Below are 243,793 nucleotides of genomic sequence, written 5' to 3' on the forward strand. Positions count from 1 at the left end.
TGCTTATGTCTGGATGAGATGCCCTTGGGTGTTGAGGTGTGTGCAGGCTGGTCTGTAGGTGTGGCTGGGATAGGCAGAGGAACAGGGGAGTGGGACTGGGATGAGGAAGTTGGAGGGGGGAGGCTAGACACAGGGACAATTGCTGCCGTCAGTGCTGAGGCCAGAGCGTTGAACGATCGCTGATGGCAGCCTGACCCGAATGAATACCCTCCAGGTATGCATTGCTCCGATGCACCTCCCTTTCTACCCCCTGGATGGCATTCAAAAGGGTAGACTGCCCAACAATGAGGGGCGAACGCTGAGGGGCTGCTGGGAGGGCGGGGCTGGTGCGCTGGGTGGCGGCTGTACCATTTGTTGCGGTGGGCACGGTTGGTGCCACCACCACAAGGGAGCTCCCTTCCATGGACGTGTCGGTGTCGCTGACGTCTCCACGGGTCCCCGTTGTGGAGCCCCACTCGCCCTCCGTCTCACTGGTGTACTCTGAGTCGGTTGCATGGCCCTCCGGGGCAATGTGAGATGCAGCTCCCTCGTGCGCCGATGCCACTTCTCCTCCGCCTGATGAAGCTAATGCACACATGAGCAGAAAAACCAAAAAAAGGGGGGGGAGAAGAAAGAAAGACATGTTGAGTGCATGCATTGGCGGCACCGTTGGCGGAGAGGACAGACACAGAAGCCCCCTGCACTACGCCGCGCACTCGGGGTACACTACTCAATTATTGTGACTTGGCCTACAAGTCAATGGACGACAAATGCACACATAGGTGAGCCCGGGCCATGGATATCTGTACTTAGCACCTTACAGAGGTGGGGGGCGGGGGCACAGGGCCATGCCTAACGGAGGGGCCTAGCCTACAGAAAGCGCCCTGGCCTAGAGATAGCCACAGCCCTCCTCCCCCACCCAGACACCTCCACTGTGCGCTAATATAGCAGAATGTGCTGATACTCACCCCCTTGTGTCTGCTGTGATGTCCTCACGCGCCCATCCAAATCTGGGTAGGCCACCGCCAGGATCCGGGACATCAGGGGGGTCAATTGCCATGTGGCACCCCTCCTAGGTTGGGAGGCCATCCCCAGCAGAGCCTCGGCGGTCTTTCTGCTCCCGCGGCGGATGTCCTCCCACCTCTTGCGGCAGTGGGTGCCCCGTCTGTTGTGGACCCCCAGGGCCCGGACGTCCTTGGCGATGGCACGCCAAATGTCGATCTTCTGATGGGCGCTGACCTATGTGACATGGACAGGATGGAACAAGAAATATCATCACTTTCCTGCATGGTCGATGTGAGTGGCCCCCCTCCCCAACCTTGCCATGTGGCACATGCTCTCATCTATCGTGCGTTGCACTCCCCATTCGCACCCCTCCCCACCATCTTACACCCACCCCACTCAACACAGGCATAGCCCATACTACGTGCTCCCTGTGTACTTACCTGTTGGTCTGGAGGACCGTAGAGTAGCGCATACTGGGGGAGGACCCCATCCACAAGTTTCTCCAATTCCTCAGATGTGAAGGCAGGGGCCCTTTCCCCAGTCGCAGCAGCCATTGTATCTCCCAGACCGAGGTCACAGCAGCACTTGCAGTATAGGTCCTCTCCTGTGGATGATCAGGTCTCGAGTGATTAAGCAGTTAGAAAATGGCGGTCACGCCCGCGGCGGAGCGTACCGCGGCGGTGCGTACCGCGACCGCCGGCGTACATCGTCATTGGCTCCTGAGACCCATAGGGTTCAATGTTAACCAATGCTGCTTTGCGCCGCGGTCTTCGACCGCCTACCGCCACGGTGTGCCACGCCAGCACATTGACCTCACATCCCATTGTCACACTTCACAGGTCAGGCAGCCGCCATTTCAAGGGCCCACATGGCTTAATTTCTACTGCGTCACACAGGCCTAGGCCTTGCATTGCCACTCATACAAGCCATTCAATGCATAGCGAATCGTGTTTTGTGCAAGCTTTGGTTACGTACCTGTGGGTTGCTTGACTCTGTGCTCCATGTTGTCCTTCCTAGGCACCGTCCGCTGGGACTTGCGAGGAGATGGAGGAATCCTCCCTTGTACAGACCGCTGGTGGACCTGTCGACAATGGAAGAACGACATGTCATACTGACATACAGACTTGACCGAGCCACTATACAGGAACTGTGTGCCCAGCTGGAGCCAGACCTGATGTCCCCCATTCGCCAACCCACAGGGATTCCCCCTCTGGTGCAGGTTCTGTCAGTACTCCATTTTTTGGCAAGTGGATCATTCCAAACAACAGTGGCCATATCATCAGGGATGTTTTCTAAGGTTTTGTCTAGAGTGTTGTCTGCCCTGATGAAATACATGCGGAGCTACATTGTTTTCCCTGAGGTGGGCGATTTGGCTACAGTGAAGGGTGATTTCTATGCCCTTGGACATATCCCCAACATCATTGGTGCCATTGATGGGACCCATGTGGCCTTGGTTCCCCCCAGTGGAAGTGAGCAGGTGTACAGGAACAGAAAAAGTTATCATTCGATGAATGTCCAGGTGGTCTGTTTGGCTGACCAGTACATCTCCCATGTAAATGCCAAGTTCCCTGGGTCTGTGCATGACGCGTACTTTATGCGAAATAGCAGCATCCCTTATGTGATGGAACAGCTACAGAGACACTGTGTGTGGCTAATAGGTGACTCTGGTTACCCCAACCTCTCGTGGCTACTTACCCCAGTGAGGAATCCCAGGACAAGGGCAGAGGAACGGTACAATGAGGCCCATGGGCGAACTAGGAGGATTATAGAAAGAAGCTTCGGCCTCCTGAAGGCCAGGTTTAGGTGTCTGCATATGACAGGTGGATCCCTAATGTACTCACCAAAGAAGGTGTGCCATATCATCGTGGCCTGCTGTATGCTTCACAACCTGGCTTTGCGACGCCAGGTGCCTTTCCTGCAGGAGGATGGCCCAGATGGTGGTGTTGTATTAGCTGTGGAGCCTGTGGAGAGTGAAGAGGAGGAAGAGGACGGGGACGACACAGACAACAGGGACACAGTGATACAACAGTATTTTCAGTAGCACACAGGTACGAATCAACCACGCCATTTTACATTTACTTAAAGTCTCCTGCCTCTCTACTGTCTGAGTTCCCCCCCAGTTCCTGTTAACTGAGTTGTGACTTTCCCTTCCGTTTTCAGAGCTGTGGGCCCCACTGCGTGACCTCTGCTTTGTTTGCCCATGTACTACAGCTGTGTGACAGTGGTATGTTGTCATCACAATGTAACTGAACATTTTGGCACCGTTATGTCTAATACATTTGTTCAAAATACAAGCAGACTCCAGATTTTTTTAGTGCAAGAAGTGATTTAATTAAAGTGCTAAATTTAAGGAACATGATTGTAAAATGGGGATGGGTGATGGTGGAGTAATGTCCATGGCAGAGTCCAGTTCTCAGTCGCACAGGTGCATTGTCCATATGCCTGTGAAAGGATGGAGCAGGGGCAGTTCAAGGTTGGACAGGGTGACAATGTGGGACAGTGGGATGACATCAGGGGGTATCATCTGCTGGCGGGGGTCTTGCAATCCTACTCTGTCTTCTTGTGAGATCTCAGGTTCCGCTTGCGGGGTGGTTCTTCTTCTGCAGGAGGTGGGGTTCTGGTGGCCCGTCGTTGTGTGGGGGCCTCCTGTCCACTAGCGCCGGCGGAGGTGGTAGGCTGTTCCTGGTCCAGGCTAGTGACAGGGGCCCTTTGTGGTGCCACATGGTCCCGCAATGTGGTGACTATCTGGGTTAGGGCCAGGACGATGGTCCCCATTGCGGAACTAATGTTCCTCAGTTCCTCTCTGAACCCCATGTACTGTTGCTCCTGCATGACCTGGATCTCCTGGAACCTGGCCAGTACCGTAGCCATCGTCTCCTGGGAGTGGTCCCATGATGGAGGAGAGGGCCTCTTGGAGAGTCGGTTCCCTGGGCCTTTCCCCCCCCTGTCGCACAGCAGCCCTCCCAGTTGCCCTGTTTCCCTGGGCCTCTGTCCCCTGGATGGTGTGCCCACTACCACTGCCCCCAGGTCCCTGTTGTTGTTGGGGTGGTGGGTCAACCTGGGTGCCCTGTAGTGGTGGACACACCACTGATTGACGTGTCCTGGAGACAGAGGCATGGGCCCGCTGGGTGGGAGCTGTGCTGGTGTTCCCAGAGGGGGTTAGGTCTGGTGTAGCCTGTGGCTGTCTGTGGGGAACCGACTGTCCCAAGGTCCCCGATGGGCCGGGCTGGTCATCAGGGTCCAGGGAGACAGAGCTGCTGTCATCACTGGGGGCCTCTTCTGGGGGTGGGATGGACATCTCTGGACCCTCCGTGGCGGTGTGGTGGCGTTCGGGTCCTGCAGGGGTATAAGAGTTTGGTTATTGCTTCTGTGTGTGGCATTTCGTGTAATGGGTGGGTGGCCGTGTCCCCCAGTGCTGGCATTCCCTTGTGGGGGCTTTTGTGACGGTGGCTTGTGGGGGTGATGAGTGTGTGCAGTGGGCATGCTTTGGGGATGGGTGTCCATGCTTTGGGGACGCACGCAGGGCTAGGTTTTGGGATGGGTGGAATGTGATGGTGAGCCATTTGCAAGGAGTTGGTGTGATGGGGGTGGGGGTGAGGGTGGGGGTATGATTTGGCATGCAGGTGGGGTGGGGTGGGGGGAATGAAGTAGTGAAGATTTGACTTACCAGAGTCCATTCCTCCGCCTACTCCTGCGGGGCCCTCAGAATGCAGGATGTGCAAGACTTCCTCCTCCCATGCTGTGAATTCTGGGCGAGCAGGTGGGGGTCCGCCGCCAGTCTTCTGCACCGCAATGTTGTGCCTTGATACCATGGAACGCACCTTCCCCCGTAGGTCGTTCCACCGCTTCCTGATGTCCTCCCGATTGCGTGGATGCTGTCCCACAGCGTTGACCCTGTCCACTATTCTTTGCCATAGCTCCATCTTCCTGGCAATGGTGGTGTGCTGCACCTGTGCCACGAAGAGCTGGGGCTCTACACAAACTATTTCCTCCACCATGACCCTGAGTTCTGCGTCAGAGAACCTGGGGTGTCTTTGGGGTGCCATGGGGTGGTGTGGTTGAGGTGAGGGGTGGTGTATGTGTTGTAGAGTGTGGTGGTTGTGGTGGTGTATAGTGTTTTGTGCGTGGAAATTGTGTGGGTGATGTTGTGATTTGCCTCTGTGTGATGGTGTACTCTATGCTGCGCTCTCTCTCTCTGTCCTTCACTCGCAATTGTGGTCGTAGGGGTTTGTGGGTGATGTGGGTGTGTGTTTTATATTTAATTGGGTGTGTGGCAGTGGTGTGTGTATGTGTCTCAGGTGTGTGTATTTTGAAATATCCAATGTGGTAGTGTTTTGTAAAGGTGTGTGTATTTTGAGCGCGGCGGTGTGTACCGCCAATGGAATACCGCGGTTGAAAGACCGCTGCAGGGATTTGTGGGTCGGAATGGTATGGGCGTATTTCTGTTGGCGTGACGGTGGAGGTTTGGTCATCGCCAGTTTCCCGCTGACCTTTGGTGTGGCGGACTTTTGTTGATGTCGGGTTTTTGGCGGTTTGCCAGTTGCGGGTCAGAATGACCGTGGCGGTTTACCGCGGCCGCGGCGGTGTTATGGCGGTCTTCTGGCCGGCAGTATGTGACTTTTACAGCCGAGGTCAGAATGACCCCCATAATAAACTACCATGAGCTATCCCAAGTGTCTGTTACCGGGAAATGCCTTCACTATGTGAACAAAATGCAGGCGCTGGACTGGAGTTCACACTATGACCCCAGGCACCAGAGGTAAAAGAGGGATTTCTCTGGGCAACTGGGTCCAGCAAAGCCCAGCGCCGGACTTAAACCAGACAGTGCAGTTATGCTGAATCACATTGAGGTAAAGTCTGTGTTTATCATTTGTTGCTTGCCTTGCTTTGTATGTCTTACTATCTGTGATGTGGTGAAGTGAACTGAAGGTGTTGTCTGGGTAGGAAACAACAGGAAAATAAACTGGTTGAGTAGGCAGGAACGGGAAGAGTCGTATACCAAGAACAGTGTGAATGCAAACCATGACTTAGAGCGAGCAGGCTCTAGAAATCATGCAGCAACAGGGAAGATAGGCCGAAGTGCCAGGACCTGAAGCACAGCCCCTGGAGGGTGAATGTGTGTGAGAAAGAGGTCCTCTGACCTGGCCAACCCGGCTCCATCCCTACCCTGCGAGCGTACAGTCAAACATCAGCCAAATGCAAGACATCTTGGTGCGTGAATATGCATTATCTTTCTTTCCTTCCGCCACAAGATCAGTTAGAAAAATAACTGAGGGAACCCCTTAGCCTACTTTCTGTTTCCATACCGGCTCCCACCACTCTACGGGTGAGACTCACAGACCCTTTCTTGTTTTCTGTGTATGAATGAAGGGACACTGATGGGGGCAGATACATTTAAACACAGCAACCCCCTACCTAAAAGGTTTTGGTCCATGCTATGAACACAAGTACAGTAAAGTTATGTGCAAATTTCAGAAACAGTGGGGTGACCGCCGGGGCCAGGGTCGGCGGGAGCACCGCCAACAGGCTGGCGGTGCCCCGCAGGGCATTCTGACCGCGGCGGTTTGGCCGCGGTCAGAACGGGAAAACCGGCGGTCTCCCGCCGGTTTTCCGCAGCCCTATTGAATCCTCCCCCATGGGGATTCTGACACCCCATACCGCCATCCTGTTCCTGGCGGTTCTCCCGCCAGGAACAGGATGGCAGTATGGGGTGTCGCGGGGCCCCTGGGGGCCCCTGCAGTGCCCATGCCAATGGCATGGGCACTGCAGGGGCACCCGTAAGAGGGCCCCAAAAAGAATTTCAGTGTCTGCTTTGCAGACACTGAAATTCGCGACGGGTGCAACTGCACCCGTCGCACCTTCCCACTCCGCCGGCTCAATTCTGAGCCGGCGTCCTCGTGGGAAGGGTTTTTGCACTTGGCTGGCGGAGCGGTATTTTGGAGGGGGGAAGTCTGGCGGGCGGCCTCCGCCGCCCGCCAGACTCAGAATGACCCCCAGTGTTTGGTATACTAACAAGTATGGGAAGAAATCTTTTCTAAAACTTAGGACTTGCGATCCAGATTGGTTAGCGAGTGTACAAAAGAAGATGAATAATCTGAAAAATAAGACAGAGACTGAACAATAGCCAACATTTTTCAATTGGCATGAGAAAGCCAATGACCATAAACTTGAATCCCAAGTTTGTTGTATGAAACAGATCCAGGAAAAATCGATAAACCAAATAAGCTACATTAAGGATAGAATTAGGGCTTGTGCTCCTACTGCTCCGCCTCCTCTCTATTTCCCAACATCACTAAATCACAAGCTAAAGAGAAGGAGAGTGAGGGCACCAGGGAGAAGAAGTGATGGATATTTTCCATACACAGGCTGACGTAGGTGCACCTGCAGATGCACCTGGAAACAGAGCAGTGCCAGTGTGACCAGCAGCAGATGGAGCATCCATAGGTAACGCAAAAGCGAGCACTGCAACGCAAGCAACTGACAGCAGAGAACCAGATAGAAACATGTGAATAACCAGGCAAGATGCAGACTCCACCTTTGTGGAATGAGCTAAACAAAGAGTGTGTTCAGCCCCAGATGGGTGAAGAGTTTACACACAACTACCTGAGAGAGTTTAAGAAGGATCGCAGGCTGAGGGCCTAGAAACAGGACTCACTGGGGAGAGAGTAGGGTCTTCCCCTCACTTTAGTGATGCGGATTACATGGGCCCACCCAGCCTATTCCTGATGCCCTCCTTCCACTATGTATTTCCCCACCTTTCAGGGGTAGGGTCATGATTCACATCCAGAGGCCCCTTCAGAGTTAATGAGCAATATATAGCAGTTCATCAACATTAAAGAATATCCTATCCAGTTCGATGAACAATTGCAAAGCGTGCTTGAAATGTACAGGCCAAGGTTGATTGGTTGGAAAGTCGGGGATGTCGGGATGGCTGTGAATGGACTCAAAGAATGATGGACATTGAGTATAGAAAATGATGGGGGTCATTCCAACCCTGGCGGTTGGTGTTAAAGCGGCGGCCAACCCGCCAACAGGCAGGCGGTCAAAAAAATGGAATTCTGACCCTGGCGGAAACCGCCAACACAGACCGCCACTTTAACACTCCGACTGCCACGGTGGGACAAACAAACCGCGCGGCGGTGACCGCCAACAGACATGCGGGAGACAATGTACCGCCCACCCTATCACAACTCACCAATCCGCCACCTTTTCCGGGGCGGGAGCCCCGCCGATAAAAACATGGCGGAAACAGACTACGAACGGGAAAACGCTCACCTCTACACACTCCACGAGGAATCTGGACAGCATGGAACCAGAACTACACATCCTACCAGCTATTGTCTACCTGCTCCTCTACCAGGAGCACGAACGCTGGCGCAGAAGACAACGGTGAGTACTGCACATACGACACAGGGGAGGGGGGAGGAGAAAAGATTACGGTCACACACATACGCGACACACCCACCCTCACCCACAACTACCTACACATCAATGCAGAGCAACAACTCAGAGTAACACCCCGCAAACCCCCCGGAAGAATGCCAAGACAAAATAAAATGATCATGAAATTCAAATATATTGTAAGGCTAAGTAAAAAATAATTTCCAACATCTATAACTATATACACATATGTAAATTGTCCTGTCCAAATTGGGTTTCAGTCATTGTATGTGGGCCAATGGGCCTCAACACATGGGCAAAGCCCACACAGGAGACCCGAATCCATTGGAGAGAACACTGCAGGGGCATCAGATAGAAAAACTACAGGCACCTCAGGGGGAAGGGAAGGGGAGGCACCTCAGCCACATGAGTCCACGACGCCAGATCCACGAGGGGCCTCCATGGCCACTGTCCCATCCTGGGGAGTGCAAAGCCACAGTCTCTCAAGTCTCTACAGTGGGTGGCTTGCCCACTGTGCCATCCTGGGGAGTGCAAAGCCACAGTCTCACAAGTCTCTACAGTGGGTGGCTTGCCCACTGTTACATCCTGGGGAGTGCAAAGCCACAGTCTCACAAGTCTCTACAGTGGGTGGCCTGCCCACTGTTACATCCTGGGGAGTGCAAAGCCACAGTCTCACAAGTCTCTACAGTGGGTGGCCTGCCCACTGTTACATCCTGGGGAGTGCAAAGCCACAGTCTCTCAAGTGGATTACAGACTCCACTGGTACTGGAGGAGGCATGGTGCCCAGAGTGCATCGTGCAGCCCTGCCCGACACAGATCCGGGCCTGCCCCTTCTGCCAATGGGCCAGCGGTGCTTGACTTGAAGGGCCCAGCGGAGCAGTGCTTGAGATGAAGGGCCCAGCGGAGCGGTGCTTGAGATGAAGGGCCCAGCGGAGCGGTGCTTGAGACGGTGGTGCTCAGCGGAGCGGTGCAGAGATGAAGGGCCCAGCGGAGCGGTGCTTGAGACGGCGGTGCCCAGCGGAGCGGTGCTTGAGATGAAGGGCCCAGCGGAGCGGTGCTTGAGACGGCGGTGCCCAGCGGAGCGGTGCTTGAGATGAAGGGCCCAGCGGAGCGGTGCTTGAGACGGCGGTGCCCAGCGGAGCGGTGTTTGAGGTGAAGGGCCCAGCGGAGCGGTGCAGAGATGAAGGGCCCAGCGGAGCGGTGCTTGAGACGGCGGTGCCCAGCGGAGCGGTGATTGAGATGAAGCGCCCAGCGGAGCAGTGCTTGAGACGGCGGAGCCCAGCGAAGCGGTGCTTCAGATGAAGGGCCCAGCGGAGCGGTGCTTGAGATGAAAGGCCCAGCGGAGCGGTGCTTGAGATGAAGGGCCCAGCGGAGCGGTGCTTGAGATGAAGGGCGCAGCGGAGCGGTGCTTGTCTTGAAGGGCCCTGTTCAGCGGTTCTTGAGACGGCGGTGCCCTGTTCAGCGGTGCTTGTCTTGAAGGGCCCTGTTCAGCGGTGCTTGTCTTGAAGGGCCCAGCGGAGCAGTGCTTGTCTTGAAGGGCCCTGTTCAGCGGTTCTTGAGACGGCGGTGCCCTGTTCAGCGGTGCTTGTCTTGAAGGGCCCTGTTCAGCGGTGCTTGTCTTGAAGGGCCCTGTTCAGCGGTGCTTGTCTTGAAGGGCCCTGTTCAGCGGTTCTTGACATGTGTCTCCAGGGCACCATATCCGGCCAATATATGGAGTTCACTCGCCATCCGACTTCTCGCTTGAGGGGCCCTCCTGTGCTGGAGTCCCGGGCCCGTGGGTGTCCTCCTTCACACCCGGAATGGGGCTGGTGGGGCCCTCCTGGGCAGCTCGCCTGCTGCCGGACTTGTCGGCCGTGCTGCCCTTGCCATCCTTCCGTGATTCTCTGTGGCCCTTGCCTCTCTTTGTAGATGTGCCAGGTGGCACCCCACTTCCTGACGGTGCCAGGGTAGTGCCTTTGGAGGCTGCCGTCTCTGGCCTCTCGCGCCGGTCCTTGCCTTTCTTGGATTTTTTCCGAGGGGGTGGGCTGGCTGTCCCTTTACTGCTGGCCGATGTAGCTGCCCTTGAAGGTGGTGGACTCCAATATCCTTGTACTATGGTCCTTGTAGGTCCAGGAGTTGTGGTGGCTGAGGTGCTGATTGGACTCTTACGAGATGGAGGGGGTGGGTCAGGTGATGGAAAGAGGTTAATTTTGGACAGAAAAAACTTTTTAGGAGCAGTGGGAAGGGTAGGTGCAGTGGGTATTGGAGTGGAGGAAGAGGATGTGGTTGTAGGAGAGTCAAGTGTGGTGTCTTTGGGTGCAGGTGCTTGTGACGGAGGCTGTCGTGAGGTGGATGGCTGTTGGGTGGGTGGCTGCCTGTGTTTGTGTGGTTTGGAAGAGGGGGTGACAGACACACTGGGAGAGGACACAGGGGACGTGTAAATGGCAGTGGGGGTGGTGACTGCACGTGTGCGGAGTGTTCTGGTGGGTGTGCTGGTGATGGACGTAGTGGCTGATGATGTTGTGCATGCAAGTGTGAGTGGAGACGTCACAGGGAGGGAGGAGGGAGACGAGGAGGAGGGGGACACAGAGGAGGCAGTGGCTGTTGGTATGTCTGCATGTGGCTGTTGCTTGTGTGAATGCTTGTGTGATGTGTGGTGCTTATGTCTGGGTGAGCTGCCCTTGGGTGTTGAGGTGTGTGCAGGCTGGTCTGTAGGTGTGTCTGGGATAGGCAGAGGAACAGGGGAGTGGGACTGGGTGGAGGAAGTTTGAGGAGGGAGGCAGGAGACAGGGACAATGGCTGCCGTCAGTGCTGAGGCCAGAGCGTTGAACGATCGCTGATGGGCAGCCTGACCCGAATGAATGCCCTCCAGGTATGCATTGCTCCGGTGCACCTCCCTTTCTACCCCCTGGATGGCATTCAAAAGGGGAGACTGCCCAACAATGAGCGTCCTGAGGAGGTCAATGACCTCCTCACTGAGGGCAGCAGGGGTAACTGGGGCAGGGCCTGAGGTGCCTGGGGCGAAGGAGATGCCCGCCTTCGTGTGCGAGCGGGCACGGGGCGAACGCTGAGGGGCTGCTTGGAGGGCGGAGCTGGTGCGCTGGGTGGCGGCTGTACCTGTTGTTGCGGTGGGCACGGATGTTGCCGCCACCACAAGGGAGCTCCCTTCTGAGGATGTGTCTGTGTCGCTGATGTCTCCACGTGTCCCCGTTGTGGAGCTCCCCTCGCCCTCCGTCTCACTGGTGAACTCCGAGTCGGTTGCATGGCCCTCCAGGGCCATGTGAGATGCAGCTCCCTCGTGCTCCGATGCCACTTCTCCTCCGCCTGATGATGCTAATGCACACATGAACAGGAAGAGCAGCAAAAAAGGGGGGGGGGGAAATAAAGACATGTTGAGTGAATGCATTGGCAACACAGTTGGCGGAGAGGACAGACACAGAAGCCCCCTGCACTACGCCGCGCACTTGGGGTACACTACTCAATCATTGGGACTTGGACTACAAGCCTATGGACGACAACTGCACACATAGGTGACACAGGGCCATGGATAGCTGTACTTGGCACCCTACAGAGGTGGGGGGCGGGGGCACAGGGCCATGCCTTACGGAGGGGCCTAGCCTACAGAAATCGCCCTGGCCTAGGGATACCCACAGCCCTCCTCCCCCACCCAGACACCTCCACTGCGCGCAAAGATAGCAGAATGTGCTGGTACTCACCCCCTTGTGTCTGCTGTGATGTCCTCACTCGCCCATCCAAATCTGGGTAGGCCACCGCCAGGATCCGAGACATCAGGGGGGTCAATTGACGAGTGGCACCCCTCCTACGTTGGGAGGCCATCCCCAGCAGAGCCTCCGCGGTCTTCCTGCTCCCGCGGCGGATGTCCTCCCACCTCTTGCGGCAGTGTGTTCCCCGTCTGTTGTGGACCCCCAGGGTCCGGACGTCCTTGGCAATGGCACGCCAAATGACGATTTTCTGATGGGCGCTGACCTATGTCACATGTACAGGGGGAGAAATAACATTGTCATAATTTTCTGCATGCTCGATGTGAGTGGCCCCCAATCCCCTCCCTTGCCATGTGGCACATGCTCTCATCCGTCGTTTGATGCATGCCTCAATCGCTCCCCTCCCCACCATCTTTCATCCACCCGACTCAACACAGGCATTGCCCCCAAAGCATGCTCCCAGTGTACTTACCTGTTGGTCTGGAGGACCGTAGAGTAGCGCATACTGGGGGAGGACCCCATCCACGAGTTTCTCCAATTCTTCAGAAGTGAAGGCAGGGGCCCTTTCCCCAGTCGCAGCAGCCATTGTATCTTCCAGACCGAGGTCACAGCAGCACTTGCAGTATAGGTCCTCTCCTGTGGATGATCAGGTCTCGAGTGATTAAGCAGATAGAAAATGGCGGTCACGTCCGCGGCGGTGCGTACCGCGACCGCCGGCGCACTTCGTCATTGGCTCCTGAAACCCATAGAGTTCAATGTTAACCAATGCGGCTTTGCGCCTCGGTCTTCGACCGCCTACCGCCACGGTGTGCCACGCCAGCGTATTGACCTCACATCCCATTGTCGCACTTCACAGGTCAGGCAGCCGCCATTTCAAGGGCCCACATGGCTTAATTTCTACTGCGTCACACATGCCTAGGCCTTGCATCGACACTCATACAAGCCATTCAATGCATAGAGAATCGTGTACTGTGCAAGCTGTGGGAACGTACCTGTGGGTTGATTGACTCTGTGCTCGCTGTTGTCCTTCCTAGGCACCGTCCACTGAGACTTGCGAGGAGATGGAGGAATGTTCCCGTGTACAGACCGCTGGTGGACCTGTCGACAATGGAGGAACGACATGTCATTCTGACATACAGGCTTGACTGAGCCACTATACCTGAACTGTGTGCCCAGCTGGAGCCAGACCTGATGTCACCCATCCGCCAACCCACAGGGATCCCCCCTCTAGTGCAGGTGCTGTCAGTACTCCATTTTTTGGCAAGTGGGTCATTTCAAACAACAGTGGCCATTTCATCAGGGATGTCTCAGCCTATGTTTTCAAAGGTGTTGTCCAGAGTGTTGTCTGCCCTGCTCAAACACATGCGGAGATACATCGTTTTCCCTGAGGTGGGGGATTTGCCTACAGTGAAGGGTGATTTCTATGCCCTTGGACATATTCCCAACATCATTGGTGCCATTGATGGGACACATGTGGCTTTGGTACCCCCCAGAGAAAGTGAACAGGTGTACAGGAACAGAAAAAGTTATCATTCCATGAATGTCCAGGTGGTCTGTTTGGCTGACCAGTACATCTCCCATGTAAATGCCAAGTTCCCTGGGTCAGTGCATGACGCGTACATCATGCGAAATAGCAACAGAGACACCGTGTGTGGCTAATTGGTGACTCAGGTTACCCCAACCTGTTGTGGTTACTGACCCCAGTGAGGAATCCCAGGACAAGGGCAGAGAAACGGTACAATGAGGCACATGGGCGTACTAGGAGGGTGATTGAGCGGACCTTCGGCCTCCTGAAGGCCAGGTTTAGGTGCCTGCATATGACAGGTGGATCCCTAATGTACTCACCAAAGAAGGTGTGCCAGATCATCGTGGCCTGCTGTATGCTTCACAACCTGGGTTTGCGACGCCAGGTGCCTTTTCTGCAGGAGGATGGTCCAGATGGTGGTGTTGTAGCAGCTGTGGAGCCTGCAGAGAGTGAAGAGGAGGAAGACGAAGAGGACGACACAGACAACAGGGACACAGTGATACAGCAGTATTTTCAATAACACACAGGTAAGAATCAACACCGGCATTTTACATTTACTTACAGTCTCCTGCCTCTCTACTGTCTCTCCTTTTCACCCAGTGTATGCTAACAGAGTTGTGACTTTCCCTTCCAATTTCAGAGATGTGGGCCCCACTGCGTGACCTCTGCTTTGTTTGCCCATGGACTACAGCTGTGTGACAGTGGTATGTTGTCATCACAATGTAACTGGTCATTTTGGCACGTTTATGTCTAATACATATTTTCAAAAATACAGGCAGAGTCCAGATTATTTGTGTGCAATAAGTGTGTTTATTAAAGTGCTCAATTTTGGGACATGGTTGAAAATCGGTGATGGGTGATGGTGGAGGAATGTCCATGGCAGAGTCCAGATTCTCAGTCTCACAGGTGCATTGTCCATATGCCTGTGGAAGGTGGAGCAGGGGCAGTTTAAGGTTGGACAGGGTGACAATGTGGGACACTGGGATGACATCAGGGGGTATCCTTTCCTGGCGGGGGTCTTGGCATCCTACTCTGTCTTCTTCCTAGATCTCAGGCCCCGCTTGCGGGGTGGTTCTTCTTCTGCAGGAGGTGGGGTTCTGGTGGCCGGTTGTTCTTGTGTTGGGGCCTCCTGTCCACTAGCGCCGGCGGAGGTGGTAGCCTGTTCCTGGTCCATGCTAGTGACAGGGGCCCTTTGTGGTGCCACATGGTCCCGCAATGTGGTGACAATCTGGTTGAGAGCCACAACGATGGTGCCCATTGCGGAACTAATGTTTCTCAGTTCTTGCCTGAACCCCATAAACTGTTCCTCCTGCAGTACCTGGATCTCCTGAAACCTGGCCAGGACCGTCGCCATCGTCTCCTGGGAGTGGTGGTATGCTCCCATGATGGAGGTGAGGGCCTCGTGGAGAGTGGGTTCCCTGGGCCTATCCCCCCCCTGTCGCACAGCAGCCCTCCCAGTTCCCCTGTTTCCCTGGGCCTCTGTCCCCTGGACCGTGTGCCCACTACCACTGCCCCCAGGTCCCTGTTGTTGTTGGGGTGGTGGGTTAACCTGGGTGCCCTGTAGTGGTGGACACTCCGCTGATTGACGTGTCCTGGAGACAGAGGCATGGGCCCGCTGGGTGGGTGCTGTGCTGGTGTTCCCAGAGGGGGGTAGGTCTGCTGTGGCCTGTGGCTGTCTGAGGGGAACCGACTGTCCCGAGGTCCCCGATGGGCCGGGCTGGTCATCTGGGTCCAGGGAGACAGAGCTGCTGTCATCACTGGGGGCCTCTTCTGGGGGTGGGATGGACATTTCTGGCCCTCCTGGGCGGTGTGGTGGCGTTCGGGTCCTGCAGGGGTATAAGAGTATGGTTATTGCTTCTGTGTGTGCCATAGCGTGCAATGGGTGGGTGCCCGTGTACCCCAGTGCTGGCATTCCTTTGTGGGGGCTGTTGTGACGGCGGTTTGTGGGGGAGATGGGTATGTGCAGTGGGCATGCTTAGGTGATGGGTGTCGATGGTTTGTGGTGGCATGCAGGGTTTGGTGTTGGGATGGGTGGGTTGTGATGGTGAGACATTAGCAGGGAGGATGTGTGATGGGGGTGGGGCGGAGGGTGGGGGTATGAGTTGGCATGCTGGTGGGTGGGGGGATGAAGTAGTTGAGATTAGACTTACCAGAGTCCATTCCTCCAGATACTCCTGCGAGGCCCTCAGGATGCAGGATGTTCAAGACCTGTTCCTCCCATGTTGTAAATTCTGGGGGTTGAGGTGGGGGTCTGCCGCCAGTCTTCTGCACCGCGATGTTGTGCCTGGATACCATGGAACGCACCTTCCCCCGTAGGTCGTTCCACCGCTTCCTGATGTCGTCCCGATTTCGTGGAAGCTGTCCCACAGCGTTGACCCTGTCCACTATTCTTTGCCATAGCTCCATCTTCCTGGCAATGGTGGTGTGCTGCACCTGTGTCCCGAAGAGCTGGGGCTCTACCCAAACTATTTCCTCCACCATGACCCTGAGTTCTGCGTCTGAGAACCTGGGGTGTCTTGGGGGTGCCATGGGGTGGTGTGGATGAGGTGTGGGGTGGTGTTTGCGGTGATGAGTGTGGTGAGTGTAGTGGTGTGTGGTGTTTTGTGCGTGGTTGTTGTGTGGGTGATGGTGTAGTGTGCCTCTGTGTGATGGTGTTCTCTATTCTGTGCTGTCTCTCTCTGGGCTTCGTCTCTGATTTGTGGTCGTAGGGGTTTGTGGGTGATGTGGGTGTGTGTTTTATAGTTAATTGGGTGTGTGGGAGTGTTGTGTGTATGTGTCTCAGGTGTGTGTATGCTCCAAACACAGCGCAGCGGTGTGTACCGCCAATGGAATACCGCGGTTGAAAGACCGCCGCGTGGGTTCGTGGGTCGTAATGGCATGGGCGTATTTCTGTTGGCGTGACGGTGGAGGTTTGGTCTTTGCCAGTTTAACGCTGGCCGTTGGTGTGGCGGACTTTTGTGGATGTCGGGTTTTTGGCGGTTTGCCTCTTGAGGGTCAGAATGACCGTGGCGGTTTACCGCGACCGCGGCAGTGTTGTGGCGGCCTTCTGACCGGCGGTAAGCGCCTTTTACCGCCGAGGTCAGAATGACCCCCTATGTCAGAGGTCTTCAAACTTTTTGATGCCGGGACCCCCTCTCAAATAAATTTTAGGCGTAAGGACCCCCTCCTGACAAACAATTCTAGAACCTGGTAATCCTAATCGTTGACAATCATGAGCATCCCCAATTCCCACTGCAAATCATTTTTACGATGAGGAAATAATATGAAACAGTGTTTAGCAAACCAAAGATCAGTGAGTGTGGGGGTGTGGTCAAGGGTCTGGGTAAAAACAAAGGTCCTCATTTATGAGGAATTGGCGTGGGGCAGCACCGCAAGTCTTCTTGCTACACTGCCCTACCTCAATATAAAAGGGCAGGAATGCACCATATTTATGAAATACAGTGCATTCCTGTCCTTTTCCCCTGCGCTGGCACACAAATTTCTGCCTAGCGCCAACATAGGCAGGATTGCTTTTGTGCAGGAAGGAGCACCTTCCAGAACAAATACAATCCTGAGAGGTATTTTCCTCTTTCCATGTGTGCAGCAGAATGCAACACACATGGAAAGAGGAAAAAATGAGGAGAAATGAAAATATTTCTCCTCATTATGCCTGCGTAAGGTTTTGGCACTGCTCCAGTTTACGTGATTTTGTAAATCTGGGGCAGCGTCAAAATACAAGGGTGTTGTGTGGGAACACCCACCACAACGCCCATGGAACGCCTCCTTGACGCAAAGTAAGGCAACACAGCGGCTTGCGCTGCTTTGCCTTACTCCATATCTATGAGGCCATGCAAAGCCGCGTAGGGTGGCTGTGCGTCGCCTCAAAGGTATGACTGAGAGGCTTGTGCGGCCGAGCGTCAATAAAAGTGATGCTCTGGTGTCGCAAGCCTCTCATAAATATGCCCCAAAATAGTCTGTACGTTTTTTATTTTAGGTCTTTCTTCGTCAGGCAGCTACATATAAAATAATAGGCAGCTTAAAAGAAAAATAAATTTAAAAAGTGGTTACTCATTGGGAAATGCACTGTAGTGCATTATGAAACCTCTATTAGTTAATGCACTGCAGAGGTCTGTGTGTATCCAGACAGCCACAGAATTAAATCTTGGTTGATACAGTGGAGAAAAGTGACTTGTGTATTTTTTGTGCCACAGGGTAACAGCCTGTGACAGAGAGCACTGTGAAAATGTAAGTCATTATTTTATATTTGAATTACACACAGTATAAGATAGGCCACTGCAAAATGCAGAGAAATGTTTAAGATAAAATGGTGATTCCAAAATGTAGATTTAAGTAATACCACACAATATATAATACATTTTTTAATAGCTGTCCCTTCAACACCTCCACAGGGGTAGTAAGCACTATGTAAATACAATTGCAATTAAAAGCACACACTTCACAGCCCAGTTGTTAACTCTTTGCACTGCCACTCAAAAATATATGTATGTATATTTTACCATTTGCATTTGCAGATCAACTGGTAGCTCACATTTTCATTTCATTCAGGAAGCAGGCCCCTGGCACGATGGCTTCTTTAACTGTATATGCAGCTGCCTTTCACAGCACAATTAAAGTTCAACTGAAGCATTTTAATGATCAGCTTGGGAAATGCGCGACCCCCTTTCTAGGACTCCACGGCCCCCCTGGGGGTCGCGACCCACAGATTGAAGACCTCTGCCCTATGTGTTGTTGAATGAAGTTGCGGATGTGTGTCCAGTGTAAGCAGACTAGACTAAAATTTCAAATTGAAAAAACACAATAAAGGTGACTTCCAAATGATTACACAGGAGAACAACTGGGGGATGGAGAGAGGGAGAGTTGGGAGGAGAAAAAGGAGAGGCAGAGGAGCAGCCCCAGGTGTATTGAGGGTCTTGTTTTGCCTGCGGACATTTGAGGCATTGGAAAAGGATCGTCCTGCTAATCTTTCAAAATGTGCCCAGCCGCAATGACCCTACCAAATTTAACCAGTTTTCGCGGAACCATTACACTGAATACTAGGACAGCAGGAGAGGTGCAGACTGTGCTCTTCGTAAATTGTTTCATAAAGAACATAAAGGTCCCTCTGTAGATTGTATGATAAAAGAAGTCCAATGTGTTCCTCATTAAAACTGATGCAAGTCACTCTGTCTTGACAATTTCCAAATTACTTCAACACCTCTCTCAGGCTTGTCCATAGATGCAGTCAGTATTTCAAACCAGTGTGTTCCACATCACATTTATGACTATTGTCTCCATCACCTTTGGTCACATCACAAGTACGTTATTCGATCCTATGACATCCTATTTTACCAGGTAATCTATTGGGGTCAGGACATTCTTTGCAAGCTCAATTGCATTGTATTCTGTATACCCAATGCGTTCTACCTCAGTATACCTCAAAATAGGGAAAATGAAGTCCTTGCTTAGCTATGTAAAAAAAATTGTCAACTTGTTACAGGTAGCACTGAAAAATCCAAAGACCTTTGGAATTTTAATGCAGCGTATGAGCCTTTGCATCGCTAGGGCACTCTTACGGAGCAGGAGGATGAGGTGTGGGGTATCCCTAAACAGAAGGCACAAACCATCAAACTACGGTCTGCTGTAGAAATGCACTTATTGATCTTGACATAGGAATATGGTACGGGAGCTTGCAATGGTGGTAGCCACTCCCACAGCAAGGGGGTGTACACGTTAGGAGGGATCAAGTAAGAGCAAAATTGATGATGTTAGATTAGACTTGCATTTTGTTCTCCACATTCTAGGACATGAGGGTCACAGAACAGTGGGATAGTGACCATCATGTGCTCTCTTTATCAATGCAAGGGGACCTCTTCAGCACCATAGACTCTGACACAGAAGAAGCTCCCATGCCTTCAGCTTTAAATAATCACAGATGGGTCAAGTGGCCTATCATCACAGATGACTCTATGACTTTAGAAAAAACAATAAAGTGATGGATGGGATGCTTGAATTAATCTTAGCCACTGGCGATCGCTTGAGGCCGCATCCCAATCCATCATTTTATGCCCACCATGCCACCTCAGGTTTGACCCAGCCATATGCAAATCAGTCTTGACCCTGCTCCTCATAGAAACAGCCCAGCCCAAACTGCCAGGTCAGGTCCTCCTTGAACCAGAACACAAGCAACCTAGGACCGTTTTCGCCCTATTTAGGTTTCTTCAGCAAGGTATAGCTTTGTTCTAGTGGCACAGTGAGCCCAGGACCCATGTCTGAGCACACCTGGTGCACCTAGGGCGACAAATGTAAAAACGACAAGATGACAAATGGAATGCTTGAGTCTATCACAGCCACTGGCAATTGCTTGGGACTGCATCCCAATCCATTGTTTTTATGACGTTAGCAAACCTTTACACAACTGTGCTACCAGCCCTTGAGCTTTTCGATAATACCCCAGAAAATGAGAAACCAAAAGTTGCTATTAATTTTTCAATGTGAGAACAATTTTCAAAGTCTCTACTCTGAGCCCAACTGCACCATTTGTCTAGAGCAGGTGTCTCCAATCACTCGATCACAAGCTACCAGTAGCCCCCAGACATCTTCAGACTCACAGTACTGACTTTATCTTTATCTAAACACATGGCCATGTTTTCCTTTTAAAGTTAAGGGGAGACTGTGCTTATTTTAGATTATCATCATCAGGCTGCAGAGAGCAGGGCCTGATAATGAGCAGTGCTCAGTCATATGTATGTCCCAGTGTTAGGCTGAAGCACAGAGGTGAAGACCTGAAGCTTTGAGGTATTTAACTCTTAAATAGAATTCCTTGTATACTCTATATTGGAGGGTGAGAGAAAACTATTAAATTAAAGAAAATTCCAATTAAAATTTACCTTAATGATTAAGTTAACTCTTCATTTTAATTTTCTCTCATTCAAAGTGTCACATTTACAAACAGCAGGCCTCCTGCTCGCCGTGGCCAGTAGACACTGTGCCATATGTATAACTGAAAATTGCAGTAATTTTTTTTAAGTGGGAGAAATTTAAAGTGCAGAAAAATGTTCCATATTTTTATGCACTTTAAATTTCTCCCACTTAAAAAAATGGTTGATTGTTTGTGTCAGACATGTAACAGTGCCATGTATGGTGAAAGCTATGTCCAGTGCCACAAGTACATACAAAACTGGCTCTCAGTCACCCATACACATACATCCCATTCATATGCACACATGTTCATAACCCCCAAATACCAAGCTCTCACTGACACACATGGCAGCCCTGTCACAGTATGTTCAAACCATAGTAACTGGCTCTATCGACATTAGGCTTAAAGTCAATGAAGCTAGGCGTAGGAAAATCTGGTAACTATGTGTGAGTTGTTTAGCTGTCAGTAGCTCATAACGATTTTCACTGATCAGAAGTAGCTCTCACTAGAGAAAAGATTGGAGACCCCTGGTCTAGAGGGTCGATGCATGGACACATCCCCGATAGATATAATGCATTCTAACCTTACTGATGCCTTAGAGATTCTATGGGCCTCATTACAAGTTCAGGTACTATTTATTGAACATGATAAATAATGATACCACGGGGGATATTATTTATCACATGCAATAAATAACAGCTAATATGAGTTTGTGGGAAATAAAATCCAGATTTTGGTGTTCAATTCACTAAAATCTGCATTACAGGGTAAATACCATACAATTTCCCCTATTAAATTTCTGCATGTTTGACCTGCTGAAATTTAATGAAGGTTGAGATATTTAACGCATTGGATAATTATTGGATTATTGTAGGAGGCTGGCCTGGTTTGTAGTGGGTACCAAAGGTACTTACACCTTATACCAGGTTCAGTTATCCCTTATTAGTGAAATGCAATCAGTGTCTAGAAGCCAGGCTGTCTAGGAGTAGCTGTAGCTGAGCAGCCAAGGCTGAACTAGGAGACATGAAAAGCTCTTGCAATACCACTGTAATCACACAGTACTCACACACATGAAAGAAAATACTCAGGCGGTCATTCTGACCGCGGCGGGCGGCGGTCGCCGCCCGCAATGCGGTTACCGCCGAATGACCGCACCGCGGTCAAAAGACCACGGCGGTCATTCCAACTTTTCAGCTGGGCCGGCAGGTGACCGCCAAAAGGCCATCCGCCGGCCCAGCGGGAAAGCCCCTGCAACGAGGAAGCCGGCTCCGAATGCAGTGTGAAAATCTTTGTGGGGCCCTGTTAGGGGGCCCCTGCACTGCCCATGCCAGTGGCAGGGCAGGGCCAGGGGCCCCACGGCACCCGTTCCCGCCATCCTGGTTCTGGCGGTGGACACCGCCAGAAACAGGGTGGCGGGAAGGGGGTCGGAATCCCCATGGCGGTGCTGCAAGCAGCGCCGCCATGGCGGATTCCCTGGGCCAGGGGAAAACCGGCGGGAAACCGCTGGTTCCCCTTTTCTGACCGCGGCTTTACTGCCGCAGTCAGAATAGCCCAGGAAGCACCGCCAGCCTGTTGGCGGTGCTTCCGCCGCCCTCCGCCATGGCGGTCATGGACCGCCAGAGTCGGAATGACCCCCTCAGTGTTACAAAAATAAAGGTACTTTATTTTGGTGACACAAATGCCAAAAATACCTTAGAGACTATACTCCCTTAGGAGGTAAGTAATATACAAAGTATATACACTAGAATGCAGAAATAACTGTAAAAACTGTCAGAAAACAGTGCAAATAGTGGAAATCAGAATAGGTTGCAATGGGCCTAGTGGGAACACAAACCATATTCTAAAACAGTGGAATATGAAAGTCGGTTTCCCACCTAGGCAAGTGTAGTGTGTAGAGGGGCACTGGGAGTGTAAGAAAACACCAAAGGTAAGTAACAAAACCCACCCAGAGCCCAGGAAAACAGAGTAAATCACAGTAAGTTTCCTGAAACACACAAGATGTCATGATAGAAGATTATGCAAGAACTAGAAGAGACTGCAAGACACCAACGATGGATTCCTAGACCTGAAGACCTGTGGAAGAACGGGACCAAGTCCATGGAGTTCAGGGAGAACAGGAGCCCCTGCTAACCCAGGTAAAGGTGCAATAGAAGAACCACCGGTGAGAAGACAAAGTCAGTTATGCACCCAAGAAGGCAGATGCGGGTTCTTGGTTGGTGCAGAAGATGTCCCACGCCGGATGGATGATTGCAGTCTGGTTTGCGTCACTGGATTCTGCCAACAAGCCTTGGCACACGCAAAACTCGCAGGTGGCGGAAGAAGGCGCTGCCTGGGACCAGGAGGGACCTGGTGGCCTCTACCTAGGAAGGGGACACAGAGGGGGCTCTCAGCAACCCAGAGAGCCCTCAGAAGACCAGGCTGCACGCACAGCTGTCTCACAGCACAGGGACAAAGAAGGTGCAAATGGAGGCCCATGCAGCACGACACAAAAGGATCCCACGCCACTGGAGAACCACTCAGGAAGCTGTGCATCGCAGGATGGAGTGCTGGGGGCCTAAGCTGTGCACGAAGAACTTCTTGGAAGTTCACACACAAGCCTTGGCAACTATGAGTCACGCGATGCACAGCGGTGCGCGTGGGGAGGCAAGCTCTTACCTCCACCAAAGTTGGACAGCTGAAATTTGGGACTGTCGGGATCACTTTATAAACCACCTGTGTTGCTGGATCCACGCTCCTCGTCTGGAGAGCAGCCAAGGCCATGCCACTGGTTGTCGCTGCAGAGAGGTGCTTGCTAAAGCAGGGAAGTGACTCCATCACTCCACAGGAGATTCCTATGGTTCTTCTGGTGCAGGCTGAAGACAGGCAGTCCTCGAAGGATGCACAACCTATAAACTGTTGCAGTTGCTGACAGGAGCAGAAGATACAATGTTGCCGAAGTCGTCTTGGCTTCTTTGTTGCAGTTTGTAGAGTTCCTGGAGGGTTCAGCGGCTGTTCCGTTGATAGAAAATGAAGTAAAGGATGCAGAAGAGTCCTGCTGAAGTATTGCAATCTGAGTCTGCGGAAACACCCAGAGGGGAGACCCTAAATAGTCCTGAAAGGGGGATTGGTCACCTAACCAGGTAAGCACCTATCGGATGAGGGCTCTGACGTCACCTGCTGGCACTGGCCACTCAGATGCTCCCAGAGTGCCCCACAACCTTGAAATCCAAGATGGGAAAACCCAGGGACTCTCTGGAGGAGCTCTGGCCAGCACCTCTGGGGTGGTGATAGACAGCAGAGTAGTCACTCCCCTTTCCTTTGTCCAGTTTCGCACCAGAGCAGGGACTGGGAGTCCCTGAACCAGTGTAGGCTGGATTATGCAAGGAGGGCACCATCTGTGCCCTTCAAAGCATTTCCAGAGGCTCTGGGATGCTACCCTTCTCATGCCTGTAACACCTGTTTCCAAAGGGAGAGGGTGTAACACCCCTCTCCCAAAGGAAATGCTTTGTTCTGCCTTCCTGGGCTTGAGCTGCTCAGGCAACAGGAGGGCAGAAACCTGTCTGTGAGGTGGCAGCAGCAGGGGCTGCCTGGAAAACCTCAGAAGGCTGGTATGGCAGTACTGGGAGTCCAATGTGGAGCCCCCAGAGTGCATGGGATTGTGCAACTAATACTAGAATCAGTATTGGGGTACAATTCCCAGTTGTTAGACACCTTACATGGCCCCATTCTGGGTTACCATTGTGAATCTGGACATTATAAATGATCCTGGACAACGTGGGGGCACCTCAGCTAGTGCAGGGGTGCCCTCACACTCAGATACTTTGCACCCAGCCTTCAGGGTTGGAAGGCCTAACATATAGGTGACTTATGAGTGACATGGTGCAGTGAAAATGGCTGTGAAAGGGTGCATGGACCATTTCACACAGGCTGCAATGGCAGTCCTGCAGAAGCCTTTGCATGGGCTCCCTATGGGTGGCAAAAGTAATGCTGCAGCCCATAGGGATCCCCTGGAACCCCAATGCCCTGGGTACCTAGGTACCATATACTAGGAACTTATAAGGGGTGACCAGTATGCCAATGTGATATAAAATAATGGGTTACCAGTATGTAGTGACAAATGTGGGAACAGAGAGGGCATAAGCACTGGGGTCCTAGTTAATAGGATCCCAGTGACACAGTCAACCATACTGACAAAAACAGTGAGACATAATGACAAGTAGGCCACAAACCATAAGCACTGGGGTCCTGGCTAGCAGGATCCCAGTGACCCAGTCAAACACACTAACAAACTGGCCCAAAAAATGGGGATAACTATGCTAGAAAGAGGCTACTTTCTCACACAACCACCCCACCCCCCCCCCAAAACGTAGGACAATAAGGCTAACCTTGGCCAGTTGAGACTTTATTGTCTAAGTGGTGATAAGTGGAGAGTAGATCTGCACTAGAGTGGTTAATCACTTTATCATCCACTGTATGGTCCCTTCCCTGTGGGAAAATGAATCGCCCTGTTTGGAGATCTTTAACAGTGCAAATGCATACTCTGAGATTCCCTATTTGTAAGGTTAAAAAGTTTTAAAGTGGGGCAGTGTGACTGTCCATGGGATCTTATGTCAATACAGGGCTGCTGTCCTAAGGACTGCAATGTTAGACAAGGATGCTGCCTCAGCAAGGCCAGAGAAGGGAAAAAGGTTTGTCCCTATGGCTCTAAGGGAGGACAGGGTTGTTGTCCCTCTTGGGTTGGAGCAGGACAGCGCTGCTGTCCTAAAGGCTCACATAATGACAGTGCTGCTGTCCTATATCTTTAGAGGTAGTACAGGGATGCTGTACTTAAGGTTCTCTGGGAGGGCTGGAGGGTTGCTCCAAATTTACTAAAACAATGCAGGTATGATTTTCTGTTTTCACAGAGAGGGACGTTTACCTCTGGGAGTTTACCTGGACTCCCTTGGTACAGGTTCCACCTTAGGAGAGGTATCTCCCGCCACAGGAATGGTATCCATAGTGGTAGGGTGAGGGTATGTGTGGGGCGAGGAGGATCCTGAGGCTTCAGGGCTCCTTCCCTTCTTTGCTTTTTCATTAAAACGAGAAAGGAGAGGAAGCATTTCCTCAAGGATACCCAGCATGGATGCATGGGTCCTAAACTCTACCTCAGCCCAAACTGAGGCCTCTAGGTCATTACCAAAGAGACATTCTACAGGCAAGCTAGGTGACACCACAACCTGCTTTGGGCCAGTAACTCCACCCCAACTAAGTTGCACTACAGCTAAGGGGAAGACTGAGTGGAGTTGTTGACATCAGTAACATGGAGGTGTTGTGCAGGTGACACCAGGTTTTCAGTCACCAAAGTAATGTTGGCACCTGTGTTCCTGTAGGCCTGGGCCTCAACATCCATTTACTTCAATTGACTGCTTGTACTTATCCATGTTAAGGGGAAAAGCAGCCAAGTTGGCAAGGCTAATGCCACCAGATGAGACAGAAACTGTCTTGGGGGTTTCTACACCTACCCCAGTTTCTATGATGGACCCAAAAGTGAACCCAACCACACATTTAGTTTGACTATTGCCAGTAGTCCCACCACTATTACTAATACTACTGGGGGCACTAGAAGTTGAAGTGGATGTAGTAGTGGTGGTAGGCTCAGGGGCTTTACCTGGACAGGACTTATCCTCTGGCCTATGGCCTTTACTTCTGCACACATAGCACCAAGGCATTTTATTGTGTGTAGAAGAGGAAGAAGAAATGTTATTCTCACCCCAGGGGAGTGTTGTGGACCTGAAGAGGAGTCTTCATGTTTATGTTTGTCCCCATGCTTGTCCTGAGATTTTTCACCATCTTTCCTCTTTTCTTTGTCACCCCCTGTATGAGCTTTTCTGCTCACACTTGTTCTGACCCATTTGTCTACCTTCCTTCCCAATCATTGGGGAGAGGGCAGATCTGAGTCTACCAAATATTGGTGTAACAAATCAGACACACAACTATTCAAAATATCCTCTCTCAAAATCAGATTATATAGACCCTCATAGTCAGACACTTTGCTGCCATGTAACCAACCTTCTAAAGCCTTGACAGAACAGTCCACAAATTCAGCCCAATCCTGTGAGGATTCTTTCTTGGTTTCCCTGAACTTGATTCTGTATTGCTCTGTGTTTAGCCCTGAACCCTCTATGAGTGCATGTTTAAGAATGTCATAATTGTCAGAATCCTACTCCCTAACACTGAGGAGTTTGTCCCTCCCTTTATCAGAGAAGGACAACCAAAGAATAGCAGCCCACTGCCTATGAGGGACCCTCTGAACTTTACAGGCCCTCTCAAGTGCAGCAACCCACTTTTGGATATCAACCCCCACCTAACTCTTAGTCTTTTTAGAAAGAAATTGAAAAGACTAGGGGGGTCATTCTGACCTCGGCGGTAAATGGCGCTTACCGCCGGCCAGAAGACCGCCATAACACCGCCGCGGCCGTGGGAAACCGCCACGGTCATTCTGACCCGCAACTGCCAAACTGCCGAAAACCCGACATCCTCAATAATCCGCCACACCAAAGGTCAGCGAAAAAATGGCGCTGACCAAACCTCCACCATCACGCCAACAGAAATACGCCCATACCATTCCGACCCACAAATCCACGCGGCGGTCTTTCAAACGCAGTATTCCATTGGCGGTACACACCGCCGCGGTCAAAATACACACACCCATAGAAAACTCAGCCACATTGGTCACTTCGAAATACACATACCTGATACACATACTAACACCACTCCCACACATCCAATACAATATAAAACACACATCCACATCACCCACAAGCCCCTACCACCCGAAATCATTGACGAAGGCTAGAGACAGAGCACAGAATAGAGAATCCCACAACACAGAGGCACACAACACCATCACCCACACAGAATCCACGCACCAAACACCACACACCACCACACGCACCACACTCATCACCACAAACGCCACCCCACACCTCAACCACACCACTCCATGGCACCCCAAAGACACCCCAGGTTCAGTGACGCCGAACTCAGGGTCATGGTGGAGGAAATAGTCCGTGTAGAGCCCCAGCTCTTCGGGGCACAGGTGCAGCACACCACAATTGCCAGGAAGATGGAGCTATTGCAAAGGATAGTTGACAGGGTCAACGCGGTGGGACAGCATCCACGCAATCGGGAGGACATCAGGAAGAGATGGAACGACCTACGGGGGAAGGTGCGTTCCATGGTATCAAGGCACAACATACCGGTGCAGAAGACTGGCGGCGGACCCCCACCTACTCCCCCAGAATTTACCGTGTGGGAGGAGGAAGTCTTGCACATCCTGCATCCTGAGGGCCTCGCTGGAGTAGGCAGAGGAATGGACTCTGGTAAGGCAAATCTTCACTACTGCTTCCCACCCCCACCCCACCTGAATGCCAAATCATACCCCCACCCTCACCCCCTCCCCCATCACACCAACCCCTAGCAAAAGCCTCACCATCACAACCCACCCATCCCAACACCAAGCCCTGCATGCAACCCCAAAGCATGGACACCCATCACCAAAGCATGCCCACTGCACACACACATCACCCCCACAAGCCACCCTCACAAAAGCCCCCACAAGGAAATGCCTTCACATGGGTACACGGACACCCACCCATCACACATAATCCCACACACAGAAGCAATAACCATACCTTTATACCCCTGCAGGACCCGAACGCCACCACACCGCCACAGAGGGTCCAGAGATGTCCATCCCACCCCCAGTAGAGGCCCCCAGCGATGACAGCAGCTCTGTCTCCCTGGAGCCAGACGACCAGCCCGGCCCATCGGGGACCTCTGGACAGTCGGTTCCCCACAGACAGCCACAGGCTACACCAGACCCAACCCCCTCTGGGAACACCAGCACAGCTCCCACCCAGCGGGCCCATGCCTCTGTCTCCAGGGCACGTCAATCAGCGGTGTGTCCACCACTACAGGGCACCCAGGTTGACCCACCACCCCAACAACAACAGGGACCTGGGGGCAGTGGTAGTGGGCACACCGGCCAGGGGACAGAGGCCCAGGGACACAGGGGAACTGGGAGGGCTGCTGTGCGACAGGGGGGGGACAGGCCCGGGGAACCGACTCTCCAAGAGGCCCTCTCCACCATCATGGGAGCATACCACCACTCCCAGGAGACGATGGCGACGGTACTGGCCCGGTTCGAGGAGATCCAGGAACTGCAGGAGGAACGGTACATGGGGTTCAGGGAGGAACTGAGGAACATCGATTCCGCAATGGGGACCATCGTCCTGGCCCTTACCCAGATAGTCACCACATTGCGGGACCATGTGGCACCCCAAAGGGCCCCTGTCACTAGCCCAGGCCAGGAACAGCCTACCACCTCCGCCGGCGCCAGTGGACAGGAGGCCCCCACACAACGACAGGCCACCAGAACCCCACCTCCTGCAGAAGAAGAACCACCCCGCAAGCAGAACCTGAGATCTCACAAGAAGACAGAGTAGGATTGCAAGACCCCCGCCAGCCTAAGATAACCCCTGATGTCATCCCACTGTCCCACATTGTCACCCTGTCCAACCTTGAACTGCCCCTGCTCCATCCTTCCACAGGCGTATGGACAATGCACCTGTGCGACTGAGAACTGGACTCTGCCATGGACATTACTCCACCCCCACCCATCCCCGCTTCCCAAACATTTACCTATATTTAGCACTTTAAATAAATCACTTATTCCACTTAAATAAACAGGAGTCTGCTTGTATTCTTAACAAATGTATTACACATAACGGTTCAATAATGTCCAGTTACTTTGTGATGACAACATACCAATTTCAATAAGCTTTAGTCCATGGGCAAACAAAGCTGAAGTCAGGCAGTGGGTCATACAGCTCTGAAAAGGGAAGGGAAAGTCACAAATCAGTTAACTGGAACTGGGGGGAAACACAGACAGTGGAGACGCATGAGGCCTCAAGTAAATGTAAATTGGGGTGGCTGTTTCTTACCTGTGTGCTACTGAAAGTATTGTTGTATGACTGTATCCCTGCTGTCCGTGTCGTCCCCGTCGTCTTCCTCTTCTTCACTCTCCACAGGCTCCACAGCTGCAACAACACCACCATCTGGACCATCCTCCTGCAGAAAAGGCACCTGGCGTCGCAATGCAAGATTGTGAAGCATACAGCAGGCCACGATGATCTGGCACACCTTCTTTGGTGAGTACATGAGGGATCCCCCTGTCATATGCAGGCACCTAAACCTGGCCTTCAGGACCCCGAAGGTCCTTTCTATGATCCTCCTAGTTCGCCCATGGGCCTCATTGTAGCGTTCCTCTGCCCTTGTCCTGGGATTCCTCACTGGGGTCAGTAGCCACGACAGGTTGGGGTAACCAGAGTCACCAATTAGCCACACACAGTGTCTCTGTAGCTGTTCCATCACATAAGGGATGCTGCTATTTCGCATGACATACGCGTCATGCACTGACCCAGGGAACTTGGCATTTACATGGGAGATGTACTGGTCAGCCAAACAGACCACCTGGACATTCATCGAATGATAACTTTTTCTGTTTCGGTACACCTGCTCACTGTCTTTGGGGGGAACCAAAGCCACATGGGTCCCATCAATGGCCCCAATGATGTTGGGGATATGTCCAAGGGCATAGAAATCACCCTTCACTGTAGCCAATTCGCCCACCTCAGGGAAAATAATGTATCTCCGCATGTATTTCATCAGGGCAGACAACACTCTGGACAAAACCTTTGAAAACATAGGCTGAGACATCCCAGATGATATGGCCACTGTTGTCTGAAACGACCCACTTGCCAAAAAATGGAGTACTGACAGAACCTGCACCAGAGGGGGAATCCCTGTGGGTTGGCGGATGGGGGACATCAGGTCTGGCTCCAGCTGGGCACATAGTTCATGTATAGTTGCTCTGTCAAGCCGGTATGTAAGTATGATATGTCGTTCTTCCATTGTCGACAGGTCCACCAGCGGTCGGTACACAGGAGGATTCATCCTTCTCCTCGCAAGTCCCAGCGGACGGTGCCTAGGAAGAACAACATGGAGCACAGAGTCAAGCAACCCACAGGTTCGTTCACACAGCTTGCACAGTACACGAATCGCTATGCATGGAACGGCTTGTATGAGTGGCAATGCAAGGCCTAGGCCTGTGTGACGCAGTAGAAATCATGCCATGTGGGCCCTTGAAATGGCGGCTGCCTGACCTGTGAAGTGTGACAGTGGGATGTGAGGTCACTGCGCTGGCGTGGCACACCGTGGCGGTAGGCGGTCGAAGACCACGGCGCAAAGCAGCATTGGTTAACATTGAACCCTATGGGTCTCAGGAGCCAATGACGATGTGCGCCGGCGGTCGCGGTACGCACCGCCGCGGTACGCACCGCCGCGGGAGTGACCGCCATTTTCTATCTGATTAATCACTCGAGACCTGATCATCCACAGGAGAGAACCTATACTGCAAGTGCTGCTGTGACCTCGGTCTGGGAGATACAATGGCTGCTGCGACTGGGGAAAGGGCCCCTGCCTTCACTTCCGAAGAATTGGAGAAACTTGTTGATGGGGTCCTCCCCCAGTATGCGCTACTCTACGGTCCTCCAGACCAACAGGTTAGTACACAGGGTGCACGCTGAATGGGCTATGCCTGTGTTGAGTGGGGTGTATGTAAGATGGTGGGGAGGGGAGCGAATGAGGAGTGCAACGCACGACAGATGGGAACATGTGCCACATGGCAAGGTTGGGGAGGGGGGGCCACTCACATCTACCATGCTGAAAAGTGATGATATTTCCTTTCCCACCCTGTACATGTCAAATAGGTCAGCGCACATCAGAATGTCGACATTTGGCGTGCCATCGCCAAGGACGTCCGGGCCCTGGGGGTCCACAACAGACGGGGCACCCACTGCCGAAAGAGGTGGGAGGACATCCGCCGCGGGACCAGAAAGACCGCTGAGTCTCTGCTGGGGATGGCCTCCCAACGTAGGAGGGGTGCCAGCTGCCAATTGACCCCCCTGATGTCCCGGATCCTGGCGGTGGCCTACCCCGATTTGGATGGGCGCGTGAGGACATCACAGCAGACACAAGGGGGTGAGTATCAGCACATTCTGCTATCTTTGCGCGCAGTGGAGGTGTCTGGGTGGGGGAGGAGGGCTGTGGGTAACTCAAGGCCAGGGCGCTTTCTGTAGGCTAGTCCCCTCCGTTAGCCATGGCCCTGTGCCTCCGCCCCTCACCTCTGTAGGGTGCCAAGTACAGCTATCCATGGTCCTGCATCACCCATGTGTGCATTTGTCGTCCATAGACCTGTAGGCCTAGTCACAAGAACTGAGTAGTGTACCCCGATTGCGCAGCGTAGTTCAGGGGGCTTCTGTGTCTGTCCTCTCCGCCAACGGTGTTGCCAATGCATGCACTCAACCTGTCTTCATTTTTCCCCCCCACCCATTTTCTTTTTCTTCCTGTGCATGTGTGCGCATTAGCATCATCAGGCGGAGGAGAAGTGGCATCGGCGCACGAGGGAGCTGCATCTCACATGGCCCCGGAGGGCCATGCAACGGACTCCGAGTTCAGCAGTGAGACGGAGGGCGAGGGGAGCTCCACAACAGGGACCCGTGGAGACGTCAGCGACACCGACACGTCCTCGGAAGGGAGCTCCCTTGCGGTGGCGGCAACATCCGTGCCCACCGCAAGTACAGGTACAGCCGCCACCCAGCGCACCAGCTCCGCCCTCCAAGCAGCCCCTCAGCGTTCGCCCCGTGCCCGCTCACACACCAAGGCGGGCATCTCCTTCGCCCCAGGCACCTCAGGCCCTGCCCCAGTTACCCCTGCTGCCCTCAGTGAGGAGGTCATTGACCTCCTCCGGACGCTCATTGTTGGGCAGTCTACCCTTTTGAATGCCATCCAGGGGGTGGAAAGGGAGGTGCATCTGAGCAATGCATACCTGGAGGGCATTCATTCGGGTCAGGCTGCCCATCAGCGATCGTTCAACGCTCTGGCCTCAGCACTGACGGCAGCCATTGTCCCTGTCTCCAGCCTCCCTCTTCTAACTCCCTCCACCCAGTCCCAGTCTCCTGTTCCTCAGCCTATCCCATCCACACCATCAGACCAGCCTGCACACACCTCAACACCCAAGGGCAGCTCATCCAGACATAAGCACCACAGATCCCACAAGCATTCACACAAACAACATCCAGATGCAGACATGCCAACAGTCACTGTGTCCCCCTCCTCCTCGTCTCCCTCCTCCCTCCCTGTGACGTCTCCACTCACACCTGCATGCACACCACCATCAGCCAGTACTTCCATCACCAGCACACCCTCCATTACAGTCAGCACACGTGCAGTCACCACCCCCACTGCCATTTACACGTCCCCTGTGTCCTCTCCCACTGTGTCTGTCACCCCCTCTTCCAAACCACACAAACGCAGGCAGCCACCCACCCAACAGCCATCCACCTCCAGCCCAAGCACCTGCACCCAAAGACAGCACACTTGACTCTCCTACAACCACATCCTCTTCCTCCACTCCCATACCCACTGCACCTACCGTTCCCATTGCTCCTAAAAAACTTTTCCTCTCCAAAATTAACCTCTTTGCATCACCTGACCCACCCCCTCCATCTGGTAAGAGTCCAAAGAGCACCTCAGCCACCACCAGCCCTGCATCTAGTATCACCATAGTGCAGGGCTATTGGAGTCCACCAGCTCCTAGGGAAGGAACATCGGCCAGCAGCAAGGGGACAGCCAGCCCACCCCCTGGGAAGAGGACAAGAAAACTTATGGGCCGGCGCGAAAAGCCTGAGACGGCTGCCACCACGAAGAGTGGCCTTGCCACATCACCTGCCACATCATCTAAGGGAGGCAAGGGCCCGAGAGCTGCAGCGAAGGAGGGCAAGGGCAGCAGGGCGGAGAAGACATGCAGCAGCCGAGCGCACCAGGAGGGCCCCACCAGCCCCATACCTGGTGTGACGGACGACACCCACGGGCACAAGACTCCATCACAGGAGGGCCCCGCTACCGCAAGGTCGGAGGGCGACTAAGCAGGGAGTCTTGGCCAGGTCTGGCTCCCTTGAAAGACAGGACAAGCACCGCTGAAGAGGGCCCCGCCAAGACAGGCACCGCTGAACAGGGCCCCGCCATGAAGAGCACCGCTGAACAGGGCCCCGCCGTGAGGAGCACCGCTGAAGAGGGCCCCGCCAAGACAGGCACCGCTGAACAGGGCCCCGCCGTGAAGAGCACCGCTGAAGAGGGCCCCGCCAAGACAGGCACCGCTGAACAGGGCCCCGCCGTGAAGAGCACCGCTGAACAGGGCCCCGCCGTGAGGAGCACCGCTGAAGAGGGCCCCGCCAAGACAGGCACCGCTGAACAGGGCCCCGCCGTGAAGAGCACCGCTGAACAGGGCCCCGCCGTGAGGAGCACCGCGGAAGAGGGCCCCGCCAAGACAGGCACCGCTGAACAGGGCCCCGCCATGAAGAGCACCTCTGAAGAGGGCCCCGCCAAGACAGGCACCGCTGAACAGGGCCCCGCCGTGAAGAGCACCGCTGAAGAGAGCCCCGCCAAGACAGGCACCGCTGAACAGGGCCCCGCCGTCTCACGCCCCGCTCCGCTGGGCCCTTCCTGTCTAGCACCGCTCCGCTGGGCCCTTCATCTCAAGCACCGCTCCGCTGGGCACCGCCGTCTCAAGCACCGCTCCGCTGGGCCCTTCCTGTCAAGCACCGCTCCGCTGGGCCCTTCCTGTCAAGCACCGCTCCGCTGGGCCCTTCATCTCAAGCACCGCTCCGCTGGGCCCTTCCTGTCAAGCACCTCTCCGCTGGGCCCTTCCTGTCAAGCACCGCTCCGCTGGGCCCTTCCTGTCAAGCACCGCTCCGCTGGGCCCTTCCTGTCAAGCACCGCTCCGCTGGGCCCTTCATCTCAAGCACCGCTCCGCTGGGCCCTTCATCTCAAGCACCGCTCCGCTGGGCCCTTCCTGTCAAGCACCGCTCCGCTGGGCCCTTCCTGTCAAGCACCGCTCCGCTGGGCCCTTCATCTCAAGCACCGCTCCGCTGGGCCCTTCATCTCAAGCACCGCTCCGCTGGGCACCGCCGTCTCAAGCACCGCTCCGCTGGGCACCGCCGTCTCAAGCACCGCTCCGCTGGGCCCTTCCTGTCAAGCACCGCTCCGCTGGGCCCTTCCTGTCAAGCACCGCTCTGCTGGGCCCTTCATCTCAAGCACCGCTCCGCTAGGCCCTTCATCTCAAGCACCGCTCCGCTCGGCACCGCCGTCTCAAGCACCGCTCTGCTGGGCGCTTCCTGTCAAGCACCGCTCCGCTGGGCCCTTCCTGTCAAGCACCGCTCCGCTGGGCCCTTCATCTCAAGCACCGCTCCGCTGGGCCCTTCATCTCAAGCACCGCTCCGCTGGGCACCGCCGTCTCAAGCACCGCTCCGCTGGGCACCGCCGTCTCAAGCACCGCTCCGCTGGGCCCTTCATCTCAAGCACCGCTCCGCTGGGCACCGCCGTCTCAAGCACCGCTGGTCCATTGACAGTGCTGGTTCTGTGTCGAGCAGGTGTTCACGATGCACTCTGGGCACCATGCCTCCTCCAATACCAGTGGAGTCGGTTATCCATCTGATGGACTGTGGCTTTGCACTCCCCAGGATGGATCAGTGGGCAACCCTCCCACTGTAGAGACTTGTGAGACTGTGGCTTTGCACTCCCCAGGATGGATCAGTGGGCAACCCTCCCACTGTAGAGACTTGTGAGACTGTGGCTTTGCACTCCCCAGGATGGTACAGTGGGCATGGAGGCCCCTCGTGGATCTGGCGTCGTGGACTCATGTGGCTGAGGCGCCCCCCTTTCCCTTCCCCCTGAGGTACCTGTTGTTTTATCATCTGATGCCCCTGCAGTGTTCTCTCCAATGGTATCCGGTCTCCTGTGTGGGCTTTGCCCATGTGTTTGTACACATTGGCCCACAGACTCTGGATATTGAACGGACTGTGCAGAACTTATTGACTATGTTTATACTTTGCACTATGTTCATTATTTCTTTTGTATATTTCTTATGGCATATTTACCATGACTTCAATGAACCTATTTTATACATAAATGTTTAACTTCATTTGAATTATGTCTTTGCATTCTTCCGGGGGGTTTGGGGGGTGTCACTCTGACTTGTTGCTCTGCATTGGTGTGTAGGTATTGGGGGGGTGGGATGGGGGGGTGGGTGTATCGCGTATGTGTGTGCACGTAACCTTTCCTCCTCCCCCCTCCCCTGTGTCGTAGGTGCAGTACTCACCGTTGTCGTCTGCGCCGGCGTTCGTACTCCTGGTAGATGAGCAGGTAGACAATAGCCGGTAGGATGTGTAATTCGGGCTCCATGCTGTCCTCCTTCCTCGTGGAGTGTGTATAGGTGAGCGTTTTCCCGTTCGTAGTCTGTTTCCGCCGTGTTTTTATCGGCGGGGCTCCCGCCCCGGAAAAGGTGGCGGATTGGTGAGTTGTGATAGGGTGGGCGGTACATTGTCTGCCGCCTGCCTGTTGGCGGTGACCGCCGCGTTGTTTGTCTGTCCCGCCGTGGCGGTCGGAGTGTTAATGTGGCGGGCTGTGTTGGCGGTTCCCGCCAGGGTCAGAATTCCATTTTTTGGACCGCCTGCCTGTTGGCGGGTTGGCCGCCGCTTTATCACCGACCGCCAGGGTTAGAATGACCCCCTAGATCCTGTACTAGGTATATTTTAGTATAGCTCTAGATATAGAGTACACTTTCCTGTGGAAAGCACCGGTGACAGAGTGATAAGGCAATTGCAAGTACTTACCCCACCGCTGCACCGCCAATGTAGGAGGCTGGTCAGGTTTGTAGTGGGTACCAAAGGTACTTACACCTTATACCAGGTCCAGTTATCCCTGAGTGAAATGAAGTGAGTGTCTAGAAGCCAGGCTGTCTAGGGGTAGCTGTAGCTGAGCAGCCAAGGCTGAACTAGGAGACATGCAAAGCTCTTGCAATACCACTGTAGCCACACAGTACTCACACACATGAAAGAAAATACTCAGTGCTACAAAAATAAAGGTACTTTATTTTGGTGACACAAATGCCAAAAATACCTTAGAGACTATACTCCCTTAGGAGGTAAGTAATATACACAGTATATACACTAGAATGCAGAAATAGATGTAAAAACAGTCAGAAAACAGTGCAAATAGTGGAAATCACAATAGGTTGTAATGGACATAGGGGGAACACAAACCATATACTAAAATAGTGGAATATGAAAGTCGGATTCCCACCTTGGCAAGTGTAGTGTGTAGAGGGGTGCTGGGAGTGTAAGAAAACACCAAAGGTAAGTAATAGAACCCACCCCACACCCCAGGAAAACAGGAGTAAATCACAGTAAGTTTCCTGAAACACACAAGAAGTTGTGATAGAAGATTATGCAAGAACTAGAAGAGACTGCAAGACACCAATGATGGATTCCTGGACCTGAAGGCCTGTGGAAGAAGGAGACCAAGTCCAAGAAGCACTGAAGAATCCTGGGAGCCCCTGCTAACCGGGATGAAGGAGCAAAAGAAGAACCACCTGTGATAAGACAAAGTCAGTTATGCACCCAAGAAGGCAGATGCGGGTTCCTGGTTGGTGCAGAATATGTCCCAAGCCGGATGGATGATTGCAGTAAGAATTGCAACACTGGATTCCGCCAACAATCCTTGGCACACACGAAACTCGCGGTTGACAGAAGATGGCGCTGCCCGGGACCAGGAGGGAACCAGGGGCCCCTACCCAGGAAAGGGAGACAGAGTGGGCTCTCAGCAACTCAGAGAGCCCTCAGAAGGCCAGGCAGCACGCACAGGAGTCCCACAGCACGGGGACAAAGAAAGTGCAAATGGAGGCCCATACAGCACGACCCAAAAGGATCCCACGCCGCTGGAGAACCACTCAGGAAGCTGTGCGTCGCAGGATGGAGTGCTGGGGGCCTAAGCTGTGCTGTGCATGAAGAACTTCTTGGAAAGTCGCACACAAGCCTTGGCAACTGCAAGTCACACGGTGCACGGGGGTACTGTCTTGCATGGGGAGACAAGCTCTTACCTCCACCAAAGTTGGACAGCTGGACCTTGGGACTGTAGGGGTCACTTTAGTCCACCACTCGTGCTGCTGGATCCACACTCGTCGTCTGGAGAGGGAGGCCACGCCACCAGTCGTTGCTGCAGAGAGGTGCCTACTGAAGTAGGGAAGTGACTCCGTCACTCCATGGGAGATTCCTTCGGTTCTTCTGGTGCGGGCTGAAGACAGGCAGTCCTTGGAGGATGCACGACCTGGAAACTGTTGCAGTTGCTGGCAGGAGCTGAAGATACAAGGTTGCATAAGTCATCTTGGCTTCTTTGTTTCAGTTTGTAGAGTTCCTGGAGGGATCAGCGCGTTATTCCGTCGATGGAAGATGAAGTAAAGGATGCAGAGGAGTCCTGCTGGAGTCTTGCAATCTGAATCTCAAGAAACACCCAGAGGGGAGATCCTAAATTGTCCTGAAAGGTCCTAACCGGGTAAGTACCTATCAGGCCAGGGCTCTGATGTCACCTGCTGGCACTGGCCACTCAGATGCTCCCAGAGTACCCCAGAACCTTGGAATCCAAGATGGCAAAACCCGGGGACACTCTGGAGGAGCTCTGGGTACCACCCTGGGGTGGTGATGGACAGGGGTGTGGTCACTCCCCTTTCCTTTGTCCAGTTTCACGCCAAAGCAAGGACTGAGGAGGGAACCATCTGTGCCCTTCAAAGCATTTCAAGAGGCTCTTGGAGGATACCCCTCCCATGCCTGCAACACCTATTTTCAAAGGGAGAGGGTGTAACACCCCTCTCCCAGAGGAAATGCTTTGTTCTGCCTTTCTGGGCTTGAGCTGCTCAAGCAACAGGAGGGCAGAAACCTGTCTGTGAGATGGCAGCAGCTGGGACAGCCTGGAAAACCTCAGAAGGCTGGTATGGCAGCACTGTGGAGCCCCCAGAGTGCATGGGATTGTGCAACCAATACCAGAATCAGTATTGGGGTACAATTCCCAGTTGTTAGATACCTCACATGGCCATATATGGGGTTACCATTGTGAAAATGGACATAGGTATTAACCTATGTCCAGTGCACGCGTAAAATGGTGTCCCCGCACTCACTAAGTCTGGGAAAATGGTCCTGGACGATGTGGGGGCACCTCTGCTAGTGCTTTGCACCCAGACTTCAGGGTTGGAAGGCCTGACTTATAGGCGACTTATAAGTGACTTGGTGCAGTGAAAATGGCTGTAAAAGGGTGCATGCACCATTTCACGCAGGCTGCAATGGCAGTCCTACAGAAGCCTTTGCATGGGCTCCCATTGGGTGGCAAAAGTAATGCTGCAGCCCATAGGGATCCCCTGGAACCCCAATGCCCTGGGTACCTAGGTACCATATACTAGGAACTTATAAGGGGTGACCAGTATGCCAATTTGGGATAAAATACTGGGTTACCAGTATGTAGTGACACATTTGGGAACAGAGAGAGCATAAGCACTGGGGTCCTGGTTAGCAGCATCCCAGTGACACAGGCAAGCATACTGACAAAAACAGTGAAACATACTGACAAGTAGGCCACAAACCATAAGCACTGGGGATCTGGCTAGCAGGATCCCAGTGACACAGTCAAACACACTGACAAACAGGCCAGAAATGGGGGTAACCATGCTAGAAAAGGCTACTTTCTCACGATTATAATTATTATTATAATTATCACGTGTTAAATAACACAACTCGTAATTCCAAGCCCTGCGCAAATGGGGGTTACGCAGGGGTCTGACGTTAACGGCCCTCACAGGAAACATGTAACACCATTCTGAGTTTAAAAGTGGGACAGATCCAGGGTGGGATACAATTCTGGACAATCTATGTAGATCAGAACCACAGATTTGGGTACTTTATATTACTATCGTACCCAACACCATTCTAGCAGGTGTCTACCTGAGACATAGAAGGGAGCTGAAATCATGCCCATATACAAAAAGAGGTGCAAAGGCAATCTGCCTAATTACAGGCCTATTAGTCTACTAGATAGTCTCAAGAAGATTTTTGCAAACAGATGTTAAATAGGCAACATGATTGGATGTCAGAACATTGCATCCTATCAGAATTTAAAGCTGGGCTCAGAGCTGGAGTAGGCACCACTGAAATTAGTTGTCAATTTTTATAGCAGAATTGTGTTCTTAAACTATGATCATTGACATGTGGCTTTAGTTGAACTAAGGGTGTCTTTCTATCTGGGTCCTAGGACTACCTTTTGGAAATTATGAAATCATATGGTGTACCACAGAGACTGATGCATGTACTGTTCAGACTAATTATACTTATGCCAAAGTCAGACGGGGAACATCTGGCGAATGAACGTACTACAGGGTTGTGGACTTGCTCCAACCCTTTTCACTCTATATATAAATCAGGTTGTGGATTTCTTAGTTGGCTGGATATATAACTTCCTCAAACTGGTGATTGCTGATCACAACCTATTGACAACAATGGGACTACAAAACCTTCTGAATTAGATCTCAACATTTTGCTCCGAGCGCAACCTTGAAATTAACAAACTACATGATCGTCAACACCCATCGAACCATTAGGGGTTGCTTGATAGGAGGGGATACTGTTGTAGAAAAGGTGAGCAATTTTTACTTCCTAGAGCTGAAGCTTCCCAACTCATTATCTTGGACAAGTCAGATCATGAAAAGGCAAATGATTTTATGTGTTGAGCAGCTACAGCACTTAGAATGTTCACATCCACTCTATCAATGTCTGTGTCCCCTCTGTTGGAAATCTATTGTGCAAAGCCCTTGGTGCAGCGGCCTATGGCACTGAAATATGCTGGTATGGCAGTGTCACATCCTTAACAAAGTCAGAGAATTGCTTTTTAAGGTCACTTTTCAATTTCCCCCACCCCGAGTGATCCCTTGCTGCCTTTGCACCTAGATATTGGCCTCGAAAAAGTGGTCCACATGGCCAACTTGAAACCACTGTTGTATTTGCTGCTTATTTGGTCTGTGGGCTAACTAGAGCCTTACCAAAATTCAGTAACAGAGCTGAAAGATTTAGATTAAACCTGTGTTACACCTTTCCTTTTAAATGTTAAAACTTAGCTCAATTCCCTGAACCTTAAAGAATTGTGGGGTGACCCTGGCTACATCAGCCGAAGTGCTAACAGTATACTGCAACAGAGATACAGGCTATTTGTAATCAATGAGTAGAAAGTAGAAATTAGAAGCCAGGAGTGAAAGGGGTCATTGAATACTTCTCGAATGTCATATCTATTTTAAAATTTGAGATTCACATGGAAAACAGCATGCCCTCCGGAGCAAAGAACACATACACTCTATTTAGGGTGGGAATGCTACAGTTACAAATGTTTACTTTCAAATGGCCCTCAGGTAAGGAAAGCAGTGTTATTTGCCATGTAGTGAATCAAGTTTAGCTTTTATTGGGACTCAGGAGGTTAGCTTAGCCTTTTGGCTTGCATGGTTAGCTTATGGTTAGCTTAGCCTTTTGGCTTGCAGGGCTGTGCCCCCGTCACCTAGTGACTTTCAACCTACTTAGCTTGCTCTTAGCCCATTTATTTTATTATTTATTTTAAGATGGCTGCTATTGTTTATCATTAGTGAAATGTTTTGATTTGCGCTATCAGTGCCACTCTGTGAAGGCATCACTATCAGTGTCATAATCAAGTGATGTATGTAGGTATTTGTTAGAGGGAAATCTGTTAATAAAATAAGAGAGATCAATTTGACACAATAATATAGGTTTCATCGATTTTCAGCTGGGAACAACAGGCAGTCTCAACATAGAGGCCATGACTGAAGTTCAAAGTTCTGGTTCAAACACCAGTAGCATTTATACTGTAAAAACCACAAAAAACTGTGGTGAAGAGTTCACCATTGACGTAAGCAACTACAAGCAGTACAGATAAGATAACGAGGTGCCTCTGGAAAGAAGCACATGCACTTGTTGGCCTCATGGGTGGGTAAGTTACACTGACGTCATTCACCATATCTATCTTTCTGCACAACAAGAGATTATATGTTGCGTGCTGCTCATGGTAGCCCTGCCTTGCAAATACTTATCTGATCCTTACACAGTTCCCCTTAACACAATATGAATGACTTGTGGTTTTTAGGACCCCTGTGCTAAGGAAGGATACACCCTTCTGTTCCACCCTGTCCATGCTAAGTGAATAGTTTGAAAGCAACAGTTGGTGCAGCTTTAAAGAAAAACTCTCATTCTAATGTAGCTTGGGCCTCTTGTGTGTTTCAGCACAGATAACTTAACAATGCAGCATGTGTATAAGTTTCCTAAGTAATAAGTGTTTGTTTGTCCTAAATATGACCTGCCTTTTCTATTGAACCCACAGTCTGTCTTTTTTTAACACGTCATGTATTAAGCCTTTCACTACTTACATTGGTTTACAACTATCTAGTATAATATTTTTGTATTGGGATTTGGGAACTTATGTTTGTTTGTATGTGATGCATTCCTATTCTTCCTACATCATTCCCCCCTCTAGTTGATTATTCAACTACTTTTCCTACCTTCCCATCTACTAATGAAATTAGGGGAATCATCACATACCCACTACTCTGTCCCTCCCAATTTAGCTGTTATCCTTTTGCAACATGCTATTATTACCTGAAAAATAAGACACATCAAAAGCAACAACACAATCAAAGGCAACAAGGCCTTGAACAAACCCCGACATCCAGGACGGCACCCATTCGAACCAGCCCTCGAACCACCCGTCAGCGGCAACCCCCTCATCGATCATTTTCTTTTGTAGATCATGCAATGTCTGAATGGCCTGAGTTAATGTCCCATTGTCTGCATCATTAGCCGGCACATAAGTACAACAGGTCGATCCAATCTTCTTACACACCCCTCCTTCCATGGCCGTCATTAAATCAAGTACATATCTGTGTTGCATTACCATCAGCCTAAGGGCTCGAAGTTCTTCCTTGATAGCATTGAACCCATCTTCAGTTGCATTTATGGTCTTCATCAATTCAAAGCGCATGATCTGCAGCCAGCGTGCACTTGCCTTCGCCTGAATGAATGGTAGGATGCTACCAAAAAATATTTGGGCATCATTAAATAGTCTATGTACCTGTGGAACGTCTTTCCACACTTCAGTACCAAGAAACTCAGCAGCTCGTTTTGTCCGGTAATGGTGAAGCAAGGTTGTTGGACGGCTCATGGGATGGTCATGTAACTGAGAGATGTCCACACCTGGTATTACCAGGGAGGGGGTGTGCAAAGTCACTAGGGAGCAGAGGCCATTCCAGTTTGGGGGTAGTTGCATGTGGAGTCGGGCCCCAAACATCCAGTAGTGATCCATCAGGCTGGAGGTGCCGCCCTGCATATCAGCGTTGTAGGTGGTGATGTTGCAGTTGAGGTTACTCCCCACCTTCACTGTCCCTTTCCCTCTGAAACAAAGAGAAAACTGTGTTAATTTCATTGCTATTATAGGGTGTATGGTAGTCCCTGTCCATGTATATCTCTGTATTTTCGCATCCCATATTTCCTGACATTGACCTATTATCTTATTAAAGCTTAGTGGACCTTGTGTCTTGGTACCATTCCATAATGATATTGCTCTACATGAGAACGTGGCCTCGGTATGCCATTTATCATGGGCAAATACTGATCCTGTGATACTAAGAACTGGCGTGCCTGTGCAATCAGGGGGCAGGGGTTTAGCTAAATAGTTACTACATTCAGATGATGGGTAAAGACCTTCCAAAAATACCTCAACATAATACCCATTTTTCCCAATCTGGATGAAACATTGTTTGCCCTGCTTCCTTCATTCTTGATATCTCTTCCATTATCTCTTGTTTTTCTGTCAGGATTTGTAGGACTTCTGGGGTGGTGTCAAATCTAGTTGTGTTAACTCGTGCAGTAGCAGGACTAACGTGAGTTGCCTGTAGCTGTGCTCTCATTCTGCATAAAAATAGGTGCAGGAGACAATGTGTAATGTTTGGGGATACTTCTTTAGGTAGATGCAATTTATCTACTCCAGCAGCATGGGGGATGAGAGAGCATACATAACAACTGGTGTTGGATGTGGATGTGCCTATACTGGGCATGTGCTGATACCACACATTGTCAAACAAAGCAATATGGAGAGGGTGATGGTCAGTATCATTATCAACAGTTCTACGCATGCGTGTAATAATTGATATAGGATCAAAAAAAAAAAAATATCCAAGGGCTAAAAGTAGCAATATCAGTGCAACGAGGAGGAAAAACAAACATAAAATACATAACTTAAAAGTAGAATTGTCTAAGATTGAAGCTTTAGAGGGAGGCTTTACTCCGGTTGCTTCTCCTGTTCTCCCCCCTCTTTTTCCTGCTCAGTGTCCAAAGGGATGGATGGCATGGTTGTAGCCAGGCGGATATCCTGGAGGTGGTACCATGGTTTGTGGCCTTGGACTTTCACTGCTGTAGTTGTGCTGTCTGTCACTGGGAAGGGTCCATTGAATTTGCAGTCCTTCCACTTTCTGACAAAATTACGAATATATACTAAAGTTCCCAAAGGTAATGGTGTTTTTGATCCTTTCAGGAGATGCGTTGGCGCGCTTCTTGGCTGCACGTGTAACCTGTTTAGAGAAGAACTTTGCAACTTTGGTTAGCTCAGACATGTATTCATTCAATTCAGTTTGTACAACTTCAGGTGCACTCTCAGTCTCCAATTTATGTCTAGTTGATAGCACAAATGTGCTCATTGTTTTACCTGTCACTATTTGATGGGGAGTTAAAGGATGATCTGATCCTGGTGTATTTCTCAAAGCAAAGAGTGCCACAGGGAGGCAGTACAACCATTTCTTCTTCAATGTCACACATAGTTTACTTATTTTGTTCTTGAGGAGGCCATTAAGGCGCTCCACAATTCCACTGCTTTGCGGATGATAAGCTGAGGACAATTTATGTGCTATTCCTAACAAGGTGGTGAGGTGAGAAAATATATTATTGACAAAATGGGTGCCAGTGGCGGATCTGATCCCCTCAGGGACACCCCATCGCGGTATTACCTCACGGATCAAAAGATTTGCAGCAGATTTGGCATCACAGTGAACACTGCTTCAATCCACCTTGAGAATGGGCAGACTACAACTATAAGATAGCAATAATGATTGCATATGTCAATCATATCAATGTAGTCAATGTGCAGTTCCGTAAAGGGACCTTGTGGGCGAGGTATTGTGGAAGCTATTACCTTAGAGGTGGGATTTGGTGAATACTGCTGGCACACTGTGCAGGTGTGTATGTACATTGTAATCATCTCATGTAAGTTAGGGACAAACCAATCCTGACGTATTTTGAGGGACATATTGTCTCTAGCAGTATGTAAAGGAAGATATAGCTGGTTTAGAGCTATCAGTAGCAATGCTTGGGGCATGATAGGCTTCCCTGTTGATATTTGTCTGTATATTAAATCTGTTCCTGTCTGTGTGCATCCTCTGGCTTCCCACAACTGTTTCTCATGCTCTGGTGCATTTTTTTGTATCTCTCTTATATGCAGGTGAGCTGTCTCTGTGTAATATCTGGATGCATTCAAAGGGTCTGAAGATGTCAATGTTTCACTAGCTAACAAAACTGTGGTATGTGTATCACTAAGAGGGCGTGTTGCTGCATCTTAGGCTGCCTAAACAGCCAGGGCATTTCCACTGGAAACAAAATACTGAGCATTAGTGTGGGCTGTGCATTTCACTACTGCAACTGCATGTGGCAGTGTTAAAGCTTGTATCAAGTCCTCTAAAAGGGGGCGGTGCATGACAGGGCTTCCATCAGACTTGAGAAATCCCAGTCTATTCCACCGCATAATGCTGGAATGCACTGTTGTAGTAACATAGGCTGAATCAGAGTACTGTTATTGTTTCTCCTTCCCCCTGTTTGAGGGCTGCCACTAAAGGTACTAATTCAGCAGCCTGAGCTGAATATTGAGATGGCAACATTATCTGTTCAGTTATCTGCAGTGTGTCTGAAGAGTTGTGCTGCATCGCTCTGACCACTGCAGCACCTGTATGTCTTACCCCTGTGTCCTGATCTATTGTGGAAGATCCATCCACAAAATATACAACACTACCTGGAATGGGGTCTTCTGTTGCTGGGCTACACTCATCTGGAGTATATGTGGCACAGTCATGGGCATCATCGTCAGTGTCTGAAATGGGGTGTGCAAAGAAGGTAGCAGAATTGACTGTGTGGCATTTAACCACCTTTAAGGATGGTAATGATAATATTATCTCGTAGCCTGAAACTCTCTGTGTTGTTAGTGTTGTTTTAGCTTTCTGAATTATTGCAAACACAGAATGTTCAGCATACAGTGTCAAGGGTGCATCCATGACAATGGGAGCACTTTTCTCTACTGCAAGGGCTGCTGTGGCTAGTGCTTGTTCACAAGGGTAATGACTTTTCATGACAGAATCAATTAGGCCACTAAAATATGCAATTGGTTTGTGGCCTAAAGGATACTTTTGGGTGAGGACAGCCGTCATCACCTGGCCATTACAGTGGCAAAAAAGAAAAAACTCTTTGTTATAGTCTAGTGTTCCTAACACTAGTGCATTTGTTATCTCTGTTTTTATCTTACTGAAGGTTTGTTTCATCTCCGTAGTCCATGTTATCCTGTCTTTCTGTGTTTTTGCCTGTTTGATAGATGCAAGCAGTGGGGATATTAAAGTACTGTAGTCAAAAACCCATTGTCTGACGTAATTACATAAGCCTAGGAACTTCTGCATTCCTTTCACAGTCTCAGGTTCTGTCATCTGCTGAATGGATTCTGCTCTCCCAGGCATAACTCTGCGGCCTGATGCTGACAGTAGTTGCCCCAAGTATTGAACTTCTTCCTGACAGTACTGTAATTTGTCCCTGTCTACCTTGTAACCTCTTTGAGCAAGGGAACAGGGACACAGTGTCCTTTCTACACTGCTCTTCTGCTGGACTACAGATCAGTAGGTCATCAACATACTTCACAGGGACACAGTGTCCTTTCTACACTGCTCTTCTGCTGGACTACAGATCAGTAGGTCATCAACATACTGCAACACTGTGCTGTCACATTGAAAATTGGTGAGGTCATTCTTGACCGTCCTGTTAAAGACACTAGGGGACTCACAGTACCCTTGAGGTAATCTGGAATACAGGTACTGTGAACCACGATAGGAAAATGCAGTCAAATAATGACTGTCTTGGTGCAGGGGAATGCTGAAAAATGCATTCTTCAAGTCTATGACTGTAAAGTATCTAGCATCTTGGGGTATGTTGGTTAGGATGATGGAAGGATCAGGTACTACAGGGAATTCTGGTATCACTATGTCATTAAGGGGGCGCAGGTCTTGAATCATGCGCCACAAATTTCCCTTGGCCTTCTTTATAGGGTAAATTGGGGTGTTGCAGGGGGATACACCTGGGTATATGACTCCCTGCTCCACCAATGCCTGTATAATATGTGCAATGCCCTCCTCTGCTTCTTTGGATAGAGGATATTGTCTCACTCTTGGCAGTATTGCTCCTTCCTTCAAAGTTATTCTGAATGGTACTGCTGTGCGGACGAGGCCTACATCATAAGGGCCTTTTGTCCATAAGTTAGAGGGTACCTGCGCAAGGTCATTATCTTTGATAGGACTGGAGACATGTATTGGTATCACAGGCCTTGTCTCCAGTGTGGTGCGTAAAGGTACACTGTTTTGAAAAACAATCTCTGTCCTTCTAAAGTCATCAGCAAACAACTGGTCATCTGATATGTCGCCCACCTGCATGTTGGGATCATAAAAGATGACACATGCCCACATCGCACCAGTGTGGTCTCTTGCCCTCAGTGTCCTATAGGTGGGGGACACTTTTAGAGCTTCTATTTCCAGAATGAGGTTTTTGTCTAATGTTTCAAAATAGGGGCCCTTTCGTCTAAAGAGAACGTTTTTGGGTAATTCAACTAGTGTCCCTGTCAGTTCTGGTGTTTCTGCTATGATGGTGTACACTGCTCTAGTAAAAGCTCAAATGTCTACAGGTCAGGCTCTAACTTGGTTACCATCTGGGGGGTGTGTAAGCATTGTCATGATGCGTGTACTAGATACTCCAGGTGTTGAACATATCATAGTCCCATCCTCTTCAAAGTGAATAGTCATATTTAATGTTGCCATGACATCACGTCCTAGCCGATTAGCTGGTGCATTTGGGGAGAATAAGAAACATCCATCAACATACCTCCCCCCTATTTCCATCTCCACAGGTTTAGTGAATGGAACCCTCATTACAGCCCCGGAGAACCCCTGTGTGTCCATTGATAAATTTGACAATGGCAGTCCCCTCTCACAGATACAGGACCTAGTGGCCCCAGTGTCGATGAGAAAGGTGTACTCCTTGTCATTTATGGCTACCATCACAGTGGGTTCCTCATCTGGCCTGTGGATTACCGATAAGACTGGACACATGAGACTTCTCCTTGGGCACCTTCATTGGGCATATCCTCCCATGTAGTTTTGCTGGAATGGGTTCCCTCCCCTGGCAGTTACCCCTCCTTGTAAGTTCTGGTGCTGCAAGGTGGGCTGTACTGTCTGCTGTGGCCCATTCTGTATTTGGGGCACTGATTGCTGTAACTGTTGAGGCTGTATCTGTGGTTGAGGCTGCAGTTGTATTTGGGGCTGTGGGAGATATATCACTTGGGGACTCGTGGCAGGATGTACTACAATGCCACCAGGCGGTACCATTTGTTGGCCATAATTTGCCCTTGTCTGGTTGCTAAGTTCATCTTCCTTTTTAAACCTACAGTCTCTATTGAAATGTCCTGTCATTTTGCAATAGTGGCATGTCTCTCCACTCTGGAATGTGTTTACTCTATTTCCACCAAACCTTCCTCGCCCTCATCTTCCATTATTCCTGTTATTGCTTCTCTGGGCATACTGGTAGGGTTGCATTGGGGTGCCTGAAGGAGGCATTCCCAGGGACACTGCAGCAAACTGGGTGGTGGCAGTGGCAATTCCTTCTTCTGTTTTCTTGGCTAATTTCTGCTGGACCAATTTAGTTGCTACTTTCTCTATTTTATCTTTCTCGCTCTTTTCCTTTTCTTGTCTCTTCTTACAAAAATGTATTATGTGTGCTTGTATCTCTGTCCGTGGTTTGGCCTCCAAGGCCACTATATTATCTAATTTATCCTGCACTTCAACTGGCAGACCCTTTTTCACTATATTGAAAAATAGTATTGCATTCTGGCCAGTGACATCCCAACTCTCCCCCACTTCCTGTGTCCATTTTTCCTTCATTCTGCTAAGGAATTGGGCTGGGTACTCATTTGGCTGCATTGTTTGTGCCATAAGGGACCCAATGTCTGGGCTGTCTGGATACATTTTCCTCAGTTGTTTCCAAGCGATTCCCCTTACTCTATTAAAGGGTGCCCCATCACATTTTGGGTTAGTCAATGTCACATCTTTTACTCCTGCCTTTGTGAACAGTGTGTCTGTCTCATCTCCTATAAGGGAATTTAGTAAACTTTTAATGTCCCCTACTGCAAGAGTAATCCCTGCAGTATATTTTTCCAGAGCTGCTATCTATTTCCCAGAACCCTCAGCAAGTTGTGGCAACTGTTTTTAAAGATTTTCTTTGTCCATCTGGGGCCATGGTATATATTGAGGCGCCCCTGGGCCCTTGAATATCAAGGGCAGTTGTGACAGGATTGTAGTCCTATTGCCAGTAGGGTGAGGAGAGTCATACTTACAAGCATATCTCTGCCATACCCTTAAACTTTTCTGCATATAGGGATAATCCCAGTAAGGATCCCCTGTACCCTGAAAAATGCATATTTCTGCATCAGCCATGTCTCGGGGTTCAAAGGAACCCTCTCGCGGCCATGGTGTCATCTGTGATGCCAATCCTTCTGTCCAACCTGCTAGGTTGTCAGTAAAAGGGACAACATTATACCAACTATTTTCATACTGAGCTACTATTTCATTGGGTGTCAAATTATTGCCAGGACATACAGGGAATGCACGTGCCATGTCTTTCCTCAGTGTCATTTTTCCTGCCATATCAAATGTTCCCTTTCTCTCATATGGGCGTTCATGCGCCCCATCAAATACTAATCTCTGTAATTCTCTTGGCTTCTTTTGTAAAGTCTGTCCCGTCTTACTGTTTCCTTCTCCCTCACAGGCATATTGTGACTGTTCCTTGTTATGATCCTCAAGAAGGGACATTCTTTTAACATGTTCAGTGATGTCATTAAATGCCCCCTCTGATCCTTTGTAGGGTTTTTCTAAACCCATATCTTCTTCACCTAAGCTGCTATGTGTGGAGACTGTATCATCTAGTCCTTCTTGTTCAATTATTTGTGGCCTAGTGAGGGCCCTTGACTGCCCTTCCTCCTTTTCCCAAGTCGCTCTTTTGTCTACCCGTCCATCTTCCTGCTCTGTGACCCACTTGCCTACATTATTCTCTTCTGCACCTGAGTGCATCAACCTCCAGCACTCTGTGGGAGGACTTTCTGGTGTGAAAGCTAACCTTCTTGTCTCATTTTTAATATTGGTACTCGTTTTTTTCAAAACACCTTCCTTTTTTCTAGCCCCCTCCATTCTCTGTACCCCTCTTGATCCCTCATTAGGTATACCTTCATTCATCCTAGTGAGGGACATCTCGTCCTCTAAATGAAGTGTAAATGTGGCATTTACTGTCCCTATGTATTTAGTACTGTCCCCACCTGACATTTCCCGTGGTGTACTGGCCATTTGAGGACATGGAGATGGGTGAACATATTCTCTATGTTTAGAAAAAGATTCTAATGGTGGGCTATACTCTGGGTCTGTATATCCCACAGCAGGGGGATGTGAAGAGGTGGGTAATGAGTGTGGGGCACCAGGTTGCAATGTATACATGCCCTATACCTTTACACTGCCTAACCTTAATTGCACATCTTGATAGGGGGGGGTGGAGGAGCCGAAGGGAGGGTTTGAGGCTTTGTATTTGACTCACTCATATTTGTTTCACAAAAGACCCTCCATTGGTCTAGTGTGATCTTCCTTTTTTCTAGTTTATTTCCCTTGTATTTACTCTGTAGGAAGATACCCATGTGTTCTATTATTGTATTATCAAGTGTGCCCTCTTTGGGCCATGCATGTGCAAGTTTTAATGTTGCTTTGTGCCATTCCTTACAGTATTTTCCTATCCTGTCCCTGTCTCCTGAGAACACTTTAACTATGTGTTGTTCTAAAGGAGACCCCATGTCTGTTTAGTGAACTTAATCTTTTGTACTATATGTTTTACACTCTAAATGGACTTCTATTTACTTCCTAGGGTATTTCCAGACTTCACATAAACTATTATGAGGCTGTAAAGGTGAACATCATACATATATATATATGTATATACATATATATATATATATATATATATATATATATATATATAAATATATATATATATATATATATATATATATATATATATATATATATATATCCCGAATCTCTGAAAGACTTTGTTCATTTACATATATATTGGGTAGGTGCATTTATGTGTGGCCTAAGTAGTTTGTTTGCCTGACACAACAAACAATAATGGTATTGTGATATATATATACATGTTTATAAATTACTCATATCCTAAATTCCATACTGGGAGGTCCCTAATAAATGCATACAGTAGGAGGTCTAATACTAAATATGAGTCTGTTATTATTGCAGGGAATTCATGTGACTGTTGCCCATGGTTCCACTGAAAAATTGCAGTAACTTCAATATATTCACTTTCCTGCCACAAGGTGGCACCAGTGTCACACATGTAAACAAATTTAAAACTTTACTCTTGGAAAGACAACTGCAACAGGTTTTGTAGATTTCAAAATAAATTATTTTATTCTAATTATGCGAAGATCCTGTTCACATCTATCTGAAAGCTAGTTAAATATATTTGTATGTATAGTAGCTGATAATTCTCCTTCTATTTGTATACCTTCAATATATGTGTGTATGTCCCAGTCTATACTATTTGATATTTCATCTAGCCTCCAATCTTGAGGCTCTATAGTTTCATAATGGGATTAATAGTTAGTAGTTTCAATATTTGTTATGGGGTTCATGAGGCTACTACACTACTTTTAACTTGGAGGATAATGTCCTTGTATTAGTTCTTTGAATAATTTTTTATAATTGTCTAACAGGCATTTCTCTCATGTCAATGTAGGTTGTTTTTTAGGCCTAGGGGTGATATACTATAAATACCTAGGCATTCCTAAAATTCTGACTTAAAAAATGATTCTATGGTATTGATATTGCTGATCTACTAAGGTCAGTTCTGTTGCAGAGGGCGACAGCCTGACCGTTATAAAAATGAATAATTAATTCAGGGATGTGGAATTAATTAGTTGACTTTTTTGGGGGGGGGACATTACTTCACTTTTGAGTATACTGTTATAACTTAACATTCAGAAGAATAGGAGGTCTGATACTTATTCCTAAATTATACACTAAATAACATAAACTTATATATTGACATTATTATGTGGCCACATTTCTATCTATACATCAGGGGTGTGGAATTTATTAAAATATCTACTTGTCCACGGGACAGGTTGCTTCTCAAATCTACTTGTCCTGTAAAAAGATCTACTTGTCCCTTTGGTGGCATGTAGTGTGGCGCCAAATTATGGCAGCAATCTCATTATGTAAGAGCTCTTATAATAGCCTCTCTGATTATGCCAGGGCTACTACCATAGTAGGGCTTGAATACTTGCAGTTTCAATCCCTACTGTAGCAATTTCCTTATTTTTCCACGTTTCTGCAGATCTGCATACTGGGGCTGGAGGAAGCAGTAAGCAATAGTTCCAGGGCTGGAATGCCTTTGAGTCTGCAAACCTACTAACCTGCATGTTTTAAAGATTTTCACCAGCTTCTCTCTAATATTTTCCCATAATAAGAAAGGTTGGACATTTACTCCTGACAATGGCAGAATTAGAACTTCTTCCAGGGTTGGGAAGAAAGTGGCTGGAGGGAAAATGAATTTGCAAATGCTCAATAGATTTTCACATGAGCAAATCTACACATGCGTATTAACCCATGCTAAAATACAGTTCACAAATATTTTATAGGGGTACGACATATACCATGGGTGCACTTCTGTGACTTTAAGAATTTGGGGCCACATGTAGGTAGGTTCAGATTTGCGACCCGCAAATTGCAAGTCGCAAATCCGAATGTAGGATGGTGTCCCTGACACCATCTGTGATTCGCAAGGGCTTCGCAAATGCACACCTCATGAATAATCATGAGGTGGGTCGCAATTTGCGACCCCCTTGCAAATGGCGGCCTCACAGGGATGGTGGCCTGCTGGAGACAGCAGACCAACATGTCTGTGACTGCTTTTCAATAAAGCAGTTTTTTTGTTTTTGTAATGCAGCCCATTTTCCTTAAAGGAAAACAAGATGCATTACAAAAACGAAAAATGAAACGTTTTCGTTTCATTTTTTCAGAGCAGGCAGTGGTCCTGTGGACCACTGCCTGCTCTGAAAAAATGTTTACAGTGACATTCACAATGGGGAAGGGGTCCCAGGGGGACCCCTTCCCTTTTGTGAAAGTGTTAGCACCCATTTGAAATGGGTGCAAACTGCGATTGGTTTGCGCCCGCAAAACAATCCTACATTGCACTGCGAGTCGCAATTAGGAAGGGGACACCCCTTCCTAATTGCGAGTCGCAAACCCGTTTTGCGATTCGGTAACCAGGTTACCGAATCGCAAAACTGGGTTTGTGCATCGCAATGTGCTTTTTGCACGTCGCAAACAGCGAAAGTCACTGTTTGCGACATGCAAAAAGCTACCTACATGTGGGTCTTGGTCCCTAATTAGGTCTGGTGTTAAAGACATTTTGTTTTTATTAAACTTCTATTTCTCTCTCTTTCGGCTGGCTTTACTGTGAGTGATCGCATTCTTCTCTTCCACAAGGAGCATATTGGCACACAAAGTAGTTTTGTTCAGTGTCAGGAACTGCAGTGGCAATCAGTGACGTAACGAAACTGGAGGGTGCCCCTTTACAAAGAACATGGAGGAGCCCCCTCTCCAGACTCACTCAGGGCAGGTGCTGTGCTGAAGGGGCCCCCTGCAGGGCGGCTGCGGGGCCTTCGTTATGCCACTGGTGGCAACGTGTGCTTTTAGAGTTCAAAAACGTTTTGGGGGGGTTTTGCCAGTGTTTGTTACAATGCTGAGGGCCTGGTAGCTCCCACAACAATAAAGTGTTACAAAAGCCATGTCAAAACAAGACACGCATTGATGAAACTAAAAGACTTATAAAAATATGTCAGATCAGTTGGCTTTGTCAGTGTTTGTTTATTTTCATGCTTCCCATAATCGTGTTGAAAATGGTTACACTGATTTTCCATTAGAAATATTTTTGGGAAATACTAGCATGCATCAAAACATTTTACTAAATGACACTTCATTTGCATCTAATCAGAGAGCATTCTGGGAGCATTATACTTAGCCTCATAGCCTAAACTTTTCAAACATGTGTATACACGTTTTTTTTTTTTGTACTGGAACCATTGTCAGTAGTGAAGTGTGACCTTAAAACATTTATTTACAGCACTCACCCTAATAATGAAAGTTTTCAAATAATGAACCATAAATACAAGTTCGAACAGCATTATCTTTTGGAAACACATTACCTCAACTGTAGAGAGTTCCACTCTCTGTAAACAGGCAGCCAAAGGGTTTGTGCTGCAGAGGGTTGGGCCTACTTGTCCCAAGGACAAAGTAAACATAAAAACTTGTTGCCCTTGACCTCAAACAAGATGTCCGGGCGTCGGGCGATAGGAATTCCACATCCCTGATATATACATACACAGTAATTCTCAATTTCATACTAGGGCAAACAAAATACTACTGGTCACTTCCCCCTGGATTCATAGAGGGGACAACTTTTCACTATTTGCAACTGACTTCCAGACATAGGGGGTCATTTTGACCCTGGCGGTACGAGACCACCGGGGCTAAAATGACAGAAGCACCGCCAACAGGCTGGCGGTGCTTCCTGGGGGATTACGACTGCGGCCGTCCGGCGGTTACAACTTGCCGCTCGCCAAAGTTGTAATGACCCCCTTAATGTCTGGGTTAGGTTGACATGAGTGTTCTTTAGAACATACACTGATTGCTCAGCCCCAAGCCCACCACTACTCCTGACCACTTTTGACTTACTTAGTCAAGCTCCCTGTATCTTCCAGACTTACCACCTGGATCCCTTAATATTATCTCAATTCATACACAATCTTGCATGCAAACACAAAAATTACATACATTACAGTGTCAAAATTGTAACTGTCTTTATAAAATAAAAGGAACAGACCTCGTACTTTGTCCACTTCACTACCTTCCACTGAGACCCATTCGTCCCCACAAAATCATAGATTTTTTACATAAATGTTGTCATCTCCCTTACCTCTTTAAAAAGTGCGCAAATCACCTTGTGGAGAAAGGCAGGGCCCCCAGTCCAGCAGTTGGTGAGATCAAGGCAGAGCTCCTGGCTTAGCTGGCCAATATGTTAGAGGGAAATCTGTTAATAAAATAAGACAGATCAATTTGACACAATAATATAGGTTTAATCGATTTTCAGCTGGGAACAACAGGCAGTCTCAACATAGAGGCCATGACACAAGTTCAAAGTTCTGGTTCAAACACCAGTAGCATTTATACTGTAAAAACCACAAAAAATTGTGGTGAAGAGTTCACCATTGACGTAAGCAACTACAAGCAGTACAGATAAGATAATGAGGTGCCTCTGGAAAGAAGCACATGCACTTGTTGGCCTCATGGGTGGGTAAGTTACACTGACGTCATTCACCATATCTATCTTTCTGCACAACAAGAGATTATGGGGGTGATTCTAACTTTGGCGGGCGGCGGAGGCCGCCCGCCAAAGTTCCCCCAACAGAATACCGCTACGCGGTCAGAAGACCGACGCGGTTATTCTGTGTTTCCCACTGGGCTGGCGGGCGACCGCCAGAAGGCCGCCCGCCAGCCCAGCGGGAAACCCCTTCCCACGAGGAAGCCGGCTCCGAATGGAGCCGGCGGAGTGGGAAGGGTGCGACGGGTGCAGTAGCACCCGTCGCGATTTTCAGTGTCTGCAATGCAGACACTGAAAATCTTTTAGGGGCCCCCAGGGGCCCCAGGACACCCCTCACCGCCATCCTGTTACTGGCGGTCACGACCGCCAGGAACAGGATGGCGGTGAGGGGGTCGGAATCCCATGGAGGATTCCTCAGGGCAGCGGAAAACCGGCGGGAGACCGCTGGTTTTCCGTTTCTGACCGCAGCTGTACCGCTGCGGTCAGAATGCCCTTGGGAGCACCGCCAGCCTGTTGGCGGTGCTCCCGCGGTCCCCGGCCCTGGCGGTCAATGACCGCCAGGGTCGGAATGACCGCCTATATGTTGCGTGCTGCTCATGGTAGCCCTGCCTTGCAAATACTTATCTGACCCTTACACAGTTCCCCTTAACACAATATGAACATAACACGGGAAACCTCACCCGGCCCGGACACGGAAAGGATTGACAGATTGATAGCTCTTTCTTGATTCTGTGGGTGGTGGTGCATGGCCGTTCTTAGTTGGTGGAGCGATTTGTCTGGTTAATTCCGATAACAAACGAGACTCCTCCATGCTAACTAGTTACGCGACCCCCAGCGACAACGGGACGATGGGATGACAACGGGACGATGGGATGGACATTCATTTAATGGATAATCTTTGGAAGGATTGCATTAATTTCGGATACCTATGAACATTTGGGATTCAAATGTGCAACTGTGAAGCAACGAACATTTCAGTGTGGGAATTTGGACAATTGGATAAATAATCCTTATGAACTCTACATTTATAATATTAGTTTGATTTAACTTTTCTTTGACTGTGCTGAATTTCGATGTATTATATTTGGGATCTAATACTAATTTTCTTTGAGTGTGCGAAATTTCATGTAATTAATATTTGCAATTATTTACTGACTTGGTGTGTAATTTCTGATCTAATACTAATTCTCTTTGAGTGTGCGAAATTTCATGTAATTAAGAATTGCAAGTATTTACTGATTTGGTGTATAATTTCTTAAAATTAGTACATGTGTGCGAATACTTTCTGTTAGGTTATAGGTAACGCTGGGTTACTTTATTGGGGAGATTGGAGGGTGCAACCCCAGTATTTGGCACCGTGCACTGTAATACGATATGTAGCTTTATCTATGGGGGCAGGAGCGCCTCATCACTCGTAATTCACCCCCACATCTAGATTACAATATGAATGACTTGTGGTTTTTAGGACCCCTGTGCTAAGGAAAGATACACCCTTCTGTTCCACCCTGTTCATGCTAAGTGAACATTTTGAAAGCAACAGTTGGTGCAGCTTTAAAGAAAAACTCTCATTCTAATGTGGCGTGGGCCTCTTGTGTGTTTCAGCACAGCTAACTTAACAATGCAGCATGTGTATAAGTTTCCTAAGTAATAAGTATTTCTCCTAAATATGACCTGCCTTTTCTATTGAACCCACAGTCTGTCTTTTTTTTAACATGTCATGTATTAAGCCTTTCACTACTTACATTGGTTTACAACTATCTAGTCTAAAATGTTTGTATTGGCATTTGGGAACTTATGTTTGTTTGTATGTGATGTATTCCTATTCTTCCTACATCATATTCACATCATTTCCCTTTCTCACTTACATGTGACAGGAACATAACGTGCACTTTTTGGGGATTGTTTACATAATTACCGCCACAAACCTGTCTCCTTATCAATTGTTTGGGAACATACCTGCATCAGGGGTCCTACAAGATATGTATAAATACATCTCACACAGACAAGATTATCAGAGGGATTCCTTCCAGATGCCATCTACGCTATCTACACCATGTCACCTTGCTGCAGAAATCAGCCTTCATTTCGTATCCCCACAGAGTCTGACCTAGAGACCTCATTCCAAGGTAACAAAGGCTGGGGCGCGCTTCTCATGGACATGGTACTGGCAGATTAGGTACATCATACAGAGCTCCCCTTAGGTTAGAGATTAGGTTCTCCATGTTAGGTATTTTACATTTCATGTTTGTTGCCAGATGGTGGGGGTCTTTGTATTCACAAATCTCATCTTCACAATTATGCTAAGTTTATTATTCATTATCCTAATCATTGCAGCTCAGGCACTTTACTGTACATTTCAGTCTTTTTAATAAACATATTAAAAACTTTCCTGGATCTCCTTCATTGCCTGTGTGTGACTGAGACTTATTGCTAACGTGAGAAAAGGGTAACTTCCATTCCACCATGACTCCCATGAGATGTTGCAATCTATAGTTCATGCTTAAGGCTGACAGAAATCACTTTTTACTGTTTGTGTTTTTGGTGAGGTACTGCTTCTGAGCCGGGAGGGTTGGGCCAACAGTTACGACTTCTTGTAAGAGTGACTCAGTCACCTACAAACAAAAGTGCTGTCATCCCTAAACCAGCAGTCTTGCTTAGGAGCAAGAGTCCAACTACGACAGCCCTGTATGTAAAATCCTCCCAGAGTTGGAAAACCATTTGTTTTTTTATTATATGACATACCACAATCTGAGGAAGAAATGGATTTTACCTATGTGTCAATCTGGGAATCAAACACCAGACATTGTTGTGAAGCATTTAGGATACTGAAAGCAGATGCAGACAATTCTACTGTTTTTTTTTCACTCTCTTGATTTTACATCTGGTATGGTTTGCGAGAAAGTATTTTATTTCTTCAAATGTGAGAGAGATGGGATCATGATTGGGTATACTTATTACTTGTATAAACTTCTTGAATAATTTGAATCTCTTTCAAATTCAATGTTTAGTTAAACTAATGAACTGTTTTATGTTGATGTACCGGTATGTTTGATGGGGTTATAACTGAAATAAGTATGATTTCATGATTGTAAGGGAATGCCTCTTTTTGTATGTTCACTCCGACATTTTTGGACTGATGCTGCTGGTGTTTCGACTCTGGGAGTGCACTGAGGCCCGCTAACCAGACTCAGTGCCAGTGTTTTACCCCCTACAAGTTACATGTTAAATTGATACACCCAATTGACAAGACCTGTCTTACTTATAAGCCCCTAGTATATGGCACCCAGGGCATGTCAAACAGAGGGCCTCATTTAGATTTCGGCAAACAGGTTACTCCATCACAACGGTGATGGATAGCCCATCCGCGGGAATCTAAATCTCATTGTATCCTAGGGGACTTAGATTTCAGCAGACGGGCTATCCGTCACTGTGTTGACAAAGTAATCCATCCGCCAACATATAAATCAGGCCCTTAGTATCCACCCAGGGCTGCAGCACTGTTTGTGTCACCCTTTGTGTGACAAGGTACAAAATGGCTCCCAGCCTGCCACTGCAGACTGGAAGGACAGTGTTTTCACTGCCAGTTCGACAGAAACTTTGTCACTAGGCACTAGGGGACACAGTAGCCCATTAGCTAGTGACCGCATGGTCCCCTCTGGGCACTTAATGGCAATAAATACATCACCCCTGGCACCCTGACCTTCAGATTACACTGAAAACAGAAAGAGGATCGAAGAAGGAATGCCCAGCTGCCCTTGGAACCGCACATAGAGACTGCACACTCTGAAGGACAGCACCTGCTGCATTTTGGCCTAGCAAAGATTGGACTGTGCCTACGGCTCCTGACTGAAGGAAAAGTTGATTCCCGACATCCAACAACAGCAGTGACTCCAAAAATCAGTCGGCCGATCTCCTGGTACCAGATCACAAGAGCTGAAGTTGCCCAAGTCGCAAAATTGGTAGCCACCGCAGACGTTTTGCCGCCACCATTCGCCGGGACCCTGGGAGTGCTATCCAGGACCAGATTAGTTGTATCGTACCCAAGATACACTAGACCCCTGTAAAGAAATGGCTCCCTGTTGCAGTTACCCCCCACTTTTTGCCTGATACTGATGCTGACTTGACTGAGAAGAGTGCTGGGACCCTGCTAACCAGGCCCCAGCACCAGTGTTCCTTCACCTAAAATGTACCATTGTATCCACAATTGGCACACCCTGGCATTCAGATAAGTCCCTTGTAACTGGTACTTCTAGTACCAAGGGCCCTGATGCCAAGGAAGGTCTCTAAGGGCTGCAGCATGTCTTATGCCACCCTAGAGACCCCTCACTCAGCACAGACACACTGCTTACAAGCCTGTGTGTGCTAGTGAGAACAAAATGAGTAAGTCGACATGGCACTCCCCTCAGGGTGCCATGCCAGCCTCTCACTGCCTATGCAGTATAGGTAAGACACCCCTCTAGCAGGCCTTACAGCCCTAAGGCAGGGTGCACTATACCATAGGTGAGGGTACCAGTGCATGAGCATGGTACCCCTACAGTGTCTAAACAAAACCTTAGACATTGTAAGTGCAGGGTAGCCATAAGAGTATATGGTCTGGGAGTCTGTCAAACACGAACTCCACAGCACCATAATGGCTACACTGAAAACTGGGAAGTTTGGTATCAAACTTCTCAGCACAATAAATGCACACTGATGCCAGTGTACATTTTATTGCAAAATACACCCCAGAGGGCACCTTAGAGGTGCCCCCTGAAACTTAACCGACTGTCTGTGTAGGCTGACTGGTTCCAGCAGCCTGCCACACTAGAGACATGTTGCTGGCCCCATGGGGAGAGTGCCTTTGTCACCCTGAGGCCAGTAACAAAGCCTGCACTGGGTGGAGATGCTAACACCTCCCCCAGGCAGGAACTGTGACACCTGGCGGTGAGCCTCAAAGGCTCCCCCCTTTGTCACAGCCCAGCAGGGCACTCCAGCTTAGTGGAGTTGCCCGCCCCCTCCGGCCACGGCCCCCACTTTTGGCGGCAAGGCTGGAGGGAACAAAGAAAGCAACAAGGAGGAGTCACTGGCCAGTCAGGACAGCCCCTAAGGTGTCCTGAGCTGAGGTGACTCTAACTTTTAGAAATCCTCCATCTTGCAGATGGAGGATTCCCCCAATAGGGTTAGGATTGTGACCCCCTCCCCTTGGGAGGAGGCACAAAGAGGGTGTACCCACCCTCAGGGCTAGTAGCCATTGGCTACTAACCCCCCAGACCTAAACACGCCCTTAAATTTAGTATTTAAGGGCTACCCTGAACCCTAGAAAATTAGATTCCTGCAACTACAAGAAGAAGGACTGCCTAGCTGAAAACCCCTGCAGAGGAAGACCAGAAGACGACAACTGCCTTGGCTCCAGAAACTCACCGGCCTGTCTCCTGCCTTCCAAAGATCCTGCTCCAGCGACGCCTTCCAAAGGGACCAGCGACCTCGACATCCTCTGAGGACTGCCCCTGCTTCGAAAAGACAAGAAACTCCTGAGGACAGCGGACCTGCTCCAAGAAAGGCTGCAACTTTGTTTCCAGCAGCCTTGAAAGAACCCTGCAAGCTCCCCGCAAGAAGCGTGAGACTTGCAACACTGCACCCGGCGACCCCGACTCGGCTGGTGGAGATCCAACACCTCAGGAGGGACCCCAGGACTACTCTGATACTGTGAGTACAAAAACCTGTCCCCCCTGAGCACCCACAGCGCCGCCTGCAGAGGGAATCCCGAGGCTTCCCCTGACCGCGACTCCTTGAATCCAAAACCCGACGCCTGGGAGAGACCCTGCACCCGCAGCCCCCAGGACCTGAAGGACCGGACTTTCACTGGAGAAGTGACCCCCAGGAGTCCCTCTCCCTTGCCCAAGTGGAGGTTTCCCCGAGGAATCCCCCCCTTGCCTGCCTGCAGCGCTGAAGAGATCCCGAGATCTCTCATAGACTAACATTGCGAACCCGACGCCTGTTTCTACACTGCACCCGGCCGCCCCCGCGCTGCTGAGGGTGAAATTTCTGTGTGGGCTTGCGTCCCCCCCGGTGCCCTACAAAACCCCCCTGGTCTGCCCTCCGAAGACGCGGGTACTTACCTGCAAGCAGACCGGAACCGGGGCACCCCCTTCTCTCCATTCTAGCCTATGTGTTTTGGGCACCACTTTGAACTCTGCACCTGACCGGCCCTGAGCTGCTGGTGTGGTGACTTTGGGGTTGCCCTGAACCCCCAACGGTGGGCTACCTTGGACCAAGAACTGTACCCTGTAAGTGTCTTACTTACCTGGTAAAACTAACAAAAACTTACCTCCCCTAGGAACTGTGAAAATTGCACTGTGTCCACTTTTAAAACAGCTATTTGTCAATAACTTGAAAAGTATACATGCAATTTTTATGATTTAAAGTTCCTAAAGTACTTACCTGCAATACCTTTCGAATGAGATATTACATGTAGAATTTGAACCTGTGGTTCTTAAAATAAACTAAGAAAATATATTTTTCTATACAAAAACCTATTGGCTGGATTTGTCTCTGAGTGTGTGTACCTCATTTATTGTCTATGTGTAGGTACAACAAATGCTTAACACTACTCCTTGGATAAGCCTACTGCTCGACCACACTACCACAAAATAGAGCATTAGTATTATCTATTTTTACCACTATTTTACCTATAAGGGGAACCCTTGGACTCTGTGCATGCTATTCCTTACTTTGAAATAGCACATACAGAGCCAACTTCCTACATTGGTGGATCAGCGGTGGGGTACAAGACTTTGCATTTGCTGGACTACTCAGCCAATACCTGATCACACGACAAATTCCAAAATTGTCATTAGAAATTGATTTTTGCAATTTGAAAAGTTTTCTAAATTCTTAAAAGACCTGCTAGGGCCTTGTGTTAGATCCTGTTTAGCATTTCTTTTAGAGTTTAAAAGTTTGTAAAAGTTTGAATTAGATTCTAGAACCAGTTGTAGATTCTTAAAAAGTATTCCAACTTTTAGAAGCAAAATGTCTAGCACAGATGTGACTGTGGTGGAACTCGACACCACACCTTACCTCCATCTTAAGATGAGGGAGCTAAGGTCACTCTGTAAAATAAAGAAAATAACAATGGGCCCCAAACCTACCAAAATACAGCTCCAGGAGCTTTTGGCAGAGTTTGAAAAGGCCAACCCCTCTGAGGGTGGCAACTCAGAGGAAGAGGATAGTGACTTGGAGGAAAATTCCCCCCTACCAGTCCTATCTAGGGAGAACAGGGTCCCTCAAACCCTGACTCCAAAAATAATAGTCAGAGATGCTGGTTCCCTCACAGGAGAGACCAACACCTCTGAAATCACTGAGGATAACTCCAGTGAAGATGACCCCCTGTTAGCCAGGATGGTCAAAAGATTGGCTTTGGAAAAGCAGCTCCTAGCCATAGAAAGGGAAAGAAAAGAGATGGGCCTAGGTCCCATCGATGGTGGCAGCAACTTAAATAGGGTCAGAGATTCTCCTGACATCCTAAAAATCCCCAAAGGGATTGTAACAAAATATGAAGATGGTGATGACATCACCAAATGGTTCACAGCTTTTGAGAGGGCTTGTGTAACCAGAAAAGTAAACAGATCTCACTGGGGTGCTCTCCTTTGGGAAATGTTCACTGGAAAGTGTAGGGATAGACTCCTCACACTCTCTGGAAAAGATGCAGAATCTTATGACCTCATGAAGGGTAACCTGATTGAGGGCTTTGGATTCTCCACTGAGGAGTATAGAATTAGATTCAGGGGGGCTCAAAAATCCTCGAGCCAGACCTGGGTTGATTTTGTAGACTACTCAGTAAAAACACTAGATGGTTGGTTAACTGGAAATGAAGTGTGTGACTATGTTGGGCTTTATAATTTGTTTATGAAAGAACACATTTTAAGTAACTGCTTCAATGAAAAGTTGCATCAGTATCTGGTAGACCTAGGTCCAATTTCTCCCCAAGAATTGGGAAAGAAGGCAGACCACTGGGTCAAGACTAGGGTAACCAAAACTTCCACTGGGGGTGACCAAAAGAAAGGGGTTACAAAAACTCCCCAGGAGAAAGTGGGTGACACTAGAAACAAAGAAAAAGAGTCCTCTGTAGGCCCCCAAAAACCAGAACAGGTGGGTGGGCCCCAAGACACAACCCAAAACAAAGGTGGGTACGAGGGTAAGAACTGGGATGCCACTAAGGCATGGTGCCACAACTGTAAACAGTCTGGGCACCACACCAAGGACACTTCTTGTCCCAAAAACAAACCCCAGAACAAAATTCCAGGGGTAACCAGTGTAGCCATGGGAGATGACTCCTCAGATGAGGAGGTCTTCATAGCCTTCAACTGGAAACAGGGCCCAACAGGTGAGTTGGAGATTCCAGAGGGAAGTAGACACTTCCACCACCTACTGGTGAATGGAATCCCAACCACTGCCCTGAGAGACACTTGTGCCAGTCACACTATTGTGCATGACAGGCTGGTGCTCTCAAACCAGTACATCCCAGGTGAGACTGCCAGGGTAAGAGTTAGCCTAGACAGGGTCACTAAGAGGCCTGTGGCTTTAGTACCCATAGAAGTGGGTGGCACTCTTAGCTGGAGAAGGGTAGTAGTCAGTACAGACCTCCCCCTTGATTGTCTCCTTGGAAATGACTACCCAGAGGTTAGTCAGAGCCCAAGAGAGGAACTGGTCCAGTGCCAGTCCTCTCCCAAGGATTCTGGAAGTCCTGCCTCTGCAGTAAATGCAAGCAGGCCCCAGAAGAAGAAGAAAAGAAAACAGAGTAGGAAGGGTGGACAACCTTTAGCCAAGGTTACAGCAAGCCAAGGAGATTCTGCTCCAGTAGGGGAGAACTCCAAAAATGGCCCTGATAAAGTCCAACCTGACCCACAAGAAGTCCTGGCTAGTCAGGCAACTGTTAAACCTGAGTGGGTGGCTCCTCAGCTAACAGAAGAAAGAGTGGAAGAAGGGTGTTTACTACAAGATGTGGTAACCCCCCACTCTAATACAGCAGACAGGCAACCTGAACCCAAAGAGGCCTGTAACTTAGCCCCTTCCCTTTTAGGTGAAGAGCTAAAGGTGTGGTTCTGGGCACTGACAGCTGTCAGTGGCCTCTGCTGGGTGTTAGCCTTTATGGCTGCACTATCCTTAGCATGGTGGTCTGACCCCATGCCAAATAGCAAGTTAGGCCCCCTGACCCTATTGGTCATGGTGGGGTTACTCCAGCTCTGGGTAACCTCTCTGGGTAAGCTAGGGGTAACCCTGGCCAAGATAAGGTTAGCAGAGGTGGATACCTCTAAGACCAAAATAGAAAGAATGGGTGGAGACATTGAAGAGGCAGACAAGAGGCAATTCAGACTAGGTCCTATCACTGTGGAAGTAGGTCAGTTCCCCAAAGGGAATGACCTGAACAGAAGGATGTAAGGCAGAGTAGGCCCTGCAACTAACCAGCCTATTTCTCCTACTCTTCCTCGCCTGACAGACTAGGAAGACTCTCCCAGCTTGGGCTGAGTCTCCTGGCCTGTGGGCTGGGGGGGGCTTGTGTAAAGAAATGGCTCCCTGTTGCAGTTACCCCCCACTTTTTGCCTGATACTGATGCTGACTTGACTGAGAAGAGTGCTGGGACCCTGCTAACCAGGCCCCAGCACCAGTGTTCCTTCACCTAAAATGTACCATTGTATCCACAATTGGCACACCCTGGCATTCAGATAAGTCCCTTGTAACTGGTACTTCTAGTACCAAGGGCCCTGATGCCAAGGAAGGTCTCTAAGGGCTGCAGCATGTCTTATGCCACCCTAGAGACCCCTCACTCAGCACAGACACACTGCTTACAAGCCTGTGTGTGCTAGTGAGAACAAAATGAGTAAGTCGACATGGCACTCCCCTCAGGGTGCCATGCCAGCCTCTCACTGCCTATGCAGTATAGGTAAGACACCCCTCTAGCAGGCCTTACAGCCCTAAGGCAGGGTGCACTATACCATAGGTGAGGGTACCAGTGCATGAGCATGGTACCCCTACAGTGTCTAAACAAAACCTTAGACATTGTAAGTGCAGGGTAGACATAAGAGTATATGGTCTGGGAGTCTGTCAAACACGAACTCCACAGCACCATAATGGCTACACTGAAAACTGGGAAGTTTGGTATCAAACTTCTCAGCACAATAAATGCACACTGATGCCAGTGTACATTGTATTGCAAAATACACCCCAGAGGGCACCTTAGAGGTGCCCCCTGAAACTTAACCGACTGTCTGTGTAGGCTGACTGGTTCCAGCAGCCTGCCACACTAGAGACATGTTGCTGGCCCCATGGGGAGAGTGCCTTTGTCACCCTGAGGCCAGTAACAAAGCCTGCACTGGGTGGAGATGCTAACACCTCCCCCAGGCAGGAACTGTGACACCTGGCGGTGAGCCTCAAAGGCTCCCCCCTTTGTCACAGCCCAGCAGGGCACTCCAGCTTAGTGGAGTTGCCCGCCCCCTCCGGCCACGGCCCCCACTTTTGGCGGCAAGGCTGGAGGGAACAAAGAAAGCAACAAGGAGGAGTCACTGGCCAGTCAGGACAGCCCCTAAGGTGTCCTGAGCTGAGGTGACTCTAACTTTTAGAAATCCTCCATCTTGCAGATGGAGGATTCCCCCAATAGGGTTAGGATTGTGACCCCCTCCCCTTGGGAGGAGGCACAAAGAGGGTGTACCCACCCTCAGGGCTAGTAGCCATTGGCTACTAACCCCCCAGACCTAAACACGCCCTTAAATTTAGTATTTAAGGGCTACCCTGAACCCTAGAAAATTAGATTCCTGCAACTACAAGAAGAAGGACTGCCTAGCTGAAAACCCCTGCAGAGGAAGACCAGAAGACGACAACTGCCTTGGCTCCAGAAACTCACCGGCCTGTCTCCTGCCTTCCAAAGATCCTGCTCCAGCGACGCCTTCCAAAGGGACCAGCGACCTCGACATCCTCTGAGGACTGCCCCTGCTTCGAAAAGACAAGAAACTCCCGAGGACAGCGGACCTGCTCCAAGAAAGGCTGCAACTTTGTTTCCAGCAGCCTTGAAAGAACCCTGCAAGCTCCCCGCAAGAAGCGTGAGACTTGCAACACTGCACCCGGCGACCCCGACTCGGCTGGTGGAGATCCAACACCTCAGGAGGGACCCCAGGACTACTCTGATACTGTGAGTACAAAAACCTGTCCCCCCTGAGCACCCACAGCGCCGCCTGCAGAGGGAATCCCGAGGCTTCCCCTGACCGCGACTCCTTGAATCCAAAACCCGACGCCTGGGAGAGACCCTGCACCCGCAGCCCCCAGGACCTGAAGGACCGGACTTTCACTGGAGAAGTGACCCCCAGGAGTCCCTCTCCCTTGCCCAAGTGGAGGTTTCCCCGAGGAATCCCCCCCTTGCCTGCCTGCAGCGCTGAAGAGATCTCTCATAGACTAACATTGCGAACCCGACGCCTGTTTCTACACTGCATCCGGCCGCCCCCGCGCTGCTGAGGGTGAAATTTCTGTGTGGGCTTGCGTCCCCCCCGGTGCCCTACAAAACCCCCCTGGTCTGCCCTCCGAAGACGCGGGTACTTACCTGCAAGCAGACCGGAACCGGGGCACCCCCTTCTCTCCATTCTAGCCTATGTGTTTTGGGCACCACTTTGAACTCTGCACCTGACCGGCCCTGAGCTGCTGGTGTGGTGACTTTGGGGTTGCCCTGAACCCCCAACGGTGGGCTACCTTGGACCAAGAACTGTACCCTGTAAGTGTCTTACTTACCTGGTAAAACTAACAAAAACTTACCTCCCCTAGGAACTGTGAAAATTGCACTGTGTCCACTTTTAAAACAGCTATTTGTCAATAACTTGAAAAGTATACATGCAATTTTTATGATTTAAAGTTCCTAAAGTACTTACCTGCAATACCTTTCGAATGAGATATTACATGTAGAATTTGAACCTGTGGTTCTTAAAATAAACTAAGAAAAGATATTTTTCTATACAAAAACCTATTGGCTGGATTTGTCTCTGAGTGTGTGTACCTCATTTATTGTCTATGTGTAGGTACAACAAATGCTTAACACTACTCCTTGGATAAGCCTACTGCTCGACCACACTACCACAAAATAGAGCATTAGTATTATCTATTTTTACCACTATTTTACCTCTAAGGGGAACCCTTGGACTCTGTGCATGCTATTCCTTACTTTGAAATAGCACATACAGAGCCAACTTCCTACAACCCCACCAACCAATTTTGCCTCAACCACAGTAGATACTGATGAGTAGCCCAGCATCAGCTGACTGGCTACTGCAATCGAGGGACCAAAACGTCTGTGGCTAAGTTCTCCCCACTTCACCTGTGAACCGAGGAATCACCACAAAGGCACCCTGTAGACTGCACCAAAAACCAGAGCATCCTTTGAGCATATTTTTGCCTGCATCCCTCAGCATCACGAGCACTCCTATGGTGGTCATCCTGTAAAGTTTGGATCTTGCCTTACAAAATGCTCTGGTAGCCTGGTAACTGTCCAAAGTATGCTTTTATGGCCCCCTAAACCTCTGTCCTGACGGACTTAGTTGCCCAACTCGGGCAGAGTTGTAGAGCTAACTTTTACAAAGCTTTCAAAAGTTTCCAAACTTTTTGTTGGCCAGTGCTTGTTCGCCATTGATATAAAAGTTATTTATTGCTTCTGGATTTTGATGCTTAAGGTCTCTAAAAATTCATTAAAATATTGTCTATTTCTAATAAATTGGTGTCTTGTTTCTTTCATGCTGTGTGACTTTCTTATTCTGTTGTTTGGTCCTGGTAAATGCTTTACACATTGTTCTTTTGCTAAGCCTTACTGCTTGCAGCCACGGCAACCCACGTTTGAACTTAAGGTTAATTAAATGTTAAATGCTCCTGACTGGACCCAAGATGGTATCGGAGAGTGTAGTGCATAAGGCCGTACTAGAAGAGCATAAAATCCTGACCAGTCTCAATCAGGCATTAGAGAGCTACATAGTACTGAGACTGCATTATTAGCAGTCACCGACAACACCTGGCTCTCTTTAGATGCAAGAACACTGGTCTTGTTAGTGTTATTAGAGCGTTCTGCAGCCGTTGACACAGTGTCCCATTCCAATCTAATCTGCAGATTATATGAGGCAGGTCTCCACGACAGAGTGCTTCAAGGGGCTTGGGGACTTCTTGAACTATTGTATATAAAAAGTTTGTCTTAGGCCTTTTAAGTCAAGAACAATACATAATAACCAGGGGTCCCTCAAAGACCATTTTTGAGCCCTACTTTGTTCAATATCTATGCAGCGCTGTTGGTTCAGATTGGGAGATTGTGTGTGTGCAGATCATATGTAGATGACACTCACTTCCTCATCCAATTTGGCCCTGATCCCGACAAAGTGAAGGACAGTTTTGCGGGTTGCATGAGAGAAGTTGCTGTCTGGATGAATAAGAACTATCTCCAACTGAACAGCGAGAGGACAGAGATCATGCTATTTGGCCTCCAGAACTAGCCTCATATAGGAAGTTGGCTCTGTATGCACTATTTCAAAGTAAGGAATAGTATGCACAGAGTCCAAGGGTTCCCCTTAGAGGTAAGATAGTGGCAAAAAGAGATAATACTAATGCTCTATTTTGTGGTAGTGTGGTCGAGCAGTAGGCTTATCAAAGGAGTAGTGTTAAGCATTTGTTGTACATACCCCAGCAATAAATGAGGAACACACACTCAGAGACAATTCCAGGCCAATAGGTTTTTGTATAGAAAAATATATTTTCTTAGTTTATTTTAAGAACCACAGATTCAAATTTTACATATATTACTTCAAATGAAAGGTATTGCAGGTAGGTACTTTAGGAACTTTAAATAATCAAAATAGCATACACAGTTTTCAAGTAATTCACATATAGCTATTTTAAAACTAGACACAGTGCAATTTTCAACAGTTCCTGGGGGGAATAAGAGTTAGTTGGTTTTGCAGGTAAGTAAACCACCTACGGGGTTCAGGGTTGGGTCCAAGGTAGCCCACCGTTGGGGGTTCATAGCAACCCCAAAGTTACCACACCAGCAGCTCAGGGCTGGTCAGGTACAGAGGTCAAAGTGGTGCCCAAAACGCATAGGCTTCAATGGAGAAGGGGGTGCCCTGGTTCCAGTCTGCCAGCAGGTAAGTACCCGCGTCTTCGGAGGGCAGACCAGGGGGGTTTCGTAGGGTACCGGGGGGGACACAAGTTAGCACAGAAAGTACACCCTCAGCAGCACGGGGGCGGCCGGGTGCAGTGTGCAAACAAGCGTCGGGTTTGTAATAGGAATCAATGGGAGACCAAGGGGTCTCTTCAGCGATGCAGGCAGGCAAGGGTGGGCTCCTCGGGGTAGCCACCACCTGGGCAAGGGAGAGGGCCTCCTGGGGGTCACTCCTGCACTGGAGTTCCGATCCTTCAGGTCCTGGGGGCTGCGGGTGCAGAGTCTTTACCAGGCGTCGGGATCTGGGAGACAGGCAGTCGTGGTCAGGGGGAGCCTCGGGATTCCCTCTGCAGGCGTCGCTGTGGGGACTCAGGGGGGACAACTCTGGCTACTCACGGTCTCGCAGTCACCGGAGAGTCCTCCCTGAAGCATTGTTTCTCCACAAGTCGAGCCGGGGGCGTCGGGTGCAGAGTAGCAAGTCTCACGCTTCCGGCGGGAAACGCAGTTGTTTTAAAGTTGCTCCTTTTGAAACAAAGTTGCAGTCTTGGGTGAACAGAGCCGCTGTCCTCTGGAGTTTCTTGGTCCTTCTAGAGCAGGGCAGTCCTCTGAGGATTCAGAGGTCGCTGGTCCCTGGGGAAAGCGTCGCTGGAGCAGTGTCTTTAGAAGGGGGGAGACAGGCCGGTAGAGCTGGGGCCAAAGCAGTTGGTGTCTCCGTCTTCTCTGCAGGGTTTTTCAGCTTAGCAGTCCTCTTCTTCCTAGGTTGCAGGAATCTGAGTTCCTAGGTTCTGGGGAGCCCTTAAATACTAAATTTAAGGGCGTGTTTAGGTCTGGGGGGTTAGTAGCCAATGGCTACTAGCCCTGAGGGTGGGTACACCCTCTTTGTGCCTCCTCCCAAGGGGAGGGGGTCACATTCCTATCCCTATTGGGGGAATCCTCCATCTGCAAGATGGAGGATTTCTAAAAGTGAGAGTCACCTCAGCTCAGGACACCTTAGGGGCTGTCCTGACTGGCCAGTGACTCCTCCCTGTTTTTCTCATTATCTCCTCTGGCCTTGCTGCCAAAAGTGGGGCCGTGGCCGGAGGGGGTGGGCAGCTCCACTAGCTGGAGTGCCCTGTGGTGCTGTAACAAAGGGGGTGAGCCTTTGAGGCTCACCGCCAGGTGTTACAGTTCCTGCAGGGGGAGGTGTGAAGCACCTCCACCCAGTACAGGCTTTGTTACTAGCCACAGAGTGACAAAGGCACTCTCCCCATGTGGCCAGCAACATGTCTCGAGTGTGGCAGGCTGCTAAAACCAGTCAGCCTACACGGGTAGTTGGTTAAGGTTTCAGGGGGCACCTCTAAGGTGCCCTCTGGGGTATATGTTACAATAAAATGTACAGTGGTATCAGTGTGCATTTATTGTGCTGAGAAGTTTGATACCAAACTTCACAGTTTTCAGTGTAGCCATTATGGTGCTGTGGAGTTCGTGCATGACAGACTCCCAGACCATATACTCTTATGGCTACCCTGCACTTACAATGTCTAAGGTTTTGCTCAGACACTGTAGGGGCACAGTGCTCATGCACTTGTGCCCTCACCTATGGTATAGTGCACCCTGCCTTAGGGCTGGAAGGCCTGCTAGAGGGGTGACTTATCTATACTGCATAGGCATTGTGAGGTTGGCATGGCACCCTGAGGGGAGTGCCATGTCGACTTACTCGTTTTGTCCTCACCAGCAAACACAAGCTGGCAAGCAGTGTGTCTGTGCTGAGTGATGGGTCCACAGGGTGGCATAAGACATGCTGCATCCCTTAGAGAACTTCCCTGGCATCAGGGCCCTTGGTACCAGGGGTACCAGTTACAAGGGACTTACCTGGATGCCAGGGTGTGCCAATTGTGAAAACAAAAGTACAGGTTAGAGAAAGAACACTGGTGCTGGGGCCTGGTTAGCAGGCCTCAGCACACTTTCAAATCAAAACTTAGCATCAGCAAAGGCAAAAAGTCAGGGGGTAACCATGCCAAGGAGGCATTTCCTTACACCCCATCCCCTGTAACGAAGCTGGTGGTGAAAAATCTTGGAGGAAAAATGAACCAATCCTTGTCTATGAAAGATCAAGTGAATGCCTTATGCAGTTCATGTTTCTCTACATTGAGACTTATGAAAAATGTCTTCCGTTGGCTCCCGTTTACCTCCAGAAAAAGTCTTGTCCAGGGTCCCATAGTCAGTAATTTAGACTATGGGATAGCCTTGATGGTAGCAGCAAATGATGCCTTGCTATCCAAGTTGCAGGTGCTGCTGAATATAGTGGCTTGGCTGATCTGCAATCTACCGGCTCGGTCATCTTCCACCCCCATTTTAAGTCAAATACACTGGCTACCCGTTAGAAAGCAAGCTGTCTCTAAACTTTGCTGCCTGACACATGAGGCACTTCTTAAGACCCGTCCTGTCTACATTCACGCTTAAGTCACTATCAGAAGATATTAGATAGATAGATAGATAGATAGATAGATAGATAGATAGATAGATAGATAGATAGATAGATAGATAGATAGATAGCCTCCCAGCCATATCATATAGTGGACTCAAATCCTCAGGATGATGCCTTGTGTAATTAAGATCCTTTCAAGTTTGGGCATCACTACTTTTAAGGAGACAGTAGCTAACAGTTCCACTTCATTCTATCAAATGCATTCATACATAACAATCCGCATTTGGCACCCGTCAAGTGTACTGTAGAGATCAAGATTCAGGACCAGATTTGAATGTTTCATACATATCAACAGACCCGATTGAGGCGGGAGATTTTTTGTGCCTAAAATGGATTTATTTCAGCAGTCTCCTGCCTAAAAATTGTGTGTGCTTCAACAAAAGTCAACGGGGAAAATACTGTCTGACATTTTTTTTTTCAAAATCTCCCCTCTAACGCTATCAAAATGTTGCCATGTATGTGGATGGAATACAGTCTTTTCAGATGGCGGATGACATTAGGTCCTTATTTTTTCAGTCTGATGTGTTTCTCAAATGCAGTTACCGACACCTGAATTCTATGTCAGGACCGGAGGCTCAGATTATGCTTCTCTTTCCATGCTTTATTTTTAACAGCAGCCAATGAAAACATGGAAAAACAAAAACTACATATCCCAACACTCGCAATATCACGTGATGATCATAGAGGAGGAAGCCTATAAAGTGTTGAACCACACCCAGCCACTTCTCTTTCTTTGCTGCTTCGCAGCCAGTTAAGTGGGTTTTCCCTTTTTCCTATTTTACGTATATATAATTGTTATTGTATATGGGAGTGGTTTTTCCCTCCTTATAAAGCGTCCGTTTGGATCGCTTTTTATTTCTGTGGAGTGGGAGCAGGGGGGCGAGGACTTGCGCGTTCCTGCGCAGTCCTCTCTTTATAACCGGTGTTGGTGCCTTTTTATTAATTATATTATTTTATGGCATGCGCTGTACGTGAGTGCGTTATCCGGAGCTGTGCAGCTTATGTGCACGCTTCTCTCCGGAGTTTCATTCTGCCTCGGAGGTTTCAGCGCTAAGCCGCGTTTGTTTTCTCTGCCCCGGGGGGCATGGAATTCACTCGAGTCCCGAGCGCTTAGCAGCCGGGCCGAGTATCTTTGTTTGCTTTGCCCCAGGGGGTCCCCTGCTTTTAGCGCTCATGCCGGAGTGCGTGGATTTCCATATTTAAGCCTTTTCAAGGCGATTTCATGCTCGTTTGAGCATTTTTTCTACAGAGGTTCTGCATTTTTTCCTGTTTAAGCGCGGGAGTGCTGTTAATTAATTTATTATTTTTTCTTTCACCGGCTCAGCTCCCCACCTACACCCCAGTGCCTGTACACTGTGGTTGAAATAAATTATTATTCAGGCTGGGCCTGCTTACAAGAATATAATTAACTCTTCACAGGGCAGCTCCCTCCACATCCTAATTGTTTTGTTTTTCTGCCCTGCTTCTTTCATCTGTTTATACTGCTCCTTTGGAGCCCTTTCTGCTGTTCAACAGTATGGCTGGCTACGATGACTAAGCCGAGGAATTGTATTATCTGGATGATACAACTGGTTCTTTTGACCAAGATTTAGTATATGCTCTTGACGCAGGAGTGCGTCACTCGGTCAATCAGGCTTTAGCTCAATCCATTCAACCCATCAAACACCATCTCTTGGGTTTGGTGGAACAACAGGGCTGGGTAGCCCCTCTGGGCCCCCAACCCATTGGGGAATCTTCCCTTTCAACGAGCACCCAGGCTTCTAAGCAGGTTACTAACCCGCATGCTGCGGACTTTGAATCCCTTCTAAGAAATATGGCAAGGGAGCATGACTATAATGCGGGATCGCAAAAGAAAGCTGTTAGTGACCCAGCTTCCTCTTCTTCTGAGCACTCCTCCGAGCAGGGAGATGATCCCCCTCGTAAGCGCAAGAAGAAAGTTCATCACCAGGAGGCACCTACCCCTAAGGTTCTGACAATCGAACCAGAGGACATCGTCCACCCCAGATCTTCACTTTGGTTACCACCCCCTGAGGTGGCGGATTATGTGGAAGCCCACATTAGACACAGCTTCGATAAGGATATTCGCTCTAGGCTGAGGTCTGAGTGCCCCAGACCAGATTTTCCCTCCAAAGTTACCGAGACCCCTGAATTAGATCCTACTCTGGTCACTTTCCTCAAGAAATCCGCAAAGGACCCAAAGAAGGGTATAGGTCGTGCCTGGCGCGGATGCCAGGATAAGCTGTTGGACATTTCCGGTCCCTTAACTAAAATCTTAGAGTTGGCCTTTCAGGCCAAGGAGTCGGGTGAACCGATCAACCCGGACATTTTAGTAGGTTGGGCTCAGAGAGCTCTTTGCTTCTTGGGCAATGTCAATTGCGCCATATCTTCTGAACGTCGCAGATCTGTGCTGATGAAGCTAGACCCCAAGTTGGCAGACCTCGCTGCATCTGAATATGGCCCTGTGGCCCAGGGTTTACTGTTTGGGTCCCCCTTTATGAAAGAACTTTCCAAGTTTGTGTCCACTTACGCCAGTTTGGACAAGGCACAAGGATCCATCAGGAGAGTGCTGCGTCCACTTTTTGGAGGGGCCGGATGCTACAGAGGACGTGCCTTCGGCCGCTTCAACCAACAAGGCCCTCAATGTGGCTTCTACCAGCAAGGAAGAGGAGGTTTTCAGGAGTACGACTCCTCCTCTTCTACCTTCTACCCGTCGAGACCAAGATCTGGTCGAGGCAGATTCCGCAGGGGGAAATCCAAAGGCCATCAGTCTTTCTCCCAGGAGTCGGGAGGCACAGGTGAGCTTGATTGTAAGTTCAGAGGTAATGTTGGGGGGCAGAATTCAGTGTTTTTTGGAGGCTTGGCGTCTGATTTCTTCAGATTTTTGGGTCTTAGAGACCGTGCAGGGGCTCAATCTAGAATTTTACAAGTTCCCGTATCAACAATGCCTTCCCAGGCAAGTATATTTTTCCCTTCACGAACACAGTCTCATTTCCGCAGAAATTTCAGCTCTAGTAAAGAAGGGCGCCGTTGTCAGGGTTCCTCGTCACCCTTCAGGGTTTGTCAGCCCAGTGTTTCTAGTGGATAAGAAAGGTGGCGGTTCTCGCCTGGTTCTAAACTTAAAAGACTTCAACGTTTTTTTACTATATCGTCATTTCAAGATGGAGGGTATCCATTTTTCTGAGAGACGTTCTCCAAGAGGGAGACTGGCTGGTCCGCTTAGATCTAAAGGACGGTTTCCTGACCATTCCTATTTTTCCTCCGCATCAGAGATTTCTCCAGTTCTGTTGGGAGACTTAGGCCCTCATTCGGACCTTCCCCGCCAAAGTCCCGCCGTCAAAATACCGTACCGCGGTCGCAAGACCGCGGCGGGTATTTTGACTTTTCCCCTGGGCTGACGGGCGGCCGCCGAAAGGCCGCCCGCCAGCCCAGGGGAAAACGACCTTCCCACCATGAAGCCGGCTCGTAATCGAGCTGGCGGAGTGGGAAGGTGCGACGGGTGCTACTGCACCCGTCGCTTATTTCACTGTCTGCTATGCAGACAGTGAAATACTAGCGGGCCCTCTTACGGGGGCCCCTGCAGTGCCCATGCCATTGGCATGGGCACTGCAGGGGCCCCCAGGGGCCCCGCGACACCCCCTACCGCCATCCTGTTCCTGGCGGGCGAACCGCCAGGAAAAGGATGGCGGTAGGGGGTGTCAGAATCCCCCATGGCGGCGCAGCAAGCTGCGCCGCCATGGGGGATTCAAATGGGCAACGGAAAACCGGCGGGAGACCGCCGGTTTTCCATTTCTGACCGCGGCCAAAGCGCCGCGGTCAGAATGCCCAAGGGAGCACCGCCGGCCTGTCGGCGGTGCTCCCGCCCCCGTTGGCCCTGGCGGTGCAACACCGCCAGGGTCATAATGAGGGCCTTAGTATTACGAGTACAAAGTTCTCCCCTTTGGTCTGTCTTTTGCCCCTTGGTGTTTCACAAAGGTAATGCGTCCAGTCGTGGAATTCCTTCGCTCCCAAGGGGTCCGGTTAATAATTTATCTAGACGACATTCTGATCATGGCCCAGGATCAAGACCTTCTGTTGTCTCATCTGGAATGTTCAGTGTCTCTACTTCAGAGTCTGGGTTTTATAATCAATGCCCAGAAATCCATTCTGGTTCCCTCTCAACGGATAGACTTTCTGGGTTTCCAGATAGACTCAATACAGTCTCTAATGATTCTTCCTCCCGGGAAGATTCATTCAATCAAGAGAGAGTTGAGGTCTCTATTATCCAAACAGACTGTATCATTGAGGGCGATTGCCCGCATGGTAGGCCTGCTTTCTTCTTCGATTCAGGCGATTTTTCCAGGTCCCTTGCATTACCGAGCCCTTCAACGTTTGAAGATATCTCATCTTCAGAAAGGTCTCAGTTATGCAGATCAGGTTACCCTATCAGAGGAGTCTTGTGCAGAGATTAATTGGTGGTTGGATCATATGGAAGCCTGGAATGGCAGATCCATCTTCGGCTCTTACCCAGACGTAGTGATAGAGTCCGACGCCAGTCGTTGGGGCTGGGGAGCCCAGTGCGGATCAGTGTCCACGGGAGGCAGATGGTCCAGCACGGAGTTAAATCTCCACATCAATTGTTTGGAACTCCTAGCCGGCTCATTTGCAATCAAGAGTCTCTCTCCCATCAGGGCGAACTGTTGTATTCTCCTTCACATGGACAATATCTCGGCAGTGAGATATGTCAACAAGTTGGGGGGACCTCGTTTCCGCATTTTAGCGGAGATAGCCAAGGAGTTTTGGCACTTTTGCCTTCAACACAGGATTTCAGTTGTGGCGGAATACCTTCCTGGGGCCAACAACTTGGTGACGGACTGGAACTCTCGTCACCTGAGAGACTTCAACGATTGGAGGTTACATCCCAGAGTTTTCAGAACTCTTTCTGCACGGTGGGATCCTTTTTCAATAGACCTGTTTGCGTCTCACCTCAACTGCCAGATAAAACGTTTTTTCAGTTGGAGACCAGATCCAGAAGCATCGAAGACGGATGCCTTTCTTCAGGACTGGTCTCAAGAACAGAGTTACGCTTTTCCTCCCTTCTTAATGATACCCAGGGTCTTGGCTCAGATCAGACGTCAGCAAGCGGAGTTGGTCCTGGTGACTCCTCTTTGGAGATCCCAGGCATGGTTTCCGTTGGCAATGGAGTTGAGTTGCGATCATCCGATCCTTCTTCCCTTCCGGGAGAATCTTCTCCAGGACCCTCTGGGTCTGTTGCATCCATTAATCCTGTCGGGTCAGCTATCCCTGGTGGCTTGACGTCTTTCAGGGAAAGATGGAGCATCCCAGGGCTTTCGCAAGAGTCTTCCGAGTTTATTGCAGGTTCCTGGTCCTCCAGTACTCACAAGAGATACGCTTCGGCTTGGAAGCGATGGAGTTCTTGGTGTAGTTCTCGGAGTGCGGATCCTTCTTCAGCAGGTTGCTGTCTGGTCCTAAATTTCCTATCTTCTCTAGCGGCGTCAGGTCTAGCTTACCGCTCCATCAATAATTATCGGTCTGCTATTTCGGCAGGCCATTCACATGTGGAGGGTAAACCCATCGGGGAGTCTCCAATTGTGTGTAAATTAATGAGGGGTATCAGATTGCCTAACCCCCCTCGTCCTCGTTATTCTTCCCTTTGGGATGTTAATATTGTCCTTCGTCTTTTAGAATCTTGGCTGTCTAATAGATTTTTGTCTAGGAAACAGCTGTCTGCTAAACTCACTATGTTGTTATGTTTAATTTCTTGCAAGAAAGTCTCAGATGTCAGGGCTCTGGATTTAGCTGGGAGAGTTTTTTCCCCAGAAGGGGTTTCCTTTTCTATTTCACGTAGAACTAAATGCAATCTGAAGACCGTTTCTTATCCCTGTTTTGTGGACAACCCCAAACTTTGTGTGGTGCAGTGCCTTAGAGCTTTCGAGGTGAGTACAGAAGAGTTTCGTTCTGATATGGGAGGACAATTGCTCATTTCATTAGTTAAGCCTTATCATCCTGTTTCGTCAGCCACCCTTGCTAGATGGATGCGTTGGTTACTGAATGAAGCAGGCATTGATATTTCTAGATTTGGTGCTCATTCTGCCAGAGGCGCTATGGCTTCTAAGTCTTTAGCTTTGGGTTCTCGTTTAGAGGACATTTTAAGGGCAGCAGACTGGTCTTCTCCTTCGACTTTTAAAACTTTCTACTGTAAACCTATTGTGGATATTGCATCAGTGGTTGTCAATCAGCTTTGAACAAGCATAATCTGAGCCTCCGGTCCTGACATAGAATTAAAAAAATTCTAGCATTCGCGTTTAGAATTTTTCAATTCTATTAAGGACACGGAGGCGAGAATTATCCCGCTGCACTGTTGTATATGTTTTATGGTGGTACATTTTATTGTTGAAGTTCATGTACAAGTTACTGTATTTCAGTGCTAACCCACCCTGTTTAGTAGTAGATATAAGTATCTCCTTATGGTATTCAGTTTTTATGGCCTGAATTTTTCCTTTTTTCCTAGGAAATGACGAGAAGTAATTTCGACCCATTCTGGTATCGTTCTAATTCCAGTCAAGGTGGATTCCAGTTCTTCTGTTTTTTCAGGATTTCGTTTTCAAGTTTCATGTTAAGACTTTGACTTATCTGTTGCGAGTTTTTGGACAAAGAAAGAGGAGTGGCTGGGTGTGGTTCAACACTTTATAGGCTTCCTCCTCTATGATCATCATGGATTTTACGAGTGTTGGGATATGTAGTTTTTGTTTTTCCATGTTTTCATTGGCTGCTGTTAAAAATAAAGCATGGAAAGAGAAGCATAATCCTCGACTCCCTGTCCTTAATAGAATTGAAAAATTCTTAACGCGAATGCTAGAACATTTTTTATTAGTTATCCATTCACTGGCCACTTGCAATCCTTAATTAAGTAGCTTTTCACTGACCACTTGCAGTCCTTTCTAGATTCTGCCTCGAAAGCATATGGGGTAGCATTAACCATTTCTTATTTTTCACAAAGTGTAAATGATAACGCGTCCTTCTATGTTAATTTATACATTTTAGGACTCGTTTTAGGCTGATGAATCTTTGGACCCAGTGGTGAGACACCGTAAAACGAGGTAACTGATCAATATATCAAGCAATATATCAATAATATTGTCAACATATATCACCACAATATATCTCACTTTAGACATTAGTTAAGATCGTTAACGCAACCATGACCTTTCAGTCATGAATAACCACACCTTATTAAGTTTTGTGAATTTTATTCCCTATTGATTACAATCTAATAGCAGATGTATTAATCTCAAAACCAAGAAGCAAAAGGTTTCAACAATGCAAAGATCACAAACATAAGATAGTAATATGAAGGTAAACAAATCAAAATGCATAGAACCTCATATATGTCTTAGTTCAGCATAGCACCACGTCAGTCACGTCAGTTACGTCAGTCAAGGTAAATGCCTCATCTAGCCACTAATTAGCATCAGCATGTTGGGCTTCATGCAAAACAATTTAGAACATCAATTTGGAAAACATCTAACTAAGGTCTCTAATCAAAAATACAGCAGTTGGTACCTAGAAAGGAAAAGCGAATAGACAAATTACAAGAGCAACTGTCATAATGACCCTCCTCGGAATGAGTCAGCATACAGGATCAGTCTTCGTCTTTAGGACATCAGTTGAATCGCCATCAGTCTATCTAGTCTAAGGGCAGGGGACACTTCCCTCATAATGAAGAAAGTGTAATGGGGCGACTAAGGGTGAGGATGGTTTTATTACGTCTCAAGTCACCAAACAAAGTGACAGAGTCTCTGGATGCAATCAATATCATTCCCTACCTAGTTCTCTCGAGTCTCCTGTGTCATGGGTTTTTATCCCTTTTTCATAATACATTCCCCCAAAATTCTATTGGATAGTCACTACACCCCACTATCTGTAACCTATCAAATTATACATTAAGTAATGCACTTGTCATTTCACAATAGTTTATAACATTTTGATTGGTCTTCATAATTGATGTTTTTCGTAGGTGGCACATCCGGGGTTACTTCATTCTCTGGCACGTTCTTCGGATCAAAAGTTCTCTTTTCCGTGGTTGAATATCCTTGAAAGTTTCCATATTTTGTTGCAAAGCGTATAAATTTTATACTAAAGCAGCTAGCATGCGGATGAGAAAAACTAGCAATGTTACATAAAACGGAGAAAAGAACAATTGCTGGGTCATGGCCTTTTGCGAGTCAGCACACTGAAGAAACAGAAAAATATGCTTTAATATGAGAGTTACACAGCTAGTTTTCGACGCACGCTAACTTAAGACTTATGGATGCTAATAAATACAATCTTCGTAGATGTTAACGTATTCAATTAATCATAGTACAAGCAATTATTTCTTACAGTCGACATTAGTTTATGCATACAATAATTCTTCACGTTTATAGGTATGTTAGAATACATTTCAAATGAATAATATTTTATAACTATTAATGCAGCTTTGTTAATTGTAAGCATTTCACATCTAGATATATAAAATTTAAACTACGCTCTCTCAGTCCCTCCTCTGATGACGCTCGTCATCACACAATATTCTTTTTGATCTTAATTTTTCACCTTGCACATAATAAGCATTTCAACATCTTGCCCTTTATGTGAGCTTTCCCATATTTCATTGAACATTTTCTCTTTTTCACTTTCTTCATTTCGTCGGGCTCTTTTAGTCCAATTTCTTTTTACTTTGTCATTGATTTTACATGCCCCCCATAATCCTAATAGACAAACCAAAACAATTAATAGACCCATCATAATTTTTGCAAGTAGCCCATTCCAAATGTTGGTAAACCAGCTTCCCACTCGGGCAATTCCTTTCCCAAATTTCTCCCAAACACCAGGTTCTTTCAGATCCTTCAAGTCTGTACTATCTCTAGTAAGGTTAGTAAGCATGCTTCTAATTTTCTTACTGTTATCTGGTATGAATGAGCAACAATGACGCTCATTAAGCATTTTGCAGACACCTCCACTCTTTGCTAAAAGAATGTCTAAAGCAAGCCGATTTTGAAAAATCATAGCTCTTTCTGCAGCAAGTTCAGTATCCATCAGGAGTATGGCTCCTGTAAAATTTGTCAACATGTTATCCACTATAGTAGACAACTTTTGAATTTTCATAGAATTCAAGATAACCCCTACTGATGGTATTATAGCTCCAAATATATCACCAAAGACAGCCGCCACTGATTCTCGTTTTTGTCTAGAATGTTGCAATTCGGACATTTTAGGTATTTGTTTTAAGTCATCAATCTGGTATATCTTTGGGAATACTATTCCCAAATAACATGTCCCATACCATCCCTTAGGGAGACGGTAATATGCATTTAGTCCACAGATATAGATTCCAGGGATCCCTGGATCTTGTCCATTTAACATAAAGGTCCATTTACTCTGAAACAAAAACACATGTCTGCATTCACTCGTACCCACAAATATATTATCTTGATCAGATTTTGGCCTGTATATACAGAGCCTTCCTACGTGTAATGCGTCTATAGCTAATTTGCCTTGCGTTTTGATTGCAGTGTAAGCATAATCATTTGCATAAGTACGTTTTTCTAGTCCTTTTCTAACCTTTCTTTTAACGCCTTGCGTCTATCATCTGTGTGATCTAAAAAGCTCTTTTCTACCGACGACAGCAAGCAAGTCAAATTGTTGCGATGTGCATAAGCAGTTCCAAATGTAAGTGTTGGCTCAAAGAATCCTCTAACTATTTTTATATCATGTTCTTTTGCTAATCTATTTAGGAATTCAATCACAGGCACAAAAGAAAACAAAACATCCAAGTTTGAATAAAAGTATTGCACATGCTCTTGATTATAGAATCTTGTTAATAGCAGGCTGCAACTAATTCCCTAAGTAAGAGGGAGGCTATGATAAGTAACTCCCTCCTGCACAGATGAAGGAATTTTAGTACATACATAACAATTTTTCGCATCCATGGTTTCCACATACTCATTTAATAAGTGATAGAAGACATTAGTAGATAGTTCTCCTTTTGCATTAGTCCCTTCATGCATATGTCTTGCATCTTGCTCAAATCTCTCCCACGGTGTTAGTTTAGTAGTGGTAGTTTCAGGTTTCGAAGTTGCATTAATAGTTTCTTTCTCTCTCCATGGCATTCCCACAATCACTCCCACAATTATTACTGCACATTCAACACCTATTATAAGACCTAACCAACCACACACCCTACTCCCTTTGCTACTATTCCTATTGTAAGCCATGTTTGTATAGAATCAGTATAGCAGATCAACAATCAACTTGATGATAAACTCTTTGCGTATATTACAGCGTCTTCACTCACTCCAGGACCCCTTTTTGTCGATTCCGGTTAGCAGCTTGTCGTAATCAGGCTTCTTTAAAAGTCAAGTTCGGTTTTAGTGTCACTTCCAGTAGTTTCTAAAGTCTCTTTCTCTTTTTTTTTTTTTTTTTTTAGCTTTCACGAATTCAATTTTAGCCGAGTTTCCCTTTAAATATCTTCAGGTACCGTAGTATTGGTCTGGTACTTCTCGATCAAAACAAAATGCTAAGAATTCTTGTTGCCATTCAGAGGTTGTAGCATATGCCCATTCAGGACCTGTATATCTTCTGTTCGCTATTCTTTTTCTTTTTAACCTTCGTTCACCTTGTTGTTCTCCTTCACTCAGATCATCTGCTTGTGAAGTATCACTTTCTTCTATTATTGTGTCATTCGATACCTCTCTTAGTTTGGATGTGACTTGTCTGGCCAATTATCGCCTCTATGTGTCTTGGTTCGATGTTTTCCTTCAGGGCGTTGGACAGCACCCTCCTCTTGTGATATGGTGTTTCCTCTTGACGGACCTGCAACTGGTTCGGGAGACTCTGACACGTTTTGATTTGTATCTACAGTTTCTCCTTCTCTTTCGTCTTCTGGTTCTATGTTGGGTTCGGACTCTAACCCGTACTCGTCTACTTCTGGGAGAACTTCTCCTTGGCTTAGTTCTCCTGCTGCCTCGACTGAGATAGGCACTCTTTCACCTCTCTCGAACTTATTGACAGTTTGAGGGACGAGGCTGTTCTCAGTGGGCTCTCCGATAGTCTCAGTTACTTCTTGACTGTTTTCTGACCCTGAGACCTCTCTTCCTGAAGTCGCCGTGCCAGAAATTTCAAGTTCTTCTTCAACCAGACACGTTACCTTTTTCGTATGACTGGCATGTATCCAATTGGGAACTCCGGCACATTTCACAGCAGTGGTAGTCGTCAATATTACTTGATAGGGCCCCTTCCAACACGGCTCAAGACACGATTTTCTCACGTGTTTCTTGACAACCACACAATCTCCAGCTTGCAGAGAGTGACCTGGATCGCCAATCGGTGGCAACGTGTTAGCTTCCACTTGGTGAGAAAAAGAGCGAATTACGTCAGCCAAACCTTTGCAGTAATCCAACACCATATCATCTGTAATATTCACTAGTGCATTTGTAGGTACTGCTGATAATCTCATAGCTCTGCCCATGAGAATTTCGTGGGGAGATAATCCCGTCTTCTTGTCTGGGGTATTTCTCATAGTCATCTGCACTAGAGGTAAGGCGTCTGGCCACTTCATGTTTGTAGCTGCACACATTTTTGCCATTCTTGATTTTAAAGTACCATTCATCTGTTCAACTAGTCCTGATGCTTCAGGGCGATAGCTACAATGCAGCTTTTGTTCAATGTTGAGTGCGGCACACAGAAGTTTAATCACCTCATTGTCAAAGTGTCTCCCCCTATCTGATTCTATAGAAACCGGAAACCCGAATCTTGGTATCAGCTCCCTGAGTAGTAGTTTTGCAACTGTAAGACTGTCATTCCTACGTGTGGGATATGCCTCAATCCAATGACTGAAAACACACACAATCACCAACACGTACTTCAATCCTCCACAAACAGGCATTTTGATAAAATCCATTTGCATTTTGTTGAATGGACCTCCAGCTCTCCCAATGTGGCTCAAAGTTACCACAGTTCCTTTTCCAGCATTCATCTGTTGACAGATGACGCACCTGTGGCAAGTGATTTCTGCGGCATGTCTGAATTTTGGATTGAACCAATCAATCTTAAAGGACCTGATCATGGCATCTCTTCCCAGATGTGCCTGGCCATGATAGAGCCGGGCAAACTGTGATAAAAGACTATTTGGCAGAACCAATTTTCCCTCTTCTGAAACCCATAGATCATCTACTCTTTGTACACATTGCATTCTCTGCCAGGAACGTTTTTCTTCTTTGCTAGCACGACTTTGTAATGTTTTCAGTTCATCTAAGGTATCAACCACTCGTAATGCTAGACTTAAACTTGTGTCGTTTTCAGTTTGTGGTAACAATTCCCACTGCTCTTTAAACGATATACAGTTCAATGCACAAAATCTTGCGACTTGATCTGCATAGCTGTTTCCCATAGACACAAAATTTTGTGATCTGATGTGAGCACTGCACTTCACCACGGCAACTTCGAGAGGTAACTGAATCGCATGTAACAAATCTCTTATTTGTTCACCGTTTTTCACAGGAGAACCAGAGGAGGTCATGAAACCCCTCTGTGACCAGAGTTGGCCAAAATCATGCACAATTCCAAATCCATATCTGCTGTCAGTATAGATAGTGACTTTCAAATTTACAGCTGCGTGGCATGCCTTAGTAAGAGCTATTAATTCTGCCACTTGTGCAGAAAACACTTTCTCGAGCCAGGAGGCTTCGACAATGCCAGTTATGGTACATACTGCGTAACCGGCTCTCAATGTTCCTGCTGAATCTCTTAGACAGGACCCATCAACAAACATAATGCAATTGTTTTCTTTTAACTGGGTATCCTGTATGTCTGGGCGAGGTTTGGTACAGAGTTCAGTCACCTCAAGACAATCATGTTCAAATTCTTCCCCATCTTTGATTTCAGTATTTTCATTGGGAAGTAAGGTTGCCGGGTTCAGCACAGTGCATCTCTTTAGTGTGACATTTGGTGACCCCAGTATAATCGTCTCATATCTAGTGAGACGTGCATTTGTCATGTGTTGTGTCTTAGTTCGTGTCAACAGAATTTCAACTGAATGTGGAACCATTACTGTCAGAGGGTATCCCATGACTATGCCTTCACATTGTGAAAGGCTTTGACCAACTGCTGCAACTGCCCGCAAACAACCCGGTAAGGCTGCTGCGACAGGGTCCAAGGTAGCTCAAAAATATGCTACAGGGCGATTTGCATCTCCGTGGACCTGTGTTAAAACAGACAAAGAACAAGCAACAGAAAAGGTTTCTCATAGTCAGGCATTCCCAATGCTGGTGCCCTGCACATGCATTCTTTTAATTCTACAAATGATTCAAGATCCTCTTTTGTCAAAGTTATTGTGTATGGCTCATCCTTGACTTCTTTTCCTGTCAATTTTATTAAAGGCTTTGAGATGATTGAGAAGTTGGGTATCCACTGACGACAGTAGCCCACCATTCCCAAAAACATCCTGACATCTCTTTTTGTTGTTGGGGGATTCATCTGCAAAACAGCTGTTATTCTTTCCTTTGATATTCTTCGAGACCCTTTCTCAATCAAATGTCCCAAGTATTTCACTTCTTTTTGACAGTATTGTAACTTTCTGGGTGACACCTTGTGTCCATTCTTTCCCAGATGATTCAATAATGCAATGGTATCATATTTACAACTGTCTCTGGTTTTGGATGCAATTAGCAAATCATCAATGTACTGCACAAGAGTGGATTTAAAAGGCAGCACAAGAGGTTCCAAGTCCTTCTTCAATATTTGATTGAAGATGGATGGTGACTCTGAGAACCCTTGAGGAATTCTGCACCAACTATACACCTTGTCCAAAAATTTGAAACTGAACAAAAATTGGCTGTCCTCATGAAGAGGTATCGAAAAGAATGCTTGTGATAGGTCTACCACAGTAAACCATTCAGCATCACAAAGAACCTGGAACATTATTACCGCTGGATACACAATCCAAAAAGGGAGCACCCTGTCTTACATTTCAGCTCGAATAGCCCCAAAGCATCATGATAAATGCAGTCATTAGAATGAATTCAAATAATATTTCAAAAAGTCTTTCACCATAAATGGGTGCAGCAAGTGCTGTAATGTTGTAGAAAGTTTTTCACCATAAGTTGGTGCGACGAATGCTGTATCTCCGGACACGTGTTTCTGGCTTTCGGCCGTCATCAGCGGAGAGCAAAGTGTGGCAGACGGGGTTGCTTGAAATGCCGCCTAAACGTATTCTCAGGTTTTTGTACCACTCAGTAGGCGCACAGGTGCTTCACCAGAGCTCGTCAGCTCAAAGGCTCACGGGAGCCGTTAAATACACAATCCAAAAAGGGAGCACCCTGTCTTACATTTCAGCTCGAATAGCCCCAAAGCATCATGATAAATGCAGTCATTAGAATGAATTCAAATAATATTTCAAAAAGTCTTTCACCATAAATGGGTGCAGCAAGTGCTGTAATGTTGTAGAAAGTTTTTCACCATAAGTTGGTGCGACGAATGCTGTATCTCCGGACACGTGTTTCTGGCTTTCGGCCGTCATCAGCGGAGAGCAAAGTGTGGCAGACGGGGTTGCTTGAAATGCCGCCTAAACGTATTCTCAGGTTTTTGTACCACTCAGTAGGCGCACAGGTGCTTCACCAGAGCTCGTCAGCTCAAAGGCTCACGGGAGCCGTTAAATACACAATCCAAAAAGGGAGCACCCTGTCTTACATTTCAGCTCGAATAGCCCCAAAGCATCATGATAAATGCAGTCATTAGAATGAATTCAAATAATATTTCAAAAAGTCTTTCACCATAAATGGGTGCAGCAAGTGCTGTAATGTTGTAGAAAGTTTTTCACCATAAGTTGGTGCGACGAATGCTGTATCTCCGGACACGTGTTTCTGGCTTTCGGCCGTCATCAGCGGAGAGCAAAGTGTGGCAGACGGGGTTGCTTGAAATGCCGCCTAAACGTATTCTCAGGTTTTTGTACCACTCAGTAGGCGCACAGGTGCTTCACCAGAGCTCGTCAGCTCAAAGGCTCACGGGAGCCGTTAAATACACAATCCAAAAAGGGAGCACCCTGTCTTACATTTCAGCTCGAATAGCCCCAAAGCATCATGATAAATGCAGTCATTAGAATGAATTCAAATAATATTTCAAAAAGTCTTTCACCATAAATGGGTGCAGCAAGTGCTGTAATGTTGTAGAAAGTTTTTCACCATAAGTTGGTGCGACGAATGCTGTATCTCCGGACACGTGTTTCTGGCTTTCGGCCGTCATCAGCGGAGAGCAAAGTGTGGCAGACGGGGTTGCTTGAAATGCCGCCTAAACGTATTCTCAGGTTTTTGTACCACTCAGTAGGCGCACAGGTGCTTCACCAGAGCTCGTCAGCTCAAAGGCTCACGGGAGCCGTTAAATACACAATCCAAAAAGGGAGCACCCTGTCTTACATTTCAGCTCGAATAGCCCCAAAGCATCATGATAAATGCAGTCATTAGAATGAATTCAAATAATATTTCAAAAAGTCTTTCACCATAAATGGGTGCAGCAAGTGCTGTAATGTTGTAGAAAGTTTTTCACCATAAGTTGGTGCGACGAATGCTGTATCTCCGGACACGTGTTTCTGGCTTTCGGCCGTCATCAGCGGAGAGCAAAGTGTGGCAGACGGGGTTGCTTGAAATGCCGCCTAAACGTATTCTCAGGTTTTTGTACCACTCAGTAGGCGCACAGGTGCTTCACCAGAGCTCGTCAGCTCAAAGGCTCACGGGAGCCGTTAAATACACAATCCAAAAAGGGAGCACCCTGTCTTACATTTCAGCTCGAATAGCCCCAAAGCATCATGATAAATGCAGTCATTAGAATGAATTCAAATAATATTTCAAAAAGTCTTTCACCATAAATGGGTGCAGCAAGTGCTGTAATGTTGTAGAAAGTTTTTCACCATAAGTTGGTGCGACGAATGCTGTATCTCCGGACACGTGTTTCTGGCTTTCGGCCGTCATCAGCGGAGAGCAAAGTGTGGCAGACGGGGTTGCTTGAAATGCCGCCTAAACGTATTCTCAGGTTTTTGTACCACTCAGTAGGCGCACAGGTGCTTCACCAGAGCTCGTCAGCTCAAAGGCTCACGGGAGCCGTTAAATACACAATCCAAAAAGGGAGCACCCTGTCTTACATTTCAGCTCGAATAGCCCCAAAGCATCATGATAAATGCAGTCATTAGAATGAATTCAAATAATATTTCAAAAAGTCTTTCACCATAAATGGGTGCAGCAAGTGCTGTAATGTTGTAGAAAGTTTTTCACCATAAGTTGGTGCGACGAATGCTGTATCTCCGGACACGTGTTTCTGGCTTTCGACCGTCATCAGCGGAGAGCAAAGTGTGGCAGACGGGGTTGCTTGAAATGCCGCCTAAACGTATTCTCAGGTTTTTGTACCACTCAGTAGCCGCACAGGTGCTTCACCAGAGCTCGTCAGCTCAAAGGCTCACGGGAGCCGTTAAATACACAATCCAAAAAGGGAGCACCCTGTCTTACATTTCAGCTCGAATAGCCCCAAAGCATCATGATAAATGCAGTCATTAGAATGAATTCAAATAATATTTCAAAAAGTCTTTCACCATAAATGGGTGCAGCAAGTGCTGTAATGTTGTAGAAAGTTTTTCACCACAAGACTTTTGGCGGCATTTCAAGCATCCCCACAGACTTTGGCTGCTCTCTGCTGATGACGGGCTAAACCTAGAAACACGTGTCCAGAGATACACAGCACTTGCTGCACCTACTTAGGTGAAAGACTTTTGATTACTTTTTCAATACAAAACAAAGTGACTGCATTTACCATGATGCATTGGGGCTAACTTTTTGCTGGAGTGTGAGGCAGTGTGCTCCCTTTTTTCTTTTTGTCCAATTATTACCGCTGGGTTAGGTACCACAGGGCAGCATTTTATCACAATTTCATTTATTTTCCTCAAATCCTGCTGCACAATTCGACCTTTTCCACAGGGCTTCTGTAAACCCATTATGGGAGAGTTACACGGACTGCTCAAGTCTTCTTTCAGGACTCCCTGTCTGAGAAAATCTGCAATTATTTGTGACACCTCAATGAGGACGTCTTGGGTCATGTGGTATTGTGACACTTGTGGGAACACTGCATTCGGCTTTATCTGAACCTTGACTGGTTCTACTCCTTTTATCAATCCTACTTCTTTCCCAGTCAAATCCCACACTTTCTCTGTCATGGTCCATTGTAGTTCAACAGGTAGGTCGATCAAAGTATGCATTGGGAATAAAGTAATCAAAGGGTAGTCTTCATTTGTCTCTCCTCCTTCCTCTATGAATTGACTCTCATCTCCCTCATCGTCACTATTTGTCTGTACTTCTATTCCATGATTGGAACAGGTAATTGAACATTTTGTCTTACACTGTAAGTCCCTTCCTGGTAAGGATACTGGACTTGAATCGCATACAACAAATCTATGCAGCCCTTGAAAGTTGCCAATTTCAACCTCCACCGGATCAGTAATCGGATTAGTCAGGTACTGATTTGCCACACCAACCACTCGTATAGTACGCCCTGAGAGAGGTAATCTCGGGACTTCTGCACTTCGAACTGTAGAGCGTGTAGCTCATGTGTCGACCAAAAATGGAACCTTATAGCCCATTACTTTTCCCTCTACGTATGGGCCTCTCTGATCCACCTCTAGAGATGCTACAAGCCTGCACTCTTCACTGTCTGAGCTGTCATCTGACCAATCCTCATTCATGCCATTTTCACCCTGTAATGGGAATTGTTGCACAGTATTATTTTGATTGGTTACCTGGCCTGTGACCTGCTGAGGAAGCATCACCTGTTGCTGTCCCATCGGAGCCATTGGTAATTGCATTTGCTGTCTAGGCACCATAGGAATCTGCTGCTGTACTGGTTGCATTTGTACTGACTGAAAACGGCATTTGCATCTGCTGCATGGGCTGTACCCCTTGCATTTGTACCAAATTATTCTGAAAATTCGGGTTTTGATGTCTCACTTTTGGACCTCGTGAATTTTGTAATGTACCAACATTAATGCTCTGCTGAACTGCACCATCCTGCACCATATTCGGGCACTCCCGTTTCCAGTGCCCCACGCCCCCGCACGCGTGACATGGTGACATCCTTTTTACTCCTTGAACATCATTTTGAACAACAACATTATTCATGTCCAAACCACGGTTCACAAACCCTCGACCTCGGCCTCTTGGTTGAGCCTGAAACACACCATTCATTTGCGGTTGTTGCTGTATCATTTGCTGAACTCCATTTCCCTGTATTCCAGCTTGGGCAGCCCTTATCTGCATCACCATCACCTTTTCCTTAAACTTTTTCTGCTTCAACTCAATCTCATCACTACAGTATTTTGCATACTGCAACACCTCATCAATCGGTTTAGATTGCCAACAAATCAAATGATTCTTAATCATTTGGCTAACCTCTGGTCTCAACCCTTCAACGAATCTAAATACAAGGTGATTCATGTCCTTCGGTTCAATAGTCTCAGTACCACTGTAATGTTTGAACGCTTTCAATAATCTCTCGTAATAAGCATGTATTGACTCCTTAACCTCCTGAGAGATCCGGTCGATTTTCTGCCAATCGGTCACCTTCGGCGACACCTTTTGTTTCAAGAACTCAATTACTTTATGATAATATTTCATCACCTCTTCTGAAGGTGCTCCAGTCACCTTATCTCTTGCCGGCTCCTTCGTTGGCCAATCTACCCCTCTCTTGCACTCGAGCCACAAATCAGGCGGAACAATGATCTCAAATAAAGTATTCAAGTCTTCCCAGAGACACTTTGCAAGTTTCACGAACCTGTCCATTTGTTGATACCACTCAATCGGCTTCTCTCTTAATCTAGGATAATCGTTCGTAAAAGATAAAATATCTCCTCTAGACCACGGCACATGTACTAAAACACCACCAGCTGTCTCTCTCATAGGTAAGATTTTTACCGATCCCAGGTCAGGTGACGTCCTAACTTCATTGGACCCTGGACTGTCTCCCTTTCCCTTATCTCTTTTCTTTGCCCATCGGCCTTCCCATTTCTCCAATGCACCCCAAATTTGTGCACTTTGCAACAGTTCTCTCAGATGTGCCTTCATGCCTGCAGATCTCATGTGTTCAAAATCTTTGGAGTCAAAATCTAATCTGTAACTTCTTTTCAAATGCTTAGTGTTTCCGATATCAATATTATATTTATCTGCCAAATTAGCTAATCTCTGATGTACTTTGCCTACCTCTTTGGTAATCTTGGGGCATAAGTACCTCAATTCTGCCTCAGTGTATGATTCCAACATATTTACTCCCATTGTTCCTTCCACTAATTGGCAGCTTCTGCCCCTAGTCGTACAAAATTCAAGTATTCATCTTGTTTTTCTTTCTCAGGTTCAATTGTAGTCATTGCAGTCTTTTGTGAGGTAAGTTTTCTCTAACCACTCATTTAACTGCTGTACTGTAAAACCCTGCAGTGAAATATTCCCTGCATGTATCATTGGGGTGTGTGAGGTATTTGTACTCATGGTTTGGGGAGTTAAAACTCCCAACCCTGCTTGACGCATCGCTTCGAGAGGTGCCCCTACTGGACTAAGGTCCAATAAGGGTCTCTGTGGCTCATTTACTTGTTCTCCAGGGGCCATTATCTGGGGTGTTCTCATAGGCCCTCCTCTTATCGCTTCCTGAGTCATCACTCCCTGATCACACATCCCTGATTTACCTTGTGCATACAATGGTACGGGGGGACCAACAGTAATGGGTAACGATATAGCGGCAGGTGCCTGACCTGGACCCAGACTTCTTGGGGCCTCAACACCATAGGTCTGCTCCAGTGTACCCGGTACGGGTACTAACGGTGGTCCCGCTACAGGGTTATACCCTGGTATCAACTGTGGTTGTTGAGACATTAGCTTCGGAGTTGATTCAATCTGTATTAACTTTGGCTTTGTGTATATCGGGTCTGGCGGCACTATCAAGTTTGTAGTAGTCTCAAGCACTGGAACATCTGGGTAGATTCTCTTTATCTGCGGTGGAGGCTGCAACTGAATCGGAAAGTCTGGTGCAGTGGGTACACTGACACCATTCTGTATCAAAGCTGTATCGCTAGTCTGTACTGTATCAGTAACTCCCTTTTCCTGCGTCTGGTTCCCAGGATCCAAGCTAGTACTTGGAGTATTGTCACTCACCGCATATGGTGGCGGACGATCATGTAACAATCTATCTATAAATTCCTCATCATCTGAATCATCTTCCTCTTCCCAGGACCTTTTATTTTCTTTAGTTTTGCCTGAATCTTTGTTGGTTTTACAGGAGGCTTTCTTTCCCTGTGTCTCTTCTCCCTGGGATATTGCTGGGAATAACTTCAACCCATCTACGATTCCCCTCCTCCATATTTTGCTCTTGTCGTCCCACCTAGCCTCTGCATAGGATTTTTCTGCCCTTCTCAGCCTTCTCTGAAACCTTTCTTGTCTATGTTTAAGGGCCATCAAGTCCCAAATCGCCAAAGCCTCGTATTGTGCCGGTCTCGGAGGTGGCTTCTGTGTACTTAACATCCACCTCAGATTTTCTAGTACCTTTGGATTAAACGTCCCATGCTCTGGAAACGCTAAACACCCTTCTTTTTCTGTTAATTTGCGCCACTGTTTCATCCATAAACAAGGTGCAACACCTTTCTCTTCCATAACCGTGTAAGCCGGAGTACCCTCAGGTGGTGTGGGTTCTCCATCGGTTGCAACAATATACACATCTCCCTGTAGAGCGCTCTTGAATGCTTTGACAAAATTCATTTTTTTTTTTTTTTTTTTTTTTTCGTATTTTGTATTTAATCAGAAATGGCTTAGTTCCCAGGACACTCTTTACCCACCCTTTCTCAACCTATTGTCTCTCACGGACGGCAGCCAATCCGTGCGCGACCCTTCTCGACATCTGACCTATCTCAGCGCGGCACCACTGACGTCACACTCACACACACAGCAGCTGACAAAGTCTTGCGGCTTGTCCGCTCTTCACTGACCCCTACAACTCACACAAACTAATGCAAATTATTGCGAGCACCTTAAAATGATAACACAAATCTGTCGGTTTACTACAGGAAGGGTAACACATTCGCTTCAGAACTTTACAGAGATTTCACTTGAAGCCTCAGCCGCAACTCTCTCCTTATCAGTTCCCTCATATGCAAGCAGAATTCGACCCGCAAATTCTACTCTCGACTTGTCAATGACTCCTTCTAGTGCACTTTAGAATTTGTCAAATCTCCATCTAAGGTTTCATTCACACGTTACAACTCAAACTCGACTTGTTAACCATGCCCGATTGACCTATTAAACCGTACAGATTACAACTTAAACCACATTTGTCTTCAATACTCCGGAGTCTTAGACCTCGACAGGTCCGTACACAACAACCAACCACGTGGATAATTTTGAGCAACAAGCGCTACATTCACATGAAGTACGCCAACTTCCCTACTCTCATACTGTGGAGTACGCCCACTCCTGCTAAACAACACTTAATTTGGCCTAAATACACACAATTTTTTTCACAACCACCAGCAAGATGCATAAGCTTAGGCAAGCGCAAAGACCCTAACCACGCACACTATGGCGCCGAGAACATTCCCAACTCATTTAGGCAGGCTCCGAGATCCCGGGAAAGCCATGGCGAACTTAGAAACCCATCATATCTCCAAATTGCATTATCACAGAAAAACAAATTAAACAATGAAACTCCGTCCTAGGGCCCCCAAGGGCCAAACCGTTGCTCTGCTACCAGAACTGCTAACGCGTCCTTCTATGTTAATTTATACATTTTAGGACTCGTTTTAGGCCAATGAATCTTTGGACCCAGAGGTGAGACACCGTAAGACGAGGTAACTGATCAATATATCAAGCAATATATCAATAATATTGTCAACATATATCACCACAATATATCTCACTTTAGACATTAGTTAAGATCGTTAACGCAACCATGACCTTTCAGTCATGAATAACCACACCTTATTAAGTTTTGTGAATTTGATTCCCTATTGTTTACAATCTAATAGCAGATGTATTAATCTCAAAACCAAGAAGCAAAAGAGCATAGTCACAATGCGGCAACTATGATAAGGTTTCAACAATGCAAAGATCACAAACATAAGATAGTAATATGAAGGTAAACAAATCAAAATGCATAGAACCTCATATATGTCTTAGTTCAGCATAGCACCACGTCAGTCACGTCAGTTACGTCAGTCAAGGTGAATGCCTCATCTAGCCACTAATTAGCATCAGCATGTTGGGCTTCATGCAAAACAATTTAGAACATCAATTTGGAAAACATCTAGCTAAGGTCTCTAATCAAAAATACAGCAGTTGGTACCTAGAAAGGAAAAGCGAATAGTCAAATTACAAGAACAACTGTCATAATTACCCTCCTCGGAATGAGTCAGCATACAGGATCAGTCTTCGTCTTCAGGACATCAGTTGAATCGCCGTCAGTCTATCTAGTCTAAGGGCAGGGGACACTTCCCTCATAAGGAAGAAAGTGTAATGGGGCGACTAGAGGTGAGGATGGTTTTATTAAGTCTCAAGTCACCAAACAAAGTGACAGAGTTTCTGGATGCAATCAATATCATTCCCTACCTAGTTCTCTCGAGTCTCCTGTGTCATGGGTTTTTATCCCTTTTTCATAATACATTCCCCCAAAATTCTATTGGATAGTCACTACACCCCACTATCTGTAACCTATCAAATTATACATTAAGTAATGCACTTGTCATTTCACGATAGTTTATAACATTTTGATTGGTCTTCATAATTGACGTTTTTCGTAGGTGGCACATCCAGGGTTACTTCATTCTCTGGCACGTTCTTCGGGTCAAAAGTTCTCTTTTCCATGGTTGAATATCCTTGAAAGTTTCCATATTTTGTTGCAAAGCGTATAAATTTTATACTAAAGCAGCTAGCATGCGGATGAGAAAAACTAGCAATGTTACATAAAACGGAGAAAAGAACAATTGCTGGGTCATGGCCTTTTGCGAGTCAGCACACTGAAGAAACAGAAAAATATGCTTTAATATGAGAGTTACACAGCTAGTTTTCGACTCACGCTAACTTAAGACTTATGGTTGCTAATAAATACAATCTTTGTAGATGTTAACGTATTCAATTAATCATAGTACAAGCAATTATTTCTTACAGTCGACATTAGTTTATGCATACAATAATTCTTCACGTTTATAGGTATGTTAGAATACATTTTAAATGAATAATATTTTATAACTATTAATGCAGCTTTGTTAATTGTAAGCATTTCACATCTAGATATATAATATTTAAACTACGCTCTCTCATAAATATATTTAGTTTTCTCCTGCATTTTTTAGAGCGCGAACTCGACCCAAAGGCATTGGAAAACTTTGCATCAGCATCCGTTACATTACACAGCACAAGGTACAGTTTTTTTTAAGCACGGGGGAGATTCAGATTTGCCCAGAATCACAGGGTGTTGTTGAACCGGCGCAAACATTGGAACTTGATTCTCCGGATTCAAAGTCGGCATCTCTAAAGGAAACGAAAAACATACATGGCTGAATGTGCCATTCAAGTATTAGATGGGATCGCTTAAGCGCTCTTATCTCGAAGTTATTTCCTTGTTCAATACATGTTCTTGTTCGCCCTCCGACATTTGCCCATTTTCCTTTGCCGTACCTACAACCTGTTTGTTTTTTATTTGCCTGACCTTAACATGCCCGCATATGCAGGACGTAACTCCTACCACAAGTCGCATTGACAAGTGCGCATGTACGCGGGGTCAGAGGTTACAATCGTGTCTTTTTGCATGCAGCATGGCGTCCTCCATGGATCCTGAGAGTGAGAATGGCGAAGGCAAGAGGAGGCGAAAGCAAGGAAAGAAGGAGAGTGCACCAGGTACCGACATAATACTGCAAGGGCCACCGCCCAGGCAGACTGCCTCGAGGCATTGTGCATGTCTTTATGCCTTATTATGTGCCGTGCGTAAAAAGTTGCTAAATTGTCATCGCAGTAGCCAGTGCTTTATTATTTTTATGAAATCTGGGTATACAGATGCGTCTTCGCGAAATGACATGCCGTAATGTGTTGTGAACCACAGTGTAGTTATGATTAAAAAAAAAGAGTGCCTCATCTCGTAGTGTTGTCCCGCTGCCGTTCTTGGAAGCACTGCGCGCGACATTAGCCCAGGATAGCCGAAACTGGGATAGTGGTGGTCTTGTATTATAACAGCTACAAATTATATGGAGCCTCCTATCCCCTAAGAGCCGTTGAAGCTCTTTATCAGCGAAAGCAACGCTACTGGTAGTAAAATAAGGCTTTGGGTGCGAGACGATCAGAGATTTATCTCTTCTGCTCCGCGTGACTTGGGGGGCGGGTTCGAGGACGAGTTGTAGGACGAGCATCGTAGTAGTGGAAGCAAGTATTCTACGATCATTTTGATAAGAGTAGGTGGTATTGAGGGAGTAGAATCTGAAGAGTTCGAGGCGAGTGTGCTTTGTAGTTAGATTTTGCAGAGTGTCCCAGGGTGGTAGGAACACTAGTGCAAGCGCCGTGCTTGCCCTGTTGCCCGTTGTTATCCCTTTTGTTCTGCTGCCTCCTGCACTACAAGCCCTCCCTCTTTATTCTTCTCGAGTGCCAGTAGCGGGCACTCCCCTGACTAGGAATACCTCTAAACACAACGCACGATAAACCTGTGTTATCCCTTCCTCTGATCCCAGCTTTCTCAACCTGGTATGGTGTTATCCACTTTATCGCCCGTGGTGTCTCTCGTCTCTTAGATACTTTTATTTCATCTGAATGCCTTTTTTCCTAAATTTCAGATGCACTATTTTTTCCTCCTCCCTTTGATATCACAGGTGCCACCCCCTGGTTTGCCTTTTCTTTTGTCACTCGACTTCCCTTTTGTGGCTGTCTCCTGACCTCTTATTTTGTGCCACTCTTGGTGTCATCCGACGCCTTTGTTGCTGTCCACCCTTGACTGCAAGCTCAATACACAAATATAGCTAGCTGTATGAACAATTCTTCTCTGTTCCAGGGTGTTTCTTGTCCTTTATTCAGGCACTGCAGTGCTCCCCAACTATCTCACTTTTCTAGACTGCCCCTCGCTACTCTACCATCAAGAAGTTCCCCATATGACAGGTATAAACCCTGTAACTGCAGAATTGGATCTAATGCCTTAAGACACAGAATAGCCTGGACCTTCGATAAAGTGGGTGCCAGACTTAGCAGCACGTTTGTAAACTTTGGTAGAAGTTTCAAGATCAAAGGCTGCTCCTGCAACTCTTGTCTAATATCATAAGGAAGCATCATCTGGATTTATATATATATGCTGTCTTATTTTTGTGAATTTTTCTAGATGGTGAACTGCGGCCTGAGGGTGTTGTCATACTTTATATGGTTTTAGGAAGCAGTGCCAGCACTTATATAAAGGGCTTTACAAACTTCACATTCTATGATGGAAAGTAACTGTTTACAATGCTATGGACCATGTGTACATAAAGGCAGCTCTCACAAGTAGGCTGGTGGGAGGTTTTAATTACCCAGTTTTCAAAGCCTAGAAGCTGCTCTTTCATTACTTGTGTTGCCCAGTCCCTATCCTTTAGGTAGAGGGAGCCCACGTCCTTGTACTACATATGTGTAGCTTTCCATACAAGCCCTCAGTTACCAGCGTTCCTTAATGCTCACATGTGCTACACTGGGAAAAAAAAAAGGAGGCGGTGAAGAGCGCCTTCACCTTTGAAGGTCTGGTAGGTTTATCATAATGTTGGGTATTGTTTAATCAGATGAGTTACAATCATAAAGAGGGCAACAAATACCAGGATATGCACTTACCCAGTACCTATTAATGGTCTAGGTCCTAAGTTAATGTCTGTTGTGCAATGAGTGTGTTTGCCACAAAGATTTGCATCACTATTCCATGTGCTCTTCTCTATGAAGACAACTGGCATCCAGCGGAACTTAGGGCAGTGCATCTGCGTCACCACAATAGTACTGATTATATACAACTCTTGACTCCATCACATGCATGCCACTACACCCAGCCATATACTTAGCTGAGAATTTGCTACCTCACCAGTGAGAAAGCTGAATTAATTACTAATGGTTTTGCTTATTAATAAGTAAGAATTTGCATGGAATTTGGCTAACATAGAAAATAATGATTGACTTGGAAAATGTGTCCACTTGAGTGGCCGATATAAACGAAGTAAACGTTTTTAGTGAGTGCATATTATTATTTGTTATTGTGTAGAGAAAAATTTGTTAGTATGTCACATTAACAGTTTCATGTTATGTATTTGATTTATTAACTGTAGGAAGTTGGCTCTGTATGTGCTATTTCAAAGTAAGGAATAGCATGCACAGAGTCCAAGGGTTCCCCTTAGAGGTAAGATAGTGGCAAAAAGAGATAATTCTAATGCTCTATTTTGTGGTAGTGTGGTCGAGCAGTAGGCTTATCCAAGGAGTAGTGTTAAGCATTTGTTGTACATACACACAGGCAATAAATGAGGAACACACACTCAGAGACAAATCCAGCCAATAGGTTTTGTTATAGAAAAACATATTTTCTTAGTTTATTTTAAGAACCACAGGTTCAAATTCTACATGTAATATCTCATTTGAAAGGTATTGCAGGTAAGTACTAGCATGTATACTTTTTACATAAAACACAATAAGCTGTTTTAAAAGTTGACACTTAGTGCAATTTTCACAGTTCCTGGGGGAGGTAAAGTATTGTTAGGTTTCACAGGTAAGTAAGTCACTTACAGGTTTCAGTTTTGGGTCCAAGGTAGCCCACCGTTGGGGGTTCAGAGCAACCCCAAAGTTATCACACCAGCAGCTCAGGGCCGGTCAGGTGCAAAGGTCAAAGAGGTGCCCAAACCACGTAGGCTATAATGGAGAGAAGGGGGTGCCCCGGTTCCAGTCTGCCAGCAGGTAAGTACCCGCGTCTTCGGAGGGCAGACCAGGGGGGTTTTGTAGGGCACCGGGGGGGGACACAAGTCAGCACAAAAAGTACATCCTCAGCAGCGCGGGGGTGGCCGGGTGCAGTGTGCAAACACGCGTCGGGTTTACAATGGTTTTCAATGAGAGATCAAGGGATCCCTTCAGCGTTGCAGGCAGGCAAGGGGGGGGCTCCTCGGGGTAGCCACCACCTGGGCAAGGGAGAGGGCCTCCTGGGGGTCACTCCTGCACAGGAGTTCCGTTCCTTTAGGGGCTGCGGGTGCAGGGTCTTTTCCAGCCGTAGGGAAATGGAGTTCAGGCAGTCGCGGTCAGGGGGAGCCTCGGGATTCCCTCTGCAGGCGTCGCTGTGGGGGCCAAGGGGGGACAACGTTGGTTACTCACGGTCTTGGAGTCGCCGGAGGGTCCTCCCTGAGGTGTTGGTTCTCCACCAGTCGAGTCGGGGTCTCCGGGTGCAGTGTTGCAAGTCTCACGCTTCTTGCGGGGAGTTGCAGGGGTCTTTAAATCTGCTCCTTGAAACAAAGTTGCAGTTCTTTTGGAGCAGTGCCGCTGTCCTCGGGAGTTTCTTGTCTTTTTTGAAGCAGGGCAGTCCTCAGAGGATTCAGAGGTCGCTGGTCCCTTGGAAAGCGTCGCTGGAGCAGGTTTCTTTGGAAGGCAGGAGACAGGCCGGTAGGTCTGGGGCCAAAGCAGTTGGTGTCTTCTGTTCTTCCTCTGCAGGGGTTCTTCAGCTCAGCAGTCCTCTTCTTCTTGTAGTTTCAGGAATCTAAATTCTTAGGTTCAGGGAAGCCCTTAAATACTAAATTTAAGGGCGTGTTTAGGTCTGGGGGGTTAGTAGCCAATGGCTACTAGCCCTGAGGGTGGGTACACCCTCTTTGTGCCTCCTCCCAAGGGGAGGGGGTCACATCCCTAATCCTATTGGGGAATCCTCCATCTGTAAGATGGAGGATTTCTAAAAGTTAGTCACTTCAGCTCAGGACACCTTAGGGGCTGTCCTGACTGGCCAGTGACTCCTCCTTGTTATTCTCATTATTTTCTCCGGCCTTGCCGCCAAAAGTGGGGGCCGTGGCCAGAGGGGGCGGGCAACTCCACTAGCTGGAGTGTCCTGCAGTGCTGGCACAAAGGGGTGAGCCTTTGAGGCTCACCGCCAGGTGTGACCGCTCCTGCCTGGGGGAGGTGTTAGCATCTCCACCCAGTGCAGGCTTTGTTACTGGCCTCAGATTGACAAAGGCACTCTCCCCATGGGGCCAGCAACATGTCTCGGTTGTGGCAGGCTGCTGGAACCAGTCAGCCTACACAGATAGTCGGTTAAGGTTTCAGGGGGCACCTCTAAGGTGCCCTCTGGGGTGTATTTTACAATAAAATGTACACTGGCATCAGTGTGCATTTATTGTGCTGAGAAGTTTGATACCAAACTTCCCAGTTTTCAGTGTAGCCATTATGGTGCTGTGGAGTTCGTGTAAAACAGACTCCCAGACCATATACTCTTATGGCTACCCTGCACTTACAATGTCTAAGGTTTTGTTTAGACACTGTAGGGGCACAGTGCTCATGCACTGGTGCCCTCACCTATGGTATAGTGCACCCTGCCTTAGGGCTGTAAGGCCTGCTAGAGGGGTGACTTATCTATACCTGCATTGGCAGTGAGAGGCTGGCATGGCACCCTGAGGGGAGTGCCATGTCGACTTACTCGTTTTGTTCTCACCAGCACACACAAGCTGGCAAGCAGTGTGTCTGTGCTGAGTGAGGCGTCTCCAGGGTGGCATAAGACATGCTGCAGCGCTTAGAGACCTTCCTTGGCATCGGGGCCCTTGGTACCAGGGGTACCATTTACAAGGGACTTATCTGGATACCAGGGTGTGCCAATTGTGGATACAAAAGTACAGGTTAGGGAAAGAACACTGGTGCTGGGGCCTGGTTAGCAGGCCTCAGCACACTTTCAATTCAAAACATAGCATCAGCAAAGGCAAAAAGTCAGGGGGTAACCATGCCAAGGAGGCATTTCCTTACATTAACGTTAGGCCATAAGTTGACGAGGTTTGGGCCTAGTTTGCAAACCTCATGTCACGCTGCAATGTTTAATAAATAGTGTAAAAATGTGTTGTAAAAGTTGAAAATCAATGCTTCTTTGTTCACGCTGTGCTGACCAAACAATTTGCAGATGTCTTTCTCATGAGAACTGCTTGTAGAACCATGTGGTACTACAAAAGATACAAATGTTCACTGGAGGAGTGAGACATCGATGTTCTCAGGAATCAACAGTGGATGCTCTGACTAGAGTACGGATTGCAACAACGGAGATGCCTGACAATGGGCTCAAAAGAGGAGCCATTCATTGACGTGTGACAGAGAGTTTAGTTATATCTTATGTTTGAGTTTTAGTTTCCATTGGTTCAACTGTAGACGTACGATATTTTGACCAATGACGATGTGGGATTACAGAACCACTTCAGGTTAAAATTGGAAACTTTAAAGGCTTGCACAAATTCGTAGTTTGTGATTCAAGTCTGGTATCCTTACTAGGTAGAGACTTGCTGTGCAAAACAAGATGTTCGATCAGTTGTTCAAATGATGGCATAGCCATCCAGACTAACAGTGATGAAGAATATGAATTGCTTGATGAAACATGTTGTGATACAGTGAATGAGGAGTATCCTTTGATCAGTTTCTTCCGAGTCTTTACAATACGAGATTTACCCTCTGACTTACAGGGAACAGTTACAATGAAAGTGGTGGGATTTTACAGGGAAAGGCTTTGGTCTAATCAAAGGTGTTGAGCCAGATAAGGTCCCAGTCAAGCCAAATGTGATTTTTCCCCAGATACCCTAGTACCACAGGACACAATTGAAGGGATTACACCTATAATTGCAGAATTTGTAAACAAAAGCATTTTAAAGGAAATGTTGAGTAGCCCATGCAACTCAAGAATAATGGGTTTACAGAAACACTGTGGGAAATTTCTGATTGTTCAGAATTTGAGGAACGTAAATTACATTGTGATTTAATATTTTCCGATGGTGCCAAATCCAGCATTGATATTGTTTCAGATCCCATGTGATGCTAAATGGTACACTGTAGTGGACCTGTCACAAGCATTCTTTTCTGTACCTCTTTATGAGGATAGCCAGTTTCTCTTTTGCTTCAAATTCCTCAACAGAGTTTACTGTTGGTGCAGAATTCCCTAAGGGTTTTTAAAGTCACCATTCTTTTTTAATCACATACTGAAGAAGAATCTGGAGTCATTAGAATTGTCTTTCCAATCAACTGTGGTACAGCAGGGATGTGGAATTCCTATCGCCCAGGACATCTTGATTGGGGTCAAGGGCAACAAGTTTTTATGTTTACTTTGTCCTTGGGACAAGTAGGCCCAACCCCCTGCAGCACAAACCCTTTGGCTGCCTGTTTACAGAGAAAGAAACTCTCTGCAGTTGAGGTAATGTGTTTCCAAAACATAATGCTGTTCGAACTTGTATTTATGGTTCATTATTTGAAAGTCTTCATTATTAGGGTGAGTGCTGTAAATAAATGTTTTAAGGTCACACTTCACTACTGACGTTGGTTCCAGTACAAAAAAAAAAAAAAAAGTGTATACACATGTTTGAAAGGTTTAGGCTATGAGGCTCAGTATAATGCTCCCAGAAGGCTCTCTGATTATATGCAAATGAAGTGTCATTTAGTAAAATGTGTTGATGCATGTTAGTATTTCCCAAAAATATTTCTAATGGAAAATCAGTGTAACCATTTTCAACACGATTATGGGAAGCATGAAAATAAACAAACACTGACAAAGCCAACTGATCTGACATATTTTTATAAGTCTTTTAGTTTCATCAATGCGTGTCTTGTTTTGACATGGCTTTTGTAACACTTTATTGTTGTGGGAGCTACCAGGCCCTCAGCATTGTAACAAACACTGGCAAAACCCCCCCAAAACGTTTTTGAACTCTAAAAGCACACGTTGCCACCAGTGGCATAACGAAGGCCCCGCAGCCGCCCTGCAGGGGGCCCCTTCAGCACAGCACCTGCCCTGAGTGAGTCTGGAGAGGGGGCTCCTCCATGTTCTTTGCAAAGGGGCATCCTCCAGTTTCGTTACGTCACTGATTGCCACTGTAGTTCCTGCCACTGAACAAAACTACTTTGTGTGGCAATATGCTTCTTGTGGAAGAGCAGAATGCGATCACTCACAGTAAAGCCAGCCGAAAGAGAGAGAAATAGAAGTTTAATAAACACAAAATGTCTTTGTTAACACCACACCTAATTAGGGACCAAGACCCACATGTAGGTAGCTTTTTGCATGTCGCAAACAGCGACTTTAGCTGTTTGCAACGTGCAAAAAGCACATTGCGATGCACAAACCCAGTTTTGCGATTCGGTAACCTGGTTACCGAATCGCAAAACGGGTTTGCGACTCACAATTAGTAAGGGGTGTTCCCTTCCTAATTGCGACTCGCAGTGCAATGTAGGATTGTTTTGTGACCATGTACGCGGGCGCAAACCAATCGCAGTTTGCACCCATTTCAAATGGGTGCTAACACTTTCGCAAAAGGGAAGGGATCCCCATGGGACCCCTTCCCCATTGTGAATGTCACTGTAAACATTTGTTCAGAGCAGGCAGTGGTCCTGCGGACCACTGCCTGCTCTAAAACAAATTAAACGAAAATGTTTCATTTTTCGTTTTTGTTATGCATCTCGTTTTCCTTTAAGGAAAATGGGCTGCATTACAAAAAAAAAATAAAAAACTGCTTTATTGAAAAGCAGTCACAGACATGGTGGTCTGCTGTCTCCAGCAGGCCACCATCCCTGTGAGGACCCCATTTGCGAGGGGGTCGCAAATTGAGACATTTGCGAAGCCCTTGCGAATAACAGATGGTGTCAGGGACACCATCCTACATTAGGATTTGCGACTCGTAATTTGCAGGTCGCAAATCTGAACCTACCTACATGTGGCCCCAAATTCTTAAAGAAAGTCACAAAAGTGCACCCATTGTATATGTCGTACCCCTATAAAATATTTGTGATCTGTATTTTAGCATGGGTAAATACGATGTGTAGATTTACTCATGTGAAAATCTATTGAGCATTAGCAAGTTCATTTTCCCTCCAGCCACTTTCTTCCCCGTCCTGGAAGAAGTTCTAATTCTGCCATTGTCAGGAGTAAATGTCCAACCTTTCTTATTATGGGAAAATATTATAGAGAAGCTGGTAAACATCTTTAAAACATGCAGGTTAGTAGGTTTGCAGACTCAAAGGCATTCCTGCCCTGGAACTATTGCTTACTGCTTCCTCCAGCCCCAGTATGCAGATCTGCAGAAAGGTGGCAAAATAAGGAAATTGCTACAGAAGGGATTGAAACTGCAAGTATTCAAGCCCTACTATGGTAGTAGCCCTGGCATAATCAGAGAGGCTATTATCAGAGCACTTACATAATGAGATTGCTGCCATAATTTGTCGCCACACTACATGGCACCAAAGGGACAAGTAGATCTTTTGACAGGACAAGTAGATTTGAGAAGCAACCTGTCCCCTGGACAAGTAGATATTTTAATAAATTCCACACCCCTGGGTACAGTACAATCTATTGATTGCTTCAAAGACGAGAGGCATGCAAGTATGACACTATCACTTTGTTAAATCACTTGGGAAAGAATGGGCATAAAGTGTCCCCGGCAAAATTACAGTACTGTCAGAAAGAGGTGAAGTATTTGGGACACCAAATTGAAAAGGGAGCTAGGAAGATTTCCAGGGAGAGGATTACAGCTATATTACAGATGAATCCCCTGTCACACAGAGAGATGCCAGAATGTTTCTGGGAACGTTGAACTATTGTCACCAGTGGATTCCCAACTTTTCAATTATTTCAAAGCCATTGCAGAAGCTGACCGACAAAGAAGTTACTGATCCCTAAGTGTTAGACCAAGCCTTTATGAAAGCCTTTACAGATTTGAGAAAGAGTCTGCGCAAAGCTCCAGCTTTGGGAATGCCTGACTACACCAAACCTTTCATGTTGTTTTGTCTTTGACCGTTTTGACACAAGTTCATGGGTGTGTAAACCGACAAGTAGCATATTTTTCAGCTACTTTGGACCCAGTCACAGCAGCACTACCTGGCTGTTTGCACATAGTAGCAGCGGTTTGACTGAGCCTCACTCAGAGTGAGCATTACGGTGAGCCATCCTTTAACTGTCATGGTCCCTGAAGTTCTGCTTACTCGAACTAAGACCCTACATTTAACCAATGCCAGACTGACTCGATATGAGACCGCAATCCTAGGGTCTCAGAATGTAACATTGAAAAGGTGTACATTGCTTAACCGACCAACTTTGCTTCCAAATGAAAATGTTGAAATGGATACATTGAAGGAAGCTGACTGTCTGGAAATAACCGATTTGTTTACAAAACGAAGACCTGACATTAAGGATACTCGATTGGAAGAAAACAGCCAAATTATTTTTGTTGATGGTTTCGGTTTAAGGGATAACTTGGGAACACGGATGGCAGGATATGCTGTGTGCACAATTTCTGGTATACTTGAAGCATCCTGGCTTCAAGGAGTGTATTCCGCTCAGGTGGCTGAATTAGTGGCTCTCACTAGACCAGGGTTCTGCAAAGTCGGTCCTGGAGAGCCATGCTAGATTTTTAGCATATCCACATTTAGAAAAATGTAGATTTCTGAAACCTCTTTTTTCTAATTGTGGATATGCTAAAAACCTGGCATGGACCCGGATCTCCAGGACCGACTTTGCAGAACCCTGCACTAGAGCATGCCATGTTTATGCACACCTTAAAGTTAACATTTATACTGATAGCAGATATGGATTTGGAAAAGTCCATGACTTCGGCCAGCTATGATCAGAAAGGTTTCCTGACCTCTTCTGGTTCGCCAGTTAGAAATGGTGAAAGAATCCATGATTTGTTACAAGTTTTACAAATGCCTGAGAAGATTGTTGTGGTGAAATGCAGCGCACACCTGAAATCACAAGATTTTGAGTCAGTGGGAAATGAATATGTGGAGCAAGTCGCAAGCTTTTGCGCCCTAAATTGTATATCTTTCAAGGACTAATAGGAATTGTTACTGGTAGAAGAAATATGCACCAATTTTGCTCTAAATATGATTGACACGTGGGAAAAATTGAAAGCGCTTAAGGATAATGTTGACAAATATGAGAAAAGAGCTTGGGTAAAATTGAAATGTGTCCAGCAAGAAGACGATGTTTGGGTTTGGGAGGGGGGACAAGTGGTTCTACCAAATAATTTGTTGATTCAAATGGCTAGATATTATCAATGTCAAGCGCATGTTGAAAGAGATGCCATGGTTTGTACATTTAAACAGTTTTGGTTCTATCCAAAATTTAGACAGGTTGCAGAAGCAGTTTGGCACTGTTGCATCATCTGTCAGCAGATGAACGTGGGAAAGAGAACAGTGGTCCATTTGAGCCACATTGGAAGAGCGCAAGGTCTATTAGCAGGATGCAGATGGATTTTATTGAGATGCCTGTGTGTGGAGGATTGAGATATGTGCTGGTGATTGTGTGCGTTTTCAAGCACTGGATTGAGGCTTACCCCACACGAAGAAATGATAGTCTTACTGTAGCAAAACTACTGCTTAGGGAACTGATACCTCGTTTTGGGTTTCCGGTCTCTTTAGAATCAGATAGAGGAAGTCACTTCAACAATAAAGTAATCAAATTGCTATGTTCAGCTTTAAACATTAGGCAGAAGTTGCATTGTAGCTACCGTCCTAAAGCTTCAGGACTTGTTGAGCAGATGATTGGTATCTTGAAGTCAAGACTTGCCAAGATGTGTACGTCCATGAATCTGGAATGGTCAGATGCGCTACCGCTAATTCTGATGAGTATGAGAAACACACCTGACAGGAAGACTGGACTGTCACCACATGAAATCCTCATGGGCAGAGCAATGAGGTTGCTGGCGGTTCCTGCGAATGCTCTTGTGAATATAACAAATGATATGGTGTTGGACTACTGCAAGGATGTAGCTGATGTGGTTCGCTCTTTCTCTCATCAGGTGGAAGCTACCACTTTACAACCGTCTCAAGATCAAAGCTCCAACCTGAAAGCAGGAGATTGGGTTGTGATCAGGAAACACGTGAGGAAGACTTGCTTGGAGCCTTGGTGGAAAGGCCAGTACCAAGTAGTAGTGGTTACTACTACAGCTGTGAAGCGAGTCCCAAACTGAATTCACATAAGCCATACTCCGAAAGCACCTTGTCCTTTGAACAATGAAGGTGAGTTGTTGAGATTACCAACAACGTCTGGATGCTCTCCAGTAAAGGAGCAGGATACAAGAGGATCAGAGACTGAAGGTGGTTCAGGCGCTCCTGTGAGAGACGAAGTGGAAAACCTACAGGAGCATTACAGCGTACCAACCTTATATGAGTCAGTAGGAGAGTCTGGTCAGAGGAGAGCTCTCTCAGAAGCAGATGATCTTGAAGGACAAACAGACCCTGAAGAAGTGGAAGGAGCTGAGGTGGATCAAAGTCAAAACAATCTGACTCCTCCGACAGAAGTCGCAGGTATATCAGGTCAAAATCCTGCAGAGCTAGAAGAAGCTGAAAATTCAACGCTGAAAAGAGCACTGACCAAGGGTCCACTGAAAGGAGATAAGTGGCCGAAATCACAAACCAAGAGAAAAGAAGCAATTACAGTGACAACTATTGAAGAAGAAATAGACACAACAATAAGAGAAGTTTTGAGTGATGGAGAATTGAATGGAGATCGAAGATTGAAAAGAAAACTAATTGCAAACAGGAGGTATGCAGGTCCTGAATGGGCATATGCAACGACAAGTGAAAACTAATTGCAAACAGGAGGTACGCAAGTGAATTTTTTGTCTTTTTGTTTCGACCACGAAGTTCCAGGTCAATACTTTGGCACGTGAAGAAGATTAACGAACTGTCATTTTATAAAGTTGTGAAATGAAGAAAATGTAAAAAGAGACAATTGAAATTACCTGGAAGAGACATTTTGATTGAACTGATTTGACAAACTGCTAAACTGAGGGTGACAATAAGTGCCTATTTTGACAAGTTACCTATTTTTGACGAAAGTCCTGGAAAAGAGACTTAAAGCTGTAAATATTTAGCAAAAAGAGATCTTGTTTTGCTGCGTAGCTATAATGTAGCTTTAATGTTTGGGTTCTTTCTACTTTCTAACTCTTTACAGACCATGGGTAACCCTAAAAAGCAAATTAGAGAGAGTAGACATTGTAAATACATAGGTATTGGCTTAGCGATTGAATGCATGATAGTATGCTTGATATTGACTGTGAGTCTTATTGAGAAGACTATGGCCAATAATGCTACTGCTTTAGAGACAACTACTGCACTTACAGGATCAGAAACGTTTTATAGGGATGAGAAATACTTACATTTAGAACACTCACAAGGAGATCTTTTTCCTAATGTCTAATATTGCTTATTAGATGAGTATGTTGAGACTAATGCAAGAGAGTGTTATGTATGCACACAAATTCCTTCATCTGTAGAGGAAGGGGTTACTTATCAAAGCCTGTTACTAACATATGGAATTAGTTGTAGTCTTTTACTAACAAGATTCTATAACCAGGAGTATATATTCAATATTTCTTTTCAAATCATGCTGTGGTGTTTTTATTTGTTCTTATAATTAAGTATTGGAGTAGAGTAGCTAAAGAAAATAATTAATATAGAATTAGTGAGAGGTTTCTTTGAGCCTACATTAACATTTGAGATGGCTTACGCACACAGGAACAACCTCACCTGCTTGCTAACACCAGTAGAAAAGAGCTTCTTAACCAGACTGATGACGGGAGAAAGGCACTGAAGGAGAAGTTAAAAAAGGACTTGGAGAAAAGGGCATTTAAAAATGAATATGCATTTAGTGATATCAAAACACAAGGGAAATTGGCTTTAGATGCACAACACATAGGGAAGCTGTATGTATATAGGCCTAAATCTAGAACTGACACATTGTTTGTGGCAACAAGTGAATGTAGACATGTGTTCCTTTTCCAGAGTAAATGGACTTTTATGTTGAATGGACAAGACCCAGCAATTCCAGGAGTTTATTACAATAATACATCTGTGGACCAAATGAGTGGTACTGTCTTACAAGAGGATGGTATGGCACATGTTACCTTAGGATAGGATAGGATACCTGCAGTAGGAGTGTTGCACTACCAAGCTAGCCAGTGTTGCACTACCAGGCTAGCCACACCCCTAAGGTGGGCTGCCTGATGTGCCCCACGAAGGAATGGTTCCACCACCTTGTTTTTCGTGGAATTAGCAATTCTGAAACATGGATATGCCCGCTCCCCACAGTAAGTGGTCTTATAGTGGTGTAGTAAACCCAGGGGTAAGTAGCCCATTAACTACTACCCTGCACTCCCCAAAATGCCTGTAAATTGAGTATTTAGGTGGTGCCATGACACCAGGACTTTAGATTTGCTTGACTACAAAGAGAAGGACAAAGAAGAGCCAAAGACGCAAAAATTGTGAACTAGCTGAGGACTTCGCGCAAAACCCTGCCTGCTTCTGTCCAGATAATTGCAAAGACCTCTCGTCCTTCAGCTGTGCAGCTGCCCAGAGTTTTGGGGGACTGCCAGCACTATGCCTCCCAGTCAGCATCTCCCTTGGAGTGGAAGAGCCACTTCCCTGCAGGCACCAACCACAGCTGTCCGGTTCTCCGTTTTGCTGACCATTGGATCCACAGAGGGTGCATCCTGCCAAGAAGAGGATCCTGAACACCGTCAAGTTAGCCTGTCTTACAGACTCTGGTCCTGCCCGGATCCTCCCTCACCAATACCTGGAGTACCCCAGCAGTAGCAAGCACCAAGACCTGGTTTAGTGTCCGGGCCGGACGCTAATGCCGTTAAGACTGACCTACAGACGAGGGACATCAGCAACCCCGAGGCCTGCATAGAGAGTGACCCTGCTGGCTTGTTCCTCCACCCTCCATCACTAGGTTGACTCCCAAGAAGTAAGAGCCTGCTACACCAGTGACTTACCGGACAAAACACCTGTGCCACAGAGCCCCACAGCCTAAGTCCACGCCAGCCAACAGTCCCCTCTTGCCCCATAAACTTTCAAGAACTGAGCCGTCCTTTAGTTTCAGCCAGACTGGTCACCCAGTCCCCACTTGCAGCCCCTTTCTTACAGGTACTGCTCCCATTGACTTCAGCATGTAGGCTACCACTGCTAGGAGCACCTCTGCACCGTGGCACACCAGAGCAGGTAACCCAAAACTGCTGGTTCTAAGCACCTTGGCCCCAACTTACCTTAAGTCCAGAAGGACAGTCCTGTAAGTTGTTGACCAGTTACCATGTGCAGCATATGTTCTTCCCATAGGATAACATTACAGCATTCAAGGCTCAAATGCCTCAATTTGACAGCTGTATTTTCTAAGCTTTGAAATATCCCTATCTCTAAAAGTACTTACCTGATTTTGAAGATCTTGGTGTACAAATTGAGATAAAAATCTGTTATTTTTCTAGGTTGGTCTCAAGTTTCTTCTTGAGTGTGTTTCTCATTTATTGATTGTGTGTTCTACAAATACTTAGTGCTACTCCCTGATAAGCCTAAACGGCTCGCCCACACTACCACCAAAGAGAGCATTTAGGGTCATTACTTCAAGCCTCTATCTACCAGCAATGCTACCTGTACTATCTGGATAGTGTATGCCTACATTGGTACATAGATTACTAGCTTCCTACACCTCAGCAAATACACACTTACATATAGGTGCTGTCGGCAAATATCCCAAAGCGGATGCTTGAGGATTCTCACTCCGACTCAGGTTACTGGTGAATTCTCGCTTCCGATCACCGACTCCTTCATGAATGCAGCAGTGGCCTCACGAGCATCACTAGCTCTGTTACGTCTTGATCCTCAGGTTCTGCCATGTTGGATTTGACCTCACTGTGGCTGATGTACTGCAGAACAAGTGTTCGTCTCCAATTTACAGTAACACGCACACACGTATCGCACGTACAGTTACTTTTAGTTGACATCACCCACAAGAGTCAAGCTCCCTCGCCTTCTCATGCTAAACATCACCAGATTAGCCTTTCAGAATCACCACATGCTAAAATTTCAGCAAGAGCTATGGCAACACTAAGAGCATGAGAGCAAATTATGACACTCTTTAAAACAATAATTTAATTTAAGCCATTGTGACCTGCAAATGTTCCATAATTTTATAGTGGCTGGAGCCCATGATACTTTAGTATCCACAATGCTGCTATCACAAATACATTTGTTTAAGTTCCCATAATTGCCTCTATTCTGCTGGCACATCTTGTGGATCTAGGCGAAACTGTGTCTCTTGGAAGGGGAGTGAGAGGACGGCTGAAATAAGCCACCCCTGTCGTAAAGCAAGGAAAGTTCACTTCTTTCTGTTCTTGTGCTAAACAGTGTTTATCTTTTACTTCCCAGCCAGAAGACTGAGTGCCACTTCTCATATTTGTGGGATAGTGTTTCCTGCCTCCTATCTTGGTTCTGTTCTCTTTGTGGACAATCCCACTAAGGCTTTTGGTTTTACTATTTCATTCCCGTTGAAGGGAGGAGTTGTAAAGAAGATAGTAGATTGTAGGCGGTGCTGCAGTTAAGCTCTTTTGGGTTGATATTTTGTCCACTAACGCTTAAAATGATCAATAAAATGAGCAATAAGGTGAAGTAAATATGTTGAGTTGTGTTCAAATTATGTCTTAAATATTGGTAATCTGGGAAGTATTTGTGAAACTGGCAGATGTCCAGTTATTTTTAACTCTGAGCCTCTCCTGCATCTCCATGCATCCACAATGGGATTTCTATAAATGGCATTGGCTGCTCTGCCTTCCATTCTTTTGTCATTTAAAAATGATCACATAAATCAGGAGGATTCTGAGTGGCATCTCCCCCAATAGTCGAGTTAAATGTTTTTATTTGTAAGTATGGAGACGTCCCAAAAATTGGAAGGCTTGTAAAAATTTTAAGCATAGTATTTTATGATTTTCCTATCCAAAAATGCCAACACAAACCCTGATTGTAGATAAATGTGACCTTCCGGTCTGTCATGTGGTGGTGAGCTTGACATCGTTCAGTGTGATGCAAATAATTGAATGTAAGTGGTGTCCCAAAGTGCCCTGCAACAGCATGCTATTGTTTATGGGTGTTGGAAGAGAATGCCCCTCTGATTTGCAGGGATGCTTTTCATTGTCATTCTACCTTTCCCGGCTGTAAAGTACAGTGACATCTTCCTCACATGTACAACATTGATCTCTGATGCTGTAGGCTCTCCCATCCCTGTTTTAAACAATCAATCTGCAAACTCTTTACTGACACATAGTGTGTGGTATGACCACCTTCCTGACTGACCCACTATGAACTTGATACCAGTCAAAATGGGGAGCACCCTGTCTTCCATTCCAGCATTTGTGACCCCAAGGCATCATGGTAAATGCAGTCATTAGCACGAATTTGAATAGAGTTTTGAAAGTTTTTCACCATAAGTTGGTGCGGCGAGTGCCGTATCTTCGGACACGTGTTTCTGGCTATTTGGCCGTCATCAGCGAAGAGCAACGTGTAACTGGTGGGGTTGCTTGAAATGCCGCCTTGAAAGTATTCACAGGTTTAAGTACCACTCAAGAAGGCGCACAGGTGCTTCACCCGAGCTCGTCAGCTCAGAGGCTCACGGGAGCCTTAATTACAACAGTCAACTATGAACTTGATATCCTAATGAAAACCATGAATACAGTTGTCTCGAGTAAAACTTCAGACACCATTCTGACCCAAAGCTCTATAATTCTGTCTTCCCTTTTTGTGAATAACCATTACAACAACTCCTGATTGTGCTCTACAGAAAGTATGAGTAAATTAGGATCTCTTAATCGGTGTTGCAGAATGTGTCTACTTTGTTTTCATATTGGGCAGGATAGGTGTATAAAAGTGATAATCTATATTTCTGCAGTGATTTTTAGGTGTCGCCTAGAAACAGCTTCAGCTGTTTCTAAGCGAGACCTAAAATAAAAGAACGCGCAAAACAAAAATATAAACAGTGGGGAAAAAAATAGATACGCTGTTTGTTGTTGAAGACCTATTGTTTATAATGCTTTAAAACAGTGTTTCCGAAACTGTGTATATGTCGCGAGCAGATTTTTGGTGGGTCGCAGAAGTCCAAGCAGTAAATAAAGATGTCTCAACATTCTGTATTTATTTTGTCACATTTGTGTGCTTCAAAGACGCGTTAAACTTCAGGGTATGGCTATCGACAAGTTGCTGTTTATTTTTTCATCATGGGGATGAGTGTTTACAAACTCCTCCCGCTTTGCAGTCAGAGAAAAAAAAGTAAAATGAATAATGTGACAATCTTGCTGGACTACAGGGAGTGTGAAAAGAAAGGCTTTAGGATGTCATTTTTGTACCACACAACAAAGTGTAAATACAAGTAAATTTAACTATACTAATTCAGCAGTTAAAGAATGCAAAAATTAAGCACTTTTTTGTAATACTGAAGTTTGATGGAAACAAAGACTTTAATAGGATCAAAACAAATCAAGACATTTGGTGATGCACAAATGATTAATATTCGGTATAGTCACTGAAACCCAATTTCCACACATCATTTGTGTGCAGCATAGTTTTAACAGTAAAACTGTATTGTCTGTGCAAATTTTGTGCCCATTTCAATGGAAAATGTGCTGCATGTAAATAACAGTGCACTACCACACTGTGATTTAGTTACATAAATAATAAACGCCTGTGTAATGTCCATTAAAGCTATGTGGGTCACAAATGTTTTTTGTTAGAAAAAGTGGGTCATGGTTCTAAAAAGTTTGGAAAGCAACATTTTATAGGTACATACTCCTCAGAGACTTAAACTTCCACTTCGAGAACACCAACGACAACAACACCGCCACCCTGCTCAACAACTTCTCCAACCTCTGCCTCAAACAGCTTGTCATGACACCAACCCACTCCACAGGACACGCACTCAACCCTATTTTCTCCGCCAGCAATCACGTCTCTTTCAGCCACACCACCGAACTCCACTGAACAGGCCACCGCTTCATCCACTTCTCCTTTGAGAAACCCACAACACGCCACCACCCACAACCCCCACCACAGTTGGAACAAGGTCACCGAAGACCAACTTATAGTGACCCTCTCCCAGAACCCACCCATCAACACCACCAACACTGATGCAGCTGCCCGCAACTTCAGGCAATGGGTCAACACCTGTGCTAATACTCTCACCACGTTCAAGAATCCCTCCAATAGACGCACCGACAGACAGGACTTCTGGTTTACCGCCGACCTCCACAAATCTAAGCAAAGCTGCCGACGACTCAAAAGAAAGTGGTGCCGAGATCAGACTCTGGACAACCACACAGCCTTCAAAAACACCATCTGCATACACCACCAACTCATCCGAGCCGCCAAAAGAACCGCCTTCAAAGACTGAATCCACAACAATGCACACAGCCACAAGTAGCTCTTCAACGTCGTGAAGGAACTCTCCAACCCCAGCTCCGTCAACGACATCCCACCATCCCAAGACCTCTGCGACTCCATAGCCTCCTACTTCCACCGCAAGATTGTAGACATCCCCGACAGCCTCAGCACCCAGACACCCCCACCGGCAACCACCAACACCTCAGATTCACCTCCGACCAACCTCCTGCTCTCCTGGACCCCCATCAACAACACCATCAAAATCATTAACACCATCCACTCCGGCTCTCCATCTGACACCTGCCCTCACCACATCCTCAACAAAGCATGCTCTGTCATCGCACCCCAAATACAGAAGATCATCAACAGCTCCTGTAAGTCCATCACCTTCCCAGACAGCTGGAAACATGCCAAGATCAACGCCCTCCTCAAAAAACCCAAGCCGGACTCAAAGGACCTCAAGAACTTCCAGACTATCTCACTGCTCCCCTTCCCGGCAAAAGTCATCAAGAAGGCCGTCAACAGACAACTAACCCGCAACCTAGAGGAGAACTGCACTCTGGACCCTTCTCAATCCGGATTCCGCAGCAACCACAGCACCGAAACCGCCCTCATCGCCATCCCCAACGATATCAGAACCATACTGGACAGCGGCGAAACCGCGCGGCCCTCATCCTCCTGGACCTCTTGGCCACTATCAACACACTCTGCCACCACACCCTACTCTCATGCCTCAGCAATGCTGTAATCCGCGACAGCCCTGAACTGGGTCACCTCCTTTCGCACCAGCGGAACCCAGAGAATCCACCCCCCACCCCAATTCTGCTCGGAGGCCATCAAAATCATCCCCAGGGTTCATCCCTCAGCCCGACCCTCTTCAACGTCTACATGGCCCCGCTTGCTAACATCGTCCGATTCCACAACCTCAACATCATCTCATACGCCGACGACACCCAGCTGATCCTCTCCCTCACCAAGGACTTCGCCAAGACCTACCTCCACAAAGGAATGAAGGCCATCGCCAAATGGATTAAGAGCAGCTGCCTCAAACTCAATTCGGACAAGACAGAAGTCCTTCTCTTTGGCTCCACCCCCTCCACATGGGATGACTCCTGGTGGCCTGCCACTCTCGGAACCGCTTCGACTCCCACCGACCATGCACACAACCTAGGATTCATCTTAGACCCCTCACTATTCATGACCCAGCAAGTCCATGCCATCTTCTCCTCCTCCTGCTTCAACACTGTAGGAAGTTGGCTCTGTATGTGCTATTTCAAAGTAAGGAATAGCATGCACAGAGTCCAAGGGTTCCCCTTAGAGGTAAAATAGTGGTAAAAATAGATAATACTAATGCTCTATTTTGTGGTAGTGTGGTCGAGCAGTAGGCTTATCCAAGGAGTAGTGTTAAGCATTTGTTGTACATACACATAGACAATAAATGAGGTACACACACTCAGAGACAAATCCAGCCAATAGGTTTTTGTATAGAAAAATATATTTTCTTAGTTTATTTTAAGAACCACAGGTTCAAATTCTACATGTAATATCTCATTCGAAAGGTATTGCAGGTAAGTACTTTAGGAACTTTCAATCATAAAAATTGCATGTATACTTTTCAAGTTATTGACAAATAGCTGTTTTAAAAGTGGACACTTAGTGCAATTTTCACAGTTCCTGGGGGAGGTAAGTTTTTGTTAGTTTTACCAGGTAAGTAAGACACTTACAGGGTTCAGTTCTTGGTCCAAGGTAGCCCACCGTTGGGGGTTCAGAGCAACCCCAAAGTCACCACACCAGCAGCTCAGGGCCGGTCAGGTGCAGAGTTCAAAGTGGTGCCCAAAACGCATAGGCTAGAATGGAGAGAAGGGGGTGCCCCGGTTCCGGTCTGCTTGCAGGTAAGTACCTGCGTCTTCGGAGGGCAGACCAGGGGGGTTTTGTAGGGCACCGGGGGGGACACAAGCCCACACAGAAATTTCACCCTCAGCAGCGCGGGGGCGGCCGGGTGCAGTGTAGAAACAGGCGTCGGGTTCGCAATGTTAGTCTATGAGAGATCTCGGGATCTCTTCAGCGCTGCAGGCAGGCAAGGGGGGGATTCCTCGGGGAAACCTCCACTTGGGTAAGGGAGAGGGACTCCTGGGGGTCACTTCTCCAGTGAAAGTCCGGTCCTTCAGGTCCTGGGGGCTGCGGGTGCAGGGTCTCTCCCAGGCATCGGGACTTAGGATTCAAAGAGTCGCGGTCAGGGGAAGCCTCGGGATTCCCTCTGCAGGCGGCGCTGTGGGGGCTCAGGGGGGACAGGTTTTGGTACTCACAGTATCAGAGTAGTCCTGGGGTCCCTCCTGAGGTGTTGGATCTCCACCAGCCGAGTTGGGGTCGCCGGGTGCAGTGTTGCAAGTCTCACGCTTCTTGCGGGAGCTTGCAGGGTTCTTTCAAGGCTGCTGGAAACAAAGTTGCAGTCTTTCTTGGAGCAGGTCCGCTGTCCTCGGGAGTTTCTTGTCTTTTCGAAGCAGGGGCAGTCCTCAGAGGATGTCGAGGTCGCTGGTCCCTTTGGAAGGCGTCGCTGGAGCAGGATCTTTGGAAGGCAGGAGACAGGCCGGTGAGTTTCTGGAGCCAAGGCAGTTGTCGTCTTCTGGTCTTCCTCTGCAGGGGTTTTCAGCTAGGCAGTCCTTCTTGTAGTTGCAGGAATCTAATTTTCTAGGGTTCAGGGTAGCCCTTAAATACTAAATTTAAGGGCGTGTTTAGGTCTGGGGGGTTAGTAGCCAATGGCTACTAGCCCTGAGGGTGGGTACACCCTCTTTGTGCCTCCTCCCAAGGGGAGGGGGTCACAATCCTAACCCTATTGGGGGAATCCTCCATCTGCAAGATGGAGGATTTCTAAAAGTCAGAGTCACCTCAGCTCAGGACACCTTAGGGGCTGTCCTGACTGGCCAGTGACTCCTCCTTGTTGCTTTCTTTGTTCCCTCCAGCCTTGCCGCCAAAAGTGGGGGCCGTGGCCGGAGGGGGCGGGCAACTCCACTAAGCTGGAGTGCCCTGCTGGGCTGTGACAAAGGGGTGAGCCTTTGAGGCTCACCGCCAGGTGTCACAGCTCCTGCCTGGGGGAGGTGTTAGCATCTCCACCCAGTGCAGGCTTTGTTACTGGCCTCAGAGTGACAAAGGCACTCTCCCCATGGGGCCAGCAACATGTCTCTGGTGTGGCAGGCTGCTGGAACTAGTCAGCCTACACAGACAGTCGGTTAAGTTTCAGGGGGCACCTCTAAGGTGCCCTCTGGGGTGTATTTTGCAATAAAATGTACACCGGCATCAGTGTGCATTTATTGTGCTGAGAAGTTTGATACCAAACTTCCCAGTTTTCAGTGTAGCCATTATGGTGCTGTGGAGTTCGTGTTTGACAGACTCCCAGACCATATACTCTTATGGCTACCCTGCACTTACAATGTCTAAGGTTTTGTTTAGACACTGTAGGGGTACCATGCTCATGCACTGGTACCCTCACCTATGGTATAGTGCACCCTGCCTTAGGGCTGTAAGGCCTGCTAGAGGGGTGTCTTACCTATACTGCATGGGCAGTGAGAGGCTGGCATGGCACCCTGAGGGGAGTGCCATGTCGACTTACTCGTTTTGTCCTCACTAGCACACACAAGCTGGCTAGCAGTGTGTCTGTGCTGAGTGAGAGGTCTCCAGGGTGGCATAAGACATGCTGCAGCCCTTAGAGACCTTCCTTGGCATCAGGGCCCTTGGTACTAGAAGTACCAGTTACAAGGGACTTATCTGGATGCCAGGGTCTGCCAATTGTGGATACAAAAGTACAGGTTAGGGAAAGAACACTGGTGCTGGGGCCTGGTTAGCAGGCCACAGCACACTTTCAATTGTAAACATAGCATCAGCACAGGCAAAAAGTCAGGGGGCAACCATGCCAAGGAGGCATTTCCTTACACAACCCCCCCCCCCCAAACGAAAGAGGATGAGACTAACCTTTCCCAAGAGAGTCTTCATTTTCTAAGTGGAAGAACCTGGAAAGGCCATCTGCATTGGCATGGGCAGTCCCAGGTCTGTGTTCCACTATAAAGTCCATTCCCTGTAGGGAGATGGACCACCTCAACAGTTTAGGATTTTCACCTTTCATTTGCATCAGCCATTTGAGAGGTCTGTGGTCAGTTTGAACTAGGAAGTGAGTCCCAAAGAGGTATGGTCTCAGCTTCTTCAGGGACCAAACCACAGCAAAGGCCTCCCTCTCAATGGCACTCCAACGCTGCTCCCTGGGGAGTAACCTCCTGCTAATGAAAGCAACAGGCTGGTCAAGGCCATCATCATTTGTTTGGGACAAAACTGCCCCTATCCCATGTTCAGAGGCATCAGTCTGCACAATGAACTGCTTAGAATAATCTGGAGCTTTTAGAACTGGTGCTGAGCACATTGCTTGTTTCAGGGTGTCAAAGGCCTGTTGGCATTCCACAGTCCAGTTCACTTTCTTGGGCATTTTCTTGGAGGTGAGTTCAGTGAGGGCTGTCACAATGGATCCATATCCCTTCACAAACCTCCTGTAATACCCAGTCAAGCCAAGGAATGCCCTGACTTGAGTCTGGGTTTTTGGAGCTACCCAGTCCAGAATAGTCTGGATCTTGGGTTGGAGTGGCTGAACTTGGCCTCCACCTACAAGGTGGCCCAAGTAAACCACAGTTCCCTGCCCTATCTGGCATTTGGATGCCTTGATAGAGAGGCCTGCAGATTGCAGAGCCTTCAAAACCTTCTTCAGGTGGACCAGGTGATCCTGCCAGGTGGAGCTAAAGACAGCAATATCATCAAGATAAGCTGTGCTAAAGGACTCCAAGCCAGCAAGGACTTGATTCACCAACCTTTGGAAGGTGGCAGGGGCATTCTTTAAACCAAAGGGCATAACAGTAAACTGGTAATGCCCATCAGGTGTGGAGAATGCTGTTTTGTCTTTTGCTCCAGGTGCCATTTTTATTTGCCAGTACCCTGCTGTCAAGTCAAAGGTACTTAAGAATTTGGCAGCACCTAATTTGTCTATGAGCTCATCAGCTCTAGGAATTGGATGAGCATCTGTCTTGGTGACAGAATTGAGCCCTCTGTAGTCCACACAAAACCTCATCTCTTTCTTTCCATCTTTGGTGTGAGGTTTGGGGACTAAGACCACTGGGCTAGCCCAGGGGCTGTCAGAGCGCTCAATTACTCCCAATTCCAGCATCTTGTGGACTTCCACCTTGTTGCTTTCCTTAACATGGTCAGACTGTCTAAAGATTTTGTTTTTGACAGGCATGCTGTCTCCTGTGTCCACATCATGGGTACACAGGTGTGTCTGACCAGGGGTTAAGGAGAAGAGTTCAGGAAACTGTTGTAGGACTCTCCTACAATCAGCTTGCTGTTGGCCAGAGAGGGTGTCTGAGTAGATCACTCCATCTACTGAGCCATCTTTTGGGTCTGATGACAGAAGATCAGGGAGAGGTTCACTCTCTGCCTCCTGATCCTCATCTGTTACCATTAACAGATTTACATCAGCCCTGTCATGGAAGAGCTTAAGGCGGTTCACATGGATCACCCTCTTGGGGCTCCTGCTTGTGCCCAGGTCCACCAGGTAGGTGACCTGACTCTTCCTTTCTAGCACTGGGTAAGGGCCACTCCATTTGTCCTGGAGTGCCCTGGGAGCCACAGGCTCCAGAACCCAGACTTTCTGCCCTGGTTGGAACTCAACCAGTGCAGCCTTTTGGTCATACCAAAACTTCTGGAGCTGTTGGCTGGCCTCAAGGTTTTTGGTTGCCTTTTCCATGTACTCTGCCATTCTAGAGCGAAGGCCAAGTACATAGTCCACTATGTCTTGTTTAGGCTCATGAAGAGGTCTCTCCCAGCCTTCTTTAACAAGAGCAAGTGGTCCCCTTACAGGATGACCAAACAGAAGTTCAAAGGGTGAGAATCCTACTCCCTTCTGTGGCACCTCTCTGTAAGCGAAAAGCAGACATGGCAAGAGGACATCCCATCTCCTTTTGAGTTTTTCTGGGAGCCCCATGATCATGCCTTTTAATGTCTTGTTGAATCTCTCAACTAAGCCATTAGTTTGTGGATGGTATGGTGTAGTGAATTTGTAAGTCACTCCACACTCATTCCACATGTGTTTTAGGTATGCTGACATGAAGTTGGTACCTCTGTCAGACACCACCTCCTTAGGGAAACCCACTCTGGTAAAGATACCAATGAGGGCCTTGGCTACTGCAGGGGCAGTAGTCGACCTAAGGGGAATAGCTTCAGGATACCTAGTAGCATGATCCACTACTACTAGGATGTACATATTTCCTGAGGCTGTGGGAGGTTCCAGTGGACCAACTATGTCCACACCCACTCTTTCAAAGGGGACCCCCACCACTGGAAGTGGAATGAGGGGGGCCTTTGGGTGCCCACCTGTCTTACCACTGGCTTGACAGGTGGGGCAGGAGAGGCAAAACTCCTTAACCATGTTGGACATATTGGGCCAGTAGAAGTGGTTGACTAGCCTCTCCCACGTCTTGGTTTGTCCCAAATGTCCAGCAAGGGGAATGTCATGGGCCAATGTTAGGATGAACTCTCTGAACAGCTGAGGCACTACCACTCTCCTAGTGGCACCAGGTTTGGGGTCTCTGGCCTCAGTGTACAGGAGTCCATCTTCCCAATAGACCCTATGTGTTCCATTTTTCTTGCCCTTGGACTCTTCAGCAGCTTGCTGCCTAAGGCCTTCAAGAGAGGGACAGGTTTCTTGTCCCTTACACAGCTCCTCCCTTGAGGGTCCCCCTGGGCCTAAGAGCTCAACCTGATAAGGTTCAAGCTCCAAAGGCTCAGTTCCCTCAGAGGGCAGAACTTCTTCCTGAGAAGAGAGGTTCCCTTTCTTTTGCTGTGTTGCAGTTGGTTTCCCAACTGACTTTCCTGTTCTCTTGGTAGGCTGGGCCATTCTTCCAGACTCCAGCTCTACTTGTTCACCCTGTGCCTTGCACTGTGCTCTTGTTTTCACACACACCAGTTCAGGGATACCCAGCATTGCTGCATGGGTTTTTAGTTCTACCTCAGCCCATGCTGAGGACTCCAGGTCATTTCCAAGCAGACAGTCCACTGGGATATTTGAGGAGACCACCACCTGTTTCAGGCCATTGACCCCTCCCCATTCTAAAGTAACCATTGCCATGGGATGTACTTTTCTCTGATTGTCAGCGTTGGTGACTGTGTAAGTTTTTCCAGTCAGGTATTGGCCAGGGGAAACCAGTTTCTCTGTCACCATGGTGACACTGGCACCTGTATCCCTCAGGCCCTCTATTCTAGTCCCATTAATTAAGAGTTGCTGTCTGTATTTTTGCATGTTAGGCGGCCAGACAGCTAGTGTGGCTAAATCCACCCCACCCTCAGAAACTAGAGTAGCTTCAGTGTGGACCCTGATTTGCTCTGGGCACACTGTTGATCCCACTTGGAGACTAGCCATACCAGTGTTACCTGGATGGGAGTTTGGAGTGGAACCTTTCTTGGGACAGGCCTTGTCTCCAGTTTGGTGTCCATGCTGTTTACAGCTATGACACCAGGCCTTTTTGGGATCAAAGTTTTTACCCTTGTACCCATTGTTTTGTGAAGAGGCTCTGGGCCCACCCTCCTGTGCAGGTTTTTGGGGGCCTGTAGAAGACTCTTTACTATTTTTAGTTTTGGTTGTCTCATCACCCTTCCCCTGGGGAGTCTTTGTGACCCCTTTCTTTTGGTCACCCCCTGTTGAAGTCTTGGACACCCTTGTCTTGACCCAATGGTCCGCCTTCTTTCCCAATTCTTGGGGAGAAATTGGTCCTAGGTCTACCAGATGCTGATGCAGTTTATCATTGAAACAATTACTCAATAGGTGTTCTTTCACAAATAAATTGTACAGCCCATCATAATTACTTACACCACTGCCTTGAATCCAACCATCTAGTGTTTTCACTGAGTAGTCTACAAAGTCAACCCAGGTCTGGCTCGAGGATTTTTGAGCCCCCCTGAATCTAATCCTATACTCCTCAGTGGAGAATCCAAAGCCCTCAATCAGGGTACCCTTCATGAGGTCATAAGATTCTGCATCTTGTCCAGAGAGTGTGAGGAGTCTATCCCTACACTTTCCTGTGAACATTTCCCAAAGGAGAGCACCCCAGTGAGATCTGTTCACTTTTCTGGTTACACAAGCCCTCTCAAAAGCTGTGAACCATTTGGTGATGTCATCACCATCTTCATATTTAGTTACAATCCCTTTAGGGATTTTCAACATGTCAGGAGAATCTCTGACCCTATTTATGTTGCTGCCACCATTGATGGGTCCTAGGCCCATCTCTTGTCTTTCCCTCTCTATGGCTAGGATCTGTCTTTCCAAAGCCAATCTTTTGGCCATCCTGGCTAACTGGATGTCCTCTTCACTGGGGCTATCCTCAGTGATTTCAGAGGTGTTGGTCTCTCCTGTGAGGGAACCAGCATCTCTGACTATTATTTTTGGAGTCAGGGTTTGAGGGACCCTGTTCTCCCTAGATAGGATTGGTAGGGGGGGAATTGTCCTCCAAGTCACTATCCTCTTCCTCTGAGTTGCCACCCTCAGAGGGGTTGGCCTTTTCAAACTCTGCCAAAAGCTCCTGGAGCTGTATTTTGGTAGGTTTGGGGCCCATTGTTATTTTCTTTATTTTACAGAGTGACCTTAGCTCCCTCATCTTAAGATGGAGGTAAGGTGTGGTGTCGAGTTCCACCACAGTCACATCTGTGCTAGACATTTTGCTTCTAAAAGTTGGAATACTTTTTAAGAATCTACAACTGGTTCTAGAATCTAATTCAAACTTTTACAAACTTTTAAACTCTAAAAGAAATGCTAAACCGGATCTAACACAAGGCCCTAGCAGGTCTTTTAAGAATTTAGAAAACTTTTCAAATTGCAAAAATCAATTTCTAATGACAATTTTGGAATTTGTCGTGTGATCAGGTATTGGCTGAGTAGTCCAGCAAATGCAAAGTCTTGTACCCCACCGCTGATCCACCAATGTAGGAAGTTGGCTCTGTATGTGCTATTTCAAAGTAAGGAATAGCATGCACAGAGTCCAAGGGTTCCCCTTAGAGGTAAAATAGTGGTAAAAATAGATAATACTAATGCTCTATTTTGTGGTAGTGTGGTCGAGCAGTAGGCTTATCCAAGGAGTAGTGTTAAGCATTTGTTGTACATACACATAGACAATAAATGAGGTACACACACTGAGACAAATCCAGCCAATAGGTTTTTGTATAGAAAAATATCTTTTCTTAGTTTATTTTAAGAACCACAGGTTCAAATTCTACATGTAATATCTCATTCGAAAGGTATTGCAGGTAAGTACTTTAGGAACTTTCAATCATAAAAATTGCATGTATACTTTTCAAGTTATTGACAAATAGCTGTTTTAAAAGTGGACACTTAGTGCAATTTTCACAGTTCCTGGGGGAGGTAAGTTTTTGTTAGTTTTACCAGGTAAGTAAGACACTTACAGGGTTCAGTTCTTGGTCCAAGGTAGCCCACCGTTGGGGGTTCAGAGCAACCCCAAAGTCACCACACCAGCAGCTCAGGGCCGGTCAGGTGCAGAGTTCAAAGTGGTGCCCAAAACGCATAGGCTAGAATGGAGAGAAGGGGGTGCCCCGGTTCCGGTCTGCTTGCAGGTAAGTACCCGCGTCTTCGGAGGGCAGACCAGGGGGGTTTTGTAGGGCACCGGGGGGGACACAAGCCCACACAGAAATTTCACCCTCAGCAGCGCGGGGGCGGCCGGGTGCAGTGTAGAAACAGGCGTCGGGTTCGCAATGTTAGTCTATGAGAGATCTCGGGATCTCTTCAGCGCTGCAGGCAGGCAAGGGGGGGATTCCTCGGGGAAACCTCCACTTGGGTAAGGGAGAGGGACTCCTGGGGGTCACTTCTCCAGTGAAAGTCCGGTCCTTCAGGTCCTGGGGGCTGCGGGTGCAGGGTCTCTCCCAGGCGTCGGGACTTAGGATTCAAAGAGTCGCGGTCAGGGGAAGCCTCGGGATTCCCTCTGCAGGCGGCGCTGTGGGGGCTCAGGGGGGACAGGTTTTGGTACTCACAGTATCAGAGTAGTCCTGGGGTCCCTCCTGAGGTGTTGGATCTCCACCAGCCGAGTCGGGGTCGCCGGGTGCAGTGTTGCAAGTCTCACGCTTCTTGCGGGGAGCTTGCAGGGTTCTTTCAAGGCTGCTGGAAACAAAGTTGCAGTCTTTCTTGGAGCAGGTCCGCTGTCCTCGGGAGTTTCTTGTCTTTTCGAAGCAGGGGCAGTCCTCAGAGGATGTCGAGGTCGCTGGTCCCTTTGGAAGGCGTCGCTGGAGCAGGATCTTTGGAAGGCAGGAGACAGGCCGGTGAGTTTCTGGAGCCAAGGCAGTTGTCGTCTTCTGGTCTTCCTCTGCAGGGGTTTTCAGCTAGGCAGTCCTTCTTCTTGTAGTTGCAGGAATCTAATTTTCTAGGGTTCAGGGTAGCCCTTAAATACTAAATTTAAGGGCGTGTTTAGGTCTGGGGGGTTAGTAGCCAATGGCTACTAGCCCTGAGGGTGGGTACACCCTCTTTGTGCCTCCTCCCAAGGGGAGGGGGGTCACAATCCTAACCCTATTGGGGGAATCCTCCATCTGCAAGATGGAGGATTTCTAAAAGTCAGAGTCACCTCAGCTCAGGACACCTTAGGGGCTGTCCTGACTGGCCAGTGACTCCTCCTTGTTGCTTTCTTTGTTCCCTCCAGCCTTGCAGCCAAAAGTGGGGGCCGTGGCCGGAGGGGGCGGGCAACTCCACTAAGCTGGAGTGCCCTGCTGGGCTGTGACAAAGGGGTGAGCCTTTGAGGCTCACCGCCAGGTGTCACAGCTCCTGCCTGGGGGAGGTGTTAGCATCTCCACCCAGTGCAGGCTTTGTTACTGGCCTCAGAGTGACAAAGGCACTCTCCCCATGGGGCCAGCAACATGTCTCTGGTGTGGCAGGCTGCTGGAACTAGTCAGCCTACACAGACAGTCGGTTAAGTTTCAGGGGGCACCTCTAAGGTGCCCTCTGGGGTGTATTTTGCAATAAAATGTACACCGGCATCAGTGTGCATTTATTGTGCTGAGAAGTTTGATACCAAACTTCCCAGTTTTCAGTGTAGCCATTATGGTGCTGTGGAGTTCGGGTTTGACAGACTCCCAGACCATATACTCTTATGGCTACCCTGCACTTACAATGTCTAAGGTTTTGTTTAGACACTGTAGGGGTACCATGCTCATGCACTGGTACCCTCACCTATGGTATAGTGCACCCTGCCTTAGGGCTGTAAGGCCTGCTAGAGGGGTGTCTTACCTATACTGCATGGGCAGTGAGAGGCTGGCATGGCACCGTGAGGGGAGTGCCATGTCGACTTACTCGTTTTGTCCTCACTAGCACACACAAGCTGGCTAGCAGTGTGTCTGTGCTGAGTGAGAGGTCTCCAGGGTGGCATAAGACATGCTGCAGCCCTTAGAGACCTTCCTTGGCATCAGGGCCCTTGGTACTAGAAGTACCAGTTACAAGGGACTTATCTGGATGCCAGGGTCTGCCAATTGTGGATACAAAAGTACAGGTTAGGGAAAGAACACTGGTGCTGGGGCCTGGTTAGCAGGCCACAGCACACTTTCAATTGTAAACATAGCATCAGCACAGGCAAAAAGTCAGGGGGCAACCATGCCAAGGAGGCATTTCCTTACAAACACCCTCCGCATGCTCAGAAAAATCTACAAATGGATACCCACTGACACCAGAAGAACAGTCACCCAAGCCCTCGTAAGCAGCAAACTGGACTACGGCAAATGCCCTCTATGCAGGAACCAAGGCCAAACTCCAGAAGAGGCAGCAACGCATCCCGAATGCCTCTACACTCCTCATCCTGGACATCCCCCGCTACTGTCACATCACAGACCACCTGAAAGACCTGCACTGGCTCCCAGTCAACAAGAGAATCACCTTCAAACTCCTCACTCACGCTCACAAAGCACTGCACAACACCGGACCAGAATACCTCCACAAACGACACTCCTTCTACACCCCGACCCGGCATCTCCGCTCTGCTGACCTCGCACTCGCAACTGTCCCATGCTTCCGCAGAACTACAACCGGTGGTAGATCATTTTCACACCTCGCCGCCAAAACGTGGAACACACTTCCCACCCACCTGCACCAGACCAAAGACCTCCTTACCTTCAGGAAATTTCTCAAGACCTGGCTGTTGGAGCAGCAGCAGCACCTCGCCCCCTCCTTCTTCCCCTCCCCCCCTCGGCGCCTTGAGACCCTCACAGGTGAGTAGTGCGCTTTACAAATCCCCTGAGTGATTGATTATACAGTTGGGTTTGAGTCAGCACATTGATCTTAAGTGGATGGCTTTCTTGTCACTGTACTTTCCCTACCTTTTTTATTGTGGCTTTCCTTCCTTCCTCTGTAGCATAGTCTCTTTGGGATCCTTTTGCTTCAAAGACTTCTATTCTTCCAGTGCTCACATTCAGGGAACTACTATTCCACATTTAGCACTCCATGAGTATGCATGTATTTTCTTGTTATCCCTCGTGGGCTGCTTCCCCGCCTCCTGTCCTTGCCCGCACTCTGTGTTTCTCACCTCCTCCCTCACAGCTCATCTGGCCCTTCCCCAAATTATCTCAGTCTGTCTTTTGCGTTTTATTTTCCCACTATCCCACCTCAAGCTCTTTAGTGGCTCCCTCAGCCCCCTGATTCCCATTGCCATTCCACGAGCCTCCTGTGTGAGCGTTGTCCTATGCCCCAACTGGCTTCACCATCCCACCTCACGTTTTTTTTTTTTAATTTATTTTTTTGGGTGGGTGGGTACTCTGTAGCTGTAATTTACTTGAGGGTCACACCGTACTTAAAAGGAACTTTTATGCCCATTGTATTTTTTTTATTTACTACTCAAAGAAAGGCATCTGCCATCTAGTAATAGTACATTTTTAAAAATGTGGCTGCGTCAACCTGTACACATCATTGCACTTCGGCAAACAAAGATCTTTAGGTCTCGGCACTAGACAGCACGCATACGCTGTCTTGAACCGTGGCATGCTGTATCTAATTCGTGGGCTTCAGCCTGCCTTTAAACTTCTGATTTGCTCGCTCCATCATCGCCCTCCTAATCTTACTCCTTATTTGTAATGTCATGCATGTGTCATGCCTCTTCCTGTCTTCTTACCTTCCCAAAGAGCAGGGATCATTCATCCACTCCTCCAATTTTGGATTAGTATTTAGGGACTAATTTTTTTGTTTGTTTTCAGCACTTAACACAATTGCTTGTGCTTTCAACCACTCCAGACTCCTGCGCACGTTTTTTTTGTTGCTTTTGAGCACTTAACACAAACGCATAACATGAGTGCTTGTTTACTTTGTTATTGGCTGAAAACACAAGTGCCCGTATTACACACTGAAAGCAACCAAAAAAATGTGCGTCAGAGAGCGGAGCGGCTGAAAACACAAGTGCTCCTGTTAAGTGCTGAAACAAAAGCTTGTGTTTCTGCCCCAATGTTCTGCAATGCACATTTCATGCATATACACAATATGGGTATGGATTCCTTACGCGAAGAAGTTTAACGTTCACTGGGATCACAAGAGTGTGAGTGCTGCTATTGTTTCGAAGCAGGATTGCCCTTCCCTCTCAGCTGACTCGTATCCCGGTGGTGGTGCACAAAGCTATGCCAGGCCTTCCCGGAATTCCAAGAACTATAGGCATTGACAATGTTAATTCAGTGTGTATATTATTAAAACCAGCCCCAGAGCTGTACACAAATCCAATAGGTCTGCATTGGTAGAACCTCCATTGTATCCATGGTCTCCCTATAGTTTTTGTCTTATTATGGCGTCCTAATAGAAATCAAGGAGAAGGACGATGGGACGTGGTCGTGTTCTAGGCTACAGTCTCCTACCCCCCTCTTTATCATAACACAGTAGGTTTATATGCTATCTACCTACTTTGGACCTCTGCCATACTATTTTATGATCTACGCTGCGCATGGGCTGTGTAAAGGAGGAAAACGCTCTGTGTCGTAGAAAGCATAGTGTAAAAAGTAACTGGTGATGATATCTCTATCGATGTGACATTAAGTTCTTGCCTGCAAATTAAGATAAATTCACAAATGTTTCTGTGACATGCACTTGCTTTTGATACCACTATCACAAACCTATGGGGCTTAAATTACTGTGCTAGTGTATGGAGCACCTCTCATTTATTAATTTAATGAAAAATTTCTACCTGTTAAAAGGACTCCAAAGCCCCAAATGTACTGAGTTATGGCAATCTGTATATTTAAAATCCTGTTTGCCGAAGTTAGGCGTACAGTTGACTTGGGCTCTAGCTCATAATTAGATTGGTTTCACAACATTTAGACATGATTGACCATAACTAGCGTTTTTATTGGATGAACTGAAAATAGATTTTGATCAGAGTAAAATGACTTTTTTTAAGGTATGTACTGATTGGTCACATTATTGGGATTCGAAAAGAAGTTCTACTTGATATAATAAACATGTGTGAGACGCTGTTCATAGTTCCAATCCAGATCTATGCTTTGTTATGGAAACTTAGCTTAGGGCCATAACAAACTCTGAAATCTTGTAGGAAGTTGGCTCTGTATGTACTATTTCAAAGTAAGGAATAGTATGCACAGAGTCCAAGGGTTCCCCTTAGAGGTAAGATAGTGGCAAAAAGAGATAATACTAATGCTCTATTTTGTGGTAGTGTGGTCGAGCAGTAGGCTTATCAAAGGAGTAGTGTTAAGCATTTGTTGTGCATACACTCAGGCAATAAATGAGGAACACACACTCAGAAACAATTCCAGGCCAATAGGTTTTTGTTATAGAAAAATATATTTTCTTAGTTTATTTTAAGAACCACAGGTTCAAATTCTACATGTAATATCTCATTTGAAAGGTATTGCAGGTAAGTACTCTAGGAACTTTGAATAATCACAATAGCATATATACTTTTTACATAAAACACATTTAGCTGTTTTAAAAGTGGACACTGTGCAATTTTCACAGTTCCTGGGGGAGGTAAAGTAATGTTAGTTCTTGCAGGTAAGTAAACCACCTACGGGGTTCAGATTGGGGTCCAAAGTAGCCCACCGTTGGGGGTTCAGAGCAACCCCAAAGTCACCACACCAGCAGCTCAGGGCCGGTCAGGTGCAGAGTTCAAAGTGGTGCCCAAAATACATAGGCTTCAATGGAGAAGGGGGTGCCCCGGTTCCAGTCTGCCAGCAGGTAAGTACCCGCGTCTTCGGAGGGCAGACCAGGGGGGTTTTGTAGGGCACCGGGGGGGACACAAGTCCACACAAAAAGTACACCCTCAGCAGTGCGGGGGCGGCCGGGTGCAGTGTGCAAACAAGCGTCGGGTTTGTAATAGGAATCAATGGGAGACCAAGGGGTCTCTTCAGTGGTGCAGGCAGGCAAGGGGGGGGGGCTCCTCGGGGTAGCCACCACCTGGGCAAGGGAGAGGGCCTCCTGGGGGTCACTCCTGTACTGGAGTTCCGATCCTTCAGGTCCTGGGGGCTGCAGGTGCAGGGTCTTTTCCAGGCGCGGGATTTCAGAGTCAGGCAGTCGTGGTCAGGGGGAGCCTCGGGATTCCCTCTGCAGGTGTCGCTGTGGGGGCCCAGGGGGGACAACTTTGGTTACTCACAGTCTCTGAGTCGCTGGAGGGTCCTCCCTGAGGTGTTGTTTCTTCACCAGTCGAGTCGGGGTCGCCGGGTGCAGTGTTGCAAGTCTCACACTTCTTGCGGGGATTGCAGGGGTCTTTAAATCTGCTCCTCTGGATACAAAGTTGCAGTCTTTGTTGAACAAGGCAGCTGTTCTCGGGAGTTTCTTGGTCTTTTGGAAGCAGGGCAGTCCTCTGAGGATTCAGAGGTCGCTGGTCCCGGGGAAAGCGTCGCTGGAGCAGTTTTCTTCTGAAGGAGGGAGACAGGCCGGTAGGGCTGGGGCCAAAGCAGTTGGTGTCTTCTTCTTCTCTGCAGGGTTTTTCAGCTCAGCAGTCCTCTTCTTCTTTAAGTTGCAGGAATCTCAATTCTTAGGTTCAGGGGAGCCCTTAAATACTAAATGTAAGGGGGTGTTTAGGTCTGGGTGGTTAGTAGCCAATGGCTACTAGCCCTGAGGGTGGGTACACCCTCTTTGTGCCTCCTCCCAAGGGGAGGGGGTCACATTCCTATCCCTATTGGGGGAATCCTCCATCTGCAAGATGGAGGATTTCTAAAAGTTAGTCACTTCAGCTCAGGACACCTTAGGGGCTGTCCTGACTGGCCAGTGACTCCTCCTTGTTTTTCTCATTAATTCCTCCGGCCTTGCCGCCAAAAGTGGGGCCGTGGCCGGAGGGGGCGGGCAACTCCACTAGCTGGAGTGCCCTGTGGTGCTGGAACAAAGGGGGTGAGCCTTTGAGGCTCACCGCCAGGTGTTACAGCTCCTGCCTGGGGGAGGTGATAGCATCTCCACCCAGTGCAGGCTTTGTTACTGGCCACAGAGTGACAAAGGCACTCTCCCCATGTGGCCAGCAACATGTCTCGAGTTTGGCAGGCTGCTAAAACCAGTCAGCCTACACGGGTAGTTGGTTAAGGTTTCAGGGGGCACCTCTAAGGTGCCCTCTGGGGTGTATTTCACAATAAAATGTACACTGGCATCAGTGTGCATTTATTGTGCTGAGAAGTTTGATACCAAACTTCCCAGTTTTCAGTGTAGCCATTATGGTGCTGTGGAGTTCGTGTTTGACAGACTCCCAGACCATATACTCTTATGGCTACCCTGCACTTACAATGTCTAAGGTTTTGCTTAGACACTGTAGGGGCACAGTGCTCATGCACTGGTGCCCTCACCTATGGTATAGTGCACCATGCCTTAGGGCTGGAAGGCCTGCTAGAGGGGTGACTTATCTATACTGCATAGGCAGTGTGAGGTTGGCATGGCACCCTGAGGGGAGTGCCATGTCGACTTACTCGTTTTGTCCTCACCAGCACACACAATATGGCAAGCAGTGTGTCTGTGCTGAGTGAGGGGTCCCCAGGGTGGTATAAAATATGCTGCAGCCCTTAGAGACCTTCCCTGGCATCAGGGCCCTTGGTACCAGGGGTACCAGTTACAAGGGACTTAACCGGATGCCAGGGTGTGCCAATTGTGTAAACAAAAGTACAGGTTAGAGAAAGAACACTGGTGCTGGGGCCTGGTTAGCAGGCCTCAGCACACTTTCAAATCAAAACATAGCATCAGCAAAGGCAAAAAGTCAGGGGGTAACCATGCCAAGGAGGCATTTCCTTACAAATCTCCATTGTGATACCAGAGGGCTATAATTATCATTCTTGACCATTCTCAAAAAGTGGTTGAAGGGGTATTGTTATCTTTGATAATAAATGCCAGTGTACTGTGTTAGATACCATTTACACCAACAGTAGTGAATTTCTTCTGTTTAATGTGTGTTTTTACTCATCGCCCTTCCTAAGCGGAGCTTTAATTTACAGCCTCTCCCTCTCCAGGATATAAAAATAAAAATTTGTTCCACCCTAACATATGTGTTAGTCTCCTGTACCAACAAGTATTACAGTTTCCTCATTCTAGGACACTTCAACTTCCATTATGAAGACCTGTAGGATACTTGCACCATTATTCTTAGGGATGACCATGAGTCTCCTCTGGGCTAGTTTAAAAAAGTATCAGGCCCCACTCATTCCTCAGTACTTAGGGGGGTCATTACGAGTCTGGCGGTCACTAGACTGCCAGACTCGCAGATGGCAGTCGGACTGCCATCAATGCAACGGTCCGAGTGCCATATTAGAACCCTGGTGGTCGGGCTGGTAGTCGTGGTGGTCCTAATCCTTCAGGGCATCGCTGCAAGCAGCACTGCCCTGGGGATTATGACCCGCTTCTCCGCCAGGAATTTCATGACGGTACCACTTCCATGAAAATACTGGCGGAGAACAGGTACAGAGGGCCCCTGCACTGCCCATGCACCTGGCATGGGCAGTGCAGCACCCCACCCCCCCGGCCAGTACCATCCACATTGCTAGGGTGCCAGTGCAACCTGCAGGCTACAGCTTTGCCACTGGCTTGATTACAAGCAGGAGACAATGGCGTAGCCTGTTTCCCGCTAGGCAAGGGGGTGGAAACTCAGGTTTCCACCTGCTGACCTAGCAGGAAACACTTAATGGGGCCGGCGGGGAGGCAGCCTTTGTAGCTGCAACCTCCCCTTCGGAAGTTTGGCGGACGGTAAAAACTATCCGCTGAACTCATAATGACCCGCTTAGTCTTCATCTGCGTTTTTCTCATTTCTAATGCTGTCACTGTAGAATTCCCCGGCACTTACCTGGTCAGATCATTAACATCTTAATTTCTCAATTGCTTCAAGTTGCGGACCGATTAAGGCTTTGTCTAAACCACCTGCCACTCAATCCAGTTCCAGGAATCTCATCAATAATACTGATATGACTAATGCTTTCCTCTTACCACCATGCAGACTTGCAGATAATATCAACAAGGTGGCTGCTCAATTTAATTTAATGCATGCATAAGATTGTTTCCTGGGCATAATGGAGATAAGATAGATGTCATTCTTTTCAGTAATGCAAACACCATTTGGAACCCAAATTGGGGGTCTAGAGAGTTTGTATCCTCTCCTTCACCCACTTACACATTTAGGAACCAGGGTTGTAATTGACGAGACCATTTAGTGAAAGAGCAAATTATGGCAGTCTGCTGTTTTTACCATGGGTTTGTGGTCATGTTTATGCCTACTCCCAATTTTTACCTATACATAGCAAACCTGTTTACCTGCAGTACTACATTTCTTGTATCAACAGGCTATATCAAAGTCATGTCATCTTTAAAGTCTCACAAAAAAAGTAAATTTACCAGAAAGCTAAACTACTCTGTCATCTGTTCACTTTGTTCTTTATATTGTATTGCCAGTGATTTTGATAATCTGAAACCTGAATAATGCACAGATATAATTCTAATTAAAAACATGGAAACAAAGCTTAATTCGTGCCTTTCTTTCCTCAGTTCCAGATTCTGAACTTTTAACCGTTCCAGATGGATGGAAGGAACCAGCCTTTACAAAGGAAGACAATCCCAAGGGACTCATAGAAGAAAGCAGCTTTGCAACACTATTTCCAAAATACAGAGAAGCCTATTTGAAGGAATGTTGGCCATTAGTGCAGAAAGCCCTGGATGAACATGTATGACTGTTTCCTGGATACACAGTATGAGTTTGGCATAAGTTTCCTAAATCTTTAAACCTGTGTGAGCGTGCTACATTTGTCTCGTAAATTTTAGCAGTTTTTTTTTTTTTTTTTTTTTTTTACATTTCTCCCCATATAGTTTGGTTTTTTTTTTTTTTTTTTTTTTTTTTTTTTTTATTTATCACGGGCTGCTGTGATGGGCCATTGTGATAAGTGGTTACTAAATTCAAAAATTGATTTTTCCGTTTTAAAAACAAGGCACATTTAAGAAAGGGACTTGCATATGTGCTGGGTGCAATGTCCACCTTACTTACTTTAACTGGACCCTCAATATGGATCTTTATCTGAGAGTGGCAGAAGAGTTTCTTAAGCTACAAAAACAATCACTTACTTGACAATTGAGCAACTTTAGAGTCAATAAAGAGAGTTCTTAATAGTTTTCAAATTATTTATTAAATAATTTATATAGTTTTTATTGATCAGAACCTCAAGTTACAGAAACACAAAAGAAGAGTGTCCTGAATCTGTCCCTACTCTATTCATCTTCATCCCACAACTGTATCACCTCTGAATAATTCTGTCTTCTTAGTCTGGGAAAGTCAGAATGGAACTTTCAAGCCCTGATTTATACTTTTTGATGCAAAACTGCACTAACGCAGTTTTGCACTAATAAGTTTATAACCAGCTTGCACCATTTCTGTGCACCAGCCGGGCACCATGTTTATGGAATGGTGCAAGCCGGTGCAAAGGGTAGGCTAGCGTCCACAAAAATGACGTTAGTTGTGTGGAGCTGGCAGTATAGAAGAAGAGGGTTTTGCACCAAAAAATTAGGTTAAGCAGGTTAGAGTAAAAAAAAATGACTCTAACCAGATTAGCGTCATTTTATGGTGCTAAGCCTACCATGCCACATGACTTCTGCCTTAGAAAAGGCAGGAGTTATGCCCACAACCCCAGAGGCCAGCACAGGGGACAAGGGTCCCCTGGGCATGGCCATTGCACTCTGTTATGTATGGGGGCCCATTTCAGGGCACCCTAGGGCACTTAAAAAAAAAAAAAATACTTGTTCTTACCATGGATGGGTTCGGCACTTTAAAAAATAAAATACTTACATGGGATGGGGTCCTCCATCCTCCGCTGTCCCTCTGGTGTGGGTGGGGGTGTCCCTCGGGCGGGCATCTGTGGGCTTATTCCATGGTGTTCCACCATGGAAATAGGCCTAAAGGTCCCCTAATGCCTGCCCTGACCCATGTGTTAAAAAATGGAGCAAAGCAAGTTTGAACCGGTTTTTGACCCCTCCTCCCTCCCGTGCACCATTTTTGCACGGGAGTATAAATATGGTGTTAAGGCCATAGTCATTTTTTGCACTGGAACGCGTAAGGCAAGGTAGGTTTCCACGTCCCAAAAATGACTAACTCCATAAATTAGGCGCTTGACGGGTCTAGCGCCAAAGTATAAATATGGAGTTAGTTTTGCACCGAATTAGAGTAAAAAAAAATAAAAAAAATATGCTAATTCGGAGCAAACAGAGTATAAATATGCCCCGTAGTCTACTACATTAACCAGTATTCCTGCGGTTATCTGTCCCATGTGTTTACAGCTATAATATTGTGAAACAAATTATCACCTCTCTCTCTAAGGCCCAATACAATCTCTACAGCGGAATGAATAACTGTTGTGTTTAACAGCTCAGCAACCAGACAGTTCCCGTGAGCCTTTCTAAGGTTGATCCTACTCCCTCAAATTGATAAGCTCAGTATAGTTTCTCTAAAACATAACCTCACACCCTCTATATCATTCAGATAACGCTTATTAATTATCTGTCCTCTGCTTAAATAGCAGAAGTAGCAAGAATTAGTGGTCAATCACAGTGGTCGCCCCATCTGTCATCTCTGGTCTGTGCCCTTGGTTCTCAGGTCTGCCTTCTGGGGATCTCTCCTGCTCTTTCCCTAGGACACCTTTTATAATAAATTCAGTTGATACAATTGTTAACAAAGTAATAGCTTTTGAGATGTAGCAACAGTAGACAATGCATCGTCTTGTTGGATGTCGAGGATCAGATACACTTGGTTCCTTTCCCATATGGTTTTCTTCTTCAGTAAGAATAATTTTACATGCTTACGGATAACACCCACTCATTTCACATCATTCATGTGATATTAATGTTTCAATTTAAGCAAAATAGTTACTTTCTAAATGCATGTCAGCACATTCCAAAGAAGTTTGGTAGGTGGGTAAGTGTGTAACTAATACTACTTCTATTGTTTTAAAGAGAGGTGTGTCATTTCACAAGTCAAGAAGAGGTTATAGAAGAAACATTTTTAAAACATGTGCCAGCCTAGCAAGTCATGCAGCACAGGTCAGACAGAGTTCAGAGCATGCTTTTAAACGTTCAAGCAACAACAGATTTTAGGCCTAGCGATTTATTCTCATGTTAATGATCAGTATTATGATTCTTACATTTTTCAAAATTTCTATTGGAGCCTTATCATAGGAGGGAGACACGGGTCATTTTGGGTGGGCGGGGGCAGGGGGCAGAGGGGTGGCTCATCCATATTTTTCTTATCTTGTCTTATACCTTGGTCAGAACTGAAAATCACATCTTTTTTCGTTTTTTTCATTGAAGCCCCAGTGTACAGAAGTGTTGGATCCAAATCAAGCTATTGATAGTGTCTTGGTTATATACTGTTTAATTCAGTTTCAGACCAACATTTTGAATCCACTTCTAAAAATATGGTCAAAAAGACTGGTGGTGTTAGTAGAGAGCGACAATGCTTTCAATAAAAATATGCATGATTACTACACAGGGTGTGGAATTAGCCTTCGTGAAAAAAGAATAAGAAGGATCAAAACAGAGGTCTGAAGCTCACTGATTCTCTTTTCAATGCCAACTATAACAAAGTGTCAATTCTGAAATTCCAGATTTTAATCTGTTATGTGCCCTCTTTGCCTTTGTCTCTGTGTTTCTTTCTGTCTCTAGTTGTTTTCCTCTCTTTCTTTCTTCGTCCCTTTATTTCCTATAACGTAGATAATTATTTGTTCTGACTGTGGATTTTTCCAGAGTCCAAAGGATCTACTTGAGCCTTCAACACTAGTTTCTTCCAGAAGGGTAAACTCCTAAAAGGGCTATGTTCAAAGAAGGGGAAGGAGTTTTGTTATCTTTAGTGGTTTACTAATGATATTCTGAATTCCCAGTTAGTTTACCTTTTGAACTTGCAACTGAAGATGCTCTGGGGTTTTTAATCTCCCACTGTGCTGTAGATCACTCAACCACATGGCTTCTGTAGCAATAATATAATACAAAGAAAACCACGTTGTGATTTCCCCGTCCCTCTCCCCAGTCGGGAGGGTAACTTGCTATTTCCCTTACATGTATGAAATTCCCAGTTGTTAATAAATATCTAGTCGGATAAACGCAAATAACAGATCACCTCTCCTCCTTTGGGGCAAAAATAATTACATTTGGAGTGTCTGTATTAAAAACAAAACTCACATCAGTTAAGTATGTATTTTAGCCCAGAGCAATTCCATATCCCACAACTCTGGCAGAGCTGAATCTTTGAAAGACCAGATATACTGCAGCTTTGTTGCCCAGTGTAAGGCCAACTGGCCCATTTAGTACAAAAGAGCCTGCGGCCAGATTTTCTTGCCCTGCTTTTGACTTAGGCGAAGGATGCTGTAAAAGATTGTACCTCATGTAATAATGTCTTTAGTGCATCTTGGACGCTTGAAGGAAATATTAGTCTCAGCAGCACTTTTGTTTTATTTAGATTTATTGTGTCAATAATAGTAAACTGTTCATTGTCCTGTGTATGCTGTGTTTGCTTCTGCATCATCCTCCATGAAAAGGAACCCTTTATGATAGCAATTATCATCTTCAGTGTGTGTGTTTGGATAACTAAACTGCAGCTTGGGAGAAGTCCTGCTTCGTCCTTCTAGATCAGCTAATTACCAACCTTAGCTTTCACAGTAGGATTTTACAGTAGGCGTTTTTCAGACTGTCTTTAACATTAGCATTCATTAAGGAAATTGGCCTGTAAGGCCTACATTGACGATGGTTTTACACATTCTTGGAATGAAAATAATAGTGGCCTCGTTCCATCAAGGTGGGATAGTTTCTCTGTCACTAGTGTAAAAAAAAAAAAAAAAACATAGTTTGTTCAATATTTGCAATAGATGGCGCTTAAAAGTTTTTAAAAAAATCAGATAGGAGCCTTGTCTGGCTTAGGTCATCTGGCAATTGTAATAAGTGGTGTTACTACTGTCCACATTTCATTGCTAGTGGGTGGGTATTGCTTCTCCCTCCTAATTTTTCAACAAACTGCTTGTCTTTGTGAAGAAAAAGTGGAAGAAAAATAGGTCTTCCTTTATGTGATGTGTCTTCCCTTCATTTTTATACCATTCTTGATCATAATCCTTTGCTGTTCCTGAACTATAATTTGGGCTGTTGTGATAATTGTATTTATTTATTTACCTACTTTATTTAGTTTGTGAAGCCACATATTGCCCGACCCGATCACTATATTAATTTTGTAACATAATCCCTTTTGTGGTCACTATGTGCTAATGTTTCTACCTAGCTGCCAACTGTTCTTTTGTGCTCTTTAGTGGTAGTTGTGTCCTGTTGATGTGCATATCCTCGCAATATTTTACAAAGCTTCAAAACGTAAAGTTAGGACTCCTCTTTCATGTTGCTTTGCATTGCAAAGATTCAATATGTTGCCTTACAACGACCTTACATGTGTCCTACTGTATGTGGCCTGTGTATACTTTGCCTATTAGCAACAAATTCGTCAGTTGGATCTCTGTTACTCATTTTTTTTGTTTTTTATAGAAGCACTTGCTAGCGTGCCTGATCCTTAAGTAAACTTACAAGGAGACGCCCACAGGTCAATTAATCTTTTGATTCGCATGGAGTATCCTAGCTGCGGTGTGACCAATTTTTCTCAATAATCAATACACAAAATTAATAACCCTTAAGCAAATCATTAATCAGCAGTTAATAGCATCACACCATGACTTTTCAGCCATTGAATAACCACAACTCAATATACGTTTTAGTAATTTTATTCCCTATTAGTTACAATACTAAGTCATGAGATTAATTCAAATCAAGCTTACTTCATTAGTAACAACCAATAACACAATCTAATAAAAACTTGAGTCAGAGTACATTCTAAAGCATTTGCATAAGTCAACATGTGAATCAACGGTGAGTACGTCAACATGAGTAGCAGAGTTCAGCAAATCAGTCCGTCAATCATTAGTCACTGTATATGTCAACGTCTAGAATAGGAACCTCACCTACCCAGATTAGCATTAGCATGTGGGGCTTCAAGCGAAAACAATTTAAAACACAGATTTTGGAAAAACATCTAGCTAAAAGAAAAACTATTAGACAGCGCAGTTGGTACCTAGAAAGAAAAGGCACACAAGGTAATTCAGTGACATTGTCATAGATGCCCATCCACAGTATGGACCAGCAATAAAGCTAGTGTTCGCCTTCAGGTCATCAGTCGATCAGCATCACATTAGGCTCTCAAGAGCATGAGCCCAATCTCAAATCTCTTCGAACTCGTAGTATCTCTCCAGACATATGCGCCTAACATCTCCATCTAACATCTGAATTCTCTCCTTCCGTCACGTCATTATATCAAAGTCACCAAGACTCCGCCCCCCCCCAAACCCCCCATACTACTACATTATTTTTAATACATTTTCAATGTTCCACATGTTAATCACTTTTTAATATAATTTGTGGATGTTGGTAGCCACTCTCCGAGGGCACATTCTCAAACATGCACATTATATTTCTACGTTAATCATTTTTATACATTTTTCATTATTCAAAATACATAAACATTAATAATTTCTAATTAATATATTTGTGTTAGCACACTTGATCAGAAGACTATCTCAAAGCATCAGGTCACTAAACTTAGTACCATCTTTTCATTAATTTCAACCCTATGTTCTGACAAGGTTAACATACAATGGCATGCCAAGATGATCTTGTCCATTGCCACAGTGGAATCTAAGTTGCACCTGCTGTGGATGTATTTATATTTTGAACACTAGTTTACATTTTTCTCGCAATTTCTGCAGGCAGTCTGAGGGTCTGTGTAGGAAGTTGGCTCTGTATGCACTATTTCAAAGTAAGGAATAGTATGCACAGAGTCCAAGGGTTCCCCTTAGAGGTAAGATAGTGGCAAAAAGAGATAATACTAATGCTCTATTTTGTGGTAGTGTGGTCGAGCAGTAGGCTTATCAAAGGAGTAGTGTTAAGCATTTGTTGTACATACACACAGGCAATAAATGAGGAACACACACTCCGAGACAATTCCAGGCCAATAGGTTTTTGTATAGAAAAATATATTTTCTTAGTTTATTTTAAGAACCACAGGTTCAAATTCTACATGTAATACTTTGCATGAAAGGTATTGCAGGTAAGTACTTTAGGAACTTTGAATAATCACAATAGCATATATACTTTTCAAGTAAAACACATATAGCTATTTTAAAACTAGACAGTGCAATTTTCACAGTTTCTAGGGGAGGTAAGTAATGGTTAGTTCCTGCAGGTAAGTAAACCACCTACGGGGTTCAAGTTTGGGTCCAAGGTAGCCCACCGTTGGGGGTTCAGAGCAACCCCAAAGTTACCACACCAGCAGCTCAGGGCCGGTCAGATGCAGAGTTCAAAGTGGTGCCCAAAACACATAGGCTTCAATGGAGAAGGGGGTGCCCCGGTTCCAGTCTGCCAGCAGGTAAGTACCCGCGTCTTCGGAGGGCAGACCAGGGGGGTTTTGTAGGGCACTGGGGGGGGACACAAGTTAGCACAGAAAGTACACCCTCAGCAGCACGGGGGACGGGGGCGGCCGGGCGCAGTGTGCAAACACACGTCGGGTTTTCAATTGGAATCAATGGGAGACCAAGGGGTCTCTTCAGCGATGCAGGCAAGGGGGGGGCTCCTCGGGGTAGCCACCACCTGGGCAAGGGAGAGGGCCTCCTGGGGGTCACTCCTACACTGGAGTTCCGATCCTTCAGGTCCTGGGGGCTGCGGGTGCAGAGTCTTTACCAGGCGTCGGGATCTGGGAAGCAGGCAGTCGCGGTCAGGGGGAGCCTCGGGATTCCCTCTGCAGGCGTCGCTGTGGGAACTCGGGGGGGGGGGGGGGGCAACTCTGGTTACTCACAGTCTCGGAATCACCGGGGAGTCCTCCCTGAAGTGTTGTTTCTCCACAAGTCGAGCCGGGGGCGTCGGGTGCAGAGTAGCAAGTCTCACGCTTCTGGCGGGAAACACAGTCGTTTTAAAGTTGCTCCTTTGGATACAAAGTTGCAGTCTTTAGTGAACAGGGCCGCTGTTCTCGGGAGTTTCTTGGTCCTTCTAGAGCAGAGCAGTCCTCTGAGGATTCAGAGGTCGCTGGTCCTGGGGAAAGCGTCGCTGGAGCAGTTTCTTTGGAAGGGGGGGGGGGAGACAGGCCGGTAGAGCTGGGGCCAAAGCAGTTGGTGTCTCTGTCTTCTCTGCAGGGTTTTTCAGCTGAGTAGTCCTCTTCTTCTTAGGTTGCAAGAATCTGAGTTCCTAGGTTCAGGGGAGCCCCTAAATACAGAATTTAAGGGTGTGTTTAGGTCAGGGAGGGCAGTAGCCAATGGCTACTAGCCCTGAGGGTGGGGGTCACATTCCTATCCCTATTGGGGGGATTCTCCATCTGCAAGATGGAGGATTCCTAAAAGTCAGAGTCACTTAAGCTCAGGTTGCCTTAGGGGCTGTCCTGACTGGTCAGTGACTCCTTCTTGTTTTTCTCATTATCTCCTCTGGCCTTGCCGCCAAAAGTGGGGCTGTGGCCGGAGGGGGCGGGCAACTCCACTAGCTGGAATGCCCTGTGGAGCTGTAACAAAGGGGGTGAGCCTTTGAGGCTCACCGCCAGGTGTTAGTCCTGCAAGGGGGAGGTGATAAGCATCTCCACCCAGTACAGACTTTGTTACTAGCCACAGAGTGACAAAGGCACTCTCCCCATGTGGCCAGCAACATGTCTCGAGTGTGGCAGGCTGCTAAAACCAGTCAGCCTACACGGGTAGTTGGTTAAGGTTTCAGGGGGCACCTCTAAGGTGCCCTCTGGGGTGTATGTAACAATAAAATGTACACTGGCATCAGTGTGCATTTATTGTGCTGAGAAGTTTGATACCAAACTTCCCAGTTTTCAGTGTAGCCATTATGGTGCTGTGGAGTTCGTGTATGACAGACTCCCAGACCATATACTCTTATGGCTACCCTGCACTTACAATGTCTAAGGTTTTGCTTAGACACTGTAGGGGCACAGTGCTCATGCACTGGTGCCCTCACCTATGGTATAATGCACCCTGCCTTAGGGCTGTAAGGCCTGCTAGAGGGGTGACTTATCTATACTGCATAGGCAGTGTGAGGTTGGCATGGCACCCTGAGGGGAGTGCCATGTCGACTTACTCGTTTTGTCATCACCAGCACACACAAGCTGGCAAGCAGGGTGTCTGTGCTGAGTGAGGGGTCCCCAGGGTGGCATAAGATATGCTGCAGCCCTTAGAGACCTTCCCTGGCATCAGGGCCCTTGGTACCAGGGGTACCAGTTACAAGGGACTTACCTGGATGCCAGGGTGTGCCAATTGTGAAAACAAAAGTACAGGTTAGGGAAAGAACACTGGTGCTGGGGCCTGGTTAGCAGGCCTCTGCACACTTCCAAATCAAAACATAGCATCAGCAAAGGCAAAAAGTCAGGGGGTAACGATGCCAAGGAGGCATTTCCTTACACAACCCCCCCCCCCGCAAACAAAAGAGGATGAGACTAACCTTTCCCAAGAGAGTCTTCATTTTCTAAGTGGAAGAACCTGGAAAGGCCATCTGCATTGGCATGGGCAGTCCCAGGTCTGTGTTCCACTATAAAGTCCATTCCCTGTAGGGAGATGGACCACCTCAACAGTTTTGGATTTTCACCTTTCATTTGCATCAGCCGTCTGAGAGGTCTGTGGTCAGTTTGAACTACAAAGTGAGTACCAAAGAGGTATGGTCTCAGCTTCTTCAGGGACCAAACCACAGCAAAGGCCTCCCTCTCAATGGCACTCCAACACTGCTCCCTGGGGAGTAACCTCCTGCTAATGAAAGCAACAGGCTGGTCAAGGCCATCATCATTTGTTTGGGACAAAACTGCCCCTATCCCATGTTCAGAGGCATCTGTCTGCACAATGAACTGCTTGGAGTAATCTGGAGCTTTTAGAACTGTTGCTGTGCACATTGCTTGTTTCAGGGTGTCAAAGGCCTGTTGGCATTCTACAGTCCAGTTTACCTTCTTGGGCATTTTCTAGGAGGTAAGTTCTGTGAGGGCTGTCACTATGGATCCATATCCCTTCACAAACCTCCTGTAATACCCAGTCAAGCCAAGGAATGCCCTGACTTGAGTCTGGGTTTTTGGAGCTGCCCAGTCCAGAATAGTCTGGATCTTAGGCTGGAGTGGCTGAACTTGGCCTCCACCTACAAGGTGTCCCAAGTAAACCACAGTTCCCTGCCCTATACGGCATTTGGATGCCTTGATAGAGAGGCCTGCTTATTGCAGAGCCTTCAAAACCTTCTTCAGGTGGACCAGGTGATCCTGCCAGCTGGCGCTAAAGACAGCAATATCATCAAGATAAGCTGCACTAAAGGACTCCAAGCCAGCAAGGACTTGATTCACCAACCTTTGGAAGGTGGCAGGGGCATTCTTTAAACCAAAGGGCATAACAGTAAACTGATAATGCCCATCAGGTGTGGAGAATGCTGTCTTTTCTTTTGCTCCAGGCGCCATTTTGATTTGCCAGTACCCTGCTGTTAAGTCAAAGGTACTTAAGAATTTGGCAGCACCTAATTTGTCAATCAGTTCATCAGCCCTAGGAATGGGATCGGCATCTGTCTTGGTGACAGAATTAAGTCCTCTGTAGTCCACACAAAACCTCATCTCTCTCTTTCCATCTTTGGTGTGAGGTTTGGGGACTAAGACCACTGGGCTAGCCCAGGGGCTGTCAGAGTGCTCAATTACTCCCAATTCCAGCATCTTGTGGACTTCCACCTTGATGCTTTCCTTAACTTGGTCAGACTGTCTGGAAAATTTTGTTTTTGACAGGCATGCTGTCTCCTGTGTCCACATCATGGGTACACAGGTGTGTCTGACCAGGGGTTAGGGAAAAGAGCTCAGAAAACTGTTGCAGGACCTTCCTACAATCAGATTGCTGTTGGTTAGAGAGGGTGTCTGAATAGATCTCTCCATCTACTGAACCATCTTTAGGGTTTGATGAGAGGAGATCAGGGAGAGGTTCACTCTCAGCTTCCTGGTCCCCATCTGTTACCATCAACAGATTCACATCAGCCCTATCATGGAAGAGCTTGAGGCGGTTCACATGGATCACCCTCTTGGGGCTCCTGCTAGTGCCTAGGTCTACCAGGTAGGTGACCTGACTCTTCTTCTCTAGCACTGGGTAAGGGCCACTCCATTTGTCCTGAAGTGCCCTGGGAGCCACAGGCTCCAAAACCCAGACTTTCTGCCCTGGTTGAAATTCAACCATTGCAGCCTTTTGGTCATACCAAAACTTCTGGAGCTGTTGACTGGCCTCAAGGTTTTTACTTGCCTTTTCCATGTACTCTGCCATCCTTGAACGTAGGCCAAGTACATAGTCCACTATGTCTTGTTTAGGCTCATGAAGAGGTCTCTCCCAGCCTTCTTTCACAAGAGCTAGTGGTCCCCTTACAGGGTGGCCAAACAGAAGTTCAAAGGGTGAGAATCCTACTCCCTTCTGAGGCACCTCTCTGTAAGCGAAAAGCAGACATGGCAAGAGGACATCCCATCTCCTTTTGAGTTTTTCAGGAAGCCCCAGGATCATGCCTTTTAAGGTCTTGTTGAATCTCTCAACAAGGCCATTAGTTTGTGGATGATAGGGTGTAGTGAACTTATAAGTCACTCCACACTCATTCCACATGTGTTTCAGGTATGCTGGCATGAAGTTGGTACCTCTGTCAGACACCACCTCCTTAGGGAAGCCCACTCTGGTAAAAATACCAATGAGGGCCTTGGCTACTGCAGGGGCAGTAGTTGACCTAAGGGGAATAGCTTCAGGGTATCTAGTAGCATGATCCACTACTACTAGTATGTACATATTCCCTGAGGCTGTGGGAGGTTCAAGTGGACCCACTATGTCCACACCCACTCTTTCAAAGGGGACCCCCACCACTGGAAGTGGAATGAGGGGGGCCTTTGGATGTCCACCTGTCTTACCACTGGCTTGACAGGTGGTACAGGAGACACAAAACTCCTTGACTTTCTGGGACATGTTGGGCCAGTAGAAGTGGTTGACTAGTCCCTCCCACGTCTTGGTTTGTCCCAAATGCCCAGCAAGAGGAATATCATGGGCTAAGGTCAGTATGAACTCTCTGAACTCCTGAGGCACTACCACTCTCCTAGTGGCACCAGGTTTGGGATCTCTTGCCTCCGTATACAGGAGTCCATCTTCCCAATAGACCCTATGTGTTCCAGTTTTCTTGCCATTGGACTCTTCAGCAGCTTGCTGCCTAAGGCCTTCAAGAGAGGGACAGGTTTCTTGCCCCTTACACAACTGCTCCCTTGAGGGTCCCCCTGGGCCTAAGAGCTCAACCTGATAAGGTTCTAACTCCATAGGCTCAGTTTCCTCAGAGGGCAGAACTTCTTCCTGAGAAGAGAGGTTCTCTTTTTGTTGTTGTGTTGCAGCTGGTCTCCCAGTTGTCTTTCCTTTTCTCTTTGTAGGATGGGCCCTTTTTTCAGACTCCAGCTCTACTTTATCACCCTGAGCCTTGCACTGTGCCCTTGTTCAGGGATACCCAGCATGGGGTTTCAGTTCTACCTCAGCCCATGCTGAGGACTCCAGGTCATTTCCAAGCAAACAGTCTACTGGGATATTTGAGGAGACCACCACCTGTTTCAGGCCATTGACCCCTCCCCACTCTAAAGTTACCATAGCCATGGGATGTACTTTAGTTTGATTGTCAACATTGGTGACTGGATAAGTTTGTCCAGATAGGTATTGACCAGGGGAAACCAGTTTCTCTGTCACCTGTATCCCTCAGGCCTTCTACACTTGTCCCATTAATTAAGAGCTGCTGCCTGTATTTTTGCATATTAGGAGGCCAGGCAGCCAGTGTGGCTAAATCCACCCCACCCTCAGAGACTAATGTAGCTTCAGTGTGACACCTGATTTGCTCTGGGCACACTGTTGATCTAGCCATTCCAGTGTTAGCTGGAGTGGAGTTGGAAGTGGTATTTTTCTTGGGACTGGCCTTGTCTCCAGTTTGGTGTCCAGGCTGATTACAGCTACGACACCAGGCCTTTTTGGGATCAAAGTTTTTACCCTTGTACCCAAAATTGTTTTGTGAAGAGGCTCTGGGCCCACCCTCCTGTGCAGGTTTTTGGGGGCCTGAAGTAGACTCTTTACTATTTTTGTTTTTGGATGTCTCAACACTCTTCCCCTGGGGAGGCTTTGTGACCCCTTTCTTTTGGTCACCCCCTGTGGAAGTCTTGGTCACCCTAGTCTTGACCCAATGGTCCGCCTTCTTTCCCAATTCTTGGGGAGAAATTGGTCCTAGGTCTACCAGATGCTGATGCAGTTTATCATTGGAACAATTACTTAATAGGTGTTCTTTCACAAATAAATTATACAGCCCATCGTAATCATTAACACCACTGCCTTGAATGCAACCATCCAGTGTTTTCACTGAGTAGTCCACAAAATCAACCCAAGTCTGGCTCGAGGTTTTTTGAGCCCCCCTGAATCTAATCCTATACTCCTCAGTGGAGAATCCAAAGCCCTCAATCAGGGTTCCCTTCATGAGGTCATAAGATTCTGCATCTTTTCCAGAGAGTGTGAGCAGTCTATCCCTACACTTTCCAGTGAACATTTCCCAAAGGAGAGCACCCCAGTGAGATCTGCTTACTTTTCTGGTTACACAAGCCCTCTCAAAAGCTGTGAACCATTTGGTGATGTCATCACCATCTTCATATTTAGTTACAATCCCTTTAGGGATTTTCAACATGTCAGGAGAATCTCTGACCCTATTTATGTTGCTGCCACCATTGATGGGACCTAGGCCCATCTCTTGTCTTTCCCTTTCTATGGCTAGGATCTGTCTTTCCAAAGCCAATCTTTTGGCCATCCTGGCTAGCTGGATGTCCTCTTCACTGGAGTTATCCTCAGTGATTTCAGAGATGTTGGTCCCTCCTGTGAGGGAAGCAGCATCTCTGACTACTATATTTGGAGACAGGGCTTGAGAGGCCCTGTTCTCCCTAGTTAGGACTGGTAGGGGGGAATTTCCCTCCAAGTCACTATCTTCATCCTCTGTGTTGCCATCCTCAGAGGGGTTGGCCTTTTCAAACTCTGCCAAAAGCTCCTGGAGCTTTAGTTTGGAAGGTCTGGGGCCCATTGTTATTTTCTTTATTTTACAGAGTGACCTTAGCTCCCTCATCTTAAGATGGAGGTAAGGGGTGGTGTCGAGTTCCACCACATTCATCTCTGTACTAGACATTATGCTTCTAAAAGTTGGAATACTTTTTAAGAATCTAAAACTAGTTCTAGGTTCTAATTCAAACTTTCACAAAACTTTTAAACTCTAAAAGGAAATGCTAAACAGGGACTAACACAAGGCCCTAGCAGGACTTTTAAGAATTTAGAAATATAGCTCAAATTGCAAAAATCAATTTCTAATGACAATTTTTAGAATTTGTCGTGTGATCAGGTATTGGCTGAGTAGTCCAGCAAATGCAAAGTCTTGTACCCCACCGTTGATCCACCAAAGTAGGAAGTTGGCTCTGTATGCACTATTTCAAAGTAAGGAATAGTATGCACAGAGTCCAAGGGTTCCCCTTAGAGGTAAGATAGTGGCAAAAAGAGATAATACTAATGCTCTATTTTGTGGTAGTGTGGTCGAGCAGTAGGCTTATCAAAGGAGTAGTGTAAGGAAATGCCTCCTTGGCATGGTTGCCCCCTGACTTTTTGCCTTTGCTGATGCTATGTTTACAATTGAAAGTGTGCTGAGGCCTGCTAACCAGGCCCCAGCACCAGTGTTCTTTCCCTAACCTGTACTTTTGTATCCACAATTGGCAGACCCTGGCATCCAGATAAGTCCCTTGTAACTGGTACTTCTAGTACCAAGGGCCCTGATGCCAAGGAAGGTCTCTAAGGGCTGCAGCATGTCTTATGCCACCCTGGAGACCTCTCACTCAGCACAGACTCACTGCTTGCCAGCTTGTGTGTGCTAGTGAGGACAAAACGAGTAAGTCGACATGGCACTCCCCTCAGGGTGCCATGCCAGCCTCTCACTGCCTAGGCAGTATAGGTAAGACACCCCTCTAGCAGGCCTTACAGCCCTAAGGCAGGGTGCACTATACCATAGGTGAGGGTACCAGTGCATGAGCATGGTACCCCTACAGTGTCTAAACAAAACCTTAGACATTGTAAGTGCAGGGTAGCCATAAGAGTATATGGTCTGGGAGTCTGTCAAACACGAACTCCACAGCACCATAATGGCTACACTGAAAACTGGGAAGTTTGGTATCAAACTTCTCAGCACAATAAATGCACACTGATGCCAGTGTACATTTTATTGTAAAATACACCCCAGAGGGCACCTTAGAGGTGCCCCCTGAAACTTAACCGACTATCTGTGTAGGCTGACTAGTTTTAGCAGCCTGCCACAAACCGAGACATGTTGCTGGCCCCATGGGGAGAGTGCCTTTGTCACTCTGAGGCCAGTAACAAAGCCTGCACTGGGTGGAGATGCTAACACCTCCCCCAGGCAGGAATTGTCACACCTGGCGGTGAGCCTCAAAGGCTCACCTCCTTTGTGCCAACCCAGCAGGACACTCCAGCTAGTGGAGTTGCCCGCCCCCTCCGGCCAGGCCCCACTTTTGGCGGCAAGGCCGGAGAAAATAATGAGAAAAACAAGGAGGAGTCACTGGCCAGTCAGGACAGCCCCTAAGGTGTCCTGAGCTGAGGTGACTCTGACTTTTAGACATCCTCCATCTTGCAGATGGAGGATTCCCCCAATAGGGTTAGGATTGTGACCCCCTCCCCTTGGGAGGAGGCACAAAGAGGGTGTACCCACCCTCAGGGCTAGTAGCCATTGGCTACTAACCCCCCAGACCTAAACACGCCCTTAAATTTAGTATTTAAGGGCTACCCTGAACCCTAGAAAATTAGATTCCTGCAACTACAAGAAGAAGGACTGCCCAGCTGAAAACCCCTGCAGCGGAAGACCCGAAGACGACAACTGCCTTGGCTCCAGAAACTCACCGGCCTGTCTCCTGCCTTCCAAAGATCCTGCTCCAGCGACGCCTTCCAAAGGGACCAGCGACCTCGACATCCTCTGAGGACTGCCCCTGCTTCGAAAAGACAAACTCCCGAGGACAGCGGACCTGCTCCAAGAAAAGCTGCAACTTTGTTTCCAGCAACTTTAAAGAACCCTGCAAGCTCCCCGCAAGAAGCGTGAGACTTGCAACACTGCACCCGGCGACCCCGACTCGGCTGGTGGCGATCCAACACCTCAGGAGGGACCCCAGGACTACTCTGATACTGTGAGTACCAAAACCTGTCCCCCCTGAGCCCCCACAGCGCCGCCTGCAGAGGGAATCCCGAGGCTTCCCCTGACCGCGACTCTTTGAACCTAAAGTCCCGACGCCTGGGAGAGACCCTGCACCCGCAGCCCCCAGGACCTGAAGGACCGGACTTTCACTGGAGAAGTGACCCCCAGGAGTCCCTCTCCCTTGCCCAAGTGGAGGTTTCCCCGAGGAATCCCCCCCTTGCCTGCCTGCAGCGCTGAAGAGATCCCGAGATCTCTCATAGACTAACATTGCGAACCCGACGCCTGTTCCTACACTGCATCCGGCCGCCCCCGCGCTGCTGAGGGTGAAATTTCTGTATGGACTTGTGTCCCCCCCGGTGCCCTACAAAACCCCCCTGGTCTGCCCTCCGAAGACGCGGGTACTTACCTGCAAGCAGACCGGAACCGGGGCACCCCCTTCTCTCCATTCTAGCCTATGTGTTTTGGGCACCACTTTGAACTCTGCACCTGACCGGCCCTGAGCTGCTGGTGTGGTGACTTTGGGGTTGCTCTGAACCCCCAACGGTGGGCTACCTTGGACCAAGAACTGAACCCTGTAAGTGTCCTACTTACCTGGTAAAACTAACAAAAACTTACCTCCCCCAGGAACTGTGAAAATTGCACTAAGTGTCCACTTTTAAAACAGCTATTTGTCAATAACTTGAAAAGTATACATGCAATTTTTATGATTTGAAGTTCCTAAAGTACTTACCTGCAATACCTTTCGAACAAGATATTACATGTTAAATTTGAACCTGTGGTTCTTAAAATAAACTAAGAAAAGATATTTTTCTATACAAAAACCTATTGGCTGGATTTGTCTCTGAGTGTGTGTACCTCATTTATTGTCTATGTGTATGTACAACAAATGCTTAACACTACTCCTTGGATAAGCCTACTGCTCGACCACACTACCACAAAATAGAGCATTAGTATTATCTCTTTTTGCCACTATCTTACCTCTAAGGGGAACCCTTGGACTCTGTGCATGCTATTCCTTACTTTGAAATAGCACATACAGAGCCAACTTCCTACAAGTAGTGTTAAGCATTTGTTGTACATACACACAGGCAATAAATGAGGAACACACACTCAGAGACAAATCCAGGCCAATAGGTTTTTGTTATAGAAAAATATCTTTTCTTAGTTTATTTTAGGAACCACAGGTTCAAATTCTACATGTAATATCTCATTTGAAAGGTATTGCAGGTAAGTACTTTAGGAACTCTGAATAATCACAATAGCATATATACTTTTTACATAAAACAAATTTAGCTGTTTTAAAAGTGGACACAGTGCAATTTTCACAGTTCCTGGGGGAGGTAAAGTAATGTTAGTTCTTGCAGGTAAGTAAACCACCTACGGGGTTCAAATTGGGGTCCAAGGTAGCCCACCGTTGGGGGTTCAGAGCAACCCCAAAGTTACCACACCAGCAGCTCAGGGCCGGTCAGGTGCAGAGTTCAAAGTGGTGCCCAAAACGCATAGGCTTCAATGGAGAGAAGGGGGTGCCCCGGTTCCAGTCTGCCAGCAGGTAATTACCCGTGTCTTCGGAGGGCAGACCAGGGGGGTTTTGTAGGGCACCGGGGGGGACACAAGCTCACACAAAAAGTACACCCTCAGCGGCACTGGGGCGGCCGGGTGCAGTGTGCAAACACGCGTCGGGTTTTCAATAGGTTTCAATGGGAGACCAACGGGTCTCTTCAGCGATGCAGGCAGGCAAGGGGGGGGCTCCTCGGGGTAGCCACCACCTGGGCAAGGGAGAGGGCCTCCTGGGGGTCACTCCTGCACTGGAGTTCCGATCCTTCAGGTGCTGGGGGCTGCGGGTGCAGGGTCTTTTCCAGCCTTCGGGATTTTAGAGTCCGGCAGTCGCGGTCAGGGGGAGCCTGGGGATTCCCTCTGCAGGTGTCGCTGTGGGGGCTCAGGGGGGACAACTTTGGTTACTCACAGTCTCGGAGTCGCCGGAGGGTCCTCCCTGAGGTGTTGGTTCTCCACCAGTCGAGTCTGGGTCGCCGGGTGCAGTGTTGCAAGTCTCACGCTGCTTGCGGGGATTGCAGGGGTCTTTAAAGCTGCTCCTCTGGATACAAAGTTGCAGTCTTTGTTGAACAGGGCCGCTGTTCTCAGGAGTTTCTTGGACTCTTGGAAGCAGGGCAGTCCTCTGAGGATTCAGAGGTCGCTGGTCCCCGGGAAAGCATCGCTGGAGCAGTTTTCTTCTGAAGGCAGGAGACAAGCCCGTAGGACTGGGGCCAAAGCAGTTGGTGTCTTCTTTCTTCTTCTGCAGGGGTTTTTCAGCTCAGCAGTCCTCTTCTTCGGTAAGTTTCAGGAATCTAAATTCTTAGGTTCAGGGGAGCCCTTAAATACTAAATTTAAGGGCGTGTTTAGGTCTGGGGGGTTAGTAGCCAATGGCTACTAGCCCTGAGGGTGGATACACCCTCTTTGTGCCTCCTCCCAAGGGGAGGGGGCCACATTCCTATCCCTATTGGGGGGATCCTCCATCTGCAAGATGGAGGATTCCTAAAAGTCAGAGTCACTTCAGCTCAGGTTGCCTTAGGGGCTGTTCTGACTGGCCAGTGACTCCTCCTTGTTTTTCTCATTATCTCCTCCGGCCTTGCCGCCAAAAGTGGGGCTGTGGCCGGAGGGGGCGGGCAACTCCACTAGCTGGAAGGCCCTGTGGCGCTGGAACAAAGGGGGTGAGCCTTTGAGGCTCACCGCCAGGTGTTACAGCTCCTGCAAGGGGGAGGTGATAGCATCTCCACCCAGTGCAGGCTTTGTTACTAGCCACAGAGTGACAAAGGCACTCTCCCCATGTGGCCAGCAACATGTCTCGAGTGTGGCAGGCTGCTAAAACCAGTCAGCCTACACGGGTAGTTGGTTATGGTTTCAGGGGGCACCTCTAAGGTGCCCTCTGGGGTGTATTTCACAATAAAATGTACACTGGCATCAGTGTGCATTTATTGTGCTGAGAAGTTTGATACCAAACTTCCCAGTTTTCAGTGTAGCCATTATGGTGCTGTGGAGTTCGTGCTTGACAGACTCCCAGACCATATACTCTTATGGCTACCCTGCACTTACAATGTCTAAGGTTTTGCTTAGACACTGTAGGGGCACAGTGCTCATGCACTGGTGCCCTCACCTATGGTATAATGTACCCTGCCTTAGGGCTGTAAGGCCTGCTAGAGGGGTGACTTATCTATACTGCATAGGCAGTGTGAGGTTGGCATGGCACCCTGAGGGGAGTGCCATGTCGACTTACTCGTTTTGTCATCACCAGCACACACAAGCTGGCAAGCAGGGTGTCTGTGCTGAGTGAGGGGTCCCCAGGGTGGCATAAGATATGCTGCAGCCCTTAGAGACCTTCCCTGGCATCAGGGCCCTTGGTTAGCAGGCCTCTGCACACTTCCAAATCAAAACATAGCATCAGCAAAGGCAAAAAGTCAGGGGGTAACGATGCCAAGGAGGCATTTCCTTACACAACCCCCCCCCCCCGCAAACAAAAGAGGATGAGACTAACCTTTCCCAAGAGAGTCTTCATTTTCTAAGTGGAAGAACCTGGAAAGGCCATCTGCATTGGCATGGGCAGTCCCAGGTCTGTGTTCCACTATAAAGTCCATTCCCTGTAGGGAGATGGACCACCTCAACAGTTTTGGATTTTCACCTTTCATTTGCATCAGCCGTCTGAGAGGTCTGTGGTCAGTTTGAACTACAAAGTGAGTACCAAAGAGGTATGGTCTCAGCTTCTTCAGGGACCAAACCACAGCAAAGGCCTCCCTCTCAATGGCACTCCAACACTGCTCCCTGGGGAGTAACCTCCTGCTAATGAAAGCAACAGGCTGGTCAAGGCCATCATCATTTGTTTGGGACAAAACTGCCCCTATCCCATGTTCAGAGGCATCTGTCTGCACAATGAACTGCTTGGAGTAATCTGGAGCTTTTAGAACTGTTGCTGTGCACATTGCTTGTTTCAGGGTGTCAAAGGCCTGTTGGCATTCTACAGTCCAGTTTACCTTCTTGGGCATTTTCTAGGAGGTAAGTTCTGTGAGGGCTGTCACTATGGATCCATATCCCTTCACAAACCTCCTGTAATACCCAGTCAAGCCAAGGAATGCCCTGACTTGAGTCTGGGTTTTTGGAGCTGCCCAGTCCAGAATAGTCTGGATCTTAGGCTGGAGTGGCTGAACTTGGCCTCCACCTACAAGGTGTCCCAAGTAAACCACAGTTCCCTGCCCTATACGGCATTTGGATGCCTTGATAGAGAGGCCTGCTTATTGCAGAGCCTTCAAAACCTTCTTCAGGTGGACCAGGTGATCCTGCCAGCTGGCGCTAAAGACAGCAATATCATCAAGATAAGCTGCACTAAAGGACTCCAAGCCAGCAAGGACTTGATTCACCAACCTTTGGAAGGTGGCAGGGGCATTCTTTAAACCAAAGGGCATAACAGTAAACTGATAATGCCCATCAGGTGTGGAGAATGCTGTCTTTTCTTTTGCTCCAGGCGCCATTTTGATTTGCCAGTACCCTGCTGTTAAGTCAAAGGTACTTAAGAATTTGGCAGCACCTAATTTGTCAATCAGTTCATCAGCCCTAGGAATGGGATCGGCATCTGTCTTGGTGACAGAATTAAGTCCTCTGTAGTCCACACAAAACCTCATCTCTCTCTTTCCATCTTTGGTGTGAGGTTTGGGGACTAAGACCACTGGGCTAGCCCAGGGGCTGTCAGAGTGCTCAATTACTCCCAATTCCAGCATCTTGTGGACTTCCACCTTGATGCTTTCCTTAACTTGGTCAGACTGTCTGGAAAATTTTGTTTTTGACAGGCATGCTGTCTCCTGTGTCCACATCATGGGTACACAGGTGTGTCTGACCAGGGGTTAGGGAAAAGAGCTCAGAAAACTGTTGCAGGACCTTCCTACAATCAGATTGCTGTTGGTTAGAGAGGGTGTCTGAATAGATCTCTCCATCTACTGAACCATCTTTAGGGTTTGATGAGAGGAGATCAGGGAGAGGTTCACTCTCAGCTTCCTGGTCCCCATCTGTTACCATCAACAGATTCACATCAGCCCTATCATGGAAGAGCTTGAGGCGGTTCACATGGATCACCCTCTTGGGGCTCCTGCTAGTGCCTAGGTCTACCAGGTAGGTGACCTGACTCTTCTTCTCTAGCACTGGGTAAGGGCCACTCCATTTGTCCTGAAGTGCCCTGGGAGCCACAGGCTCCAAAACCCAGACTTTCTGCCCTGGTTGAAATTCAACCATTGCAGCCTTTTGGTCATACCAAAACTTCTGGAGCTGTTGACTGGCCTCAAGGTTTTTACTTGCCTTTTCCATGTACTCTGCCATCCTTGAACGTAGGCCAAGTACATAGTCCACTATGTCTTGTTTAGGCTCATGAAGAGGTCTCTCCCAGCCTTCTTTCACAAGAGCTAGTGGTCCCCTTACAGGGTGGCCAAACAGAAGTTCAAAGGGTGAGAATCCTACTCCCTTCTGAGGCACCTCTCTGTAAGCGAAAAGCAGACATGGCAAGAGGACATCCCATCTCCTTTTGAGTTTTTCAGGAAGCCCCAGGATCATGCCTTTTAAGGTCTTGTTGAATCTCTCAACAAGGCCATTAGTTTGTGGATGATAGGGTGTAGTGAACTTATAAGTCACTCCACACTCATTCCACATGTGTTTCAGGTATGCTGGCATGAAGTTGGTACCTCTGTCAGACACCACCTCCTTAGGGAAGCCCACTCTGGTAAAAATACCAATGAGGGCCTTGGCTACTGCAGGGGCAGTAGTTGACCTAAGGGGAATAGCTTCAGGGTATCTAGTAGCATGATCCACTACTACTAGTATGTACATATTCCCTGAGGCTGTGGGAGGTTCAAGTGGACCCACTATGTCCACACCCACTCTTTCAAAGGGGACCCCCACCACTGGAAGTGGAATGAGGGGGGCCTTTGGATGTCCACCTGTCTTACCACTGGCTTGACAGGTGGTACAGGAGACACAAAACTCCTTGACTTTCTGGGACATGTTGGGCCAGTAGAAGTGGTTGACTAGTCCCTCCCACGTCTTGGTTTGTCCCAAATGCCCAGCAAGAGGAATATCATGGGCTAAGGTCAGTATGAACTCTCTGAACTCCTGAGGCACTACCACTCTCCTAGTGGCACCAGGTTTGGGATCTCTTGCCTCCGTATACAGGAGTCCATCTTCCCAATAGACCCTATGTGTTCCAGTTTTCTTGCCATTGGACTCTTCAGCAGCTTGCTGCCTAAGGCCTTCAAGAGAGGGACAGGTTTCTTGCCCCTTACACAACTGCTCCCTTGAGGGTCCCCCTGGGCCTAAGAGCTCAACCTGATAAGGTTCTAACTCCATAGGCTCAGTTTCCTCAGAGGGCAGAACTTCTTCCTGAGAAGAGAGGTTCTCTTTTTGTTGTTGTGTTGCAGCTGGTCTCCCAGTTGTCTTTCCTTTTCTCTTTGTAGGATGGGCCCTTTTTTCAGACTCCAGCTCTACTTTATCACCCTGAGCCTTGCACTGTGCCCTTGTTCAGGGATACCCAGCATGGGGTTTCAGTTCTACCTCAGCCCATGCTGAGGACTCCAGGTCATTTCCAAGCAAACAGTCTACTGGGATATTTGAGGAGACCACCACCTGTTTCAGGCCATTGACCCCTCCCCACTCTAAAGTTACCATAGCCATGGGATGTACTTTAGTTTGATTGTCAACATTGGTGACTGGATAAGTTTGTCCAGATAGGTATTGACCAGGGGAAACCAGTTTCTCTGTCACCTGTATCCCTCAGGCCTTCTACACTTGTCCCATTAATTAAGAGCTGCTGCCTGTATTTTTGCATATTAGGAGGCCAGGCAGCCAGTGTGGCTAAATCCACCCCACCCTCAGAGACTAATGTAGCTTCAGTGTGACACCTGATTTGCTCTGGGCACACTGTTGATCTAGCCATTCCAGTGTTAGCTGGAGTGGAGTTGGAAGTGGTATTTTTCTTGGGACTGGCCTTGTCTCCAGTTTGGTGTCCAGGCTGATTACAGCTACGACACCAGGCCTTTTTGGGATCAAAGTTTTTACCCTTGTACCCAAAATTGTTTTGTGAAGAGGCTCTGGGCCCACCCTCCTGTGCAGGTTTTTGGGGGCCTGAAGTAGACTCTTTACTATTTTTGTTTTTGGATGTCTCAACACTCTTCCCCTGGGGAGGCTTTGTGACCCCTTTCTTTTGGTCACCCCCTGTGGAAGTCTTGGTCACCCTAGTCTTGACCCAATGGTCCGCCTTCTTTCCCAATTCTTGGGGAGAAATTGGTCCTAGGTCTACCAGATGCTGATGCAGTTTATCATTGGAACAATTACTTAATAGGTGTTCTTTCACAAATAAATTATACAGCCCATCGTAATCATTAACACCACTGCCTTGAATGCAACCATCCAGTGTTTTCACTGAGTAGTCCACAAAATCAACCCAAGTCTGGCTCGAGGTTTTTTGAGCCCCCCTGAATCTAATCCTATACTCCTCAGTGGAGAATCCAAAGCCCTCAATCAGGGTTCCCTTCATGAGGTCATAAGATTCTGCATCTTTTCCAGAGAGTGTGAGCAGTCTATCCCTACACTTTCCAGTGAACATTTCCCAAAGGAGAGCACCCCAGTGAGATCTGCTTACTTTTCTGGTTACACAAGCCCTCTCAAAAGCTGTGAACCATTTGGTGATGTCATCACCATCTTCATATTTAGTTACAATCCCTTTAGGGATTTTCAACATGTCAGGAGAATCTCTGACCCTATTTATGTTGCTGCCACCATTGATGGGACCTAGGCCCATCTCTTGTCTTTCCCTTTCTATGGCTAGGATCTGTCTTTCCAAAGCCAATCTTTTGGCCATCCTGGCTAGCTGGATGTCCTCTTCACTGGAGTTATCCTCAGTGATTTCAGAGATGTTGGTCCCTCCTGTGAGGGAAGCAGCATCTCTGACTACTATATTTGGAGACAGGGCTTGAGAGGCCCTGTTCTCCCTAGTTAGGACTGGTAGGGGGGAATTTCCCTCCAAGTCACTATCTTCATCCTCTGTGTTGCCATCCTCAGAGGGGTTGGCCTTTTCAAACTCTGCCAAAAGCTCCTGGAGCTTTAGTTTGGAAGGTCTGGGGCCCATTGTTATTTTCTTTATTTTACAGAGTGACCTTAGCTCCCTCATCTTAAGATGGAGGTAAGGGGTGGTGTCGAGTTCCACCACATTCATCTCTGTACTAGACATTATGCTTCTAAAAGTTGGAATACTTTTTAAGAATCTAAAACTAGTTCTAGGTTCTAATTCAAACTTTCACAAAACTTTTAAACTCTAAAAGGAAATGCTAAACAGGGACTAACACAAGGCCCTAGCAGGACTTTTAAGAATTTAGAAATATAGCTCAAATTGCAAAAATCAATTTCTAATGACAATTTTTAGAATTTGTCGTGTGATCAGGTATTGGCTGAGTAGTCCAGCAAATGCAAAGTCTTGTACCCCACCGTTGATCCACCAAAGTAGGAAGTTGGCTCTGTATGCACTATTTCAAAGTAAGGAATAGTATGCACAGAGTCCAAGGGTTCCCCTTAGAGGTAAGATAGTGGCAAAAAGAGATAATACTAATGCTCTATTTTGTGGTAGTGTGGTCGAGCAGTAGGCTTATCAAAGGAGTAGTGTAAGGAAATGCCTCCTTGGCATGGTTGCCCCCTGACTTTTTGCCTTTGCTGATGCTATGTTTACAATTGAAAGTGTGCTGAGGCCTGCTAACCAGGCCCCAGCACCAGTGTTCTTTCCCTAACCTGTACTTTTGTATCCACAATTGGCAGACCCTGGCATCCAGATAAGTCCCTTGTAACTGGTACTTCTAGTACCAAGGGCCCTGATGCCAAGGAAGGTCTCTAAGGGCTGCAGCATGTCTTATGCCACCCTGGAGACCTCTCACTCAGCACAGACTCACTGCTTGCCAGCTTGTGTGTGCTAGTGAGGACAAAACGAGTAAGTCGACATGGCACTCCCCTCAGGGTGCCATGCCAGCCTCTCACTGCCTAGGCAGTATAGGTAAGACACCCCTCTAGCAGGCCTTACAGCCCTAAGGCAGGGTGCACTATACCATAGGTGAGGGTACCAGTGCATGAGCATGGTACCCCTACAGTGTCTAAACAAAACCTTAGACATTGTAAGTGCAGGGTAGCCATAAGAGTATATGGTCTGGGAGTCTGTCAAACACGAACTCCACAGCACCATAATGGCTACACTGAAAACTGGGAAGTTTGGTATCAAACTTCTCAGCACAATAAATGCACACTGATGCCAGTGTACATTTTATTGTAAAATACACCCCAGAGGGCACCTTAGAGGTGCCCCCTGAAACTTAACCGACTATCTGTGTAGGCTGACTAGTTTTAGCAGCCTGCCACAAACCGAGACATGTTGCTGGCCCCATGGGGAGAGTGCCTTTGTCACTCTGAGGCCAGTAACAAAGCCTGCACTGGGTGGAGATGCTAACACCTCCCCCAGGCAGGAATTGTCACACCTGGCGGTGAGCCTCAAAGGCTCACCTCCTTTGTGCCAACCCAGCAGGACACTCCAGCTAGTGGAGTTGCCCGCCCCCTCCGGCCAGGCCCCACTTTTGGCGGCAAGGCCGGAGAAAATAATGAGAAAAACAAGGAGGAGTCACTGGCCAGTCAGGACAGCCCCTAAGGTGTCCTGAGCTGAGGTGACTCTGACTTTTAGACATCCTCCATCTTGCAGATGGAGGATTCCCCCAATAGGGTTAGGATTGTGACCCCCTCCCCTTGGGAGGAGGCACAAAGAGGGTGTACCCACCCTCAGGGCTAGTAGCCATTGGCTACTAACCCCCCAGACCTAAACACGCCCTTAAATTTAGTATTTAAGGGCTACCCTGAACCCTAGAAAATTAGATTCCTGCAACTACAAGAAGAAGGACTGCCCAGCTGAAAACCCCTGCAGCGGAAGACCCGAAGACGACAACTGCCTTGGCTCCAGAAACTCACCGGCCTGTCTCCTGCCTTCCAAAGATCCTGCTCCAGCGACGCCTTCCAAAGGGACCAGCGACCTCGACATCCTCTGAGGACTGCCCCTGCTTCGAAAAGACAAACTCCCGAGGACAGCGGACCTGCTCCAAGAAAAGCTGCAACTTTGTTTCCAGCAACTTTAAAGAACCCTGCAAGCTCCCCGCAAGAAGCGTGAGACTTGCAACACTGCACCCGGCGACCCCGACTCGGCTGGTGGCGATCCAACACCTCAGGAGGGACCCCAGGACTACTCTGATACTGTGAGTACCAAAACCTGTCCCCCCTGAGCCCCCACAGCGCCGCCTGCAGAGGGAATCCCGAGGCTTCCCCTGACCGCGACTCTTTGAACCTAAAGTCCCGACGCCTGGGAGAGACCCTGCACCCGCAGCCCCCAGGACCTGAAGGACCGGACTTTCACTGGAGAAGTGACCCCCAGGAGTCCCTCTCCCTTGCCCAAGTGGAGGTTTCCCCGAGGAATCCCCCCCTTGCCTGCCTGCAGCGCTGAAGAGATCCCGAGATCTCTCATAGACTAACATTGCGAACCCGACGCCTGTTCCTACACTGCACCCGGCCGCCCCCGCGCTGCTGAGGGTGAAATTTCTGTATGGACTTGTGTCCCCCCCGGTGCCCTACAAAACCCCCCTGGTCTGCCCTCCGAAGACGCGGGTACTTACCTGCAAGCAGACCGGAACCGGGGCACCCCCTTCTCTCCATTCTAGCCTATGTGTTTTGGGCACCACTTTGAACTCTGCACCTGACCGGCCCTGAGCTGCTGGTGTGGTGACTTTGGGGTTGCTCTGAACCCCCAACGGTGGGCTACCTTGGACCAAGAACTGAACCCTGTAAGTGTCCTACTTACCTGGTAAAACTAACAAAAACTTACCTCCCCCAGGAACTGTGAAAATTGCACTAAGTGTCCACTTTTAAAACAGCTATTTGTCAATAACTTGAAAAGTATACATGCAATTTTTATGATTTGAAGTTCCTAAAGTACTTACCTGCAATACCTTTCGAACAAGATATTACATGTTAAATTTGAACCTGTGGTTCTTAAAATAAACTAAGAAAAGATATTTTTCTATACAAAAACCTATTGGCTGGATTTGTCTCTGAGTGTGTGTACCTCATTTATTGTCTATGTGTATGTACAACAAATGCTTAACACTACTCCTTGGATAAGCCTACTGCTCGACCACACTACCACAAAATAGAGCATTAGTATTATCTCTTTTTGCCACTATCTTACCTCTAAGGGGAACCCTTGGACTCTGTGCATGCTATTCCTTACTTTGAAATAGCACATACAGAGCCAACTTCCTACAAGTAGTGTTAAGCATTTGTTGTACATACACACAGGCAATAAATGAGGAACACACACTCAGAGACAAATCCAGGCCAATAGGTTTTTGTTATAGAAAAATATCTTTTCTTAGTTTATTTTAGGAACCACAGGTTCAAATTCTACATGTAATATCTCATTTGAAAGGTATTGCAGGTAAGTACTTTAGGAACTCTGAATAATCACAATAGCATATATACTTTTTACATAAAACAAATTTAGCTGTTTTAAAAGTGGACACAGTGCAATTTTCACAGTTCCTGGGGGAGGTAAAGTAATGTTAGTTCTTGCAGGTAAGTAAACCACCTACGGGGTTCAAATTGGGGTCCAAGGTAGCCCACCGTTGGGGGTTCAGAGCAACCCCAAAGTTACCACACCAGCAGCTCAGGGCCGGTCAGGTGCAGAGTTCAAAGTGGTGCCCAAAACGCATAGGCTTCAATGGAGAGAAGGGGGTGCCCCGGTTCCAGTCTGCCAGCAGGTAATTACCCGTGTCTTCGGAGGGCAGACCAGGGGGGTTTTGTAGGGCACCGGGGGGGACACAAGCTCACACAAAAAGTACACCCTCAGCGGCACTGGGGCGGCCGGGTGCAGTGTGCAAACACGCGTCGGGTTTTCAATAGGTTTCAATGGGAGACCAACGGGTCTCTTCAGCGATGCAGGCAGGCAAGGGGGGGGCTCCTCGGGGTAGCCACCACCTGGGCAAGGGAGAGGGCCTCCTGGGGGTCACTCCTGCACTGGAGTTCCGATCCTTCAGGTGCTGGGGGCTGCGGGTGCAGGGTCTTTTCCAGCCTTCGGGATTTTAGAGTCCGGCAGTCGCGGTCAGGGGGAGCCTGGGGATTCCCTCTGCAGGTGTCGCTGTGGGGGCTCAGGGGGGACAACTTTGGTTACTCACAGTCTCGGAGTCGCCGGAGGGTCCTCCCTGAGGTGTTGGTTCTCCACCAGTCGAGTCTGGGTCGCCGGGTGCAGTGTTGCAAGTCTCACGCTGCTTGCGGGGATTGCAGGGGTCTTTAAAGCTGCTCCTCTGGATACAAAGTTGCAGTCTTTGTTGAACAGGGCCGCTGTTCTCAGGAGTTTCTTGGACTCTTGGAAGCAGGGCAGTCCTCTGAGGATTCAGAGGTCGCTGGTCCCCGGGAAAGCATCGCTGGAGCAGTTTTCTTCTGAAGGCAGGAGACAAGCCCGTAGGACTGGGGCCAAAGCAGTTGGTGTCTTCTTTCTTCTTCTGCAGGGGTTTTTCAGCTCAGCAGTCCTCTTCTTCGGTAAGTTTCAGGAATCTAAATTCTTAGGTTCAGGGGAGCCCTTAAATACTAAATTTAAGGGCGTGTTTAGGTCTGGGGGGTTAGTAGCCAATGGCTACTAGCCCTGAGGGTGGATACACCCTCTTTGTGCCTCCTCCCAAGGGGAGGGGGCCACATTCCTATCCCTATTGGGGGGATCCTCCATCTGCAAGATGGAGGATTCCTAAAAGTCAGAGTCACTTCAGCTCAGGTTGCCTTAGGGGCTGTTCTGACTGGCCAGTGACTCCTCCTTGTTTTTCTCATTATCTCCTCCGGCCTTGCCGCCAAAAGTGGGGCTGTGGCCGGAGGGGGCGGGCAACTCCACTAGCTGGAAGGCCCTGTGGCGCTGGAACAAAGGGGGTGAGCCTTTGAGGCTCACCGCCAGGTGTTACAGCTCCTGCAAGGGGGAGGTGATAGCATCTCCACCCAGTGCAGGCTTTGTTACTAGCCACAGAGTGACAAAGGCACTCTCCCCATGTGGCCAGCAACATGTCTCGAGTGTGGCAGGCTGCTAAAACCAGTCAGCCTACACGGGTAGTTGGTTATGGTTTCAGGGGGCACCTCTAAGGTGCCCTCTGGGGTGTATTTCACAATAAAATGTACACTGGCATCAGTGTGCATTTATTGTGCTGAGAAGTTTGATACCAAACTTCCCAGTTTTCAGTGTAGCCATTATGGTGCTGTGGAGTTCGTGCTTGACAGACTCCCAGACCATATACTCTTATGGCTACCCTGCACTTACAATGTCTAAGGTTTTGCTTAGACACTGTAGGGGCACAGTGCTCATGCACTGGTGCCCTCACCTATGGTATAATGTACCCTGCCTTAGGGCTGTAAGGCCTGCTAGAGGGGTGACTTATCTATACTGCATAGGCAGTGTGAGGTTGGCATGGCACCCTGAGGGGAGTGCCATGTCGACTTACTCGTTTTGTCATCACCAGCACACACAAGCTGGCAAGCAGGGTGTCTGTGCTGAGTGAGGGGTCCCCAGGGTGGCATAAGATATGCTGCAGCCCTTAGAGACCTTCCCTGGCATCAGGGCCCTTGGTTAGCAGGCCTCTGCACACTTCCAAATCAAAACATAGCATCAGCAAAGGCAAAAAGTCAGGGGGTAACGATGCCAAGGAGGCATTTCCTTACACAACCCCCCCCCCCCCGCAAACAAAAGAGGATGAGACTAACCTTTCCCAAGAGAGTCTTCATTTTCTAAGTGGAAGAACCTGGAAAGGCCATCTGCATTGGCATGGGCAGTCCCAGGTCTGTGTTCCACTATAAAGTCCATTCCCTGTAGGGAGATGGACCACCTCAACAGTTTTGGATTTTCACCTTTCATTTGCATCAGCCGTCTGAGAGGTCTGTGGTCAGTTTGAACTACAAAGTGAGTACCAAAGAGGTATGGTCTCAGCTTCTTCAGGGACCAAACCACAGCAAAGGCCTCCCTCTCAATGGCACTCCAACACTGCTCCCTGGGGAGTAACCTCCTGCTAATGAAAGCAACAGGCTGGTCAAGGCCATCATCATTTGTTTGGGACAAAACTGCCCCTATCCCATGTTCAGAGGCATCTGTCTGCACAATGAACTGCTTGGAGTAATCTGGAGCTTTTAGAACTGTTGCTGTGCACATTGCTTGTTTCAGGGTGTCAAAGGCCTGTTGGCATTCTACAGTCCAGTTTACCTTCTTGGGCATTTTCTAGGAGGTAAGTTCTGTGAGGGCTGTCACTATGGATCCATATCCCTTCACAAACCTCCTGTAATACCCAGTCAAGCCAAGGAATGCCCTGACTTGAGTCTGGGTTTTTGGAGCTGCCCAGTCCAGAATAGTCTGGATCTTAGGCTGGAGTGGCTGAACTTGGCCTCCACCTACAAGGTGTCCCAAGTAAACCACAGTTCCCTGCCCTATACGGCATTTGGATGCCTTGATAGAGAGGCCTGCTTATTGCAGAGCCTTCAAAACCTTCTTCAGGTGGACCAGGTGATCCTGCCAGCTGGCGCTAAAGACAGCAATATCATCAAGATAAGCTGCACTAAAGGACTCCAAGCCAGCAAGGACTTGATTCACCAACCTTTGGAAGGTGGCAGGGGCATTCTTTAAACCAAAGGGCATAACAGTAAACTGATAATGCCCATCAGGTGTGGAGAATGCTGTCTTTTCTTTTGCTCCAGGCGCCATTTTGATTTGCCAGTACCCTGCTGTTAAGTCAAAGGTACTTAAGAATTTGGCAGCACCTAATTTGTCAATCAGTTCATCAGCCCTAGGAATGGGATCGGCATCTGTCTTGGTGACAGAATTAAGTCCTCTGTAGTCCACACAAAACCTCATCTCTCTCTTTCCATCTTTGGTGTGAGGTTTGGGGACTAAGACCACTGGGCTAGCCCAGGGGCTGTCAGAGTGCTCAATTACTCCCAATTCCAGCATCTTGTGGACTTCCACCTTGATGCTTTCCTTAACTTGGTCAGACTGTCTGGAAAATTTTGTTTTTGACAGGCATGCTGTCTCCTGTGTCCACATCATGGGTACACAGGTGTGTCTGACCAGGGGTTAGGGAAAAGAGCTCAGAAAACTGTTGCAGGACCTTCCTACAATCAGATTGCTGTTGGTTAGAGAGGGTGTCTGAATAGATCTCTCCATCTACTGAACCATCTTTAGGGTTTGATGAGAGGAGATCAGGGAGAGGTTCACTCTCAGCTTCCTGGTCCCCATCTGTTACCATCAACAGATTCACATCAGCCCTATCATGGAAGAGCTTGAGGCGGTTCACATGGATCACCCTCTTGGGGCTCCTGCTAGTGCCTAGGTCTACCAGGTAGGTGACCTGACTCTTCTTCTCTAGCACTGGGTAAGGGCCACTCCATTTGTCCTGAAGTGCCCTGGGAGCCACAGGCTCCAAAACCCAGACTTTCTGCCCTGGTTGAAATTCAACCATTGCAGCCTTTTGGTCATACCAAAACTTCTGGAGCTGTTGACTGGCCTCAAGGTTTTTACTTGCCTTTTCCATGTACTCTGCCATCCTTGAACGTAGGCCAAGTACATAGTCCACTATGTCTTGTTTAGGCTCATGAAGAGGTCTCTCCCAGCCTTCTTTCACAAGAGCTAGTGGTCCCCTTACAGGGTGGCCAAACAGAAGTTCAAAGGGTGAGAATCCTACTCCCTTATGAGGCACATTCCTATCCCTATTGGGGGGATTCTCCATCTGCAAGATGGAGGATTCCTAAAAGTCAGAGTCACTTCAGCTCAGGTTGCCTTAGGGGCTGTCCTGACTGGTCAGTGACTCCTCCTTGTTTTTCTCATTATCTCCTCCAGCCTTGCTGCCAAAAGTGGGGCTGTGGCCGGAGGGGGCGGGCAACTCCACTAGCTGGAATGCCCTGTGGAGCTGTAACAAAGGGGGTGAGCCTTTCCTGCAAGGGGGAGGTGATAAGCATCTCCACCCAGTACAGGCTTTGTTACTAGCCACAGAGTGACAAAGGCACTCTCCCCATGTGGCCAGCAACATGTCTCGAGTGTGACAGGCTGCTAAAACCAGTCAGCCTACACGGGTAGTTGGTTAAGGTTTCAGGGGGCACAATAAAATGTACACTGGCATCAGTGTGCATTTATTTTGCTGAGAAGTTTGATACCAAACTTCCCAGTTTTCAGTGTAGCCATTATGGTGCTGTGGAGTTCGTGTATGACAGACTCCCAGACCATATACTCTTATGGCTACCCTGCACTTACAATGTCTAAGAGGGGAGTGCCATGTCGACTTACTCGTTTTGTCCTCACCTGCACACACAAGCTGGCAAGCAGTGTGTCTGTGATGCTGCAGCCCTTAGAGACCTTCCCTTGCATCAGGGCCCTTGGTACAAGGGGTACCAGTTACAAGGGACTTACCTGGATGCCAGGGTGTGCCAATTGTGAAAACAAAAGTACAGGTTAGGGAAAAAACACTTGTGCTGGGGCCTGGTTAGCAGGCCTCAGCACACTTCCAAATCAAAACATAGCATCAGCAAAGGCAAAAAGTCAGGGGGTAACGATGCCAAGGAGGCATTTCCTTACAGTCTGTTTTAAGTTATCTACTCAACCTTTCTTAGACAATTGAGACGCATGTCCTGATTTAAGTTTATTATTCTTGTTGTCCAAGTATTCAAAACACAGGTAGAATTTAAACTATAATGCTGCTATCCATTGTAGTTCTGTCCTTTTCAATCAGTTTCAAGTTATTGCCATGAGACAGCATTGCCTGTAGAGGGATCTGTTTCATCTAGCCTATTTGTTGCTGGCCCTTTGAACCATCCAAGGCTTCTTGATTGAAACCGAGTTTATTTCCTCCTATGATCATGCCCGAAGAGGTGTTGCTCTCCTCGCCCCATGCTAATGTGACGTTTCCATCCTGCAGAAGCTTGAACTATTTAGAGTGGCCATGTCAGGGGTGTTTATAGTTGATTGAGCAATGCTTCGAATAATGTGCTTAGCTGTGCAAGGTCTACTGGGTTCGCTATGCCACTTGAGCATTTTCTAATACAGTGGGGGGGGTTTGAATACTCTCTTGTACCACCTATATCTATATTGACTGGCAGGACATTTTGTTTTTCTTAATCTCACATTTTTTAACACCTTGGCTGCTAAGCCTTTTTTCTGGTAGAATGCCCTTTTTGAGGTATTTGGGGGAGCTTGCACTTAAACATCCATAACATTTTTTTCACCACCCTGGGGATTCTAAAGCTACCCACGGTTTGTTGATTGCCCTGAAGGGCCTGAGGAAAATATGCAAATATAGCTACATCTTGAGTTTTTGGGGAAAATTAGTACAAAAGTGCTCTGCACCAGCAAAAGGTTTGATGTGCTACAGTCACAATTTTCCTGGCGTTCAGGAACATGCAAAGCAGAGTTAAAAAAAAAAAAAAAAAAAAAAAAAAAAACTATTTTTACTACCGTTTTTCCATTTTTCAAAGAGGTAGCCCATTTTTCCCAATTTGTGTGCTTTCAGTGCTTTCAACCTACTTCCGGTTTGTGGTGGAAACCACTGTGAAACCTCTGGATGATAGTGGAGAGCTATATATTTCTAAAACATAAACAGAAATTTGAATTCAGCAAGGGGACTTTTGTGTAGATTCCTCTAGATTGTCCCAAACAAACTATCTGTTGAAATAAAAATTTTTTTTTTTAAATTAGTAGGGAAAAAATGTCCATTTGTGACAACCTTTTCATTTGTAACATCTCATCACGATGGCCGATTTACAAAAGCAGTATGCCATGATGGCCGGTTTACAAAAGCAGTATGCCAATATATCTGATAGATCCTTTTTGTTGCGGTGATGTATAGGGTTTGTGGATTTTCCAAGAACTAAGGGTACCCAGAGCCAATAACTGAGCTGCACCTTGCAGTGGTTTTTCATCATGTGCCGGGTTATAGACCAGTTCATGTGGTAAAATATAGAGAGTTAAAATATGTCAGGAACCCTATCTGTTTCCGAAATGGGCACAAGATAAGCAGTTCACAAAAAATGGGGACACGGAGGTTGGTTGGTCCAGTGTACGTCCTCCCTACTCATAACATGATAATCAAAAAGGTACACTGTTCCAAAAACAAATAAAAAGAGTCCAAGGAAGTGTAGAATGGAATTACATCAGAAGCAAGGGCCCTCAGGTATCATCAAGTTCACTTTACACAGAAGTTTGGCCTAGTGACCCCATTGAGGGTCCCGTCAGACATTGCACTGCCAGTCTGGCGTGGAGCAAGCCTGAAGATGATACCAGAGTTCCCTTGCTTCTGATGTAATTCCATTCTAGACTTCCTTGGAATGTTTTTTTTTTTTTTTTGTAACAGTGTACCCAAAATGCAGCATGGCCACATCCCATTTTTTTCACTGAAAACTGATTTTTTTTTTTTTTTTTTTTTTTTTTGCAGTGTGGCTAGCTGTGGATTTTGGGCCTTAGCTCAGCATGCTCCTAGGGAAGTCTAGCTAACCTGCACATTTTTCAAAACTAGACTCCTGGTCGGGAAACGGCAAAAAACACAAAATAGATACATCACATTTTTCCACTGAAAACTTACCCTCTTTTCAATGTGGGTAGCTGAAGATTTTGGACCCAGCTTAGCCACCACTTAGAGACCCCTAGAAAAGGTGTACATTTTACAAAACTAGACTCCTAGGGGAACATAGGGCAGGGTGATGTGCGTGGCTGTCACAGGTTTTTTTTTTAGTTTTTTTTTTAACTCCGAATTCCTTGCAAACCTTCTCAAACTTTGACTAAGAAGACACATTTTCCTCACATTTTTGGGATGAAAAGGTCTGGAATCTGCAGGGAGTAACACATTTCCTACCATTCCTCCAAGTCTCCTGATTAAAATAGTACCTCACTTGTGTCTAGTGCCTGTGACAGAAACAGATCAAACCAGGTCAATGTGTGTCTGTTTGCAAGAACTGGAATTGACTTTAGCTTGATCATTCTTGTCACGGACACCAGGCCCAGCCACACAAGTGTTGCATCATATTTATCAGGACAAGTGAGGGAACGCTGGGAGATAGGAATTTTGTGGATGCCTTCTGATTCTGGAAGAATACAAAACAAATGCAGTGATTTTAGGCAGAGTTTGAGTTTTTCAGGGAAATGTGGGTGAGAAACCTTTGTGGAATCCATGAGAGTCGCACTTAGTCCCCTGTGTGTCTAGTTTTCCGAAATGCTGTAGGTTTCCCACAATTGCAGCCAAGCCCAAGCCCAAAAACTGCAGCTGCCCCTTTTGTTGATGTTGCCACATTGCATCTTGCACTCTGCCCTTTAATGGGCGCTAGGCCTACCCACTCATGTGAAGTACCATTTTTATCAGGAGGCGTGTGTGAACTCTTGGTGGCAGGACATTTCCAGCTCTTCTCAGATTTAGTACTTTGAGTCACAGAAATATGAAGAAAATGTGTGCTTTTAGCCTATGATTGAGTATTGCAAGGGCTTCTGGATAAGAAAGCCTTGTGGGATCCATGCAAGACTCCCTTCTGGAGCCCCTCTGGGGTCTCGTTTACTGACATATCTAGGGTTAGTAGATTTTCCATAGAAACAATGTACACCCTGGCAGAGAAAGGCAGAAAAGGCAGATATCACTGCACCACCATCTACTACTCAAGTCCACACACATACTGGTTTGATTTGGCACGAGGGAGAGTGAAAAGATCAAAATATACATTTTATCAACAAAAGATTTCAAGACAAAACTTGGAAATCACTGTTAATAAGATAATACTTTAATACTGAACCAGTGACTCAAAGCTTGTGACAAGTCACCAATCGCTTTACAAGCTGTTCACACACTATTCATGCATCACACACACACACACACACACACAACCATTCACACTGCCAGCTGTGGGCCCAGCACATTGCAATATTCACGTAAACAATCCGCACCTTTGAGGCCCATCACTTTTATACACCAACCGGACTGACAGCAATCACATTGCCTGGCAGCTGGCAGACTGTGTGGACTGGCATTTGCCTGCAACGACCATATGTATTCTACATTTGGATCATGATAGTAATGTTGATTGTTTGGATTCATTCTGTTCCAAGTTGGGTGTTTGAAAGGGATTGATATTTGAAAAATTGTGATACTGGTGAATGCAGAACATTGCAGTTGATGTTGTTTTACTGTGCAGTTTGTCTGTGCGAGTTTGCCTTTTGTAAAGTAATGTGTTTCATTATTCATGGGAACTGGGTTATCGCAATAAGAGTTCAGAGCAGATTTTGTATTGGTAGCATAGAAAATGGTGAATGTTAAACTTGAACTTTGCAGTTTTTGTTTTAATACAGTCTTTTCTTCTCACCATTTTGTTTTTTAGCATGTAAAGGCTTCACTAGACCTGATCGAAGGCAGCATGACAGTCAGCACTACCAAGAAGACTTTTGATCCATATGTGATCATTCGGGCTAGAGATTTGATTAAGCTCTTAGCAAGAAGTGTCCCTTTTGAGCAGGTGAGTCAAGCTTGTCAATTCATATCATCCTTGGTTTAAGAAATGAATGGGATTTATCTGCAATATCATCTTTTTCTCTAGTGCCAATCATTAATCACATTTAATGGACTGAAGTAAAGATTTGCTCCCTTAAACATGAACTATAACACTAACGGTCGTACGTTTCTTTGAACAGTTAAAATGTTTGAATGTGCAGTTTTGACACTATCATCAGAGTCTGCTAAACACACATTCCTTTGATTTCAGCTGATACAAAATACCTTTAATAAACTATTTGAATGTCTGTTAGATGCCTGACAAAGAATAGTTGTGAGTGGGATACATGGTATAATTGTCCTCTTCTACATATGTATATGATACGTGCATACAGTGAGCCCTTCCAAAAGGTCTCATACAAACGCCCTGCTTGATAACAGTTTATTACGGGAAGTAGATAATGTTAACATGGTGGCTTGAGTGTCCTAGTTGAACCTTAGAATTGTAGAATATCAATAGAGCAAATATTTCCATTGATGGAGATGAAACGTTGGTCAGAAGCCATCAGGCTGATGGGATGGGGGCGGAATGTAAACAAAGTATGATGTGTGATTTAAAAAAAAAAAAAAAGACGAAAAGAAAATCCAGCCCCAATTTCCAGACTTTTCTGTTCATGGAATTAGATCAGTCTGGAATTGGTGGTTATCTTCAGGTTTTGATGTATCATATTCCTCGGCTCCCATGCCATGACTACTTGGAATTTAGAAAGTTGCTCCAGCGTTCATCTGGTAACAGTGAGAACTGAGCATGTATCGTGCAGCATGCATTCTTGTGCAAGCAAAATTTGTAAAGATGTAACTGAACATCACATTTGTTAAATGACCTGAAAAAATGATGCTGTTTCATTTATCCAATTTGTCATGCTCTTTTGTTGGTGTTCATTTGTTTCAATTTTTTTGGGTCACACAATGTGCCCAGTGTTCATCACCTCACCAGGGTTCAGAGATCAGCAGTTGGCTGGTGACTGTTGACTTACAGGAGAACCACCAGTTTGTTTGACATTGCTCTTTTAGCTAGCCCTAATCATGTTCTCCAACTGCGGGATAATTTGTGAAGTGTCCTCCTTTCACAGAGGATGTTTCAGAAGCCTTCATAGTTTTGTGTAACTAGCCATTAGTCAAATTGTTTTAGCTTTCAGGTTCTTTACTAATACTTGGAAAATGAAACCTATGAAGGACGTACCTGTTGATGGCTCCCGTGGTACCTGTATACCTATCTGTATGTACTTCTGCCTATGGCACCTATATGCTTACAGGGTTTCTGTATGTACTTGTGCTTACTTGTCTGTGTCTTGTGTGCTTGTATGATTTGTATGTCTAGTTTAGTTTTTCAGAATTTGTAAAGCGCATGGCGGCCCGGAGGCATCCCAGCGCTAAAAGTAACGAAACACAAGAAGGAGAGAGAGCCGGTATTAGTTACAGAATAAAAAGGTTTTAAGCTTTTTCCTAAAGAGGCGCTCGGAAGGTTCCAAACAGAGCTCCGTAGGAAGGGTGTTCCAAAGGTGGGAGGCTCTAGTAGAGAAGGAGTTATTACCCCAGGCTCTCTTGAAGCGAGAGACATGTGCATACCTATGAGAAGAGGAGCGAAGGCTCCTGGAAGGGATGTGCAGGAAAATGTTTCCTCAGAGAGATGGGACCTTTGTCCTGTAAGGCCCTATGAACAATGCTGAGAGATTTGAACTAGATCCTTTCTCTGACAGGAAGCCAGTGGATGGTGGAGATAGCCAGTTTAGCGGAGGCAAATTTTGAAGAGTGGGTAAGAAGTCTGGCCGCTGCATTTTGTACTCTTTGCAGCTTCTTTAAAACATAGAGAGGGGAACTAAGGAACAGAGAGTTTCCGTAGTCCAAGCGAGAGAGAATTAGGGATTGAATAAGGATTCTTCTGGCTGTGGGAGGAAGAAGGGTAAGGATCTTTCTAAACATCCGCAAGAGGCCAAAACAGGTAGAAGAGATTTTACTGGCTTGAGAATCCATGGTAAGCCGGGGATCAAGTATCACACCTAAAGTCTTAACTTGGAGTTTAGGAGGAGGAAGAGATTTAAAGGCATCTGAGAGAGATGGAAGAGGGAGAGCGAGGGGGCCGTTACCAAGGATCAGAACTTCCGATTTCCCATCGTTGAACTTGAGTTTGGACTTGGTCATCCAATTGGCAATATCACTCATGCAGCAAGAGAAGTTAGTCACTGGAGAGTCCCCGGAACTGGAACGAGACCCCACTAGCTGGGTGTCATCTGCATAGGTCACCAGAGTCAAATTGTAAGGGGCAATTACTCTCGCTAAAGGTGACAGATAGACATTAAAAAGAGTGGGGCTAAGAGATGAGCCCTGGGGAACTCCGCATGCCAGCGGGTAGAGACCGGAAAAACAAGTACGGTCCAAAACTTGAAATGATCTGTCTTTGAGGAAGGAGGAGAGCCAGGAGAGCGCAGAGCCTTCTACTCCTATATCTGATAATCTTGAACCGAGGAGATCGTGGTCAACAGTATCGAATGCTGCGCTTAAATCAAGCAGTATGATACCTACATGCGACCCTCGGTCTAAGAGCTGGCGGGCTGACTCAGTTACTGTAAGAAGAGCTGACTCTGTGCTGTGCAAGGTTCTAAATCCCATTTGTATCGGATGAAGAAGTTCATTGCTTTCAAGATAACTGGTGAGTTCAGTGTTGACATGTTTCTCAAGGATTTTCGAGGAAATAGGAAGAAGAGCAACAGGTCTAAAGTTTTCTAGTAAAGTAGGGTCCAGTTTGGGTTTTTTCAAAAGGGGTTTAACAATAGCGTGTTTAAATGACAGGGGAACCGATCCCAAGGAAAGTGAGTTGTTAAGAATTTTGGTGAGAGGAGGGACAATAACATCTGCTACCTGCACGTGCACGAGAGCAGAGGGAGGAGCGTTGTCTAAGGGAGAGCCAGATTTAATTTTGGACGAAAGATTGGTGGTCATCTCCTCAGTGAGGGGAGGGAAGGAGATAAGGGAAGCTCCTATAGGTAAGGAGTTTGTAGAATTATCAATGGGGGAGTGATTCATATATGGAGGAAAACCCAAGTAAATGCTGATGACTTTGTCCTGAAAAAAGGATGCCAGTCGATCACTGTAGCACACAGAGGCCTCCATCATCGGGGTAGATCGAGAAGGGGTAGTGAGATCTTTAAAGATTTGAAAGATTTCTTTCTGGGGACACAACGAGCGTTCTATTTTTCCACCATAAAAAGTGGACTGGGCCATTTTAATGTTATGGTGGTAAGTTCTAACGGATTGCTTGTATGTCTCTCTGCTGGAGGGCGTGTAGCGTTTACGCCACAGTCTCTCAAGTCTTTTACAGTCCTTTTTGAGTTCAAGCAGGTGGGGGGAAAACCAGGGTTTGGGTTTATGAGTTAAGAGGGATACTCTGGTTCTAATGGGTAACACAGCATCCAGAGAGGATGAGATCCATTTATGAAAGGGGTCTGCAGTTCCTGAGGTAGAGGGGTGATAAATTAAATACGAGGCTAGAAGAGTTTTGCGCCACTCTACAGGATCAAGTTTTGACCAGGTACGACCGGAAGAAGTGGTGTTAGGGAGGAGGCCATGAGTGGCATCATACGGAAAAGTGAACGAGAGAAGGAAGTGATCGGTCCAAAGAAGTGGCAAAGGAGAGGCCTTCAGCAGGTTGGTAATATTGCTGAATATGAGATCTAATTTATGACCCTTCTGATGGGTGTGGCCAGATACATACTGAGTTAATTGGAGAGCAGCAAAAGAGGACGTCAATAGTTTAGCCGAAGGGCATTCCAAGTTATCAAGATGAATATTGAAGTCTCCTAAAATAGTGAAATTGGAACGGTTGCAGATGAGGCTAGCTGCAACCTCCGGTAGAGTATCTAGGAAACCGAGCACAGGTCCCGGAGGGCGATAAAGCAAAATACCTGAAAAGGTGAAAGTGGAGGACAAACATAATGAGAACAATAAGCTCTCACAATCAGGAATATCCAGGGGTTGAGTAGTGCATTTAATAGTGGTTTTGAAAATAATAGCTATTCCACCACCTCTGGCCGTGGGTCTATCTAGATGGATCATAGCATACCTGGTGGGCAGGGAACTGCAGATGAGTGAGGCAGAGTCCTCATCAAGCCACGTTTTGGTAAGAAACAGCACGTCCGGTATGAGATCTTCAAGAAGATTGTGGATATATATAGAATGAGCAGCAAGGGACCGGCAATTGAGTAGCATCATTCTGGCTAGCGAAGGGGAGGAAATTTTAGCGGACGTGAGGGGCACAGTGGTCCAACCACACCGTGGGCAGGAGGGGCGGGGAGGGAGATGTGACTCATTAGGATGGGAAACACAGAGATCATTGTTTCTGAATGCCAATAATTCTGAGGAGGAATAAACTAACCTCATAGGGGGTGGGAGAAAGGCAGCATCTCCGGGCCCAGGACGCTCCAGGACGGGCGCAGACGGGCTTGCCTTTGGCGCGCCAGCGGCGCACCTGCTGCGCGGCCGGCGCCCCTCTGTCCTTAAATAATGACAAGAGGCAGCCTGAGCCGGCATCGAGGAGAAAGGTAAAAATAAACTAGACCGTTAACCCAAACAAAATGGCGGTTGCAAAATGGCACAAACAGGAAGAGGAGAAAAACAAGGACTACTGAGCATCCGGTAGCCAACTGAACACGGGCTCCGGTGCTCAGACACAGTATGGAGAGTGACAGTTCAATTTTAAAATGCCCCCAAATAAAATAGAAGATTTAAAATTCAATTATTTAAAACGAGTTCCTTTTTAAAAATAATTCCAAACAATTTTAAAATAGATTTCAGGACTAGTTAAGCACACATTTCCTAAGTAAACGATATTTAAAAGATATATATATATATATATATAGCCTACTTGTGTCTTACTCGTCTATACACGTGTGTTTGCTTAAGTTCACTATGCGCCCTGTGTCCTTGCAATATAAGAAAACGAGAAATGTTAAACTGGCCATTTTCTTTAAACACCTGGGTGCCCTTTTATATCACAAACTTAGCACTGACTCCACTCACCCTTCCTCACTCCCAAACCATTAGCCTTTTGTTTTTCCTCTTTACTTGCTCAATCAGATTGGTAATGAAAATGTCACTTACCCAGTGTACATCTGTTCGTGGCATTAGTCGCTGCAGATTCACATGTTTGGCACAGTCTGCTGCCTGGTGTTGGGCTCGGAGTATTACAAGTTGTTTTTCTTCGAAGAAGTCTTTTTGGTCACGGGACCGAAGGACTCCTCCCTCTTTGGCTCCATTGCGCATGGGCGTCGACTCCATCTTAGATTGTTTTCCCCGCAGAGGGTGAGGATGGAGTTGTTTGGTATAAATAGTGCCCATGCAATGGAGTGAATATGTATGTATGATAAGAGTTTCTAATAATTATTTACAAATGTTCAGATGTTTAAGGTTTATGATCTACTTCTAAACGGCTACAGGCTTCCCGGGGAGGTGGGAGGGTACATGTGAATCTGCAGCGACTAATGCCACGAACAGATGTACACTGGGTAAGTGACATTTTCAGTTCGATGGCATATGTTGCTGCAGATACACATGTTTGGCATAGACTATAAAGCAGTTACCTCCCCTAAAAGCGGTGGTTTAGCCTGTAGGAGTTGAAGTAGTTTGGAATAATGTTCTTAGTACAGCTTGGCCCACTGTAGCTTGTTGTGTATTTAGTACGTCTACACAGTAGTGTTTAGTAAACGTATGAGGCGTAGACCAGGTTGCAGCCTTACATATTTTGCTCATAGGAATGTTTCCTAGAAAGGCCATTGTAGCACCTTTCTTTCTGGTTGAGTGTGCCTTTGGTGTAATAGGCAATTCTCTTTTGGCTTTAAGATAGCATGTTTGAATGCATCTGACTATCCATCTAGCAATGCCTTGTTTAGAGATTGGATTTCCTATGTGTGGTTTTTGAAAAGCTATGAACAGTTGTTTTGTTTTCCTGATTAGCTTTGTTCTGTCAATGTAATACATTAGTGCTCTTTTGATGTCTAATGTATGTAGTGCCCTTTCAGCCACAGAATTTGGTTGTGGGAAGAACACTGGCAATTCTACTGTTTGATTTAAATGGAATGGTGAGATTACTTTTGGCAGAAATTTTGGATTTGTTCTTAAAACTATTTTATTGTTGTGTATTTGAATAAATGGTTCTTGTATGGTAAATGCCTGTATTTCACTTACTCTTCTGAGGGATGTGATTGCAATGAGAAATGCGACCTTCCAGGTTAGATATTGCATTTCACAGGAATGCATGGGTTCGAAAGGGGGACCCATGAGTCTTGTTAAGACGATGTTAAGATTCCATGAAGGAACTGGTGGTGTTCTTGGTGGTATAATTCTTTTTAGCCCTTCCATGAATGCTTTAATAACTGGTATTCTAAATAGAGACGATGAATGAGTAGTTTGTAGGTAAGCAGATATAGCTGCGAGGTGTATTTTTATAGATGAAAAAGCGAGATTTGCTTTTTGCAAATGTAGTAAGTATCCTACTATGTCTTTAGTAGAGGCATGTACTGGTTGTATTTGATTGGCATGGCAGTAGTAAACAAATCTTTTCCTCTTAGATGCATAGCAGTGTCTAGTGGAAGGTTTTCTAGCTTGTTTTATGACCTCCATGCATTCTTGTGTGAGGTCCAAGTGTCCGAATTCTAGGATTTCAGGAGCCAAATTGCCAGATTCAATGATGCTGGGTTTGGATGTCTGATCTGTTGTTTGTGTTGTGTTAACAGATCTGGCCTGTTGGGTAGTTTGACATGCGGTACTAGTGAAAGGTCTAGTAGAGTTGTATACCAAGGTTGTCTTGCCCATGTGGGTGCTATCAGTATGAGTTTGAGTTGGTTTTGACTTAACTTGTTTACTAGATATGGAAGGAGAGGGAGAGGGGGAAAAGCGTACGCAAATATCCCTGACCAATTCATCCATAGAGCATTGCCTTGTGATTCGCGGTGTGGGTACCTGGATGCGAAGTTTTGGCATTTTGAGTTTTCTCTTGTTGCGAACAAATCTATCTGGGGTGTTCCCCAAATTTGAAAGTACTTGTTCAGAACTTGGGGGTGAATTTCCCATTCGTGGACTTGTTGGTGGTCTCGCGAAAGGTTGTCTGCTAGTTGGTTTTGTATTCCTGGAATAAATTGTGCTATTAGGCGAATGTTGTTGTGAATCGCCCACTGCCAAATTTTTTGTGTTAGGAGGCACAATTGTGTTGAGTGTGTTCCTCCTTGTTTGTTTAGATAATACATTGTTGTCATGTTGTCTGTTTTGACAAGAATGTATTTGTGTGTTATTATGGGTTGGAAGGCTTTTAACGCTAGAAATACTGACAACAGTTCTAGGTAATTGATATGAAATTTTGTTTCGTGTATATCCCATTGTCCTTGAATGCTGTGGTGATTGAGATGTGCTCCCCACCCTGTCATGGAAGCATCTGTTGTTATAACGTATTGAGGCACTGGGTCCTGAAATGTCCGCCCTTTGTTTAAATTTTTGCTGTTCCACCATAGAAGCGAGAGGTATGTTTGGCGGTCTACCAACACCAGATTTTGAAGTTGACCCTGTGCCTGTGACCATTGTGATGCTAGACACTGTTGTAAGGGTCGCATGTGTAGTCTTGCGTTTGGGACAATGGCTATGCATGATGACATCATGCCTAGAAGTTTTAGCGCAAATTTTGCTTGTATCTTTTGGTTTGGAAACATAGCACTTATTAGCTTGTGGAATGCCTGCACTCTTTGTGGACTTGGAGTGGCAATTCCTTTTGATGTGTTGATGGTTGCTCCTAGATATTGTTGTGTTTGACACGGTTCTAGGTGTGATTTTGTGTAGTTGATGGAAAACCCCAGTTTGTGAAGGGTTTGTATGACAAAGGTGGTGTCGTTTGCGCATTTTTTTACTGTGTTGGTTTTGATTAGCCAGTCGTCTAGGTAAGGGAACACATGTATCTGTTGTCTCCTGATGTGTGCTGCTACTACTGCTAGACATTTTGTGAACACTCTTGGTGCAGTTGTTATTCCGAATGGCAACACCTTGAATTGGTAATGTATTCCTTTGAATACGAACCGTAGGTACTTTCTGTGAGAAGGGTGTATTGGTATATGAAAGTACGCATCCTTTAGGTCTAATGTGGTCATGTAATCTTGCTGTTTGAGCAGTGGAATGATGTCTTGTAGTGTGACCATGTGAAAATGGTCCGATATGATGTAGGTATTTAGTGTCCTGAGATCTAATATTGGTCTCAATGTTTCGTCTCTTTTTGGAATTAGAAAGTACAGGGAGTAAACTCCTGTGTTTTTTTGTTGTACTGGTACTAATTCTATTGCATCCTTTTGCAGTAGTGCTTGAACTTCTAGTCCTAAAAGTTCTAAATGATGTTGTGACATTTTGCGTGTTTTGGGGGGGATGTTTGGTGGGAAGTTGTGGAATTCTATGCAATAGCCATGTTGGATTATTGCTAATACCCAATTGTCTGTTGTAATCTGTTGCCAAGATTGGTAGAATTGGCTTAGTCTTCCCCCCACTGGTGTTGAGTGAAGGGGTTGCGTGACTTGAAAGTCACTGTTTAGGTGGAGGTGTTTTTGGAGTCTGGAATCTTCCCCTACTCCTTGGGAATTGACCCCCCCGATATCCCCTGAAACCTCCCCTTTGGAAGGAACCCTGATATGGTGTGGTTCTTGATTGTTGGCTGGTGGTGTCTGTGGGTTGGCCACGAAACCCCCCTCTAAATGGAGTTTTTCTGAAAGAGCCTCTGCTCTGCGGGGAGTAGAGTGCGCCCATGGCTTTGGCCGTGTCTGTGTCCTTTTTAAGTTTTTCAATGGCTGTATCCACTTCCGAGCCAAACAGTTGTTTCTCGTTGAAGGGCATATTAAGGACAGCCTGCTGGATTTCAGGTTTGAAGCCTGAAGTGCGTAGCCAAGCGTGTCTCCTTATGGTGACAGCAGTGTTGACTGTTCTTGCTGCAGTATCGGCTGCGTCTAGTGAAGAGCGGATTTGATTGTTTGAGATCGTTTGTCCCTCTTCCACTATTTGCTGCGCCCTTTTTTGGTATTCCTGGGGAAGATGGTCTACGAGAAGTTGCATCTCGTCCCAGTGTGCGCGGTCATATCTGGCCAGCAGCGCTTGTGAATTTGCGATGCGCCACTGGTTGGCTGCCTGTGACGCCACTCTTTTCCCTGCCGCGTCAAATTTTCGGCTTTCTTTGTCCGGAGGTGGGGCGTCGCCAGATGTATGTGAATTTGCTCTTTTGCGAGCTGCCCCTACTACCACAGAGTCGGGTGGTAACTGCGAAGTAATAAACACTGGGTCTGTGGGTGGTGGTTTGTATTTTTTATCCACCCTTGGGGTGATGGCTCTTGATTTTACGGGCTCCTCAAAAATTTGCTTTGCGTGCCGTAACATCCCTGGTAGCATTGGGAGACATTGATATTGGCTATGTGTAGCCGAGAGGGTGTTAAATAAGAAATCATCCTCTATAGGATCGGAATGCAGTTGGACATTGTGGAAGTCTGCAGCCCTAGCCACCAGTTGCGAGTATGAGGTACTGTCCTCTGGCGGTGACGGCTTTGTGGGGTATGACTCGGGATCATTGTCCGGCACTGGGGTGTCATACAGGTCCCAAGCGTCTTGATCCTGATCGTCATGACTTATGGTAGTTTGCGCTGGTGAGTGCATTTGTGGCGGTGTTTGTGCCGGCGATGCCTGTGGAGGAGAGGGCGGAGGCGTGACTTTTTTAACCACTTTGGCTTGTGGTTGTGTGTCATCCTTTGGAAGTCCGATCCTTCTTTTCCTCATGATTGGGGGAAGGGTTGATATCTTCCCTGTATCTTGCTGGATGCACAGTCTCTTTTGTGTGTAGTCCGATTCTACACTTTGGAGCTCTTGTCCAAATTTGTGCATTTGGCCACTTAGTCCTTGTTCCTCTGAGTAGGATGAAGGTGTGGTATTTTTCGGCGCCGAGAGAGAATCTTTTTTTGGTTTCGGCACCGACAGAATTTTTGTTCCTTTCGGCATGGATTCTCGGTGCCGATGTTTTTCGGTGCCGGTATCTTGTTTTTGTCTCTCGGAGCCGCTTTCTCGGCTCCGAGGTTGCTCCATGGCGGTCCCTCGACCGGAGTCGGGTGTCTTCGCTATGGGCGTGCCCTTTTTCGGCCCCTTCGACGGGTCGCCTGATTTATGGGTCGAGCCATGGCCTGTTGGCAGTGGTGTCCCCTGGGCTTTCGGTTTGTCGATGGATTTACTTTTCGACGTCTTACTCACAGTTTGTTGCTGTTGTTCGACGTCGGAGTCTCCGGATTCTGATTCCGGAACCGAGAATGTTTCCTCTTCGTCGTCGAAACGTTGTTTTGTCGACGTGGACGCCATTTGGTGACGCCTGGCTCTTCGGTCCCGGAGTGTTTTTCTGGACCGGAAGGCTCGACAGGCTTCACAGGTATCCTCCTTGTGCTCGGGGGACAAGCACAAGTTACAGACCAAGTGCTGATCTGTATAAGGATACTTACTGTGACATTTTGGGCAGAAACGAAACGGGGTCCGTTCCATCGGCTTCGATGTCGCACGCGGTCGGGCCGACCAGGCCCCGATGGGGGATCGAAACTGCCCCAAAGTCTTCCGATGATCGGTGTCGATGTACCTAACTATCCCGATACCGAACGGAACAATACCGACGCTTTCTTCCGAGATTCTGACTAACTTTCCGAACCGAAACACGGAGCGAAAAGGAATACGTCCGAACCCGACAGCGGAAAAAAACAATCTAAGATGGAGTCGACGCCCATGCGCAATGGAGCCAAAGAGGGAGGAGTCCTTCGGTCCCGTGACCAAAAAGACTTCTTCGAAGAAAAACAACTTGTAATACTCCGAGCCCAACACCAGGCAGCGGACTGTGCCAAACATGTGTATCTGCAGCAACATATGCCATCGAACCTGTTTTTCTTTGACCCACGTTTTGGCTCATCACTAACCACCTTGAAAATAGCTGTAAGGCTTCACGTTCGTCATCTCTTGATCACTGTCCCACTATTTCCACTAGTATCCAGTGCTGAGTTCAAATACACACTGCATCATTATCACACAGTGGGTGAAATTGAGTGTAAGATCAGAAGTAGTGATACAATGACTTGAAGAGTGGAGTTTGTGTTACCTGTAGGTTGCAATGAGATGGGAATATGTTTCTAGGGCTTTAGGAGGGACCTGGTGGATTGCCATGAGAGGGGTGTGAAAAATAGCAAAGGAGATGAGGGTGAGCAGCAGAATACTGGGTCCTCTTGGTTTGCTTTTCATTTTGTGCTGTTTGTTCAAATATTTTTAGTTTAGATACCTTCCAGTTGATCTGGAACACACGAGGGGAATTTTAATCAAAGTGCCCTTGACAACAGTACATGCCATAATAGTCTCATTGTAGCTCATTCCCTTCTGGTTCAAAATAATTGATGAAACTTCAATGACTTAAATACTTATGTAGTTTAGCAATATAATCCAAACCAAATTATGAATCTCTTCTTACAACATCATATATACTGACCTAATATGGTACATTGTTGAAAGATACGGTGCTGTAATCTTGGAATCACTATTGACTGCAAATTGGAATTATCTTAAATGAAGTTTCATCGGTAGATAAGAGAATCTAGAGCTGGCTATCTTCCACAGATAAAATCAGAGGAAGATGACTGGCATAATTTCTCAGGAGGAATCTGTTGATGGGAAACAATTCTAATTCCTAGACCTTACCATGGCTCTGAAATAAAGCCAGGCGAAAGGACAACTTAGCTGGACTCTAAGTGGGAACAAGAACAACTTATTTACTTGTGTATTATGTCTAAAATCTAAAGTTTATGGTAAAGTGTTGACAACATCTCTAACATGTTACACAGGATCTAAATATATGGCCTAGGCTTAATGCCCTGGGTATGTAACTTCTTCTAAATATATTTAGTGTGTAGTGGTTGTGTATAACACTGTTGTGCAATTTGTGGAACAACGGAATGCTTACTATCTGACTGCATGTGGTCTATGCATTCTATGTGTAAATGTGCAACAGATAAGAACGTTTTGTTTCATTTTCATGCCACTTAGCTTTTGCAATTTTTAACACTTTAGTTTCCAAAGTGTGACAATGAAACAACTAAATGGGCAACACTTGACATTCGTACTAAAAAGGGGCACCTTCTGTAATTGCTAAATACCCATTACCTAGGGAGCCTATACAGTATAGATTAATATAGCATCCCTATTATGAGATGTGTGGGGGAAAAAAGTGAAGAAACCTAAGGAATTTCAGTATAGCTCTTATTGTTTAATCACATGCAAGTAAAGGTGGCAATGTCAAAAATGTAAACAAGAAAAAACTGATTAGAATTAGAAATGGGGCAGGATATTGTAATTCCTGCAGTGGAACAAATAGGTAATCTCACCAATGTTAATGTAAATCTACATATGTTGTACATGCAGCTAAGAATTTTATTTTATGAGTTTAAGACAGTTATTCATGAACCACGGCATCTTTCAAAGAATGGGAAGTGTTCATGTTGTCAAAATCCTGTGACTTATCTTATTTTGTATGTCAGTAAAAATATGTGGAAGTAAGAGTATGGTCATCCACCTACTTGCAGATCTGTTTATCAAAGTAATATAATTTTTGTTCAGTAACGATGTATCCCAGATCTCAAATGTCAGAAGGTGTTGCTTCATTGAAATCTTGTCTGCAAGGAATTTCTACAGAGAAAATGCAACAGCTCTTCTCAGTTGTGAACTGATGTTTGGGTATAAAAAACATCCAGTTTTTCCTCTATTGAAAAGATGACACAGACTGAAAGAAAACAATGTGTTCACTCACATTTAAAAGACTCCTTTGATCCGAATGATTGCATAAAGGTGTGTGTGTATATATATATATATATATATATATATATATATATATATATATATATATATATCTAACATCAGCGGCAGGTAATTTATGCCTCGTTGTTAAATACTTTGTTGTGTTCTCTTGTTTGATGTCTACTTTACATTGAAGTGGTGTGACTATACTTTCATACAAATACTATTGGGTAAAGGTTGGATGTCCCTCATACAGCTAAATGTTGTCTGAAGTTCCACAAGTTATGGTTGATGCTCTCAAACCATCAGACCTAATGCTCATTGACTGTTCAACATCATTTTGGTCAATAGATTCTAGCCATCAGTATGCACCACTGCAACTTTGAAACTGTGAAATCAAAGATACAACTTTCTAGTATAAACACAGTTGCCTTATTGCAGTAGAACACTTTATTCAAAACCCATTCATGTTAAATGTAAAAATAATACAATACATAGCTGTTATTTTCATTCCTGCAATATTTTAATTCAGTCCTTGCACAGAATGAAAGTTTAGAAGTTTAAGCATGCTGAAATATATTTAATGAAAAAGAATAATTTAAAGCTTCAAGATGGTGTTTCACGGCATCAAAGTCCTACTGAGATGCCATAGGTGGAATCTTGCATTATTTACAAAGCCATAAACCTTTCCCACTCCTTTTTTATTGGTGTATAGTGTGGGGTGTAATATTAATTTTGCTATATATCTCTGAGTGCCTGATCATTTTAGGAAATTTGCAATTTGCTATGTTGTATAACTCTTCTTTATACATGTCTTCTAATACTCTCAGAATGTGAACTTACCTTGATCTTTCTGTTGGCTTTAGGCTGTGCGGATCCTTCAAGATGATATGGCATGTGACATTATCAAAATAGGCAGCTTGGTGAGAAACAGGGAACGCTTTATCAAAAGGAGACAGAGACTACTTGGTCCAAAAAGTTCAACTTTGAAGGTACAACTTCCAATATGTTTTACAGATATCAGTTTATGAGTACCATGTTTTTATAATGGTAGTAAATAAGTTTCCATTTTGCAGGCTCTCGAACTGCTAACTAGCTGCTACATCATGGTTCAGGGGAACACTGTGTCCTCGCTGGGACCTTTCAGTGGACTGAAGGAGGTGAGATGGAATTGGCTGATGATGGATACCTGTTTTTCTGTATTGTTAGGTCCGCAGTTCTGTGTAGATTTCATATTGTTACTCCGCAAAATACATCTAAACGTTGCATTTTCTTTAATGTGTTTCTTTCTCTTTAGGGATACTTGCTACCTTTTCAGCTTTTTTGTCCCATAACGTGGGGGTGGAAGGTGATTGGGGATCTGAATAGCCGAAATCAGAGGTTTTACAAAAGCATGCTAAGTCCAGGTTTTTTTTAATTTTTTTTTTTTTTACTAGTTTTAGAGCCAAAAAACACACATTCTGGTGCACATTCACGTTGGACCTAGAGCCTTGAGTTTTAACTTTACCAAACCTCATTTTGTGTCACCTCTAAAGTCAGTGGTCGAAAAATACCTGTTCCATTCTTTTCCCTGCATGTATATTTAACGGATTGAAACTAGTGTTAGATTCATCTAAACATTTTAAGACATACGTCTTTGGAAAGTTCTTTACTGAAAGTTTCTAAACATGCATATTGAAGCGTGCAGAGAATTTCTCCACCTGCAACAGCCTGTGACGTCTTCATGCAGGGAAAAAACTGCACTGAGCCACAATCAAGTACTAACGTCCAAAAAATAAATTGTAAAGTAGGCTTTGCCTGAAGGGGTAGTTGGGAGGCTTGAGGTTCTTATTTAAACAAGGAACTATATATTTCTTGTTTCTAGAAAAACAAAAGCTTGAAGCCCCATGGCTTTTATTTAGGTACAGCAATATCCTAAGAGTTCTGGGCATGATGTTCCTCCTTTTGCTAATGAATGTCATGTCTGGGGAGAGGGCCTATAACCAGTTTTTGCTTTACTTTCCTCCTTAAAAAATTACAGCATTTTGGGGAAAAAACTGCTTGTTACTAGACTTAAATTCTTATATTAGTGCATAATGATGATTTAAGTGCTTTTTCCTCAATTTATATAGTTAGTAAATGGCATGTGAATGTTTATGCATTTAAGTAATTGTGATTTAATTAGGAAACAAGTAACTAGTACTGCTCGTCTTGTTTGGAATTGTCATCATCAGAAAGTCTGTTATCATCCCAACGTTCGCTCATTTAAATGCCTGCTGAACTCACCCCAGTAATTTAAATTCTATTTAGCCTCATTTGTCTTCTGCCGGTGGTGTTGAGGGTATACCGTTAATTTGTTTCTTCCTTTTTATCACAAAAGAGACAAGGGTAGGGAATTCTTATCCCCAATAACTAGGACTTTGTTTTGGTTCAGGGAGAAAAAGTCTTTGTGCTTATTTTGTCTTTTGGACAAGTAGACCCAATTCCCTGCAGCACAATTCAGGGGGTAAAAAGTTGAAGGTTTGGCAATTTTGCTATCTGTGGTACAATGTAAAACATGTTTGTGGCCTGTCAGTTTAAAAAAAATAAAAATTAAATAAATAACAATGAAGCAGCAGCAGTAGACCTGGAACATCGGTTGTATGTTTCCAGGAGTTCTCCAGCAAACATTTCTGCATTCCATTTTAGCATGAGCAGATATACTTGCACTTGCAAATATTTGCAGAGTACCGGCAAATTCACTTATTAAAACGTGTTTTTTCCTTTTTGTACTCCCGTGGGAGACTTAGAAACTCCTTTCCCTACACCTCACCTTATTAGGGTGGCTGGGGTTCCTACCCACCCTGGAAAGCGTTTTCCTCTTGTCCTTACCAGGAGTAAACTAATGACCTTTCTCCAGACCGAGAAGAAGTTGGAGATCAGTTCATGAATACCCTTAAACATGTGCACAGACCTGGAGGTATCAGCCGCCTTGAAACTGCCACCTGCTTCCGGTCCCTGCAAGTAAGCGTGTTCATGGAAAAATCTTCATGCTTTGTAAATCTTTCAGTGAGTGCAAATCCAATTCTTGCACCATATGCCAAATTTACACAACAAAGAGGCCTTGGGGCCCATAAAAAGGTTATGTAGTTTTAAAATGTAAATGGCAACCACAGTAACTGAGTGTCCAAGAATTATACAGCGGTGGTAAAGCAGAGTGTGACTGTGCATGGTCTTTTATGATCCACATTTGGCATCCAAGGCACCGTATTGCAGTTATATTGTGGGTTAATTTACATCAACATATTGAGAAATCAAGTGAATACTCAAAAGTAAATGTGCCCCAGTTTTTCACAAGACACTTCTTCAGAAACTTAAGCAAGAAAGAGAACTATTTCTGTAATTGAAAAAATGAAATATACTGAATTCTCCTGTAATCAGAATTCCAGCTGAATGGAATGGCTGGCATATTTAGTGGCTTCCTGTAGCCTATGTGGATTAAATTCACATACCAGGCTTCTGCAATCTTACAGCAAGTGAATATTCAAAATTTGATAGAGTATTGCTATTTCTTGGAGCCAATATAATCGGAAAAGTGGCATGGTAGAAGCCTTGACCAAATCCAACCCCTTCATAAACATGAGAGCTCCTTATCATAAGTGTATTAGCTTTATCCCAGATTTAATGATTACTGCCAGAATCTGTGACCTTATTGCATGACGCCATGTAAAACCAGAGGAAAGTAACCTTGTATTCCACAACTTAGTCACTGTAAATACCTGGCTTCCAAGTCTTACTTGATATACCGTTGGAGATTAACAAATTAAGATGAGTTGAATGGGGTGCACAACTTTAGCTGAATAGTATTTAATTCTAACCCATAAAAGATATGCCTGTGCATGCAGTGTTAGGCTCAGTTGACTGGACATTGAATTAAACTAAATATGTTTTTACCACCAAATGTTAGTGCAAGGTGATAAGAGCTTGGGTAATTTGATTTCCTGGTTAATGGTAATAAATGTAACACATTCTGGATTTTTTCCTAATTTTTTTATCAATCTTCTGGAATACCCAGTACCTTTACAGGCCAATGTGATATTTTCCTCAATCTTGAGTTTCTGTGTGCCTAATTTCTTTTTTGGGATTGAGTTATTATTTGAGAGGGGTGAGAGCCCCATTCAAATAATAATTGCAATCCTTGTAAGGGTGAACCACAAAATTCACTAAATAAACCTGTGCTTAAACCTCTGGTAACTTGGCACAAAAACAATTATGACTCATTTAGAGGCAGTGTGTAAAGTATTTATGCAGAAAACCCCAAAAAATCACAAACTAATTTCGACAAATAGATAACAATTTAATAAATAAAATGGCCTCAAAACAAAAACAAATTATTCGGTGGACCCAGTGTTATAATTGTTTTAAGATCTAGGTAAAAATACCCCTCGTGGTAATCTGGTCACACTACACTGGGTCAAAGTCACAAGTTCAAGCCGACCCCCACTAGAGCACGGGTCAGATACAGGGACCAGCTTTGTCCCGGTGAAGAGTTTACCTTCCGAAGTCCATGTGTATGTGGGGAACCTCAGCTGGAGCTTCTCATAGGTGGGGGGTTACAAAGTGGTCTATGTCGGCACTAGGAGCTGTTGTTGCTGGATCTTTGCATAGGAGGGTAAGGTGGTGACCGTTGCTGATGTGAGGTGCCTGCTTGTGGTTGCGAGGGACCCCAAAGTTCTAATTTTCACGTGGAGTGCAGATTTTGTAGATCTGAAGCAGGAGTATGCTCTGATGCTAAGCAAGGGTCCAGGAATATAGTAGGTACGTCTTAGGGACCAGGACTCATTCTAGCAGAGGCCAGACGTATGACTGAAGCAGGGCAAGTGCTGCTGATCTACTGGGTAGTTGCAGGGAGGCCTCTGGTAGATTGTTGTATCCCTGTAGCTCAAACAGGTCAGCCAAGTGACTCTTGGAGTAATTGCTGGGTGTAAGGAAATGCCTCCTTGGCATGGTTACCCCCTGACTTTTTGCCTTTGCTGATGCTATGTTTTGAATTGAAAGTGTGCTGAGGCCTGCTAACCAGGCCCCAGCACCAGTGTTCTTTCCCTAGCCTGTACTTTTGGTTCCCCAATTGGCACACCCTGGCATCCAGATAAGTCCCTTGTAACTGGTACCTCTGGTACCAAGGGCTCTGATGCCAGGGAAGGTCTCTAAGGGCTGCAGCATGTATTATGCCACCCTAGAGACCCCTCACCCAGCACAGACACACTGCTTACCAGCTTGTGTGTGCTAGTGAGAACAAAATGAGTAAGTCGACATGGCACTCCCCTCAGGGTGCCATGCCAGCCTCTCACTGCCTATGCAGTATAGGTAAGACACCCCTCTAGCAGGCCTTACAGCCCTAAGGCAGGGTGCACTATACCATAGGTGAGGGTACCAGTGCATGAGCACTGTGCCCCTACAGTGTCTAAGCAAAACCTTAGACATTGTAAGTGCAGGGTAGCCATAAGAGTATATGATCGGGGAGTCTGTTTTACACGAACTCCACAGCACCATAATGGCTACACTGAAAACTGGGAAGTTTGGTATCAAACTTCTCAGCACAATAAATGCACACTGATGCCAGTGTACATTTTATTGTAAAATACACCACAGAGGGCACCTTAGAGGTGCCCCCTGAAACTTAACCGACTATCTGTGTAGGCTGACTGGTTCCACCAGCCTGCCACACTAGAGACATGTTGCTGGCCCCATGGGGAGAGTGCCTTTGTCACTCTGAGGCCAGTAACAAAGCCTGCACTGGGTGGAGATGCTAACACCTCCCCCAGGCAGGAGCTGTAACACCTGGCGGTGAGCCTCAAAGGCTCACCCCTTTGTCACAGCCCCGCAGGACACTCCAGCTAGTGGAGTTGCCCGCCCCCTCCGGCCCGGCCCCCACTTTTGGCGGCAAGGCCGGAGAAAATAATGAGAATAACAAGGAGGAGTCACTGGCCAGTCAGGACAGCCCCTAAGGTGTCCTGAGCTGAGGTGACTCTAACTTTTAGAAATCCTCCATCTTGCAGATGGAGGATTCCCCCAATAGGATTAGGGATGTGACCCCCTCCCCTTGGGAGGAGGCACAAAGAGGGTGTACCCACCCTCAGGGCTAGTAGCCATTGGCTACTAACCCCCCAGACCTAAACACGCCCTTAAATTTAGTATTTAAGGGCTCTCCCTGAACCTAGAAACTAGATTCCTGCAACTACAAGAAGAAGGACTGCCTAGCTGAAAACCCCTGCAGAGGAAGACCAGAAGACAACAACTGCCTTGGCTCCAGAAACTCACCGGCCTGTCTCCTGCCTTCCAAAGAACTCTGCTCCAGCGACGCCTTCCAAAGGGACCAGCGACCTCTGAATCCTCTGAGGACTGCCCTGCTTCGACGACGACAAGAAACTCCAGAGGACAGCGGACCTGCTCCAAAAAGACTGCAACTTTATCCAAAGGAGCAGCTTTAAAGAACTCTGCAAACTCCCCGCAAGAAGCGTGAGACTTGCAACACTGCACCGGGCGAACCCCGACTCGGCTGGTGGAGAACCAACACCTCAGGGAGGACCCCCGGACTACTCTACGACTGTGAGTACCAAAACCTGTCCCCCCTGAGCCCCCACAGCGCCGCCTGCAGAGGGAATCCCGAGGCTTCCCCTGACCGCGACTCTCTGAAACCTAAGTCCCGACGCCTGGAAAAGACCCTGCACCCGCAGCCCCCAGGACCTGAAGGACCGGACTTTCACTGCAGAAGTGACCCCCAGGAGTCCCTCTCCCTTGCCCAAGTGGAGGTTTCCCCGAGGAAGCCCCCCCTTGCCTGCCTGCAGCGCTGAAGAGATCCCTTGATCTCTCATTGACTTCCATTGCGAACCCGACGCTTGTTCTAACACTGCACCCGGCCGCCCTCGCGCCGCTGAGGGTGAAATTTCTGTGTGGGCTTGTGTCCCCCCCGGTGCCCTACAAAACCCCCCTGGTCTGCCCTCCGAAGACGCGGGTACTTACCTGCAAGCAGACCGGAACCGGGGCACCCCCTTCTCTCCATTCTAGCCTATGTGTTTTGGGCACCACTTTGAACTCTGCACCTGACCGGCCCTGAGCTGCTGGTGTGGTGACTTTGGGGTTGCTCTGAACCCCCAACGGTGGGCTACCTTGGACCAAGAACTGAACCCTGTAAGTGTCTTACTTACCTGGTAAAACTAACAAAAACTTACCTCCCCCAGGAACTGTGAAAATTGCACTGTGTCCACTTTTAAAATAGCTATTTGTGAATAACTTGAAAAGTATACATGCAATTGAAATGATTCAAAGTTCCTAATGTACTTACCTGCAATACCTTTCAAACAAGATATTACATGTTAAATTTGAACCTGTGGTTCTTAAAATAAACTAAGAAAATATATTTTTCTATAACAAAACCTATTGGCTGGATTTGTCTCTGAGTGTGTGTACCTCATTTATTGTCTATGTGTATGTACAACAAATGCTTAACACTACTCCTTGGATAAGCCTACTGCTCGACCACACTACCACAAAATAGAGCATTAGTATTATCTCTTTTTACCACTAGTTTACCTCTAAGGGGAACCCTTGGACTCTGTGCATGCTATTCCTTACTTTGAAATAGCACATACAGAGCCAACTTCCTACACTGGGGATCCTGGGTTGAAGGCAAGCGGCTCAGTTCTTCCTTCTTTATGCAGCCAGGAAGTCCTTCTTCTTAATCTTCCACAGGTCTAAGAGTGTTCTTATAAGAGGTTCTCAAGATGCCATTCTTATACCCAGTGCCAGCCTGTGGGTTAGGGGTTCCCCCTTTGCCTAATCTTCCACACACCCTGGGTTTAATTCCAGTATGTCTGGGCAATCAAAGGCCTGGGTGCGACACAACCAACTCTGGGTAGATCGGTTGCTATGACAGTGGCCTTGAGACGCTACGCCTGGTTGCGTATTTCTGTTTTTTCTGGGGATGTCCAACAGTCCCTCATGGACATGCTCTATGATGCCCCCCCCCCTTCTCTTTGGAGACAAGCGGGCTGGGCCTTGGAGAGATTCAAGGATTCCTGGTCTTTGGCTCAGTCCCTTGGTCTTTCCTCTGCCCCTCGCCTCGAGCAGTCCACTTTTTGCCCCCTTCGTTGCCACGGAAGGCGCTCCCTGTCACGGCCTCCACCCACCCACTGTGCCACCCATGCTGTCCCCTCTGCGTGGCCGGGGACGCTGAATCACACATGGGTATGGGACAGGGAACCAGAGGTCTTCCCAGCCCACTTCTGCCCACGCTGCAGCCTCCAAAACCTCCTAGTCCATCCCCTCACTTCCATCCAGTTGGCAGGATTCGCCATCACTACGGACAGGTGGGTTTTGCAGATTGTTCGAAAGGGCTACTCCCTCCCTTTCAAATCTGCTCCACCAGCCATGTCTCCATCATTCAGTCACCTTCCAGAGGATCATTTGGCACTTCTCCGCCAGGAAGTGGCAGCTGTCTTGGCCAAGGGAGCTATAGAGAGAGAAGGTTGTGATTGTTATTCCCGCTACTTTCTGGTGCTGAAAAAGGACATGGGCTTACGTCTTATCCTAGACCTTCGGGACCTGAACTACTTACTCAAGAAGGAGAAATTCAAAAGGCTCACCCTGGCTCAGATGCTCAGATTCTGTCTGCCTTGGACCCAGGAGACTGGATGGTAGCGTTGGACTTGCAGGACGCTTATTTCCACATTCCCATCCTGCCTGCCCACAGACGTTACCTACGATTTGTGGTAGGTCAAGAGCTCTTTCAGTTTACCGTTCTCCCCTTCATCCAGCCTTATCAGCGCCGCTCAGGTGTTGACAAAAATGATGGCAGTGGTTGCAGCTCATCTGCGCAGGTTAGGGGTGTCAGTCTTCCCCTACCTCGACAACTGGCTTTTGAAGACGGACTCTCCCCAGAAAGTCATCTCCCACCTTCAGAAAACGGCAAACCTCCTGCACACGCTGGGGTTCACTATAAACATGCCAAAGTCACAACTGACTCCCTCAAAGATACTCCCCTTCATCGGATCTGTTCTGGACACAGTGCAGTTTCGGGCTTATCCTCCCGAAAAACGAGTCCAAGACATTCAGGCTATGATTCTGATCTTTCGGCTTCAGTGAGACTGACTCTGAGGCTGCTGGGCCTCATGGCCTCCTGCATCCTGTTAGTAACACATGCCAGGTGGCATATGTGGGCTCTGCAGTGGGACTAGAAGTTCCAGTGGGCACAGCATCAGGGGAATCTCTCTGACATGGTCCAGATCTCGGAGGGGACTGCGAAAGACCTGCAGTGGTGGCTTTCGAATCCGCATTGGGTCCACGGCAGATCCCTCTCCCTTCCCCAATGAGATCTATCTTTAGTGACAGATGCGTCACCTCTGGGGTGGCCACATGGGAGAGGCGGAGATCAGAGGCCTCTGGCGGAGTCTGGGCTCCATATCAGTCTTCTGGAGCTCTGGGCGACCAGGCTTGCGTTGAAAGCATTTCTTCCCTCTCTCAAAGGGAAAGTAGTGCAGGTGTTCACAACCAATACTACCGCCCTGTGGTATTGGAACAAACAGGGCGGAGTAGGGTCCTGGACCCTTTGTCAGGAGGCACTACGCCCCTGGACATGGCTGGAACATCAGGGCATCACCCTGATGGTTCAACATCTGATGGGTTCTCAACGCCAGAGCGGACAAACTCAGCCGACAATGCACAGCCCATCACGAATGGCTTCTCCATCCGGAGGTGGCGTAAGGTCTCTTTCAGCAGTGGGGAGAGCCTTGGTTAGATCTGTTTGCCTCGGCAGAGAAGGCGCAATGTCAGCTGTTTTGCGCATTGGAGTTTCCAAGGCGGCACTCGCTCGGAGATGCTTTTCGTCTCAAATAGAACTCTGGCCTCCTTTACACCTTTTGGCCTGAACACTTCTGCCCAGAGTTCTCAAAAAGATCAGGAACGACCGGGCCCAAGTCATCTTGGTGGCTCCGGACTGGGCACGGAGAGTCTGGTATCCAGAGATATTGAGCATGTCTATTGATCCTCCACTCAGACTGCCTCTTAGGGCGGATCTTCTGTCGCAGCAACAGGGGACGGTTCTTCACCCAAACCTGTCCAGTCTCCGCCTTCATGCGTGGAGATTGAGCTGCGACAGTTGACGACTTTTGGGCTTCCACCCGAAGTCTGCGATGTTATCTTGCCAGCCAGGCATCCCTCCACCAAAACTGTATACACCTGTCGTTGGAATACATTTGTGGCATGGTGCACCAACAAATCTGTTGATTTCCCCCCCCCCCCCCCCCTCTGCCCCTCTGTCCGAGGTTCTTCTGTTAATTCTTTCTTTGGCCCAGCAGGGCTCTGCTTTGGGCACCCTTAAGGGGTATTTAGCTGCCATTTCGGCCTTCCTTAGGTTTCCTTATCAGCCCTCACTTTTTAAATCTCCTATTGTGAGTAGATTCCTAAAAGGCCTCACCCATTTATTTCATCCCACTCCATTTATCATGCCTCAGTGGGACCTCAATTTTGTCCTTACTTATTTAATGTGTACTTCCTTTGAGCTGATGCACAATTGTCCCTTGCGGCTCCTCACCTTCAAAACTGTCTTTCTTTTTGCCATCACCTCTGCTCGCGGGATGAGTGAGCTTCAAGCCCTTTCGTCTAAACCTCCATACTTGTCTGTGCACCCTGAAAAAGTGGTGTTGCGCACTAAGGCATCCTTCCTTCCAAAGATGGTCACGCCGTTTCATGTAGGCCAGTCCATCACCCTGCCTACTTTCCACGCACCCTCACATCCTTCTCATGAGGAGGAGAGACTCCACCGTCTGGACCCAAAAAGAGCGTTGGTGTTCTATCTTAATCGTACTAAAGATTTCCTGGTGGAGGATCAACTCTTTGTCGGGTATGTGGGTGCGAAAAAAGGGAAGGTGATGCAAAAGCGTACCATCTCTCAATTGGTGCTTCTTTGCATAAAAATGTGCTATGCTTTGGCCAAGAAGTAACCCCCTGAGGGCTTGCGTGCTCATTCCACCAGAGAAACTGCTGCATCCACTGCGTTAGCACGTGGAGTTCCTGTCCCTAGATATCTGCCAGGCAGCTACGTGGGAGTCCCTGCACACATTTGCTAAACACTTCTTCCTGGATGGTCAGGTCCGTCGGGGTGGCTACTTTGGTCGTTCGGTCCTGCAGATCTTCCTAGTAGGATCTTGGTTCGCAGCCCACCTCCGAGGATGGCATTGTTTGGGTATCTAAGGTAAGGAATCTGCAACTAGAAGTCTCTGTCAGATGTACAAGTTACTTACCTTCAGTAACGAAATATCTGGTAGAGACATATTCTAGTTCCAGATTCCTTTCCGCCCACCCATCCTCTCCGCTTGCAAACTGATTTCTAGGGACAGGGATGCCCCTTTCCGGTTCTTAGCTCTGGCAGATTCATCTCAGTGTTCTTAGCAGCTCTGCGCTTTGGCGTGGGAAGTCGTTAAAAGAAACTGACGACACTGCGCGAAGGCGGTGTCTATATACTACTCCCGACGTCATGATGACGACGCCCACGGAGTCGACCGATGCGAAAGGGTATTGCTCGAAGAAAAATCTCCGGATCCAGTCTGACGCCTGGGGGAAATTCTATGGTCCGGAATTTACAACAAGAAAATGTCTCTACCAGAGATTTTGTTACTGACTGTAAGTAACTTGTACTTTAAAACCCCATTACCCGATACTGAGGAAGCCTGCGGCATGTTTTATAGTGCTACTTTAAAGGGTGGCACAACTGGTATTGCAACTCATTTGTAGCATTTAATTTACCATCCTTGGATACATGTAGTACCATTTACAAGGGCTGAAAAGTAAATTAAGTTCATACTGATTTTACCATGTTTGAGGGAGAGCCCACAAGCTCTTTATCTCTGGTTAACAGGGGTACAGTGCACAGAGTCCTAATGCCACAAAAACAAGTTCAATAAAACCAATGGGAGTGAAGGAAAAAAGTCTGGGGGAATATCTTGCCAAGGATGTCAGGTCGAACAGTAAACATTAAGGGGGTCATTCCAAATCTGGCATTCTTGAGACCGCCGGACTCTGGATGGGCATCGGATCGCCACGGTAGTGGCAGTCCCATCTGCCAAATTCTGACCGCGGCTGAAACGCTGCAGTAATACCGCCGACACAGCCAGGCCGGAGACCACCTCCAGCCTGGCGGTCCCGGTGGTTGTAATCCGCCAGGGTAGCCACCAGATTACAAATTCCATTCCACCAGCCTTTCCATGCCGGTTCATACCGCTGTGGAAAAGCTGGCGGAATGGGGGTGCAGGGACCCCCATGCACAGCCCCGTTGCGCATTTCACTGCCCGAAATACGGGCAGTGAAATGCGTGACGGGTGCTGCGCACCCGCTGCACCGCCACATTGGCGCGTGCTTGATTCCGATGTCAATGTTAAGTCCCTTCGGTGAAATCGGAATAGGGCCAGCGGTCTCCTGACGGCACCAGCGGTCAAGTGGCGGGTTGGGTTTGGCGGGCAGCCTCTGCCGCCTGCCAAACTCGGAATAACCCCCTAAGTGTTTTATTCAGTATTCAATGTAAAGTCTGTTGTAAATGAACTTGTAGAACAAATATTTACAGAGAAAGAAATTCATTATCCTGTTTTCTTCCAGGTTCGTAAAGTGGTCCTGGATACAATGAAAAATATTCATCCTATCTACAACATTAAGGTGAGAGAAGTTTTATAACCGCACATTTCTATCCTGCATAGGTAATGTATGGTTACATCTACATATTTATGGTCTTGCTTTTGTCTTCGTATATGACAATTGTGCCAGGTGGATGGGGGTGGACAGGTTCCCATCTTGTATGCCTTGTATAAGACATGTTATTGCAGCCTTGAAATCCGCATTGGTAACACCAGTAAGTCTGGCCTTCCGAGCAAGTGGGTGCAATGGATTACTTTTTTTTTTATTCCAAGTATATGCAACAAAAGTAACTTGTTGTAATAAAAAGTAAGCCCTCCCTGTGTAAACCTGTTTTCTGTTTATTTGCAGTAGTATTTTTAAATTAGAAAATATTGCACATAATTTAAGTAGCATGGTTTGAGTGTTTTCTAGGTGAAGGGTGTATTTGGAACTGTGTGGTACTCTAGTTTTAATGCACGTCACAGGAAAATTATTGTTATTGATACAAATAAAAGGTACTGTTGACCTTGAATTACTGTTAATCTGAAGATATTGTATAAACACACAAGGGTGATTATAAGAGAAGAAGAATGGAAAGAAAAAAGCATTAGAAAAGTAATGTATTGGTCCACCAGCGCTGGCACTGAAGCACCATGGTTTTGCACCTAGGATAGGCAACATGTGTTGACTCAGTAGAAGAGAGCCAGTAAGTGGAATGGGCTGACCCATTGTCCATGCTGTGTGGGCAAAATAACAAAGTGATTGACAATTAAACATGCCAATGGATGAAGAGGAATGACCCTAAACGGATGAATGTATGTAATTTTTCATTTAAGATTATGAGACTTATGAGATAATTAAAGCTGTCACCATGTGGAAACCATAAGATGCAACTACATTACCCTCACCATACTTGTTGTATTTCATTTTAAGTAAAATGCTTTTCCTGTTGAAGTTATCTTGTATGGAAGTTCAATCTGTGCTTGATGTTGGCTTTCCTTTAAACCTTTACTTTAGCAGGATATATAATTGAACAAAGAAAGTCAAAACTGGAGCAATGTGGTTTAGAAATTCTATCTATTCAAATGGTATTTGTGCAATGAAAATGTGAAAGTGCTCATCAGTCTGAAGTGCATTAGGCAGAAACAGTAACTGCTTTGTAAATGTAGTATTACAAGAAAATTGAGTGGGGAAACTGGGTTGCAAATAATATTGAAAAAAGTAAGGCACTAAAGAGGCAGGGAGGGTAAAGAAGTGTGTAACAAATCATATGAGGAGACTTCTGTAGTGTTTCCATGTTCTTGTGCTGGGTTCATTGTGCTGCCTTTGGGGTCCCATAGTAGATACTTGAGGTGGTTCTAAGGTAGAAAGTTGAAAGTGGCAACAGAACTGTATGTAGATCCCTGGATTTGTTCCTGCATTGCATATTAAATAGTTCCACTGAATGTGTCTTGTCGTGTGTAAATTAACTGTGCCAATTAAATGCATACTAATTTTACCATGTTTAAGGAAGAGAGCTGGTTGGCAACCAGGAAGGCTTGCCCAGGATGGAACGTTTGAGTCTCTGACTCAGACTCTCAACACTATTGTGAATCGAGTGGGATGGAAAGACAAATTTGAGAGAGCGATTAGTAAGCATTTGAAACCATCACACATACATCTTGAGTGTTTTACAGGTGACCATTTGGTGGTATGTAGACCTATAGCCATTGAGTTTAAGAGTAGTATGTCTTAGGTAGCATTGTATGTGGCCGAGAAGGAACCTTCCATTCTCATTTGGAAAGATAAAGAGCTGTAGATTTCACTTTGAAACCATATAGTGTGTACCAAGCCTTCATTTTGAACATCCGTTTCTTTACGTGAGCAATTTGAAAGGACGTTCAAATATATTTTCCAGGAAGGTCAGAAAACTGGAAGGGTTTCATCATAAAATATTATTAAAGAATAATTCCAAGCCTCTTTTGCATTGTGTCGAACATTCCACTTGGTGTCAGGGAAGAACTCTCCACAAAGCTTGAAAATTAGTTATGGGTGGCATATCTGAGTGAGTTGAGGATATGGAGTGCCTGACTCCTTTGGTTGTGGCACAGTGAACAAATGATTGAGTCAGGACTATGATTCGATTTGAGAGATTTGATTCATAACGCACTAATTAACAGGCTTTCCGTTCCCAAGGCCAGGGAGATGCTGGCCATGACCAAAGTAGTCAAGTGTTTTTCTGCACACAACCTTTCCTCTGCATATCACTAGATCCCATTTGTAAGGAAATGCCTCCTTGGCATGGTTACCCCCTGACTTTTTGCCTTTGCTGATGCTATGTTTTGAATTGAAAGTGTGCTGAGGCCTGCTAACCAGGCCCCAGCACCAGTTTTCTTTCCCTAACCTGTACTTTTGATTCCACAATTGGCACACCCTGGCATCCAGGTAAGTCCCTTGTAACTGGTACCCCTGGTACCAAGGGCCCTGATGCCAGGGAAGGTCTCTAAGGGCTGCAGCATATCTTATGCCACCCTGGGGACCCCTCACTCAGCACAGACGCACTGCTTGCCAGCTTGTGTGTGCTGGTGAGGACAAAACGAGTAAGTCGACATGGCACTCCCCTCAGGGTGCCATGCCAACCTCACACTGCCTATGCAGTATAGATAAGTCACCCCTCTAGTAGGCCTTACAGCCCTAAGGCAGGGTGCACTATACCTTAGGTGAGGGCACCAGTGCATGAGCACTGTGCCCCTACAGTGTCTAAGCCAAACCTTAGACATTGTAAGTGCAGGGTAGCCATAAGAGTATATGGTCTGGGAGTCTGTCAAACACGAACTCCACAGCACCATAATGGCTACACAGAAAACTGGGAAGTTTGGTATCAAACTTCTCAGCACAATAAATGCACACTGATGCCAGTGTACATTTTATTGTAAAATACACCCCAGAGGGCACCTTAGAGGTGCCCCCTGAAACCTTAACCAACTACCCGTGAAGGCTGACTGGTTTTAGCAGCCTGCCACACTCGAGATATGTTGCTGGCCACATGGGGAGAGTGCCTTTGTCACTCTGTGGCTAGTAACAAAGCCTGCACTGGGTGGAGATGCTTATCACCTCCCCCTTGCAGGAGCTGTAACACCTGGCGGTGAGCCTCAAAGGCTCACCCCCTTTGTTACAGCACCACAGGGCATTCCAGCTAGTGGAGTTGCCTGCCCCCTCCGGCCACGGCCCCACTTTTGGCGGCAAGGCCGGAGGAGATAATGAGAAAAACAAGGAGGAGTCACTGACCAGTCAGGACAGCCCCTAAGGCAACCTGAGCTGAAATGACTCTGACTTTTAGGAATCCTCCATCTTGCAGATGGAGGATCCCCCCAATAGGGATAGGAATGTGACCCCCTCCCCTTGGGAGGAGGCACAAAGCGGGTGTAGCCACCCTCAGGGCTAGTAGCCATTGGCTACTGCCCTCCCTGACCTAAACACACCCCTACATTCTGTATTTAGGGGCTCCCTTGAACCTAGGAACGCAGATTCCTGCAACATAAGAAGAAGAGGACTGCTGAGCTGAAAAACCCTGCAGAGAAGACGGAGACACCAACTGCTTTGGCCCCAGCTCTACCGGCCTGTCTCCCCCCTTCGGAAGAAAACTGCTTCAGCGACGCTTTCCCCAGGACCAGCGACCTCTTAATCCTCAGAGGACTGCCCTGCTCTAAAAGGACCAAGAAACTCCAGAGAACAGCGGCTCTGTTCACCCAAGACTGGAACTTTGTTTCCAAAGAAGCAACTTAAAGACAACTGCATTTCCCGCCAGAAGCGTGAGACTTGCAACTCTGCACCCGACGCCCCCGGCTCGACTTGTGGAGAAACAACACTTCAGGGAGGACTCCCCGGTGACTCAGAGACTGTGAGTAACCAAAGTTGTCCCCCCTGATCTCCCACAGCGACGCCTGCAGAGGGAATCCCGAGGCTCCCCCTGACCGCGACTGCCTGACTCTCAGATCCCGACGCCTGGAAAAGACCCTGCACCCGCAGCCCCCAGGACCTGAAGGATCGGAACTCCAGTGCAGGAGTGACCCCCAGGAGGCCCTCTCCCTTGCCCAGGTGGTGGCTACCCTGAGGAGCCACACCCCCCCCCCCCCCCTTGCCTGCCTGCATCGCTGAAGAGACCCCTTGGTCTCCCATTGATTCCAATTGAAAACCCGACGTGTGTTTGCACACTGCACCCGGCCGCCCCCGTGCTGCTTAGGGTGTACTTTCTGTGCTAACTTGTGTCCCCCCCGGTGCCCTACAAAACCCCCCTGGTCTGCCCTCCGAGGACGCAGGAACTTACCTGCTGGCAGACTGGAACCGGGGCACCCCCTTCTCCATTGATGCCTATGTGTTTTGGGCACCACTTTGAACTCTGCACCTGACCGGCCCTGAGCTGCTGGTGTGGTAATTTTGGGGTTGCTCTGAACCCCCAACGGTGGGCTACCCTGGACCCAAACTTGAACCCCGTAGGTGGTTTACTTACCTGCAAGAACTAACAATTACTTACCTCCCCTAGGAACTGTGAAAATTGCACTGTCTAGTTTTAAAATAGCTATATGTGTTTTATTTGAAAAGTATATATGCTATTGTGATTATTCAAAGTTCCTAAAGTACTTACCTGCAATACCTTTCATGCAAAGTATTACATGTAAAATTTGAACCTGTGGTTTTTAAAATAAACTAAGAAAATATATTTTTCTATACAAAAACCTATTGGCCTGGAATTATCTCTGAGTGTGTGTTCCTCATTTATTGCCTGTGTGTATGTACAACAAATGCTTAACACTACTCCTTTGATAAGCCTACTGCTCGACCACACTACCACAAAATAGAGCATTAGTATTATCTCTTTTTGCCACTATCTTACCTTTAAGGGCAACCCTTGGACTATGTGCATGCTATTCCTTACTTTGAAATAGTGCATACAGAGCCAACTTCCTACAGTAGGGATCATGATAAACCCCCCTTAAAGTTTTGCTCGAACTGCTACCACAAATTCGCACTGCATGACCTGCACAAAGTCCAACGTTTGCCTGACGAGGGACCACAACGACTAGGACTGTGGGGTTTGCTTTGCGCTCGTGCTAAAGATTCTTAAGGCTCGCCGAAAAAAGAGAGAAGAGCGTCACGCAGCAATGGTCAGCCAAAAATCACAACCATCCCTGAAGGATCTAGGCCTTTCCAGCGCCAAGGAGGAACAGACTGGAGGCTCTGAATCAACCCACAGAGGATCAGACATGAAAGTCCTCGAGGGAGATGCTGAGAAGAAACTCGCAGCGAAGAAAGGGATGAAGGACGTTGAGGAAAAACATGTGAAGGTAAAAAGGCTGCTGAAACCCTCTGAGACTAAGGTTCCCGAAAGAAAGAGTTACAAGGCAGCCCGACAACCAAGAAAATGGCGTTCAAGGGTCAGCCATGAACAAGAGACCCACAGATCCTAGCTTGGGGAGACCATGAAGGCAGACCAGCGAAGCAGACGAAACCCAGTGACCCCAAGACTTTCGGGGGAGGAACCAACTACTCCGAGAAAAAGAGCATCCTCAACGCAGGATGCCAAAAAGGCCTTTGAGTGGAGAAGAAAAGGCGAAGCCTGGAGCCCGAAATGGCGGCACTCCTTCAGTGCAAAAAGGAGTTTGACAAGGCATTGAAGGAATTCAGAATTCCAAGCAAGCCCTCCACAACCACAGACGTCGAAGAGGTCGAGGCTGTCTTAGAAACCGGTACAACATCAGAACTGCATCAAGAAGAGACAGAGTAAGATTTCTATAATCTTGAAAGGGAGGAAGCAATGGGAGATTTTGAGGAAGAATGGAATGACCTTGAAACACAGTGCCCAGAATAGGAGGTCGACAATTACCCCTTGAGACCTTCATCCCTGTTAGAAATGGGGTCTCTAGATGGCAGTAGGTTTGCACCCTGTCCAAGTAGGGACCCTCACTCTAGTCAGGATAAGGGAGATACCTGCTCAGATAACCCCTGCTTACTCCCTTGGTAGCTTGGCACAAGCAGTCATGCTTATCTCAGAAGCAATGTGTAAAGCATTTGCACATAACACACAGTAATAAGTGAAAACACTAAAAAAGGACACCACACCAGTTTTAGAAAAATAGCCAATATTTATCTATATAAAACAGGACCAAATACGATAAGAATCCAACATACAGTAAGAAAAATATGAATTATGCAAGATTTACTCAAGACTACAGTTCCTTGAAGTCGATAGCTCCACCTTGGGCTATCACGGCGTCGTGATCAACCAAACCAACAGTTCAGGCCGGCCTCGGCGTTGCGGGCCAGCTACGGTGTCGGGAAGACCTGCAAACAGTGCCTCGGGTTTGCAGGGCGTCTTAATCCTCGCGGTATGCTCCGGAGGGCGGCATCACTGACGTCGCGGTGTCTGGTCCGGAGTCGGTGCAGGAGTCGTCGGGCCCTTGAGGTCACATGCGTTGCAGATCGAACTCCAGGCTGATGAAGCCAGGTGCGCCGGTGTGCATGGCGTTGGGGCTGCGGTGCGAAGTGGGATGATGCGACGTGCGGTGTCCACAGGTCACGGTGCAGGCACGGCGGCGTCGTTGCTGAAGCGCTTTCGTCGGTAGGCCCAAGCCAGCGGTGCGGGACGGTGCTTTGTGACCCTCCCGAGCGGTGTCTACAGGCCACGGTGCAGGCAGGATTCCTGGTGAGGACACCGGAGTCGATGGTGCTGGCGTCGGTGGACCGGGCTGCGGCGTGGGACGGGACGGTGCTTCGTGTACCTCATGAGCGGTGTCCGCAGGCCACGGTGCAAGCAGCGGCACCGGTGTCAGCAGGAGCGGCGTCTGGAATGCACAGGCTGCAGTGTGAGCTGGCGATGCCGGAGTGCAGGGCCCACAGGTCGCTGTGCGAGCAGCGGCTCAGTGAAGTCGTCCGATGACAGTGTCGGGGAGACCAGGGTCGCGGTGCGAAGCGGGGCAATGCGACTCTGTGTGCCGTCGGCAGGTCACAGTGCAGGCCAGCGGCGTTGTTGGCGTCGTCGCAGTGGTTTCTCCTCTTGAACAGCACAAAATACACAGTTCCCGGTGCTGCAGGTCGAGGAAACTAAAGTCTTTGGTGTCCCTGAGACTTCCAACAGGAGGCAAGCTCTACTGCAAGCCCTTGCAGAATTTTCTCAAGCAGGACACACAGCAAAGTTCACCCTTTGCCCTCTTTTCAGGCAGAAGCAGCAACTGCAGGCCAGTCCAGCAAAGCAACACAGCAAAGGGACAGTACTCCTCCTTCAGCTCTTCTCCTGGGCAGAGGTTCCTCTTGATTCCTGAAAGATTCTAAAAGTCTGGGGTTTTGGGTCTTCTTTTTATACCCAGCTCTGCCTTTGAAGTTGGCAAACTTCAAAGCAAAGTCTCAAGTGTTTGCAAGATCCTTCCTTGTTTAGGCCAGGCCCCAGACGCACACCAGAGGGTTGGAGACTGCATTGTGTGAGGGCAGGCACAGTCCTTTCAAGTGTGAACGGCCACTCCTCCCTCCTCTCTAGCTCAGATGGCTCATCAAGATATGCAGGCTACACCGCCGTACCCTTTTGTGTCACTGTCTAGGAGAGGTGTGAACAGCCCAACTGTCAAACTGACCCAGACAGACAATCCACAAACAAGCAGAGTCACAGAATGGTATAAGCAAGAAAACGCCTACTTTCTAAAAGTGGTATTTTCAAACAGACCGTTTAAAAACCAACTTCACTAACAGATGTATTTTTAAATTGTGAGTTCAGAGACCCTAAACTCCACTTTTTTTTATCTACTCTCAAAGGGAATCTGCGCTTAAAGATATTTAAAGGCAGCCCCCATGTTAACCTATGAGAGAGATAGGCCTTGCACAGTGAAAACCGAATTTGGCAGTATTTCACTGTTAGGAGATATAAAACACAGTTATATGTCCTACCTTAAACATACACTGCACCCTGCCCATAGGCCTACCAAGGGCCTATCTTAGGGGTGCCTTACATGTAGTAAAAGGGAATACTTGCCAAGTCGCATTGGCAGTTTAAAACTGCACACACACACACTGCAATGGCAGGTCTGAGTCATGTTTACAGGGCTACTAATGTGGGAGGCACAACCAGTGCTGCAGGCCCACTGGTAGCATTTGATTTACAGGCCCTGGGCACCTCTAGGGCGCTTTACTAGTAAATCAAATATGCCAATCATGGATAAACCAATCAACAGTACAATTTCTATAGGGAGCACTTGCACTTTAGCACTGATTAGCAGTGGTAAAGTGCGCAGAGACAATAAACCAGCAAAAACAGACCTAAAAAAATAGGAGGAAGAAGGCAAAAAGTTTGGGGATAACCCTGCAAAAAGGGCCATTTCCAACAGTCCCCGACAATATCACCATCTACAATGGCTCCATTAAATGAGCTGCTGAAACTTGTGGTGTACTCTTGGAGGAGCAGAAAGAAGACTGATACTTTCTCCCAGAAACCCTTGTGCCAACAAGTAAGGAAATCCTGTTTCTCCCTATGCTGCTTAACACACTGGACCAGGGCAAGGAAGCTTTCAAAGAGACGTCATCAAGTAAAGGTGTAACACCAAGGATAGAAAAAAAGAATACGCTTTCTTCAAAGAACCCCAAATATATCCATGGAAATAGTGTGGCAGACTCCATCATTGTTACTACCACTAGAAGGAGGAGTAATGCCCATCCCTCCACAGGCCCACCACCTGAGAAGGGAAGCAAAACGCTAGACATGGAAAGGGAGAAAAATGTAAAGGGAAGCAAAACGCAGTTGCATATGACCATTTCCAGTACCCTACTCAATGGATACGGACACAAACAATGGGATGAGATCGAGGAACTAATTTAAAAAACTCCCTGAGGAGTTTGTTTTTTTTCAGAGCCAAGGCAATTATTCAGGAGGGGGGAAAAAAAAATCGCCAACACTTGTTTAAAATCTGCATTGGATGCAGCAGATACAGCTATCAGGCAGATGTATACAGGCACAACCCTTAGAAGACATGCCTGGCTCAGGACCTCAGGATGAAGTCCAGGCTTCATCAATAAACCCTTGTTCGGCCAGAGAGCAGATGAGTCCTTACAACAAATTTAAGAAAAAGGACAATGAGACAGTGAAGGCAATGGGTGCCTTACAATACAGGGTTACTTTCAGAAGAGGAAACGCACCCAGAATCCCCTCAGGAAGGGGACCTTTTCCAACAGCACATCATCCTCATCAACAACAAGGCCAAAGCAGCACTCAACAAGCTGGTCAACAGTCTTGATACCACCAATGGCAACAAACCTGCAAGACAGATCTTTCGTGTTAGAGGGAGGGCCGGGGGGGTTAACATTCAGAGGAGGTGGAGGAGGTTCAAAGTGACTCAAAAACAGCCTCAACCCCAGACAACACCAGTGGAAAGCAGAATAGCTCACTACCCACAAGAATGGGCAAAAATAACAATAGGCAAGTGGGTATTGAACGTGGTGCACCACGGTTACTGTATAGAATTAACAAGCCCTCCGGTACCAAGATCACCAAAGAGGAAAAAGTATCAGGAAAAAGAACTGATACTATTCAGGAAGGAAGTAAAAGAACCCCTACAGAAACATGCAATAGAGTGTACCAACAACAGAGTTAAACGGGAAACTACTCTACTTATTTTCTGGTGCCAAAACAACACCTCACACTAAGACCAATCCTGGACCTCAGATTCATAAACAAATTCATCCACACGCAACACTTGAAAATGGCAACGCTAAAGGAGGTAATTCCGTTCCTGCAAAAGGTGACTACATAGCAAACATAGACTTAAAGGATGCCTACCTGCACATGCCTATGAATCAAGCACACAAAAAGTACCTCAGATTCGTGCTTGAGAAGGTACACATCAATTTAAAGTATTACTCTTCAGATTAAAGTCTGCACCAAGGGTTTTCACAAAGTGCCTAGCTACATTCGCAGCCTTCCTTAGAAGAAAGGGAATCCACATCTACCCTGACCTGAATGACTGGCTAGTGAAGGCCAAAACAAAGGACAAATGTCAAAAAGACATTCAAGCAGTGATCACAGCACTACAAAAACTGGATTTCTCCTTAAGCTACAAAAAGTCATCACCGGAACCACAAATGGAAAAATGATTTCCTGGTAACAACACTAGAAGCGAAAAGTGCAAGAGCATACCTATCTCAGAGAAGAAGGCAATAACAGACCAAACTCAACCTTTACCAGAGGGGACAATCTCTGACAGTGAGGACAGTCATGAAACTGATGGACATGATGACATCATGACATCATGCATTCCCCTTTTAACTCATGAAAGACTCCACATGCACCCTTTCCAAGAATGGCTACGCAACACCTGGTCACACACCATAGAGAGTTAAGAAGATGTAGTGGTTGTATCAGGAAAAATACAGGAAGAGGTACATTGGTGGGCATCAAAACGCATAACCTTAAGGGAGACCCTTCAAAGCAATAACTCCAATGTTGACATTACAACAGATGCTTCCCACAAGGGGTGGGGAGCACACACAAGAATGCTGAACGTTTGCAGACAGTAGAATAGCACAGGTTCAGTAAAGCACATCAGCTTTCTAGAAATGTAGACAGTGCTGCTAGCCCTGAAAGCTTTTCAAACACGTAATCCAGGGAAGACCGTACTAATGTAGACGGACAATGCAACAACAATGTTCTATGTGAACTAGCCAGGGGGCACAAAGTCTTTCACCCTGAGCAAACTAGCCCAAGAGATATGGAAATGGGCGATACAACGGAGGTTCAACTTAGAGGCAATCCACCTACCAGGAAAGGAGAACATAGAGGCAGACAGTCCAAGCAGACAGAAAAGCAGCTCTCCTGAATGGGGAAATAAAACAAAAAAGCCTAGAAAGGATTTTCAGGCTCTGGTGCACACCAACAATCGACCTGTTCGCAACTGTAGAAAACAAAAAATTCCAACTCTTCGCCTCCAGATTTCAACACTACCAATTAGAAGGGAATGCCTTGTAACTAAACTGGTCAGGAAGATTTGCCTACGGTTTCCACCGATTTCTCTGATACCAAAGGTACTGGAGTAGGCCAAACAACTGGTTACAGATCTCATTCCCATAGCCCAAAAGTGACCCAGACAAACATGCTACTCGGATCTACTCAAACTGTCCAGGGGGCTGATGATCAAAATCAACGGGGAGCCAGACCTCCCACAATGCAGAAAGGACAAGTGTTTCACCCAGAACCATCAACACTCAACCTAACAGCCTGGTGCCTGAATACATAGAAATTGGACACCTACAGCTGCCTCCCAGGACAATTTAAATACTAAAGGGAACAAGGAAGCCAACAACCAGACAATGCTACGCAGCTAAATGGAAAAAGTATCTTGTATGATGCACAAGGAAAAATACCTATGAGGCAATATCCACACAGGAAACCGTCATAACCTATCTCACTCATTGCTGGACAGCAGAATTAATTGTTCATCTCTCAAAGTCCATTTAGCAGCGATTGTGGCATACACTAGAGGAGCATCACACAACTAGTGACAAGTCCTTTCGACCCCATGCATAAAACAGAACTTCGATACGTCACCTTAAAGTCTGCCTTCCTGATAGCAATCACATTGTTATGGAGAGTGAGCAAACTCCAGGCATTAACAATACAAGAACCGTGCATACAAATTCACAAGGACAAAGTAGTCCTCAGAACCAACCCCCATTTTCTACCAGAGCTAATAAGTAAATTCCATGTTAATTAATGCATTCAACTACCAGTGTTTTTTTAAGAACCCACAGACACAACTGGAAAGAGCATTGCAAACACTTGATGCAAGGAGAGTTCTAATATATTATCTACAAGAGACCAAACGGTTTTGTAAAGGAAATCAATTGTTTGTTTCATATGCCAAAGCTAACAAGGGGTTACCTGTCACTAAAGGATTGTGGAAGCAATACAAACATGCTACCAAACAGCAGGAAAGATTCTACCTTTTCACCCTCAAGCACACTCAGCAAGAAAGAAGGGCACAACTCTAGCTTTCGTGGCAAATCTACCCATTGATGCTATCTGCGCTGTAACAACATTGGTATCCCCTCACACATTAACCAAGCATTATTGTGTGGATGTACAAATGCATAAAGAGGCACAGGTGGGACAGAAAGTATTACAACACTTTTGCGAACTTATCCTCATTTCACCCCATCCACCCCAGTGAAGAGGAAACCGCTACATAATCCATTGCACAGCATGTGAATCCGGAAAAGGATTCATGCTGCAAAATGAAATGGTTACTTACCAGTAGCAGTAGTTTTGCTGCTTGAAGAGTTTTCTACGTGCACAAGCAACCCACCCATCTCCCCAGAAATGAGAAGATGCTCAATGCCTGAGGGGGTAGAGGGAGAGAAAACGGAAAACAAAGTCTTTTCTGGACCCAACCACTAGATTGCAGAATAATACACTGCATGTGAACCCAGAAAACTCTTAAAGCTGCAAACTACCCCTACTGGTAAGTGACCATTTTGTTACACATTATGCATTTCCATTATCTCATGGTGGTTGACTGGTAGCTATTACAATTCGCATATGGCCAGCACAATCATTCTGACATATTCATCAGTAATGCTAATTGATGTCCTATCTATCCTGGCCTAGCCTAATCCTGCTTCATGCTCTTACACTCACTCACTGCTTCGAGCCATGTCCATCATCCAGTACTACACTGATCTACAGCAGTAAACTACTCCTCACCAACTAAACAGACCTGTATTAACTCAAGAGAGCTGCATTTGCTACTGGCCAACAGAGTACTCTAATTTAGTCCACTACTGCATGTACCAGTAAGTTACATACTATGACCGCATCATGACATCTTACATTGACAATCAGATTTGGGATGATGGAACCAGCCCATTCCAACAGATCTCTCCGCCATACTTCCCTCCAGTCTATTCCTGCTCAGGACCATAGACTTTAAACAAAATATCTCAGAATGGAGAACCCAGTGCAGTAATCAGCTGAGTTCACTGTGATCATAAAAAATGCCTGAAAGGGACATGCAGAGCTGCTCTAACAGTTTACTTTAGACCATAGCCTGCATACCTTTCTCACACTTCTTCATCCATTACACTTCAAAGCTCTGCTTCCCATACATCTTATTCACACAGGATCAAAAACAGAAACACCCTTCCAACAACACCCTACGTGTTGTAGCATGTCGCACATGTAGGCACGTACTTTGTCGTTCCACGTAAGGGTAGTAAGCGCTAGAAAAATGTTGTAATACAACGCCAGTGTAACTAGCTATAATTGGTCATATTCAGAATTGCCCCTTGTGTTTAGAGACTTCTGCTGGTGGCCAATAAAGTGTTCTCAACACCTGTGTTTTGCTTGATAAACCAAATGACCTGATTATAGTTGGAAGATTAAACTGCGTCTCATACATCAGAAATTGTAGTATACAGTCTGCTATCTTTTAATAATTGTTGGCTAGTGATACTTGATATTATTACACTTATTACTGGGGGCAGGCATGCAGCTATTAAAAAGGATTGTAGTTGCAGACAAGTGTTATAAACCCTCAAAAATTCCTGTTTTTTTTGTAGCGATTAAGAAAACTTGGCAGGTTGTGAACAGCTGATAGCTTTGTGCAGTGTTATTGTGCCTTCTTTTGGGCTCCAAGCAAGCCTGTACATTTCCAAAGGATGCCATTTCTGATGTGCCCATGCTCTGGATTTGTAAGGGATGGTCAAGCAGCATGCTGATCTCTAACAGTGTTCCGATTTATTTAGGCTACATCACTGTGGAATGTGCCACTCAAAAGAACCCTACAAAAGTACAAATGGTTATGTCTATTTAACAATGTAAATGAAATGCACAAAGCTACAAAACATTTAGACATTAGTTTGATACAGCCGTTGTACTCCTTAATTAAGAAGGCTAGAACACTAATTATTCGGGGAGCAGTCACTGCGAAGTTCTATAGGTGACAATATTTCATGGAGCTGTTGTTGCTCCTGTGAATACAAACCCATCAATATGAAAAAGTTATGACTTAGGTTCTTCTGAAACTAGTGTAGAAGTTATACTCTCAAAATCGGATGCTGTCCAGTTAGTAAATGGGGTGGGGCGAGAGCTGTGTTCGTATTTAACACGGCTTTGCATCAGTGTTGTACTGTCATAACTGGAAAGTGTGAGTAGATTGTATTGGGCCGGATGCTGAAAGTTTGCCACAATCAATAGACAATGCATCAAGTGTCACAGTAAGTGTAGTCTGAGGAAGCTCCACCCAAGGCCTAAAGGAAAACATTTGTAAAGCATTGGAGGGCAGGTAGCTCCTTTCTTAAGGTTGAGCGCGCAAGAAGCCCTAGCCTGCTGTAATCTCTGTGGGCTTTTAACCACGCCCACCGCACTCCAATCAGTTTTGTTGGTTCTTGGGCTTGGCTTTAAAAATCGAATGATTTTATTTGTGAAAGGCATGTATACGTCATGCTTTTTCCGGTGTTAAGCCCCCCTCGAGCGCACAGCCAACTACTGAAAACATACGAGCTCCATGTTTTCAGCATGGTTTCTGGACTACTTTTTATTTTTATTTCTTACGGAGCACGATCTCACTGCACATTTGCCAATACGTTTGACTGCGGGCGAACTTCTCATTTTCATTTTGTGTGCTCCTTCACGCTCATGGCATGGTGCTTTAAATCAGCCTGCTTATGTAAAACTGTATTACTTTTCATTTTATCTGACAATAAAAGTCTGTTTAGAACTTTACAACGCTAATAGCACTAAGTCGAGCAAATGCAAGACTCATTACAGTTCAAATGCTTGTTAGTCATGGGTTTGGACTAAGCACATGCAGGCTTTGGCGACTAAGTATGCGTGGAGAATGACACCCTGCTTTTTCACTGAACAAGAAGATGGTGTTTACATACAGGGATGCCATCATCTAAGCGGCCAACTCGGCGCCACACATCGCTAGCCGAGGCATGGTTATTATACCTTGTGTTGTCGGACAGGGATGAGCACTCTGTTTCCACTCTACTCCCTGGTGTGAGTGTGCACACTCCCCTTCCCTGCACTCTTCAGTGGAGGGTTCCTCATTTCCTGCCACTGTCCCTGTCACCCTGGGCCTTGGCACATACCCTTGCACAGCTACTTCTTAATTTATAACTTGAAGAATGTGATCCGCTTTAAACAGCAAACTTACCCTCCTCTGACCCATCCAGTCTATCCAACCTCCTGTGGAAATAGTCAACAGAGGTAGTACCGAAGCTGCCTTAGTATTTGGGCATTACTTTACAGTTCTACTTGAAGCTTTGGTAAGCCAGATTAATAAAAACTGTTAATGTGTAAATTTTAGGAAACATACAACGTGCTAAAAAAATAACTATTTACTTTGCCGACTGACCTATTTAGACTTGAAAAGATCATGAGCTGTGATGAATACAAAATAATCTAGTAGTCTCACCCATCCAAAACATGGACCACGCAAAATCAATATCTCGCATCAGGGCTACTGTAGTTCCGTTAGAAATAATTTTTTAGGTGGCACATTTAAATTGTACCATTTGCCTCGGTAAACCAAAAAAAAAAAAAATATATATATATATATTTATTTCATTTTGCACAATCTTTTACGTCTCTGGCAAGTGTATATACAAATTCAAAATAAATTGTGCAATGTTAACGTTTGTAACCATTTAGCGAACTTAACTATGGCAAAATATTTTGAATAAATGCTACAATGCAGAAAACCCATTCTCATTTAATGACAGTTGTCGCTTTATTAAGATACCTTAGAATATTGTACAACAGTTGATAAATGAATGTAAAGGCAAAAAGGGGTACCTATGTATTTATATGTACGTTTTTTGTGTACACACTGACTATGTTGTAGAAAAATATTCATACTTCTGAAATATCTCGACCACTGCGCAAATATTAAACTTAGTAACTGCTTTTACTGTAATATCGTAATTTCCTGTAGTCTACCTAGTATGGTTGCATGATCTGGTACCTGCTGCTGTGATTATACCTTGTTGAGTTCGTATAAAAACGAGCGTATTTTATTTTCTTTGTAGTTGTAGTCTAACACAAATTGAGTTGCAGGTTTCCGCGCACCAAGGTGAACAAAAGATCAGCCTTTGTTGTTGTCTGTAGACCGTACTTACAAAAGGAATACTCATTTGTGTTTACTTATTACACTATTTTTTGTTTAGCAAATTACCATTGACAATAATGTCTTTGTTTTACCAGTAACCCAGAATGCACTTGTTTACTTCCCCACACACGTCTTTTTAGTGTTTCGGTGGTGCCGGCCTACACATATATATATATATATATATATATATCTACCTACATACATACACACACTACCTAGTGACGGTCACCACTGTGTAGTTCTAGTTAGGACCTAGTTACATTAGGAAGAGCATTTTTGGGTTTGCCAATAACTTTAGCACTGTTTGATGAATCTTCTCAAAAGTTTCAAAAAAGTTCATCCAATTCAGTTCCTTCCCTGAAAGTTTGGTGGGGAGAGGGTGTCCATGAAATGGGGACTAAGAAAAAAAAGCAGTGGCATAGTCACTAGGGCCTCTTTAAGTGTTTAGCCATGCTCTGATATTAAATGCGGATTCCCACTGAGGAAAGCACATATGAAGCTGTCAGACCAAGAATAGCACTATTCATTAAACTACACTGATTTTCTTTTACCACTTTACAACAATACAGCAAACAATCAATCAAGGGGAGCAGCTGAGAAAGGTGCGTTTTTTCCTTTTTCTAGTGATAACAAACATGCAGCACTGATTGTCCAACCCAAGGAATACTAAGCAATAAGCTAGGCCCTGTCTGTTTATCAGCTAATTTTTTTTATTTTTTTTTATGTAACAACGTTTGCAGCACAACCGTTGTGAGTGTGTGTGTGTGTGTGTGTGTGTGTGTGTGTGTGTATATATATATAATATAGATAGATATAGATATACATATAGATATATAAATATATATATTTTTTTTTCCCCCTTATGTATGGTGGAATATAGAAACGCATTCTTGGTGTACTTTATAATATATTTTACTATTGGCAGATGTTTTTCTGGCTGCGTCACAGCAATAGAAGAGCGTATTAAAAAACATAGCACTGTGTTGACAGGATCTTAAGCACTGGCCAAGAAATTTTTTTTAAAAAGCAGTCTGTCAATATGTGTCCTTGCATGCAGGTCAAGATAGGGTAGATTTATATGATAGGCGGGGCTTTATAATACTGTTACGAATTCAAAGGCAAACAGGTTAATAAGGTTACACAACAGCTTAGTGTGGTAGTAAGATGTGACTTATAAACTACGACTGGTGGGCATAGGAAAACGTAGAAGCAGCTTTTCTGCATTTAGTGTGATGCCATTTTCGACTTGTCACTTTTTGACACAGTGCTTCAGTTCCCTGTGCGCAACAACTGATAGCACTTAACAGATGGCATTATATAAAACCTCAAAAGCACAAGTGTACAAGCTTTATGTATTTTAAGTATGTACTCACCAGTAGTCTCCCATCTACCACTGAGCTTAATTATTGATTATCTTCCCACCAGCTGTCTCCGCATTGCACTGCACTAACGGGCTGGCTGGCATTAGCACAAGATTCTGGGGGGCTGAAGGGTTATAGTGATGACATTGGTCTCCACAAGTCTTAGTCGGGACGTATGGCAGACTATAAGGGAGGGGGCACATGTTTAAGAACAGGGCAATACTGTGGTAGCAGAGCTGTCATTGGTTGAGCTTTTATGGTTGCCAGCCCTGCATGGCTGGGTTGAGTGCAGAGCTTGCTCAGATGTAACACTGGGCGACCAGTGCTGAATTCCGAAATGTTATGCACACGAGGGAGAGCTTAGTACAGCAGGACAATGCTGATGAAAAGACTTCTCTCCTTGCCCCTGCATTCGGTTTCTGTTATGTTTTAGCGGGAGGGCTGGAGGGAGCTTGGACGGTCTTGACTCTGGCCACATTAGCCAAATACAGTAAACATCAACTAGCCACAAAATCAGTACTGTCCCAACCTGAACAAGTTGTGCTGCTTCCCTATTTGTGTGTGTTTGTGCTATAGTGAGTGTTTGGCAGATGGCTCCAACTCACTAACCAAGTGGAACTGATTTGGGACTTTTTTTGTTTCCTATGAGCCCTAGAAGGTGGAAAAGATCAGGCACTAACCAACCTAGGCGTCTTTCAACCAAGGTGCAAAAGACACAGATGGGTGCTGCCATCTGTATTGAGCTGCATCTGCTGTGTCACAGACTCCTTTCTTTTAAAATTCTGACAGTTTAAAAATCTTAACTCACAAACTGAGCCAGCGTCAAGGAAACGCGCTGAGGTTTATTAACTAGAAATTTACCATTTAGCCTTACCAACAGGATCTATGTAACAAAAACATCTTAAACAATAAGACTAGTTTGTAAAAACTAGATAGCCTCGGCTGGGACCTGTGCTGAAAAAGATATTTTAAGCAGACTGACCCCAACCTTTGCCGTGGCGCCCTGTAAAGGGACAGCCCTTCTGAGTTTCTCAAGCCCAGGCCTCAGTGACTCATCCAAAGCACTTCTTTTAAGGCCACCATGTCAGGGTCTCTGACCAGGAACTTCCTTTCAGCGCCCCAGAATTCAAGCAGTGACAAGGAGCACAGGGTGCCCAAAGGGAACCCACACGTTTTCTGCTCCCTCAAAATCTTACAGCATGTCCTGCTCAGACACAAGCACCACCCACAAAAACCCATATTTAGGAGCGTTTTGCAGCACTCTGTAATTACAGTACTAGGCAACAGCTGGGAGGAGACCCTTTTCTGAGCATATATATTTGACATCAGTACTGGAGCCAAGGCAAGGAACCAAAGGGCTGCAAAATAATGATACTTCCACTGTGGGCCAAAGGCTATGCTGGACTTCAGAAGTGCTGTACTAGCCTTTAAGAAACGCTTGTCTGTTGGTAATTACCAGGGTCCATATGACCCAGACAACAATCTATATGTGTGTTATCTATATCAGAGTATTGTACAAAGGGTACTGACAGGGCAGGCGAACTGCACCCTGGGCGGGTGTAACATTACTTATCCACCACATGTTATATAAGTGCATTTCCGTTGCGCGTTCCAGCAGCGAAGACCATAATAAAAAGGAAATGTTATTTACCCGTAACAGTTGTTCTTCAATACATGCAGAAGATCCAATGTATCCAAGTTATCTTCAACACCAGTTTTGTTACAGAATAATAAAAAAATAAAAAATTAGAAGCCGTGTTGATGCGTTTTTATTAAAAACGTCTTTTAATGGGAACTGAAATCACCAAATTCACTGTCTTACTGCCGGCATCATACAGCACACAGGACAGGCTTTAGGGGAGAGGGCAGGCAAGTAAGGGCCGGGCCATACCGTTGTAGCAAGGCAGTCACTGGTAGCGCTTTTATGGTTGGCAGCCCTGCTATGCTGGGCTCAGCGCAGCGCCTGCTCAAATATAACACTGAGCGGCCGGTGCGGAATCCCGAAATTTTACACACACAGGACAAATTAAAGCCATGCTTGCCCACACCAACAACGGCATGGCCATGCCAACCGGCCTCCCGAAAATCAAGACACAGGAGTCTCAGCCACTAATTAGGCAGTAGGCATGCCTCCATTTTAGAAAGTCTATGCAATCCAACATGGCAACCAGTGGAGCGGTTTCCAGGACCAGCGCCGTCACATGCAGAAGTAGTCATGCCCGAGAAGCCATGAGGATGAGAGCTCCAGCAAAGCTGCCAGTAGCAGTTGTACCCAAATGTAAATCCTGACTACAGCGCACCTCGTGCACAGAGAATGCAGCCTGCAACTGTCACACAAAAAAGCATATGGTCCTGCTACTCGAGGCAAAGGTGTGGCCTCGCCTCTTGTAAAACATGCACAAGGATAGTAACTGTGCCTCACCTGGTTAAGGTGAGAGATGAGTACGGTCTTGTCTCCTGTGATGTCCAGCCCACAACACTTGAGCTGACGAACAGCTTGTGATCTTTTTACCCTAGGAGATAGCGGCCGCCATTTTGCAGATGTGCAGGCAGCAGAGAACAGAGGAAACAGCCGAAGAGCAAAAGTGTGAGCAAACAGCAGCGTCACAGTACGTGCGCTTTAACTATATAGCCAAGCAGCTAGAAGCTGAGGGAAACAAGAAATTGCAGCCTTGTTTTGAATTCGGAGGTCAGAGGGACTAAAAACATTGAGCGCTCGTGTCAAGTGCTTTTAGACAAAGATAAAAGTAGTCCCTTTACAGTAGTTAAAGTGGGCCAAGTGAAAGGATACAAATACTGAGGCCCAGCTCTATAGGAGTGAACAAAGAATGAAAAGGAGGGACAAATAGGAAAGATTAACCACTTCGAAGGAAGGATTTTTAAAGCACACTGAAGAAACAAATGAAAAGCAACGAGTAGACTGTATGCCCACAAAGTATATACAACAGGTCTCCAGAGTGCACGCAAGTGCTGTCTAGGCTCAACCTAAAAAGTGGGGGTTGTTTAGGGGGTGGGGGTGAGGGTCCCTATACACAATGTTCTCATGCAATTTGTGTAGGGATTTTTGAACAGTGCTACAGCCAAAACAGCTGAACAGAATTACACCAAACTTGGCAGGAAGCTAGATCTTGATCCAGAAACTTAATTTCTTGATTTGGTGTAAATCTGGTGAGTAGTTTTCAAGAAATTAAGGTTCAAAATATTTGTATATGTGGACGGTTGGGTTTGCAGGACTTTTGCGAGTCCCACAAACATGTAAATTCAAATTGTAGAGCCATCTGATTGGCCGAGAGGGCCTCTTTTCCTGTTGACTGTCTTGCTCCAATGAGAGCTTGCAATCTGATTGGCTGGCCACAACATGAAGAGAAATGTTGCAGCTGTCACACTGCCCACGTGTAAAGGCCATATACGGCGGGGGAGTTTGCAGCCTCCAGGGCATTTGGGTTAGTATGGTTTCAGCATTTACCTCATTTGAGATCAGGAGCAATATTGCTTTTTAGTTTTTGTAGAGTCCAACTTGTGGCACTTTCTTGGTTGACCATATTAGAATTTGAATAGGGCAACCAGTGAGTCTTTACCAGCAAGAATGTTTCCTCTTTCTGTATTTTAGTTCAAAACTACGAAGTTGTCTTGTCAGGAAAGTGGTTATTCAGTGCATTCAAAATGCTTGGAGGTCCCAAGCCTTGTTAGGTATAGCTTTCTGGAATTAAAAATCGTGACCAGGTTTGAGGTATAGTATTGCCTGGATAATGGAGGAGTCTGGGCCATAGGAGCCTTATACTGTCAGATGTATGAAATAGCCATAAGTGGAGTCCTTTTTTTTTTTAGCTCATCAGGGAAACCTTATGTGAATTTCAAGACTTCTTGATTTTAAAGATGTCCTTGGAGCCCTGGTAGCAGGGAGGTAGGGGATGTTAGCCAAATTGTTAAAGAACATTTTTTTAAACTGGGTTTCAAATAATTATGGCTTTCTGTAAGATTATCGATCTCTCTCGCTCTAGAGCAGTTTTGTGTGCTGAAATAGTTTTGATCAAGCATCATTTGAACTAGAGTATCAGCAAAAGTTTTTGTTGTGATAGGATGAGTGACAGTGGGTTATGGGCCACCTTTGGTATGTTGCATCTGTACTCCGTTTGCCGACGGTGGTGCTGGTAGACTGTGCATGAGCAGGGGCACATCTGGAGCATCTTGGGTGAAGACTGGTGTCTGACTGGTTGACTTTTACCTGGGTATTCATGGGGAATCTTTTTGGAGGTTCCTTGTAGTAGCATGTAAATGGATTGGCTCCTTTCACCAGGCATGGCTTGCTTAGTTTTATCTTGGCAACTCACTTTAGCCTGCGGAGGTCCAGTTGAATATGGGACTATGAAATTGTGGGGGGAGGGTGAGGAGGTTTGGTTGGGTAGGCTTATCTGGCTGCAACTGAGAAAATGCATCTGAGTGCTTTTGTGGGGTGGAAATAAAGGCTTGTGATTGTTTGTGCCTAGGCCCAGTAACCCCTGACTGCCCTGGAACTACTGAAAATGTTCCCACAATGGTCATGTTTTCTGATGCACAATCCTTAAGTTGGATCCCATCTCCCCTCATCGTCCTCCAGGATCCAGGGTTCAAGTTATTATAAATTAGCATTTGTATAGTGCACGCTGTGACGTGTTCCTTCGTGTTTCTCTTTGTGACTGAATTACTTTGTGGAAGCGAAAAGACCAATGTATTTTTTTTGCTACAGAGAACTTGAAATTGGGGGAGGTCATATCAAATTTCTGTAGTTCTTAATTTTCAAATGCTTGGATCGTGATGGTTCCTTTTTCAAAGAGTTAGATTATTAGGGTGCCAGTGCGTAGTGAATCTGGATTAGTATTCTCAGTGTTAGTAATTGGGGAAATCACCAGATGACCAGAAAAGGTTCTTTTCCAGACTTTGCTGTCAGATGTGTGAAGTGGAAGGTTGGCTGTGAGTTTCCCATCACTGTGTAGAATGAAAGGTCAGCAATGAGTGTTTGAGAGTGTTAAGAACAGTGAGCCACGTACTTTTCTCGTAGATTTGTTTGACATATTTGGTAGACAGCTTATTTCAAAACAGTCTGTTTTCAGCTTTCTGATAGAAATATTGCGAGTAAATTGTGTATTTGTTTAGAGACACAAGGGTTGCCTTTACCGCTATGACCATTTGATGTGATTACCTTAGAGCCTTTAAAAAGAGTGCGGGTGGGGGAGCGGTCCAAGACGAATTAAATTACCTCTAGGTGATGGAACGACATAAGCTGACCGCATACCTAAATCTCATTTGACTGGCCTCTCTTCCTGAAATAAAGCTGCCGCCACTTTTCTCCCAAACTGTAAATTAATACTACAGTATGCCTGGCTTTATCTGTAATTCTGACAGTCCTAGTCAGCTATCATCCCTAACGCTTGCATTCTGAGACTTAAACTGAGACTGTCCACCCATATTTTCTACCGGGTCCTTTCAACTTCCTTTACCAAAATCAGTGTCTTTGGCTGGGGTCTTGGATTTGTCATAAAATGTCCCAAGAGGCTTAGCTTTTAGTGCCACAATTATGGGGTTGGATCCCCTATTCGACATTAGATGCTTCCTGGTAATATCTTTCACTGATCAACTTCTGACTAAAAGCTGACCGAATATAATCAATTGATTCTGAAGGGTCAAATTTAGACCAGATGGCAATCCTGCTGTTATGTGAAAAGGAATACCATAGTACTGAAAATGATAAATCTCTTGCCAGGTTAAACTCACCTGGAAGTTGTATATGTGGTGTATCATCTTTATATACATTCGACTCTTGCTAATTGGTTGGGCTTCTAGGACCTGGTGAAAACGATGCTCAGTGATTCTCTCCATTAGGTAATTATGTACCCAGTTGTATTTTATCTATCTGTGGAGCAAATTTCATATTGATTAATTTGCTAGACTGAAAGCTGAATTTTGTAGTTAGGATCAGGCGAGATTACAATCTAGTTTAAGGAGCACTGAGTCTGTTTGAAAAGTATTGGTGAAGGTTCTTCGTTATCAGTATGATCCTGCTCCAAAGTGAATGTTTGGTGCTTCGTGTCTTGTGGTTAAGCCATATTAAGTGTCCTATCACTGTTTGTATTCCAGGGTGATGGATAGTGTTTGTTTAAAGCTTCATCCCTGGCAATATTTAAGGGAAGCCCTTTCGAGAGTACGTCCTAGTATGAGATTTGACTTTACTCCATGCGATCCGCGCAAGAATCAGGCAAATAAATAGCAGGAACAATTTCTAGATTGTTCTTACTACTTGACCGTGTTAAAGGCGGAGTAGTTTAATTACTAAGAAAATGCCAGTTTTCAGCCAGTAGATGGGTTTCAATATGAAAGGCATCTTACAGTTCACCAGACTGCTGTCAGTGTGATTAAGGTCCTTGTTGACGAATGCATCCATTGTACAGATGTATAACTTGAAGTTTATGGAATATGGGGTGATTTTGTCTGTAAGATTTTTGTCCTTTCCGTTTTGTAATCGTTCTGTTTTTTGTAATCCTGAGGTTGTGCTAATCCACATATTCATGGCCTCTAAATTTTGTTTATTCAATTCTTTAGGTACTAGAGATAAAAGGGATTCAGTTCAGAACTCAACATTCCTATCACGTTAGAGGAAAAGATAAAATTATCCATTTCGCCTCATTACTAAAATGTGCCAGAACAGATCGTCGTTTCACTAGGTGTTGACATCGTTTTATCTTTTTCAGACCTTAATGATCAAACGTGAATTGGCAAAGGACCCTGAACTGAGAACGCAGAACTGGGAAAGATTTCTGCCTAAATTCAAGCACAAAAATATAAACAAACGCAAAGAACCCAAGAACAAGAATGTAAAGAAAGAATATACACCTTTCCCTCCACCACAGCCAGAAAGCCAGGTAAAATCCTGCTGCCATTCTGAATGCGGCATTATTCTTTTGGAACATATGGATTCGTCCAGTGTCGCATTTGGTAACAAAAAATGCACTAAACTAATATTTGTGCACAGATTGTGTTATGTACTTATACTGATTTCCTAGCCATGCCTAACTTAACACGTCATCCTATGCTTGTCTTACTTTTTGTTTACTGCTTTTGTGTTTTTTGTTTTGTTTTTTATTTTGAAACTTTCTCAGCTTTAGAAATAATTGTGAATGAAACGCAGTTTACCAGAGAGCATTTCTACATTATTACAAGGACTTCCATCCCGTATGCCTCCCACCCATCATGTTGTTGCTTTATATTTCGTGTTCTCCCTGTATTATGTTAGCTTCTCCTCCTTTTAAGGCAGACGTCTTAAGGCAGCGTCATTGTCTGCATGGTGAAGAGGGTATAAATGAAGATGCAGAGGCCCAGTTGGAGTTTCTAAGCTGCACGTTGCAAAGGTGTTGGTGGCATTTATTGGAATATCTGAAAATGTAATCAAAAGATGGTACAATGTATAAGCTTTCATCTTCTTAATTTGAAATTAATTGTATGACCACGGGTGGTTTCTTTTTAAAATCATCTTTGACTTTTAATTTTAGTGGTGAAATGCAGGCGTGTTTACATTTTTAGACTAGACTAGAACAGCAGTCAAATGTTCGCACACATGCAGCTAAATGCAGTCATTTATTGAGATTTCACAATATGGGATTTTGTTGACTTATTAATTCGAATGCTCCTACTTTGTAATGTTTGCACACAATGTTTTTTTTTTTTAAATTGTTGCATTATGTGCTCTTTATAATACCCATCACACAATCAGTTAATTTTAGGTATCACCCTTTGCTCTGAATACTTTTTGGCAAAGTTGCCTCAGCTTTTAAGAGTGAATAACTTCTTATGTCACATATCACAACTTCAGTGTGGAGGAAAGCACTCCACCTTTTAAGTTGTACATGCAACCACTGTCTGAGATTCTCAAACTCCATCAGTTACATAGTCAAATGTGTGTAAAGGAAATCCAGCTAGCTGTCAGTCTGCCTAGTGTCACTAATACCTCAACATAGATCGAAGCACTGTGCTCTTGTTTGACAACCAAACAGCATGCGATGTGAGGACATTATCCTTTATTGGTATGCAAGAAAATACACTTGACAGCTCCAGACTGTTAAAATGGGGTAGCCTGGACATCTTTTAAGTTGAAAGCAAGCGTTCAGTTAGTTATTAAGAACTTCATTTTAAGGCCTGAAAAACATGTATAATCAATTGGCAAATCTATTTAAGGTGGGCCTCCAACAGGAACTTTACCCCATCTTTTCTATCAAAAACTATATCTGGCTGTTGGTGCTCACCCTTTAACAACATTCTGTGCATTTCTAATTTCTTGAGCACACAAATCTGCTTCTTGAGTTGTTCCTGTATAAGTTTGATCACTAAATGGGCTTGGCATTGTGTCTCTGTAAATTTAAATGCATTACTTTACTTTATTTCGATCTCCAGGACCATAAAAGTAACTTAAAAACAATACGCCTAAACCATCCTCACAGAGGCATACAGATTGTTAACACAGATCAAATAACCACTTTATATTAGGTGGCTGGTCAGCACGTGCAGGACAATAAAAAGTTAAAGCAGGAATAAGACCAACATGATCTAAAAGCATTTATAAGCTAAAACATTTAGGAACTGAGCACGAGTAGATCTTATTTCTCTACCAGTGTTAACAGGTTCGAGATAAAGTGCTAAATCTAAAAATGTGCAGATTTGCAGTCGTAAACTGGGCCATATGCAGTGTTCAGGGGTTTACCGGAGCTCTACTCTTCCCTCAGCTACGTTGATAAACTTTGTGCACCTAACCTAAACTGACAATAGAAATCTGGAAACTGAGAAGACCATCAGTCTGCTTAGGTATGCAGAGCGGATTCTAAATGCCTCCATCTGGTGGCCAGTACCCAAATTCCTGCACAAAGGGACTATCCGCTTATTTCTTTGTGGGCAATACCTAGGGCAGAAGAACAATATGTGCCTGAAAGATTCCGTAGCCTCTGCAGACTGGGAATAGGTAATCCCCAATAACATTTGTGGACCATTTACTGCAAAATTGCTTAGTTGCAAGAGACCTGTGCCTAAATTGGATGTACAGTTTACGAGCCAAGGGAGGGGTGATTTCATCTGTAGTTAGTTCATACCATGGCATTGGTTTGACATAAATAAAAGTCTGTTACAGAGAGCCTCCGCTGGAGAGATTTATTTGAGAAGTAACAAATTTCTAATACATTTCTTTTAGCCTGGACATTTGGTACTGCACAAATCTCTTCGGGAGAAGCCCAAAGGCTTTGAAGCCTCAGTTTTTCCAAAAGCAAACGAATGGTATTCAGCCAAGGAATTTTGCGCACACAGTTTGTTGGCATCAAATTTCTCAGACCCACACGGTAGGAACGTAACTCAAAACAAAAAGGTATCATTGGGGTACATGCCGGTAGGCCAGACCAAGATCTGAGGAACCTTTCTTGACTGATGTAAGTATTTGGGTGTTAGCAAAACCCCAATGTTCACAACCTTCTAGGGCTGATCCTAAAGGTTTCATAATACTCATTTCTGACGTCTGGTGCAATACTTTCAGATAAGGTTTTCCTATTAATTTTTTATATGGAGGCTGAGTACTGTGTTAGTGTTTCATGCAATTTCTGCAGCTGTATGCCCCAGTTTGAGTTTTGCATAAGTCTCAAACCCACATAATCGAAGTGGTGTACCTGGTTGATTGTGTTACTGCCCACTCTCATTTTCTTCCTAGTACCTCTTTGCCCGACTGTGTTAGAGACCATAAACTTTGCTTGGAGCATTCCAGCCCCCTTTCAGACCAAAACATGTTAAAATGGTCTAAGAGCTGTTGCCAGCCCTGGGGAAACTTAGAAAGCAAGAGGGTATCGTACGCAAAAAGGAGTGCCGAAACCCTCCTACCACACACCATTAGGGAATCACAGCCGTCCTTGTTCAAAAACACCACCAGTTTATATACAAAGAGAAAATGGTGCGAGCCAGAATCGCACCCTTGTCGGACCCTCAGTTTATACTAAAGGGCTCAGGCAGTTGACCACGTTCACCCCACCTTACCTGCACAAACGTTTGTGCATGGATCGTTATTAAAATATTTAAGAGATGAGCTGCAATTAGCCATCTCTTCTAGGACCTTCCAAAGCATAACTCTGGGGATCAAATTGAAAGCAGAAGGTAAACCGACGAAGGCAACCTAAGGTTTTCCCCTGTTGATTAGTGCTGTCTTCCAGTAGATGCAAGTAAAATGGAAGACCTGGTGAACTGTACTGACTTGATTTTAAAACCCGCCTGGTAGACGGATAATACTGCATGATTTTCAGTCCACACAATAAGATGAGGAAGGATCTGTTTGCAAAAAAATGTCTGTAGGGCATCTAATAGGCTGATAGGCCTGTACTTGCCTGGATCACTTTGATCCTCATTTTTGAATAAGGGAATAATCTCTGCCAGTTTCCAGAACTTCGAGAGTCTCCATGCCTGCCAGAATTGTGTTGGATAATGTTAATGTAGGCTCCCCAATTTTCCACATTAGCTAGATAGAGATTGCTTGGGATTGTGTCAGGCCCTGGAGCTTTTGCTGCCAAACAGAAAGAGATAGCAGACTTGGTTTAATTTAATCCCAGTACCAGAATAGGGAACTCACGTTTTGTTAAGTAAGCCTGCTCAGAATGCCACTCTAAACATATCTCAGCCTGAATACGGTTTGCCCTGTAGAGATTGCCAAAGTGGCTAAACCACAGCTGGGGTTGAACCCAAAATTCTACACTCCTGTTTATACCCCGTCTAAGACTTCAACGGAGTTCCAAAACGTTTTAGTGCCCTTGATTGCCAGAGCATCTTGTAGAGAGGCCCATGGGGAGCTTTCCCACTCTCTTAGCCCTCACTACTTGCCTCCTATATTGGTATCTACATCTCACAAGTGAGCCTCAGCAGCCAGTTTTGGCTGTGGAAAGGAAATTGTCTTCGGCTTCCCTGCAGGATTTAGTGTACTAGGGTGTCCCTGTAGAGTTTTGCTTTACAGTCCTCCTCCTAGTGGCTAGAAAGCCCCTAATGTTAAATAACAGGCCATGCTTTTCTAAGAATATTAATGATCTTGTTTGCACAGCACTGATGTCTCCCTAACCATTTCAGTGGCTCTGTCCAGCACTTCGGGGTTTTTCTCTACCCACCTCCGTCTGAGTGCTTTGCCATTGTTGGAATAAGTCACCTCCCCCATGTCCTGGTGGCCAAAATGAACAGGCTTACGAACCATACAAACGTCTACTACTAGGGAAAGGGCATTATGACCACTGTCCTTCCTCTTCATAACTTCCATATCCCTAATAAAGTGTCTGGAAATTAACTTTGAGTGTCTGTTGTTTGTGCCCACTATTTTAAGAAGTTCCTACTCTGTGATATTCAAAAGCAATAGATCAGGTGTCTCCAACCAGTCGATCGTGAGCTACCAGTAGCTCTCAAAGACCCTTAGAGTAGCTCACAGTCTTAAGTTAATTTTTATCTAAGCACAGGGTCATATTTCCCTTTTAAATTAAAGGAAGGCTGTCTCTATTTTAGATTATTATCATTATGCTGCAGAGCAGGGCCAGATAATGAGCAGTGCTCAGTCAAATTAAATAAAAGTCCTTGTCAACTCAATAATGGAGCGTAAGAACAAAATGATGTTTCTGAATGCCGTAAATGGGAGACCGTTCAAATGAAAAGTTATCTTAATGATTAAGTTAACTCTTCTTTTAAATTTTCTCCCATTTTAAAGTGTCACATTTACAAACAGCAGACCTCTTGCTCCCAGTGGCCAATAGACACTGCGCCATATGTATAACTGAAAAATATAATAATTTTTTTTAATGTGAGGAATTTAAATTGCTCCATATTTTGAACATTTAAGTCAAGTCAAAAGGAGCCTTATTTCTGCTCGCAAGGCCATAAAAGCACACACACAGACATATTTTGAACATATTCTTAGAAATGTTTCTGCATGTTAAGTTTCTCCAATTAAAAAAAAAAAAAAAAAAAAAAAAGTTGTATGTTTGTGTTATACATGTAACGGTGCCATGTTTGGTGAAAGGTATGTACCGTGCCACAAGTACGTACATAGTAGGTTCTGTCACCCATAGACATTTATCCCATTTAAACGCACAAAGTTCATACATCCCCAGAGACATTTTCTCACTGACACTCATGGCATTCCTGACATAGTACCCCTAAACAAAGGTTGTTCCAACCATAGTATCTGGCTCTGTGGACATTAGGCTTAGCCAGTGAAGCTTGGAGTGGGGGGGCCTGGCAGCAATGCACAAGTTGCTTATCCTTCAGTAGCTCACAAGGATTTTCACCAATCAGAAGTAGCTTTCACTACAGAAAAGGTTCAAGACCCCACACTTGACTACATTGAGACTCCTAGAGTTGCGTGCAGGCGGAGGATCCTGGGTCATTTTGTTAAGTCTCCTTGCGAATTCAAATGTATTTCAATTGGTTGTGGGTTTTATCGTTGGTCTTGTTAGTGGATTTAGATAGATGTTCATGGAAAACCTGTCTAGTTGTCTGAATCCAGACAGGTTGATGTTCATTAATCTCTGTTATGCTGTTTTTTTGTTTATGAAGTACTATAAACTACAGGTATTACACCATTGAATACTATTTCAGTAGTAGATTTCAGAAGAATAAGCAAAATTATCACTTTTTTTCTTGAAGGTGATTTCTTAAGCATGATTATATTATAATTGCATTTACATAGCACTTACGATCACTGATGAAGTATTGAATCTCTTTAAGGGTGTAGCATGCCACTCAGTAACCCAAAGTTAGTGGTTAAACCAGTAATTATTTATTATTGTCATATATTTGTTAGTAATTGGGTTAGTACTGTGCTCTGAGTAATCTAAAGAAGGAGTTAGGCGTAATTATTAAAGTGAGTTCATGTTTTTTTTAAACATTGGATAAAAAATTAGGGGGAGCTGGTTAGATCTCTTGATATTACAAAGAGATGTTACACAGAAGTGGATGGAAAATTGTGGTTTATGGTAGTGGGATGAGAAGACAGTTTATGATTTGTAAGAAGTCGTATGGTTGGTTTAATGAAGTATAAAAGAGAGTAATGATGTGGTAGGCATGTCACGCCAAGTCGCCATCTTCAGATTATTTTTTCCACTGTTGGGTCTGGAAGTACAGCGGAAGAGATTTGAAGACTTGGGAGAAAATTGACTGGAAGACCTACAGACAACACAGATTTTCCACTGAAGATGACCGAATATCACTGGAGGCCACAGAGCATTGAACATCTGAAGATCGGAGCCTTCCCAGCCTCAGCAAGGGACCCCCTTGATCAAAGACCACGGGGGGAGAATGCACAGAGGTGAAGCAGCGAGGGAAGATGGAAAACCTCCCTTTCAAATTCTGCCCCAATTGCCATCGCAAGTTTGCCAAGAGCGAACTCCTTTAGGTCTGCAACTTATGCCGCCCAAAGGACCACGGCACCGAATACTACAAGGCATGTGCAGAAATCGCAGTGAAAACCCTGAAGGCAGAGTTGAGACAGTGTTTGCCACACCTTGCCAATGCTGACACCCAAGGCAGCTAGTAGTCTCTAAAGAATCTTGGCCTATCCAGCGTGGAAGAACAGAACATTGTAGAAGCCGAACTGGCACAGGGTGGTGGGGAGTCGGATGCCAAAGAAAGCTGTACGCCTCAAGAAAAGCAGCGAAGGACACCGAACAGAAGAACTGTCAGGTCTATAGCAAAAACACCCATAAGGGTGGACTTTAACACCTCAAAGACAGTCTTAACTTCAAAATACTCGACGATTGAAAGACGGCAGAATCAAAAAGTGCTGCACAGGCCCTTCCAAAGGAGGCAAGCCTTCTGATGATCCTTCATTGCTGGCAGGTACACAAGAAAGAGAGGAGGAGAAAGAACCAAAGGCCAAGGACTCGCCGACCCTAAAGAGGAAGGCAGTATTGAGGGCCGACACGAAACAACGAATGCTTTAGATAGATCATAAGATATGACAGCTTGAGGCTGAAATGGTAGGTTGATTCCTTGACAGAATTTTGCATCCCACCAAAACCCTCTGAGCAGAAGCAGAGAGAGAACAAATAGCTGGATATTGAGCCACCCTCGTGCCGGAGCCACATGAAGACAAAGCTTTCTTAGACTATGCTGAAGAGTCCACCCCACTCGATGACCAGGAGCAGCACCAGAACAGGTGCTAGATCTCAACAACCACTCTCTTGAGGAAAATAATACAACCTCACTTTTCTACTTACACTTTCCAACTGTCTCTTTAGGTTATAGAATGTATTTGTATTGAATGGATTTTCTGTGACAATCTTTTCTTTAGTTTTTACATACTCCGCATACACTTTACAACTGCATTTGATGAATCGTCTGTATACTTATCGCAATCTTTTTTAGGGTCTAAATTATGCATCTTATCACAGTCCATTACACTAACATCGATTGCAGGGAACCGTTCAGCAGGACTGCATTTTTAGAAAACTTAATTTATTGATTGAAGTACTGCAATCTGTATGTTATCATTGAACAAACAGGAGTACACCAGGATGGTTAGCCACAACATCAACCTTATTGCATGCTGTTAATTTTTTTTTTACAGACTATGCCAATTCAATGTCCATCTTGATTGATTTCTTAATATTTGATTAGCCATATTCATATGCTGCAAGACAGCTGTGTGAATTATGTTTGATTTCCTTGTGAAAACATACCTATTACTCTGTGTAATCAATATTTCTTTGTTAGATGGATAAAGAATTGGCAAGCGGTGAATATTTCTTGAAAGAAAGCCAGAAGAGGAAAAAGAAACTTGATGAGATAAAGGTAAGGTTTTTTGATTTTGCTAATTGATGAGGCATCAGAAAACAAATGCTACTTTGTTGTAGTGCCCATGTAATTCTGCCTTGTTTATTTGCATAAACTAGGCTAAGCAAGCAGAAGCTGTCAGTAGGAAACAAGAGCAGAGGAACAAAGCGTTTATACCACCAAAGGAGAAACCGGCGATGAAACCAAAAAAGGGTAATGGTTTATTGATTTATTGTTTGCGTCTTTCTGTGATTTTTGTCCAGCATGTGATATACTGCAGTCAAAAATCAATTGAAAGTAATACTGTGTTTTCATTCCAGGTTTTTATTTAGCGCAACACAGCAAGGTTTACTTTTCTAAATTACATTTACTTGGGCAGATCATTACATAATGGAATAGATGCATAGTAACCAATTTTCTACTATGGAAGTACTTGATACAAGAGTGGTAGATTATGTAAAGGGAATTCTATCACACATAGTTTGCTGCATAGAAGCAGCAGCTGCTCTTTAAAGCTAGGTTTGCCTTTCAAATGTTGCTAGCATCCTGGAGAAAAAGCTAGTTACACACCTCATATAAATGTGCTCACCCTCTTCTAGCTTGGCGCAGAGTAGGCAGGCTTATGTTAAGTGTTTTTTGGAGCGCATGGCTTCCCATAGGCCCCCCAGCGCTGAGAGAGAAACTCTGAGAGGTAGACTGAGGGGTTATGCTCCGAATGGCCAAGTTTTTAGTGCTCTCCGAGGTAATGTGTAAAATATTTGTGCAACACACACACACACACACACACATACAGTAACGCAATGAAAATACTTCAAAAACGTATTTATAGGTGTAAAAGAAGTCCAAAACAGTAAAAATCCAATTAGTAAATCATCAGATATTACTTTTACATGAATAAAGGAGAAAGTAGTGCTTAACAATGTAGTGAATGCATAATCACTACAGGATTGGTTCCAAAAGTCGACTTGCTACAACAATAGCATAGACATGTTACTGTAGTTATTTGTGCCCAGAGCTGGTTGTTTGGATTAGACAATTCAGCAATGCACTGTGAATAGGAAGGGTGGGCCCGTAGACTCACCCTGTGGGCCCCCACTGCACCTAGTACCTTAATGTTGCTGCCGGGGGGGGTGGGGGGGAGGGGAGGCAACCCCAAGAGGTAAAGCTCACCTGCTTTAAACCAAACACGGTGAGCTGAGCCCAGCGCAATAGCTTCCCACACAAATGAGTTTCGCTCCCAGAGTAGAGTGCTTGATGTTTGCAGGAAAACGTTCGTAGGAATGGAGTAAATGAATGAATGAAGCGAGTAGTGATGTCCCTAAGACCTCTGTGAGAACAGGGGGCAAGCCAGCAAGCCCTTGGAGTCACTCTGGTTTTATTCCTTGACTCCCTTTAGCAGGGCAGAGGTCAGCAGGGCAGCAGTTTTTTAGAATAGTCAGGCATAGCAGAATGGCAATCATTCAGCATAGCAGCCTTTACTCCAGCAGTGTTTCTGCGAGGACCAGATCCCTAATACTTATACCCCAAAGTGTCATTTTTATAAGGGGTGACTTCAAAAGAGCCTTCTGAAGTGCACAGGGATCCCTTTTAGCCCAGCCCCTGCTCCAAACTACCAGAAGGGGGTTAACCAGCCTTGTGTGAGACAAGAACACAGCCCATTCAGATGTAAGTGTAAGCCACCTCTCCCCTTCTCAGCCCAGGAAGGCTTATCAGTATGTAGATGAATGCAGGTGTATCCCCTGTCACAACCAGCCCTTCCTGTGTTGTGGCTCTCTAGAGAGTATGCACAAAGTGTAGCTGTCACCCAGTCCAGACTTGTATTGGAGATAGTCTGCAAGGCACACAGAGCAAGGTAAAGAGCAAAGAAGTGTCCACTTTCTAAAAGTGGCATATCTAAAATAGTAGTGTTAAATCCAATTTTACCAATAAAGAGAATTTATCATTACCAATCCAATGATATGAGATGTGACAAAGGTACTCCTCTCTGATCAGAAAATACAGCTTAAAACTATATTAAGGAATTCTTACTGCTAACCTATGAGAGGAGCAGGTGCCACTCTAGTGAAAAGTGAAATAAGATGTTTGTCGCTACCAGTACAGGTAAAACTTAAAAGTACATGTCCTGCCTTTTACTTACATAGCAGCCTCCTCTATGGGCTACCTAGTGCCTACCTTAGGGTGACCTATATGTAATAAAAGGGGAGTTTAAAACTTGGCAAGAGGTTTTAAATGCCAAGACCAAGTGGCAGTGAACCTGCACACACAGGTTCTGCAGTGGCAGGCCTGAGACATGTTTAAGGGCTACTGAAGTGGGTGCTGCAGACCCACTAGTAAAAAGAACAAATAATGGATGGAATGGTGAACAATGCAAACATTCACCCTAGGCACAGATCTGGGTTCAATCTATCATTTTTTTTGCTCACCTTGCCGCCCCAGTTTGGACCCAGCCATATGCAAATCAGTCTTGACCATGCTCCCCCCTGGGAACAGTTCAGCTTGAACTGCCAGGCCAGATCCTCCCTGGATCGGAAACAAGCATCCTAGGACCGGTTTAAGGCTATCACCCCTCATCAGCCAGGCTAGCTTGAATCCAATGGCATAGTGGGCACGAGACCCATGTCTGGGCATACCCTTCCCACTTAGAGCGACAAAAGCAAAAAGAACAGATGATGTACGGGATTCTGAACAGTGTAAACATTCACCCCCAGTCACAGATTTGGGTTTAATCAGCCATATGCAAATCAGTCTTGACTCTGCTTCCCATGAGAACAGTCCAGTCCAGTCTGGCTAGACTAGTCTGATGGGGAGCACGGTCAAGACTGATTAGCATATGGCTGAGTCCAAACTGGAATGGCATGGGAGCAAAAAATAAAGTATGGATTTGGGCCTAGATCTCTGTACAGGGGTGAATGTTTGACATTGTTCAGTATTCCATCCGTCAATTGTTCTTTTTGCATTTGTCAACCTAGGTGGTATGGGTATGCCCAGATGTGGTCCCGTGCTCGCTATGCCCCTGGAGTCAAGCTAGCCTGGCTGATGAGGGGTGATATCCTGAAACCGGTCCCACAGTGCTTGTTTCTGGTCTGGGGGGAACTGTCCTAGCAGTTCAGGCTGGACTGCTCCCATGGGGAGCAGAGTCGAGATTGATTTGCATACGGCTGGGTCCAAACTGGAATGGCATGGTATGAAAAAAAAATGATGGAGTTAGGCCCAGATCTCTGTACTGGCGGTGAATGTTTGACGTTGTTAATTATTCCGTCCATCAATTGTTTTTATTTGCTTTTGCAGGCCCACAAGTAGCATTTAATTTACAGGCACTGTGTATGTGATATATCACTTTACAAGGGACTTACAAGTAAATTAAATATGTCAGTTGTGTATACACCAGTACAACCTTATTTGGGGTTAAGCACACGCAATTTAGCACTGGTGAGCAGTGGTAATTTGTCCAGAGTCCTAAGGCCAACAAAAACAAGGTCCGAAAAAGAGGAGGAGGAGGAAGGATAAAAGTTGAAGGTGACCTTCCGGAGAGGGACATTTTTTAACAGCAAGGTTCCAGGTTGGGTCCCTCAGCTGGGTCAGACACCTGGGCTTCATGTTGTGAACTCTAGTTTGAGTGATATGTCTAACACAAACAGCCCCACACACCACCCCCTTTGACCTCATTCAGTGTCAGTCTCAAAGATTAATGTGCAGTTTATAAGGGTGGCAGGCAGTGCTGACAATATTTGGCAATTTGAGTGCAACAAATCTTTTATTGTAATGTTACGGTAACATTGGGAAAAAAAAAAATATTGTAAAAACAATTAAATGCAAGGTGTGCAACAGAATTTAAAAAGACGGTATGGAATGTAAACTGAAACACTTTCCAAAGCCTAATTTACTTTTCCCAGGGTCCAGCTGTTTGGTCCTCTGTAGTAACATGGGCCTCCAGGAGAGTGCCACACCTTCTTACACCTCCTTCTTCAGGGGCCAGCTGAGTGAGTATAGCAGGTGGCCCTTTCCCCCAGCAAAGCTTTTGTGTTCATGTAGAATGCAGGAGATAAAACAAAAGCCACTCTTAAAGTCTGCTCTTCAGCCATACCCCAGGGAAAATATCCCTGTTGCTGTGCATTCACACACCAGTCTTGGAATTGGGTGAAGCAGTACACTAGGGAGAGACCTAGAAAACACATGCACTCATACAGATTGCTTAATTAAAAAGAAAAAAGTAGTTCCTTGAATGTGAGCAGTGGAAGGATACAAGTCAGCCAATCAATAGGATTGTAAAGAGACTGTGCTGCATGTCAGTAGCAAACAAAAGAAGGCAAGACATGGAACAAGAAACAAGCGCATGAGTGAGAATTCAGCCAGCAAATGGTAAAAAAAGAGCAATGGATGGGCTGTCAGTACACTGTAAGTTCACAATAAGTCCTTCACAAGCAGACGGGTTCTGATGTCTGGTACGTGAAACCTAAAAAATGAACAGGGTTCGTAATCTAAACAAGGCTCATTCTGACAGCAGATAGGAAGAGCTTCCTTCTGTCAATGGACCACTGTAATCAAATGAAACTCAAAAATTAATTTCAGGTGTTATTTAAAAGTCTAAGTTATGCAGCCTCCAAAAGTTCTCTGCTGCTTCTGCCTGTGGTCATCCTTACAGTTGCCCCACATGGTCGGGCTCCCAAAATTGAGGAAGCCAGTCACAATGTTCAGCAGGTTTGAAAAACATTAAAAAATACTCAGGAAAGTGTTGCTTTTCACTTTCATGTATACCTATCCTCTCACCTTCATCTTCCAGTTTTCCATTTAACTTAATTTTGCCTACTTTCTCATATTGCACCTCATTAGAAACAGAAGATGCAACACCTTAAATTCCTTACCCAAAAGCCAAACAAAGATATACTCTTCAGTGACATTGAGCTGCCTCAGGTTCATGGACCAAAAGTAGACTTCTTTTGTATGACATGGACATGGCTGGTGATTTAGTAGATCGTGAAAGGCTGTCACACACACATACACACACCACACCACACTCCACACCCTATACCCCCCCCCCCATACCCACCTACACCCCTTGTTGAGTAAGACAGATCTTCTGAAGCATTTTTCATTAGGGCTGATAGCCCCATTCCCCCTACCACAAAAAAAGAAACTTTCTAGTAAGTTCATAGACTTGGAATGGTACTTGCCAAAAAGTCCATAGTAAGATCCTAAAAGTCAACCACTGATCCGGTATTCAAACAATGAGTAACAGAGTTCACAGGGCACTTCTTGCCCTTGTTATTGGTGTGCTTCTTACCTACTAATCATCGCAGTTTGTTTCATAGGTCCCCCTACTTTTTCTCTCTCTAACATTGGTTTCTTCTCCCAAGGCATGCCACCACTCTACTGATCCCTCAATCCAGCCTCTTTGACCTCAGCTCTTTTACTACCTTGTTGATATTCTCATCCTGCTTTCTCTCTTTTGCCACCTCTCCTGCTTTCCCATACTCCTACAATCGGCACAAAAGCTCTACTGATTTAGTTTTTTGGCATAATCCAGATAGTGTAATTCTTGTACTAGAATGGCTTGGGGGTTTTTTCTGCCTCTTCATGGAACATTTTTCAACATTCCAATGTATTTTTTGGTATTCTTTATATTCTTACATACTAACATCAAACAAACATGTGTGTTTGCATAATAGACTACCGCTGGTGTTTTTGTTTTCGGAGTATGCTCTCTACTTGAAATGAAAGTATCTCATTGCTTCTTTTGATTTAGTTTTCTTAGTGCCAAAGCTAGCATTCCAGTATTAGAGCTGTTCAGTGAGTGGACTCTACATGCAAAGTAGGTTTGAGGATTACCAAATTTGAGTACAGTACTTTGGAAATACTTTGTTGCTGTTGAGCTTTTTCAGTTGTGGTGGTTCCCGCTTGACTTGTTGGTACCCACTTGACCACTTTGTGGTCAAGGTTCAGCAGCACCAATAAACAGGTGGTTTAGACAGTTCTGTAATCAGGGAGACCAGTCTCGGCTGAAAAGGGCATGACCCAAACATCCAGTTTCAAATAGAAAACATTTACTTTATTTATACTTGTTTTGTAAAACGCTAGTGTGATCAGAGGATGCCTTGAAGTGCTCCTAGACGTAGGACTCGAAAGAAAATACTTGATGTAATTCAACTCAGAAGGCTTGACAAAAGAGGAGTGTCTTAGGGTCTTTATCTGTTTACAGAGCTGCCTTAAATGAGCCTCTTTTAGAGCATGCACTCTACTGCAATGGATAGAGCTTTAGCATTCAGACACCTATTTTCGTGCCGTTTGTATCTCGACCTTAACATTGTCAAATGGTCTTAAGATGCCAACTGTAAAGAAATGGCTCCCTGTTGCAGTTACCCCCCACTTTTTGCCTGATACTGATGCTGACTTGACTGAGAAGTGTGCTGGGACCCTGCTAACCAGGCCCCAGCACCAGTGTTCTTTCACCTAAAATGTACCATTGTCTCCACAATTGACACAACCCTGGCACCTAGGTAAGTCCCTTGTAATTGGTACCCCTGGTACCAAGGGCCCTGATGCCAGGGAAGGTCTCTAAGGGATGCAGCATGTCTTATGCCACCCTAGGGACCCCTCACTCAGCACAGACACACTGCTTGCCAGCTTGTGTGTGCTGGTGGGGAGAAAATGACTAAGTCGACATGGCACTCCCCTCAGGGTGCCATGCCAACCTCACACTGCCTGTGGCATAGGTAAGTCACCCCTCTAGTAGGCCTCACAGCCCTAAGGCAGGGTGCACTACCACAGGTGAGGGCATATGTGCATGAGCACTATGCCCCTACAGTGTCTAAGCAAAACCTTAGACTCCCAGACCATATACTCTTATGGCAACCCTGCACTTACAATGTCTGTCAAAAACGAACTCCACAGCTCCATAATGGCTACACTGAATACTGGGAAGTTTAGTATCAAACTTCTCAGAATAATAAACCCACACTGATGACAGCGTTGGATTTATTAAAAAATGCACACAGAGTGCATCTTAGAGATGCACCCTGTATTTTACCCAATTGTTCAGTGCAGGACTGACTGGTCTGTGCCAGCCTGCTGTTGAGAGACGAGTTTCTGACCCCATGTGGTGAGAGCCTTTGTGCTCTCTGAGGACAGAAACAAAGCCTGCTCTGGGTGGAGGTGCTTCACACCTCCCCCTGCAGGAACTGTAACACCTAGCAGTGAGCTTCAAAGGCTCAAGCTTCGTGTTACAATGCCCCAGGGCACTCCAGCTAGTGGAGATGCCCGCCCCCTGGACCCAGCCCCCACTTTTGGCGGCAAGTCCAGGAGAGATAATGAGAAAAACAAGGAGGAGTCACTGGCCAGTCAGGACAGCCCCTAAGGTGTCCTGAGCTGAGGTGACTGACTTTTAGAAATCCTCCATCTTGTAGAAAGAGGATTCCCCCAATAGGAATAGGGATGTGCCCCCCTCCCCTCAGGGAGGAGGCACAAAGAGGGTGTACCCACCCTCAAGGACAGTAGCCATTGGCTACTGCCCTCCCAGACCTAAACACACCCCTAAATTCAGTATTTAGGGGCTCCCCAGAACCTAGGAAATCAGATTCCTGCAACTTACAAGAAGAAGAGGACTGCTGAGCTGAAAACCCCTGCAGAAGAAGAAAGACACCAACTGCTTTGGCCCCAGTCCTACCGGCCTGTCTCCTGCCTTCCAAAGAAACCTGCTCCAGTGACGCTTTCCCTAGGACCAGCGACCTCTGAATCCTCAGAGGACTGCCCTGCTTCAAGAAAGACTAGAAACTCCCGAGGACAGCGGCCCTGTTCCAAAAAGACTGCAACTTTGTTACAGAGGAGCAGATTTAAAGACCCCTGCAATCCCCGCAAGAAGCGCAAGACTTGCAACACTGCACCCGGCGACCCCGACTCGACTGGTGGAGAAACAACACCTCAGGGAGGACCCTCCGGCGACTCCGAGACTGTGAGTAACCAAAGTTGTCCCCCCTGAACCCCCACAGCGACGCCTGCAGAGGGAATCCCGAGGCTCCCCCTGACCGCGACTGCCTGACTCTAAAATCCCGACGGCTGGAAAAGACCCTGCACCCGCAGCCCCCAGCACCTGAAGGATCGGAACTTCAGTGCAGGAGTGACCCCCAGGAGGCCCTCTCCGTTGGCCAGGTGGTGGCTACCCCGAGGAGCCCCCCCCTTGCCTGCCTGCACCGCTGAAGAGACCCCTTAGTCTCCCATTGACTCCCATTGGAAACCCGACGCTTGTTTGCACACTGCACCCGGCCGCCCCGCGCTGCTGAGGGTGTACTTTCTGTGTGGACTTGTGTCCCCCCCGGTGCCCTACAAAACCCCCCCGGTCTGCCCTCCGAAGACGCGGGTACTTACCTGCTGGCAGACTGGAACCGGGGCACCCCCTTCTCTCCATTGAAGCCTATGCGTTTTGGGCACCACTTTGAACTCTGCACCTGACCGGCCCTGAGCTGCTGGTGTGGTGACTTTGGGGTTGCTCTGAACCCCCAACGGTGGGCTACCTTGGACCCCAATCATAACCCCGTAGGTGGTTTACTTACCTGCAAAAACTAACATTACTTTACCTCCCCCATGAACTGTGAAAATTGCACTGTGTCCACTTTTAAAACAGCTTATTGTGTTTTATGTCAAAAGTATATATGCTACTGTGATTATTCAAAGTTCCTAAAGCACTTACCTGCAATACCTTTCAAATGAGATATTACATGTAGAATTTGAACCTGTGGTTCTTAAAATAAACTAAGAAAAGATATTTTTCTATAACAAAACCTATTGGCCTGGATTTGTCTCTGAGTGTGTGTTCCTCATTTATTGCCTGTGTGTATGTACAACAAATGCTTAACACTACTCCTTTGATAAGCCTACTGCTCGACCACTCTACCACAAAATAGAGCATTAGTATTATCTCTTTTTGCCACTATCTTACCTCTAAGGGGAACCCTTGGACTCTGTGCATACTATTCCTTACTTTGAAATAGTGCATACAAAGCCAACTTCCTACACCAACCATATTCATCTGGTCGGATGGTGTGAGGGAAACAGTCTGTAAAGGCTTTTTCTGCGTATGGCTGTGTGAACCTTGCAGAGATTTTTAAATTTTACCCCTTGCCTGCCATTTAGTGGATTATTATCTGTTGGGCAAGACATTATCTGATGATTTTTTTTTATTTGTAAATCTTACAACAGAGGTTTGACTTATCAAGTTTACTCTGCTGTTTTTTGGAAGTAGACCTCGGGTGCTGCGTTATTCAGTAGCTGATAAGAGCAGGGCATTGATGTGTTTTCAATAAAAGTAGAATGCCACAAAGGCAATGGGTTGAAAAAAAACATTCTTGATCTCCTTGACTGTACTTGAGGATGTTCTGCAGTAATCATTGCATGGAAACAGTTGACTTGAAGGACCGGAAGATCACCAAAGCATAAGAGTAGGATATCCGTTTCGTCCCCACTCACGCTGATTTAGTTGTGAGACACTCTTTGTTGCATATGGGAGAGGCAGTCATCAACTAGGCACTGTCTTCCAAAATTTTCTGAATCCTGATGTGGATTTGGGATGACTTTTAGTGAGGATGGTCAAATAGGTTGGAATTAAATACTGAAGAGGTTTGAGAAAGAGGAACTGTTGGGTCTGATTGGTGAGGAAAGATTTTGAATCGGTGGTTCTCTACTCTAGATGAGGACTTGAGACATGTGAAAAGAATGTTGTTTCCAACACATGAAAGAGAACTGAGGTTCCAAACCATAAAGGGTAGATTCCTTATCCCAAGTGAAAATTTCAGTGTCCATTTACGTGCCACTGAAGGTCCAGCAATCTGTGCCTGACCAGTTCCAACTCTAGCTTGTCCCACAATTAGTGTTCCAGCTGAGGAGCTGCTGGTTTGGGTAATGAACATCACACCTAAAGTATGCTATGCAGCATGAATCCTTTTCTGGATTTACATGCTGCATCTCCTTCCGCCTTCTGGTGGTTGTGTCCGAAATTGTTTCTGTTTACCTTTTTACTTTTTTATTTTTGTATTTATTTTTTTACTCTTCTGTGCCATTGACCACTCTTTGGTGCTAGGTCTGTCCCCTGTGTGCCGTGAGAAGGCGTCCCAGAAGTTCCTGTGCATGGTAGCCATCTTCAGCTTTTTTTTTCTGCTGTTGGGTCTGGAAACAAAAGAATGAACATCAAAGATTTTTAGAACAAATTTGAGAAATCCCGCAAAAAGGTTACAGTTTGGGAAGAAATCGCCAAATAAAAGACTAAAGGAGACGGATAGATAAAAAGGAACCTTCGCTCTCACACCCCTGTTGGGAACCCTGTCGGAATTTGCATGTGGCCAGAGAATGAAGCAAGGTGGGGGGGGGGCCATAGAAAACACCCCTTCAAATTCTGCCTGAACAGCCACCACAGATTCGCATAGTGCTTTCCGCACAAAGTATATAACCTCTGTTTGCAGAGAGACCACGGAGACAAGGACTGCAGGGCCCGTGCCACATACATGCCAAAGGCTCTCAAGGTTCTCCAAAAGCGGAGAGAGGAACATCACGCAGCAGTGTACAGCCAGGAACCACAGGGGTCACTGAAAGACCTGGGCCTTTCCAGCGACGACGAGATGCGTGTCCGAGGCGCAGAATCAGCTCACGGGTTATCAGACATAGAAATCCTCAAGGGGGCGCCGAGAAGACATGCACAGCGAAGAAAGCAACGAAGGACATTGAAAAGAGACACAAAAAGGGAAAAAGACCATTGAAGACCTTGGAGACTAAGATTCCCAGAAAGTTGCACAAGGCAGCCCCGACATCCAAGAAAACAACGATCAAGGGTCAGACGCAAACACAAGAGGCCCACGGATTCCAGCCCAGGTATACTGTTGAAGGCAAATGTCAATCAACGAAAACCACAGTGGCTTGAGAGGCCCCCAAAAGAAAGCTTGTGACCGTCTGAGGAAGAACCGTCTACTCCAGAAAAGAGGACGACTTCGCGGGATGTCGAAAGGGCCTTAGAGGTGGAAAAGAAGAGACGGAGATTAGAGGCAGAAATGGCGGCGCTCCTTCAATGCAAGGAGTTTGACTGCACACTAAAGGAATTCAGGATTCTAAGTAAGCCCTCCACGACGACAGATGTTGAAGAGGCTACTCTAGAAGTGCCAAAGACTCCAGAACAGCACGAAGAGGAGGCCAAGAAACAATTCCATGGCTCCAAAGGGGAAAATGGAGCAGGGTGTTTCAAGGATGAATGGAAGGGCCTTGACACAGAGAGCCTAGAAGAGGAGGTCGACAACTACCCCTCAAGACCTTAGCCTCCTGACGACATTACACTCTTCAATAGCCTTCTAGAGGGCTGCTGAAATTTATGTAGAGCCTCTGGAGGAAGGGAAGGGAGACTTGTCTTTTCTCTTAGACAGTCTGAAGCCATCAAGCAAGGGAAATCTATGTCTCCCAATGCTACCGAACATATTGGACCAGCGCAAGGATGCCTTTAAAGAACCAGCTTCGACTAAAGGTGTCACCCCAAGGGTAGAAAAGGAGTATAAACCTTCCTCGGAGGACCCCAAGCACATCCAGGGGAACACAGTGGCAGACTCTATCATTGTCACTATTGCCAGAAGGAGGAGGAATGCACCCACCATCACAGGCCCATCTCCTGACAAAGAAAGCAAGAAGTAGGACATGGTAGGGAGGAAGATGGAAATAGAGGCTTCAACGCAATGGTGTATAGCGAATTCCAACGCTATCGTCAACCGGTATGGCTACCCACAGTGGGTCGAGATCGATTTAGCTAATGAAAAAGCTCCCAGAGGATAAGAGAAGGGCAAAAGCAATCATCCAAGAAGGGGAAGAATATCACCAATAACTATCTAAAATCAGCACAGGATGCGGCTGATACAGCTAGCAGACAAATGTGTACGGGCACAACCCTTAGGAGACATGCTTGGCTCAGGATCTCAGCCTTCAAGCCAGAAGTTCAGGCCTCCATTATAAACAAACCTTTCACTGGAGATACTTTGTTTGGTCAAGAGGTGGAAGAGTCCTTACACCAAAGTAAAAAGGACAATGAGATGGCAAAGGCAATGGGTGCTTTTCAGTACAGAGGCACACAAACGCATAAGGATTCTCAGGTGGGACAGAAGGTATTACAGCACCTGTTTGTGAGGTCATCCTAGTTTCACCCCAGCTAACCTCCAGAAAGTGTAATCCGCCACATAATCTAGTGCACAGAATGTGAATCCAGAAAAGGATTCATGGTGCCAAACGAAATGGTTACTTACTAGTAGGAGTAGTTTAGTAGGATGAATAGTTTTTTTTTTTTTTAAAGTCTAAACTCTAGAGCCCGATACCTAATAAATGGCTGGTTGATATAGGAAAATGTCAATTGTGGTAGCATTTGTAGGTCTGGGGGTCACCCATTGAACTCACTGGTTTCATCTGGTATCTTAAGGAAGCACTGATTTTTGGTTCGGGCCAGGGAGCACCTTAACCCCTAAAATCTTGCGAAGCACATTAGTTGATAGATGGTTCAAACCTGGGTCAACCACTTCTACTTAAAAGGAAGACGCCAAAGACCCAGCATGAAAGGAAAAACACTTATAATATTTATTTTTTTCTATGATGCTAGAGGAATAAAATGCTACATGAAAATTCTACTATAAAGAGAAGGGAGAGGATGACGAACTCCAGAACAAATACTTAGACTAATTCAAGTTGTATGTTTGATCAAGGGCTGAGTCTTCAACTAATTGTGGAAGTTCATGGGAACGACCTTGGCAACAGTTGAATGAAAGTATCCGATGGTCTCCAGAGCACAGGAGCACGATTTCAGATTTGTCTCCAAGCATGCAGACCCACTTGAATGCCAAGCATTGTTTAAGATGGGAGAGGCAATTATTGGTAGGGCACTTACTTCCCAGACCATTGAGAATCCTGATATGTATCTGGTGGTATTTTGCTCATTGAGGATAGTCTTAATAAGTCATGAGAGAGGAAACTTTGGGTCATCCATTGGCCTCTGGAGATTTGGGAGAAAAAAGCTTCTGGTTTTACTTTAGTTTCCACAAGACCAAGTGTAAGGTGTGGGATAACAGTGTTCTGGTCCATTGTGGTCAGTCTGACAAAAATATCAAAATAAAGATAGAGCCCTGTCTCCTATTTATGTCTGGCAGCAATTAGTTCCTCAAACTTATTAGGGCAGAGTCACTAAACTGGTGTCACTGGCGGTTATAAAGCACTTTATTTCATTCAAGAATGGCAGGGAACTCTTTGGAGAGAATTTGTGATGGATGTGTAGGACGAAATGGACCGCTCTCCGGCTGGAAAAAGGGTGGCACTAATGCCAACAAAGTTGGTGGCTCAGTGGACAGTCCAAAATCACCAACAGTCCCAGCACGTCCTAAAAACTCTAGTGAGTCAGATGTTTGGTTCTGTTATGGTTCTCTGCCTTCATTCTCTCCTGACTCTACGGTATTCTACGTTCTCAGTTGCCCCTAATGCTGAACCCTGTTGGACTGGTCTTATCCTTTTCCCCCAGCTTTTATTGGACTCTCCAGCACTACTTCGTCAAAGTTTGACAAATAAATTTGGGATTTTATGAGTCTTGGGCTTTGTCCCAGTCTTGATGAGAATATCAACTTCCAGTCAAATAAAAGCAATTGGCTCTGGGGCACCTTTATTTACCCAGTTCACCCACATTCAAAATCTATATTTTCAGTCAACTAGTGGTGGACATTTCTTCTACACAAGAGGGGCAGATATGGGAGCAACACTGATGGTCAAAAGGGACATGTAATCTGAGAAAGTATCTCAAAGCTCTAACCTGCTGTGATTCACTTCAGTATTTACGTGAAGACTATATTGATAGCCTGAACATTGTGACTTCCTGCAAATGGATAGGGATGAAAGACATGAACCTCTTTTTGTAAAAAAGAAATAAATATATAGTTCCCCATCCTCTCTCCCAAACAAAACTGTGAGCTCAGCACTACCTGATCACCCGAACAACATTAGCATCTTGCAAATAATGTTTACCTTAGCTCAATACCAATGACTCATCTGAGTTCAAAACTCAACTTTAATTCAGATATTAAGGCCATAGTCAAATCTGTAAATTACGTATTAAAAGGCATAAGAAACTTCAGACATGTAGTATAATCAATGGTCATATCTGGGATTGACTACAAGGAATGCACACAGGCCACCCAAAAGCCCAACTTCCACACTTAAAGTGGTCTTCTCTGAGCAGCCCCTTTTATGCATTGCTAAGGGGTTTAACCATGTCTCACCAATTCTTGCCTCCTAAACTGTCTACAGAGAAATATACGAAGTACCTACAAAACTGCCTGTCTCCCCTGCAAGCCAGTACCTGTGAACCCCCAAATACCTCTCACTCAACTGATCATTTTGTGAAGGAATAGATCACCAAGAAGTTAGCCTTCTAGCTTAAACTCCCAGAGTCAGTCACTGCCCTGCTTTCCTAGCTGTGCCTCTATGATCTGGGACACTCTCCCAACTCGCACTTATTTTGCTATTTTGCTGCCTCCCTAACAGAGTTCAAATCAAAACTGAAATGCAATTTACGTTCGACCTACAGCATCCGATCTTGATTCTCCTAATCTTTTTTCTTTCAAGAACCACAGTTCGTGCTTGTTTTACATTATATATTTATTACTGTTTCTAAATTATACTGTAAAATCACTCCTAATCCTGAACGCCAGAAAGTTCAGAACTTCTAAAGTTTATGCATTATATCTGAAATCTCACTATTATAAATTGCCTATATGTACATCACATTTCTTGAACTATTATGTGCTACATAAGTATTGGCTCTGTCACCCAAAGAAGTGTTTAGATGTTGCATAAAAAAACATAGTTGTTGCGGTTGGGAAAATCTTAAATATTGAAAGGACTTGATCTTTCATCACCTCTTTAGATATCTCGATCAGGTTACATAAACTGTTAACTGCTCTTTTTATTTCCATTGTCTAGCTTCTGCTGAAACTAAAATAGACATTGAAGCCTTCAAAGAAAAAGTCAAGAAGGCAAAGAAAAAGAAACTTGGGGCCCTACCAGAGGAAGAGGTGAAACAAAAGATGGCTGCAGATGAAAAGAAAAAGAAGAGGAAATAACTGGATGGAAGGGAATTGTGGCATTATTCTGCAAAGGAACTGGGATAATATGCCTTTTTTCTGAATGTTGTCTGACCTTGTATGTTGCAAAACTTGAACAAAAACTCACCTGGTTTACACATGCTTGTATACTGTAAAGATGGGAAATATTTGTGAATGCAGAGTATAGTCTATTTCTTTAAAAAAATAAACTTTGAATTCCGCAGCAATCACTAGCCACTGAAGAATAGCAATATTAATGGACCAGTTGCCATTGTCAAATACTCTTCATGTTTCTAGAAAGTCTGTTTAAGCAATATCTGTTTGTCAGCTCAACGTCGATGAGTAGCCACATGCCTGTAAGTACAATGCGCCCTTTCTCCTGATTTATCACATCTGAATTACATTTTTCCTATAAGAGAGTCTATTAAGTCGCAGTGTGGCCTGTGTCGAAGATATTTTTACCTTAATTTATTTTATATTGTTGGAATTAATGTATTTAAATAGGTGTTGAAACATTGATTTAACACATTCAATACGTTAATAATGTGACTATTATAAGATGCTAAAGTCTGTTTTTTCTACAGTTAACTGTTCCTAGTCATAATAAAATTATAAAAGATTGAAGTCTCGTCTGTTTTCTGATTGACAACAGATTTTCCAAAGAATATTTGAATACAGGCATAAAACGCTCTGCGATTCTTGGTTCAATCTTGGCTTAAGAAATCTGAATGAAATTCAGGATTCCCGTGCTGGCCTCTACTTTTCAAATCATGCTTAGTCCAAATGTCAGATTTTACACAGATCTCATATCGAAAGCCGGATATTCCATATTATCTGATCAAGATTTGCAGACAACACAGACATCAAAAGGGGATGCAGTGTTTCAGTGCAACCAAAAAATATTATATATATGTTCGATGGCATGTGTAGCTGCAGATACACATGCTGTGCACAGTCCGCCGTCTGGTGTTGGGCTCGGAGTGTTACAAGTTGTTTTTCTTCGAAGAAGTCTTTTCGAGTCACAAGACCGAGGGACTCCTCCCATTTCGAGTCCATTGCGCATGGGCGTCGACTCCATCTTAGATTGTTTTTTTTCTGCCATCGGGTTCGGACGTGTTCCTTTTCGCTCCGTGTTTCGGGACGGAAAGTTAGTTAGAATCTCGGAAAAAAATTGTCGGTATTGTTTGTGATCGGGTTAGTTAGCACAAATCGACACCGAATTCTGAAGAGCTCCGG

The 243,793-nt window shown here is 46.3% G+C and overlaps 1 protein-coding gene across 1 annotated transcript; it reads left to right on the forward strand.

Annotated features, from left to right (window-relative positions):
- The first annotated feature begins 95,718 nt into the window (after positions 1-95,718).
- On the forward strand, positions 95,719-243,181 carry KRR1 (KRR1 small subunit processome component homolog). Its single transcript, XM_069229193.1, has 10 exons — positions 95,719-95,860; positions 133,350-133,525; positions 169,584-169,718; positions 183,433-183,558; positions 183,643-183,726; positions 195,173-195,229; positions 219,398-219,568; positions 227,409-227,486; positions 227,588-227,681; positions 242,436-243,181. Exons 1-10 carry the CDS (start codon positions 95,779-95,781, stop codon positions 242,573-242,575), a joined length of 1,143 nt encoding a protein of 380 aa, XP_069085294.1. The 5' UTR covers positions 95,719-95,778; the 3' UTR covers positions 242,576-243,181.
- Positions 243,182-243,793: the final 612 nt, after the last annotated feature.

The sequence above is a fragment of the Pleurodeles waltl genome, chromosome 4_1, assembly GCF_031143425.1.
Source record: "Pleurodeles waltl isolate 20211129_DDA chromosome 4_1, aPleWal1.hap1.20221129, whole genome shotgun sequence".
In the NCBI taxonomy this organism is placed as follows: Eukaryota; Metazoa; Chordata; class Amphibia; order Caudata; family Salamandridae; genus Pleurodeles; species Pleurodeles waltl.

Bases quoted from the DNA above. Each gene is read 5' to 3' on its own strand.
- KRR1 (XM_069229193.1), top strand. From the start codon at position 95,779: ATGGCGTCCTCCATGGATCCTGAGAGTGAGAATGGCGAAGGCAAGAGG. The intron at 195,230-219,397 runs GTGAGAGAAGTT...TATCTTTTTCAG, and splicing joins ATCCTATCTACAACATTAAG to ACCTTAATGATCAAACGTGA. The intron at 219,569-227,408 runs GTAAAATCCTGC...TTTCTTTGTTAG, and splicing joins CACCACAGCCAGAAAGCCAG to ATGGATAAAGAATTGGCAAG.